Source organism: Dermacentor andersoni, chromosome 1 (genome assembly GCF_023375885.2).
Source record: "Dermacentor andersoni chromosome 1, qqDerAnde1_hic_scaffold, whole genome shotgun sequence".
Lineage (NCBI taxonomy): Eukaryota > Metazoa > Arthropoda > Arachnida > Ixodida > Ixodidae > Dermacentor > Dermacentor andersoni.
Window position 1 is genome coordinate 390,165,634 of NC_092814.1, and position 288,358 is coordinate 390,453,991.

Sequence of the window (288,358 nt, forward strand, 5' to 3'; positions counted from 1 at the left end):
TAGTTATGCTTCTGACAAAAGCATTCAAAAGTGCAAGATCTGTGGCAGAATGATGAGATTGTCAACCTGATGAAACATTTGGAAATCTTGCACTAGAATCAAAACTAGGAGTTATTACTAAACTATTTGAGGCACCGTCCAAGTTGCAGCGAACGTTATCGATAACTAAATGATCGAATCTCATTTTAATAACAGAGCCGTTATTCAGCTGCCCAACCGAAGCATCCCATAGCTTTTGACGTACTGCACACACTCTGGACGAGACATCATCGGAAAGATTCATGCCGGAATTTTTCTGCTTATAAGCGTTTTTCAGCATGACTAGCTTATCGCTGGAAACAATCAATTTTAAAATGATAGGGCGAGGGCAACCAGGGCGCATTCTGCCTAACCTATGGAAACGTTCAATACACGGACAGTCAAGGGAAAGCATATTAAAAATGTTAGTAACCTTCGAATGCAGGGTGTCACGATTCTCATTTGTATGTTCTGGTATGCCATAAAGGATTATGTTATTTCTTCGTGAATGATTTTCAAGATTGGCATATTTGGCGGTTAGTCCGGAAACAGTGCGCTTTAAGTAAGCCGCCTCAGAACAAAGCTGATCAGAGCCTTGATCAGACAGTGCCTTCGAACAAGAGGTTTCGTGAGCAGCCACATGTAATTCCGTGGCATCGAAATGTGTATTACAGCATTTTTGATTTCAGATATGTCTTGCGACATACTTTTCTGACAAGCGACTAAATCGGAAAGGACCTTCCCAACGGTTATCGCAACTAGACATTGCCAGCTCGACCGACGTCTCAAGGGCGTTAAGAACGCCTTCTTGGGATTCGTCAGCTTTGCCTGTTTTGGACGCCGGCCTCCTGGGGCTGGGGTTAACCTCAACGTCACGGCTCAGGATAAAATGACTAAGGTAATGACGACATAAGAAAAATTGCACATGCGTCTACTATGCAAATAACTGTGTAGGCAACACAGCAGCATCAGACATCTATTATCGGATCGGATACAGTACGAGTTGTCCAAGTAACGTACCTGTGCTAGCAAGAAGAAGCATTTAGGCAACATGCTGAAGCTGCCGACGCTGCATTGCCCACTGCCGGGGTGCTGGAACGACGGAGCTTTTATACTGATGAAGCTTGACGTCACCGATCCGATGGCTTCACCTGTCGGAGTTACCACGCCAGGAGCATTCGCGGGAGGGCGCAGAATCACCAGGGAAGGAAGAACGTGGGCAGGAAATTCCCGCCGATCATACGCCAGGGTCAGCCATGCCGCAGAGATCAGGAGATGTGCAAGCAAGAAGAAGCTTTAGGCAACATGCTGAAGCTGCTGCTGCATTGCCCACTCCTCACTCCTCATCTGATAACCATGTATAATTTCAGCTGTGCTTGAAGGATATGAAACGCTTTTGCAGCAGGAGATGCATGAGGTGGCATAATTTAATAATGGTGTCATTCTGTGATGGGTTAGAAAAGCGTTTGCGACCTTCTTTGAATACGGTAAGGTACCTTGTGTGTCGTCAAGATACAAGCCGATTATTATTACATTGCATGCAGCAGTAAACCTGGAAACTCACGTAATCACTTGGTCTGTCCTGCAACTTGGAAGCCCCCTGCTCTGTTTTTATTCCATTGACATGGTTGATTTTTTCCCTTGTATAAATCTTCAGTTGCATTGTGGCCTTCTGGAGAACTAATTTTCCATATTGTACCTGTTTGTACTTCAAGTTATCGATTAATGAGGCCTTGCTCTACATTTGCTAGCCTCCTGGTTAGCTCGGATGGCAGAGCAACCACCCTAGATAAGCGTTGGTTCCAAGTTCAAACCTAGGATTGGAATGTATTTTTCTTCAACTATGAAGCATTATTTTCAGTGAAACCTGTATGAGTTTCCCTTTTTGCTACATTTTAATCGAGTGCACGGTAATTTTTCCATTTCATAAATTACTTTCGAGCACAAGGTCATACACACATGCACACTCTTCCAGATCATCTATAAAAACTCTTTCAATTTATGTCTCTCTGAAAAGGTATGGGTAGGGCCGGATTCAAATGTTACGAACACGGCCAAATGAACAGATGCAATAGGTTAAATGATGTTGACTAAACACACAAGACCTCGCGTCGCACCTGCTGGTCCCCCAGGACAAAGGAGGCTTCACCGGCGGATGTGCAGCTGTGGAGCGCTAGTCACACTTCGTCGTTTTCTCAAGGCCAAGGCGCTGGCAAGTACATCAGCGTTACCAGAGATTCATGGTGAACCAATTTTATTTCTACCTTCGGTTGTTCGACCACCCACAGCTGACAAGCTGGCCGTCATCGAGAGTTCATGGATTAATGAAAGGGGCCAGTGGGAAAAACATGTGGGAACTGCATAGATTGAGGTTCCCAGATTGCCACGTGGTTGCCTCGTATGAGGGAGCGGTCTCGCAACATTAAAGGCGGAGTTCGGCGGAATAGTGCGACGTCATGGGCAGGATTTTACAAGTGTTTCAACAGTTACAATTGACCAAGAAGAACAGTGAACGCCCTCGACCAGTGCAAGGGAGAAATGAACTGGATAAAAAGCAGAGCTGGAGTATTGTGGGAGAGGCTCGGACATGGAAAGGCTGAAATGTAGTGGGCTATAGGGCCCTTCTTGTGGTTCATGTGAATTTGCATATAAACCCTTTTCTCCCGTCTATGGGGTGCCGCTGTGGACCTCACTTTCGCCTGGCATGTGGCGCGGCACCAACCATGGCACTTTTGTGGCCGCTCGCACTTCCCGACTTCACAACGGTGTACAACACTGATATATTCCTAATGCTTCAAAATCAGATTTACTACCACTTGACATCTATGCATTTTGTAGATTTTCTCATGCACTAAAAATTGCACTCTTCTTTCTTTAGAGACTTATGCATTTAAAGGGTAGCCTTCTATTTGACCATGCTTGTAATAGTTGAGCAGCCCTACATATCTCTCTTCAAAGAGACAAGGTTTTTCAAAATTAAAGGGTCCCTGCAATGATTTTTGGCCTATACATAGAACGTATATCAGTTGGAGTGCTTTCTCACAAACATATTGTGGCAGTGCATTATAATAAAACAGCCACAAAAAATTTGCCCTACTCTCAAGCCAAGGCATTCCCCTGCCTCTTTTGTACCTTAAGGCCATGGCCATGTGCTGCCTCCTTTGACACATGTCATGTCCTTGATTTGAACTTGTGTCCCCGCATCTCTCTCTCACACATTTTACCTCACTTCTTTTACGATGGCGGCCTCAACAACTTTACATGGATGCACCCACATTTCCCACAGCATGCAGTCGCTGCAACTTACTCCCTGTACACCTCTGCAATGCAAGATGAGCACAGCATAGTGCTGATACCATTCATGTTACTGCTTCCAAAAAGGATATGTATTACTCAATCTATTTTTGATGTGAGAACCTCTCCACGTACCATAAGCTGCTATCACCTCTGTAATATTGTTAACCTTTGCCGAATTCTTTGTCCCCCTCACCTGCTGCTTTGCACTTCTTTAAACCTTTTTAAAGAAACTCCTTATTCTCCTCCTTCGCTCGCATGCATGCACAAATGCACATGTACAGACAACAGCTTTAGCAGATATTTTGCATTTTCAGATGGAAGTATGTCATTGGTTGCAAGAAACAGTTACGTGTCTAGCTTCTTTATTTCTGCTATATTTATCTTTTTATTTATTTTTATAGTTGAGCAAAATAGTATGTGTGAGTACGCTATTAAATATAAGCTTAAGGGGCTGCTTGGTCCAATAATTCTTGATGATGTTGTGTATGGAGGCAATCTTACTGTTGACTTGAGTTACATCCCTCACCCATTCTGCTTAAAATGAGCAAAGGCAGCTGAAAAGACAGGAAGTGGGGATGCTGTGATCTCTTAACAATGCAGATAGATCTTCAAAACCCAATAAGTTATCCATTTTATGCAGAGAACGTAAATCTGTCTCTTCATGATCAGAAGGACTTGCCCTACCAACTCGATGTATTTGTACACAACCTTCAAAACTGTTTCAGCGTCCCTTCAACCCTGTGGGGATTTCACATACAAACAAGTGTGGATGTACAGAACTGAATGAATCAACAAAGCACATAACAATTTAGCAGCGTCTCCTGCTTCCAATACAATTAGTAGGTGATAATGGCCAAGAATCCAGGACATGCTCCTTCCTCAAAGCTCATCTCCATCCCTTTCTGCTTAAAAAAATTAAGCGGGGGCGGGGGCGGGGGGCTATATTGACGAGTAGGCGCAATCATGCCTGTAATGCACACAGCTCAAAAAACTGTTGCGAGGGCCAGTGTAGCCCGCGACATAAGGCATGCCTGAATGCGGTGTTGGAAGGTTAAGAGACCTAGCATTGAGCTGCCTAAATAAACATACATGTCTAAATAAACTCAAGGTGCACAATGAAGAGCTCCATACTTGAAGGTCTCAAAACCTTTGCACAAAAGAAAATTGCAGATGTAGGCCAATCTGCGGAGCTTGTACATCAAAGGCATTGAACTTACAAAAGAGTTTTACACCCTTTGGAAGTCCTAGCGGTCTTCTCTTGCAAATGTTTCAGTCAATGTATCCTACTCGCATCCGACGTCTCAGCCTTGCGCGGCGCATCAGTACCAGTTCCGTCTCGTTAGGAAAGACTTCTCCGATGCATGAGATAGGCCGCCGTGTCCATCAGCTGTTTGGTGTACCTCCCTCCAGACGCGACTAGTGAATTCGGGGTAAGCGCTGAAAGTTTTTCATGCTCTAATTTTCCTTTTTCCTCACTACTTTTAAGCGGTGTTCGATCCCGCCGAAAAAAATATATCGTGTATCGAGCCTCGTTCATGGCCGTTTGCGTACAGGAGACTCAGAAACCACGATGTTAGAACCATTGAGAAATACTACGCCGTGCCATCTGCCGCGATCATCAAAACCCGTGTACCGCGGATAATTCAAGAACGTTTTCAGGTATTTGAGCTATATTTAAATGAACTTAAACTTACTCTACCGAGATGCCTCGCGCTCACTTTCTAATGAGAGACCCCCCCCCCCCAATAAAGAATTGCAGCGCTAAAGGAAGAGAAAAAGTGATGAGAAGGTTTGGAGTCGCACGCAAACAATAAGAAATAAGTCCCGTAGTGTCAACAGTTGCAAAGTTCCTATAGAGATTATCACCAACTAAAAAAGTCGTAGTTTGCGTCCAGTTCCTACATTTATCTACACTTGCACTTATGTTCGTTTTCGCGGCTCTCCGTTTGTACTCCCTTAGATCACGAGCATGTATTCGCGACTGTGAATGGTCGTCGGTAAGACTGTAGGGTTGGCCTAGCGGAGTTCACGGTCATCTGCGCACGTGCGACCCCGGAACTACGAGGCCAGAACTGTTTAGAAATCGGGTTTAGAATATCTATCGCGGATAAATCAAAGAAGTTTTTAGCCATGTAGGGCCCTCTGGGCTGTACTTGCCAGCAATAAGGTAGCCTCCCCGCCTATGCGATTATATGACTGAGCTATACTCCGTTGTCATAGTCGGAAGTTCGAATCCCTCTACAAGGTTCTTTTTTTGACGATGGTGAGCTTGAAATTCACCTCCTCCTGTGCGCAACATCCGCATGATTGGAGCGCCGCCTGTCACCGGCGAAGATGCCGAGAGCTAGGGGAGCTATACAAATCCAGGTACAACCAAATTAGGTAGGCCCACTAAGCTTGAACAAGACACTCCCTCACTAGACCGGAATTGGCCTTCCTGGTACAGTATTCGGCCACTCCCTCCCAAATGACTCACTCAGTTACCCAATGGCCTTCAGTCCCCAGCAGCTGCGGAGCACCTGACAATGGCAGTGGTTAGACCTGTAACGCAGCCGAGGGTGCTAAGAATCTCTGGGTGCGGACTGGCCGCCAATGAAAACTGACCATTGCAACGTTTAACACCCGAACCCTCTCGAGTGAGGCTAGCTTAGAAGGACTCTTTGAGGAACTATCAGACATTGTTTGGGATACCATCGGCCTTAGTGAGATTAGAAGAACTGGTCTGGCCTATACATTGCTGAATAATGGATATGTCCTCTGCTATAGATATCTCCTAGATAAGAAGCAATACACGGTAGGATTCCTAATCCATAAAGACACAGCGGGCTACATTGATGAATTCTACAGCAATAACGAGAGGGTAGATGTAGTCGTAATCAAATTTAATAAGAGGTATAGATTAAAGGTAGTACAAGCCAACGCTTAAACATCCAGTCACGATGATGAGGAAGTAGGTCAGTTTTATGAAGATGTGGAATTAGCGATGAGAAAAGTGCGAACTCAGTATACTGTAGTAATGGGCGACTCGAATGCAAAAGTGGGGAAAAAGCCGGCTGGTGAACAAGCAATTGGCCACTACGGAGACAATTCTAGGAACGCTAGAGAAGAGGTGCTGATAGAATTCACAGAAAGGAATAAGCTTCGAATACTGAACACCTTTTTCAGGAAGCGTAGCAACAGAAAGTGGACCTGGAAAATTCTACTGGAGAAACAAGAAATGAAAGCGACTTCATACTTTCTGCTGATCATACCATAGTGCAGGATGTAGAAGTGATAGGTAGGGTAAAGTGCAGTGATCATAGGTGAGTGAGGCCCAGGATTCGCCTCAATTTGAAGAGAGAAAGAAGAAAATTGGTCAAGAAGAAATGGGTCAACCTAGAAGCAGTAATGGTAAAAGCAGACAAACTCAGGCTGGTACTTGCAAACAAATATGCATCCTTAGAACAGAGAGATGATGATAACATAGAGCTAATGAATGAAACCGTAACTAGGCTGGCTTCAGCGGCAGCAATTGAAGTGGGAGGCAAGACACCAAGGCAACCAGTAGGCAAGCTCTCTCAAGTAACAAAGGACCTAAAAAAGAAACTAAAAAGAATGATAGTGTCCGACTCAAGAGATCAGATAGAATTCGCGGAACTGTCAAAACTCATCAACAAGGCGAACATAAGTGATATTCAAAACAGTAACTTGAGAAAGATTGAAGAAGGCGTAAAAAATGGACGCAGCCTGAAATCAGTGAGAAGGAAACTTAGCATAGAACAAACCAAGATGTATGCACTGAAAGATAAGCAGGATAATATCATGAGAAATCTCGAAGGTTTAATAAAAGCACCGGAGTAATTCTATACTGACCTTTACAGTGTACCCAGATGAATCAGGAGTATTCTATTCGAAACAATAACGAACAGTATGCAGAAACACCTCCTATAACTAGAGATCAGGTGAGAGGGGCCTTGCAAGGCATGAAACGGGGAAACGCGGAAGGAGAGGATGGAATAAGAACCGATTTATTAAAAGATGGAAGAGAGATAATGCTAGGAAAACTGGCGGGTCTAAATCATCATCATCATCATCATCATCATCATCATCATCAGCCTGGTTACGCCCACTGCAGGGCAAAGGCCTCTCCCATACTGCTCCAACTACCCCGGTCATGTACTTATTGTGGCGATGTTGTCCCTGCAAACTTCTTAATCTTATTCGCCCACCTAACTTTCTGCCTCCCTCTGCTACGCTTCCCTTCCCTTGGAATCCAGTCCGTAACTCTTAATGACCATCGGTTATCTTCTCTCCTCATTACGTGTCCTGCCCATGCCAATTTCTTTTTCTTGATTTCAACTAAGACAACACTAACTTGCGTTTGTTCCCTCACCCAATCTGCTCTTTTCTTATCCCTTAACGTTACACCCATCATTCTTCTTTCCATAGCTCGTTGCGTCGTCCTCAATTTAAGTAGAATCCTTTTCGTAAGCCTCCAGGTTTCTACCCCATATGTGAGTACTGGTAAAACACAGCTGTTATAAACTTTTCTCTTGAGGGATAATGGCAACCTGCTGTTCATGATCTGAGAATGCCTGCCAAACGCACCCCAGACCATTTTTGTTCTTCTGATTATTTCAGTCTCATGATCCGGATCCGCCGTCACTACCTGTCCTAAGTAGATGTATTCCCTTACCACTTCCAGTGCCTCACTACCTATCGTAAACTGCTGTGCTCTTCCGAGACTGTTAAACATTACTTTAGTTTTCTGCAGATTAATTTTTAGACCCACCCTTCGGCTTTGCCTCTCTAGGTCAGTGAGAATGCATTGCAATTGGTCTCCTGAGTTACTAAGCAAGGCAATATCATCAGCGAATCGCAAGTTACTAAGGTATTCTCCATTAACTGTTATCTCCAATTCTTCCCAATCCAGGTCTCTGAATACCTCCTTTAAACACGCTGTGAATAGCATTGGAGAGATCGTATCTCCCTGCCTGACACCTTTTTTTATTGGGATTTTTTTGCTTTCTTTATGGAGGACTACGGTGGCTGTGGCGTGCTATGGATATCTTTCAGTATTTTTACATACGGCTCGTCTACACCCTGATTCCGTATGCCTCCATGACTGCTGAGGTTTCGACTGAATCAAACGCTTTCTCGTAATCAATAAAAGCTTATATAAAAGTTGGTTGTATTCCGCACATTTTTCTATCACCTGATTGATAGTGTGAATATGGTCTATTGTTGAGTAGCCTTTACGGAATCCTGCCTGGTCCTTTGGTTGACACAAGACTAAGGCGTTCCTGATTCTATTTGCGATTACCTTAGTAAATACTTTGTAGGCAACGGACAGTAAGCTGATCGGTCTATGATTTTTCAGGTCTTTGGCGTCCCCTTTCTTATGGATTAGGATTATGTTAACGTCCTTCCAAGATTCCGGCACGCTTGAGGTCATGAGTCATTGTGTATATAGGGTGGTCAGTCTTTCTAGGACAATGTTCCCACCATCCTTCCACAAATCTGCTGTTGCCTGATCCTCCCCAGCTGCCCTCCCCCTTTGCATAGCTCCCAAGGCTTTCTTTACTTTTTACGGCGTTACTTGTGGGATTTCGAATTTCTCTAGACTATTCTCTCTTCCATTATCATCGTGGGTGCCACTGGGACTGTACAAATCTCTATAGAACTCCTCAGCCATTTGCACTATTTCATTCATATTAGTAATGATATTGCCGGCTTTGTCTCTTAACGCATACATCTGAGTCTTGCCTATTCCTAGTTTCTTAACTGCTTTTAGGCTTCCTTCGTTCCTGAGAGCACGTTCAGTTCTATCCATATTATACTTCCGTATGTCAACTGTCTTACGCTTGTTGAACAACTTCGAAAATTCTGCCAGTTCTATTGTAGCTGTAGGGTTAGAGGGTTTCATACTTTGGCGCTTCTTGGTCAGATCTTTCGTCTCCTGCGATAGCTTACTAGTATCCTGTTTAACGGAGTTACCACCGACTTCTATTGCACCCTCCTTAATGATGCCCACAAGATTGTCGTCCATTGCTTCAACACTAAGGTCCCCTTCCTGAGTTAAAGCCGAATACCTGTTCTGTAACTTGATCTGGAATTCCTCTATTTTCCCTCTTACCGCTTACTCATTGATCGGCTTCTTATGTGCCAGTTTCTTCCGTTCCCTCCTCAGGTGTAGGCTAATTCAAGTCCTTACCATCCTATGGTCACTGCAGGTCACCTTGCTGAGCACGTCCACATCTTGTATGATGCCAGGGTTAGTGCAGAGTATGATATCTATTTCATTTCTAGTCTCGCCATTCGGGCTCCTCCACCGCCACTTTCGGCTATACCGCTTGCGGAAGAAGGTATTCATTATCCGCATATTATTCTGTTCCGCAAACTCTACTGATAACTCTGCCCTGCGATTCCTAGTGCCTGTGCCATATTCCCCCACTGCCTTGTCTCCAGCCTGCTTCTTGCCTACCTTGGCATTGATGTCGCCCATCACTGATGGGCTCTATCGATTGTGAGGGTCCTAAAAACTGGAAGAATGCAAACAATATACTAAACCACAAAAAGGGCGACGTTAAAGAACTCAAAAATTATAGGCCCATTAGCTTACTCGCAGTATTAAATAAACTATTTACCAAAAGAATCTCCAATAGAATAAGGGCAACACTGGACTTTAGTCAACCAAGGGAACAGGCTGGCTTCAGGAAGGGATACTCTACAACGGATTACATCCATGTCATTAATAAGGTTATCAAGGAATCCGCATTGTAAAACAAGGCCCTCTGAATGGCTTTCATAGATTACGAAAAGGCATTTGATTCAGTTGAGATACCAGCAGCCAAAGCGGCATTACGTAATGAAGGAGTACAGAACGCTTGCATAAATAACTTGGAAAATATCTACAGAAGTTCTACGGCTACCTTAATTTTACACAAAAAAAGCAAGGAAAGGGGTCAGAAAGGGCGACGCAGTCTCTCCAATGCTACTCACTGCGTGCTTGGCGGAAGTATTCAAGCAATGAAACTGGGAAGGCTTAGGAGTGAGGATCAACGGCGAATATCTCAGCAACCTTCGGTTTGCCGATAACGTTGTTCTACTGAGAAACAATGCACACGAGTTACAACAAATGATTGAGGACCTTAACAGAGAGAGTGTAAGAGTGGGGTCGAAGAATAATATGCAGAAGACACAGATAATGACGAATACCCCGGCATAGGAACAAGGGTTCAGGATGGCCAATCAGCCTCTAGAGTCTGTGATGGAGTACGTTTACCTAGGTCAAGTAATCACAGGGAATCCTGATCACGAGAAGGAAATTCATAGAAGAATAAGAATGGGTTGGATCGCATACGGCAGACATTGTCAGCTGCTGACTGGAAGCTTACCATTATCATTTAAAGGAACGTATACACTCAGGGCATGTTACCAGTGCCGACATATGGGGCAGAGACTTGGAGACTGACAAAGAAGCTTGAGAACAAGTTGAGGACCGCCCAAAGAGCGATGGAACGAAGATTGCTAGGCATAACGTTATGAGACAGAAATGGAGCTTTTGGATCAGAGGGCATATAGACGATATTCTAATTGACATCAGGAGGAAAAAATGGAGCAGGGCTGGTCATGTAATGTGGCGGTTAGATAACCGCTGGACCATTAGGGTTGCAGAATGGGTACCGAGAGTAGGTAAACGCAGTCGACGAAGGCAGAAGACTACGTGGAGCGATGAAATTGGGAAATTCGCGGGCGCTAGTTGAAGTCGGTTGAGGCAGGACAGGGGTAATTGGAGATCGCAGGCAGAGGCCTTCCTCCTGTAGTGGAAATAAAACAGGCTGATGATGAGGATGATGATGATGTAGTTCAATTCCTTCGCTATACCTGATCCTTTTTATATGCATCAGTATATTGTAGCTTTGTGCAGGTATCTGAGTTTTGCCTTTAAAATCATAGAGATCTGTGCCCTTACCAATACTTTCTTCAATGCTATCTCTGATTTCAATAATAGACGTGGTGCCTTCTGGCAAACTGAATGTAAAGTGGTGCCTCTTAGGGGGCAACAGCAGCAGACGTCTTGATGCCATTCTCGCAGGACCCTTGGCAGGGCTGGCAATGATGGGCTGAGGCTCTCTAGGTTATCAGTAAGAGAGGTACCTTAGGTCCATGGAGACCGAAGCCAACGCTGACGCGACAATAGTTGTGCACGGACGCTGGTTCTGAAATTTTGGCCAGAAGACCTATATGCAATATGTTTGTTGATTTGGGCCCCTCCTAGCTGACCACTAAACTGGAGCTGCTTAAATAGGACGTGAGAAACGAGGCAAGATAAACGCTCTGATAGTATGTTTGAGCGAGGCACGTGCAAGGTAATTTTCATTCTATAACTCTTCAGAATTACATTTTAAAACAAATTCAGGGATTCTGATGAAAGCTGCATTGATGGTTCTTTGCATTCAATACCGGGCACGCTGCAACACTCTGTCGACGTTCCCCACTCTCAGTCCCCCTTAACATCTTTGCTGTCAAAACTGATGAGGCTGCAAAGTTGATGTAGTTGCAAGGGACAGAAATGTACATGCTTTCGGAGAGAGTAGAATGACTGTAATTGGCTGGCATATTACATAGGAATGCAGGCATGAGAAATAAGCCTACCACTTTGCAACAACAAATAGTTTGAAGCCAGTGCTTCACCTTGTCTTTCCCCGTCCTTTCATTTCTGCTGTTTTATTCAAAGTAGCTATCTCTAGCCTGTTGAAAGATCTGCCAAACATTGTCTGCACGATCATGCAGCAGCTGGACTTGAGTTGGGTGCTTTCACTTAAACGGGCAAACAGCTTTTTCCATAACGAGGCAGTGCTGCAACAGGGAAACTTGGGCTAGTCGGCGAATGTTCATTGCAGACAAAGCCACACTAAGGGAGATAAGGATCAAGTAAAGTATACATGCAAGCACTGAGAAATAAATACTAGTTTATTAGTAAAAGAAAAAGTGCATAAACACACAACAAACTTAAAAACAGAACTGATGAGAATAAAAATCGTACTCGCGTGAAGGCCACTTCAAGGTGCACCAAAGAAGAGAGACAAAACCTTGCCACTTCACAAGTAGAAAGCCCACACATGGTGTGAAAAACTAGTAGTAGTATAAACTTTATTTTTCGAGGTAGCTGGTGGTTCGTGAGTCCCTCAGTCCAGGCTTTCACTGGTCTCTGCGGTTCGCTGGGCTTGATTAAGAAGAGCTCTCTAGATCTTCGCTAGCAAGCCAAACCTCCCACTGCCTGTTACTTGGCACTTACCTCGTAAGGGGGCGAATTGAAATTTGGAAGCCGTAGTTTGCACGTCGACGTTACGTGGGGAAGAGTTGGACACTCCCTGTGCCAAAAACTTGTATTTTCACAGAGTGGAGGGTGTATCTTACTTAGTATTTGGAACAAAGAGAAAGGGAGCCGGGCTCCACGGTTCCCTTTCTTCTCGTTCGTTACAATAAGAGGGTCCTGAATCCGGCAACACTGAGGGCCTCAGGTAGCATGTGTGGGTTTACTGACCAGTTGCCTTCACCCAAAAGATCTAGTGCTTGTGACGTCTACGCCAGAAAGGGTGTTCCACATCTGCTGCCTAGGTTTGTGAGTGGTTGCACTGGCCAACACTCCCAGGGGTAGTTCTGGTAGTAAAACATAAATATCCTAGCAAGTGCATGGGAAAACGGCGCCGCGGTAGCTCAATTGGTAAGAGCATCGCACACGTAACGCGAAGATGCGGTTTCGTATCCCACCTGCGGCCAGTTGTTCTTTCATCCAGTTTCATTTACATTAATTTATAATTTATTTAAGTCAATTATTTAAATAGAAGTAATCTCCCGTATATTTTCCTTGGTGTCCATGTTTGTTGGCTTCTTTTGATATGAGTATTTGGAGGTATGAATATGTGTTAGTCTGTGTACGGTGCCAGTCCCTGGCCTGTTATCCCGTATGGCCGGCTGTATTTTTGAGTCTCTTTGGTTTTCGAAGATGTTGTGGGGTGAGTGGGGGAAACGGCTCCTCGGAAAGACCGACTGGTGCATGGATGCTTATTCGCGTAGTGCGCGTCGATGGACGCGCCCCTGGTGGTGGCCTTGAGTAGAACACTCGGGAAATCAGCCCGCCGCGCGCCGTAGTTTGCTACGTCGTCGATCGTGTTCCTCTGTCTTATTCACGTTTTAAGAGCAAAATAAACAACACCCTTCGCATGTGTGGGTTGGCCAAACCTACAAGGAACGTCGAAGAGTTGTTGCATGGTGGGGGCCTAAAATACCGGAAAAAACGTGCTCATCAGCGCAAGCCTCATCAGCGCGAGTAATGATAGCAAGAGATCGCCGCCGTTCGGCGGAAAATTATTAGCTATCCTTTTCTTTGTCGCGTCGCTGTTTTTTTCCAATCAATCATATTTAAACGGGTAAGCAACGAAGTTCGTCTGCAGTGCAGCTTGGGATTTACAGGCATTTCGCTAAAGTTCTGGATGCCGTTTGCCGCTTATACTATTTGCCACTTCTTTACCGCGTTGTGCTAGCTAAGCAGCAAAACTGCACAAGCGCATTGTGTTGTATGTTAGAGCTACTGAAGCTTGAAAGAACTGCATTTGCTGGTTTTATGCGGCCCAGTAAATCCTCGCACCAGCTGTCGCAAATTTAATGTTTTTGCATCTATTTTATTCGTGGCGTCGCTATTGTTGAACTGCTGCTAGTTGCTTTATGCATAACTCCTGTTGAATTTTTTGAGGTACGAGGTTTTCACCCTGCCTCGTTTGTAAAGGGCCGAGATCACGCTGTGTCTTATCGGAATGATAGCAAGCAAGTGCTTATTTAGCAGCTTTATTCTTTTTGCCCGAAGGCATCCTAGATAATGTGGTTTTGGGGGAAATGTGTTTCGGAAATAGGTATAGTTCAGGGCGAGAATTGTTAATAGTTGCTGCATGTGGTATTTTTGTTCCATTTTCGCTGAAAAGTTCGTGTCACGTTTGGGAAGTCATCACACTTCAATACTGTCTGAGCAGACATAGCACGCCGGGTGATTTGTTTGTTTCATAAAGTAGTGCTTTTTGGATGTGAATTTTGTACTCAACTGCATTCTTTCTAATTATGCTTACGCCGCATAGGACTAAACCCAGCCTTGCCGCCAGCGCTCATCTGCTTTTACTGGCGCTGCTCTGCCTTTAAGTATACCATGTGGCATATCTCTCAAGCAACATTAAAAAAGTACTAAAAAGTTGGTGAGACTTTAGCTTTGTACGTTTCCAAGCAGCTCCCTTGGGTAATATAAATTGGCAAAAACTGAAGCGGGAACAGCAGTTCATCGGCATTTGCAGCAGAATTGCATCCGCGGTACAGCGCTAACACGCGCTTTTATTAACCCATGCGTTTGGTGACTTCGTTGACTAGTGTACGCATTTCCATCAATAAATTCGGAATTACTCTTTTTGAAGAGACTTTGACTTCACTTATTCGGCAATGTCACATGTATTCATCGGCAGAAAGGTCACAACGGCATGTGCAGACATCGCACCGCGCGGATTTGTTTGATATAAGTCTGCACTAACGACGGGTGCCTATTATTGAGGTAGAAAAGCAGCATTACAGCGAAAGTAGAATTTAAAAAATGGTCGAGACATCGCATTACTCAGCACAATTTAGCGGCTAGTTAACGTGAGCGCCACTTGATGTAAATGGGGTTCGGGACGTTTGTCTGCGGGACGAACTTGGTACGTATGTGCACCAGGTTGTACCAAACCCCGTAACATCTTGTTCATACCCGCTCCCGCAGAGGCGAGTGTGTTCCCTACAGCTAGAAGCAGTCTGGCACCCGAACAAAGCAGAAATCGCAGCTGGAACTTCATCCATCCGTGCTGCAAAGGATTCTCATCTGCTACTGCTCCCGCGCGTACTGTTGGAATCGCCCGCTAGGTGAATATTGGTGGCGCCTCTATAGGTGGTGCATTAGGCTAATTCCTCGAGCAGTTCGGTCCACCCTCTCGTTTTCCTCGAGTCCAGAGTGCACCAGACACCACATCATGGCATGGTACAATTATAGGGTGGTGCCTAGAGTTCTGTGTATTATGTGTGGGGTGGTTCCCGTCATGAATAAACGGCATGCTGCCTGGGAGTCCGTCATGACCAATGCAATTGTTCTTTTGCCTCTGCACCTCCAAAGGTCAGTGCTATGGCTGCTACCTCCACTGTGCAGGTCGAAGGGGTCCGAATGGAGGCCATTATTGCTATGGACTCATTGAGGGCCGCTACTGTGAATTTGTCGGTTGCCACTCTACTCGCATTCATGTAGTATACGTAAGGATTGCTTCGATATTTGTTTTGTAAAGCCTTCAAGCACGCTTTTCTGCTTTGGTGGTGTTCCGTGCTCATATTATTTGGGATTGTTGAATCTAGAATTTGCTCTCGTGTTTCTCTGGGTAGCAAAATTATTTGTTCCCCGCCGTACTGCGCTCTCGGAAAATCTCCCACGTTTTGCGGCAGGGCCCTTCCTTGTTCTGTCAAGTGCAGATGTTCTGTCTGTGCCACAACCACCACTGTGGCGTGTTGTTCATATGTGTTGTAAGTAGCAAGAGTCTCCAGCCTCTAGGTGCTTGTGTTTTTTGGTAGCCCAAGTGCAGCCTTATATACTGACCTGATTATGGAGCTCACTTTAGTCGTTTCGGCCTCATTTAGTTTTTGAAAGAGGAAGCTATAGGTCACCCTGCCTATAACTAATGCTTGCATGAGTCATTGCTTGCATGAGTCTAATGCTTGCATGAGTCTTTGCTTCTTTGAAGCCTCTTCGTTGTTTTGTGATCCTGTGGGTCATTCGGACGAAATTCATGGTAGTTTCTTTTAATGTTTATAGCATGTGTGATAACTTGCTGTTGTCTTGTACCCACATGCCTAGTATTCTGAGTTTTTGTACCTCTCCAATTGTACCTCCATACATTATTAAGCTTGTGTCCGGGTGTCAGACCTGCTTGAGTATTTGGCTTTCACTCGTATATATTCCGATTTTTGCGGTGCGCATTTCATGCCTGCCACTCGAGAAAAGTGTTCTACTTGGTCAATCGTCTTCTGCAGTGTGTCCTCTTTTCCCCGTATGACTCTCTGGTTGCCATAAGTGTGATGTCGTCTGCGTATATGACGAGCCCTAGGTCTCGGTCCTCTCCGAGAGCTAGTGCCAATTTCTGCATTCCTGTATTGAAGAGGAGGGGGGATAAGATGGCACCTTGTGAAGTTACTTTGTTTGTTAGTGTGATGTGTGCGGATTTCGTTGACCCTACACCTATCGTTGCTGTTTTGTTCAATAGGAAAGATGTTGTGTGATTGTATGTTCGTTCTCTACATCTAGGTTTCTCAAGTTCCTCGATTATAGTGAGATGGGAGATGGTATCGAAAGCATTTTTGATGTTTAATGCTAAGATATTACTATCATTGCCTGCGTTTGATGGTTTGAGTGCTTTCTCTTTTAAGAGTAGGAGGACGTCTTGCTCTGAAATCTGTGGTTGAAAGCTAAACATGCAGTGTGGAACGACTCCCCAATCTTTAAGATGCCTGCTAAGGCACGTTTGGATTACCTTCTTGAAAAGTGTTCCTATGCATGAAATCAATGATGTAGTCGTATATTTTTGATGTTTTTGGGTTTTGCTCGTTTCGGTACGAGAATTATGTTTTAGTTTCCTTCCATTCCGGTAGCACTGTACCAGGGTTTCATACGTTTCCGCTAGAAAAGTCTGTTGGCTGAGCTAATGTGTTGTGATTTAAATTGCAAATGATAGCGTTCGTGATTTGATCACTACCTGGAATGGTGTTCTTATTGAATGACTGCCGCTGCATGAACCTCTGCCACCGTTACGGGGCTACCAACTTTGTCATTTTTGATGCCCCTGTTTGTCCGATACGCGGCGTCCTTATGTGATGTCTGTTATGTGTTAAGTCTACTTGAAGTGTTCTACGAGTTCCGCGTCTGTCCCCTACGAGTTCCCTTGTTATTTGGAGGGTGGTGTTTTGGTGTTTGTGCAGCCCATCATGCTTCTCAAGATAGCCAATGTTTTTTGGTGTGGAAGGTGCCTTGTAGAAAGTCACAGAACTGAATCAAAAAGCTTCTAAACAGAAATATATCTCGAGAGGAATTCAAGCTAAAGAAAAGTGTGCTTTTGTGTAAACCACAATTATTTTCCACTAAATGCCGCTGGTGTAGTTGTCCTCTTCTCTTTTATTATAAGGCCTGCAATATTTCCATTGTATTCCGGTTGTGCTGACTAAACAAAAGCAGTATCTCTCTGGTTAGGTGGCATTCACATTTCCTCTTATGCACTGGCAGTTCCCCCAAAAGCATTCAAGGATGATAAATGTTTCTTTAACTGTGCATTAACACAATGACCACTTTGATCAACGTACACAAGTCCACAAGACATTGGCAGCCGTAAACTAGCGCTGTTGAAAATTTCCAACCACGAAAATTGCCTAGCCTCTCGGAACACAATGCAACCTGCATTAGGACATAGCCTTCTTTGTACGGCAAGACAAATTCTGATCAGAAAGTTTCTTCAGAAAATTATAACCACATGCACACCCAGTGCCGTCACTGTGGTTCCCGGCACCCGGGACAGCTCCTCAACCTGCCCCTCCTCTTCTCTATCTTTTGCGACTCCCTCATATTTTTTATGCACATATTGTAGAGGGAATATAATATAACTTAAAAAGGCAACACTCCAATTCTTACCTGCAATTCAGCATTTTAATTTATCTTTTATGCGCTACAAACAATTCAACTTGCTGTTTTCCTTGCGATTTTATTGCGGAATGTTGCGTTTTCTGCAGTTTTATGCATTAAAACGCAACACTGATTAGCACTGCTGCATGAACATCTTGCTTTGTATACTTCGGTAGGAGTAAAATGATTGGTAGCCCTTGTTTTGATGCTTGTCCCTTAATTTCCGAGATATATTGCACGTGTTGTAGTAAACAATTGATATATTTATTTATTTATTTATTTATTTACATACTGCAGACCACATAACGTGGTCCAAGCAGGACGGGCATTTTTAACAAATCACATAGTATAAATCACAGTATATCACAGTATATGGGTGCACATACATTATGTTTTACATCCAGATACAAATAAATAAAAATGAACACAATGGCTAAATGTATACAATGCTATACGATGGCAAGACGATCGCGCTCTGGTAGAGAATTCCATTGAGACACTGTGTGCGGGAAAAAGGAAAATTTATAAGCATCTGTTTTTGCGAAATATGGCGTTAAAGATCTTGGTTGTTGATGTCGTGTAGGTCTTGTGGATAGGGGGGATAAATACAAGGAAGGATCAATAGCGAATTGCTGGTTAAGTAGAGAATTCAGGAAGCCCAAGCGAAATTGCCTTCTTCTGTACTGAAGGGGGGGTATGTTATTGGCTGTCATTAGTTCCGACGGAGAGTCCACACGACGAAATTTAGAAAAGATAAATCGAACAGCCTTTCTTTGAATTCTTTCGAGTTTATCAATGTTATGTTTTGTGTAGGGGTCCCATACTATGCTTGCATATTCTAGCTTTGGTCTGATGTATGATTGATAGCATAGAAGTTTTACATTTGGTGGTGAATTACGAAGCTTGTGTCTTAGGAAACACAACTTTCTGAAAGCAGAGGAACAAATGTTATCAACGTGTGAATTCCAGGAGAGGTTAGCCGTGAACGTTACACCTAAATATGTGTAGTTATCGACATGATTAACTGTAGATGAACCTATGGAGTAAGCATACTGAAATGGGGATTTTCTTTTAGTTATAGAAATGGAAACTGTTTTTTGTGCATTTATGACCATGCCCCACTGGTTGCACCATTGGTATACGTAATCTAGATTTTTGTTTAGTTCTTTTTGATCATGTATGCTGCAAACTTCACGGAATAATATACAGTCATCTGCGAACAATCGAATTTGAACCGTTGGATCAATTATATCTACGATATCATTTATATAGCACAAAAATAGCAACGGCCCTAGCACACTGCCTTGGGGCACACCCGACGTGACTGGTAGAAGGCGCGAATTTTGATCCTCGACTGTGACAAACTGCACCCGATTTCTCAAATATTCAGCCACCCAAGCGACCAACACCTTCGGAAGACCAATGTTGTTTAGTTTATAGATTAGTTTGTCATGAGGAACTTTATCAAATGCCTTACAGAAATCTAAAAAAATTGTGTCTATCTGAATATTATTATCAAGACCTTTGGCAAACTCATGCGTAACAGTGACGAGTTGCGTCACTGTCGAATACTTCTTTCTAAAACCGTGCTGAAAACTTGTTAATATGGAGTGTTTGTCAAGAAATTCTGTAATTTGAGTGGCTATAATATGTTCTATAAGTTTACAACATGAGGAAGTTAAAGATATCGGTCTGTAGTTAGATAGTAATAATCTGTCGCCTTTTTTGAAGATAGGGATTACTCGGGCCGTCTTCCAGTCACGCGGCAAGGTTGCTGTTGACAAGGAACTATTAAAAATAATGAAAAGGAACTTGGCAACGCATTCGGCATATCGTCGAAGAAACACATTTGGAAGATCGTCAGGACCGCAACATTTTTTCGTGTTTAAGTTTAAAAGCATAGAAACCAAACCAGGATACGAAATAAAATTGACTTCGTATGGTTGAAAGGACATCGTGGTAAGCGTACATGGTCCGGATACTGAAAACACGCTATGAAAATAGGCATTAAAATGATTTGCTATATCTTCATAATTTGTGACTATGCTACCGTCAACTGATATCTTTGAAACTGCTTTCTTGGTTTCACTGAGATAATTCCAGAATTTGGAAGGATCATTCTTTATAAAATTGGGCATTACAGTTTTAAAGTAGTAATCCTTTGCGTGATGCATCGCTTGTGCAAGGATTCTTTGGTGATCGCCGATAATACTGCAGTGCGCATGCTGCTTCTTTAGCCGTTTAACTTTTCTCTTCAATTTAATGATTTCACGAGTCATCCAGGGTGTACGCCTATGTGTTTGTTTGCGTTTGCTGGGTATAAAGTTGCTCATACAATAATGACACGTCTCAACAAATTTGTCCCAAAGAGCGCCCGTGTCCGGGGCGCCGTCATCAAAGTCAGCAAGTACGGTTTCCATGTATTCAAGCACACGAGCATCGTCAGCTCGGGAATAGTCCTTAAAATACCGAATGGGAGATTTTTGGTAGCTACTGCATTTAAGAAAAGGAATTGACACGCTTACAAGTTCATGATCGGACAGCCCTTGTTCCACTAGAATGGTATGTTCTGAAAAAGCCCTATTTACAAAAACCAAATCTAGAACCGAGCTTGCATGTCCTTGTACGCGTGTGGGTTGTTTGATTATTTGAGTTAGGTCGTGAGCGAGCATGATATCAAACATGATGTTAGCGTTTTTACTGGCCTGGGAACAGGACAGTCCCTCCCAGTCCACACTTGGCAAGTTAAGGTCACCGACCACGAAAATTTTCTTATTATGATACTGTGACATATGTTCTTTGAGCACAGTTAAATACTCCGGGCACGCGTCCGGCGACCTGTAACATGCATATAAGATGAAGCTATGTCCCCAACAGGATAACTGTACGCACAAGCATTCAGGAATGCCAACATCAGTTGTAATCGTAGCTTCTACTACGGGTTTAACAAGGATAGCTACTCCCCCACCTCTAGTAGTTCTATCTTTTCGATATACGTTGTAACATGAGGGAAAGATTTCATCGTCACTAATTTCCTTTCTCAGCCACGTTTCTGTTATCACCGCGATGTGAGGATCATGCTGCACAAGTATGGTTTCTAACTTATCTATTTTATTAGTGACACTGCGCGCATTTATGTTGAGTAGCCTCAGTTCTTTCCGTTTGGTTACATCTCCGGCTTTTTTGGAGGACCTAGCGATTTTTACTTTGGATGTGCTTTCCAGACGAGGGATCTGGTCGCATTGCTCAGTTATGTCTGCGGCAATGGCGCTTGGCTTCGAGTATTTGGCCGTCGGGTTTCGCTTGCCGCCGTGCGTCGCTTTTTGCTTCCGTTTTTTTGAACAGGTACTTTATCATTTTTGTTTTCGTCCCAAACGTATGCCTTTTTATTGATATATAGCTTATCGTATACCAGCGAGGCTTTCTCGCCGTTCTCTCGATTCATTTTGCAGCTTTGCCATAGCTTTCTTCTGATTTCCCGTACTCTTACCGAAAAATCCTCGCCAATAGAGTAATTCGTGCCTTTCAGTTTGCTTCCCTGCTTTAGAATTGTAATTTTGTCTCTTGAATCTAGGAGCTTGAGAATAACAGGCCTAACCTTGCCAGGGGATGGCCGTCCCAACCTATGAATACGTTCTATAGCCACTGGTTCTAGCTCAAGAATACGTTTTATTATCTCATTGTTCACAGCACCTTCTAGCGATTCGGTTTTCTCTTCTTCAGCTTCAGGTAGTCCGTAAACAATGATGTTAGACCTTCTGCTTCGGTTCTCCAGGTCATCAATTCTTGCTTCAAGGTAAGCAATTTGCTCCTGGCACGACGTAACCTTAATTTCTAGGCTGGCCAAGGAATCTAATTTTTTGTCAATATCAGTAAGGCGTTTTTCTTTAATTTCCCTAATGTCGATTGCAATCTCACTAAGTTGTTTTGCTATTTGTGCGAGGTCAGGGCCGGGGTTAGTTTCGATGTCGCCACAAAGCAGTAGTAACCATCGAACACATGAAGCAGTATCGAACAAAGTGCAACATATTCCGGAGCCGAACAACCGTGGGCACGGCAACACCACCAAAAATGGATCGTCAGAACGAAAGCACTTTCCGTATCGTTTGCTTACCTGTACCAAATACAGGAAGGGATTAGATGCGACCCACATCGTGGTGATGCCGCCGTGCCCAGTGCCAGGCAAGTCCGCTGGAAAGCCTTTTATAGCGGAATCCGTCCATGTCGTCATCCACTCTCTGGTCACGTGGTAACGTTGTAACGTCTCCGTTGGGTGAGAGGGTAGCGTTGCCCATGACGGTGCTTGTAGATTATCCGGTGCTTCGTGGTGATGGAAATTCCGCTCATGCGCCGCTACGACGTTCGCCGGTTCCACGCGCGTGTTGTTGGCAGTGATCAGCAGGCCAAAGATCTGTACCAAATACAGGAAGGGATTAGATGCGACCCACATCGTGGTCATCACGTAGACTTCACTAATTACAGTGAAAATTTTCCTTTATACATTAGCATACATAAAATGCGCCACAATTTTACCTTTGAGAATGGAGTAGGAATTTTCCAGAACTTTAGTATGGAGCACGGCTTACGAGCTTTCTTGTCTTCAAGACATCTCTGTCATGGAAGCACGACGTTGGGGATGTGTGTGCAGTAGTTAGTGACAGAGGGAGCAAATAGAAAGACAGGATACGTTTGACGGTCAGCGTTGCTTTATTCCAAAAGTAGGTGACAAGCGAGTGTTGGATTTGTAATTTCTGCTCTCCAGATGCTTTTGTTTATCATAACTAGCCCAGGGTGATGTCATTTTTCAGCGGCAATACTGATGTCACTCAATTGATTTTGAGTGTTTTAAACTATAATCACCAGCCGAACGCAATATAGAAAAAGTGAAATAATAAATGGACAAGACATGCATATTGGAAAGAGTGGTTGCTTACAATGGGGGGAGGGGGAAATCTCTTAGACAAGTTGCCCTCCTGGTCTATTAAAAATTATTTTATAAATTCGAACGAAACTGAAGCCACATTTTCAGAGTTAAAAATCAAGCTCTTTCTGTCATCGCTACTCGTACCTTAGGAGGAAATGCCATAGTAATTACAACCACAGTCAAAATGCTGGGAACAAATTTCAATGAATTTATGCCAAGGGATGCTCACACTGAGCATTTGCAATGTAAACTGGCCCTTTCAGTTGGAATCGTGAGAAATTTTCAGTATTTATTACCTGTAAAAGCAAAGCTTGCGTTATACCATGCATTATTTGAATTGCAATTCGAATACTGCATTTTCATGTGAGGCAGTACAAGACAGACAAATATCATGAAGCTCTCGGTTATACAGTAGAGTGCGCTTAGAGCGATTTCTACTGTGCCTTACAGAACACATTCTTAACCGCGGTTTACCACCGATCACATTGTGCGCTAATCAAACATTTACTGCTACCATATTTTACAGTTAGACAAATCCCAGATTGAATACGGGATATCATTTTTATCCGAAGTTGCTAACCACCACACTAACATTCACTACTACCCTACACGACGCCATGAATACTGGTCTGTGTCTCAACCACGTATAACAATGATGTTTAAACCCTAAAACATACTTTCCCTTCTTTACTAAACAGGCTTGACTTATCTTACACCTCGATCTATGAAATTTCTTGAAATTGCCTTTTAGACATCTTTCGCAAATTTTTTCTCTTGTGCATTGCCCTGCCACTATTTCTCTCTTATTTGGAATAAATGTCCACAATGAGATCTTATTGTATCGGTTGTATGGTTCATATTATGCTGCGCCGTGGGTTCTTTGTTTTTGAGTCTTCCTTGTAAATAGATTTGCCCTGGGCGTGCATTGGTGCAGCCGTAGGCTGCACCAATGTACACATGGGGGAAGGGAACAACGCGAAGCTGCGAATCAGTGGTTTTTTCCCTTCTCCTCAGCCATGTATCTATGTATGCATGTCTGGAATAAAAACTCAGACTCTGAGGAAACGATGCCTGAAATAATACAATAATTATATTCCTTTTCAAGCTTTGTGAGTGGTCGCAACAGCATTCTAGCTACATTATCACCAGGATCAGCAGGTCATCAGCGGTAAATGATAAACAAATCCTGACATTATTCCAGCTAATAAGTGGCTTGCTCAAGGTGAACAACTAAACTATTTCATGGTGGCAGTGATTGGAAGCTTACTTCAATACTGACTGAACCAAATGCTATTTTGTTTCAGTGAACTAGAAAGAACTAGCGTTAGTAGGCTTTGTCTTTTAGTGAAAATGCGCGTTTTCTGGTAAATGACTGGAGATGCATTTGCTCATCTAGAATCGAAAGAGTGGGAACTAGCGGGACATTGAATATATACTTCAACATCAAAGTCGTTGCTGCCCTTATGACGGGCATGGCAGCTACCCTAGCATTCCTGTTCTGTCTATTGTTTCAAAGTTAGCTTTCTGCCTTGGCTTAGAGATTTCACTCCTGCCCCATATTCGACCTCACGTTATGTGTTCTTGTTGCCCCTGCTTTGAAACCCATCGTTTCCATGAGTATATATTGCTACGCACAAAATAAATATTAAGTAACAAGTCAGTGCCGTGACTGTCTCGTTTCCTTTTCCAATAAGTTTGCACTGTTTTTGTTCTAGAATACCTTGTAGGACTAGGCCATCAAGAATGTCTCTTGTGAATACCCTAGTATTGTTTGTGGTGCACAGCCCAGTTTGCCAGTCAACCTAAATTTATCATCTTTTGCATATTCTGCCTAAATGCTTCAATAATTTCGGTATTGTGTACTCTTCTACAGGTCAGCGCCACTGCATATTTCATGTGAATAAATGTTACTATGCAGAAAATGTTCAGTTGTTTTACTTGAAGACCAAGCAATGTAAGTGATTAATCATGTGCTTACAAGGTAAAGTTAATAAAGAAGGACTAAACATATTTTTCAAAGAAAGGTTACATACACACACAATATAATACTACAGGTATAACTACATCAATCTGCATGCCACTGCTATAGGTCCCATGACCGATGTGGCTTGCCTGTTCTAAGCAGTACAGACTATGTATTGTTGTAAAAGCAGCCAACCTTTGATCTGTCCAGTTTTCGTTCCTGTTGATTTCATGTATACAAACCAGAAAGCTTTCTACAGTTTTATGCTGAAGATTACGAAAGGTTGCCCGACACTGTCTTGCAATATTCACAGGCATCTGGCTTACCAGAAGACACTATTTCTGTTAGCAAAAGTCGGTGACAGGTAAATAAAAACCCAATATACAGACAATGCTTTAAAGGCCTTCACCTTCGCTATATTGTGCAAAATGAAGATGGCTTCCCAAAGGCACGAAGCCATGGCCATGTGCAGGCGCATTGCTGACCAACTGCAGTGGCTTCATATGAACACAGGCGATGTGAAAAGACATATTTGTGCTTGAAAACAAGTGCATGTAAAGCACCACAATCTAATAAAACTGCTCTTCCTGTACACATAAATAGCCTCATTGCTGCCACTACAAGGGTGATATGATGAGCCGGGATGCCATCATTCATCCCATACATAAACTGTCCAAATTCAAATAGAGCGAGACTTGACAGAACTATGATGTGCTAGCCATTTCCTTGTATGGATATGCTATTCAGTTTGTGCATGTTAGAGTGCAAGCATACCTCCAATGTGGTTGAGCATTGTAAAAATAAAGTGCACTGCACTGCGATAATTTTTTTTTACTCAAGAGCTTTTGCTTTATATGGTGACCTACAGTGTCGAAGTAAAGGTCTAGGATTATTCTACGATATGCAGAAATTCACTTTTCTATAGTAATGAAGATTACTAAAAAATGTTACATCACACAAAAAGTTACACTTGGTATCGTAGGCAGAGAGACTGTGCTCGCAAAAGTATTGGCGCACAAGGGGAGGTCTGACTCTAATGCCAGGAGGGACTAAAACCAGGAACTCGCATGCCAACTTCACTGCTTTGTCTAACTCCATCTATACAGTGGATATATATCATACGTACCAGGCACAGTGCTATTAGGCATGAAAGGAAGCAATTGCCATCATGTCCTTTTGCACACACTAGTCTATGATGCACCAAGTGTTTGTGCGAACTGTGAGCCTCAAATGACTTGTTCTAGCACTTGGCAGTGCACGGGGATGCACATGCGTAGAAACAAGTGCAGTAGCTGTTGGAGAATGCACTAGTAGCAAGAGTGAGCAGAAGGAGGAGTTAAGTGTCCCATAACAATAGTTGAATTCGCAGTGCTCACCTGTACTGAACCATGTGTATTATCCTGTGATTCTGGAAGTATGTCGGCTGCCTTGAGGCGAAATATACCATTAAATCTGATGACGGACAAACTGAGACACACATGCATTCTGCCAGATATTCCAGATTCAAAAAACACAAAGACCAGAGGAAAGCTTGTAAAACTAGAAAATGGTTACTTTATTTGATAAATCAAAGGTTGTTTCTTGTAAAGAAGCAGCTGCACCGACAAAAGCTGTAAGCTCCAGTAAACGTTAGAATAAAGAAAGTGAGTGCACTGACATTACACAAATAATAAACACGATTTCACTCCACAGAGGAAGGCAGTGCTGCATCATATCCAACCAACGTTCTCCCCTTTTTCTATCCTATTTGCAACATAAGCGCTGTGTATTAAGCCATCGTCTCAACGTTTAGTGCAATGCCTTTGTCACTGGCTAACCATAAAGAGGTGTATATACCAGCATTAGAGTGTTCTTTTCATACATTAAGACTCATGAGCCGGCTAAGTTTCCATAGGGCCGGATACAGCGCCACTGGGTCACCACTGAACTGCAGTTTCTTACAGGAGCATGGACGTCTGCATAAATAAAGTTTGTTACCAGTCCCGTGCGAATATCCTTAAGTGTGCGGTAAGCTCAACGACACAATGAAGAATGCATCGGCACGATGCATTGCCATTAAAGTCATCTGAGAAGACACCCGACTTGCAAGCGTGTCCATATGCGACTATCTGAATTCAATATGCTACCATCATAAAGAAAGGGCAAACTCACCTTTGATAGTGCTTCGTCGCCGCACATTCTGTCTATTCTGTGCTGCTAGCCCGGCTAGGGACGAAAGGAGCACGCAACGTCCTCCCCCGTAGTACCCAGGCGACAACAAATCTCAAGGTCCGAAAGTCCCCCATTTTCTTCTCGCAACCAGTGCTTCTCACGCATACGCAGAAAGAGCGGCTAAATCCAATTTTCATGTCATCGTTTAGGGTGCCCATGAGCCACCATTTTCAGACCAATGGGCGACTACAAGTACACGTTTACCTTGCCGAGCCAGCGGGCGCGCCAGGAGAAAGTCGAAGGTGAGGGAGTTGTGAGGGAGGGAAAGGAGAGAGGAGTTTAGAGGATGGGCGAATGGGCACGGCCTCCTGGCTAGGCACACGCGGGCGCGCCATTCTAGGAGGCTGTGCAAGGGAAGCGGCTTTGCTTTCTCGCCCTTCTGATGGATGGCGCGAATTACCTCTGCCACCTAAAGCACCTAAATACAACGTAACAACTTCCTCCGAACTTTGGCGCTTCCTCTCTCGCCTGCCACGCTTCCGGAGGGTCAACCCTCCTATTGGTCGCAGCGCCGTGGTCACGCGCTAGTGCACGCTTTTTTGGTCCGTAGCAGACGCCGGCGCAATTCCCGGGTATCGAAATTTCGCTTCGGTTGGTTTCTGGCAGCAGATCGAGTTCAGGCGGGCAGCGCTTCGCTAGCGATGGCGCCGTTTTACGCATTCCGGCGTTGCCTAGCCTATATTGTGCTTGTGGGTGCAACAACCGAGGAGGCTAGGCGAAAAGACTTTTCGTTATTCCATGTTAAAGAAGCAACGCAGCTTGCCGAAACATTTCGATGAACAGGATCGGCCGGGAAAGCTTTGAGAACGCACGGGACCCGCGCCTTTGTGCGAAAGACTAAACATTTTATTAGGTAAATGCAGCTTTGGAGAGGCGTCCTCATTCCAGAAGACCTTGAGCTCGGGCCGCGTCCTGGACACTCACAATCAGCCGTTGCTGATTCTCGAGGTCGGAGCTGCCCAAGGCTCTCTCCCAAAGCTCGTTGGTGGGGTAAGGGTTCGGAGGATATAATGATACCGCATTGCAACCCCCTATTAGGTGCCTGAGGGTCCCATACTCTGCGCCGAAGCGGTATTGCGGAGAGAATTGTGTAGGGGCTATGAGGTGATTTCTGGTTGCGTCAGGGAATGTATTAACCTGTAGAGCTCGGAGGAATCGCTCCTGCTCTCTAGGTAGTAACTTGTGTGGGGGTGCATATGTTCTGCGGGTTAGCTTGAGTGTTGTGTGATGTCTTAGTATGAGACTAGAGGGTGCATGCGCTCGGGTTCAGATTACTCGACTTCGGCTCTGTGTGTCAGATCTCGAGCCATGTGGTTGGCGACCTTGTTGCCAGGAATACCGTGATGAGCTGGCGCCCAGATGATCATGACTGATCTCGTTGGCGGCTTTTGATTGATGATCTGGGGCGTAGTGGTATGAATTCTGCCGCTAGCAAAGTTGCAGCATGCTTGTTGGGAGTCGGTCGCTATGACTTTAACCTTTGGGAGGGTGCGAGGGCTATGGCCGCTTCCTCGGCTTGGAGGGGATTGTTTCGGGTGATCATACAAGATGTGGACGTGCTCAGCAAGGTGCGCTGCAGCGACCATAGGATGGTAAGAACTCGAATTAGCCTAGACCTGAGGAGGGAACGGAAGAAACTGGTACATAAGAAGCCGATCAATGAGTTAGCGGTAAGAGGGAAAATAGAGGAATTAAAGATCAAGCTGCAGAACAGGTATTCGGCTTTAACTCAGGAAGATGACCTTAGTGTTGAAGCAATGAACGACAATCTTGTGGGCATCATTAAGGAGTGTGCAATAGAAGTCGGTGGTAGCTCCGTTAGACAGGATACCATTAAGCTATCACAGGAGACGAAAGATCTAGTCAAGAAACAGCAATGTATGAAAGCCTCTAACCCTACAGCTAGAATAGAACTGGCAGAACTTTCGAAGTTAATCAACAAGCGTAAGACAGATGACATAAGGGACTATAATATGGATAGAATTGAACATCCTCTCAGGAACGGAGGAAGCCTAAAAGCAGTGAAGAAGAAACTAGGAATTGGCAAGAATCAGATGTATGCGTTAAGAGACAAAGCCGGCAATATCATTACTAATATGGATGAGATAGTTTAAGTGGCTGAGGAGTTCTATAGACATTTATACAGTCCCAGTGGCACCCACGACAATAATGGAAGAGAGAATAGCCTAGAGGAATTCGAAATCCCACAGGCAACGCCGGAAGAAGTAAAGAAAGCCTTGGGAGCTATGCAAAGGGGAAGGCAGCGGGGGAGGATCAGGTAACAGCAGATTTGTTGAAGGATGGTGGGCAGATTGTTCTAGAGAAACTGGCCACCCTGTATACCCAATGCCTCATGACCTCGATTGTACCGGAATCTTGGAAGAACGCTAACATAATCCTGATCCATAAGAAAGGGGACGCCAAAGACTTGAAAAATTATAGACCGATCAGTTTACTATCAGTTACCTACAAACTATTTACTAAGGTAATCGCAAATAGAATCGGGAACACCTTAGACTTCTGTGAAGAAACGGACCAGGCAGGATTCTGTAAAGGCTACTCAACAATAAACCATATTCACACTATCAATTAGGTGATAGAGAAATATGCGGAATATAACCTACCCTTATATATAGCTTTCATTGATTACGAGAAAGCATTCAATTGTGTCGAAACCTCAGCAGTCATGGAGGCATTACGGAATCAGGGTGTAGACGAGCCGTATGTAAATATACTGAAAGATATCTATAGCGGCTCCACAGGCACCGCAGGCCTCCATAAAGAAAGCAACAAAATCGCAATAAAGAAAGGCGTCAGGCAGGGAGATACGATCCCTCCAATGCTATTCACTGCTTGTTTACGGGAGGTATTCAGAAACCTGGATTGGGAAGAATTGGGGATAAAAGTTAATGGAGAATACCTTACTAACTTGCGATTCGCTGATGATATTGCCTTGCTTAGTAACTCATGGGACCAATTGCAATGCATGCTCACTGACCTGGAGAGGCAAAGCAGAAGACTGCGTCTAAAAGTTAATCTGCAGAAAACTAACGTAATGTTTAACAGTCTAGAACAGCAATTTACGCTAGGTAGCGAGGCACTGGAAGTGGTAAAGGAATACATCTACTTAGGGCAGGTAGTCACGGCGGATCGGGATCATGAGACGGAAATAATTAGAAGAATAAGAATGGGCTGGAGTGCGTTTGGCAGGCATTCTCAGATCATGAACAGCAGGTTGCCATTATCCCTCAAGAGAAAAGTGTATAATAGCTGTGTCTTACCAGTACTCACCTACGCGGCAGAAACCTGGAGGCTTACGAAAAGGGTTCTACTTAAATTGAGGACGACGCAACGAGGTATGGAAATAAGTATGATGGGTGTAACGTTAAGGGATAAGAAAAGAGCAGATTGGGTGAGGGAACAAACGCGAGTTAATGACGTCTTAGTTGAAATCAAGAAAAAGAAATGGGCATGGGCAGGACATGTAATGAGGAGGGAAGATAACTGATGGTCATTAAGGGTTACGGACTGGATTCCAAGGGAAGGGAAGCGTAACAGGGGGCGGCAGAAAGTTAGGTGGGCGGATGAGATTAAGAAGTTTGCAGGGACGACATGGCCACAATTAGTACATGACCGGGGTTGTTGGATAAGTATGGGAGAGGCCTTTGCCCTGCAGTGGGAGTAACCAGGCTGATGATGATGATGTTTCGGGTGAGCGAAATGCTGCTCCGATGTTCTTTGTTGATGACTACGGTGGCTGTTGTGGCTGCACGTCTAGGGTAAGACCCCGCATCCGTGTAGGCTGTAGAGGGTAAAGTCCCGTATTGCTTGTGTATGGCCAGGGCCCAGGCCTCCCTTCGTTGTGCGTGGGGCACTGAGTGCATGTTGCGAGGCAGAGGACATACGGTGATGCCGCTCCTGATGGCACGGAGTAAGCTCAAAGTCTGAGGCGGCAGATGGCTGAGAGGGGCAGAGAGCCACAGGCGTAAGAGGATGGACCTCCCCGCTTGCGTAACCGCCAGCCTTGTTCGCTGGCTGGATAAATGTGCCTCGATCAGCTCCTCGGCCGTGTTGTGCACTCGTAGTCGTAGCAGCGTTCTGTGGACGTACTGATCGGCAGGCCCATAGCCTGCTCATATGCCTTTCTGATCATTGTATTGATCTTCTTTAATTCCGTCGCGTTGAGTAGTGCGTATGGAATAGCGTAAGTTATTTGAGACACGACGAAAGCTTGGACAAGTCGAAGCGTGTCCGCCTCCTCCATGCCTCTTGCCTTGGTTGTTATTCGCTGGATTATGTGGATAACTTGGGCCAATATCCTTAAGCTTGTGAATTGTGAATTAATATTGTGTTGGTGCGATCCGACTGGAAAACCATTCCCAATATCTTTACGCTCTGAGACGGAACGATGGTGTCTCCCTCCAGTTGTTTGATGATAGTGGGCGAGTCGGATGCGTGCTTCTTTGGCAGTGAGACCAGGAGTAGCTCCGACTTTTGGGGGGCGCAGCTGAGGCCGCATGACTTAGCATAGTCGCTCACCACGTCTGCCGCTTCCTGCAAGCGGCTCTCCATTGCCCCGATGGACCTTGTGGATGACCAGATGGTAATGTCGTCGGCATATATGCCATGCCGGATCCCCGGGATGTTATCGAGGAGCGGCGGAAGGCCTATCAGTGCAATATTTAAAAGGAGAGGGGATTAGACTGCGCCCTGTGGTGTGCCGCGCTCATCCAGTAGGAAGTGGTTTGTGGCTTGGTCCCCGACCTTTAGGATGGCTTTTCTGTCGGAGAGGAACTCTCTGATATAGGAATACGTCCTGGCCCCACAGCCCAGCGTGTTTAGCCTCTGTAATATTGCTGTATGCGTCACGTTATTGAACGCCCCTTTAAAATCAAAAGCGAGGATAGCCGTGGGGGAGTTGCGTGTTGCTGGTACAATCACCTCCTCTTTCAGCTGAAGTGGATGTCTTGAGTTGAGACGTGTGGACGGAATCCCCGAGTCCTCCAGGAAAAGTGGCCGTTCATCAGAAGTCTCTCGTATTTTTTCGGGTGTTTTGGTGAGAAGCGCGAGCGTCTGCAGCCTTTCTTCGCACTAAATAACGTTCGGCATGGTTGTAGTTGTAAACGTTTACTCGCTGCTACGAAAGCCGTGCTTCATGTTGGTCTGAGCCTCACCATTTGCTGCTTCTGGTTTGGTAGGTTGGATTATGATGTTGCGCACATTGCTTGGCGCACTCGTTTCTTTGTAGTTGAAACCAACGCTAGGCTTAGACACCAAAATTGCGTTTCATATTTTTACGCGAACGAAGGATTAAGAACTGGAGACTATTTAGAAATTATATTTACAAAGGATGAATGCAGCACTGCCCATTTCAGCCGACAGCTCGACAGTCAGGGAGCGTTCGTCGTCTTCGTCGAGGCGCCCGGGTGCATCGGCCACAAGAAACACGCAATATGCATGTATCATTATCTCCGGCGGCAGAAACACCGTCCCGAGGCGTCTAAGTATCGGTGATAATACGGTGATATCGGCGGAGTAATACGGCTTGAGGCGTACGACATGCAGAACGTCAGTGGAATTCGGGGCAGATGAGGTACTGGTACTTATTGGGACGATTTCGTACGTAACTGGAGTCACGGCACGCGGCACGCGATATGGGCCTGTGTACCGAGATATTTTTTCTGACAGGCCAACATGACGAGTCGGGGACCACAGGCGCACCAGATATTCAGGTGATAAGTGGGCGTCTCTGTGTTGGCGATTGTACAAACGCCGTTGCCTCTTTTGGGAGGTCAAGAGGGGAGCGTGGGCAATTTCGCGCGCTTGGGCTGTTTTGGTGATGGGGTCAAGTGTCAAGTCTACTCGCTGGTCTCTGCTACGGCGAATGAAAGGGATGCGTCCAGTGGCAATGTAGGTTCTCGGCCGAAGAACAGAAAGAATGGGGAATAACCGGCAGTGTCGTGGCGCAAAGAATTATATGCAAAAGTGACATAGGGTAGGGCAAGGTCCCAATCAGTATGGTGGGACGAGACAAATTTTTGCAAACATGTTTATTAGGGTGCGATTCAGACGCTCCGTGAGACCATTAGTCGGTGACTGGTAAGACGTAGTCAGTTTGTGCTTAGTTGAACAGGACTGCAGGGTGTCGGCTATAACTTTAGAAAGACATCTCCGACTACGGTCTGTGAGCAGTTGGTGTGGAGCACCATGCTGGAGAATAACGCCACGTAAAATAACATCAGCGACATCAGTGGCGCAGCTTGTTGGAAGCGCTCTGGTGATGGCGGAGCGCGCGGCGTAATCTGTCGCGACAGTGAGCCACTTGTTACCAGACGTCGATAGAGAGAAAGGGCCAAGTAAGTCCAAGCCAACGCGAAAGAACGGCTCCGAAGGAATGTCGAGCGGTTGAAGGTACCCGGCAGGAAACGTCGATGGTGTTTTTCGGCGCTGGCATTTCTCACACGCCGGAACGTACTTCCGGACGGAGTGGGCCAGGCCTGGCCAAAAGAAGCGTCGGCGAATCCGGTCGTAGGTGCGGGAGACGCCAAGGTGACCTGCCGTTGGTAAATCGTGAAGTTCTTGGAGAACAGCTGACCGGAGATGATTAGGAATGACGAGTAGTAGGGCAGGACCGTCGGGGCATACATTGAGGCGATGTAGTACACCATCCCAGAGAACAAACAAATGTAGCGACGAATAAAAAAGCGAAGATTGCAAGCCATCAATGATGGCGCGCAAGGTGGCATCCCGGCGTTGCTCCTCGGCAACGTGTAGCAACTGAGAAACCGAGAAAACGCAAGCGTCGGTATCGGGGTCAGGGTCGGCGGGTGGTTCGTCCACAGGATATTGTGATGAACAGTCGGCGTCTTGATGTAATCGGCCAGACTTGTACACAACTGCAAAGGAATATTCTTGAAGCCGCAGAGCCCAGTGACCAAGCGGGCCGGTGGGATCCTTGAGTCAGGAAAGCCAGCAGAGCGCGTGGTGGTCCGTGATTACAGAGAAGTGCTTGCCATACAAGTACGGGCGGAATTTGGAAACCGCCCAGACGAGAGCAGGCATTCACGATCTGTAATCGAATAGTTGCGCTCCCCTGCCGTGAGGAGGTGGCTAGAGTAGGCGCTAACACGATCCTGACCCTGTAGGCACTGGGCTAAGACAGCTCCGATACCGTGACCACTGGCATCGGTACGCACCTCTGTACGAGAGTACGGGTCAAAGTGGGCCAATACAGGTGGCATGGTGAGAATGTTGCTGAGGCGGGCAAACGCGGCAGTTTGAAAGGGGCCCCACGTAAGCGGCACGTCCTTCTTCAGAAGTTCAATAATTGGTAGGGCAATCGCTGCAAAGTCTTTAATGAAGCGTCGGATGTGGGAGCAGAGTCCTGCAAAACTGCGGACGTCTTTGGCAGACTGGGATACGGGAAAGACGTGACCACACGAATTTTCTCCGGGTCTGGTTGAACACCGGAAGCGTCGACGAGGTGGTTCCGCGCAGTAATCTGCCGATGACCGAATTGACATTTCGATGAATTGAGATTGGAACCCAGCCTCGCGGAAGACTTGAAGAACAGCTGATAAGCGCTCAAATTGTGTCTCAAATGTAGGCGAAAATACGAGACCGTCGTCTAGGTAGCAGAGGCGTGTTAACTATTTGAACCCTTGAAGCAAAGAGTCCATGATACGTTCGAATGTTGTTGGGGACTTGCATAGACCGAATGGCATAATTTTGAATTGATATAGGCCATCAGGAGTGACGAACGCGGTCTTCTCTTGGTTTTTTTCATCCACAGAATTCGGCCAATAACCAGACCGCAGGTCTATTGGTGAAAAGAAGTTGGCACCGTGGATACAATCGAGGGCGTCGTCATTGCGAGGCAAGGGGCAAGGGGTAGACGTTGTTCTTGGTAATGTGGTTTAGATGAGGATGATCTACGCAGAAACGCCATGTGGCATTTTTTTTAACAAGCACCCCAGGCGACGCCCAAGGGCTCGACGAAGGTTCAACAATGCCTTTAGCGAGCATCTTCTTCACTTCATCTCGAATAACCATACGCTCCATAGCAGAAACTCTATATGGTCAGCAATGATAGGACTAGCATCACCAGCGTTTATGTAAGGCTTGACAATTGAAGTCTGGCCCAATTGGTGATTGTCGAGGTCAAAGCTGTCGTGGTAGGAAAAAAAAACCGACACACCGGTGTTGCTTGTTCGGGCAATCGGTCCGTAGGAATCATGGGATGAAATATTGCGTCAGGGCAAATAGCATCCTGTAGACAAGGTGAATAATCGGAGCAGACGTCTACTGAAAATTCGTGACGTGGTCATCTCTGATAGCACGCAGCGTGGCAACCGATATGCCTTGGGGTGGAACTTCCTTTGTCAGGTCAAAGTTGACGATGGGGAGGCATGCCCGATTATCGGCGATGGTGACGACGGAGGGGGGCACAGGGATACTGCGCATCAAAAGGGCGTCAGGAAGACTTGTGCCGACGTCATCACCAACGGGCACAGGAAAAGATGATAGCAAATCGACGAGAGTCGAGGCTTTAGGCGGCAGGTGGACGAGGGCGGTCGTACTAAAGTTGTTCGGCAGTTCCGCACAAATATGCGCGAGTAGAGGAAGTTCGAGACAAAGGGTACCGGCAGAACAGTCGATCAAAGCTGAATGCGCCGTAAGAACGTCGAGTCCGAGGATTAGGCAATGGGGACAATTGGTCAGCACTGTAAAAAGAACTGGAACGCGGCAGTCGGCGATACTTATACAGGAAGTACACATTCCAGAGACGTCAACAGTGCTGCCATTGGCCAGGCGTATGGCTCGAGTAGTAGGAGGCGTGAGAACCTGCCTCAGTTGACGACAGAAGTTACAACTCATAGACACCTGGGCTCCAGTATCTATTAACGCCGTCAAAGGGACACCATCGACATGAATATCAAGTAAGATCTGGTTTGTTGGGAGCGTCAGTGGAGGATTTGGACACGGCGAAGATAAGGCAGCGTTACCTCCAGGAGCTGCATAGTCTAGTTTTCCGTCCGGGGGCCGGATCCATAATTGGTCGGGGATAAATAGCAGCGTGGCTGGGGCGACTGGGACCAACGGCACTGAGGTGACGGCGAGTGAGCAGGACGACTGTCATCGACGGATGCGTCAGAGTTAGGAGGCATACGACGAGGCCAGTAACGGCACGGCTCGCATATGGGCGAGGAGACGGGGAAAGCTAGCTCGAATACGGCGACGTCCAGGAGATGCGGCAGTGGCGAGCAACGTGGCCAATGCGGACGAACCGGAAGCAAATGGGCTTGTCGTCCGGAATTCCCCACTAGGTAGGGTTGCGGCATCTGGGAGGGGAACACAAATCGTTGTGTGGCGTAGCTGGTGGCACCGGTCAGGCGTCACGTCGGGAGATGGAGCAGGCAGCAGGAAAACCGAGGTTTGCAAATTCTTGCCGCACAACTGCCTCAGTGAGAGAGATCGCCGGAACTGCTTGGTGGGGTCAAGTGGGCGTGGATGGAACGGCGCAGGACTTGTAGCCTCGAGCTCACGGTGAACAATACGTGTGACGTGCTCATTTAAGGGTGGTGAAGCGGCAAGGTCGACGTAAGACGACGTAGCAGCTGTCTTAGGGAACCGGGAGAACTGTGGAACGACGCGGCGTCTTTTGGCGACCTCAAAACGGCGGTATTCCTTGACAATGACGTCGATGGTGGACACATTGTTGAAGACGAACAAGTTGAACGCGTCGCCCGCGATCTCTTTGAGTACGTGGCCGACTTTGTCAACCTCCGCCATTTTCTCGTCGACTTTCCGGCAAAGAGCGAGCACGTCTTGTATGTACGAGACATACGATTCAGTAGAAGACTGAACTCGGGTAGCAAGCTCTTCTCTAGCAGCCGGCTGCCGATCAGTGGGATTTTCAAAGAGGCCGTTGAGCTTCATATCTCCTTGAAAGCATCCCAGCTAGAGATCTCGTCCTCGTGTGTCTGGAACCAGACACGAGGAGTTCCGCCCACGTAGAATAGGACATTAGCTAGCATAATGGCAGGGTCCCAGTGGTTGTTTCGGCTAACATGCTCATACAGGCTGAGCCTGTGCTCAACGTCATATTATCTTGGCCGAAGAATATGCCAGGATCGCGGGGATTGGTAACTGTAACGTAAGTAGTTGTCGGGGTCTCAGGAGTAGAAGGAGACGAGGTGTCGTCACCGGGAGCAATGGCGGAAAGCAGGATGGTGCGGCCGCTGCGGAGCTCCGTGGCGAGGACGGGGAACGGCACCTTCCACCAAAATGTTATGCGAACGAAGGATTAGGAACAGGAGACTATTTACAAAGTATGTTTACAAAGGATAACTGCAGCACTGGCCAGTTCAGCCAGGGAGCATTCGTCGTATTCGTCGAGGCGCCCGCGTGCATCGTCCAGAAGAAACACGCAATATGCATGTATAAATATATTAGTTCGACCAGCCATTCAGTGATGCCTATTGCATACTGAACTGACGCGCATTGCTAGTCGTATTTTTTTTTTAGTTGGACTCCGCTAACGAACTCGAGACTAAAACGGCGGTTCGCATCGTTTGAGACCCGCTGTTCATGCTACTCGCGGTGCAGGTCTAGCTTTTATGTAGCGCGCATTGGTGCATGTATATGTATTTGCGGGGTTGTTACCAAAGTCGGCAGTTACTGTACAGGGGCACCGTAAGGGAAGCTATATTTTGTGTGCGCCATAGATGCGCGCATGATAAATCAGAATGCAGACATCCACTAAACGCAGTCGAAATTGTATTGGGTTCAAACATATCGCGGAAACCTAAGCTGGTTGAAACTTGTTTAACGCGTATAGGTCGGGAAAAACTATCTAACGAAGGGGCGCGAAATGACAAACCATTTGCAACGTTCGAGGTTAGTAAAATTGTTATCGCTACGCACACGGCTAGCTGACATATCAACAGTTCTTACTTTCGAAATTATTTGTGAAATGTCACGGCGTATATTTTCTTCGGTGCCTTGTGTCATTTCTCAAAAAGTTGTGCCATACCAAATCTTAGCATATTCATAGGATCACTTCACCCAAGACCGATTTGAAAGCCAAATCCTTCGGAATTACGGCATCAAGAAATTAAGGCTCCATGCATTACCAAGCCTTTTGGTAGTACGAGCAAACGCGCCTTTGACATACATGAAAAAGTACACCATTATCGGTTCTTATAGAGACAAGACCCCACACCAGTGTTTTAAAAAAAGTAAAAGGTAAATATCCACATACAAAGAGTACGTTCCAATTTCTCTTGGCAGCGTTGAAGTTCAAATGAAATTGATCAAAAAGCGCCGTTCAAAAAAAAAAAAAAAAACGCTCCGTTAGTTTGCTTGAGCACACCACCTCCACCATTGACACCGCAATGGAAGTGATCGCAGTGGAAGGAGCTTCTATAAATCAGTGAAACGTGGATACCGGCAGTTATTGGAGTAACTCACTCATTTCTGAACCTCTCCTGTCCTAAACGCAACAACCAAATCCCTCAGGCGCGCTGTGCACTGCGCGCCAAAGGTGCGTACGCTGGGAGCGGCTGCTAGCTGTACCGGGCCGAGGTGCCACCACCGTCGGCGCCTGCGAGGAGCCGAGAGAAGGAGCGCCGGCGCAGGAGGAGGCGAGAGCAGATGTGGCTACATTTAAATCATTTAGGAGCTTTACTGCCACCGAAGCGGCGGAGTTCCCGAGGCCGGACCGTGCACCCTGCTATATTTTTTTGTAGCCACATAGGGCTTAGTTCGACATTCTCCCACTTTTCCAGTGGTGCTCTTCAAATATTATGTTCTGTTTGTCCTTCCTAAAAGGTAGCAATGTGTTATTCATTCATAGAAGTCATCCCTTCTATGATCACATTTTATCCCTTGGACAACATATAACAACAAGCATGCAAATGTCTGTGTGGTACGTTAAAAAAGAAGAAGTTATCGTTCCTACTGGCACACACATGCTTAGGAATTCTGTACATAGCACCTTCACCATTCTATAAACGGCAATCCACATGAGCAACTCATGTGCATTCAGTTTCAGTTTCAGTCTCACTTTATTATTCTTTAAACACAATGCATTGGTAAGAGAAAATATACAGACGAGGCTCCCAAAGTCAAAGACAGCAACAGGACCCTTGGTTGATAATAACATTGTACAGATGTATTAAAGAAGAGCATGCTAACTGAAACAAACACAATCGCGAAAATACAACATAGAAAAATAAGATCAATAAAAAACAAATTGAACGTATACAAGCCTATAGTGCATAAAAAAAACTGTCAATTACATACAAATGACAAACGTAGTGTAGTGAGACGCAAAATTAGTTAGTGAAGTTCTTAATTAAATTAAGGAAGCTGACATGTAGAAACGCCGAATTTAAACCATAAAGTGATTTATTACAGCTTGAGTTTGAACGGTAATTACAGACAGAGTGTCATTCAGTCTGACTGCACGCACATGTTTTTGTGAGGCTGCAGCAGAGAAGGAGAGGGAGTGTATATGTACGAGCACGCCTTGGGCGTGCGTGCGTGTGTACTTGCATTTGAGTGTGCGCGCGTGTTTGTGTGTCCGTATTTAAATCTGCGTGCGCACGAGTTCCAGTCTGCGTGTGTGAGCAAACGTATGTTTGCGTGTGCGTGGGTGCGTCATTTTCGTGCGTGTGTGCATGCGTGGGCGCGTGAAAATGTGTATGCGGACGAACTTGTGTCGTATCTCTGTGTCTGTATGCGCGTAAGCGAGCATTTCTCTTTTACAGCTACTCCCAGGGACGAATGGAATATATATTTTATTTGCATTCATATTTAAATCTACTAGACAAGAACGAATGACACTGCATTTATAGCATTATCCCTTTCTGAAAGCGATATCAACGCAAAAAAAAAAAAAAAGCGCCTTAAGCGTCAGTATCGCCGCCCCAGATTTCGTCACGATGACACCGTCACCATCGGAACGGCTCCGTAAACTCCGTTCTATACATAGCAGTCAACGCTGTGAAGGCTAGAAAGACTTCTTGCAGTGGCTTCGTTCGCGCTTGGATATAGTTCAATATTTTGTGACCACAATTGTGCCCAACTTTTTATATAAGCTCAGTATTGGATGAAAGACGTTTTAACCAAAGACACTGTGGTATACGGCTGCTAATGGGTTGCTTTAGATCCTTTCGTTCTTTCCGTTTCTTTTTTTATTTACAACCCATCGCGAGGAGCCTCACGTGCATGCTAGCTCGAGCGAACGCTGTAAGCGCATGAAGCGAAGCATGGATGGAACACGCGAAGGGGTAACTTACCGGAACTTCTTGCGTGGCTTCCACAGCGCTGACTACTATGCATGAAACGGAGTATAGCCGTTTACTTTTGTTACCGTTCTTGACAGCGTATTCTCTTGATGCCTACGACGCACTAAATCTGCACCATCATTGCGTCATGCATCGTTTCTGCGACGACTGACGAGTGACGAAGAATAAAGGAAGTTGAAAGTTAGCGCTGGTCCTTGTCCCTTATTGCGTCCTTGTCTCGAATCCCGCGCAGTTCATTTTTTTCGTCGCAGTATGAACCAACTCGCCCAACAACAAGTCTCATTGCGACCAAGCAAGCATTCGGCGGCACACGTTCACTGCTATATTGACATTAAAACTTTAAACTGCTTGCCTTCCAAAAAAAGAAAGGAAAACGTGAATGAAATTGAAAGCGGACTAGCCGGGAGGAGCATGCTAACGGAGCCATACTTTTGATGGCAATAGAGAGTTTTAGCAGAGCGTTTACGGTCCGCTCCGCCCAGACCGGCCTATCACAACAATTGGCACGCAGCCGCTTAGCAAAACGCTACTGGGAACACTGACGCGCGTGCGCACAGCACACATAGCGGCAGCGGAACGTGAGACGCTGACCACGTTCCGCTAGGAACCTGATTTATCGTGCGTGAGGGAGCGTGTAGTTGCTTTCGTAATCGTTTTACCGCCAAGCTGAGAGCACGTCAGTGGCATCTCTGGAAGGCGCTCTTGATAGATAAGCGAAATCAATGCATTCTCTGCAGCCACCGGCGAGCGTGAAACGTGTGCGGAGCGGAGCGCAAGCAAACGCTCTGCTAAAACTGTCTATTATCACAAAAGGCTAAGTGCGGTCAGGCTCACTTTACAGACGTGCTTTTTCTGCGTCAGTTATGCTTTAAGAGAGCGTGTAATCACAAAATATGTGTTCGGATAGCTCTTACCGAAGCATGTTTAATCAAAATGTCTTCGCTCGACTAGATAATATCGAGGCCAGGCTCTAACCTACTGCTTTGCTTTACCCACCTAAGAACAATTGTTGAAAAGGTAATTAACGTAGCTTTGTTAATTAGTACACAACTTCTTAACTTACTCCGTATCCAGAGATTACCAATCTGAACGATGGAATGATAAAATGATGTCAAATATATATATATATATATATATATATATATATATATATATATATATATATATATATATATATATATATATATATATATATATATATATTGGTTGCATAGCTTTATTTGGTGCAGTTGAAAGCAGCCGTCATATAGATGGCGCAGTGGGCTTCTTATAAAGGAAGTGTGAATGCTTGGACACGTTATCTTGGCACAAATCAAGTTCATGAACTTAGACGCATGAGCCCAATCGTGCACTTCTGTCTTTACAACCGGTTCTCCTACATGATGGAAAAAATAATGCAAGACCAGCAATGAAAGACAAAAAAGAAAACCCATGCAAGAAGAGGATTAAAGGGCAACTCCGGTAATTTTTCGATGTTCACGGACCTTAATAAAATGTTGAATATACGTTCTTCTTTAGGACTTGAAACTGACTCCAACCAAATGACTGAATTTTATTAGCCTGTAATAACATTCATTCATTTGGTTGGAGTCAGTCTCAAGTCCTAATCAATTTGCCAACCAGACAGGCAATTCTGCCGAAATGTTTAGCTTCACGTTCTTCTTTGTACTCTGATTTTCTGTGCCAGGCGACAGGGCTGCAAGTACTTTAGTTTTTCTGAAAATGAATGTTAAAGATTGGTTGTGCGTTCCAGACTCATGACCGCGAATGTGTGCCTTTATACCGGCCTCCCTTTGCTTGTGACGTCGAAGACTAAACCGCCCCTTCACCAAGAAATAATGAAGCTGGCTCCTTGTGCTACGCGATGACGTCCGACAATCATCATTTTGACAGACGTGATAAATGGTGCTTCTATTCATCCTGCCACTGCCCAATGCGTTGAGTTTGGGCACATCAGCTGCCTCGCACAGTGGCGGTGGCTGGACAAAAGCAAACAGTGATCCTTGAGCGCTCATACTGTGGCTGAAACTGCAGCTGAAATTGCGCCTGCCTTGTTCGTAAGAGCTCGAAAAGTTTTTCTTGTCGTCGAGACGCGTCATTGGCTACGTTTTTTGGCATCAACACCATGTGTAATGTGTGTTTCGCATGCATTCAGCGTGTTTACATTACAGCAGTGTAGGATCTGACTTCATTGACTCATCATGATGTCACAGGAAGCAGCTATTGGTTTCTGTTTCGGTACGTAGGCACTCGCACGCCCACACACTCTGTCTCGCTCGCACGTACGGTCACACAAACATTCTCTCTCTACCTCGCACGTACAAAATACACAGGCACTTACATCCATCTACGTGCACGAAACACGTCTGCATTTGTTCTCACGGGCTGAGACATGAACACACACACGTTGGCAGACGCATGCATTCATACGCACCCATGCATGCTCCGCAAGCGCGCAAGCCCACGCACAGGTACACTAACACGCACTTACCCGCGAACGCACGCGCAAATGCAGGCATGTACACACGCCGCCAATGCTCATAAATGCATACAAGCGGTCACGCGCATGCAAACACATATACGGGCAGGCACACTCTTCCTCCTTCCCACACGCACACGTACTCTCTCCCTGTCTCCCTCAGACACACACACACACTCTCTCTGCCACGCAGATGCAAAACACGCAGGCACATACACCCATGCGCACGATACACGCCTAAATTTGTTTGCATGCATGCATGCACGCTGAAACACGAACACAGACGTTGCAGACGTTCACATTCTTACGCGCCCATGCATGCTGCAGAAGCAATCGAACGTACACACACATACAGTCGCACGAGCGTACGCGCTCAGGCACGTGCAGATGCAGGCACGTACACACGCCGCCAGTGCTCACACACGTATACACACGTTCGCGTGAATGCAAACGAAAATACAAAGGCACTCGCACGTGCACACACTCTCTATCGCTCGCACGTACGGTCACACACACATTCTCTCTCTACCTCGCACATACAAAATACACACGCACATACATCCATGTGCAAGCAAACACGCCCACGTTTGTTCGCGCGCGTTCATGCTAAAACACGTACACATTGGCAGACGTAGACACTAAAACGTGTCCATGCATGCTCCGCAAGCAAGTACGCGCACGCACACGTACACTAAAACACGCGTACACGCGGGCGCAAGTGTAAATGCAGACATATACACATGCTGCGAACACTCACGTATGCATACACGCACTCGCGTGCATGAAAACGGAACTACGCAGGCACTCGCGTGCGTACACACATCTCTCATTCTCCCTCGCATGCGCACACACGCGTATTATTTGCCTACCTCGCACATACAAGATACGCACGCATATACACCCGTGCCTACGCACAAACGCGCACTTTTGTTCGTACGCGTGTATGCTGAAACACCAAGTCACACGTTCACAGACGTACACATTCATACGCGCCCATGCATGCTCCGCAAGCACGCAAGCGGACGGACACATACACTAACACGCACGTACCCGATCACGCACACGAAAAGGCAGGCATGTGCGCACGCCACCAATGCTCACAAACGCATCCACGCGTTCGCGCGAATGGAAACATAAATACGGAGGCACTCGCACACACACAGACTCTCTCTCTCCCTCGCACGAGCGCACGCGCACACTCTCGCGCTGTCTCCCTCAGACACACACGCATATTCTTTCTCTAAGTCGCACATATAAAATACGCAGGCACATACATTCATGCACACGGAAACACGCCCACATTTGTTCACGCGTGTGCATGCTGAAACGCACACGTTGGCAGACGCACAAATTCACACGTGCCCTAGCATGCTCCGCAAGCACGCAAGTGCACCCACAGGGGCACTAACACGCGCATCCACACACACGCACGTGCAGAGGCAGGCATGTACACCCGTCCCGAACGCTGACACTCGCGTACACGCACTCGCGCGCATGAATACGCAGTCGGAGGCACTCGCACGGGCCCACACATCTCTCTCTCTCCGTCGCATGCGCAACATACGTATTCTCTCTCTACTTCGCACATACAAAAAAGCAGGCACCTACATCCATGCGCACGCAAACACGCCCGCATTTGTTCGCGCGCGTGCATGCTCAAACACGAACACACACGTTGGCAGACGCACACAATCACACGCGCCCATCCATGCTCCGCAATTACTAACACGCGCGTACACGCGCACGCACGCATATACACAGGACGCGAACGCTCACACACACGTACACGCGCATTTACGTTTGCATGCACGCCCTTGCGCGCATGCAAACGCAAATACGGAGGCATGAACACGCGCAAAAAATCTCTCTCTCCCTCGCATGCGCACACACACGCATTCTCTCTCTACCTCGCACAATCAAAATACGCACGCAGATTCAGCCGTGCGCGCACAAAGACGACCACATTTGTTCGCAAGCGTCCACGCTTAAACACGAACACACACGTTGGCAGGCGCACCCATTGACAGGCGCTCGTGCATGCCGCCGCGTTGGAAACGCAGGAATTTGGACCTGCACAGGCAGAGGTCCCGGTAGTGACAGCAGCTGAGTTATTGGAAGAGCAGTCCCCAGATTTGATTGTAGCGCCTACGTCAGAAAGCCTACAGTGGATGTTAGAGGCGTACAGTTCCGCCATGAAGTCCGAGCAAAACATAGACCCCAGCCTGCGGGAACAACCATAGCAACCCAAACAAAGGTCTTGCATGGGTAAACTTTACCGAAGAGATTCCAGTAGAACTTCTGTGGCTCGTGTTAGTCATTAACGGAGGGGCTATGGAACAACTAATCAGGGAGGTAGTCTCTGAAGAACAGCTGGAGCTTGGTCATACAAGAGTGGCAGAAAATCGTGCTAGTATTTCATTCGTAGATAGGTCAGGAAGGACGTCGGTTCTTACAAAGGACATCGAGATCACTACTTCGTTGCCGGTACGTTCAAAGGCTTACCGAGTGTGAGCGCGCCAACGTCATATTCTCTGCCGAACCCTGTCCGATGGTAAACCTGGTTCGAGCTCCAAGCAGACGCTGTCGAAGGTCACAAAACCCCGTCGCCGTAAGAACTTCCAAGTAGATAAAATGTCTAGAACCAAATCTGACAGGTTGTATTCTAGACTTCTGCGACGAAACCGAAACCAAAACTTTCATCATACATTTGATTTCATCATCTCTTCGAAAATTTTTGTTATTGTTTCAGTTCCGATAATTGGTCATGCCTTGCATAGCAAACAGAGAATAGTGAGAACACTTTAACAGTGGGCTGTAGCGAAATATTTGGTTAGCTTCCAGCATTCAAAAATGTCGAGTAGTTATTCTTTAGAATAGGAATAGGTAGTGTTTAATATTCGATTCGTATTCGAAACTCCGCATGTTAACCCACTCCTAAATACAGTTATCTTTAAACTCAACACTACCGTTTATTGGAGGTGCTAACCTAATTTTAAATTATTTTTCATTCTTCCTTTCTGTAGAAAATTGAGAATTATTATACATTACACCAGTTATCATAAATGAATTTTTGTTCATTTATGATAACAGCCGGTTTGTAGGACATCTCCCACAGCGGGTTCGTGCCATTGTACAAAGCGCTTCATCATCATCGCCATTTGTCGCTGAAGAAAAGGGATCCGACACAACTCAATGGCTGGCTACCTTGCAAGGTTCGTCTACCGGGCCCACTTTCCCCTTTTGCTGATACGTACAGCAGCCTCTGTAACGCTTAGGAGCCCTGCTTTTAGCGGCGTAAGTTAGCATAACTTACGCGTCTTGCTGTAACAGGTATTGAGGTGTAGGGGGGCGCTAACCTCGGGTGATGTCAGGTCCTGGTTTCCTAAAACTCGAAGGCAAACGGCTGGTTTTCGTTGATCCCAGGGCAATGGATGCCTCAATTTAGGTGAGCTACTCGCTACAACTAGGATCAATTTACGCCCCTGATCACATATACACGGTGAATCGGTAGAGAGGGAAAGTAGGTCTGTTTACAGCACTAGGATGAGGGCCTGCATGGTAACAGTTACCATGAGCTGGACACTTCCTTGACTCCTACTTATAGAATGACAACATGTTGAACAAGGGTCCCGTAACAACAATATAGTGATTTTTCCCAAGAGAGACAGGAAAAACTGTATATATATAAAAAAGAAACATTGCTAACAGCGGGAACATACACTTTTTCTGTGCAGTAATAAACGAAACATTTGGGAACAAGAGAAGGAAGAACGTCTCGTTTAAGCTACCAGTGATGGACTATATAGGCAGCTTGTAATTAAATGTCACAACGGCAAAAAATGAATCAGAACTTCCAGGGAAAACATATTCTTGATAAAAAAATTGGCTGAAGGCTGAAGGTTCCAGGCTGAAGCCTGGAAGATTGCGAAAGCAATACCCTTGGCTGCGCCTTAGTTCGGCTTATGGTGTGGACGTGGTTGACCTTCGTTAAACTTATGGCTATACATCCTCCGACATAGCGCAAGGCAGGGCGCCGACCACTGCGAGGAGCCGAGCTGTAACCCCATTTATCCTCCTAGAGTGACGTCACACCAGCGAGCGCCCTCTCTCGGCAGCGCCGCAGTAGCGGCGCGCTATGCTTTGCCTTCACCATCGATGCCGCGAGCTGGGGCCCCGTTTCTCGGTCTGGCCTGACGTCACATGGTCACGTGACACGCAGCTGTGTAAGGAGGCGCCACGACCACCGATGGGCCGAAAGTGCGAGCAGTATTGCTTTCACAATAAAAATATTGCACGGGAACTCCTCCGGGAGTTGCCTCAGTATGCGTAAGCATTTGCCACTTGCTCATCGCCACGCAGCTCAGTGTCATTATCAATGCTATGAAACTTGATCCGGAGAGTACATGCTATGGCGCAGCGGCTAGACGAACTGGTACGGACGGCGGCGCAAGATGCATTGAAAACGTACGCAAAGTACTGCAGATGGCGGCGCCAGGTGCACTGATAAACCGTTATCACTCCTTAGCGCCTTATCCGACTGTGTCGAAACATTATGAACCGTGATGAAGCGCTCTCCTGCGACAGCTGCGCATGGCACGGCCGCTCGGACCGTATCTTGAAAGCGATCTGCGATGAGAACAGACTGCTGATGGCTCCGGGCGCTGTGTTTTTGCGGTTTCCCGTTGAAGAGATACGCGCGGGCCCATATCTTGAAATCGATCTGCGAAAATGGCAGGATGTGGCGTGTACTGATAGCTTCGTGAGTGCTGTGTTGTCGCCGATTCGTTCGTTTCGAAGGGACAGGCAGAATGAAGGCAAAATCACTCGCTGCTGCGGGCTCTTTCTTGAAAGCGATAATCCTACGTGAAGGACAGATGGACGCTTTCCCTCTTTGGGTAAGCATAGAAAAGCTTACGCATTTAAAACTATTTGCAAGTAACTTAAGAGCCTGGAAAAACTATAGCACCAGAGTTGTGGACCTTAATTTGCTGCACTGCCTGCACTAGCTTCGAAGAGTGGCTGGTATTAATTAGAGACTGTGTAGAGCGCGGTTCAGTGAGGAATTATTACACAGTTTCATAATAGCGTTTGTAGCTTTACGTACGTGAAACAGAAGCACCATTGCGGGACATTTATGGTGCGTGTTCCTTTAAGACTTTTAGTTTAGCGTACAAGAACAAAAAACGTAAGGGGGACGTTAGAAGACGGGGCGCCATCCAGTGCATCATCCAAAACGTATCTAAGCCAAGACGATTCCTTAGCAACCACCCTGTCGTTGCTACGCGGACACGTCTCGTTAGGCCTGTATGGACGCCGTAATCGCCGAATGATTTCGAAAATTTAATGTGCCTAACTTCTTAACAGTACATAATTACAGCCATTCCCACAGTCATATGAAATACACTTACGCGCTCCACAGTGACACTAAAGAAACTTGTTTCACCGAGTGCTTGCTTATCAAGGCTTAGAATTCGGATGGATGGATGCTATAAGCGTCCCCTTTGGAACGGGGCGGTGGGTTGAGCCACCTAGGTCTTGTTGTTATATTGCCTTATATCCTACGTATGTTAAAAAAAAAACTTGAAGAATTCCCATAACCAAACTTTCTGAACCCTTAGTGAGAGTTTTATTTTTGCATGCCTCCGTTTTTTGTCGTTTCTCTACTTTTCTTCCAACAGTCTTCCAATAACCTCTTGGTGACCTCTATTGCGGCCTAGTTTAATTTTCCCCGGCTCTTGGTGAACCCAAGGGCTTCGAGGAGGTCAGAGGTGCCTAAATCGACAGCTGGGCAGATATCTTCACATTCTAATAAAACATGCTCATCGTTTCCCTGGCATTACCGCAGCAAGCACATGCTCCTTCTTCCTTGTATCTGGCTTTGTATGTGCGTCTTCTAAGACAATCTGATCTCGCCTCGAAAAGTAATGAGCCCTCCCTTTGAGTTATAACCAATTATTTCTTTCCTAATTTCGTTTTTCCTCTTAGTAGTTACTCATGGCAGATTTATTTTCGGTTACCGCCAGCCATGAGATTGTCGCAGCCTCGCTGACTTTCTCCTTGGCGTCCTTTGTTGCTGTGGTTCTCACCATACAGGCCCCATATTTGCTGGTAAGCTTCCTAGTTCTTTTCCTCCACTGTAAATTAATGTTTTTCCTGCGCAAATAGCTGAAAACTCTGCCAGCCCATTTACTTCCATATTCGTCAGTTGCTCTTCATGGCCAATTTTACTGTGAGCTTCTGTCACTTCAAAACTAGTCCAGCCCATATCACCCTGCGCAGCTTCATTAGTAGTCTTCCCGTGAGTGCCCAATTCGAGGCGACCCACTGACCTTTGGCTCCCATCGAGTACTGATTGTACCCCTCATTTAAAGCAAATAACCGCATTTCCAAAAGTAAGTCCCGGAACCATTACACCTTTCCACATACCCCGGAGCACCTCGTACCTATTGTATCCCCATAGCGCTCTGTTTCATTATGGCTGCATTTCTCGTCCCCTTTACTGCCATTCCTTTTTCCTGTGTTTCCATATATCTATTGCCTTCCTTCATCTATATACCAAGGTAAATATATGCTTTTACCCGACGTATCTCGTGGCCCTTAATTGACACTGTTCACTGTTTTCATTGAATACCATAACAGCTGATTGTTAACGCTAAATTTGAGACATAAGTTACCGAATTCCTGTCCACAGATATTATCCGCACGTTGCATATAACTTAGCTTGTTAGCTAGCAACACAATGTCGTCTGCATAAAACAAACCTGGAAGCTGCTGCTCTACTAATGTGCCTGCCTGTTTGTATGATATATTAAACCCGACGTTACATTCCTCTAGTGCCCTTTGCATCCTGATGCACATCTAAACACTAATGGGGATAAAGTGCACCCCTGCCTTAGTCCCTTGTTGATATCAACTTTCTCCTTTGCTCATGGAGCAGATTTGCGCTATCTGCCAGAGGTAATTAATAAAAAATGAAAATGTTCGCTGAAACACTCGGTATAAACCTGGTTGTTGCACGCAGCAGCGCGTGGAAGCGATAGCCGATGACAGATCAGAAACACTGATGCCGCGAGCGCTAGTTAGCGAGTTTGAAGACGGCTGCGCCTTGCCTTATTTTATCATTTGTCCAGGCCTTTCACGGCAGTTTTCCGCCACGTGGCATATTATAATATGAAGGTCATTCAGTCGCGGTTTTTGTTTTGCTTCTTTCTACCTTCAGCAACATTAACTGAAAAAAAAATAGCTGGCTTGTTTCGTGAACATGCGAAAGTGCTTTTAAATTTCTTTTCACTTTATGTATAACGCATTTTTGACCATAAATCCGGATAACGCGTTTTAAAAGTTTATTTCTTCCTTGAAGCAAAGATTTATGCAGATCTTAAAAAGAATTATGTTCGCCTCAGCAGCTACCTCATCGTAACGCGTGTTTGTGCGACCTTTGTGATGTTTGAAACGTACCAGAAAAAAAGTTGCGTCCAGTTTGCGCAAATAAAAGACCCAACAGTAGAAAACTTGCCAGCAGCCGCAGCCGTGGTATTCGTAGAAAAGAATATAGTTGAAGCTATTAGACGGAGTACAGTTACGTTATATCAAAACAGGGTTTTTGCTTGCCTTATCATGGTGTAAACAAAGGCTGTACAAGCTTGTTTGCTGAGTACAAACCGGTACCTCGAAACGTTAAAATTAGATTCCCAATATGCAGCTCACGCGCCTTATCTTTTGAACCATTCCCATATGCCTTCACATAATTTCAGAAATACTCAAGGTCTTCATATCATTTTAGCACCACATGCGCAGAGAAGAGAGAGAGAGAGAAATAAACATTTATTTGAAGTAGTGATTTGTCAGTCGACGTGGGAGGGTCCCGTATTCCAGGAACCCTCTGGCTTGGATCGCCCTCCGGGCCTGCGCGACGAGTTCGCGCTGGTCGACCAGGTCCGGCTTGGAGATCGCAGCCTCCCACATTTCAGCGAGGAGGTTTGGGTCTGCGTCTGTTGCTATTAGTTGTGGCGCTGTGATGCCTGCTCGGGCGTTCTTGCATTGCATGAGGAGGTGCGCCAGGGTGTCTGGCACGTTGCAGTGTGGACAGATGTAACTGTATAGCGTCGGGTGGAAATGATGCAGTAAGCTTCCGTGGGTAAAGGTATTGCTCTGGAGTCGCCTGTAGTCGGTGCCTTCGTTTCTTGTTAATTTTGGATGTGCTGGAGGGTAGACCCTGCGTCCAAGTCGATAGTGTTGTAGCAGTGCTTGGTAAGTTAACGGTATTGTTTCCGTTTCCTCCTCTGATTTGGGTGGGTGCGACCTGTCTAGAATGTCGTGCGGGGAAGCCCGGTTGATGCTTGCGCGGGCCGCGGTGTGTGCCGCTTCATTCCCCTCGAGCCCCTCGTGTCCCGGAACCCACATGACGCAGGTGTAAGGGGGAGGAGTATCGCCACGTTTCAGTAAGTTGATCGCTTTGATGGAGATCCTGCCCTTCATGTAGTTGCGTGCCGCTGTTTGAGAGTCGGTGAAGACCACTATGGCATCCTCGCTTGTATGGGTGGCGAGTGCTATGGCGGCCTCCTCAGCTGTCTCCGCGTGTTTGGCAAGAATTGTCGCCAACGCCAGTGTCGTCCCCCTGTAGTCTGTCACGCTGATGGTGAAGGCGTTTCGGCCAGGATACTTGGCTGCATCCACGTAGCGCGCCTGCGGGTCGTTACGGTGCTTGTGTCTGATTGCGTTTACCCTGGCGAGCCGTCTGCCTCGATGGTGTTCTGGATGCATGTTCCGAGGGATCTGAAGAACTTGTAGACCTTCTCGCAGCTCCGATGTGATCTTTTCCTTGCGTTCTCCATCGTGTTCTAGATTGGTTGCGTATCCTGTGCGTCGGAGAATTGCTCGGCCTGTGGTTGTGAGCTTGAGTCTCTCGATCTGGTTGATGAGGTGCGCTTCCGCGAGTTCTTCCCAGGAGTTGTGAACTCCCATGCGAAACAATCGGTCAGTGGAGGCGGTTGTCGGTAGCCCTAGGGCGAGCTTCGTGGCCTTTTTTATTAGAAGGTTTAGCTTTTGTTTATCGGCTGTCTTCAGGTTGAGGTAAGGAGTTCCGTATGTAATGCGGCTGTAAAGGAGGGCTTGTACCATTTGCAAAGTGTCGTGCTCTTTGAGGCCATTGCGGCGATTGGCCACCCGTCGTATCAGATGAGTAAGCTGTGCCACGGTGTTGTGTAGCCTGGGGAGTGTGGCGGAGCAGGACCCGTCCTTGTGTATATGGACCCCGAGGACTCGAAGTGAGTCGATCTTCGGTATCGGGACTCCCTGAAGAAGGACTTGTGGGTCCGGTGCGTCGTGGCTTGGGGGCCGGCCCCGGGTGCGTGCCCTGAGTACTAACAGCTCGGATTTTTCTGGAGCACAGTGGAGGCCGCTAGTGCTGAGGTACCGTTCGATGATGTTGACCGCCTCCTGAAGACGGGCCTCCTGTTCACCCGTGCTCACGCCTCTCGTCCACAGTGTGATATCATCTGCATATAGAGCATGGAATATCCCTGGGACGGTGTCTAGGAGGCGGGGAAGCTTGAGGAGGGCCACGTTGAAGAGGAGTGGCGAGACTACCGAACCTTGTGGCGTACCCCTGTTACGTAGGTGAAATGTCTTGCTCCGGAGGTTGGCAATCCCCACAGTGGCCGTACGGTTCGTGAGGAAAGCGCGCATGTAGGCGTATGTTTTGGCACCGCAGCCGATATCTTCTAGGTTACGGAGAATGGCTTCATGGCTCACGTTATCAAAGGCGGCCTTTACGTCTAGCGCTAACATGGAAGACTTGCTGTGTTTGCTCAAATGGTCAAGAATATCTTCCTTTAGTTGGAAGGGGACGTCCTGTGTGGAGAGCATCTGGCGGAAGCCGAACATAGTGTGCGGATAGCGATCGCTTTCCTCGAGATGTGTGGTGAGCCGCTCGTTGACCATGTGTTCAAATAGTTTCCCGGCGCAGGACGTAAGGGAGATGGGGCGGAGATTTGCGATGGAGATGGGTTTGTTTGGCTTGGGTACCATGGTTACCTCCGAGTGTTTCCAGGATGTTGGTAGCTCGCCCTTAATCCAGCAGTCATTATAGTACCGAAGGAGAGCCGTCAACGCCCGAGGGGGTAGCTGTCGAAGGTGCTTGTTGGTGACTCTGTCTTTGCCCGGGCTCGTATTGCGTGTTAGCCTAGAGAGGGCCACCTGCAACTCTGCCTGTGTGAAAGGCCGATCTAGCTCTTCGTTCGGCGCTCCTTGGTACTCCCTGGGGGTGGAAAGGTTGGTGGCAGTGGTTTGCGGGTTAGCTGAGCCGTGTAGCTTTGTCTGAAGTTCTTGGAGTAGCTGTTCCTCTGTGCCGCCATAGTTGTGGATTAGTCGGTGAATTCTATGTCTTTGTTGGGTTTTGGTGTGAGTGTCGTCAACCAGGGATCGAAGTATATGCCAAGTCCTCTTTGTGCTGAGGGTCCCTTGAAGTTGGTTGCAGAAGGATCGCCAGTTCTGACTCGCTAGCTGTTCAGCGTACTCCTGTGCCTGCTTGCTTAATAGGGCGATTCGGCGCTGGAGCTTGCGGTTGAGCTTTTGGCGACGCCATCGTTCGCCGAGCCTCCCATAAGTGCAGCAGGTGGTTATCGACTGCCGGATTGTCCTCGTCTAGTTGAATCGTCCTGGTGTGGCCGTCAGCCGCACCTATGATACCGTTTAGCCAAGCTTCAACGTCTTCGATGTCCGAATTGTTGTCAAGCTCATTCCTATACGCATTCCAGTTAGTGAGTCGCGCCTTTCCTGTCTTGCGTGCACGGTGAGATTGTTCAACCTCGATTTGAATTATGTGGTGATCGCTCCCTAGCGTGTCCGGGAGTCGGGTCCACGTGGCCTTTCGCACGTCTCGAGTGAACGTGAGGTCAGGATTGGTGTCCCTCGACACGCTGTTGCCCACTCGGGTGGGTTGGAGCAGGTCATTCCATAAAGTAAAACCGTGCTGCTGTGCGGTGTCGTGAACCCGTGCCCCTTTCTTGGTGGTATTGGGGTAGCCCCAGGCCGCGTGTGGGGCGTTAAAGTCCCCTACCACAACAAGCCGGTTGCCGTGTGCGTTCTTGCGAAGGTCCCGGACGAAGTGGTCGTAGTGGAGTAGCTGCTCCCGCGGCGGGCTGTAGAGATTGGCCAGGTATAGGCTCTGTTGATTCTTGCGAGTCGGCAACACCTCCACTATGGTGTGTTCGATTTCAGTGTCTTGAATTTCGTGAGGCTGTGCGGTTAGTGTCTTCTTGACAAGAATTGCGGTGCGGGCAGTGTGTGTCATAGTGTTGTAGCCGGGGAGCTTTATTTTCTTGGTGTTGGTTTCCTGTAGCGCGATTATCTCTGGATTGTTTGCTTTGGGATATTCTTGCAGGTTGGCCGAGCGGGGTCTATAGGATCTGCAATTCCAGTGAAAATGCGGAGGGTGGGAAGTGGCTCGGTATGTCTACGTTTGGGAGCCGCCATGTTGGTGGTTGTCCTCCACCTGGAGTAGGTGGTTTGGCGTTGTCGAGCTAGAATCCTCCGCGGATTCCCCTCGTACTGTCCTTCGTCCTTTGCGTTTGGTTCCTAACTGCTCCGCCAGATGTTCATGGGTCACGAAATTCTTGTAAGCATAGGTCATGAAGTTGTGTTGTTGTGCCATGAAGCCGTCCAGTTTGGCGTCGAGTGTGGTGACCGTACGGGTTAGTGGCTATACCTTTTCCATGATCTTATTTATCACTGTCTGTATGGTTCTGTCTACTGATGCGAGAAGTTTTGTAGTGAGGGCTTCCTCGAAGACTTGAAGGCGTCGTTCAACAAGGTCGAGAATCTACGCTTCATGTGCTTGCAGCCGTTCGTCTACCCGCTTCATTATTCAGGTTTCTACATGTTTTAGTGTGCTTTCTTCTACTCTATTCACTACTCTTTCCTCGAGGTCTGACATGTTGCACTCGGCTACCGGTTGTAGTTGTATCGTCCTCTGTAGATCCTGTACTTTATGTTCGAGAGTCCGTATCGTCGCTGTCTCGCCCGAACTGCTCGGGTTGCGTGAGGAGTTCGAGGCGCTGCTTCCGTTCGCAGCGGCGACGTAAGTGATTCGCCTAACGGAGCGAGACCGTGACCGAGAGCGGGATGTAGAGCTCGATCTTAGGATAGAGCGAGAGCGTCTCCGGCCAAGTCTTTGTCGAGGCGAGCGCCCCCGTGAGCTGTCTGAGGCGGTAACCAGCGCGGGGAAGTCTTCGGTGCTCGAGCTCCAGTGATTCTCTCGGGCACGAGCGTTGTGAAGTTGCTGTCTTCTAACTTGGTAGGGAGGCTGGTTGTTACGGAGTTTCTTCTTGCATTCCTTGCCTGCCGTTTCATGGTCTCCGCCGCAAATTTTGCACTTCGGGTGACAATCGTGTTCTTCCATGACCCCATCGCGCCCGCATGAGTAGCAGAAGTTGGCTCTCGGCTGAGGACAGATATCCTGTCGGTGTCCGATGGCGCCGCAGGTTCTGCACTATTGGACGGATTTTCGGTAGGGCTTGCATCTGTAGTCACCGGTCTGGTACGTTACGTAATAAGGGACGTGCTGTCCGTCGAAGGTGATAACCGCGGCTGTTGAAGATCCTAGCATGCGCGCGCCGAGAACCGTGTATCTTGGGTCCACTCGAAGGCCGGCCACAATCTCCGCGGGACTTGTACCCGGTTCGAGGCCGTATATCACTCCGCGGCACACATCGTCTGGGTGTCGAATGTGGGGATTTACTTGATAGACGGTTCCGCCGAGTTGTATGGTGTTGATATGCTGCAGTTTGGAAGCTCGTTCCGTACTTGCCGTGCTCGCGATGATCACATTATCTAGTTTCTGCACTTGTACTCGGACATTATCGTGAAAGTCTTGCTGGGCCAAACCACTGGATCTTCCGATGGCATGTGTCACTGCGATGAGTGTGTGCTTCGAGAGGTCAAGACCTGCTTGAGGGCGGAAGACGATTTTGAAGTCGTCAGTAGGGAAGGGACGCATCTTCAGTATGCGTTGACGTTGCGGCAGTGGTTGTGCTTGATGTTTGGGGTCTGGTTTCAGGACTTCCGTGGCTCATTCCTCGGTGGATTTATTGTCTTCTTTTGCTGGTCTGCCTTTACGACCAACTTGTAGCCGCTCGATGTGGGCTTTACCCGTCGTTTTGCCGCAATTCGCGTCGTATGTCCACTGTGGTATGGTACCGGAGTTAGCCCCGGTCACCTCCATTCGCGCCGTTGTCGGCTCTTGTAAAGCGTTCGCCATCTGTGTTTCCAGAAAAGCGGGCGCGCTTTTCTGCGCAGAGAAGTATTAGAAATTATGCTAAAAGACACAGGGATGTGTTAATGTAGCCTGTTGTCTACAAAGACAGAACGATTCCTACAGCAGACCCTTTTTGAGGTTGCCCACAATGTTTTGCTAGAAGATCTTGTCCTCTGCTACAAATACCACAGGTGCTATAGCACTTTGCTGTTCAGCTGTTGGCCCACCATAATACTGAGTAAGGTCACTGTAGCGTGACTTAAATTAAGCTTTAGCTTGGGAGCTCCTATCGAAGTACATGTAAAAGGAGAATTCGTCTTTCTCGCAACAACTGCACCAATTTAGACGAAGTTTCTTGTATTAAAAAAACAAAACTTAAAATCTAGTGACTGTTTGTTTCGTATTTTTGATTTAGGTCGTTGTTTTTTTATCAGAAATTGACAAAAATCGCAAAATTAAAAAGAAAGGAACAATCAAGTTTACAGCAGCAATATAACTGATATCACAATTATGTTGATTGCACCTAATAGTACATCTAAAGCGGACGAAATTGATGTGCTGCACATGAATCTAAAAAAAAATGTATTATGGAAATGCAGCTGTTGGAGAAGCCTTCTACACAACGTAACAAATTCACATAAAATACAAATTGACATATTGAATTTGTCCAAGTTGAATCATCTAATGGATGCCGTTTACAGAACCTCGATATCTATTCGAGGTTCAGAGCTATTAATTTGCAAACTTTGTGTTCCTATCTTTTTCGAACTTTGAAATATTTGAAAATTCTATTAACAAACATCAGGCCTTAAATAAAAATTTCGCTTCCAGCAGTTACTGGAATTAAACTTTCTCTCTCCAATGCAACACATTTCATTAAAATCGGTCCAGGGGTTATCTTAGGAAAACGTTTTTGAGTTTCATGTGTATTTGAAGAGGCCGCGTCGGAGTTGGGCCCGAGCTAAAGCTTCCTATTAATTACTGGTGCAATCCTTCTGTAATTCTGTGAGAATATTCTTCTCCCCTAAATTTAACGTGTTTGCACAATTGAAGAAACATGAGAAAGGACATTGAGGGTTTACTAGAAGTGTTCTCTTATTGGAATTGTTTGCTACCGATATCGTCACGGTGGTTTGGTCATGATCACGCGAGCCCCCACTTAGCACCATTTATCATTTTCTCCACTGCCTGTAAATGAAATATAAAAGTGCTGTTCGTTGTGCCTGAGTAGCACAATGGCAGCTGAGTTTTTCAAATGGTCCCACTAAGCCAAACATTCCCTATTCTGCCGTGGTGCCGATGGACATGCCAATTTCGATCTGGAATTTCGGCCTTTCAATTTCCCAAAAAGCTTAGGGAGGTACGCGAAATGAGCTGGAAAAGTTTTGAAGTAGTCTTAATAGTTGAGTAACATTTAATCGGCAATTTTATTATCTTTCATTTGTTTACATATCTATTATGCCTAATCTGGGCTAATAATGATATAAAACATGTGCTAAGAGATTTATTAGCAACGGGCGCGAACGGGTAGCCGTCACAGGCGTTTGGCGAAAGACAGCAACCACGAGCTCATGCCGGTAGCGATGGTGCTGTGGCGCAGGCAGGCTACTCTTCTTCGTTACAATCGCCCTCCGCAGAAAAAGGCGCCATCCTGGCTGCTTAAGGCGAAGAGACTACTATTGGGTCGTAGTACGGCTTAATGCGAGAGACGTGGACAAGTTCGCGGCCGCGATGGCGTAGGTCCGTCGATGGCGTTAGGGGCTCTACGATGTAATTGACGGATGACGTTTGCTCCAGAACGCGGTAGGGTCCTAGGTACTTTGCGACAAGTTTTGAGGAGAGGCCAGGTGTAGTAGCGGGTCCCCGAAGCCACACCAGAGAGCCAGGCAAAAAGTTGGTGCAGAACGGCCGGCAGGTTGGCGGGATTGCGGCTGCCACTGGTCCTCAGTGGAAAAAGAGCGGGCAAGCTGGCGGCATTCCTCGGCATGACGAGCAGCTTCGGATAGCGGAGTACTTTCGGAGGCGTCAGGTGTATATGACAGATTGGTATCGAGAGTAGTAGAAGGTTCTCGTCCGTATAGGAGACAGTAAGGGGAAAAACCAGTAGTTGCTTGGGCCGCAGTATTGTACGCATACGTCACGAAAGGAAGAACTTGGTCCCAGTTTGTATGATCAGAGGCGACGTACATGGAGAGCATATCGCCAAGAGTACGGTTGAAGCGCTCGGTAATGTCGTTAGTTTGCGGATGGTACGCTGTACTGGTGCGGTGAATGATTCGGCATTCGTCGAGTAGTGCCTTCAAAGCATCGGAAAGAAAGGCGCGGCCTCTATCGCTCAGAAGTTCGCGAGGGGCACCGTGGCGAAGAACGAAATGTCGTAACAAAAACGATGCAACGTCGCGGGCGGTGGCAGTCGGCAGAGCAGCTGTTTCAGCATAGCGGGTCAAGTGATCCACTGCAACAATAATCCAGCGGTTGCCTGCTGGAGTGGAGGGTAGCGGTCCGTAGATTTCTATACCAACACGATCAAAGGGCCGACTAGGGCAGGAAAGGGGTTGTGACGGGTAGACTTGTCCGGGAGGCAATTTTCGGCGTTGGCACTGAGCACAGGAGCGAATGAACTTTCTGATGTAGTTATACATGCCGCGCCAATAAAATCGGATGCGTAGTCGAGCATATGTCGTGAAGAGGCCGGCATGTGCGCACTGAGGGTCTGCGTGGAAAGCGTCGCAGATAAGGTCACGGAGATGGCGGGGTATCACGAGAAGCCACTTGCGACCGTCAGAGAGGTAATTACGACGATAAAGAAGGCCGTCGCGAATGCAGAAGTGGGTAGCCTAGCGGTGAAGTGCGCGAGATGGTGAAGAGGTGGATGGATCAGAAAGGATGCTGATGAGAGCAATGATCCAGGGATCCTTGCGCTGCTCCGACGGCATGTTGTGCAGTGCATGAGATGGAACTGTGGGCTCAAGGACGGATAGGCAAGCGCAGTCAGCGGAGACCGATGAGCGAGAAAGGGCGTCAATGTCCGTGTGTTTGCGGCAGGAACGGTAGAGAACGCGGATGTCGTACTCCTGTAGCTTAATGGCCCAGCGAGCAAGTCGGCCAGATGGGTCCTTAAGGGTAGACAGCCAGCAAAGGGCGTGATGGTCAGTGACGACATCGAAAGGGTGACCATACAAATAAGGACGGAATTTTCCAAGGGCCCAAATAATTGCTAAACACTCTTTCTCTGTAACAGAGTAATTAGCCTCGGCCTTTGTCAGAGTTCGGCTCGCGTAGGCAACGACATATTCATCAAACCCCGCTTTTCGTTGCGCGAGTACGGCGCCAAGTCCGACACCGCTGGCATCGGTGTGTACCTCTGTGGGCGCTGCAGGATCGAAGTGGCAGAGGATAGGTGGCGAGGTTAGCAGGCGGCGTAATTGCGTGAAGGCGTCATCACAGGCGGCCGACCAAACGGAAAGTTCTTTGTCGCCACTTAGAAGGGCTGTCAGGGGGGCACTTATGGAAGCGAAATTTCGAATGAAACGTCGGAAGTATGAGCATAAACCAAGGAATCTTTGAAGCTCCTTTAACTTCTTTGGTTGCGGAAAGTCGGTGACAGCGCGGAGCTTGGCTGGATCCGGAAGGACGCCGTCTCGTGATACAACGTGGCCAAGAATAGTGAGCTTTCGGGCGCCGAAACGACATTTTTTTAAGTTAAGTTGAAGTCCCGCGTCAGTAAGGCATTTCTGAACTTGCTCGAGATGGCTGAGATGGGTTCGGAAATCAGCGGAAAAGACAACTACGTCATCCAGGTAGCATAAACATGTGTTCCATTTGAGGCCGCGTAAAATATTATCCATCATTCTCTCAAAAGTGGCTGGAGCGTTGCACAGGCCGAAAGGCCTTACGATGAATTCGTACAATTCGGCAGGTGTTACAAATGCTGTTTTAGGTCGATCAGATGGTGCCAAGGGGACTTGCCAGTATCCGGAACGTAAATCCAGCGAAGAAAAGAACTCAGCTCCCTGCAAACAGTCGAGGGCGTCGTCGATGCGCGGTAACGGGTAAACGTCCTTGCGCGTTATCTTGTTCAGACGTCGGTAGTCGACGCAGAATCGAATAGAGCCATCCTTTTTCTTAACGAGGACGACCGGTGATGCCCAGGGACTGTTGGAAGGCTGCACAACGCCACGCTTTACTTGTTATACTTAATATATCATGTTTGCGATGGCTGTCCTGAAAATTAGCCACGCTGAAGCCTCGTCTTACGTTGGACTGAACCCGCCGTGGTTACTCAGTGGCTATGATGTTGGGCTGCTGAGCACGATGTCGCGGTATCGAATCCCGGCCACGGCGGCGGCATTTCTATCGGGGCGAAAACACCCATGTACTTAGATTTAGGTGCACGTTAACGAACCCTAACTGGTCGAAATTTCCGGAGTTCTCCACTACGGCATGCCTCATAATCAGAAAGTGGTTTTGGCACGTAAAACCACATAATTTACCTTTTAGTTTTAACGTTGGCTGGAAGGCCATTCAATTAAAAAAGTCGCAGTTTCGTCCGAAAGGCGAAGCATAGATTGCGATAGTAAATTAGTGGACAGCTATACGAAATAAGGATAGTAGGTTTATTGGCCCTATAAACTTGTAAATGAAGGCATACTAACTAAATTACCAAGCATGATGTCACGCGCGCACAAGCAAACATGAACACATCTCACTCGATGACTGCGGGAACTCGCTGTCAAAACTCTGCAATGAGGAAACGCAGCAGCAGGAGCGGGCGAATTGGCCTTCGTGCTTCCGGTCGCGTCGACGCGAACTACGGCGCGACAACACAGCCCAGTGCCGACTGCATACCTGTCGCAGATGGCTTTCAAAGTAGGGGGCGCGCGACCGGCCGGAGTACTAGAGTCACTGGAAAAAATTTCAGAGTACCGCAAAGGCCGGGATTTGACTGGCAACACTGAGCGGCCACCGCCATATGCCTTCCAAGCCGACTGCGTCGCGGGAAGGCCGCCGTGTTGGAAGAGCTTGATATTCGGTGACACATCGGGTTGAGTGTTTACTGAAGTACAAATACTTTGTGCCCGGGTTGCTAAGAACGAAAATAAAATGCTCTATTGTGCGAAGTAATGCAGCCGGTGGTTGTTTTGCACGCCGATCGTGTTTACTGCTGGAACTGTGCTACGATTGTGGGCAGCAACTTACCGCCGCTATCGGGAGCTTATGCACGCGTTTTTTTTTCCTTCCGCGGAGCGAGCTACGAAGGAAACATTTCGTCACTTCGAGCCGGAATGAGGGAAGCTTGTGCTTTTGGGCATGAACATCGTGGACCGCCATCGGCTTCTATTGAATGTTTCCAAGCAGGACGAAACCAACACCTGACAGTGTCACAGGCACGTACGTTCATTGTATAATTTCACAAGCTGAATCGGATACATCTAATTTAGTTTGTAAATGGATACCGCGCGTTCTCGGTTCTGCCGGGCGACTTCGTCCGCCGTATACGCACGACACACTGCGACTGCCGTGTGCGCACCGGTGTTTGGCCGTGATCGTAAGACGATCTGTGCACAGCAGGCGTAAAAACCAACTTCGATGACCATTTTGCGCACTAAATCTTGTGGAAGGCCAATATAAGCCATTTGCGTGATTACAGCAACGTATATGCAGTTCTGTACACTGATAATGAGCGAGAGTTTGCTACATTGCGATTTATGAAGGCGGCTGTCTAGTGCGTTCATGAGCGGCTACTCTTCTCAACTTTATTTATGACTGTTTTCTTAGATTGCCAAGATTTGCTGCCTGTGTAAAATAAAAAAAAAAAGCAGGAACGCCCGCTGGTGACGCAGCACTTTTTTTTCTAAGTTACATAGGCGATGTATGAATTTCTTGTGCTTTTAGAGCGGCTTATGTAACATGCATAGTGACAGAGTGAAACTAAAGCTACTGGGTGTTCTGTTGTTTTGTATTTCTTGTTATGCATCAAGCACAACATTGTTTGGGTATGCACCGTAGCATTTCAACATAAAACATAATATGTATGCTGACTTCAGTTCATTGCATGTGCTCGGCTTACAAGCTCAAAATTTGAAGCATGTGTTGTGAATATCACCTGGCCATTGGTTCCAAGCTCGAAATGCGTATGTATAAATGAGCAAAGGATAAGTGGAAAAAAGGAAGTATCATGGGCCTCGTATTGACCATGTTGTTATTGACTGCGATCGTCACGATCTGCGAAAAACAAGTACCATGTGGGTCGAGCGACTCGAGGCGAGAGCGCGCTCACGTGCGCGGAGAAATCATGCGAGTACCTGGTGCACGTGAGGACGCGGAATTCTCGCGCGACCAATGTGCCTTCGCGTGCCACGAGCACGGAATAAGCACGTGTGTTGAGCAACAAACGCGTACACTTGTACCCGCGTCAAGCGTGCAAGACGCGAACGATCCCTGCAATGAACTCCTATTTTCGTAGCATCGCTAACACCGCGTGCACTTCGCCTAAATATATTCTAAACAGTGCCGAAAAGTACAAGCAAGGTGTACTTATATCTCGCACACGCGGGTGTTTTCTGTAGGCTTGAAGTTCTCCCGGCCGATTCTGTGTAACCACGCAGAATGACGCTCTCGGTCATTTTTCCCGGTCGGAATCGAGAAAAAAGTCTTTCCAGACTCAGTTCAGTTGCTGCATCCGAAGGCGCAGCAGCCAGGCATGATTTCCTTGCAGTCAAATGCGAGCGCGACAATCGGAACACACGCACACACACACACAAAAAAAAAATACGTTGGGAACCTGCGCTCTAACTCAGCCGGCCCGCCCGGCGCTTGGAAGGTATATGGCACCCCAGAGGTCACATGGTACGGTTGGGCCAATGAACGTGTCGGCGGCGCGGGGAAAACGAATGCGGTACTCTGAAATTTTTTCCAGTGACTCTACGGAGTACAACCCCTCCCTGCCCCCGAAGCCTTGTGCGCGACGGAAGGCGGCGTGCTTCCTGCCCGCTTCCTCCGTTGCGTGCGCGAGATTGAGCCGCGAGCGCCGACTCACCCTCGGCTAAAGTATACGGCTCATGGAAGCGATTTCACCGTCGTTGGACTTCATGCGGAACCTCACGGCGATGCCGACGCCAACGGCAGAAATGCGCCTGGAATGTCCAGGTAATTGCTCTCGCAATAAAAGTTGTGCGCAGAATAAAGAAAATACTGGTGCTCAATGGCACAGTCGTTGTCAAAAGCTTAAGCGGACGAGGTTCAGCGAATAAGTTTGTTTTCAACGCAGCTATGCCCACAGCCAGTATAATTATGAAGAACCGTTATTTGCTCTAGACCAGTACATGCTGTAAATTGGAATACCACGCAGCGTGCCTAGGGTGCAGAAATATAGGTATTTATTCTGATTCCGTGGTCCGTAAGCTTTTCACGCTGACTGTGCTTTCTGACGGCGAGTTGCTTTTTGGCTTATACGTGATGACAAGCGCCGAGCTCTTGATGATGGAATAATGGAACGCCAGAATGGCAGAACCTATGCTAGATCAGGCGACTTCATGACGGAAATCTAGTAATAGAAGCTCAGCATCCTTTTTGTTCAGTGGCTCTGTTGATGAATTAATAGAGGAAATGAATCCTACCGTCCCATTATGGACAAACTCGCGCCTACTGCATATGTTCTATTATCGCCGAAGATTCCATGCTAAGTTCATAATGCGCATTCTTATGCAAATTTTCGCCTGCATTACGCCTGCCGAGTCTTTAGCAATGACAAAAGGTAGTCAGTTGCTTCTTGGGACGTAGCCAAGGCCATGGTAGATGTGATTAGTAATGCTCTACATGTGAGCAGGCGGACTAGGATTGTAACATGAAGTACGTGAAAGTACCCACGTTAATCATGGTTAAAATGACAGAACCCCTTAATGTATATACTAAAGTCATCTGGGAGTGTCTGCGACAGAAAGTTAGAGGATTAATACTATTAAGACTTATTAGCCTTCTGCTAAGCTATTATGAAAAACACTGCGTAAGAAGTTCTGTTGTGCGTTAAATCGCAACGTTACCATTGTTTTCTATAAAAAGTGATTGTATAAGCCCATATGTCTCGGGCATAGTTCATGTCGCACGGGTAACACCGCCCAGGGCTGGGCAAGGATACCCTACAAATGTATCATGATACGATACAAGATACTCGGGCAGCAAGTATTTGAGATACAGATACAAGATAGTACCGCAATTATTGCATCCGATACGAAGCTTTCTTTTTGTATCTCAAAATACTTCGAAAGATTACGAAATTTCTTATTATAGATCTATATAGTGTAGCAGCAAACCCATGTGCAGAAAAACGTTTCCTTGGAAGTTACTTCACTGCGGCCGACCTTGTTTGACTTGAATAAAATGTCTTTTAGTATCTCGAAATTTTGAATTTCTTTGAACAAGACAAAAATTTTGAAATAATACCAGACATTTCAAAGCATAACATTTTCATTCCTAAACAATGGGTGAAATCCACTAAACGCAAGGCAACCTTATTTTTGCACCACGGAAGAGAAACCTCGATTACGACACTATAGCGGCGTAAGAATTTGCGCTAAAGACGTCGCACGTATTAGCATACGCAGCACAGTATGGTGGCTACGACCAAGTGTCGTGGCACCGACGCAACTAAAATAAAAAATAAGAAAAGAAAGATCGGCTGCACGCAGATATTCGCGCTCTTATTTTTGTTGAGATGACACGAGCTCCACCACGACGTGACTCTGCTCCACCAATAGGGACGCGCAGACCTCATCGCCTGCCCTCGCTGGAGGGACCTGGCGGAAAGATAAAATAAGCTCGCTGCCTTTGTTTTATTCAGGTGGCTTAGTGGCAGCATTATCAGCTTCAGAAGCGGAGTTAAGCCAAAGTTTATAGTTCAGCATGGTGGTGTTGCAGTAACAGTATCTTATATCTTAAGATACACGATAAAACATTTAAGGTATCGGAAATACAGGTATTGATACACGTCTTGCGAGACGCATCTTGATAAAAGAACAATATACGCCAAAGGTATCTAAGATGGTATTTAAGATACATGTGCCTTCGATACAACCCAGCATTGCCACCGCCTGATATATGACCTATATGTTCTTGAATCTGGCCCAATGACGTAAGTTATCTCGAGGAACAAAATTAAATACTGTTTATAAGGAAGGACACATCCCAGATTAACGAGAAATCCCGGCATGCTGGCGCGACTCGTCATCTGTGATAACTGTAAGAGCGGCAGCCCGTAGTTAAAACATAACTTCTCATTCCCTGGTTTCTATTCTCGTAGAACTCGTAGAAGGATAATCCCGACCTTTCAAGTGCCGGGTGAGCGCGTTATTTGTGTGTATTTCTCGCACATGGCATCGAAAGGCTTAAACCCTTAAAAAGCGAGTTTTTCGCAATCACTTCGATGGCTGCACAGAAAGCGCGGAAAATCAATCCACTTTCAGCACAGGCGCTCTGAACCAAGACTCATATTCACGACGAAGGGACTCCTAAATTACCCATGGCACGAAACTGATCCACAAATTACACTTCCTCCTACCGATGTGTTCATGAGCCGCATTCTGCTGTCTGTGTTCTACTATAATATAACAAAAATTATAGTTTGGGAATTGTCAGTATTCTATACGTAACACAGGAAATTCAAGTCAGAGTCACATCTACTGTCATTATCATAAATTTCAAGAAAGAAAACTGAAACTGTTCTTCACAATACTTGCAAGGGAAACTTCGATGCATGCGATTTATTTCAATTTCCTATCCGTTCGAGGGTACATATATGTTTTTCAGATGCTAAAAAGGTTAAAATTTTGCAAAAATTCACAAGGAATTTTGTCCTCCAACATGTGTTCCTATTGATAATACACATTTTTATTCACAAGATATATGGTCGAAGCATAACTAAGTCGAATGGGGAATCATTCAAATGGTAAACTGGCTTTTCAATATGTTGTGGAAATCCCGTAGGGACTTGAGAATGTAATAAATACGAAACCATTGGTTTGCCTTAACTTCCTGGCTATATGCCTGAAATGAACATATCAAATATATTGCCACGGCTTTGTCTTTTCACGGCACATTTCACCTACGGCACTTATAAAACATTGGACGTTTTTCAAGCAATAAATGCTATAGATCCCGTTGTCGGCGACCTTCAAGAGACTTTGAGCGAAAAGCCAGAGCCGTTATCTGGGCACTAAAGATGAGAACGGAGCGACAGCGGAAGGAGGTCACCCGAGCAACCTGTCGAAACTTACAGAAATGCGGTCTGTGGCCTCCAACCCTTTGTACAGGACCGCATTACGTATGCTAGTCACTGCCCGAACAAGTTGAAAATATTGCTTCAGACTGCGTCCCAATGTTTGCTCACAATATCACTCAAGAGGTAACTTCTAGTACGGTGAAGTTTATTTTGTCAGTTCCAATATCGACGCTCAAAAGGCAGATACAGGGCACCATACACTTGTCACCTATTGGCGCTGAGACAGCGTTGCCTGTGCTGTTTTCAACGCCAGCGGTCCGTTACTTCAGCGGCGCGGATCTTGCACCGCCTCTAGAGATGGCGCCACGCTGCGTGACCAAGCCAGCAGCGGCCGTTGCGCCGCGGATGGTTATTTGGCCGAGACGAGACTTGTAACGAGGTAAAGTTCAAACCAGGTTAATTTCGGCTGGCTAAGCTTTCAGGCCTGCGTCGCATCGTGGCCGCATGCACGTCTGCATCGTTCTTTATTTCAGTGAGGTCGCCGTCATAAATGTTTGAGCCGAGCAATGCAGCTTAGTGAAAGCAGAGAGGAAGCGTTTTCCTGAAACCGATTGCTTAGACAGTTATCGTCATCATCATTTTATTTACCCTTAAGGGCCCCTGATGGGGCATTTACATAAGAGGGGGTAACAAATTGTCACCACGGGTCACAAAGATAGTACACATTAGTACAGATTGCAAGAACTGGTAAACAAAGTAAACACATAAAAATGGAAAAGCCGATAAAAGGGCTCACTGCTGGGGCTGTGGACAAAACTGGTGTAGTAATAACAGTTTTAACTCTACAGAATTTGTCTCACTGACAATAGCGTCAGGAAGTACATTCCAATCCGACATGGCAGTAGGCAGAAATGATTTATTCAAAGCGTTAGTTGAACCATGAATGCGTTGAACACTGTGACAATTAAACAGGCGTCGTGATGATCTCATGGGCGGCAGAATTAGGCCCTCATGTAAATGAGGAAAAGGATAATATAGCTTATGAAAAAGGCAGAGACATGCTATCGTACGACGGGATACCTGGGCGGTTACACCAATCGAAGCTTTGATGTTAGTAACGCTCAATCGAGAATCATATTTGGATGTTATAAAACGAGCAGCTCGATTTTGTATAGCCTCTAACGTCTTGATTAGGTACACTTGATGGGGGTTCCAGATAAGGGACGCGTATTCAAGTTTGGTACGGATGAAAGTTCCGTATGCGATTAGTCTAACCATGGGCGAAGCAAACCTGAGTGATCATCTAATGAAACGTAGTGATTTGGAAACGCTCGCAGAGAGCGACGTGATGTGCTTTGACCAGCTTAGATTACTTGTTATTTCTATGTCTAGATACCTATGCGATTCCACTTGTGAAAGCGCGGTAGTGTTTAGCGTGTATGAGAAGTATAGGTTAGATCTTTTACGAGACACGTGCATAAACTTACATTTGGATACATTTAACTGCATGAGCCAGGTCAAACACAAATTTTGGATTAAGGTTAAATCACCCTGCAGCAATGACTGACCGTTAATAGTAGAGATACGTCGGTAGAGAACGCCATCATCCGCAAACAGACGAATGGATGATGAAATTTCAGTAGGAAGGTCATTGATAAAGATTGGGAGCAGAAGCGGGCCAAGAACAGAGCCCTGAGGGACTCCGGAGATAACGTTAGTAGGGGCAGAAGGATGACTTTCGATGACGGTGTACTGCGAACCATTAGTTAAAAAGCAGTGAATCCATGAAAGTATCAGCGGGTCCAATGAAAGGCAAGAAAGTTTAGTCATGAGACGCTGGTGAGGAACACGATCAAAAGCCTTAGAAAAATCAAGGTAAATGACGTCAGCTAGAAAGGATGAGTCTAGGTCTAGGGGCAGGTCAGTCATGAATTCAAAAAGTTAAGATTCGCGCGAAAAGCCAGACCGAAATCCGTGTTGGGTTGAGAAGAAAATTGAATTATTATCCAGGTGCTTTGCCACGTGGGAGTAAATTATATGTTCAATAAATTTGCACACAATGCATGTTAGCGAGATAGGACGATAATTTGACGGATCGGAGCGCCTTCCTGCCTTAAAAACCGGTACCACTCTGCTTACCTTCCACTCGTACGGAATTTCGCCACTGGAAATAGACTGCGTGAAAATTATTTGTAGTATGCGACTGGATATTACTTTTCTGCCTTTAAGCATTTTAGGAGATATGTTGTCAGGCCCAGGGGCACTGGATATCTTTAAGTTATCAATTATTTTACAGATTCATTCTGCCGAGATACTAACTGGCGGCATTTGAGCGAAATTTGGGCTGAGTGGTATAGGAATATTAGCGGCTGGTTCCTAGGTGAAAACGGACATCAAGTACGCATTCAAAACGTCAGAACGAAGCTACTTCGGAACGACAGAACCATCCTGATATAGTAAAGAGATATTATGTTAGCCACTACGGTTGGAAGTTAACAAACTCCAAAACTTCTTTGGGTTATTTCGGAGGATGTCAAGTAAGTCCTTGTTGTAGAAGTGTCGTTTCGTGCTCCTCAGCAACTTCGTATAATTATGCAGACACTGTAAGTACTTTTCCCATTTTAGTGTTGAATTGGAGCTCTTGGCTTCACTGAAAAACCGCTTTTTCTTGTTACATAATGTTCTTAATGAATTTGTAAACCACAGTTTCCCGGCATCACCGCGAATGCAAATGAGGGGTACATATGATTATATTACAAAGATAAGTTTTCTTTATAGAGAGACCAGTTTTCACGAATACACCTATTAGGAGCAATTGTTCAAAGTGTTGGAGAAATTCGACCATTTCCTCATTGATTTTGGAAAAATCTGCTTTGCTGTAGTCGCGAATGCACTTTGCTGAGCATTGGCGCGAAGGAATTGAAATATCGAGGTTGAACAACAATAACATATGATCACTAAACCCGTCGGTGGATGACAATGACTGAATAGCTCAAGGACAAGATCAAGGGTGTTACTACCACAAGTTGGTATTCCGACAGTTTGAGTGAGGTTGAAAGAAAAAAATAAGATCCAAAAAATCTCTGGAATGACGTTCAGATGCAGTTAGGTTGTCCCAGTCATTGTCTGGAAAGTTAATATCACTGCAAATCATGCGGCTAGCACAGGGAAACTGGTTTTTGATATCAAGTAGAATGGTACTTAGGTCGTCAATGCAGGAGTGATCAGAATCAGGTGGGCGGTAGCAGCTAATGATAAAAGTGGCGCGATGGGCCAGTGAAATGTTCACACAAAGGATTTCGCTTTTACTATTGATTTGAACAGGAGAAGAAACCAGCGTGCCCTTAACAAGAACCATCACGCCACCTCCCCGGTGACCACATCTGTCAGGCCGGAAGAAAGCGAAAGACTGCTGATCATGCGAAAGTTCGTCATTCTGTATATCAGGTGTGAGCCAAGTTTCGGTGATGATGGCGATAGCAGTGCTGTTGTCATCCAATAAAGCTTCGACAGCGTCTTTCTTTGGGAAATAGCTTCGGATATTGGTTAGTAAAACTGAAAAAGCTTAATTTTTTGGGGCAGGGTTAGCGCGCTTGGGAGCTCCCAAAGGGTGGTGCACCAAGGACTTAGGTGCATGCGGTGAGCGCTATGAACTTATCTCGACCACAGAATCAGTTCCAGCAGCGTACACAAACTGTTTGTTGTTCATAATAAGCTTATCAAAACGAATTTTGAAAAAAGCAGTATTTGCTGGCCACACGAAAAAATTTGCTTCCTTGCGAAGCGCACAAGCGCAGAATAATCTTCACGGATTGAAAATGACGAGTTTCTTAGCTCAGAAGTAGCACACAGAATATCCCCTTTGTCTTTGAATCTCGTGAAACTGACAATTATTGGGCGGTTCTTTCATGGCTGGAAGCGGCCAAGTCTGTGGGCACGTTCAATATCATGACTATTAATGGTGATATCGAGCTCCTGGGAGCAGAATGATATGATACACAATTCAGACTGTGACCACGTTTCATCTTGCTTATCGGTGATCCCAAAAAACAGTAAGTTTGAGCGGCGGAGACGATTGTCGGTGTCGTCGCATTTGTTCGAAAGTAGTTTAATATCTGAGGAAAGTTTAGCCACATGGAGATCGGCTACAGAGCTTGCGCAACTTAGCTGATTTGTTTCCGTGATTTTTTATAGGGCGTCGACTCGCGAGGAGAGGCTAGAAATTGAATCCTCCACCTTCGACTGAGCAGCACGAATCAGCGCTAGTTTACTTAACACAGTATTCTGAGAGCATTCAATGCGGTATATGACCATAACGATGGATTCAAGAGACGTCTGAGAATTACCATTCCCATCGGATGGATGGATGAATGGATGAATACAACTTTGTTGTACATCCGGCAAGGTTTAACGCGACCCGGGCTCAGGTCTCCCACGGGGGAACGACAAGGCCCTGCCTCAACGCCGCCTCACAGGTTGGCTGGAGTGCCCACGTCTGGATTCCGAGGTCTGAGCTGCGCAGAGTGGTGGCCGAACTCGACGACAGGGTCTCCGGAGTAACTGCCATCCCTGCTATAACTAAATTGCACTTCCACAGCATATGTTTGAGTGTTGCTGGTCCTTCCTGGCACAATTTGCACGTGTCGTCCTGATACTTATCTGGGAAGATACGTTTCAGACGGAATGGATTAGGGAACGTGTTCGTCTGGAGTTGTCTCCAGGCGACGGCCTGCCTCCTGTTAAATTTGGGACTCGGTGGTGGGTATATCCTTCTGGCGTTCAAATATGCACTGGTTATGTCGTTGTATCTGGTGAGCCTGTCCCGTTCTGCTCGAGAAGCGTTCGCTATCGTGAGAGAGGCGCTGGCCTGTTTGGCGCGGCGGGTCATGTCTTGCGCCGGCCGGTGCGCCGTCTCGTTTAGGTTCGGGAGCGCGTCGCCTTCCGTGGTGACGTGCGCGGGGAACAATATGATCCTCGAGCTCGCGGATTTGGATCGGCCCGCTTTGGCCAGAATGGACAGGGCTTACTTGGAAAGTCGACCTGTGGCGTAATTCTTTACGGCCGTTTGCGCATTCCTGTTCGGTGAGGGCTAGCGCAATCGCTACTTCCTCTGCTAGTTCCCAGTGTTTGGTGTATACACTGCATGCGGTTCTGATTTTGGACTCGGTGTCTATGACTACGGCGGTGTATTTTTTCCTTTCGTATATTCAGCTGCGTCGACAAAGTGCGCGTTTCTCTCCCTGCCGAATGAACGGAGCAGAGCCTCCGCTCTTGCCTTTCTTCTAGCTCGGTTGTAATCGGGGCGCACGTTCCTTGGGATGTCTGCCATCGTAATGGTGTCTCTCATTTTGTTGGGGATTTGCATTTTCTGGCCGTGCTGGTTGTGGCACGTTATGCCTAGCGTGTTCATAATGTATCTTCCCGTCGTGGTGGTCGACAGGCGTTCGAGCTGCGAGATGAGTTGGGCTTCGGCTATTTCTTCCAGGGTGTTGTATATGCCCAGCTGAGCCAGGAGCTCGGTGCTCATCGATTCCGGGAGGCCCAGGGCTATCTTGTACGTTTTCCTTATGAGCGTGTTGATCTTGTTCTTTTCCGCGACGTACCAATTGTGGTAGGCGGCTACGTAGGGGATGTGGCTGACAACGAATGAGTGGATTAGTCGAATCACGTTTTCTTCCTTCATGCCAGCGTGTCTATTGGTTATTCTCTTTATGAGTCCCGTGGCAGTGGTGACTTTGCATTCGATCTTCCTCACGGTTTCGCCGTTAGCTCCATTGGTCTCAATGATCATTCCGAGGATGTTGCTCTTGTTTACTTTGGGGATCGCGTTGCCATCTTAGGTGTACAGGCCGATTTCCCCGTACTCACAGGGCCCTGTGTAGCTCTTTGGTGGCATGCCTCTGCGCGTGGCACCAAATTCTCCGTCGTCAATTGTCCGACGTCGAATTAAATTCCCATCAGGTCCTGGGTTTAATTCGACGTTCCCAGCCTACACTAACAGAAGGCATACGACGTAGGCGTTGATACATTGGTGGCAAGATATGAACAATGTTTTTCGAAAGCAATCAATGGCGTCAGTGGGGCACGACACCGCAACCAGAAATGCATTATCAGAACGAATGCAATTAGTATTCGGCAAGTAACATACCTGCATAAAAAAGAGCATTCTCGTGACCAGCATAGTTGCGATGGCGTGCCCCGAGTAATTGCAGCATGGTGGCAGTATTTATAGTCCATACGAAGCGGCTGCGCAGAGCGTAGCACTTCGTTGCCAGATGTGGAAAAGGTCCGGAGTCGGAGGCAGCGGGTACGGCCCGGCGTCGCTTGCGTTGACTGTGCGGTCGGTTTGTCGCCAAACGTCCCAGTGGTAGTCCAAGTCGCAGCAGCGGCGTTTACAGCACAACGGCGTTGACGGGGTGATCCATAATAGTGCGGCCTGCATGAAAAAGCGTGTTCTCGCGACCAGCATAGTTGCGGTGGCGTGCCCCCTACGACACAGCAGAAGACTACTAGACTGTGCCGACAACGCCAGAATTATGTGGCCGTTCACGAAGGTGACAACACCACGATGGACCGCGGCCACTTACCCAAGGCCGCAGATTTGCAGCCGACCACTCGAACGCTACAAGAAGGAAATGTAGTGACAGACGTTGAGCGCACTGCACTGTTGGAAAAAGAAAAGTGTTTGGTGGCGGTACCACAGCAGCAAAAGGCACCATATAGACGCAATGGTTTCCTGTCACTGTCTGTGGCAGAAACAATTGCGTCCATATGGATCACTGCATAGTATGGTGTGATGTGGGTGGTGTGGTGGTGTTTGCCGTTGCGAGCATGCACAATACCCACTTTAAGATTGTGGCTAGTAGCATCTCCAACCAATCGGCTTTGCGAGTAGCCATTTCATGCTTACATGTACTCTCGAATACGGGAGAGCCAGTATATTTGTTTTAATTGGAACGTGTGAGTGCAGCAATACTAACCAATTTATTTTCAGAGATCCTCCGCAACTGCAATATAAGTTTCAAGAAGTCCTTGATTAGGCTCTCATTAAGCAGTGAAGACTATAGATTTTCATGCACAGACAAAATAAGCGTGTAACAGTGACAACTGATTAGTTATTTCGGATGAAAGAAACCAGAGTACTTCAATACTTTTCATCTGGTCATGAAACGTCCCTGAAAATTTCATGTAGGAAGCGAAAATGGTAGCAGAGGCGATCACATAAGTCCAAGATGAATAATCTGGTGCGCCAGATGGCCGGGCTGCGCGATCATGCAAACATTTTACGAGGTGCCTTTCCCGCAATTTATTTCACCACGTTTTCAGAGTGAACATGCAAAGGGAACTGTGGCAAAATAACTTAAGGTGCGTTGCGTTTGTGTTTATATTGTGCACGGCACCATTTTGTGATTGACCTCGGCCCCTCCTCCTTGTAGCCTTCCTTGCACACACTATTTCGTTCGGTTATCTCTACTTGCACTTTGTCTGAATTATGCATGCATGAATTAAAAATAAAGAATGAAGTTGGAGTAATCCTTGACACCCACCTAAATTTACATTGGTTAGCATTTACTTCTATGAGCCACAGGCTACACCAATTAGTCAAAGCATTAAAGCGACAGAAGGCTAGTGATATCTTCGCCTTTTTAATTTCTATTTCGATAACTCAATAAACAGTGAACAGATGACCACTGAAGAATTTCACCTTATCGCACTATGGTGTCACGCTTACAAAATTCAAGCCAAAATTTGTTGAGTCGTGGGTAAATTAATCAAAAGAGACGGATCAGGGATGGTGCGCGCGTAGAGTACACAGTAGTCACCACACGGGCGCCAATCCTTTGGGTCTCGCTTTGGTACCATGTGGAGAGCTGAAGACCAACTGTTCGACGAAGGCCCGATTATGTTCAGTTGCAGCACGTAGTGGAATTCTCTCCTAGCGATGGCAAAGTCACCAGCGAGGCATTTGGGTCGGCAGAACACTGGGGGCCTGTGGTGACAACATGATGCGTGACGTTGTGACGTACTGGCAGCTCAATATTGGAGGGTTTCGTGATGGCTGGAAAGTCTGACCGAATCGAGGCGAACGCAAATGATGGTATACGTGGTGCCGTTCAGGTGGTTGATGTGGTAGGTGCGAGGACAGTCGTCGTGTCCACGAGGCGACGAAGGCGGAGGTCAACACTAAGGGCGAAGTAGTTCAGAATATCTGCACCCAATATGGCCATGCGTACGTCTGCAACAATGAACACCCATCGGAAGGTGCATAAGAGACCCAAGTTGATGGCAAGCCAGCGCTGGCCATATGTGTTCATAGAAGACCTGTTGACCGCTTGAAGGGGTGCCGTTTTTCTGGGGACGCTGCCGGTCAGGTCGCGTGGCAGCACTGACGCTGACCTCTGTACCTGTGTCCACGAAAAATGATTGTCCGGTAAGCCTGTCAGTGACGTAGAACAGGTGGCTTGTCGTACGGCAAGGGTCACCGGCTGCTATCAGTGACTATGCGTCATGTTTCCCTGTCAGCAGCAAGCCGAGCAGCCCTGACGTGCGCAGGCACCTAGTTTGTTCTCATATCAGTAGTATGTACCGCAACGAGGGCCGGGACGGGAGATGGACAGAGAAGGGAATCTGGAACGGCAATCTTGGTCGCGCTTATGAGGGTGAGGTGATTAGCGTATTGCAGTAATGGTCTCAGCAAGTTTGCCAATTTTTTTGCTCGAGGCGGGACGTCGAGGTGCGAAAGGGAAACGGTTGTTGTTGCCACAGTACCTCTTGCTGAATAGTCAGCGATGTGGTCGGCCAGGTATGCAAAATTCTGGAGGCACATATCTTCTGGGGTGGCAGTCAAGGCGACCACCAGATTCTCCGACAGGCACTGAAGGAACAGTTCATGCAGTAGCGAGTTGTTTGCGTCCAGCCTGAAGTCATTCGGGAACCACCGCATACGACTTAGAAATTCTGGCGGTCGACGGCCGCCGAGCTCCTCTTCGGTGAGAATTTGCTGGAGGCGCTTGCGCACAGGCACGCACTTGCCTCGCAGCACCGTCGTTTTGAAGTGGTCTTAGGGGGTGGTGTCGTGGGGTGCGTCCACAACATCTTGCAACTCCTCAACCACCACTGTAATAGTACCAAGAGAGCGTGGAGGAACCTCATGCGCTGCGACGTGATGTGCCGAAGGTAGAAGATGGCCTCCTCCTGAGGAGGCCATCTACTTGGTCTACTACTGTGTTCACCTCTTTATCCAATCTGTGTTCACGTTTTTCAGGCACAGATATTTGTGCACTTTAGCCACCCATTTCTCTTCGTTGAAGTTTCAAATCTTTTAGTGAAGCTTGCTCTGGTCTGCGCTTCTCTGCCTTCCAAAGACGCTCTAACATGTGCTTTTACCGCGAGCCCTCAATGCCGATTAGGCCACCGATCATGCGTTAATCTCCAATCCCAACAAGCTCTTTTCAACACAGAATGGCATTTGCGAACGTTAAGGCTGACACCATTACTCCTTTCCTGTTTCCTCGCGCCACTTCATGTTTGTTATAGCCACAAAGTGGTTTGTTTTGTTAAAGTTGCATTCCGCTTACACTTCATCTTCAGATTATCTTGATGGATGTTTGATTAGGTCCTTTTTTTACAGCGAAGCTGTATACCTGTATATACGGGTCGTTGGGGTGAGGAAAAAGCTCCCCATACGTGGGCCGAACCCGGATAAAGTGCAATGCCGGGCCGACTCGCGCCGGAGATGAACCAGGCGTCAAGCACTCCCCATACGTGGACCGATCCCGAAGATAGTGAAATGCCGGGCCAACCCGCGGCGGAGGTGAAGCAGGCGTTAAGCACTCCTCGTACGTGGGCCGATCCCGAAGCTAGTGCAAGGCCGGGACGACACGTGGCGGAGGTGAAGCAAGCGTTAAGCGCTCCCCATGCGCGGGCCGATACCCAAGATAGTGCAATGCCGGGCCGACACGCGGCCGATGTGAAGCAAGCGTTACCCTTTAATTAAGAGACATATAAATACCAAGGAAACATGTTTATTTTTTATCTAAATATGCAAAACATATCAAGAATAAGCATAATCAGCAAAAAGAAAAATATTTTGCAGAAATTTTTCAGCAATAGGGGGGAAAGCCCAGGCAGGAAACTGGAAGTGGGCTTCACCCCAAGCCACCTAAGGCTTTATTTTCAATTTGTATAGACAGCTCTCATCATATGTGAACCGTAGGTGCACATTTCATTTGCTTTGTGTGACACCACTGCCGCTGCATATGTTGCATCGGCCTGTCTCCTCTTACCTTGCTTGCACAAGACAGTGAGTCGCATGCCAAACTTCTACTTGCTCATCCAGCGTTCCTGCTCTAAACCAACAAATGACGCTTTTTGCCTGTCGTTCAGTGTTGGCCGAAGACATTTCGCTAGAAACTTCGTACTCAGTACTTGAACTTGGCAAGGAAAATATTCTTGTTTGGTATGTTGCCTGTGGGCAACACTCATCAACAAAGGGTTAAGCCCTCCCCATGCGCGGGCTGATCCCGAAGATAGTGCAATGCCGGGCCGACACGTGGCGGAGCTGAAGCAAGCGTTTAGCAGTCCCCATGCGCGGGCCGACCCCGAAATAGTGCAATGCCGAGGCGATACGTGGCGGAGGTGAAGCAAGCGTTAAGCACTCCTCGTTCGTGAGCCGAACCCAAAGCTTGTGCAATGCCGGGCCGACACGTGGCGGAGGTGACGCAACCGTTAGGCACTCCCCATGCGCGGGCTGAACCCGAAGATAGTGCAATGCCGGGCCGTGCGCGGCGAAGGTGAGGTAGGCGTTAAGCACTCCCCGTACGTGGACCGATCCCGAAGATAGTGCAATGCCGAGCCGACACACGGCGGAGGTGAAGCATGTGTTAAGCACTCGATCCCCATACGTGGGCCCATCCCGAAGATAGTGCAATGCCGGGCCGACACGCAACGGAGGTGAAACAAGCGTTAAGCACTCCCCATACGTGGGCCGATCCCGAAGATCGTGCAATGCCGTGCCGACACACGGCTGAGGTGAAGCATGCGTTAAGCAACTCCCCATACGTGGGCCGATCCCGAAGACAGTGCAATGCCGGGACGACGCGCAAGGGAGGTGAAACAAGCGTTAAGCGCTCCCCATACGTGGGCCGATCCCGAAGATAGTGCAATGCCGGGCCGACACGCAGCAGAGGTGAAGCACGCGTTAAGCACTCGCCATGCGTGGGCCGAATCCGAAGATTATGCAATGGCGGGCCAACCCACGGCGGAGATGAAGCCGGCGTTAAGCACTCCCCATACGTGGGCCGATCCCGAAGGTCGTGCAATACCGGGCCGACACGGAGCGGAGGTGAAGCACGCGTTAAGCACTTCCCCTAACGTGGGCCGTTCCCGAAGATCGTGCAATGCCGGGTCGACACACGGCGGAGGTGAAGCACACGTTAAGCCCTCCCCAGACGTGGGCCAATCCCGAAGAACGTGCAATGCCGGGCCGTGCGCGGCGAAGGTGAGGTAGGCGTTAAGCACTCCCCATACGTGGGCCGATCCCGAAGAGTGCAATGCCGGGCCGACACACGGCGGAGGTGAAGCATGTGTTAAGCACTCGATCCCCATACGTGGGCCCATCCCGAAGATAGTGCAATGCCGGGCCGACACGCAGCGGAGGTGAAGCACGGGTTAAGCACTCCCCATACGTGGGCCGAACCCGAAGTTTGTGCAATGCCGGGCCGACACACGGCGGAGGTGAAGCACGCGTTAAGCACTACCCATACGTGGGCCGATCCCGAAGTTCGTGCAATGCCGGGCCGACACGCAGCGGAGGTGAAACAAGCGTTAAGCACGCCCCATACGTAGGCCGATCCCGAAGATAGTGCAATGCCGGGCCGACACGCAGCGGAGGTGAAACAAGCGTTAAGCACTCCCCATACGTGGGGCGATTCCGAAGATAGTGCAATGCCGGGCCGACACGCAGCAAAGGTGAAACAAGCGTTAAGCGCTCCCCATACGTGGGCCGAACCTGAAGTTAGTTCAATGCCGGGCCAACACGCAGCGGAGGTGAAACAAGCGTTAAGCAGTCCCCATACGTGGGCCGATGCCGAAGATAGTGCAATGCCGGGCCGACACGCAGCGGAGGTGAAACAAGCGTTAAGCACTCCCCATACGTGGGCCGATCCCGAAGATTGTGCAATGCCGGGCCGACACACGGCGGAGGTGAAGCACGCGTTAAGCAACTCCCCATACGTGGGCCGATCCCGAAGGTAGTGCAATGCCGAGCCGACACGCAGCGGAGGTGAAACAAGCGTTAAGCACTCCCCATACGTGGGCCGATTCCGAAGATAGTGCAATGCCGGGCCGACAAGCAGCAAAGGTGAAACAAGCGTTAAGCACTCCCGATACGTGGGCCGAACCTGAAGTTAGTTCAATGCCGGGCCAACCCGCTGCGGAGTAGAAGCAGGCGTTAAGCAACTCCCCGTACGTGAGCCGATCCTAAACATAGTGCAATGCCGGGCCGTACTAGTGACATAAATTATCACGTGGAGTGCCTTCGTCACCGGGCTAGTACCGGAATGTTGCTGGGGGGTCTCAAATCGTGTCATGCATTTACTTCAATTTCTCGGTTACTAATGCTTTGTTCGCGACTATATTGACGCCTTAGACGTTCTAGAGCATTGCTTTATTACTTTACCTTGACTTCATAGTAACCTTTAGTGTACCTTTAAGCACTCTCCATTCGTGGGCCGATCCCGAAGACAGTGCAATGCTGGGCCGAACCATGGCGGAGGTGGAGTTCGCCTTTAAGGTGCCCACATACACAGCTTCGCTGGTCATCCTTGTTAGAATGGAAGGGCACTGGGATTTTTTGTTTACACTTACGTATTTATATTACTCCACTTTGGCTAAGAGTTGCTCTTGAGTTTGTACCACGGCATTACTTGTCTCGGTAACCAACGCCTTTGAAGGACAGTGGACATACACGTCCCAATTTGTTGTTGCGCGAGAACACGCTAACAAGCGGATGAACTTACCTCATTTGTTAGGTTTTAAGATGTCATTCTAAGCATCAATTTAAAGCGTCAACACTATAGATAAGAATACTTTTGGTAGTGAGTACTCAGTGGCGACAAGCGATCAAAAAGGGCTGAAAAAATTGCTCTCATTGATGGAACGCATCCGAGTATTTGGCCCTCAGCTCACGAAAGGAAACGTTTCAAGACGCCTGATACGATATTTTGTTTTCCCACATTAATATCGACACCTTTAGCTCGCAATAGGCACATGTAATAACTGTCACGTGTTGCTGTGCAAAAAAAAAATCCCATCTAATTAGTCTTTGACGAATGGGCGAAAATTGAATAGAAACTTTTTTGCGTGTGGCATGTGCTCTGCCACTTCACTTGTTATAATGCTGCAGTCCATTTCGCGAGGCAGTAGTGAGAAATAATGTTACATTGAGACCCAAGAGGGTCAGTGAGACGAATGTGTCTCGCTTTTTTGAAAGACAATTAGTGCCAGTGGCACAAAGATGTTCCACTTACCCATTTGAAGCACATGCAAGGTGTGCTTCGAGAGGCTTCAGCTTATGTGTAAGGCGAACATCTGTACTGCACATGTCGCTATTAAGAATCAGCAGACAATGAAGCCATAGTGAAGAAGTCGTTTCAATCTGCTAAGCACTGACTTGCAATAGGCTGCGTGTTTCAGCCGCGACCATAATTGTAATCGCGCAGCAAGGCGTCGTCATCGGCTGTGCCCGGGCCATCGTCAGTCCAGCTGCACGCGGCCAGCTCTTCCGTCGGATCGACCACCTCGGGCTTGCGTGAAGTGGGCCCGCCCGGGCATAGCGCCAGCAGCGGCCAGCAGCACTCCGCCGCCTTCCAGTCGAGAGACGTCACCAAGGGGACAGCAGGTGCGCATTCGCGGTTCTTATTGGCTACACTAAGCGCTTAATACTGCGTCCATATGACAGCCAGATACCCAAATGACAGTTACGTGGACAAAAAACAACTACGCAGCTTGTGCGGCTGTGAAAAGTACCCACACGACCATTCAGTTGAACAGACGATACTGTCGGAAAGAGCTAATGCTCTCGATCTTTATAGGGTGTATTTAGTTTTTAGCTGCTGCAAATTTTTAAAAGTTGCCTGTGGCAGATAGCGCAATTCTAAACGTTGGGCTAAATTACTCAATGAAGCGGCCATTACTTGAGTTTGCCATCTCATTGAATTTGCTTGGAGTTTGCTGAGTCAGTTTGCAAGTTATGTTAACTTGGTGCCACCCTGGTGCAGTACTTGGCCACAACCTCCTATATGAACACAACAATCAAACCCCGGCCCTCAGTCCCCAGCAGCTGCGAAGCAACTGACCACGGCGGCGGTCAGACCTGCGACGCTGCAGAGGGTGCTAAGAATCCCTGGCTCCGGACAGGCCGCCATTGGAATATGAACCTGGCAACCTTTAACGCAAGAACATTATCTAGTGAGGCGAGTCTAGCAGTGCTATTGGAAGAATTAGAGGGCAGTAAATGGGATATAATAGGGCTCAGTGAAGTTAGGAGGCCAAAAGAAGCATATACAGTGTTAAGGAGCGGGCACGTCCTGTGCTACCGGGGCTTAGCGGAGAGACGAGAACTAGGAGTCGGATTCCTGATTAATAAGAATATAACTGGTAACATACAGGAATTCTATAGCATTAACGAGAGGGTGGCATGTCTTGTTGTGAAACTTAATAAGAGGTACAAAATGAAGGTTGTACAGGTCTACGCCCCTACATCCAGTCATGAGGACCAGGAAGTCGAAAGCTTCTACGAAGACGTGGAATCGGCGATGGGTAGAGTGAAAACAAAATACACTATACTGATGGGCGATTTCAATGCCAAGGTAGGCAAGAAGCATGCTGGAGACAAGGCAGTGGGGGAATATGGCATAGGCGCTAGGAATAGCAGGGGGGAGGTATTAGTAGAGTTTGCAGAACAGAATAATATGAGGATAATGAATACCTTCTTCCGCAAGCGGAATAACCGAAAGTGGACATGGAGGAGCCCGAACGGCGAGACTAGAAATGAAATAGATTTCATACTCTGCGCTAACCCTGGCATCATACAAGATGTGGACGTGCTCGGTAAGGTGTGCTGCAGTGACCACAGGATGGTAAGAACTCGAATTAGCCTAGACCTGAGGAGGGAACGGAGGAAACTGGTACATAAGAAGCCGATCAATGAGTTAGCGCTAAGAGGGAAAATAGAGGAATTCCAGATCAAGCTACAGAACAGGTATTCGGCTTTAAGTCACGAAGAGGATCTTAGTGTTGAAGCAATGAACGACAATCTTGTGGGCATCATTAAGGAGTGTGCAATAGAAGTCGGTGGTAACTCCGTTAGACAGGATACCAGTAAGCTATCGCAGGAGACGAAAGATCTGATCAAGAAACGCCAATGTATGAAAGCCTCTAACCCTACAGCTAGAATAGAACTGGCAGAACTTTCGAAGTTAATCAACAAGCGTAAGACAGCTGACATAAGGAAGTATAACATGGATAGAATTGAACAAGCTCTCAGGAACGGAGGAAGCCTAAAAGCAGTGAAGAAGAAACTAGGAATTGGCAAGAATCAGATGTATGCGCTAAGAGACAAAGCCGGCAATATCATTACTAATATGGATGAGATAGTTCAAGTGGCTGAGGAGTTCTATAGAGATTTATACAGTACGAGTGGCACCCACGATGATAATGGAAGAGAGAATAATCTAGAGGAATTCGATATCCCAGAAGTAACGCCGGAAGAAGTAAAGAAAGCCTTGGGAGCTATACAAAGGGGGAAGGCAGCTGGGGAGGATCAGGTAACAGCAGATTTGCTGAAGGATGGTGGGCAGATTGTTCTAGAAAAACTGGCCAGCCTCTATACGCAATGCCTCAAGACCTCGAGCGTACCGGAATCTTGGAAGAACGCTAACATAATCCTAATCCATAAGAAAGGCGACGCCAAAGACTTGAAAAATTATAGACCGATCAGCTTACTGTCCGTTGCCTACAAAGTATTTACTAAGGTAATTGCAAATAGAATCCGGAACACCTTAGACTTCCGTCAACCAAAGGACCAGGCAGGATTCCGTAAAGGCTACTCAACAATAGATCATATTCACACTATCAATCAGGTGATAGAGAAATGTGCGGAATATAACCAACCATTATATATAGCTTTCATTGATTACGAGAAAGCGTTTGATTCAGTCGAAACCTCAGCAGTCATGGAGGCATTGCGGAATCAGGGTGTAGACGAACCGTATGTAAAAATACTGAAAGATATCTATAGCGGCTCCACAGCCACCGTACTCCTCCATAAAGAAAGCAACAAAATCCCAATAAAGAAAGGCGTCAGGCAGGGAGATACGATCTCTCCAATGCTATTCACAGCGTGTTTACAGGAGGTATTCAGAGACCTGGATTGGGAAGAATTGGGGATAAGAGTAAATGGAGAATACCTTAGTAACTTGCGCTTCGCTGATGATATTGCCTTGCTTAGTAACTCAGGGGACCAACTGCAATGCATGCTCACTGATCTGGAGAGGCAGAGCAGAAGGGTGGGACTAAAAATGAATCTGCAGAAAACTAAAGTAATGTTTAACAGTCTCGGAAGGGAACAGCAGTTTACGATAGGTAGCGAGGCACTGGAAGTGGTAAGAGAATACATCTACTTAGGACAGGTAGTGACTGCTGATCCAGATCATGAGAGCGAAATAATCAGAAGAATAAGAATGGGCTGGGGTGCATTTGGCAGGCATTCGCAGATCATGAACAGCAGGTTGCCATTATCCCTCAAGAGAAAAGTGTATAACAGCTGTGTCTTACCAGTACTCACGTACGGGGCAGAAACCTGGAGGCTTACGAAAAGGGTTCTACTTAAATTGAGGACGACGCAACGAGCTATGGAAAGAAAAATGATAGGTGTAACGTTAAGGGATAAGAAAAGAGCAGATTGGGTGAGGGAACAAACGCGCGTTAATGACATCTTAGTTGAAATCAAGAAAAAGAAATGGGCATGGGCAGGACATGTAATGAGGAGGGAAGATAACCGATGGTCATTAAGGGTTACGGACTGGATTCCGAGGGAAGGGAAGCGTAGCAGGGGGCGACAGAAAGTTAGGTGGGCAGATGAGATTAGGAAGTTTGGAGGGTCAACATGGCCACAATTAGTACATGACCGGGGTAGTTGGAGAAGTATGGGAGAGGCCTTTGCCCTGCAGTGGGCGTAATCAGGCTGATGATGATGATGATGATGATGTTAACTTGGAACGAGTTTTGATGCCATCAGCCATATCATGCTGATTACCCCGGTTCTCGTCTGATCCCCGAAACTCAGCAGCAATGGGATCGATCATTACTGTGCAGGGTGGTCCACACATGTTTTTTTAATATAGGAAGGCTTTTATATGCGTTGAAGCAAAAAAGTAACTGGAACCCCATGGCATTTCGTCGGATATTTTGAAAATTATTATTTAAAAACTAGTGCAGTCCTCAGAACTTGTTCCAAGTGGACGTTCTTTGCGAACGCATCGGCTATAATTCGTAGATTCGAGTATGTGCTGTAAAGTAACTAATAAAAATGATGAGTGTGATTATGTGGTATTATTGAATTAAGCATTTCGATTTTCTATAGAAATAATGGCCGCCTGATCGCATATTTACCCCAAGGATTGGAATTCTGCTTCTCGCGCAGGCAACATATAAAATAGTGGCGCAGGTAAAAATAAAAGACCGGGTAAATACAATCTCAGCGAATGCTCGATAGAGACTTCGTGTGAGCTGACGAATCATCATCATCATCATAATCATCATCATCATCATCATCGTCGTCGTCATCAGCCTGGTTACGCCCACTGCAGGGCAAAGGCCTCTCCCATACTTCTCCAACAACCCCGGTCATGTACTAATTGTGGCCATGTCGTCCCTGCAAACTTCTTGATCTCATCCGCCCACCTAACTTTCTGCCGCCCCCTGCTACGCTTCCCTTCCCTTGGAATCCAGTCTGTGACCCTTAACGACCATCGGTTATCTTCCCTCCTCATTACATGTCCTGCCCATGCCCATTTCTTTTTCTTGATTTCAACTAAGATGTCATTAACGCGCGTTTGTTCTCTCACCCAATCTGATCTTTTCTTATGCCTTAACGTTACACCCATCATTCTTCTTTCCATAGCTTGTTGCGTCGTCCTCAATTTAAGTAGAATCCTATTCGTAAGCCTCCAGGTTTCTGCCCCGTAGGTGAGTACTGGTAAGACACAGCTATCATACACTTTTCTCTTGAGGGATAATGGCAATCTGCTGTTCATGATCTGAGAATGCCTGCCAAACGTACTCCAGCCCATTCTTATTCTTCTGATTATTTCCGTCTCATGATCCCGATCCGCCGTCACTACCTGCCCTAATTAGATGTATTCCCTTACCACTTCCAGTTCCTCGCTACCTACCGTAAATTGCTGTTCTAGACTGTTAAACATTACTTTAGTTTTCTGCAGATTAATTTTTAGACCCACTCTTTTGTTTTGCTGATCCAGGTCAGTGAGCATGCATTGCAGATGTTCCCCTGAGTTACTAAGCAAGGCAATATCATCAGCGAATCGCAAGTTACTAAGGTATTCTCCATTAACTTTGATCCCTAATTCTTCCCAATCCAGGTCGCTGAATATCTCCTGTAAGCACGCTGTGAATAGCATTGGAGAGATCGCATCTCCCTGCCTGACGCGTTTCTTTATTGGAATTTTGTTGCTTTCTTTATGGAGGACTATGAAGGCTGTGGAGCCGCTATAGATATCTTTCAGTATTGAGTATTGAAGGGAGCTGACGAACACTGATTCCTAAAAGAAAGCGCTGTGCACGTTGTAAGACTTACACAGCTTTCTGAGCTAAATTGAAAGTGCAAGATGGCCAGAAAACGAATGGTAAGAATAAAAATTAAATAAATTATGGGGTTTTACGTGCCAAAAGTACTTTTTGATTATGAGGCACGCCGTAGTGAAGGACTCCGGAAATTTCGACCACCTGGGGTTCTTTAACGTGCACCTAAATCTATGTACACGGGTGTTTTCGCATTTCGCCCCCATCGGAATGCGGTCACCATGGCCGGGATTCAATCCCGCGACCTCGTGCTCAGCAGCCCAACACCATAGCCACTGATCAACCACGGCGGGTAATGGTAAGAATAGCCCCACATCTTCCGTCCGAGCGAATCATGGACGAGGTAGCAGATTTCCTCACCTTCTTGCGTTGCCAAAAGCATCTATCAAAAGTCTGGAACTCGCCCAACTCTTTTGCCCTGTTACAAAGCTGATGTGACGTAAAAGGGTTAGAGCGTCGGTCACTCATGTTTGCTATCGCCAAAATAGCGAACGAGACCACTGGCACAGGGATGGCCAACTGCCGGGCGGCTTTGCGAATACACACTGTAACGTTAAAAAAAAAAATATATATTCTACGGCTTTACGTGCGAAGACCATGGCATGACACCCCATAGTCGAGAGCTGCTAAATAATTTTGACAATCTCAGGTTCTATATCATGCACTTAATTCTAAGTACACGAGCGTTTTCGCATTTTGCCTACATCAAGATGCGGCCGGCGCAGCTGTGACTGAATCCATGGCCTCGACATCACCAGCGCAAAGAAATAGCCACTGGTCTATCGTGGCGGGTGGACATTGAAGGTGGGGGAGGATTCAAAATCGCCTGCCAAAGGAAACGTTCAGCAAGCGCCCTTTGCTCACCCTAACAAGCGGAGTAAAGCAAACTACAAAAATTTACTGTTCAAGAATTCGCGGACTTGGCAAATTGTGGACTAGCCACTAGGTCCACCGGAGTTGCTACTTGAGGAAATCACGGACAGTTGTTCGCGTTGCCTGGTAGCATGCGAACGTGCTTGTATGTCTTGTTTCCTTTTGCTGTGGCTTGAAGGGACACTAAAGGGAACTGCTAAGTCCAAGTGGACTGTTTAAATACCATTCTATAAACCTCTAAGTGCTTGTTTCTTTGTCAAGAAAGTACTGAATTTACGAGGAAATTATATCTGTAATCAGAATACCACTATCGCTGTTCAAATCTCCCGCCAACCAACTGGGGTGTGGTTACGTTGCATGCACCATCACCGCATTCTGCGGCCGTCGGTGAGTAAAGTGGCGCCCGACAGATGGTGGTTCATAACATGACCAGGAATTAAGCACATCGCCGAGCAGCGCCGCCCCTTCCAAGACCTGGCCATTTTCTATGGGTGAGCGTCGTTTTTCGCAAATAACTAGCCATAGAAGCCATCTTTCCAATCATTCCCGTGGAAATAGGATCAACGCACCCAGCCCGGCATCTTATGCAAGCGGTACCATTACTTACTGCTGAAAACCCGTTCCAAATTGCGAGCGAAGCTTGAAGGATGAAAGTGTATGGAAACGTTCAAATTTCGGAGGCTTTTTTGGCCAGTGAAAAGTGATTTCCGACGAAACTGTTGCATCAATTGGCATATTCCCGGGGATTTATCAACTTCGATGACTCAACTGGTTGCAGCAGCAGCTCTTGAAATGGCAAGAAAAATCGTTCCAAAATCACAGTTTTCATAACAAGGTCGCTGAATATATTGTGTAGATTTATAAACCGGGTTTTTGGCTGCAGCGGTACATGCAAGCGATAGCCGAGTGCTTTGAACGACGACAGGTCAAAATTCCAAACCGCAAAGATTTTTTCAGTCATGCCCATAAAGTTGTGCAAGAAAACCTTGTCTTTGGCTACAGTCCCCAGAGCTAATCACCAATCACCAATCACCGCATTCTGCCTTTCAGTTCTTGACTCACTCTATCGCTGAGTGAGGTCAAAGCACCTGGATATAATTACTGGTGCAATTCTTCCGTAATTGATGAGAATATTATTCTACCTTAAATTTAACGTGCTTCCACAATTGAAACATGACAAAGAACTGTGAGGGTTTGATTGAAATGGTCCCTTATTAGAATCGTTTACGATCCATACCGGTCTGGTGGTTTTGTCATGATCGCGCGGGGCTGAGTGAAAACCATGTATAATTTTCTCCGCTGCCTGTAAATAAAATCTAGAAGTGCTGTTCTTTGTGCGTGAGTAGCGCAATGGCAGCTGGAGCCTTTCAAATGGCCCCATTAAGCTGCACATTCCCTCTTCTGCCATGGTGCCACAAGACATGCCCAATATCGCCCTAGAATTTCGATTTTTCAGTTTCCCAGAAAGCTTAGGGTGCTACACGAGGTGAGCAGGCCAAGTTTTGTAGTCCTGACAATCGAGTGAAATTTCATAGGCAATTTTATTATCCTTCATTTGTTTACATATTTATATATCACTCATACATCCATTGTGCTAATAATGATGTAATACACAAGCTGTTTGTGCCATTAAAAACAATGCATCTTCATCATTCTCATCATACATTAGAGAGGAGTTGGTATATTTAACCCTTTAAGGACGAGGCACATAAATACCCAGAAAAAAGGTTTATTGTCTATCTAATTGTGCAAAACACATCAAGAATAAGCATAACCAACAAAAATTAAAAAATATATTTTGCGGGAAATCTGTTCAGCAATAGCGGGAAAACCCAAGGCAGGAAACAGGCAATGGGCTTTACCCCAAGCCACCTAAGGCTTGATTTGGAATTTGAACAGGCAACTCCAATCATATGTGAACCATAGGTGCACATTTCATTTGCTTTACACCTCTACAGCCGGAGATATGACATTTCTCTGGCTCCTTTGACAGTGCATTCAAAAGAAAGCCAGTAGCATGCCAAACTTCTTCCTCATCCCATGTTTCTCCTCGAAGCCAGAAAATGAAGCTTGCTGGCTGCCATTCAGTGTTGGCAGAATACATTTAGCCAGAAACTTTGTACTGAATACTGAAACTCGGCAAGAAAAAACTTTTTTCTGGTATGTTGCCTGTAGGCAACACTCAGATAGAATCAAATCAACACTTTATTCATCTCAAAAAGAGATAGGGGATGGTGGCAAAAAGCTGCTTAACTGCAGCTTGACTAAGTCGAGTCCCTTGTGTTATAAGTCGACAGTGAGCTGCACTGTACAAGATAGTTTGACATAAATGTAGGTCCTGTACGAGAGACACAAAACATGCGAAGGAAAAAAAACGTAATACGGTAACAAAAATATACAGGTGGGAAATAGGCCCAGTTACCAGCAAGAACGCTGAAGAGGACGACCCAATAGAAAGTGCTGGAGAGGACGGCCCACTAGAAAGCGCTCAAGAGGACGACCTACTAGAAAGCGCTGGAAAGGATGACCCTCTATAGCGTTCCAATCCTTCTCTACAATTAGCACCGGGAACGAAAAGGGAGCTACCCGGCGACCGAGCAGCTTGTCACTATGAGTTGGTCATAATAGGTCTTGAGGCGGTTGACGTTGACAATGGCTCGTCCACGACGGCTCCTGTCCGAAGGCGGTTCAACGTGCTCGATCACGTAGCTGACCGGAGATGTGCGTTCGACGACGTGGTAGGGCCTTTATACTTGGGCAGTAGTTTTGACGAGAGCCCAGCTGCAGTGGAAGGGACCGAGAGCCACACAAGCGCTCCGGGGAGGAACATGGGCGCACAAGTGGTGTCCCCACGTGAACTATTATGGCGCTCTTGGTTTGAAGCGCGAGATCGCGACACTCTTCTGCATGTCTGGCTGTGGCACAAATAGACGCACACTCAGGTGCATCCTGCTTGTACGAGAGGATCGTGTCGATTGAGTGCGACTGGTGCCGGTCGTACAATAGGAAAAAGGATGAGAAGCCAGTGGTGCTCCGAGTGGCGGTATTGTAGGCTTAGGTTAGCTGAACGTACAGCTACGTTCAGAAGCGAACTTCTGTAGGTAGCTGTACATCTCGCGTCCGTAGTACCATCGTCAAATGCGCTGGTAAGTTTTGAATACTCCCGAATGTGAAAACTGTGGGTTACACGACGTGCGTAATTACACGACGTTCTGCGAGAGGCAGGCGATACGGGCGTTGCCGCAGTGGTGGTTGGGAGCCAGTCGATGCGATGAGTAACAGTCGACGTCCGGCCCAGGGAAGGTTGCCCGACGTCGAAAGAGGAATGAAATTGTTCTAACAGGCACAGAAGCTAGGAACGTTCCGCCGGCGTATGGCTATCAGCAATGGAGGAACCGAGTACATCACAGGGTGACGGAGCAGACGTAGAAATAGCACTGAGCGTACTGTAAGTGGCGCAGTGCCTGTCATCGAGCACGTCGATAACGTCGATCGAGCACGCCAAGACATTTTCCCCGCAGCAGTATCACAGTGCATGGGGAGGGCTTACTAACAAAGATAGCGCTGGATCCCTAAGTAACTTCTACGGTCGCAAGCAGCAGACATTTTGGGTGCAAAGGCGGTCGTATGGAGAACGTAGTGCAGCAGTGTCGGAGAGGCTGCTGGAATAGATGGACAAAACCGTTGACGAGTTAGGGGGGCTGTAGTGTCGTCTTTGACGAGTAGGTTGTTCGAAGTCGAAAGACTGTCGGCCAGCGTGAAATCTGAGAACGGCGAGAGTTCTATTTCGGCGCGTGCGCAATAAATCGTGGCACTGTGGCGGGAGAGAAAATCCCACACGAGGGTAATGCCCTGAGAGCACGAGGAAAGGATGATGAATACTACGAGTTTTCCTCGCCCCGAGTGACGGAGCAAGGTCGCACCAGTGACCGCGAATGGCGGGTAGTTGGCGTCGGGCGCGAAGTCGGCGACATAGTCTACGAGTGATCGTTATATTAACGGTTTGGGTGGCTGGCTACGGGTGGTGCGGCGCTATGCGGCTGCACACGATTGACTGGCATAGCCGCACGCAAAGCGTATGGGCCGGTTGTCAGGAGTACGCCACCGGTTCGCTGGGGCAGGTCCCATCCATGTCACTGGACGCGTTGTACGGGGCGGCTGCAGATACAACTGCATACCGGGCTGCAGTTGGGGCCTAGCCACGACGTCGGCATAACGGAAAGGCGTACTTGGACAAAGCTAGTAGTTGGGTCCGCGCGACGATTTAATCGTAGCTGAGTGGTACAGCCACCGGGACCTGTTGTGGCGGCTCAACGACTTCAGCGAGTGCTTAGTGGAGCAGCCGCAGGGAAATAATGTCGCTTATCTGGTAAGACCCCGGTGATTTCCTGCGCAATGGCGCGATGGAGCGCGGGCATAAAATTTGAGACACGCTGTTGTATACGCGGCGGCTGAGCGAAAGTCATGAAAGAGACCTGGAGTGCAACTTCCTCCCGGAAGAACGCTTTCATTTCTGCAAGCAGCGCTAACTGGTCGGCGATGGTAGCGAAACCAGCAATGTGTTCGTCGCGCGATGAAGAGCGGCGTGTCAGCGAGCACTGCCTGCGTAGCTACTCGTAGCTTTGGCATATAGTGACGATGTCGTTCGCGGACTGAGGATTCTTTGCAAGAAGCATGTTGAAAGAATAGTCCTCTATCATATTCATGACGTGTAGAATTTTTTCGATCTCCGACATCGTCGCGTTGACTCTATGCCACGAGTCAAGAACATTCTCAACGTAGCTGGTATATCTATCTATCTATCTATCTATCTATCTATCTATCTATCTATCTATCTATCTATCTATCTATCTATCTATCTATCTATCTATCTATCTATCTATCTATCTATCTATCTATCTATCTATCTATCTATCTATCTATCTATCTATCTATCTATCTATCTATCTATCTCTCTCGCTCTCTCTCTCTTTCTCTCTCTTTATGTATATATATATATATATTTATATATATATATAGACCAAAAGCAAGCAAGGGTCATCCATGGGCCTCTTGTGATATGTAATAAATGAAAATGTAACGAGCGGGCGTAGATTCCAGGCTTAGTCTATTAGTAGCCAGGGTGTTAAAAAGCGCAGCAATGTGGTATAAAACCGACTGCTGCCCATAAATTGCATGACCAAAAAAGTTCCAATCAAAGGTCTTTATGTATATCTTATGTGGAATATTGCGATGGTTCATGTTAAACAAGTACATGTAACCGACATTTGCCTTTTGCAGTGCGGTTGTTTACGTACACACCAGATGAAATGAGAAAATAAATTCAACCGACATTATTTTGTATTCGAAAAAAAATTATTAGAAGTGTTTTCTTTAGAGGGAATCCTTCACGCAAAACACGCAATTTTTGCTACTGCAGGAATTGCGTGTTTGGGACATAATTCTAATTTGTTGATGTTTTGCCTTGATGTTGTTGCCCACACTAGGTGACAATAACTTAATGTGGAGAGAAACAGGGAATTATATACAGTTGCTTCCACAATAGTGGGGAACACATGTCGGTGTCCTGTTATTCGGTTTAGCTCACAGCAAAGAAACTCGATATCTTTGGTCCAAAGTAAATTTTCTGAAAATATCACCCCTAGTGTTTTTACCTGACTTAATATTGTAATTTCGTCATTGTTTAGATACAACATATTTTCCAGATTTAGCGCCTTATGCTGTGCGCTAACGATGATCGCTTGTGTTTTCTTTGCATATATTCTGAGGCAGTTTTTATCGCACAGCTTTAAATATCCTCTGGAGGACGTTTGCAAAATTAATGAGAGTGTCCGGACTCATGCCCCCGCAAAAAAGGGCGCTGTCGTCTGCATATGCAACCCAATTCATATCTTCAGTTGTGGAAAAAAACTTTAATGCGTATAAGCTATAAAAAAGAAGGCCGAGAATGCTCCCTTGTGGCACACCATGGGGGATAGGTTGTGTTTTCGAGTTTGAACAATTATGGCTAACGTACTTATTTATTTATTTATTCAAAATACTCACAGGCTCCAAATAGGAGTATTGTGTGAGGTGGGCATGTACAGAAAATGAAGGATACAAGAAAGCAGCTCATGCATCATTATACTGAGACCGATGATGGAGATAGGAGAGCAAAAACTTTTTTGCACGACCACGTAGTCCGTCTTGCCCAAGCTCAGCTACAAGTGTATATGGTGAACGCTATCGAATACTTTTGTGGGATCTAGGTGTACACCTAAGACTACGTCTTTTGCATCAAACGCCGTAGTTACAAGCTCCTTTTGCCTTAATAAGGCAAATTCCGTTGGCTTGGCTGTCAGGAAACCGTATTGCACTGTCGAGATAAGCGAGTACAGTTGCTCTTGCATGATTTCTTTCTAGCCCCTTCGAAAAGACAGGTAAAAGGGGAATTGGCCTAAAATTACTTGCGTCATTTTCGCTTCCACCCTTGTGGATTGCTACCACGGTGGCAATCTGCATTTCCTTCCGAAAGCAATTTTGTTCTAGATATAAGTTGTAAATTTCAGCTACAATCGGTGCAATTATGTACATAACAAATCTAATTGGCCTAATTTGCATATTATTTGCATAACATGGCTTGGAATATTTAGACTATAAAACAAGTCTTTATCTTCATTCTCAGTCGTGAGAAAACACACCATGCAGCCAGAAAAGGTTGCTGTTTTGTGAATCCAGGGAGTATTTGGCGTGGCGCAACTCTTAGGCTCTCGAACGGCTAGGAAATGATCATTTATAAACCATTCGAAGGTTCTGCTGCGCGGACAACACTGTTGTTCAAGAGAATGTTATCGACGTTAGCTACATTGACATGTTTTATAAGGCTGTTCAGTCGCTTCCAGAACTAAGAAGAATTATTCACCACATCGTTAAAACAGGCTTGATAACGCTTTTCCTTTGGCGACTTCTAATTTAGCGCTGAGCTTATTTCTAAACACTTTGAAAGCTCTACATTTGTCGATATCTTTGGTTTTGCCACATTTCTAGTACATGCAATTCTTTAAGTTTATCTGCCTGCAAAGATCCATCGTCCCCATGCATGGTTTGCGAGATTTTTATATCTCCCGTGTACGACATCGGGAAAATGTTTTTTATAAATGGCTTTGAAGTCCACCATAAAGGCTTGATACATGCTATCTGCATCAGTATAAGACAGAACGTGGCTCCAATCATGATCCTCAACTTGCACCTCGAAAACTTTGCAGGTCATCAGTGACATCCTGCGTGGGTGTATGGGAGTGCTTCGTTTCCATCAGAAATCAAAGCCAAGACGGGATGATGGCCACTAATATGTAACAAACAAGTGTTCCACTTGACAGAACTACACTGTTTGTATTGGTAATAACGAGAACAAGAAGGCTCTCTGTTTTAATAACATTATTAATACCGCTAGATGTGAGGATTCACAGAAAATTACTACTAATATTGGCAACTGATAACATATCTGTGCTCAGGTTACCGCTCAGAAACAGCACATACTTATTGTGCGACACCAATTCTGACATTCTCTCAAAAAATTTAGGAGAGAGATGACAACGTGCATTTGCAGGCCGATAAACCACATATGTACCCGTGAGCTATTTTGCACAGTTGATATTTCATAATCAACATCTGAGACAGAGAATTCCTCTAAAAGTTGCGCTGCGTGAGCGCGACTAACCAACAGTAATACGCTGCCGCCCCTCCGTGGCGGGTGGTTGAGTACAAACGTTTGATAACCAGTACACGTAAATGTTGTGGCGTGCCGCCTGTACCAAGTTTCTGAGACCATGATGGCGTCAAAACGAACCCCGGCAAGCCAATCCATATCCTCATGCTTATTTTCCAATGACTGTGTCTTCAGGTGAAGGAAGGCTAGGGAGTTTTTGCTCCTAAGTGTTCTTAAGTTTGTCGTTGTTACAGCCATCGTGGTGCAGCTACAATAAAGGACATAACATGGGACTAGAAGACACTGACGTGAAAGGTTCATCACGGCTCGTCAGCATTGCTAGTCATGAGCTGTATGTCATCGACACATATAAGCCAGAGTACAGGGGAGCAATCTTCCCGTCGTGCGAAAACTTGCCAGTCCTTGGTCCACACGTGCTTCCTTTCCACCTGATCTGTTTGGCTATTGCAGCGCCAAGTATCTGCTTGTTTTATCGGGTTAGATGCTCGTTTATGTACTGAACACTCGCCTTATTTTTTGCCCCAGCGCAGCTGTCGTAATGGGAGCTTGCATTCGCAAGGAGTAAATTTCGCTTCTCTCGGCTCACGAACCTTGCGACAATGTTTTTCTCATTTTGTTGTGTAGTTGGCACTTTATGAATAATGTCAATGTCGCCTTCTGTCACAGGCTCACCGACAGCCAAGTTCAGAAAAGGGTTAAAACGTCAGTAAAAAGTCGACACATCATGTTTGCCATCGTGAACTGAAAATTAGCCAGGTTTAAACACGGCATGACGTTGACTGGAAGGTCATTAAAATAAAATATTGTGTGCGGAATAAAGAAAATAGTGCTGTTCAATGTCACAGTCGCCGTCAAAAGTTTACGTGGCCGAGTTTTTCCGAATAAGGTCATAAGGTCATTTTCAAAGCAGCTAAATCCGCAACCAGTAAAACTGCGCATAACTGTTGTTTGCTCTGGACCAGTACTCGCTGTAAATAAAAATATCACATTGCGTGCCCCCCCCCCCAAGGAGTAGAAATATAACCCTTGCTTTTCCACATTCCACGCGCCATAATCTTTTCAAGCTGACTATACGCTACGAAGACGAGGCTGCTTTTTTGGCTTATTCGTAATGTCAAGTGCCGAGCTCTACATGATGAAATATTGAAGCGTAGAATGGTTAAACTTATGCAAGGTCAGGTGACTTGAGAACGCAAATCTAGCGACAGAAGCTCACCATGCTTTTTGTTTAGCAAAACTGATGATGACTCAATAGTTAGATAACTGGATCTTAGTCTGATGCACTCGAGTATACTAAATTGGTTCTATATCAACGAGAATTTCATACTAATGTCTACTGCACATTCCTATTCGAATTTTGACTATTCTTACTCCTACCTCATATCGAACAATGAGAAGAGGTAGGCAGTTGATTTTTGGGATGTAGCCTAGGCCATGGTAGATGTCATTAGTAATGCTGTATATGTGAGTAGCCTGACTGGGATTATTTCATGAGATACGCCAAGGCACCTACCTTAACTCACATTGGAAATAACAGAGCTCCTAATGTATATTGACACGTGGACTTGTTTGGCTTTTTCGGCGGAGCGCTTTTCACCATCTAACAAGTATTATTGCTCAGCGCGGAACGCGCCCGCATGTATTCGAATTTTGTCGAATGTTATCGATGGTTCTGTTGTCACCGATGCTTATGTAATGTGATTGCATGTGCGAGGCGACTTGTGTCTAACTTTCTGGAAGGCAGGCGGACACCATCGATTACTCTGGAACCATCGACGACTCGTGTATAACAGCCGACGCGCTTGACCGGTAGATGACATTTTCAACGATCACCGACTGTGTTCGCCACTCTCGTTGTTCCTTGAGTGTAGCCTCCTTTTGAGGGCACTGGTTCGCCCAATAAAACGCTTGTTTCGTCACTCACAGTTTTGCTGCTCGCTTCACCGTCACTACCACGTGATATCTGGTGACGGTGCTTTTAGTTCATGTACCGGACGCCCCCGACAAGCCGTGATGCAAGCCCGGACCGTAAAGACAACAACAACGTCCTCCCGGACCATCGAGCAAGCCACCGGTTACAACAGCTGCCCCCAGAGCAGGCACTTCTACCTGAGACGACCAAGAAGATCGTGGCCAAGACAACCGCAATGGCAGCCCATCGTTCTGCAACAGCCCAGGAAGCCACTGACCTTCCGCGGTTCATCGTTTGAGGACCCGCAAAACTGGCTAGAAACATACAAAAGGGTCGCTGCTTTCAATAACTGGAACTCCGACTAGCTGCGGCATGTCTATTTCACCTTAGAAGACGCCGCCAGGACGTGCTTTAAGGACCGGGAATCGACCCTGACTACATGGGACCTGTTACACAACGGCTTCCTGCAGACCTTCACGAGCGTCCTGCGCAAATCGCGAACCCAAGCTATAATGAAAACCCGCCTGCAGCGGCCGAACGAGAACATCGCAGTCTTTGCGGAGCAAATGACATGCCTCTTCCGCCACGCCGACCCCGACATGTTTGAACAAAGTTCGGTTCTTGATGCGGGATGTGAAAGAACAACTATTCGCCAGATTGATATGCAACCCGGCGAAGATTATCGCTGACTTTGTTTCGGAGACTACAATGATCTAGATAACGCTCAAAATGCGCAACAGGTTATACAACCGCCGTACACTGACAACAAATTGCGACGAAGCTCAAGCGCTTGGCGCCGAGGACCTGCGCGAGACGATAAGAGCCGTCGTGCGGGAAGAGCTGCTTAAGTTGTGCCCCCGGTTGCAGCTCCAGGTGGCCTCTACCACTGGAATAATTATAGAAGAGCTTGAGTGGTCACTAGAAGTACCAGAAGTTCCAGCATCACCACAACCACAGGCGGAAAGCGTGACCTACGCCGACGTCGCCCGCCAAGGTCCCCTTCCGCGACCGTGCCAGTGCGCCGTAACGCCACCATTCTGTCATCCGCCACCACCTCCGCCAGCACGCCCGCCCGTCGCCATGCGTAACTACCCGCGGAAGACCGACATTTGGAGCACCCCCGACCACCATTTGTTCTGCTATCACTGTGATGAAGCCGAACATGTCTACCGCCGATGCCCATACTGCGAAATTGAACTACGAGAGTTCGCTATCAACGCTCCACGCCGGCAGCCAGGGGAACGGCCTCGCGACATTGCCGACTACATCGCCGCCACTGAGTGGAGTCCTCGCCTAACGTTTGCCGTCACCAGGCCGCCACCTGTCGCCGCAGCGCCGACCATACACTGGCTCAGCCAGGAGCCGGTCCGTCAGCCCATGTCCTGAAAACTAAACGCAGCAACCGATGAAGGTATGGTTGCTGTTCGTCGAAATGACGAAGTTCCTCCGCCGCCGACGAAGACGCTGAAGACACTATCTAGACGGCATAACAACGACACGCTGCCATCCCGACGAAGCCTGGGAGCAAAGAATGCACCGGCGAAGGACCTGACGACGCGACGTACTAGCCATACGTCAACGCAACGCAGCCGTGATACGACGCCAGGACCTAACTGCAGCGCGAAAAAAAGAGCCACCGACCTCGACGTGTTGCTCCACGGCCACGCAGTCACCGCATTAGTAGACACAGGAGCCGATTACTCCGTCATGAGTGAACCCGTCGCCGCCAAGTTGAAGAAAGTTGAGACTGTGTGGGGATCAGAATCAGTTTTTATTTTCCTCAAGAAAGAATGGACCCCAGACAAAAAGCTGCTCATTGAGCCGCTTGACGAGGCCTGGGGCCCGACAGGCAGCGGCAACAGCGGCAAAACAGATAGTGTATGCGTACACCCGTACGAAAAAAAAAAAGTAACACGAGAAACAAAAAAAGAAACAAACCACTCGCACCAACCTGTGAAGAGCGAGAAAAAAATTACATGTGCATACACCAATAAAAAACTATTGTACACTGACATGTTATATTCACACGTACGCGCACAAAAACCCGTAGATGTGGCGCGCCTACGCCCATATATAGGCGCACATATGTACACATATATACACATACATATACGCATATACATTCGCATATACACAAGCACATGGCACATATACATAGCACTCAATATTTTATGAAGAATGAACTGCTACAAAAACGGAGAGCGAAAGAGAGAGAAAAATGTGAAATTAGACAATGCCTGCGAAATCATTCCAAACCAATCCACATAAAGCAACGCACAACGCCGAATGTAAACTACATGATATAAATCTGCTACCGATTAAGCAATGTTGTTTACAAAGTGTTCCAATAAAGCACGTTTATTTACTGCGGGGCCATCAATTAAGATTTTATTAGCATTAAGGGTGTGAGGCATTACATACTTTAACCTTTGTTGACCGTAATTCGTTCGAGTTTTGGGAAGACACCACTTTACTAATTGTCGAGTGTTGGCTGCCGGTACGCGTTCTTTGAGCGCTGATATTGTGATAACGAAGTTAGTACAAAGGGTGGCTTTAGTGGTGACTATAAAAACAGTAATGTGCGGTAGCATTACATTGACAGGCAGAGTTTTTAACCGAGTAAAAAGCAGTTTGGAGCGTGCGCAGTACTGTTCGTTTGCAACGATATGAATCACTTTCTTTTGGAGGCTCACAATTCTATTCATGTTAGTCGGTGATGCCGTACTCCAAACAAGATGACAATATGCAATATGTGATTGAAATAATGAAACATATATCTGTTTTTTAAGGTGTGCTGGAAGAATGCCACGACACTGGGGAAGTGCTCCAACAGCTTTTGATAAACTTAGGGCTGCGTAATTATTGTGCTCAGTCCATCGAAGGTGCTCAACAAATATAACACCAAGTGTTTTATGGCGGCTGGCAACCTCGATAATAATATTGCCTAGGTTAATGGTTAAGTTAGTCCTTATGTGATGATTTATAGCGCGGAAAATAACAAACATTGATTGGGTTCTATTTAATATGAGATTGTTTAGTTTAGACCAATTTAAAAAGATGTTTAGGGAATCGTTTGCTTTTGAAATTATTTCTCTAGCCGAAAGACCAGAGATAAACAGGGAAGCGTCGTCGGCATAAATTACAAAATCAGTTTCTCTTGAAGTTGTTACCATATCGTTTATGTAGAAATTGAAAAGAAAAGGTCCTAATATGCTGCCCTGAGGCGCGCCGCATTTCAGATAATGTTTGCATGAATAAAAACCGTCTGTGTTCACTATAGATAGGAACTAAAAATTTGAAGTGTCCTTCCCCTGACTCCGTCCTTATTTAACTTATCTAGGAGAATGGTATGGTCTAGACAATCGAAAGCCTTACTAAGATCCACAAAGATTCCTAGAGTTAAGAGTTTGTTTTAAATATTTTGGAAAAGAATTTATTTTTGGTCTAATAAAGCTAATTCTGCAGAAAAACTTTTACGGAAGCCCAATTGAGATTGTGATAATAATTGATTAGCATCAAAGAAGTTCTGCAAACGTTTGGGCAGAATTTTTTCTAGCACTTTCGAAAAAAAGGGGGTAGAATAGAGATGGGGCGATAATTACTCATGACGTTTTTCCAGCCTGACTTGAAACTGACTGTAACCTTAGCCAGTTTCATTCTTGCTCCCAAATTCAGACTGCTGGGGCACACCTAATAGCGCCGGCCGGAGTCTGCACGGTAAGAATTAGTTCATGACCGGATCTACCCTTCCACCTTCGTTATCTTCCACCAGTGTTCATGAGACGTCATTCTAGGCATCGACATCCTGAACCAACACGGCGCATTCATCAAGTTGAAGTCAAAGTCAATAACGTTATCCGCAGATGAAGCGTTACCGCCGAGGAGTGCTTGTAGTCATCGTGCCTTGAGTGTACTTGAGGACCAAGTGAACATCCCACCTCGCTACAGCATTGCTATTTCCATCGGCAGCGAAACACCCGCACACATAGAAGGTGTCATCGAGGGTGACCAACGTCTATTGCTATAATACCGTGAAATTTGCGTCCCAAGAGAAATCACTCGATCACTCTAGCGAAAGTGATGCTGATAAACTTCAGCCTTCAGCCAGAGTTCAAGCACGTCAACAAGGGTACGACGATCGCATACATCGTGGAAATTGAGGAAGCCAGAAATATGTTTGTTCTCTAAGATTCTGCCGCATCTACCCCCCTCCCCCCCGACCATAGTTCAAGAACCAGACATAGACATAAATCCAAGTCTCCCCATGAGTAAGGAGCAACAGCTCAGAAGTCTTCACCGACAATACAAGGACTGCTTTTCGAGGTCATCGAGGGTTCTACAAACACCAGTTGCGAAGCATCGCCTAATGGTCCATGAGTGCGCTCAACTACTCTGCAAGAGCCCTTACCAAGTTTCGACGTGAGAAGGTGAGGCTTTAAGGCAACAAGTCGACAAAATGCTGCGCGATATGACATCATCGAGCCGTCGAAAAGCTCGTCGGGCACCTCCTGTGCACTTGGTGAAGAACAAGGACGGAACCCTACCTTTCATCGTCGAATATCGTCGACGGAACAATATCACGAAGGCCGTATACCCCTCCCCCCCCCCCCCCCCCCCCGCGGATAGACGACGGATTGGATCGGCTCTGCCACGATAAATACTTTTCTTCGATGGATCTCAAGACTGGCTACTGGCAAATAGAAGTCGATGAGAGGGATCGCGCAAAAGGCCACCTACGTCACACCAGGCGGCCTCTATGAGTTCAAGGTCAAGTCATTCAGGCTGCTCAGCGCTCAGCGGGCCATAACAGCGGGTCATGGACACGGTGTTAGCGGTATTGAAGTGGCAGACCTGTCTTGCATACCTGCATGACGTGCTCGTCTTCGCCGGAAATTTCGACGATCACCCTAGGCGTCTTGCGATAGTACTAGAGGCCATCAAGTCATCACGCCTCACTCCGAAGCCGGGAAAATGCCGCTTCGCTTACGATGAGCTTCTGTTCCTGGGCCACGCAATCAGAAAATATGGAGCCCGCCACGACCCGCAGAAGACAGCTGCCATCGCAAACTTCCAGCAGCCCTTCGACAAGAAGGCAGTGCATGATTCTTTGTCATGTGTTCCTGCCACATGCGCTTTGTCAAGGACATTTCATAGATTACTGAGCCGCTGACACATTTAACTAAATGTGATGTCGAGTTCAAGTGGGAAACGCCGCAGGCCGACCAATTTGGAGAAATGAAACGACGCATCCAGTCCCCACCGGTACTCGCGCACTTTGACGAGGACGCCGATACAGAAATCCACACTGACACCAGTAGGCTAGGCCTCGGTGTCATCCTAGTCAAGAGGAAAGACTAACTTGAACAAATGATAGCTTACGCTAGCCAGTCGCTATCAAAAGCGGAAGACAATTATTCTACGACCGAAAACGAATGCGTCGTCATTATTTGGGCTGCAGCTAAATTCGGCCCTTACCTATACGGCAGGCCGTTCAAAGGCGTCAGCGACCATCACGCATTGTGTTTGCCAGCGAAATTAGAGGACCCTTCCGAGCCGCTGGCGCGGTGGAACCTCAGACTTCAAATATTTGACATCCCTGTAATCTGCAAGTCCGGAAGAAAACATTGTCATTCCAAGTGCCTATCACGCACCCCCAATGACCCACCGCCGCAAGATGACGAGGATGACGACCCCTTTGTTGGAATAATAAGTCCAGAAAACTTCGCCTAACAGCAACAAGCAGACCCGGAGCTAAAAAGCCCCATCGAGTATTAGGAAGGTAAAACCGACGTTGACCCTAGGGCATTTAAGCACGGATTGTCGTTGTACTCGTTTCAAAACAACCTACTCGCAAAGAACTCACCAGTCCGCGCCAACTACCTGCTTGTTGTTCCCTCAGTGCTCCGTCCAGAAGTACTGCACGCCCTACATGACGATCAGACTGCTGGGCGCCTCCGAATCTTTCGGATGCTATTGGAGATACAGGAAAAGCCCTACTGGCCGCGCCTGACCGCCGACGTCGTTCATTACATCAAGAAATGCAGGTACTGTCAGCAACACAAGGTACCACCGACAAGGAGAGTGGGATTACTGCATCCGATCGAGCCTCCTTGCCAACCATTTCAGCAGATCGGGATAGATTTGTTCGGATCTTTTCCAACGTCAACATATGCAAACAAGTCGATCGTTCTGGCTACCGACTACCTTAACCGCTATACGCGGAAACGAAAGCGCTGCCGAAATGTAGCGCAGCCGAAGTGGCGGAATTCTTCGTTGAGAACATCCTGCTGTGACATGGCGCTCAAGAAGTCCTCATCACCCACAGAAAAACCGCTTTTACAGCGGAGCTCACCCAAGCAATTATGAAACACAGCCAAACAAGCCACTGGAGGATAACTGCCTACCAAACGCAGACGAATGGTCTTACAGAGCGCCTGAATAAGACCCTAGCCGACATGCTAGCAATGTACGTTGACGTCGAACACAAGCCCTGGGATGCGGTCCTGCCATACGTAACCTTCGCTTAGAGCACGGTGGTGGAAGAAACAACACAAATCACGCCGTTCAAGCTGGTTTACGGCAGGAACCCGACGACGAATCTCGATGCCATGCTGCCGCACCTCACTGACAAGAGAATCTGGACGTCGCCACCTATCTCCAGCGCGCCGGTGAAGCCCAACAGCTCGCCCGCCACTCGGATGAAGAACCAGCACCGGACCGACAGCCGAGACTAAAACCTTCGACGACGCTACGTCGTGTACGAGCCCAGCGACCGTGTTCGGGTTCGGACCCCTATACGCCGTATATGACTTAGCGAGAAGCTTTTATGCCGCTACTTCGGACCCTACAGGATCCTCCGACGCAACGGCGCACTCGACTATGAGGTCGTTCCAGACGGCATTTCGCTAATGCAGCGGTGCCGCTCACGAAGACCGACAGCTCGCACGCCACGCGGATCAAGAACCAGTAGAGGACCGACAGCCGAGACTAAAACCTTCGACGACGCTGCGTCGTGCACCAGCCCGGCGACCGTGTTCGGGTTCAGATCCCTATACGCCGACGATCACTTGCGCGAAGCTTTTATGCCGCTACTTCGGACCCTACAGGATCCTCCGACACAATGGCGCACTCGACTATGAGGTCGTTTCAGATGGCATTTCTCAAATACAGCGGCGCCGCCCACGACCTGAAATAGTGCACGTTGTGCGACTTAAGCCATTCTACTAGTGCTAACGAAGTTTGGGACTTTGCATAGCTGAACTTTGGATTTTCTTGTTTGGACAATGTTACTGTAGACTTTGTTCCTTTATTGCTTTTTTTTTACTTTTGCTTAATAAGTGTCCTTTTTTGTTTCGCTCTCCTTTTTGTAGTATCAGGAGGATGCTTTTTGAGAGGGGGCATTGACTCGTGCACTTATTTATTTTTTTCGGGTGAGCGCTTCTCACTGTCTAAGAAATGTTATCGCTCTGCGCGGGACGCACCTGCATGTATTGAAAGTTGCTCGAACGTTATCGATAGTTCTGTTGTCACCGAAGCTTGCGTAATCTGATTGAATGTGCTACGCGAATTGTGTAGAACTTGCCGAAAGACACGCGGGCACCGCCCATTACTCCTGAACCTTGGACGACTCGCGTATAAACGACGCGCTTGACCGGCAGATGAGCTTTGAGACGATCGCCGCCTGGTTTTCGCTACTGTCGTTGTTTCTGGAGTGCAGCCTGTTTTTGAGGGCAGAGGTTCGCCCAGTAAAGCTGTAGCTTGTTCCCTCGGTTCTGCTGCTTTTTTCGCCTCTACTACACGTTACAGTATAACAAAATCATGTCAGAGTGTCTCCGGTAAAAAGTTATAGTTTTGATAACATTACGACTTCTTAGCCTTCTGTTGAGCTATCGGGAAAAACAGTGTGTACGAAGTTCTGTTGTGTGTCACAACGTTATCATTGCTCCCAAAAGAAAGTGACTGTATAAGTACATCTTTCCAGAGCATTGCTCATTAAGTCTGAGTACCACCGCCTGAGCATGATATTACAGCGAAAGCTGTATATGACTAACCTTCCGTGCTTTTTTCGGCGTCTGGCGACAGAAACGGACTTGGGGATTTCTGACAAACCCACACCGCTGCACAGCAGAGGCCCAGGCGTCGAAGTGCGGAACAGATTAGAACGCTCGCCGTGAACAATAGTGTGACATCAAGCTTATCGCAGTCTATAATATAAGCAGGAGAGGTAACGGCGCTAAAAACAGCTGCGTTGTCGATGAGGCGGACATGTATAGTTCGTGCACCCGAAGAACAACATTCGTATGGGGAGCGCTGGAGCGAACAGCAACAATAATGTAAACCGCGGGGACGCGAAACGACCGCCGAGGAAGAACGTTCCCGCGATGCTGAAGGAAAACGACAATCGTGAGCCCGGGCACCTCCGAACGAGCAACGACGCCGGACTCGGTACGCAAGAAACGACAACCGCTGCACTGGGTGAAAATGGAATGGCAGCAGAAGCACTTTTCTTTTCTTTTGGAGCTTGGAATTCCAGCGGAACCTCATGACAGTGAATCTTCACAGAGTGGAATGGTTGTGACTTTTTTTAGTCTGTACAAACTGCGTTATTTGGGTCGCCGAACAAAAATATATGCCGTTTCTTAAAAACATTCACCATCACAGCATCATGAAAATGCCCGATATGTTGGTACGAGTCGTCATGTGTGATAATGATAAGAGCGGCCGCGAATATTTAAAAAATGACCCGTCATTCCCATCATTCCCCCTTTTTCTCAAGAACGCGACTCACTCGTTGCAGGGTAATGACATTATGACATGTCATGATACTTGACATGAGGCTTACTACCTTTCTGCTGACGGATGAGTGCGTTCTTTTTGTACACTTCTGATGCAGGGCATCGGATAAAAATATATTGCAGTGAATTAAAAGTACCTTCCTAATCATACAACTTTAGCTGATGGCAAGTGAAAAAAAAGTCAGTTCCCACCAGGCAAGTAGCTTTGCGATTAAACAATATTACCTGAGATTGCAAATAATGAGAAAGGAACCTAGTCAGTAATTAACAAATTCAGATTGCACAACGTACGCTAGATAATGTTGCATGAAACTTGCGTTTATTAGTACTCTTTAGGATTTTTTGGGGAGGCGATTGTATTCAGGGAATGTTTGAGGACAAAACGAGCTTCAGAACGTTAGTATGACTAGATTTGATACGAACTTTACACAGCTGACGAATTCGATGCGATATCTGTTACTATGGAGATATCAGTTTAAGAGTTAGATTTACGGGCGGCTAGAGTAGCTATTCGGTAACAAATTGAACATATATAAAACGAGGAGAGTAAACTTAGGTTCTAATAAGGTAATAAGATAACACATTCAAAGGAATTTCACACTGTGGATGCATACTCTAATTTTGTTCATATTAGATTTTTCTATAGTAGTAACTTAACAGAAGATGGTGGCATTATAAAAGTAGCGGAGTAAATAAACCAAGGCTCGATTCGCATTCTTATTAATGTCGGTATAGGTTGAGCAGAAGAGATCGGCGGTCATATGAATGCGCAAATACTTCTATGGATATACAGGCTCTAACGCCGTGCTCTTAAGCACCTCTAAGAACTGTTTTGAATTGGAGTTGCTGAGATGATATTGCTGCTCCGTCTTGTGTGCCCCAAGGCTCCGTATTGGGGCAAACTCTCTTTCTTGTCTTTAATAATATATGTGCTGTTATCGAAACCGAGATGCAATTTTTGCATTTGATCGTGAGCTTTGCAAAAAAGCATATAATGATATGTTGTTGTTCTATTGGAGGCCAACGAGAAGCGAAAGAAATTGAATAAAATTATGGCGTTTTATGTGCCAAAACTGCAATTTGATTATGAGGCGCGCCCTAGTGGGGGACTACGGGATAATTTTGACCACCAGAGGATCTTTTACGTGCCCCAAATGGACGAGACACGTGCACTTTTGCATTTCGCCCCCATCGAAATGCGGCCGCCGTGGCCGGGATTTCATTCCATGACTTCGTGCTTACCAGCGCTGCAGCACTGCCGCTAAACCACGGCGGCGGGTAATCTGAAGCGGGTAGAAAAGTGGTGTGTCGCTAAGAGCACGTCCCTGAACATAAATAAATGAGTACGCGCTCACTTTATTACAAAAAGCAAACATAATACCAGATCAGGTAATAGGTAATCAGGTAACATAATAGACCAGATCAGGTGTAAGTATTTGCTAAGTGGCCAATATATTTATTTATTTATTCGTACCTCAAATACCCCATTTGGGGTGTTTGAGGGGTGGGCATATTTAGATCATATTTTCAATGAATGTTTTCAACGATGAATGACTGGAGTGGGGCACCGCTTCAGCAGGTAGATGATTCCAGTCTTTCGCTGTTTGAACGAAGAAAGTGTTAAGATGAGCGGTGGTGCGAGCTGGAGGGGGATAAACAGCCGTTTAATGGCTATGACGGGATGAAGTGCGATGCGCAGGCGTGATGCCGGTCTGGTGAAGCAGCGAGTGATAAACTTTGTAAAAGAGGCACAGCCTTGCTGTTTTGCGGCGGTGCTCGAGGGTTGGAAGGTTCAGAGATAACTTTAGTAACGCTAGTGTGGTAAGAGTAGTCAGAATGAATGTAGCTTGCCGCACGATTCTGTATGGATTCCAGTGCTGTTGCAAGGTTAGATTGGTGCGGGTCCTACACTGAGCATGCGTGTTCCAGTTTGGGCTGAACGATTGTTAAATATGCGAGTAGTTTTACTGAGGGAAGAACAAGACGTAGATTATGGTGCAGGTAGCATAGTACACAATTGGCATTATTGCTAATGCTATAAATGTGCGATGACCAACCGATATTATTGGACAAGTTAACACCTAAGTACTTATAAGAAGTCACATAAGATATTTACGAACCGGCGATAACGTAATTAGCTGAAATAAATGATTGGCGACGATGAAAAGTAAGTAGCGACGTTATTTTGTTGACGTTGAGGGACATTAGCCAATTATTACGCCAAGTTTCAATGTCGTTAAGGTCAGACTCGAGAGCACGAGAATCAGCGTCCTCAGTAATACGACCATAGATTACACAATCATCAGGAAATAAACGAATTTTGGAAGAAGAACCTATCGGTAAGTCGTTAATGTATATTAAGAGGAGTAGTGGTCCCAGGACTGTGCCTTGTGGCACGATGGAGATAACCGGTGATAAATTAGAAGAGCATTGGTTAACGTAAATGAACCGTTGCCGGTTAGTCAGAAAGATGCGTATGCATTGGAGAACACAAGGGTTAAGATTAGGACGTGATAGTTTAAGGAAGAGCCGTTCATGAGGAACCTTGTCGAACGCTTTTTGGAAATCTAAGAAGAGGGCGTCTATGGGTGTGTTTTGATCAAGATGCGAGCTGGTGTCATTAGTAAAGATAGCTAGTTGAGTCTCGGAGGACATGCCTTTCTAAAATCATGTTGATTAGGATTAGGTAAACTAGCGGATGTTAGATGGTTTGTAATATGATAATAAATTATATGCTCCATTAGTTTGGAACAAACTCTGATGAGCGAGATTGGACGGTAATCGTGGCTCGATGACGATGATCCTTTTTTTGGTACTGAAATTACCTTACCTATTTTCCAGTCTTGTGGCACCACTCCAGGTGATAATGATTGCTGAAAGATATGGCATAAAAATACACTAGAGATGTGCGCAGTGTTCTTAAGCATTTTGGAATTGATTCCATCGATGCCGGCCGAGGATGTTAATTTGAGGGATTCAATTAGCTTGGTGATACCATATGCCTCGGCTGTTATGCCTGGCATTGTTGGGTTGTTGAGGTAAGGACAGTCTGGGAGGTCAGTGTTAAGGTCAGAAGTGAACACGGAAGAGAAGGCAGAGTTACTACATCGGATACTTTATGGTCGCGAACACGGTTATAATAATATTGGCTTACGGTTATTTGGGCTAATGTATTTCCAGAATTGTTTGGGATTGTTTTGCAGCATGTCAGGGAGTGATGTTGAGTAGGAGGTTCATTTAGCTATTGCGGCCAAAGAATCAAACACTTTTTCACTGACGTAATATTTATCCTAGGCAGGAGCGGTATTGAAATGCTTGGCTTTACGAAACGATTGTTTCTTTTTACTGTTGAGTCGTGTTAATGTGTTATTGAACCATGGGGACGAAGGTCGCTCTGTTAAGATGATAGTTGGTATGCAAGTCTCAGTGAGTTCGCTCATTTTATTTATAAGAAGCGTCCAGTTGGTGTCTATTGTGCGCTTCGAGAAGTCTATAATTTACTATTATATATATATATATATATATATATATATATATATATATATATATATATATATATGTATATATATATACCATTTAAGTATTAATGTCTTATGCCGTCAGAGGATGGCTCTTGGTCATAAGATAAAAGACATTAACATAAAAGAAGCAGCTTATAAAACAAGTTTTAGCAATTGCGGAGTAGGCTTGGCCTGTGTGGCATTCGTTTATCTGATGCGCATATTCCTGCCTTAGAAAAAAATTCAGTCCGTTACAACAAAGGCAAATAAAACCGCTTTCTAAGTGTAAGAGCAAGCAAAAGAGAGCTTGACTGTATTCATTTGCTTGAACAACAAAGTAGGTTAGGTCTTAAGCTGTTTTACTCAATCTACCATAATCATATGGGTATCTGCTCATCAGACTATCCGAAGTAGAATACTGCACAGGCCGGTTTTTCAGGCTCGGGCCTGGCGGCACGAGTTAGCGATTGCTTGCCTGGGCCGAGCTCGGACCCGTGCAGTGATCTATATTTCAAAGCCCGTATTTGTTTCCTCGCGTAAAGATAATCAACTTGAACTTAGGACGTACCTTTCATGTACTGATCGTTTAATGCAAAAAAAGCATTCTTTGCCTACTTCAGGGATTTTGAGCCTATCTGTCTATCGTATCTATCTGTCGACACTTTCGCCGACACAATGGCCCAAGTTGTCTACCATCCTGGGCAATAGGTATATGATCATGCTCGTGATGCCATCAAGGGTGTTCAGCCGTCGTCATTCAAGCCGCATTGCTATCTGGCTCTCGTCATGCCATTGTCGTCACGCCTTTTACGCCCATCCAGTTGGCCAAGTTGTCTAATAGCTTGAGCCACTAGGTATGTGCTCGTGATTGTGATGCCGTCATGGTCATTGCAATATCGTCATACCAGGTTCGTCGACCGCCTCTCGTCAAGCCATCGTCATCGTACAGGCTTCGTGACGCAATCGCGGTTACGCCAATGTCGTCATACATTCCTTGTCATCCGATTTTCATCATACCTTTTCATGCCATCGTCGTCGTTGTGTCCTTGTCGTAAAGTCGACGTCATGCATTCGTCCTCATTCCGTGTTTGTCATGTTGCCGCGACCGTTCTATCGTCACCCTTCAAACACTGTCTTCCAACTCTCGTCATGCCGCGTTCTCACACAGTCGTCATCATAACATTGTCGTTGCCACGCTCTCGTTTTATCATTGTCATAACTTCAGTAACGTCATCTATTGTCATTTTGCCATTGTGGTCATACTGCCTTCGTCGTTTCATACACTTCAATCTGTATTCGTGATTCTATCTTAATTATGCTGTCATCATCCAGTCGGGAATGTGCCACCGCTGTCATGCCAACGTTGTAATGGCGTTGCCTTCAAACAGTCGCTACCATGCATCCGTTGTCATATCGTCGTCGCCATGCCATCCTCATTGTGCCATGTTCGTCATTCCAGCTTCGTCATCCGGTTGTCTTCATGCCGTCGTCGTGATACGCTCATCCCCATACACTTGTCCTTATGTTGGAGCCGTCACGCTGTAATCGTTAAAGCAACTTCATCAGGTAAGGATGGTCATATGGCTGTCATCATACCGTTGTTGTCATACCGCCTTTTTTATTCCATCGAAGTTATTGCTGCTCCGATTCCATAGGTGTTAGTGCGTCGGCGTCATGCAGTCATCATCATGCCGCCATGCTCAATATGTCAAGTGAACGCCATAGCAGCCTGGGAGGATACGGGTTTAGGCCACACACAAACCAATGGAAGTCCCAAAAATTTGAACTACACGTGTTAAATAAAGCTTACCCCAGAGATATGGTGTGCTGCTACACGCCCGAATGCTAAGCATTACTCTCATCTTTCATCATGGAATGAGCTCGGCCGTAACGTTTTCAAATATTATTTTTTTCCAATAACCATTGTCACTTAGAGTTCAGTACTTGCGGATGTGGTGTATCGCGGCATTCTTGATGTCTTTTACCACCTGCCGCAATAATGCCTTAATAGCACTGGAGATCATGCATTAATTAAAAATAAAGCATGAAGTCAAACTAATCTGTGACACCTACTAAAATTTACATTTGTTGCCGTTTACTTCCATCAGCCATTGGTTACATCAATTAGTTACGGCGTCAAGGTCAGAGAGGACCCTAGTGATACCTTCACCAAATTTTAATCTCTAGAGAAATTAATAATCTGTGAACAGACTTATTTGCACTATAGGGTCTTGCTTACAAAATTGAAGCCTAACTTGCTTGAGTCGCGGGAGAACGAATCAAAATAGACTGATTTGTAATAATTCAAAGACTATGGTATTAGAGTTTGTGGTTAGTGCTTACCACGTTTCGGCCTTCTCTGTCTTACAACCGTGTTTCTTTGTTTTTGAAAGATGGAATCTGATGACAGTTACTTTAAATACTCGGAAACGTTCAGTCTAAATTACCTAATGAGTGAATAGTCGTGTAATTGGCGGACGCTGATGACACCAGCATAGCTGAATAAATTAGTAATTGCTTCGCCGCAGCATGAACTGGGCATTCTCTGGGGTAACCATAAGCTTTGCAGAAATGAGAGAAGATAGCTTTTTTTCCCTATTTTCATACGTAATACAAGCCACGTAGTAGGCATCCCCATTGTCCTCGGTGAGAAGAACCGGACATCTACTTCAAATTGTTGGAAATAACGCACTCTACTTCAGACATCTGTGCAGTTTAATTCCTGTCGGATAATTACAGCGTTATGCGAGCGTTATACTCATGTTCTTAGGCGTCTTCCAAGAACAAGATGAGTCACTGACTTTAAATGGGGAGGAAATGGGGTTTAAGTGTGCATACTTTGCAAAATCACTCGCAGACAAAGTTTTAAGCTATATGTTAATATTACTGGAAATTAAAATTCTTACTGTAACTGCTCGACATAACCAGCTTCGCTAGAAATCTTGCTGGATATTGTAAGGTCTCAAACAGACTGAATTTTTCTGAGATTGTGAGGGTATATCTTGATAAGACTTCAGCCGTACATTATGAATAATTAGTGAGCTACAGAACATCAGTAAGGCACGTTGCATCGTACCGTTTTGCAATTTTCCGGTGGACACTGGAGTAGCATCTAAGTTATTTAATCTATACCAGTTATAGAATTCCACAAGTAGGCATTCAGTAAATTCTTAGTCAACCAGACGTTCTTCAGAATAACATCCCTGTCTCCTCCCTTTATTTTCTCCCTTACCAAGCAGCTTTACAAAGGTATCCTACCAACAAATATAATTCGAACTTAAGTGGAAACTTGAGCTCGGGGCCTCTTATCTAATTACGGGCGAAAGGAGGAATCGTTTTTCTTGGCAACCACTGTAATTTATCGCATTTGAGAGAATACGAAAAAAATTTTAGTGACTGTTGGCACCGATTTTCTTATTTGCGCTTTTAGTTTTTTTAAAAGCTTGTTAAGAATTGCACATTGTCAGAAAACAATATTCTCAGGTTTACAACTCTGTAACTCAGGAATGAAAAACGATATCACAACTCTGCAAAATGCACTTAGTAGTACATCTAAAGCGTGCAAAATTCATGTATTATACACGGTTGTCAAGTTGACCACTAATATGTCAGTGCGACTTTTGCCCTTGTAAACAATGTAACAGATTCACGTGAGCTATATATTGATAGACCTGTGGGAGGCAGCGCGAAGAGATAGTCGCCACTCATCGAGGACGGCCAGCCACGGGAGCGGCCGACACCGCGGCCTTTCCGGTCCAGCGCGCTACCCTCTCATGACCTCTCGTGGCCAGCTTTGGAGGCAATAGTCGCACCACTGCAGTGCGAAGAGCGACTGAAATAAAGTTCAATGGCAAAGTCCGGGTGAAGTGTGCAGGTGGTGTCGTCGTCGGTAGTGTCGTGTTCACGCAATCCACGAGAGAAGTACCAGACAACACCGGTAGCCTTGGTTGTGAGTGACGAGCCGCTGCAGTGTTGCCGTAGTACGAAATGACAACGTGCCGTAGGTCCTCGTAGGTGCTTGGGCCTGGCAGAAGTCGGAGCTGCGAAAGAAGGCCATCCCTCCGCTCGCGACTCGCGTGGAGATAGCGCAAGTGTTGGTCGCTCCCGATGTTGAAATAGACGTGAGTCTCGAGCTGAAGAATCCAGATGTTATAGCTGCTGCTATAAGACTACGGTAGGCCATGCATCCACGGAAGGGGCGAGCGAGCACAGAACATCGGTAGGCTCCGCTGGTTGCGACAGCATCTCGAATGTCGATAGTATCAGGGTTGCGGTGGGCGCTACAGTCGTCGCCAAGGTTGTGCTTGTGGCGTCGCCGTGACTGCGAGATGGAAATTTGCTCCCAGTGGAGCCGGTTTGAGAGCTTCTGTATCGGTGATGAGTCAGGTGCCACCGAATGGAAAGCGCTCAGCTTGCGGGCACGTCCAAGGAAACAGCGCGCCGGGCCGTAGAGTGGCTGAAAACACTCGCGTTTTGGCCAGTGAATACTTTGGAAAGTGTCATCGCGGCCTTTGAAATGGGGAGGAGGCTCACGGACGGAGCTGAGGTTTGATGCTGGGACCGGCGCGTGTTAACGATCGGCAAGGGTGGAAGCAGGTGGCGTGGTACGCCAAGACGCGGAATGACCCGACTGTTCAAACGGCGAGAGCGGTTGTGACTGGGCGCTCGAGGTGACATAGTGAGCAATGACGGCTGCCCGGAAGTCCGTGTAGACCTCAGGGCCGGAAGATGACAGCCGGAACCTGGAACTTTGTTGAGAAGGAAATGGCTGTCCAGCTGGGTGAACCAGATGTCCGGCATGTCGATGTAGAATCGCGGGCCAACCTACAACCGCGGGATGTCTGCCGGACACCGTGAGGCCACGTGACTTGGCTTGTTAGAGTCGGTGTGCTGACGCTGGCATGATACTCTCTGGTGCATCTCTTTCGGATTGCGTGACCCCGATACTACCAGCGACGACACCATGTACACACTTTACTTAGGCTTTACCATTGGACTTTATTCGAATCGCACTTCGTACTAGGAGGGGGCCCTGTAGCGGCGCGACTATGGCCTCCAAATTAGGCGAAAAAAGAAGATGGGCCCACGTGCAGGTAGTGCGAGAACAGAGCACGCTAGCGAGCTCGACCTGAGCGGCCGTGGTATCGGCCGCTCCCGAGATGCCGCGTCACGATGGCTGGCCCGCCTAAATAAAGCTTGGCTACGGTGACTTCCTCTACGCCTCCCACAAATTGGTCACCCGGACTAGCGTGCCCATCCATGCGAGCGTCAATCCACCAATTACTTTACCCGCCCGACCGAATCCAGCCTTCCCACACACCGAATTTGTCCGCGTTGTATGTTCTAATGGATGCGGTTTACAGTACTGCGATACATGTTTTAGTGCAGAGCTACAAATCTGCAAGGTTCGTGCTTCCATTTTTTCTTTCAATCTTGCTACCTTTTGAGCGTGAGTTTAAAAATATTTAGGCCCTAACTAAAATTCCGGCCCACCAGCCACTCAAGTGAAACAAATTCCACTAAAATTCGTCCAGTGGTAATCTCCGAAAAGCGTTTCTGCTTTTTCTATGCATGTGAATAGGCGGCATCGGAGTTCGGCCCGAGCTAAAGTTTTAGCTGCGGGGCTCCTATGTAAATACATGGGAAATCCGCAATAGTTTTTCAGAGCAACTATTGCATTAAATCTGAAGAGGTATGTTGAATTTAAAAGAAAACGTTCAAATGTAGTGATTTCAGACAGCGATATTTTATTTAACCTGGCTAATCTGCGTAAATTAAAAAAGCGCAAAATTTGAAATTAATGGGGGGGTGCCAAAATCACGATTTGATCATGAGGCACGCTCTAGTTGGCGGCTCCGGATTAATTTTCGCAAAATTTCATGAAACAAAACTTGACATTTAGAACTCTACCTCATCAACTAAAAACGCTATCGCAATTATGTTAGCTGCACCTAATAATACATCTAAAGCAGACAGAAATGATATATCAAATGCCACCCTGAAATATACCCCTAATATGCGAATGTTGTACTTGCAATACCGTTCTAAACATTGTAACAAATTCACGTAAGTTCTAAATTCATCACTAAAGTTGGCTAGCTTTTCGCGCTCCAACGGATGCAGTTTATAGAACTGCGTAATAGTTTTGCATGGCTGAGTTGCCGATTTGTAAACTTCATTGTCCTATCTTTTTCGAATTTACCAATTTTCTGCTGCGCTTGTAAGAACGTTTGAAGGTCTAAATTCAGTTCTACTTGCTGCAGTAGCTGCAATATAAATTTCCGTCTGAAATACAACAAATGTCCTTAAAATCGGTTCAGCGGTTTTTACAGAAAAGCGTTCCGGTGTTATACATGTGTATGAGAAGCCGGCATCGGAGATTAGCTATCGGGACGTATTCCGTAACAGTTAAGTTTGGAATCGGTGCGCTTTGACGGTTGCGTCTTGGTTACGTCACTCGGTGAAAGCGTGGAACGTCGCGGCACGAGGGACACCAATGAACGCAAGGTGCCGTCATCATTTTTGTTCGTACTTTCGGCACGATATAATAATTGAAGGATGTTGCTAGTTTGATAAAAAAAAATATTGGTTTGTATACAGCGCTTGCACATTTAATTTGCAGTAATAACTGTCAGCTTTCTAAGAGGACCGCTAGTGGTTGAATTTTATCTGCGTTGTTTTTTTTTTGTTTTGTTTGTCGCTGGGTGGTGCACCATACGTTAAGAAATCAAAGTGGTCCTCAGCGTTTAGGCCGCGGCTCTTATAGAATTTAATTTAGCCATGGCTAAGCTTCTTAGGGTGCAGGATCGCGATGAGAGCTCCGTCCCCCCATCCAAAAACTTGCCACGGTCAAGGAAGCCTTCTTGACTGCGGCTTTCTCCTGCATTATGCAGAAAAATACCTGACCCTGTTTTCTCTTCCCTCAACTGTAATGACCCTAGTGACGGCGGTAATGATGCGACAGGCTGAAGGCTCCTACAACCAAAAAGTTTCTGCATTCGAGATGCACTGCTGAAAACAACCCATGACAAAAACAGAAACAAAAACGTTGCGTGCACAGCATTTAGGTCGCAGTGTCAACGCTACTAAATCCTGTGGTCTGAGATATTCTAACTCACCGCAAGTCCATCGCAGTGTCTCTGGAGAGCCGAAAGTGCCTTCGGAACTCTCCTTCGCTCATGTCGAACACGTCTCGCTGTTGCCTCTTTACATGTAGTGGTCTTTCGGCAACGCTCGCACGCAGCACAACCAAAGAAGCCGCACGGACCGCATTCGGCCTCTCGTCATAGAGAAAGAAATTCAACAAGAGGGGACACTCGACAAAAGCTAGCAACAGAAAACACGGCAAGCCTGGTAGAACTCCGTAAGCTGACGCGAACATCGACAAAAAAATGTGAAATGAACTGAGACAACGTTTCTTTTTATTCTTTCCCGCTAAAACTAAAAAGTTTCGCGTATAAATGAACTTATACTTTGCTGTATATTTTTCTTGCCTAACCTTGCAACAAAGCTAGTGGCACGCCAGTCGCGCCATATGCATTCGTCATGCGCCAGACACGCCAAAGAAACGAGTGAGGCAATCTGCGCATGCGAAGTTTGCCTGTTCGGCGACCCGCTTCTTTTGGACGTAACCTGTTCGGTGGGCTCCCGGCGCATTCTCGCGTTCCTTGTGCACTTCAACACGGAGCCACTGCACTATTGGACTAGGTCAAGGTGAGAAATCTTGCTTGACAGTCTGCGACGCATTTCAAGCAATTAAAGCTCTTACGGCACGGATCCGAGACTGGTGACGAAGTTAGAGAAAAAGAGCTCGGCCATTCTCGCGTAATTAATTTGAGATGTTTGCGACGCTTTCTATGAGCCACCACATGTTAACTTTTTCCGGTAGTTTTAGGGAACGCTCGCTTTCGCGTGTGCGTAATCTTGCTGGGACAATTCTTGGCGCTTTCTTTAACGCCGAACTTTACTGTAATTTCATTACTTTTTGGAATACTTCTGAGGCACGCTCATCATCCGGATTTGTGATGCAGTTAGCAAAAAGCATCTCAACCGTATGACGCAGATAGTTTCGCCTGTACAGAATCTTGCTGGGAATATTGTTGGCGCTTTGTCTGACCCGAAAATTACTGTAATTAATTTTATTGCTTCATGGAATGCTTCTGAAGTACGCTCGGCCCATGCGGATTCGTGAGGCAATTAGCAAAAAGCATCTTAGCCGTATGACGCAGTCAGTTTCGCCTGAACTGAATCTTTCCGGGATATTCTTGGCGCTTTCTCTGACCCCAAAAATTACTGAAATAATTTCATTGCTTTATGGAATGCCTCTGAGGTACGCTCGGCGCCTCCGGATTTGTGATGCAGTTAACAAAAAGCATTTTAAGCGTGTGAAGCAGTTAGTTTCGCTTGTACTGAATCTTGCTGGGACAATCCTTGGCGCTCTCTCTGACCCCTAAAATTACTGTAATTAATTTCATTACTTTTTGCATACTTCTGAGGCACGCTCACATCATCCGGATTTGGGATGCAGTTAGCAAAATGCATCTCAACCGTATGACGCAGTTAGTTTCACCTGTATTGACTCTTGCTGGGACAATTCTAGGCGCTTTCTCTGACCCCTAAAATTACTGTAATTAATTTCGCTGCTTTATGGAATGCTCCTGAGGTACGCTCGGCCTATCTGGATTTGTGAGGCAATTAGCAAAAAGCATCTTAGCCATATGACGCAGTTACGTTCGCCTATAGTGAATCTTGCTGGGACAATTCTTGGCGCCTTCTCTAACCCGGAACATTACTGTAATTTCATTACTTTTTCCATACTTCTGAGGCACGCTCACATCATCCGGATTTGTGATGATGTTAGCAAAAAGCATCTCAACCTTATGATGAGGTTAGGTTAGCTTGTACTGAATCTTGCTGGGATAATTCCTGGCACCTTCTCTGACCCCTAAAATTACTGTAATTAATTTCGTTGCTTTTTGGAATGCTTCTCAGGTACGCTCGGCACATCCGGATTAGTGATGCAGGTGGCAAAAAGCTTCTCAACCGTATGACGCAGTTAGTTTCGCTTGTACAGAATCTAGCTGGGAAACTTCTTGGAGCTTTCTCTGACCCCGAACATTACTGTAAATAATTTTGTCACTTTTTGGAACACATCTGAGGCACACTGGCCACATCCAGCTGTGTGATGCAGGTGGCAAAAAGCTTCTCAGCCGTATGACGCAGTTCGTTTCGCTTGTACAGAATCTAGCTGGGAAACTTCTTGGAGCTTTCTCTGACCCCGAACATTACTGTAAATAATTTTGTCACTTTTTGGAACACATCTGAGGCACACTGGCCACATCCAGCTGTGTGATGCAGGTGGCGAAAAGCTTCTCAGCCGTATGACGCAGTTCGTTTCGCTTGTACAGAATCTAGCTGGGAAACTTCTTGGAGCTTTCTCTGACCCCGAACATTACTATAAATAATTTTGTCACTTTTTGGAACACATCTGAGGCACACTGGCCACATCCAGCTGTGTGATGCAGGAGGCGAAAAGCTTCTCAGCCGTATGACGCAGTTAGTTTCGCTTGTACAGAATCTAGCTGGGAAACTTCTTGGAGCTTTCTCTGACCCCGAACATTACTATAAATAATTTTGTCACTTTTTGGAACACATCTGAGGCACACTGGCCACATCCAGCTGTGTGATGCAGGTGGCGAAAAGCTTCTCAGCCGTATGACGCAGTTCGTTTCGCTTGTACAGAATCTAGCTGGGAAACTTCTTGGAGCTTTCTCTGACCCCGAACATTACTGTAAATAATTTTGTCACTTTTTGGAACACATCTGAGGCACACTGGCCACATCCAGCTGTGTGATGCAGGTGGCGAAAAGCTTCTCAGCCGTATGACGCAGTTCGTTTCGCTTGTACAGAATCTAGCTGGGAAACTTCTTGGAGCTTTCTCTGACCCCGAACATTACTGTAAATAATTTTGTCACTTTTTGGAACACATCTGAGGCACACTGGCCACATCCAGCTGTGTGATGCAGGTGGCGAAAAGCTTCTCAGCCGTATGACGCAGTTCGTTTCGCTTGTACAGAATCTAGCTGGGAAACTTCTTGGAGCTTTCTCTGACCCCGAACATTACTATAAATAATTTTGTCACTTTTTGGAACACATCTGAGGCACACTGGCCACATCCAGCTGTGTGATGCAGGAGGCGAAAAGCTTCTCAGCCGTATGACGCAGTTCGTTTCGCTTGTACAGAATCTAGCTGGGAAACTTCTTGGAGCTTTCTCTGACCCCGAACATTACTATAAATAATTTTGTCACTTTTTGGAACACATCTGAGGCACACTGGCCACATCCAGCTGTGTGATGCAGGAGGCGAAAAGCTTCTCAGCCGTATGACGCAGTTCGTTTCGCTTGTACAGAATCTAGCTGGGAAACTTCTTGGAGCTTTCTCTGACCCCGAACATTACTATAAATAATTTTGTCACTTTTTGGAACACATCTGAGGCACACTGGCCACATCCAGCTGTGTGATGCAGGAGGCGAAAAGCTTCTCAGCCGTATGACGCAGTTCGTTTCGCTTGTACAGAATCTAGCTGGGAAACTTCTTGGAGCTTTCTCTGACCCCGAACATTACTATAAATAATTTTGTCACTTTTTGGAACACATCTGAGGCACACTGGCCACATCCAGCTGTGTGATGCAGGTGGCAAAAAGCTTCTCAGCCGTATGACGCAGTTAGTTTCGCTTGTACGGAATCTAGCTGGGAAACTTCTTGGAGCTTTCTCTGACCCCGAACATTACTGTAAATAATTTTGTCACTTTTTGGAACACATCTGAGGCACACTGGCCACATCCAGCTGTGTGATGCAGGTGGCGAAAAGCTTCTCAGCCGTATGACGCAGTTCGTTTCGCTTGTACAGAATCTAGCTGGGAAACTTCTTGGAGCTTTCTCTGACCCCGAACATTACTATAAATAATTTTGTCACTTTTTGGAACACATCTGAGGCACACTGGCCACATCCAGCTGTGTGATGCAGGAGGCGAAAAGCTTCTCAGCCGTATGACGCAGTTCGTTTCGCTTGTACAGAATCTAGCTGGGAAACTTCTTGGAGCTTTCTCTGACCCCGAACATTACTATAAATAATTTTGTCACTTTTTGGAACACATCTGAGGCACACTGGCCACATCCAGCTGTGTGATGCAGGTGGCGAAAAGCTTCTCAGCCGTATGACGCAGTTCGTTTCGCTTGTACAGAATCTAGCTGGGAAACTTCTTGGAGCTTTCTCTGACCCCGAACATTACTATAAATAATTTTGTCACTTTTTGGAACACATCTGAGGCACACTGGCCACATCCAGCTGTGTGATGCAGGTGGCGAGAAGCTTCTCACCCGTATGACGCAGTTCGTTTCGCTTGTACAGAATCTAGCTGGGAAACTTCTTGGAGCTTTCTCTGACCCCGAACATTACTGTAAATAATTTTGTCACTTTTTGTAACACATCTGAGGCACACTGGCCACATCCAGCTGTGTGATGCAGGTGGCAAAAAGCTTCTCAGCCGTATGACGCAGTTCGTTTCGCTTGTACGGAATCTAGCTGGGAAACTTCTTGGAGCTTTCTCTGACCCCGAACATTACTATAAATAATTTTGTCACTTTTTGGAACACATCTGAGGCACACTGGCCACATCCAGCTGTGTGATGCAGGTGGCAAAAAGCTTCTCAACCGTATGACGCAGTTAGTTTCGCTTGTACAGAATCTAGCTGGGAAACTTCTTGGAGCTTTCTCTGACCCCGAACATTACTGTAAATAATTTTGTCACTTTTTGGAACACATCTGAGGCACACTAGCCACATCCAGCTGTGTGATTCAGGTGGCAAAAAGCTTCTCAGCCGTATGACGCAGTTAGTTTCGCAAGTACTGAATCTTGCTGGGAAACTTCTTGCCGTGTTCTCTGCCCCCTAACATTACTGTAATTAATTTCGCCACTTTTTGGAATACTTCTGAGGCACGCTCGCCACATCCAGCTTTGTGATGCAGTTAGCAAAAGGCATCTCAGCCGTATGACGCAGTTAGCTTCGCGTGTATTGAATCTTGGTGGAAAACTTCTTGGCACATTGTCTGACCCCGAACACTACTGTAATTAATTTTGTCACTTTTTGGAACACTTCTGAGGCACGCTCGCCACATCCAACATTGTGATGCAGTTAGCAAAAGATTCTCAGCCGTATGAGGCAGTTAGTTTCGCATGTACTGAATTTGCTGGGAAACTTCCTGGCACTTTCTCTGACCCCGAACATTACTGTAAATTTTTTCGTCACTTTTTGGCATACTTCTGAGGCATTCTCGCTGCATCCAGCTTTGTGATGCAATTAGCAAAAAGCTTCTCAACCGTATGACGCAGATAGTTTCGCCTGTACAGAATCTTGCTGGGAATATTGTTGGCGCTTTGTCTGACCCGAAAATTACTGTAATTAATTTTATTGCTTCATGGAATGCTTCTGAGGTACGCTCGGCCCATGCGGATTCGTGAGGCAATTAGCAAAAAGCATCTTAGCCGTATGACGCAGTCAGTTTCGCCTGAACTGAATCTTTCCGGGATATTCTTGGCGCTTTCTCTGACCCCAAAAATTACTGAAATAATTTCATTGCTTTATGGAATGCCTCTGAGGTACGCTCGGCGCCTCCGGATTTGTGATGCAGTTAACAAAAAGCATTTTAAGCGTGTGAAGCAGTTAGTTTCGCTTGTACTGAATCTTGCTGGGACAATCCTTGGCGCTTTCTCTGACCCCTAAAATTACTGCAATTAATTTCATTACTTTTTGCATACTTCTGAGGCACGCTCACATAATCCGGATTTGGGATGCAGTTAGCAAAAAGCATTGTAAGCGTGTGAAGCAGTTAGTTTCGCTTGTACTGAATCTTGCTGGGACAATCCTTGGCGCTTTTTCTGACCCCTAAAATTACTGTAATTAATTTCATTACTTTTTGCATACTTCTGAGGCACGCTCACATCATCCGGATTTGGGATGCAGTTAGCAAAATGCATCTCAACCGTATGACGCATTTAGTTTCACCTGTATTGACTCTTGCTGGGACAATTCTAGGCGCTTTCTCTGACCCCTAAAATTAGTGTAATTAATTTCGTTGCTTTATGGAATGCTCCTGAGGTACGCTCGGTCTATCTGGATTTGTGAGGCAATTAGGAAAAAGCATCTTAGCCGTATGACGCAGTTACGTTCGCCTATAGTGAATCTTGCTGGGACAATTGTTGGCGCCTTTTCTGACGCGGGAAATTACTGTAATTAATTTCATTACTTTTTGCATACTTCTGAGACACGCTCACATCATCCGGATTTGTGATGCAGTTAGCAAAAAGCATCTCAACCGTATGACGCAGTTAGTTTCACCTGTATTGACTCTTGCTGGGACAATTCTAGGCGCTTTCTCTGACCCCTAAAATTACTGTAATTAATTTCGTTGCTTTATGGAATGCTCCTGGGGTACGCTCGGCCTATCTGGATTTGTGAGGCAATTAGCAAAAAGCATCTTAGCCGTATGACGCAGTTACGTTCGCCTATAGTGAATCTTGCTGGGACAATTCTTGGCGCCTTCTCTAACCCGGAACGTTACTGTAATTTCATTACTTTTTCCATACTTCTGAGGCACGCTCACATCATCCGGATTTGTGATGATGTTAGCAAAAAGCATCTCAACCTTATGATGAGGTTAGGTTAGCTTGTACTGAATCTTGCTGGGATAATTCCTGGCACCTTCTCTGACCCCTAAAATTACTGCAATTAATTTCGTTGCTTTTTGGAATGCTTCTGAGGTACGCTCGGCACATCCGGATTAGTGATGCAGGTGGCAAAAAGCTTCTCAACCGTATGACGCAGTTAGTTTCGCTTGTACAGAATCTAGCTGGGAAACTTCTTGGAGCTTTCTCTGACCCCGAACATTACTGTAAATAATTTTGTCACTTTTTGGAACACATCTGAGGCACACTGGCCACATCCAGCTGTGTGATGCAGGTGGCAAAAAGCTTCTCAGCCGTATGACGCAGTTAGTTTCGCTTGTACGGAATCTAGCTGGGAAACTTCTTGGAGCTTTCTCTGACCCCGAACATTACTGTAAATAATTTTGTCACTTTTTGGAACACATCTGAGGCACACTGGCCACATCCAGCTGTGTGATGCAGGTGGCAAAAAGCTTCTCAGTCGTATGACGCAGTTCGTTTCGCTTGTACGGAAACTAGCTGGGAAACTTCTTGGAGCTTTCTCTGACCCCGAACATTACTGTAAATAATTTTGTCACTTTTTGGAACACATCTGAGGCACACTGGCCACATCCAGCTGTGTGATGCAGGTGGCAAAAAGCTTCTCAGCCGTATGACGCAGTTCGTTTCGCTTGTACGGAATCTAGCTGGGAAACTTCTTGGAGCTTTCTCTGACCCCGAACATTACTATAAATAATTTTGTCACTTTTTGGAACACATCTGAGGCACACTGGCCACATCCAGCTGTGTGATGCAGGTGGCAAAAAGCTTCTCAACCGTATGACGCAGTTCGTTTCGCTTGTACGGAATCTAGCTGGGAAACTTCTTGGAGCTTTCTCTGACCCCGAACATTACTATAAATAATTTTGTCACTTTTTGGAACACATCTGAGGCACACTGGCCACATCCAGCTGTGTGATGCAGGTGGCAAAAAGCTTCTCAACCGTATGACGCAGTTCGTTTCGCTTGTACAGAATCTAGCTGGGAAACTTCTTGGAGCTTTCTCTGACCCCGAACATTACTATAAATAATTTTGTCACTTTTTGGAACACATCTGAGGCACACTGGCCACATCCAGCTGTGTGATGCAGGTGGCAAAAAGCTTCTCAGCCGTATGACGCAGTTCGTTTCGCTTGTACGGAATCTAGCTGGGAAACTTCTTGGAGCTTTCTCTGACCCCGAACATTACTGTAAATAATTTTGTCACTTTTTGGAACACATCTGAGGCACACTGGCCACATCCAGCTGTGTGATGCAGGTGGCAAAAAGCTTCTCAGCCGTATGACGCAGTTCGTTTCGCTTGTACAGAATCTAGCTGGGAAACTTCTTGGAGCTTTCTCTGACCCCGAACATTACTGTAAATAATTTTGTCACTTTTTGGAACACATCTGAGGCACACTGGCCACATCCAGCTGTGTGATGCAGGTGGCAAAAAGCTTCTCAGCCGTATGACGCAGTTCGTTTCGCTTGTACGGAATCTAGCTGGGAAACTTCTTGGAGCTTTCTCTGACCCCGAACATTACTATAAATAATTTTGTCACTTTTTGGAACACATCTGAGGCACACTGGCCACATCCAGCTGTGTGATGCAGGTGGCAAAAAGCTTCTCAGCCGTATGACGCAGTTCGTTTCGCTTGTACGGAATCTAGCTGGGAAACTTCTTGGAGCTTTCTCTGACCCCGAACATTACTATAAATAATTTTGTCACTTTTTGGAACACATCTGAGGCACACTGGCCACATCCAGCTGTGTGATGCAGGTGGCAAAAAGCTTCTCAGCCGTATGACGCAGTTAGTTTCGCTTGTACGGAATCTAGCTGGGAAACTTCTTGGAGCTTTCTCTGACCCCGAACATTACTATAAATAATTTTGTCACTTTTTGGAACACATCTGAGGCACACTGGCCACATCCAGCTGTGTGATGCAGGTGGCAAAAAGCTTCTCAACCGTATGACGCAGTTCGTTTCGCTTGTACAGAATCTAGCTGGGAAACTTCTTGGAGCTTTCTCTGACCCCGAACATTACTATAAATAATTTTGTCACTTTTTGGAACACATCTGAGGCACACTGGCCACATCCAGCTTTGTGATGCAGGTGGCAAAAGCTTCTCAGCCGTATGACGCAGTTCGTTTCGCTTGTACGGAATCTAGCTGGGAAACTTCTTGGAGCTTTCTCTGACCCCGAACATTACTATAAATAATTTTGTCACTTTTTGGAACACATCTGAGGCACACTGGCCACATCCAGCTGTGTGATTCAGGTGGCAAAAAGCTTCTCAGCCAAATGACGCAGTTAGTTTCGCGTGTACTGAATCTTGCTGGGAAACTTCTTGCCGTGTTCTCTGCCCCCTAACATTACTGTAATTAATTTCGTCACTTTTTGGAATACTTCTGAGGCACGCTCGCCACATCCAGCTTTGTGATGCAATTAGCAAAAAGCTTCTCAACCGTATGACGTAGTTAGTTTCGCGTGTGCTGAGTCTTGCTGGGAAACTTGTTGGCGCTTTCTCTGACCCCGAACATTACTGTAAATTTTTTCGTCACTGTTTAGAATACTTCTGAGGCACGCTCGGCGTATCCAGCTTTGTGGTGCATTTAGCAAAATGCTTCGCAGCCGTAGGACGCAGTTAGTTTCGCGTGTACTGAATCTTGCTGGGAAACTTCTTGGCGCTTTCTCTGACCCCGAACAATACTGTAATTATTGTAGTCACTTTTTGGAATACTTTTGAGGCGCGCTCGCCGCATCCAGTTTGGTGATGCTGTTAGAAAAAGCTTCTCAGCCGTATGACGCAGTTAGCGTCTCGTGTACTGAATCTTGCTGGGAAACTTCTTGGCGCCTTCTCTGACACAGAACATTACTGTACTTATTTCGCCACTTTTTGGAATACTTCTGAGGCACGCTAGCCGTATCCAGCTTCGTGATGCAGTTAGCAAAATGCATCTCAGCCGTATGCGGCAGTTAGTTTCACGTGTACTGAAGCTTGCTGGGAAACTTCTTCGCGGTTTCTCTGACCCATAACAATACTATAATTAATTTCGTTACTTTTTGAAATACTTCTGAGGCATTCTCGCCACATCCACCTTTGGGATGCAGTTAGAAAAAAGCTTCTCAGCCATAAGACGCAGTTAGTTTTGCGTGTGCTGAATATAACTGGAAAACTTCTTGGTGCTTTATCTGCTCCCTAACATTACTATAATTATTCCGTCACTTTTTGGAATACTTCTGAAGCATTCTCGCCGCATCCAGCTTTGTGATGCAGTTAGCAAACAGCTTCTCAGCCGTATGACGGAATTCGTTTCGCGTGTATTCAATCTTGGGGGGAAACTTGGCGGATTCTCTGACCCCAAAGATTACTGTAATAAATTAGGTCACTTTTAGGAATACTTCTGAGGCATGCTCACGGCATCCAGCTTTGTGACGAAGTTAGCAAAAGGTTCCTCACCGTAAGACCCACTTATTTTCGCGTGTTCTGAATCTTACTGGGAAACTTCTTGGTGCTTTCTCTGACCCCGAACATTACTGTACATTATTTAGTCACTTTTTGGCATACCTATGAGGCATGCTCGCCGTATCCAGCTTTGTGATGCAGTTAGCAAAAAGCTTCTCAGCCGTATGACGCAGTTAGTTTCGCGTGTACTGAATCTTTCTGGGAAACTTCTCGGCGGTTTCTCTGACCCAGAACAATACTATAAATAATTTCGTTACTTTTTGGAATACTTCTGAGGCACGATCGCCAAATCCAGCTTTGTGATACACTTAACAAAACACATCTTAGCCGTATGACGCAGTTAGCTTCATATGCACTGAATCTTGCTGGGAAACTTCTCGGCACCTTCTCTGACACCGAACATACTGTAATTTGGTCACTTTTTGGAATACTTCTGAGGCATCCTCACCGCATCCAGCTTTGTGGTGCATTTAGCAAAATGCTTCGCAGCCGTAGGACGCTGTTAGTTTCGCGTGTATGGCATCTTGCTGGGGAAATTCTTGGCGCGTTCTCTGACCCCGAACATTACTCTAAATAATTTCGTCACTTTTTGGAATACTTGTGAGGCACGCTCGCCGTATCCAGCTTTGGGATGCAGTTAGCAAAAATTTTCTCAGCCGTAAGACGCAGTCAGTTTCGCGTCTATTGAATCTTGCGGGGAAACTTCTTTTCGCCTTATCTGCCCCCTAACAATACTGTAATTGCGGCACTTTTTGGAATACGTCTGAGGCACTCTCGCCACATTCAGCGTTGTGATGCAGTTTGCAAAAAGCTTCTCAGCCGTAAGACGCACTCAGTTTCGCGTGTACTGAATCTTGCTGGGAAACTTCTTTTCGCCTTCTCTGCCCCCTAACAATGCTGTAATTATTTGCGGCACTTTTTGGAATACGTCTGAGGCACTCTCGCCACATTCAGCTTTGTGATGCAGTTTGCGAAAAGTGTCTCAGCCGTAAGACGTGGTTAGTTTCGCGTGTACTGAATCTTGGTGGGAAACTTCTTTTCGCCTTCTCTGCCCCCTAACATTACTGTAATTAATTGCGGCACTTTTTGGAATACGTCTGAGGCACTCTCGCCACATTCAGCGTTGTGATGCAGTTTGCAAAAAGCTTCTCAGCCGTAAGACGCAGTCAGTTTCGCGTGTACTGAATCTTGCTGGGAAACTTCTTTTCGCCTTCTCTGCCCCCTAACAATACTGTAATTAATTGCGGCACTTTTTGGAATACGTCTGAGGCACTCTCGCCACATTCAGCTTTGTGATGCAGTTTGCGAAAAGCTTCTCAGCCGTAAGACGCAGTTAGTTTCGCGTCTATTGAATCTTGCGGGGAAACTTCTTTTCGCCTTATCTGCCCCCTAACAATACTGTAATTAATTGCGGCACTTTTTGGAATACGTCTGAGGCACTCTCGCCACATTCAGCTTTGTGATGCAGTTTGCGAAAAGCTTCTCAGCCGTAAAACGTGGTTAGTTTCGCGTGTACTGAATCTTGATGGGAAACTTCTTTTCGCCTTCTCTGCCCCCTAACATTACTGTAATTAATTGTGGCACTTTTTGGAATACGTCTGAGGCACTCTCGCCACATTCAGCGTTGTGATGCAGTTTGCAAAAAGCTTCTCAGCCGTAAGACGTGGTTAGTTTCGCGTGTACTGAATCTTGCTGGGAAACTTCTTTTCGCCTTATCTGCCCCCTAACAATACTGTAATTAATTGCGGCACTTTTTGGAATACGTCTGAGGCACTCTCGCCACATTCAGCTTTGTGATGCAGTTTGCGAAAAGATTCTCAGCCGTAAGACGTGGTTAGTTTCGCGTGTACTGAATCTTCGTGGGAAACTTCCTTTCGCCTTCTCTGCCCCCTAACATTACTGTAATTAATTTCGGCACTTTTTGGAATACTTCTGAGGCACGCTCGCCGTATCCAGCTTTGCGATGCAGTTTGTGAAAAGCTTCTCAGCCGTAAGACGCAGTGAGTTTCGCGTCTATTGAATCTTGCGGGGAAACTTCTTTTCGCCTTATCTGCCCCCTAACAATACTGTAATTAATTGCGGCACTTTTTGGAATACGTCTGAGGCACTCTCGCCACATTCAGCTTTGTGATGCAGTTGGCGAAAAGCTTCTCAGCCGTAAGACGCGGTTAGTTTCGCGTGTACTGAATCTTGGTGGGAAACTTCTTTTCGCCTTCTCTGCCCCCTAACATTACTGTAATTAATTGCGGCACTTTTTGGAATACGTCTGAGGCACTCTCGCCACATTCAGCGTTGTGATGCAGTTTGCAAAAAGCTTCTCAGCCGTAAGACGCAGTCAGTTTCGCGTGTACTGAATCTTGCTGGGAAACTTCTTGTCGCCTTCTCAGCCCCCTAACAATACTGTAATTAATTGCGGCACTTTTTGGAATACGTCCGAGGCACTCTCGCCACATTCAGCTTTGCGATGCAGTTTGTGAAAAGCTTCTCAGCCGTAAGACGCAGTTAGTTTCGCGTCTATTGAATCTTGCGGGGAAACTTCTTTTCGCCTTATCTGCCCCCTAACAATACTGTAATTAATTGCGGCACTTTTTGGAATACGTATGAGGCACTCTCGCCACATTCAGCTTTGTGATGCAGTTTGCGAAAAGCTTGTCAGCCGTAAGACGTGGTTAGTTTCGCGTGTACTGAATCTTGGTGGGAAACTTCTTGGCGCATTCTCTGCTCCCTAACATTACTGTAATTAATTTCGTCACCTTTTGGAATACTTCTGAGGCACGCTTGCCGCATCCAGCTTTGTGATGCAGTTAGCAAAAAGTTTCTCAGCCGTAAGACGCAGTCAGTTTTGCGTGTACTGAATCTTGCTGGCAAACTTCTTTTCGCCTTCTCTTCCCCCTAACAATTCTGTAATTAATTGCGGCACTTTTTGGAATACGTCTGAGGCACTCTCGCCACATTCAGCTTTGTGATGCAGTTTGCGAAAAGCTTCTCAGCCGTAAGACGTGGTTAGTTTCGCGTGTACTGAATCTTGGTGGGAAACTTCTTTTCGCCTTCTCTGCCCCCTAACATTACTGTAATTAATTGCGGCACTTTTTGGAATACGTCTGAGGCACTCTCGCCACATTCAGCGTTGTGATGCAGTTTGCAAAAAGCTTCTCAGCCGTAAGACGCAGTCAGTTTCGCGTGTACTGAATCTTGCTGGGAAATTTCTTGTCGCCTTCTCTGCCCCCTAACAATACTGTAATTAATTGCGGCACTTTTTGGAATACGTCTGAGGCACTCTCGCCACATTCAGTTTTGTGATGCAGTTTGCGATAAGCTTCTCAGCCGTAAGACGCAGTTAGTTTCGCGTCTATTGAATCTTGTGGGGAAACTTCTTTTCGCCTTATCTGCCCCCTAACAATACTGTAATTAATTGCTGCACTTTTTGGAATACGTCTGAGGCACTCTCGCCACATTCAGCTTTGTGATGCAGTTTGCGAAAAGCTTGTCAGCCGTAAGACGTGGTTAGTTTCGCGTGTACTGAATCTTGGTGGGAAACTTCTTGGCGCATTCTCTGCTCCCTAACATTACTGTAATTAATTTCGTCACCTTTTGGAATACTTCTGAGGCACGCTTGCCGCATCCAGCTTTGTGATGCAGTTAGCAAAAAGTTTCTCAGCCGTAAGACGCAGTCAGTTTCGCGTGTACTGAATCTTGCTCGGAAACTTCTTTTCGGCTTCTCTGCCCCCTAACAATACTGTAATTAATTGCGGCACTTTTTGGAATACGTCTGAGGCACTCTCGCCACATTCAGCGTTGTGATGCAGTTTGCAAAAAGCTTCTCAGCCGTAAGACGCAGTCAGTTTCGCGTGTACTGAATCTTGTTGGGAAACTTCTTTTCGCCTTCTCTGCCCCCTAACAATACTGTAATTAATTGCGGCACTTTTTGGAATATGTCTGAGGCACTCTCGCCACATTCAGCTTTGTGATGCAGTTTGCGAAAAGCTTCTCAGCCGTAAGACGTGGTTAGTTTCGCGTGTACTGAATCTTGGTGGGAAACTTCTTTTCGCCTTCTCTGCCCCCTAACATTACTGTAATTAATTGCGGCACTTTTTGGAATACGTCTGAGGCACTCTCGCCGTATCCAGCTTTGGGATGCAGTTAGCAAAAATTTTCTCAGCCGTAAGACGCAGTCAGTTTCGCGTCTATTGAATCTTGCGGGGAAACTTCTTTTCTCCTTATCTGCCCCCTAACAATACTGTAATTAATTGCGGCACTTTTGGAATACGTCTGAGGCACTCTCGCCACATTCAGCTTTGTGATGCAGTTTGCGAAAAGCTTCTCAGCCGTAAGACGTGGTTAGTTTCGCGTGTACTGAATCTTGGTGGGAAACTTCTTGGCGCATTCTCTGCTCCCTAACAATACTGTAATTAATTGCGGCACTTTTTGGAATACGTCTGAGGCACTCTCGCCACATTCAGCTTTGTGATGCATTTTGTGAAAAGCTTCTCAGCCGTAAGACGCAGTTAGTTTCGCGTCTATTGAATCTTGCGGGGAAACTTCTTTTCGCCTTATCTGCCCCCTAACAATACTGTAATTAATTGCGGCACTTTTTGGAATACGTCTGAGGCACTCTCGCCACATTCAGCTTTGTGATGCAGTTTGCGAAAAGATTCTCAGCCGTAAGACGTGGTTAGTTTCGCGTGTACTGAATCTTGGTGGGAAACTTCTTTTCGCCTTCTCTGCCCCCTAACATTACTGTAATTAATTTCGGCACTTTTTGGAATACTTCTGAGGCACGCTCGCCGTATCCAGCTTTGGGATGCAGTTAGCAAAAATTTTCTCAGCCGTAAGACGCAGTCAGTTTCGCGTCTATTGAATCTTGCGGGGAAACTTCTTTTCGCCTTATCTGCCCCCTAACAATACTGTAATTAATTGCGGCACTTTTTGGAATACGTCTGAGGCACTCTCGCCACATTCAGCTTTGTGATGCAGTTTGCGAAAAGCTTCTCAGTCGTAAGACGTGGTTAGTTTCGCGTGTACTGAATCTTGCTTGGAAACTTCTTTTCGCCTTATCTGCCCCCTAACAATACCGTAATAATTTCGGCACTTTTTGGAATACGTCTGAGGCACTCTCGCCACATTCAGCGTTGTGATGCAGTTTGCAAAAAGCTTCTCAGCCGTAAGACGTAGTCAGTTTCGCGTGTATTGAATCTTGGTGGCATACTTCTTGGCGCTTTCTCTGCCCCCTAACATTACTGTCATTAATTTCGGCACTTTTTGGAATACTTCTGAGGCACGCACGCAGTATCCAGCTTTGGGATGCAGTTAGCAAAAATTTTCTCAGCCGTAAGACGCACTCAGTTTCGCGTCTATTGAATCTTGCGGGGAAACTTCTTTTCGCCTTATCTGCCCCCTAACAATACTGTAATTAATTGCGGCACTTTTTGGAATACGTCTGAGGCACTCTCGCCACATTCAGCTTTGTGATGCAGTTGGCGAAAAGCTTCTCAGCCGTAAGACGCGGTTAGTTTCGCGTGTACTGAATCTTGGTGGGAAACTTCTTTTCGCCTTCTCTGCCCCCTAACATTACTGTAATTAATTGCGGCACTTTTTGGAATACGTCTGAGGCACTCTCGCCACATTCAGCGTTGTGATGCAGTTTGCAAAAAGCTTCTCAGCCGTAAGACGCAGTCAGTTTCGCGTGTACTGAATCTTGCTGGGAAACTTCTTGTCGCCTTCTCAGCCCCCTAACAATACTGTAATTAATTGCGGCACTTTTTGGAATACGTCCGAGGCACTCTCGCCACATTCAGCTTTGCGATGCAGTTTGTGAAAAGCTTCTCAGCCGTAAGACGCAGTTAGTTTCGCGTCTATTGAATCTTGCGGGGAAACTTCTTTTCGCCTTATCTGCCCCCTAACAATACTGTAATTAATTGCGGCACTTTTTGGAATACGTCTGAGGCACTCTCGCCACATTCAGCTTTGTGATGCAGTTTGCGAAAAGCTTGTCAGCCGTAAGACGTGGTTAGTTTCGCGTGTACTGAATCTTGGTGGGAAACTTCTTGGCGCATTCTCTGCTCCCTAACATTACTGTAATTAATTTCGTCACCTTTTGGAATACTTCTGAGGCACGCTTGCCGCATCCAGCTTTGTGATGCAGTTAGCAAAAAGTTTCTCAGCCGTAAGACGCAGTCAGTTTTGCGTGTACTGAATCTTGCTGGCAAACTTCTTTTCGCCTTCTCTGCCCCCTAACAATTCAGTAATTAATTGCGGCACTTTTTGGAATACGTCTGAGGCACTCTCGCCACATTCAGCTTTGTGATGCAGTTTGCGAAAAGCTTCTCAGCCGTAAGACGTGGTTAGTTTCGCGTGTACTGAATCTTGGTGGGAAACTTCTTTTCGCCTTCTCTGCCCCCTAACATTACTGTAATTAATTGCGGCACTTTTTGGAATACGTCTGAGGCACTCTCGCCACATTCAGCGTTGTGATGCAGTTTGCAAAAAGCTTCTCAGCCGTAAGACGCAGTCAGTTTCGCGTGTACTGAATCTTGTTGGGAAACTTCTTGTCGCCTTCTCTGCCCCCTAACAATACTGTAATTAATTGCGGCACTTTTTGGAATACGTCTGAGGCACTCTCGCCACATTCAGTTTTGTGATGCAGTTTGCGATAAGCTTCTCAGCCGTAAGACGCAGTTAGTTTCGCGTCTATTGAATCTTGCGGGGAAACTTCTTTTCGCCTTATCTGCCCCCTAACAATACTGTAATTAATTGCTGCACTTTTTGGAATACGTCTGAGGCACTCTCGCCGCATTCAGCTTTGTGATGCAGTTTGCGAAAAGCTTGTCAGCCGTAAGACGTGGTTAGTTTCGCGTGTACTGAATCTTGGTGGGAAACTTCTTGGCGCATTCTCTGCTCCCTAACAATACTGTAATTAATTGCGGCACTTTTTGGAATACGTCTGAGGCACGCTTGCCGCATCCAGCTTTGTGATGCAGTTTGCGATAAGCTTCTCAGCCGTAAGACGCAGTTAGTTTCGCGTCTATTGAATCTTGCGGGGAAACTTCTTTTCGCCTTATCTGCCCCCTAACAATACTGTAATTAATTGCTGCACTTTTTGGAATACGTCTGAGGCACTCTCGCCGCATTCAGCTTTGTGATGCAGTTTGCGAAAAGCTTGTCAGCCGTAAGACGTGGTTAGTTTCGCGTGTACTGAATCTTGGTGGGAAACTTCTTGTCGCCTTCTCTGCCCCCTAACAATACTGTAATTAATTGCGGCACTTTTTGGAATACGTCTGAGGCACTCTCGCCACATTCAGTTTTGTGATGCAGTTTGCGATAAGCTTCTCAGCCGTAAGACGCAGTTAGTTTCGCGTCTATTGAATCTTGCGGGGAAACTTCTTTTCGCCTTATCTGCCCCCTAACAATACTGTAATTAATTGCTGCACTTTTTGGAATACGTCTGAGGCACTCTCGCCGCATTCAGCTTTGTGATGCAGTTTGCGAAAAGCTTGTCAGCCGTAAGACGTGGTTAGTTTCGCGTGTACTGAATCTTGGTGGGAAACTTCTTGGCGCATTCTCTGCTCCCTAACATTACTGTAATTAATTTCGTCACCTTTTGGAATACTTCTGAGGCACGCTTGCCGCATCCAGCTTTGTGATGCAGTTAGCAAAAAGTTTCTCAGCCGTAAGACGCAGTCAGTTTCGCGTGTACTGAATCTTGCTCGGAAACTTCTTTTCGGCTTCTCTGCCCAATAACAATAATGTAATTAATTGCGGCACTTTTTGGAATACGTCTGAGGCACTCTCGCCACATTCAGCGTTGTGATGCAGTTTGCAAAAATCTTCTCAGCCGTAAGACGCAGTCAGTTTCGCGTGTACTGAATCTTGTTGGGAAACTTCTTTTCGCCTTCTCTGCCCCCTAACAATACTGTAATTATTTGCGGCACTTTTTGGAATATGTCTGAGGCACTCTCGCCACATTCAGCTTTGTGATGCAGTTTGCAAAAAGCTTCTCAGCCGTAAGACGCAGTCAGTTTCGGGTGTACTGAATCTTGCTGGGAAACTTCTTTTCGCCTTATCTGCCCCCTAACAATACTGTAATTAATTGCGGCACTTTTTGGAATACGTCTGAGGCACTCTCGCCACATTCAGCTTTGTGATGCAGTTTGCGAAAAGCTTCTCAGCCGTAAGACGTGGTTAGTTTCGCGTGTACTGAATCTTGGTGGGAAACTTCTTGGCGCATTCTCTGCTCCCTAACAATACTGTAATTAATTGCGGCACTTTTTGGAATACGTCTGAGGCACTCTCGCCACATTCAGCTTTGTGATGCAGTTTGCGAAAAGCTTGTCAGCCGTAAGACGTGGTTAGTTTCGCGTGTACTGAATCTTGGTGGGAAACTTCTTGGCGCATTCTCTGCTCCCTAACATTACTGTAATTAATTTCATCACCTTTTGGAATACTTCTGAGGCACGCTTGCCGCATCCAGCTTTGTGATGCAGTTAGCAAAAAGTTTCTCAGCCGTAAGACGCAGTCAGTTTTGCGTGTACTGAATCTTGCTGGCAAACTTCTTTTTGCCTTCTCTGCCCCCTAACAATTCTGTAATTAATTGCGGCACTTTTTGGAATACGTCTGAGGCACTCTCGCCACATTCAGCTTTGTGATGCAGTTTGCGAAAAGCTTCTCAGCCGTAAGACGTGGTTAGTTTCGCGTGTACTGAATCTTGGTGGGAAACTTCTTTTCGCCTTCTCTGCCCCCTAACAATACTGTAATTAATTGCGGCACTTTTTGGAATACGTCTGAGGCACTCTCGCCACATTCAGCGTTGTGATGCAGTTTGCAAAAAGCTTCTCAGCCGTAAGACGCAGTCAGTTTCGCGTGTACTGAATCTTGCTGGGAAACTTCTTGTCGCCTTATCTGCCCCCTAACAATACTGTAATTAATTGCGGCACTTTTTGGAATACGTCTGAGGCACTCTCGCCACATTCAGCTTTGTGATGCAGTTTGCGAAAAGCTTCTCAGCCGTAAAACGTGGTTAGTTTCGCGTGTACTGAATCTTGGTGGGAAACTTCTTTTCGCCTTCTCTGCCCCCTAACATTACTGTAATTAATTGTGGCACTTTTTGGAATACGTCTGAGGCACTCTCGCCACATTCAGCGTTGTGATGCAGTTTGCAAAAAGCTTCTCAGCCGTAAGACGTGGTTAGTTTCGCGTGTACTGAATCTTGGTGGGAAACTTCTTTTCGCCTTCTCTGCCCCCTAACATTACTGTAATTAATTTCGGCACTTTTTGGAATAGGTCTGAGGCACTCTCGCCACATTCAGCGTTGTGATGCAGTTTGCAAAAAGCTTCTCAGCCGTAAGACGTAGTCAGTTTCGCGTGTATTGAATCTTGGTGGCATACTTCTTGGCGCTTTCTCTGCCCCCTAACATTACTGTCATTAATTTCGGCACTTTTTGGAATACTTCTGAGGCATGCACGCAGTATCCAGCTTTGGGATGCAGTTAGCAAAAATTTTCTCAGCCGTAAGACGCACTCAGTTTCGCGTCTATTGAATCTTGCGGGGAAACTTCTTTTCGCCTTATCTGCCCCCTAACAATACTGTAATTAATTGCGGCACTTTTTGGAATACGTCTGAGGCACTCTCGCCACATTCAGCTTTGTGATGCAGTTGGCGAAAAGCTTCTCAGCCGTAAGACGCGGTTAGTTTCGCGTGTACTGAATCTTGGTGGGAAACTTCTTTTCGCCTTCTCTGCCCCCTAACATTACTGTAATTAATTGCGGCACTTTTTGGAATACGTCTGAGGCACTCTCGCCACATTCAGCGTTGTGATGCAGTTTGCAAAAAGCTTCTCAGCCGTAAGACGCAGTCAGTTTCGCGTGTACTGAATCTTGCTGGGAAACTTCTTGTCGCCTTCTCAGCCCCTAACAATACTGTAATTAATTGCGGCACTTTTTGGAATACGTCCGAGGCACTCTCGCCACATTCAGCTTTGCGATGCAGTTTGTGAAAAGCTTCTCAGCCGTAAGACGCAGTTAGTTTCGCGTCTATTGAATCTTGCGGGGAAACTTCTTTTCGCCTTATCTGCCCCCTAACAATACTGTAATTAATTGCGGCACTTTTTGGAATACGTATGAGGCACTCTCGCCACATTCAGCTTTGTGATGCAGTTTGCGAAAAGCTTGTCAGCCGTAAGACGTGGTTAGTTTCGCGTGTACTGAATCTTGGTGGGAAACTTCTTGGCGCATTCTCTGCTCCCTAACATTACTGTAATTAATTTCGTCACCTTTTGGAATACTTCTGAGGCACGCTTGCCGCATCCAGCTTTGTGATGCAGTTAGCAAAAAGTTTCTCAGCCGTAAGACGCAGTCAGTTTTGCGTGTACTGAATCTTGCTGGCAAACTTCTTTTCGCCTTCTCTTCCCCCTAACAATTCTGTAATTAATTGCGGCACTTTTTGGAATACGTCTGAGGCACTCTCGCCACATTCAGCTTTGTGATGCAGTTTGCGAAAAGCTTCTCAGCCGTAAGACGTGGTTAGTTTCGCGTGTACTGAATCTTGGTGGGAAACTTCTTTTCGCCTTCTCTTCCCCCTAACAATACTGTAATTAATTGCGGCACTTTTTGGAATATGTCTGAGGCACTCTCGCCACATTCAGCTTTGTGATGCAGTTTGCAAAAAGCTTCTCAGCCGTAAGACGCAGTCAGTTTCGGGTGTACTGAATCTTGCTGGGAAACTTCTTTTCGCCTTATCTGCCCCCTAACAATACTGTAATTAATTGCTGCACTTTTTGGAATACGTCTGAGGCACTCTCGCCACATTCAGCTTTGTGATGCAGTTTGCGAAAAGCTTCTCAGCCGTAAGACGTGGTTAGTTTCGCGTGTACTGAATCTTGGTGGGAAACTTCTTTTCGCCTTCTCTTCCCCCTAACAATACTGTAATTAATTGCGGCACTTTTTGGAATATGTCTGAGGCACTCTCGCCACATTCAGCTTTGTGATGCAGTTTGCAAAAAGCTTCTCAGCCGTAAGACGCAGTCAGTTTCGGGTGTACTGAATCTTGCTGGGAAACTTCTTTTCGCCTTATCTGCCCCCTAACAATACTGTAATTAATTGCTGCACTTTTTGGAATACGTCTGAGGCACTCTCGCCACATTCAGCTTTGTGATGCAGTTTGCGAAAAGCTTGTCAGCCGTAAGACGTGGTTAGTTTCGCGTGTACTGAATCTTGGTGGGAAACTTCTTGGCGCATTCTCTGCTCCCTAACATTACTGTAATTAATTTCGTCACCTTTTGAAATACTTCTGAGGCACGCTTGCCGCATCCAGCTTTGTGATGCAGTTAGCAAAAAGTTTCTCAGCCGTAAGACGCAGTCAGTTTCGCGTGTACTGAATCTTGCTCGGAAACTTCTTTTCGGCTTCTCTGCCCCCTAACAATACTGTAATTAATTGCGGCACTTTTTGGAATACGTCTGAGGCACTCTCGCCACATTCAGCGTTGTGATGCAGTTTGCAAAAAGCTTCTCAGCCGTAAGACGCAGTCAGTTTCGCGTGTACTGAATCTTGTTGGGAAACTTCTTTTCGCCTTCTCTGCCCCCTAACAATACTGTAATTAATTGCGGCACTTTTTGGAATATGTCTGAGGCACTCTCGCCACATTCAGCTTTGTGATGCAGTTTGCAAAAAGCTTCTCAGCCGTAAGACGCAGTCAGTTTCGGGTGTACTGAATCTTGCTGGGAAACTTCTTTTCGCCTTATCTGCCCCCTAACAATACTGTAATTAATTGCGGCACTTTTTGGAATACGTCTGAGGCACTCTCGCCACATTCAGCTTTGTGATGCAGTTTGCGAAAAGCTTCTCAGCCGTAAGACGTGGTTAGTTTCGCGTGTACTGAATCTTGGTGGGAAACTTCTTTTCGCCTTCTCTGCCCCCTAACAATACTGTAATTAATTGCGGCACTTTTTGGAATACGTCTGAGGCACTCTCGCCACATTCAGCTTTGTGATGCAGTTTGCAAAAAGCTTCTCAGCCGCAAGACGTAGTTAGTTTCGTGTGTATTGAATCTTGGTGGCAAACTTCTTGCCGCATTCTCTGCTCCCTAACATTACTGTCATTAATTTCGGCACTTCTTGGAATACTTCTGAGGCACGCTCGCCGTATCCAGCTTTGGGATGCAGTTAGCAAAAATTTTCTCAGCCGTATGACGCAGTTAGTTTCGCGTCTATTGAATCTTGCTGGGAAACTTCTTGGCACTTTCTCTGATCCACGCTTGCGAAAACGTGCCGAGCGATTGGGAGGAGTGATAACGCTGGAGCGTTTTGCTTGTGCCAGCAGAGCGCGCAAAAGATAACGCCGAGGAGATCAAAACTAAGAACTGAAATGCTTGGTCTTCTGAACTTCTGAAGACATGCTTTGCCGCCACGCATTTATTCCGTACTGAGAACGCACGCGGTTCAGCATAAGAAGCAAGAAAGAAGAAAAAAGTGCCTCACCGATTAGTGCAGCCAGCGCTATGCGTGCTAGCAGGCGTTCTAAACGCGCGCACCTAAAACCGAAACCTGAAGATGTTAATCCCATCCGCTTGGTGCGCTACAGTCAATTCGGTCGCTGGGCTTCATGGTAGTGTCCGCTCTTGTTGAATGTCTTTCGCTATGGTCTCGTCGCGCCGGCCTGGACAACACCAACTTGAAAGGGAGAAGGCCTTAGTTTTTCGTCCTTTCACGCGCCTCACTTTAGCAGATGGGGCGGTCGCATGAGGCGGCAAAAGAGTTCGGTCAGTCACCGCGACGGCACAGTATCGCTCGTCCTGATGGCAACTTTGCGAGGCAGCGTCTCGTGCGACGCGTGGCTTCCCGAGCGACTCCACACAGAATCGACTGCTGCTAGGCACGGAAGTGACATCACTTTAATAAATTAGGCTAAATACAATCAAAATATATCAAATCTTACTAAACAATGCGTTGAACTTACGACGATATGAAAGGAAGTAGTCTTATGCGTTAATCAATGTACACATTTTGAAAAAAGACGTCATCGCAAAATGTTTTCAACTATACTGTCCTAGGTTTCTCTATAATAATAGGCTGCGTTCAATATTACAAGGCAAAATTATATTATCTGTCAGGTGCCTGCAGGGATGGAAAGCCATTTTTTGAGCATCTCGTGCGCAGCATCCCCCGTGCGTCACCCGTGAGCCCGAGGGAATGTGGTTTGGAGGCACGCACGCGCACGCTTCTACCCCGTTTCCTCTCTGGGCGCCCACACTTGGCGAGCGTGTGTGCAGCACACGACAAGCGCTGCAAGCGTACAACACACGCCCACGTTTGCGTCGCCACACGATCTGTTTACAGCAGTCTCCGAATGCCGCAATATGGATTTAGATACATTCTGTCGGATACGTGAAACGGCAGTCTTCGCACTGTCACTCGAACGTTTCCTGAAAGGGTCGGGCCAATACGAGTTCTTTGCTAGCTGTCTACCATACAAAAGTCTTTCACCGCGATTAGTTTTTGAGATCGAAGCAATGCGTGAACCACTTTTGACACCCCATTTGCTGCAGCGCCGTGCGTCCTAATGTCATCATAGCTGCGTAAATATTAGTGACTCGGATCGCTGAGAAACCGATGCGGCTGCCACCATTGTGCTCAATTATAAACAGAAACTTTCTGTTCCTGCGCTCCCGGGATTAGCTGCGCCCTCGTGCGTATCGTCGAGTAAAATGAGCGGATCCTTGAAACAGTAATAGTAAACGGGGCTGGTCCCGAAGATCTTGAAAATGTAATCAAGACTATGTATAATGAAAGGTTACCCAGTCGTGGGCCTTGCTTGTTGGGCGTGGAAGGCTAAAAGAAAAGTAAACCCATGTTTTGCCATTGGCCACATATCAATTAACGGAACACCTTGTGAGGTCAGGCAAGGAATGCACCTGGGGAGGGTGGGAGCTTCACATTTCGAATTGTTTCCTATAGTGATGCAGATTATTAAGATTATTTTATATGAAATGGCTGTACAAGAACAACTAAACTTCAACTATGTTCCACATTATAGCCCTTATCATTCTGAGCTTAACGTCTCCTTAAATTTCTGTATAAGTCTGCCCCTAGCACTTGATCGAATTATACATGCACGAGATATTAAAACACTTGCATACTGAAACACTAATGATCCTTTAAATTATAAAAAAAATCTTTGATTTGGGGCATCTTCGTTCTGCATAAAAAAGAAATTCATTGTTATTTCTTTTCGCAAGGAAGCAAGCTTAGGATCCATCTTGGGCAGCTTGCAACAGTTCTGTAGTGCTTGCTGTAGCTCTCTACGCAAATTCTTCGAGAAAATAATAAATCGCCGTCTCCAACACTCTATAGAAAGCTAAATAATCCGTAATAATGCCGCTTTAGGAAGAGCAAGTTGACGATCGATGACAATTGGTATACACTGAGCCCATGAGATTCCTTGTACGTATATATTTCGAGATATAAAAGAAGCTTGTGACACAACATGGCGCTATGGCAACTTGTGAGACTTACCAGAAATGAGCACCTGTGACACGCTGAGCATAACAAAACTATGTAAGCCCATCTCACCCCGCTATCGTTCTTTTCTTCACGTACAAGGCAGAAACGCCCAACTGACTACTACTTGAACAGCAAGCCTCGCACAATGCTATCAAGTCCATCTGTACAGCACCTATCACAATAGAGCAAGTCACTCTCGATCACTTACGACAAAAGGCTCAATCGCTTACTGCAGTGAAGCAGCTCAAACAAGTTACAATTATGAATGCTAGAAATCTGTAAATAAATCTACAGACTCTACACGTACTCACATCTCAGTATCGAGGTGCATTGAGTACAAGGACATAGATGGAATTAGTTCAACCACTTAGGCAGACCGATTGGCTCAATGACCTGCCTCATTTGTGACACCTAGCTGTATGATGTACCCATCTGTTGCCCATGCTCTTCACCACGCACTGGAATCTTACCTCTGGTGGGACGCGTGTGTATGTGCCTTACTTATCCGATAAGTCTGCTTCCTTCCCTGTGACGTTACCCGGACACCGGAAATACCTCTTCATATACTTTGCCCTGGAGTGACCCTTAGACAATCGATCACTTGGGCTTAGGGATCGCCTAAAGTTGACTAAGAAATGTGCCTCAAGTGCTGCACTCCTGTAGCAACGTCAGTGGCATATATCGGGAGGGGGGCACAAAGGACACGTCCCCCCTTCCCCAAAATGTCTGTATGTGGCTGGTAAAGCCCCCGCCCTCCCCAACGCCCCACTCGCTCAACCTCTGCATCACCAGTCAAGTGCGTCACTTAGCAGCCTTATGCTAACATTCACTCATATCCTGAAGACTGTTGCCACACTGTAGCAGATGACAAGTCGAATACTCTGATCTATTTACACGGCCAACATGCAGACTGCCATTCACAATGTATGTTAAGAGCATTGTTGCAAGATCTTGGACAGATTAATCGTTAAAAATCGTTTTATGACCCCTGCTAAGCATTTGCCACCTTAACAATGGCAATGCAAAGAGTGCGATACCTCATCCCTTAAACTTTCAAGCATATGCTAGGCGTGCATATATAAAACTGTGATACCTAGAACTGAAATATAAGTATACAACCTCAGAGTTCTTCACTGACGCCTCAAAATCATAAGCACGAGTATTGCTTGCAGCACTGAGCCCTTTTTTAATGCATGTCAGGCTGGTAATCTCCAACCAAGCATCCTTACAAGGAAAGTACTAACAGTTATTTTCGCCATAAGATATATTATAAGCACCAGTGTTAATACACCTGTATTACTACACACTGATGGCCTTAGCATAGTGAAAGTAATGAAAACATATAAAAACGACAAAAACGTGGTACCAAGCTAGTTACACAAGTATCTGTGCAAGGCCTAATTGCATATGGTGCCTGATCGCCGTAACAAAGAATAAAATTAGCTTGCAGTACCGGCAGATTCCGACCTGAGGGCCCAGGCTCCACCCAGAATGCTGGCATTTCAGCGCTCATAGTATGCAATGAGCTCCTGCCTTTTCTTCTGCATATTGACACGTGTACTTGTCTTTATCGGGCGACACGTTTTGCCGCCTAACAAATGTTATCGCACAGCGCGGGACGCGCATGCATGTATCCGAAGTTTCTGGAAAGTTATCGATGCTTCTATCCGCTGTCTGTTGTCGCCGAACCTTGTGTTATCTGATTTCATCGCTTGACACGAATGGTGTAGATCTTTGTAGAAGGCGTGCGGGTCCCAACGTTTAGTCTGGAACATTCGATGACTGCTCTATAAAAGCCGACGCGCTTGACCCGCTGATCAGATTTCGACGATCGCTGACCGTGTTCGCCGCTATCGTTGTGCTATAAGTGTAGCCTCTTTTGTGGGCACAGGTTCGCCCAATAAAAGTTAGTTTTGTGTTCCACAGTATTGCTACTGTGTTCTTTGACGTCACGACCACGTGACAATATTTTGATGAGGGCCCCCCTGTAGAGGCTGCCCAGGATCCAGCTATGGCTCGCGGATTAGGAAGCAGCATCCATCACTTATAGAGGCCCTGAAAGTGGAGCTCACGTTTCATTCGTAGACTTAATGCTTGCGTAAAATGTTCAGAAGCTATTGGCAAGATACATGGATAATATAAACCTCCGTAATGAAGTACATAGTGCAGAATAACTGAAAGGTGGGCAAGTTGGTGCAGATTCAAAGCGATGCCTTGGCAGCACGATGCAACACAAACGAAAGAAAGGAGGTGAAGAATGTAAAGACTTGCACTGCAGTCCCAAGAAATTTATTTATTTAGGAAAAACGCATATATATATATATATATATATATATATATATATATGTGTGTGTGTGTCTTGAAGCAACCGTAAACACAGCAAGCAAAATAAATGACAAAAGTAGGCCCACAAAGCCAGGAGATCACAAATTGATTGAGCATAGGGTTACGTCCACATGAGTGACAGTGACGGGCCAAATGGCAAGACAGCCGAGACGAAGTGAATGGATGGTGGTGCTTCTGCACTCACCTGTTACACCTCGTCACAAAATAACGGGATCAGGTATACCGAGTCTGGTTAACCTGGTTAACAGCATACACACTTGGACACATGTTTTGTTTGGCAATCAGATTTTGCTTTCTTGTGTTTACCATTTTACGCTTAGTACAGCCTGATCCCAATGGAAAAACAAGCAAGGTGTCTGGAATTTGGAATGTGGAGCTTAAAAACAGTTGCCATGTGCACATTCCTCCCTTCTAATGAGCAGGGAGCCATCAACATGCAACAAGTTTGGAGGGTCTGCCTGTTCTCCATGTCTTCATGGAGAACAGGTAGTCTAGCCACAAAAGATGCCTATAAGACAGGTCGATCCATAAAACAGCTTAACAACAATTTAGTATTCCATTACAGACATTAAATTTTTATTTTTGTTTCACAAATACTGTCAGCCTTGCACAGGCTGTGACATTTCAGTACAGCCCTTTTGCTTGGCAACAATCTACTTTTCAATAAGAAAACTGCCAGGGACTTTTTCAGTGATGCAGGTATGCTGGATACATACAGTGTCTTCAAAGTCTTAAATCACAGGATTGCCTCCAGTTGAAGGCTTAAGTTGCAATGCTGCAGTGCACATGGAGTGCCAGCTTTTAAACCACTAGTGCGTAAGGGCTATGGAAAGGCTCAGAGTGCTTGGCAAAATACCACACCAGTTCGAATGCTTTATCTTCTCATCTCATCGTGCGTTTTAGCAAGCACAAACATCATTTTTAGCCTTGTGATTTTAACAGTATATACATTTTACACTCCTATACAGCTAGTTATTTTAGGCCTGTATACAGCCAATATTTATTTATTATAACAATCCAGTTTTATTTGTTGAATGTGTTATGCAACTTTCATGGCATTCTTTAGTCATTCCAGGCCCTTGTACTGTTAAACATCAGACGTAATAACCCTGAGTTTTTAACAATTTTTGAAAGCTGTGAAGTTCCACGACTAGTTGTGTGATAGCCGAAAGGCCTTTCCTGAAACCATGCTGTAAAGGAGAAGGAATGTTGTGGTCTGTCGAAAGCTATGGAGAAGTAGTGAAGATAACCTAAGGTTTGAGTACTTTACTGGAAGCATATGCAAGAAATTATGGGTGATCATTAAGGCAGCCATGAGTTTGCCTTCATAAATGCTCAGGCACCACACATGCCACCTGGCACATGGCGCTGATGTCTTAGGTTTCCGATTAAGCAGTGCCAGGGTGATTCCAAGAGGTATCAAGACTGGTCGAAAAATTTATAATTTAGCTTCCATTGAATATTTTGTGTTTTAGCGTATATCAACCAGTAGCACGAAAGTGAATGTGGCTTCTTTGCCCAATTAATATTTTAGGAGGAAAAAAATTGCGAAATTCTTTAGTGTGGAGGAGCCTATTTCACGCACAAGGCATTCTCGCAAATTCACAAAATTGTGAAATACGATATATTACAACTACAAAGAATATGTTGTCTGTAAAACATAGATGTAAGAAGGGTCAGCTAGCACTGCTTGAGGCTTTCTTGCATAATGGAAGTGCTTCAGAATAACAGCTTAATTTTCTACAATTTCCCAAAGTTGCTATATTTACAATTTTTTACCAACTAAACCAATCTCTGTAGCCTTTTGAAATTTGCAGCACTGTGAGACCTTATTCAGCAACTGTGCTGAATATTGTTGCTGTATCACAAATTACCATTTTAACAACTCGCCTCAAATGTGATGTGATGAAAATGAACGCTATTTAAAAATCAAAATAAAAAAGAAACCATCGTAAATTTTCCTCAAAATCTTGTAAACAGCTGTTCACAGGTACTTCAAAATAATATTTAAAAAAATGTTGCATTATTTTGTTTGTAATGACAATATAGGTTGTATGCGGCAAAGTGCTAAGGAAAAGGAACATCGGGGTAAAATGAATGTGCATAAGGCTCTTCTTGCCTAAACTTGACCATGATTGCTACAGAAAGGTAGTTTGGGCAGTTTTAGGCAGATGGCAGCTGGAACTATCTGCCAGCTAACCCTGTCCTAACCAGTGCCATCGCCACTCCCACCACCGCACCATAGGTTATATAAAGACGTTTATATAAGGACCAGTGCGAACTTTTTAGAGGCATTTACCTGCGGTATATTTTGTTACCTGTGCACATTCACAGAGAGTTGGCCTTTAATACAGTAGCACACAAAGAAATACAAACCTTCGTTAAGAGAATGAACAAATTATCTAAGCTGTAAGCTGCGTATACATGCTGGTAAATAAAAGAGCCATGTAAAGGTTATGTTGACGCTTTTTTATTCCTATTAAAGCTAGTGAGTGTTGCACTAGACGCACTTTTATGTATAAGTATTAACCATAAGGCTAAAACTGCCTTAGGCAAGTCAGAGCCTGATGCATGTTCTTTTTACCCCAATGTCCCCTTAGCACCTTGCAGCATTCTGGCGAAGCTCTCATTTCTACCACCTATATTGTCATTACAAACAAAATATTGCAACATGTTTTTAATATTCTTCATCAAGTGCCTGTGAACAGCTGTTTAGGAGATTTTGAGAAGATTTCACGATGTTTGCTTTTCTTTTCATTTTTATATCACGCTCATTTTCACCAAAACATCACATTTGACGTGAATTGTAAGAATGGTAATTTGTGATACAGCAACAATATTCCGCACATTTGTTTAATAGGGTAAGGTCTCACAGTCCACCAACTTTCAAAAGCTCCACGGATTGGTTGAGTTGATAAGAAATCGTAGATATAGCAAGTTTTGAAAATTGTAGCAAATAAAACAGTTATGCTAAAACACTTCCGGTTTGCACGACTAGCTGACCATTATTTACACCTATGTTTTACGGACAAAAAAATATTTTTTGTAGGCGTAATATATTGCATTTCACATTGTTGTGAATTTACCAGAAGGCCTTGTGCATGAAAGGCGCCTCCACACTGAAGAATTTCGCAAATTTTTTCCTCCTAAATATTCAGTTGGCAAAGACGCCATGTTCACTTTCATGCTACCGAGTGATATGCGCATAAAATATAAAATATTCTATGGAATCTAAAATATAAATTATTGACCCATGTTGATCTCCCGTGGGATCACCCAGCATGGAGACGATGCGCACTGATACAATTTAAACATCATACGTGAGACAGGTTTCAAAGCAAGAAAGAAAAAATTGTTTGCATTCCTCCATGCTTAGCTGCACAAGATGTCTAAATGTGTAAGCGTGGTGCTGCCATATCAGTACACGGCATAGATCTTAGTGATGGCTAAGGCTTTACTAGTATCAAAATAAAGCTTTATATCTTACCTTTGATATTATGTACATTTTATAAGTATGCAGCACTTTCCTGTGAAAATTGTTTTAAGAGAGCAAGATACCTTTTTACAGAAACTGAAGCAAAAGAAGTAGCCTCAAGGCAGCTTTTGTAGTCTAAAATAGCTTCGCTGTACAGGGAACATGCTGGTTTACCTGCACAGCTACTAATGGAGCCTATACATTCTAATAAAGCACATGCCATAGCAGCTGACATAATTGCCTAACTTATTTCTTTTCTCATCACAAAGACATCACATATGAATCTAGAGTATCGTCACAGTAAGAAATGAGAGCACAAAAGTACACATCAGCCCGCCCATAGTTTCCAGGTCTAAATTTTTCTTCTCTTCGATGCTGTGTAGAGTCTTCGCCAACTTTCCTAGGTGGTTTAGTGTGGCTGGATCTCATAGCGTGCATAATTAGTGTCTCACAGTTTTGCGATGAGCCTTTTTTGTGTCAAATGGACAGGTGTGAGCAGATGAAGGAAAACTAACTTTTAATTCTGTAAATGGGATGATGACGGCGATCCATCAACTGTTGCCCTGAAGATCATTGTCTGGGTAAATCGCAGTGTCCTCCAGGGATCCTCATATCTCATGTAAAAAATAGCTGCATGATTACTTCTCCGAAACATTATTATTTTATTAGTGCTGATATAAGTACGGTGCCATACAGCAGAAGGCCAGAAAATGTCATGTTCATTAGAGGATCTCTGTAGAAATGAGGAAAAAGAGCTGCAACTAATGGAGGGATCTGTTATCGTAGCTGTCTTACATGTTTGCACAGAATGACAAGTTCCATAATTGTGTTAAAATGGGCACGCATTTTATGCATTTGGATTGAGATAAGACATGATTCAGTATCATTATTGCCCTTAGTCTAGTCTAGCGCACTGCTGAGTACTAGGTCAACGAAACTGTGCTTCATAGGTGACACATGATCAAATTACAAAACTTGCAAGTTGGTGCGTCACCTCAGTGCGAGCTCCACCTGCACTTGGTTGAATTCTGTAAACTAAGTCCAAAGTCAAGATCAATGACTTCAAGACCGAATTAGGCTAGTTTGATCCTGAACCCGAAAGATATATTCCAAAGCTAAGGAGAGGTAGTTCTTTCATTTTCAGCACGACTGACCGGTTGATTTCTAGCTCAAAGTCAGTTTCGAAGACTGACCTTACTTTTCCTTATCTTCATTGTTAGTAACATGAATGCAGCTGCACTTTCCTATAGAGAGTTGGGGACCAAGAGTCTTTGCATCAAGAGCATCTTGCAGCTCTTTATTTTATATTGCATATCAAGATTCCCATACGTTGATGAAATCATGGTGTCATCAATATAGATCAAGAACTCAATGCTTGTGACGTATTGTAGCCTCCGAATGATGAACAGCAAGGGGGCCAGAACAGAGCCATGTGGCACACCGTGGTTTGAAGAACAGCTAAGATTCAATATGAAAGCAATTTACATGCACAGTAATTCTTCTCAGACACAAAATATGAGTACCACTTTTGTTACCTGCTGTGATAGACAAAAGTCTTACATGTTTAAAAAAAGCGAGATTATGTTCCGGATTATTGTATGCATTGGTTGTATCAGTTGCCACCACTGTCCACAATTAGTGGTTCTGAGGGGAGATAAGCAGGACACCATCTGGCGGGAAAAACAGGCCATCCACTGTGCCTAAGTACAATTCGAATCCAATATGTGCTGCTGGGTACATTTAATTGTTATGGTCAAGCTCCCATGTTTTTAAAGTGCATACACGTTAATCATTAAATTCATTGACCAACTTATGTAGGGTGCAGGACTGAAAGCTTACGTCATAGTCATAGTCAGTCATAGTCAGTCAGGCTTCAGCCGTGCATTAGCTAACTCTATTCTATGCCAGTGAATTATGCTATCTCGTATTACAGCTCCGAATCCTCCGCTGCACATTACTGCGCTCCTTTCCTCTGGCACCCATTTTGGTACTCGTATAGATTATCAGTAAACTGTTTTGCATAATATATATCATAACTGATAATTTCTACTAATCTAATCCTTGTTAATATATAGGATATCATAGGTTATATTGCACATCAAATTGTCCTTTCCAGTAGCACGTATTATCAGTGCAAATGTGGCAATGTATAAAGGACAAAGTGAACAGCCGCAACGCAAGGAAATTAGGTGATGGCTTACTGGCTGTGAAATGAGATGCATGCGGGGGCTAACCGTCATTTTTTAATAGAAAATTTGCCACATATCTTGCGATTACAAGCCAATCTTACAATTTCATAAAGGAGTATGCGAATATTCAAAATTTCAAATATGAAGAAAATGGTCTTTGCTATGCAATTCGTATTCGATTCGAGAATTCACTATTTGAAGTTGTCGAATAGTACATTTCTTTTGTTCAAATACTGTAAGGGAAGACAACAATTCTTGCAGTCTACAAGGAGGAAGACTGATATAAATGGAGAATCATTGAAGGATTATGGTGCAGGATAACTATGATCGTTGCGCAGATGATCCAGTTTCAAAACAAATATATGGAGGAGATAATTTACATGCTATAGGTGAGCAAGCATGTCCTGCCTTACGAAGATTTTGAATTTGCTTCGTCTAATTAGACAAAGCAATTTAATGTTTGGTCAATCTCGCCATATGTTTCGATTCCTTCAAAATGATATTCAAAGCTGCAGTATTGCCCTTAGCTCCTTCACTGAGCTGTATACTCTACTATACTCTACTACATGTGTCTCGGACATGCTGCTCATTTTTTATTTGTGTTATGGTCATCGTGCACCAGATATGGTTGTACTTTCAGTTGCTTCTCACTTACAAGCTTCCTAGTTGAATTGACATCTAGCTGGTAATGGCCCTACACGCATCCAATAAGGCAACAAGTATTTTTTTCCTGAACAGACTCCGCGGTATTTTTCATTTCTTTATTTTAGAAATTGGGAATACTCAAGATTTGATTCGATATTCACAGGAAATTTTTCTTGCATATTGCTATCAATTCAATGAGAACATTTCACTAATCAAGCATGCCTATTGAATATTAAAACTGCAACAATAAAAAGCTTAGGTTTCCGTGCATGAGAACAATGTCACTTACCATTGCTAAATGTGGCTTACGTACTATGTGCATAACTTCTGCGCTTAAATTATGAACAAGAAAGGTGCAAAAATACTGGTTGGAGCCAGCGGACAGCTGGAGAGGCGAAGCTTGCTTGACGCCATGTCAAGCATTGGGGGCCCCCAGATAGTAGTGATGTCTGGCGGCAAGCTCGTGTATAAAATCGGTTATGTCTTCTTTTTTTTCTCCATAATGGCTATGACGAAGTGACATAGGAGTGCCGCACCAAGAAGGCTGCAGCAGAGAGAGCTCACAGTGCTTTGCACAAAGGGAGCGGCAGACCGTAAGGAGTTGAAGGATACATATTAATTTTGACAGCTGATGCTATCTTGCTATTATCCGAAAGTTGCGCATATCTACTAGGGATTCCTTGAAATTCCCAGCTCTTTTATACATGCTGTGATTTGTGTGCAAAAAGGCATGCAATGTTTTCGTTCATCACATGAATAAAAACACTTTTTATTAATTCACTATTTTTCTACTCTGACTGTAGCACACGAACTTTAGAATGTTGCGGTGACGTCTGTAAATATTCAAATAAGTAATATTGCACTGCACAGCACTTCATTTCAAGCAGCTATGCACTGACATTTGTGCAAAGAGAGAATGAATGTTTGCATTCACCACCGGCGCTTCAGCGCTGCCCATGTATTAATTAAATTAACTAAAACTTTAGCTACTTATGTTGCAATTTTTATGGCAACGTTTGCGTAGTCTTGTGAAGCTTGACGGAGTTGTAACGACATCACCTGATCTACCTGGGACACATTGAGATGCTAACTTCTGAAGAGTAGCACAAAATGTTTCCACTTCACATCACGCGCAAAATGCCGCCTGTGCTTTCATGCGATTTCGTGCAGCCCTACTTCTTCCACCAGTTTTAGCGCAACGCTTGGCACTGCGGTGAAAGTCGACAAATTTGTAACGATGTTGCACGATATTACCGAATTTAGCGCTTTGAGACTGAATCTTCAGCTCAGCGGAAGTAAATGGTTGCATTCACCTTTAGCACACGTGCACCCCGGAGTCATTCGTTCGATTCCACGATGTGGGAGCTCCTGTCGAGGGCTTTAACTCAACGCTTGTGCAGTGTCAATCAATCAATCAATCAATCAATCAATCAATCAATCAATCAATCAATCAATCAATCAATCAATCAAAATGTGAGCTTTATTTAAACAAGTCAAGGATTGTGTACAAAAATAGTTGGAGCAATACCTTATATGGCTAGTAGCTGGTCCAATACACAAAAGTAGGTAAACAGGTCAACCAAATACATATCTGCTCAATGAGTAAGAATATTAATGACACGAACATATACTTTTTTTAAGAAAGAGCTATTACATTTGGCTAGACAAGAAGGTAGTGTTTACATACAAGATCAAAATTTCTGGTTACTTTTATTTCCATAGGCACAGTGTTCCAAGTTATAGCGCCAAAGAACTCTAATAATCGTTCACCGTATACATTGCTGCAATAAGGAAGGTTTAAGTTAAAGTTAGTTGCTTGCCTGGTGTTTGCACGTGGGAAGTTAAATATGGTGTTGGCTAAGGGAAAGTTGGTGTTGAGTATTTTGTGAACTAAACAAGTGGTCTTATAATTTCTTAACGCCGTGAAAGGAAGAATACGAAGGTCAGTAAACAGAACGCTACTTGGGTGATAAACAGAGGAAAATATTATTCTTAGGGTGCGTTTTTGCAACTGCACTATAGGTGTTAAGTAAGTTTTATATGTTAGGCCCCATATTTCACAATAGCTCATGTTGGTATGAAACAAAGAAAAGTATATGCAACGAAGCAAGGCATGAGGAAAGTATTGCCGGGCACGGGCCAGTGTGTAACAGCTGAAAGCGAGTTTTCTACATACAGCGCTCATTTGTTCTCTCCAGTGCATGTGACTGTCTAAAGTAACACGTAAATATTTAAATGAATGAACACAATCGAGAGCTCGGTTCGCTAGAGTCAAAGTGAACTCACCGTAGTCTAGTATTTTCCTGCTAGAGTGAAATATGATATACTTAGTTTTATCAGTATTTAGGGCTAGTCTATTTTCTGAAAACCATTTAGCTACTATTAGCTGTTCACCAGATATAGTGTCTTGTAATGACGAGAGGGAGTCCCCTGAGTAAACTAAGGTGGGTCGTCAGCGTACATCAAAACTTTTGACAGGTTAAGTGCACCCTGTAAATCATTTATGTGCAACGAAAACAGGATAGGGCCTAAAACCGAGCCATGCGGTACACCGCATACGATATCGGTGAAAGCAGAATGATGTTTGTTAATTACCACTTGTTGCCTTCGTGCCTTAAAGTTGCTGTGGATGAATTGAAGCGTGTTTCTAATGATATCATAAGATCCCAGTTTTTTAAAAGTATGGAGTGACAGATCATATCGAACGCCTTTCTTATATCAAGAAAATTGACAAGAAATTATATCAAGCTCCCAAATTGAAACACCATTGTTATTCTTGTTAAGAGCAGAGTTAAGCGATTGCAAAAGTGTTCAAACTGCGGCTGATGTAGATCTACCTGCAAGAAAGCCATGCAGATAACGTTACTGCTTACCAGAAATGCATATAACTGCAGAAGAATCAGCTTTTCGAATAGTCTGCTAACTACACTAAGAATTGAAATAAATCTTTAACTACTTGGATGGTTCGGATCACCAGTTTTGTACACAGGGATAACCTTTGACACTTTCAGTATATTTGGGTAAACATTACTACCTATCGCATGACTAAACCCGTGACAAAGGGGCACACATAAGACATCAATATTGTTTTTCAATATCTTAACTTGAATACCGTCAAGTCCGGATGCCTTATTAGCCGATAATTTGCCTACGATACTTTTTATTTTCACAAAAGTTATTTCACCAAACGAAAAATCACTGTCGACGCTTCTCTGGATCTTGGTTGTGGGAATCGAAAGTAAAGACTGCTTAGATATATGGTCACCAGTTTTGGAGAAATAATGATTGAAGTCATTAGCAATCTGAGGGGACGGATTTTCGGGAGTAACATACTGTTTATCCGGTAATCCTACTACATCTCTTACTATTTTCCATATTTGTCTTCCATTGCCATTTTGCCGTTTAATCATGTTCGTATAATAGACCTTCTTTGATTTGCGAATGAGCATAACTGATTTGTTTCGAGACAATTTAAACTGGCTTTTGTAGTAGTTGTTAGTTTTGTTATGTTTTAATTTATTATAAAAGTGGTCTTTCCTTTTCAGTAGAGCAAGTATGGACTCATTCATCCCCGGACATATGGCGTAATTATAGCTGTGTCGTGAAGCATACCGCGATTCTTCTATTGCATTTGTAATGCAGTCAATAACGTTTTGACATTCCATGTGAACGTTGTCATTGTAGAGGTTATCAAAATTCGTAGTGAATAAGATGCTGCGTAGACAAGGATAGTTAAGCCTTGTCGAATATTTGTGGTGCGTTTGGCGAAAAGAATGCAAACAATCCCGAGGCAGAAGCAAGAATGTTGGACAATGATCAGCAATTGTGGTGCCATAAACACCTGCCCGAACATCGATATCAATATTGCACAAAATATGATGGACGAGAGTTGAAGACGTGTTGCAAACACGAGTAGGGGATGAAATCGCATTTTGAAGATTAAAGGACTGTACAAAAAACGCATACTCATAGCAGACATTTCTAGAGAAGTCGATGTTCATGTCACCACAAATGATAATTGGATCGCGGACAGGTATTAGAGGGTCAATAACATTTTCCATCACGGAGATGAAATTATTAATACATGAGCTAGGAGGACGGTAAACTACGCCTGTAACGCCACATTCAATTTCACAAAAATGGTTTCGGCACTTTGGTTGCTGTGCGAACTGTTAAATCGGCATTAAAACCCGAGCCTGTGGGTTATAAAACGCGCGACGCCACCGCCACGTATTGTACTTTCGCTAGGTTGCCATAGTATCCAGGTACTGTTATTTTTTCATTCCTTCTGAGCCACGTTTCTGTTACCGCGATGATGTCGTAAGAAAACGAGTGCTGGCGATATGTAGGTTAAACATACTTCTACATTTCTGTTAATACTACTGATGTTGCAGTGGACTAAGGACAAGAAATCATGTCCTTTCCATGTTTCTTCAATATCAGCTAAAGCCCTCATTTTTCTGCCTTTTTTTACGCTTTCTGCGCCTGAGCAAGGTCCTCTGCGCACGTCACATGCAGTACACCCGAATTTTCTGTTTTGCGCATAAGGATCTTCCCATCCGACACCCAACTGAATTTTCAGTTATGTTCCCTCTTTGCACTCAGCGCTTTGCGCAACAATACCTTGTTAGCTGGACACAAGTGTTCACTAATAAAAAATGGAGAAATATCCATAAAGACAAGAAGAGACATGTTTATTCTGTGCTTTTTAGCCGCTTTAAGGGTCCTGTCCCTGACCCTACGGGACACAAACCGCACTACGATATTTTGGTTCGCCTTGTCTCTTAAGGGAACCCGATGAATTACCTCTATGTCTGAATCCTGGATTTCCGATTCGACATAGACAGCAATAGCTTTCATGGTTGAGGCAAGGTTTTCATCTGAAGCCACATGAATGCTTTTCAACTCGAAATTGCTTTTGCGACTGTGCTCCTGCAGGTCGACCAGTTCTTAATTTCTTTCAAGTCTCTTGAAAGACGGGTATTCTCATTCGTGATTTCCGTATTCCTGGCTTTGACTTCAACTAGTTCCTTCCTTATTTCTACGATTTCTGTCTTGAACGTTTCAAACTTTTCATTCATGAACTCCATGCCCTTCCTCACGTAATCGATCTCTGTTTCTATGACTTTAATTATGTCTTTTTTATTTCGGCGTGCTGCTTATCGAGCAGATCTGACAAATCTGCAAGCGCCTTAGCTACTTCCTTCACAGTCGAAGGTGGCTTATCAGACATTCTATTGGCAATAGACGAAGCTATCTAGAAGCCCAAGTGTTGCATCTATTACGAAGTAGGTAGTTACTGGCGTACCTGCGTAGAACAAGCAAGTGGTTACTTGCCGATCGACTCTGTGGCTGCCTGGATTGCTCCGCTATGACGCCTTCTTCCGCTGGGGCAGCGTGTATGTAGCCGTAGAGTGACGTCAACGTTGGTTGGAGCGCAGACGCAGTTTGCAGCCTGGCCGCTGTAAGATGACTTGCACTCGACCGGGTGCTGCGCTGCCCGCAAGCTTCACAGCGAGGTGGTGGCGAGCGATGATCCCGGCGCTGTCTGGCGATTTCGACTGCGTAGAACAAGCAAGCGGTTACTTGCCGATCGACTCTGTGGCTGCCTGGATTGCTCCGCTGTGGTGAAGTTCGCCAAATTTCTAACGATGTCGCACAATATGACCAAATTTAACGCTTTGAGACTGAATCTTGAGAGGAGCGGCAGCAAATGCTTTTATTCACCTTCAGGACACGCGCACTCTGAGTCATTCGTTCGATTCCACGATGTGTTGCTTCTGTCGAGGGCTTTACCGCGACGCTTGGGCAGGGCAGTGAATTTCGACAAGTTTGTAACCATGTCGCACGATATGAACGAATTTCGCGCTTTGAGACTGAATCTTGAGCGGAGCGGTGGCAAATGGTTACATTCACCTTAAGCACAAGCGCACTGTGCACGCGTTCGTTTGATTTCATGATGCCTTACTTCTGTCGCGGGCTTTAACGCAATGCATGGCTGTGAAGCTTCATGAAGTTTTAATAAGATCGCATGGTCTGACAGAATTTCATGCACTAAAGCATTTAATTATGCGTAGATAGGCAATCAAACCTCGTACTGAGTTCGCAGCTTAACCGGCATAGGCGAGTTTTTGAGATCAATGATAATGCTGTGCAGGTTTCTATTGATGGTAGCCTTTACAGCATGAAGGGTAGTTATGCTGCGAAGCTTGCAGTGGCAGTCATCAGCTATAGCCGGTGCTTTTTCAAATGCTTTATTATGCATCAATAAACTCAGCCTGTATATTCGCGTTTACGCTTCACATAAGACTTGAGCGTGATTCTGTCACCAAAAAAGCGTTTAGCAGGCATGTGCGTTGAAGAGCCGTGAACGATGACTGAGCCAGAGGGAATGTAATTTATGATGTATGTTGGTGTGGTGCATCATACGTAGCTGACCAAGCATCGGATATGCAAATCGGGCAACGTTTTCGCGGAACGTTCGCTTTGACACCGCTTCTTCTAGAACCAGCGCGTAGTAATAAACGAGTGAAATGCAGAAACCAGTGATAGCGCCCACATTGTTCAAGTAAGAGCGAGATGCGGACAAGCATTGTAAGTCAGTCCAATCCACTCATGTGCTAGCGTATCGTAGTGTTCATGAGTTCGCGTTCCTTTGTGCGTATTTTGAATTTCAAGCGTGGACATCGCTTCCTAATGCTTTACAACGATGATGAGTCCGACGGTGAGTTTTACGGTGCGGTTATGACGAGTTTTACAATGTTTGTGTCTAAAGAAAGTGCGACTGCTTTCTGCTTGCTATAACTGTTCCCCGCCTGAATGGACAAGTAGCGCGTTTTGCAAATAGTATTTCTAGTGTGAGATTTGGTACTGCATCCAAGAAAGTTTGCACTTATTATGTAATAGCGAATTGTAATTGCTGCTCCAAAACAACAAGTGCATAGTGTGGCCACCGCAGACTAACGTTGAATTTACGCGCGTTGGGTGTTCGCACTGAAATTTGTGCCGATGTGTGGTGTAAGGGAAGTCCCTGTACTCAGTTTAGTAGGAAACTCTATGGTCTTGCTGATGGCTGAGCTCCTTCATAGTATGGGGCATGCCGCCCCAGATGGTGCAACGTGTTCAGCTCCTAGTATCCGTAACCGAAGAAAACCGAGGCAGCTCGCCCTAGACGCGGCTGCACTCGGCCGCTGTTTTTGCTCCATCGCCATGCAACCGAGTAATCCTTCGTTGAACCGTTTTCTTCTGTATCAAGCCATTCTCCCAGTCCCACAGTGGCACCGTTTCATACAACATAATGCCGCAACTCATCTCTCTGATCTGCTTGGCACTCAGCGCCCTATCATGTATTTCCCAGTGAAAGCTGTATTAATTGGTGCACTAGGCATGCTTGAACTCGGTTTTAGCTCTAGTGAACCTTCGCTCGAGCAAAGTGGTATCGTGACTGTTCTACAACTATTCTTCCACTTCGCACCCTGCCATTCACTGTGATAGTGTGACACCTAATTTTGTGCGAACACATTTTGATGAAGGAGATTTTAATACACAGATGAATTAACAAGACCTTGCTCCACCACGCTTGAGCAGGCTGAGATTGGTGTGCCAGTAGAGAGCTTGATTTCTTCTCAGCTCATAATGCCGACGTACATGATTGGCAGACAGGTGAAAGGTTGGACATAAAGAACATGGTGGTGTCACTCCTTGGTGCTTGACACATAAAGAGATAGTATGACATACTTAAGTAGCATGCCATATTATGAGCATGACACATTAACGCACAATACAAACAGCTGCAACGACCCACTAATGGGATTTTTGCTGGGACAAATGTTAGTTTATTACTTTGAATATGATAGCATTATAGGGGAACTTCAACCACTTTCAAGGATCTAGCGGAAAAGGTTGCCTCATCCCAAAGGCAGTGCAGTCTAACGCACCATATCAAAGTACTAGCTGTTTAGAGGGAAGAATGTGAGAAAATGGCACGTTTTGCACGCACCAGATGTGTTAAAGGGTGACTTTGGCACATTAGAAGTATATGTGCAATTATGGGTTAATGGTTAGAACATTGTGCCGCTGTGCTAGAAGACATATTCAATCCTACCAATGGTCGCACACTGCTTTACAGCATTATGGGTGGACTTCACCTACTTTGGAGTTGGGTTGAATGTGTACTATTCTGTCACAATGTGCACAGAGGTACAAGTAATAGGAATGTCACTTTGATAAATGAGCGTGTGCAAGGTTACACATGCACATAGGTGTCACAATCATCACAACCTATTGCACACTTAGACAGTTAGCAGTGCCATGTTCTAGACTAGTCTCCTTAACTCACTTACACTCAATGGCTGGAGAAACATTAGCATATGCAAAGGATCCTCGAAACAGAATTTTGTGACACTCTGCATATGACCTATTAATTGATCTGAGCTTCTTGCAGCTGGCACAGGGGAAAAGGGGTGACTCAAGTGCATAGCTTCACTGCAGCATGGTAGGATGTTTAGCGGTGCAGTCATCGAATAAGTTTTTGCTCTATGTGCATCTTTAGCGTGCTCTACTAACTCGTGCTGACGATGCCCTCTCGGTGAGCGCATATTTACCCCCTCATCTTTTAAGAGTTTCAATACATACAAGCATTTGTCTCGCAAACCAGATTTTTTTCAAGGGAATTTTCCACGTCTCAGTAATTTCTCTCGTCGTATTCGAGTGCTGATTGCCGTGTTATAGTTTGTTTACGAAGCTTTCCCTCAAGTCTAAATATTTTAAGGCAGTTTGTCGTGTGCGTATCATGGCCACGCACGCTATATCGCCTTCCGTTTCTCTACCACGGTTGCACTTTAAAACCACGGCGCTGGAAGTTTGCTTCAGAGACTTTCCTTTCATTCCCACTTCTCCGCCCTTAAACTGGCTCTCTCAACTACTACACGCAGAGACAAAGCAACAGCGCGCGCATTAGATCCCATAGATGAGATGAATATTTACAAGTAGTATTAGGGTTATAATTATATTCGAGTGCTGATTGCTGTGCTATCGTTTGTTACCGAAGCTTTCCCTCAAGTCTAAATATTTTAAGGCAGTTTGTCGAGTGCGTATTATGGCCACGCACGCTTATATCGCCTTCCGTTTCTCTACCACGGTTGCGCTTTAAAACCACGGCGCTGCAAGTTTGCTTCAGAGACTTTTCTTTCATTCCCACTTCTCCGCCCTTAAACTGGCTCTCTCAACTACTACACGCAGAGACAAAGCAACAGCGCGCGCATTAGATCCCATAGATGAGATGAATATTTACAATTATTATTAGGGTTATAATTGTATTCGAGTGCTGATTGCCGTGCTATCGTTTGCTAACGAAGCTTTCCCTCAAGTCTAAATATTTTAAGGCAGTTTGTCGTGTGCGTATCATGGCCACGCACGCTTATATCGCCTTCCGTTTCTCTACCGCGGGTACGCTTTAAAACCACGGCGCTGCAGTTTTTGCTTTTCTTTCCTTCCTTTCTTCTCCTCCGCCCTTAAACTGGCTCTCTTAACTACTACACACAGAACAAAGCAACAGCGCGCGCATTAGATCCCATAGATGAGATGAATATTTACAATTAGTATTAGGGTTATAATTATATTCGAGTGCTGATTGCTGTGCTATCGTTTGTTACCGAAGCTTTCCCTCAAGTCTAAATATTTTAAGGCAGTTTGTCGTGTACGTATCATGGCTACGCACGCTTATATCGCATTCCGTTTCTCTACCACGGGTGCGCTTTAAAACCACGGCGCTGCAGTTTTTGCTTTTCTTTCCTTCCTTTCTTCTTCTCCGCCCTTAAACTGGCTCTCTTAACTACTACACGCAGAGACAAAGCAACAGCGCGCGCATGCGATCCCATAGATGAGATGAATATATATATATATATATATATATATATATATATATATATATATATATATATATATATATATATATATATATATATATAGAAAACTATCAGTCATAGCTCTTGTAGTATGCCCCTCTGGGCCGTTTCCTTTTTTTTTTCTTTCGAAAGTAGTCCTATTAGGGTTATTATAATTACACGAAGGTATTTCGCCCTCGTCAGCAGCAGTCCTTGGTATAGTTATTCTGGCGGCTAGCTTCCCACGCTATGCGTGCCGCCATCGCACCTGGTTAAGCTTTTCCTAGACGCTAGAGTTATGCTTTGTCCGCGCATCGGAAAGCGCGTTTTCCCCTCTTGGCCGGTGGAGAGGGGAGGCTTCGTTCCGGCCGCGAAGCTCTCCACATCTCTGTAAGGTGCCTTGTGGTGGTCTCGTGCTGACGATGCCCTCTCGGTGAGCGCATATTTCCCCCCTCATCTTTTAAGAGGTTCAATACATACAAGCATTTGTCTCGCAAACCAGATTTTTTTCAAGGGAATTTTCCACGTCTCAGTAATTTCTCTCGTCGTATTCGAGTGCTGATTACCGTGTTATAGTTTGTTAACGAAGCTTTCCCTCAAGTCTAAATATTTTAAGGCAGTTTTCCTAGCCTCTAAAGCCGCTCGAGTCCGCTCTTCTCCTCGAGCGGCCATTTTTCCTAGAAAGTATGCCTGACAACATCAGTCTCTTTCCACGTAAGTGTGAGGCTCGGAGCAGGAGCTGTGGTGCTTGAAAGTAGCCTGGCGCCTGACGAACCAACCGACTGAGCTATCTTTGAGGGCAACATCGAAGGGTCACGAGTTCAAATCACCTGTTATGATCCTTTTTTTTTTCGCCCCTTTTTCTTTCTTTTTTTTTCTTTCTTTTAATGTCTTTTCCTTTATTTTATCACTGTACGGGAACCCACCTAAAAAAAAAAGAAAGATATTTATCTTCAAATATGTATGGCCTCACATGTGCTGGTCATAAATACCAGTTTCTCTAGCCGAGTGCCATCCATGCGGTATAACCGAGCTCAGATTGGTCCACCTTGACTGATCAAATAGGGCACCACTGTAGGTTAAATGAGGCGTACAACTCCTGCGGGACCCGCCGTGGTTGCTCAGTGGTTATGGTGTTAGACTGCTGAGCACGAGGTCGCGGGATCGGACCCCGACCACAGCGGCCGCATTTCGATGGGGGCGAAATGCGAAAACACCCGTGTACTTAGAATTAGGTGCACGTTAAAGAACCCCAGGTGGTCGAAATTTTCGGAGTCCTCCACTACGGCGTGCATAATCAGAAAGTGGTTTTGTCACGTAAAACCCCATAAATTAATTTTTAATTTAACTCCTACGGGGACGGTAGAGTATCCGTCTCCAGTACAAGAGGACCGTGATTCAAATCCCGGTGCCGCGCAATTCTCCACCGGAAAATACAAAAAAAAAAACCGTGTGTTGAGAAAATTGCACAAACAGGCCTGGAGTGCGGCCTGATCCCGGTGACCAGAACCGGTAACGCACTCTCTCACCAGAGCAGGATTGGCCACCCTGGTGCAGTACTTGGCCACAACCTCCTATATGAATACAACAATCGAACCCCGGCCCTCAGTCCCCAGCAGCCGCGAAGCAACTGACCACGGCGGCGGTCAGATCTGTGACGCTGCAGAGGGTGCTAAGAATACCTGGCTCCGGAGAGGCCGCCATTGGAATCTGAACCTGGCAACGTTTAACGTTAGAACGCTATCTAGTGAGGCGAGCCTAGCAGTGTTATTGGAGGAATTAGAGGGTAGTAAATGGGATATAATAGGGCTCAGTCAGGTTAAGAGGACAAAAGAAGCATATACAGTGCTAAAAAGCGGGCATGTACTGTGTTACCGGGGCTTAGCGGAGAGACGAGAACTAGGAGTCGGATTCCTGATTAATAAGGAAATAGCTGGTAACATACAGGAATTCTACAGCATTAACGAGAGGGTGGCATGTCTTGTTGTGAAACTTAATAAGAGGTACAAAATGAAAGTTGTACAGGTCTACGCTCCTACATCTAGTCATGATGACCAGGAAGTCGAAAGCTTTTATGAAGACGTCGAATCGGCGATAGGTAAAGTCAAAACAAAATACACTATACTGATGGGTGACTTCAATGCCAGGGTAGGGAAGAAGCAGGCTGGAGACAAGTCAGTGGGGGAATATGGCATAGGCTCTAGGAATAGCAGAGGAGAATTATTAGTAGAGTTTGCAGAACAGAATAATATGCGGATAATGAATACCTTTTTCCGCAAGCGGGTTAGTCGAAAGTGGACGTGGAGGAGCCCGAATGGTGAGACTAGAAATGAAATCGACTTCATACTCTGCGCGAACCCTGGCATCATTCAATATGTAGACGTGCTCGGCAAGGTACGCTGCAGTGACCACAGGATGGTAAGAACTCGAATTAGCCTAGACTTGAGGAGGGAACGAAAGAAACTGGTACACAAGAAGCCAATCAATGAGTTAGCGGTAAGAGGGAAACTAGAGGAATTCCGGATCAAACTACAGAACAGGTATTCGGCTTTAACTCAGGAAGAGGACCTTAGTGTTGAAGCAATGAACGACAATCTCATGGGCATCATTAAGGAGCGCGCAATAGAAGTCGGTGGTAACGCCGTTAGACAGGAAACCAGTAAGCTATCGCAGGAGACCAAAGATGTGATCAAGAAACGCCAATGTATGAAAGCCTCTAATCCTACAGCTAGAATAGAACTGGCGGAACTTTCTAAGTTAATCAACAAGCGTATGACAGCGTACATCAGGAACTATAATATGGATAGAATTGAACAGGCTCTCAGGAACGGAGGAAGCCTAAAAACAGTGAAGAAGAAACTAGGAATAGGCAAGAATCAGATGTGTGCGTTAAGAGACAAAGCCGGCAATATCGTTACTAATATGGATGAGATAGTTCAAGTGGCTGAGGAGTTCTATAGAGATTTATACAGTACCAGTGGCACCCACGACGATAGTGGAAGAGAGAATAGCCTAGAGGAATAGCCTAGAAGAAGTAAAGAAAGCCTTAGGAGCTATGCAAAGGGGGAAGGCAGCTGGGGAGGATCAGGTAACAGCAGATTTGTTGAAGGATGGTGGTCAGATTGTTCTAGAGAAACTGGCCACCCTGTATACGCAATGCCTCATAACCTCGAGCGTACCGGAATCTTGGAAGAACGCTAACGTAATCCTAATCCATAAGAAAGGGGACGCCAAAGACTTGAAAAATTACACACCGATCAGCTTACTGTCCGTTGCCTACAAAGTATTTACTAAGGTAATCGCAAATAGAATCAGGAACACCTTAGACTTCTGTCAAGCAAAGGAACAGGCAGGATTCCGTAAAGGCTACTCAAAAATAGACCATATTCACACTATCAATCAGGCGATAGAGAAATGTGCGGAATATAACCAACCCTTATATATAGCTTTCAATTATTACGAAAAAGCGTTTGATTCAGTCGAAACCTCAGCATTCATGAAGGCATTACGGAATCAGGGTGCAGATTAGCCATGTGTAAAAATACTGGAAGATATCTATAGCGGCTCCACAGCCACCGTAGTCCTCCACAAAGAAAGCAACAAAATCCCTATAAAGAAAGGCGTCAGACAGGGAGATACGATATCTCCAATGCTATTCACAGCATGTTTACAGGAGGTATTCAGAGGCCTGGAGTGGGAAGAATTGGGGATAAAAGTTGATGGAGAATACCTTAGCAACTTGCGATTCGCTGATGATATTGCCTTGCTTAGTAACTCAGGAGACCAATTGCAATGCATGCTCACTGACCTGGAGAGGCAAAGCAGAAGGGTGGGTCTGAAAATTAATCTGCAGAAAACTAAATTATTGTTTAAGAGTCTCGGAAGAGAACAGCAGTTTACGATAGGTAGCGAAGCACTGGAAGTGGTAAGGGAATACATCTACTTAGGGCAGGTAGTGACCACGGATCCGGATCATGAGACTGAAATAACCAGAAGAATAAGAATGGGTTGGGGTGCGTTTGGCAGGCATTCTCAAATCATGAACAGCAGGTTGCCACTATCCCTCAAAAGGAAAGTGTACAACAGCTGTGTGTTACCAGTACTCACATATGGGGCAGAAACCTGGAGGCTTACGAAATGGGTTCTGCTGAAACTGAGGACGACGCAACGAGCTATGGAAAGAAGAATGATGGGTGTAACGTTAAGGGAAAAGAAAAGAGCAGATTGGGTGAGGCAACAAACGCGGGTAAACGACATCTTAGTTGAAATCAAGAAAAAGAAATGGGCATGGGCCGGACATGTAATGAGGAGGGAAGATAACCGATGGTCACTAAGAGTTACGGACGGGATTCCAAGGGAAGGGAAGCGTAGCAGGGGGCGGCAGAAAGATAGGTGGGCGGATGACATTAAGACGTTTGCAGGGACAACATGGCCACAATTAGTACATGACCGGGGTAGTTGGAGAAGTATGGGAGAGGCCTTTGCCCTGCAGTGGGCGTAACTAGGCTGATGATGATGATGACTAACTCTGAAATTCCAAAGAAAGAAGTATGTAGTAACTTTTTCGTGAAAACATTAAAGCACCTAGTACAGCTACTAGTGACCTGAAGCTTCCAAACAACAGGTTCATATAAATTTCAATATGGCAAAGCATGCTGTGTAAGTCTAGTTTCGTTTTGGTTACGTTAGCATGCAGCCAAGTAATAAAAAGTAATGAATTCCTAGTAGCTTGATCATGAAATGTTTAAGTTTTGCGTGTTTACGTGTTTTCTCCACACCACATTTAATTTGTACCTTTTCCTCTAGATGCTTATTAGAACGAATCAGCTTTCACATTGTTGCTTATTTTATTGAAATTTGTTTAATGCTGAACAGTGGTATAGTGTAGTGGAAGTCAGTATGTGAAAGAATAACGGAAAGGTTTATTTTAGGTGCTTTGGGTGAGCGCTCAACCCCAGCTTTTAACAATTATTGTGAATTTGAAATTATTTTTATCCTTCAGATATGTCACACTTTTTCATACCCATTTCATGTAGTGAAGCAGGCTACCTTTATATAGCTGTTTTAATGAGCGTGCAGGTTTCTCTGCTACATTAAAGTAAAATTTAGTTGGGTTACACTGTCATACACCATGAAATGTGCTGTATTCTTTCAGTCAAACAAAATAGGAATAATTGTGAATTAATATTGAGGCCATTTTCAGGTAACATTCAAATGCCCTTTTCTAGACATTCACTGAACATCCATGTAATATGCGCAAGCCTTGCAGCACAATGTCTATGGCATTCCCAGAAAATGTTTTAGAAAAAAAATGGATGTATTCTGCATGCGAAAATGTGATCTGGATGATTGAATCGTGCTACAATCCTTTAAAGTGCGCTCAGATTAGGTGCAGGGGCCCAATACTTGATCACGCACGCAACAGTGAAAGAAAATCGAGCAATAAATGTGTGTTGTGCTTTTCAAGCGAGTTCATTGCACAACAGTGTAATCTGGACTATTATAGATTGCTGCTCTTTAGCATGAATTTTTTTAATGCTGTCGTCTCTGTTAATTTGTGCTCCTGACCAATAAAAAATGTAGGCAAAGCTATACCTTCCTTCAAATTTGACAGGTACAAGATCCTGATCAAGGAGGAGTATTTAAAAAGACTCGCCAAGCACTCAATTGGCACATACTTAGGGTAGTTAATGCAAAAAAGAAACGGTTGTAGGTAGGCTAGTTTGTTCTTGAACACGCAAGCCAAGTTGTGCTGCACAGTTGATACAAAATACTCCCAAGTGAAAATTCCAAGGCACAAAAGACGGTGCACAATCATCTTGTGCGTTTCGTCTAAACTATGCAGCGCAAGTTGGCTTCCATGCCAAAGAGACACCGTAAAAAAATAAAAAATAAATACAAGTTCAGTGTATACCTTTTTTTTTTGCTGTATGCTTTTCTTCTCTTTTTTTATGCTCACTATATCAAAGCGAAAATTTCTTAGCAGGTGAGTATTGTGCACCTGCAAAAAATGTAAAGAAACGCTATAGCTTATATGCTGCACTGTCCTGTTAAATGTACAATGCCAGCATTGCAAGAAAATAAATATGTATAATCAGTCTTTTATTGGCAGCACCATTACAGGAAACTATACAAGTCTTATTTTCCATCTTAGACAATAGTGTAACATTTAGATAGAGGTACGCACGCTCCTGATGACGTGATGGTAGTGTGAATGCACGCAGTGGTACATCTAGTGGACCTATATAAGAGAGCGAACAAACCACAGGGGAAGTACAAAGGACTAAAAAGAATCTGCAACTTACACTATGACATGAACATGTCACTGTCACAACCTGAGTGTTGCTGTTTAACATTTTCTTAGCCTTTTGGTCCGCGGGAAGAAGTGCCTGTCTTGCATGAAGCTGCTTAGCACAACTTCATGACAGGAGTTTTCTGTATACGCCACCCAAGAACGCGCTGTGTAGCAGCCAGCCTCCGCCGCGAGACTTGAGGCAACAGGAATGTAATGTGGGCGATGCCAGCACAGATTTTGGTTGCTAAAGCCGCACCAGACCGATGGCAAGCAAATTCTTTAACACATTTGAATAGCCGAAATACTTGCGACCACTTGGAAGAAGATTGATCAGGTTTTAAAATTGAAGGATACAAAGTGAACCTGCCCACATTAAAGCTTCAACCACAACAAACACTTTACTGACGGTTGTTGACGCCAGCTAGTTCACAGGGCGTTGCGCCCAGTTAAACGCCCAAGTCTGCACGGTTTGAAATAAACACTAAGCGCTTGAGTGGTCGCATTGTCTAATCGCATTTTGATATATTAACAGGTCATTCCGCACCGACTCGACTTAAGTAGTCAGCTCCAACATTTTCAGAACCTTTTGTGTAGTTAACAGTAAAATAATTATTCTGCCAAAAGGAGACTCAAACGCAACACTCTCTTGCTGACGTGCTGGGGGTGCTCCTCTGTGGGCTTGTTTCCTCTGGCCTGGTCCCCGGCGCTTTCTAGACTTCGGAGGGCCTTGTGTCGGCGCTTCTAAGACTTCAGGACCGAACGAACTTGTATTCTTGCACGCACACACAAGCACACACTGACGAGGAAGTGGAGCGGCCTGTACTTTCCCTTTAGGGGTTGTCCTTTGGCATTTGTCGCACGATTTCACGAAGAGTTTTACATCTCCGTATACATCTGGCCAATATAATTCTTGTAGGACACGATCGGTTGTTCTCTTGATACCTTTATGTCTTGCCATGATGTTTCCATGTGCCACTTCTAATATGTCACATCTAAATATTTTTGACCACCTGCTTTAAGGTTCTGCCAGTGGCCCGGTGGTAAAGGCGATACAACAATCCTATTTCTTCGACGAATTCGTCACTGTGCCCCTTTCCAGAGTTAAACGACTTGCTCACTTTGGCAAAGCTATGTTTCAGCATCGGGTTTTTGTGCTGTTCTTCAATGAGTTGTCCTTTTGTTATGTCACGTAAGACAATTGTCGGAACGCACAAGGGACGCACAATTGTTTTTCAATTTTTGCTTCAGCCACGCTCGATACATGCTGAGGCATCCTAGGCGCCTTATTAAGCTTCATTCCTATCGACGACGACTCCTCGTTGGAAGCAGCGGGGTGTTTCCAGTCAGAGTCCAGATCGTATGGTCCTCTGATGCCTGGAACATTTCCCAGAATTACGTCGTAGAAGGGCTCGTCCGTACATGCCACTGTTAATTTGCATGTAAAGTACGGCGTGTTCATTTGTACGACAGCTTCAGGCAGGTAGCTTGTTGATCCGTCCAGAAGAACAACGTTGCTCGTTCTTCCCGTCATATACACCTCTGGAACGAGTTCTCGTCTGACAATTGCCGTATTACAACCGGTATCTCGTAATACACGAACACTTCTTCCCAGCAGCCGGCCTTCAACCACTGGCATCCCGTCGATGAGGAAAGTTACAGCAGTCCCAGGGTTTTTGTCGTCGCTGTCACTTGATCGGCGAGTCTTCTTTCCTGGTCACTTTGATTCTTTCACTGGACGAGTCCGGACTGGTTGAGATTCGGTGAGTGCACACGCAGAACTTGGTTTGTTGTCCTCGTACCGAGTTAGGAAATTTTCAGCTGTATGTCCCGTTCTGTCGCACAACTCACACTTCAGCATGCGCTTAGGTGGGGTACGGCAGTCAGGAGCCAAGTATCCAAACCGGTGACAGAGGGTGCACATAAGTTGCGGTTTCCTTGAAGCTTCAACGTTTTTCACACTAGAATCGTTTGTGTTATCGGGACCCTTTCCTAGGTTTGTCCAGTTCTGCGCTTCAAGAAAGCGATCCGTCAAGGTAGCAAGTTCGTCAAGGGATTCGCACTCTCGCTCCTTCAAGAAAATGACTAGCTTTGGCTCACAACAGCGCAGAAACTGTTCAGAGATCATGTGATCTCGTAGACCTTCATATGTTTTAGGCACGTTAGCCATCTCAACCCAGTGATCAAAATAGGCTGAAATTCTTGCTGCTAACTGTCTTCCAGTTTCGCCTTCTACTTCTCGTGCTTTCCGGAACTTCTCTTGGTAGCCTTGAGTCGTGAATTGAAACCTCTGAAGCAAAGCTTCCTTTACCTTCGGGTAATCTAATGAATCGGCGGCAGTCATCCGACCGATCACAGTTAACGCTTCACCCGTTAGACACATGCTCACAGCAAGAGCCCATTTTTCTTGTGGGCAGTCCTGCCCTGTTGCTACGCGCTCAAATCGCTGTGAATACGCGTGTAAGTCATCGCATTTCTCGTCGAACAAAGGAAGTAACTTCTGTGGTTACAGGGATGACGAGGAGGTGCTGGGCGCAGTCAGAGTTTCAGGAGCCGCTGCCGGCACATTCTCAGCTTCTTCCTGAAGCTGCAGCTTTAGCTGGAGGATCTCATGCTGCCTCTCGTCAGCTAGGCGCGCTAATTCAGCATCTTCCTTGGTTGTCTCTCGCTCCGCAGCTCTCTCGTCTCTTTGTTTTGCCTGTTCGGCCTCAATCCATCTGCGACGTTCTGCGCCTGACAATCCTATTTGGAGTCTTATAGCCGTGATTTTCTCTATATCCATGGTGCCGTCAACTAATGTGTGTCTGCGCTCAAGCGAAACTGCCCTCTTTCACTGTATTTACGAGTGAATCCTGGCAGGCTCACCAGTTTGTGATGTTATTGGGTGCGAGATCACTCCAGCAAAAGGGAGAAGCAGCACACAGAAGCACAAACACACATCAGACTTGTATTGACGCACACAACAATTATAAACGGCACACAGACGGGACAGCTCCCCAAAATACCTCAGACGACATGCAGCTATATATATGCATCGTGCAATTAAAATCGGCCTACAGTTCAGGCGGAAGCGCGTGTCGCCGTGTCGGAGACCTTGTGGAACCGATGTCAGCCAGCGGGGTCGGACAGCAGTGTCGGCCGGCCGGGTCGGACAGCCGGGTCGGACCGCCGGGTTGGACAGCCGCGTCGGACGACCGCGTCAGACGGCCGGGTCGGACCGCCGGGTCGGACCGCCTCGTGGGGCTCTGGTGGCCGGCCGCAGTCACCGGGTCGCGTCTGCAGCTCGCGGGGTAGCCCTGTGGCCGCTCACCCGAACGCTCGACCGCCCCTGTTCAGGACCGCCAGCCATGGAGGACCAGTTGCCCAGCGGAAGAGCGGGGCGTGGTAACCTCTCAGCGGGCGACAGCGTTGACTCGGGTGTGGTGTAGTAGCGCGGGCGGCGATTGCTCCTATGGGCCACACGCCCACCGAGGAAGCTCTTTTTCGTCCGACGCCGAACCTCACGCACTGCTCACGCCACGGGGCCACGGGCAACACTCTCGTGCCACGCATTTTGAGGCGCTACTGTGGACGCTCTCAAATAGGTGTCGATGATGATGATGATGGTCCGTTTCGCTACCGCACGGCGCACTGTCTTCATATGTTTATGCTTCCAACTCCCGCGTACCGTATGTTATCACAGTCGCCAAGAACGGTGAGATGCTGGGGGTGATGCTGAATCGTGCCCACGTCAAATCAAATGGCCCGCCAAAAATAAATTAGAAACTTCTTCATCGTGGTTGGGCCTTAGCAACCCCGATGCCGTAGACAACCATAAAGCAGTTGCACAGCTACCAGTGGATCTAACTTAATGCACTGCTTATGAACAAATAAACATCTTAACAGCATTGAAGTGTACAGGCAAATTGTAACCGGTGCTCTGGAACAATAAAATAGTTTCACATCACTGGTTTGTGTCACTGGTATGTGTTTGGATACACTGAAATGCGTTTATAACAAACTGGCCTATGCACACAAAATAGTTCTTTATATTAGATAATTCTTTAAATCCAAATTCACCTGCAACGAAAGGAAACGAACGTTTGTATTGCGCTTGCTCTAGACGAATTTGTTGTCTTCAGTAGAAAAATTAGGTCGGAGTTGCCTGCTTTTTTTGTAAGCAAAACCACGCATAGTAGACAGCAATCTTCAGTCTTAAACTGCTAGCCTGTAACTGAAAATGGCGACTCGATGCGATCTTGCTTGAAGTACACTGCTGATAGGCTTCCGAGTATTGTCACATTTAGACACAATCAAAAAAACCAGTACGAAAAAAATGCTTTTGTTAGATGCGAGTGCTTTACATGAATATCAGTCAGCAAGTTTTGCGTGTGCAATATACAGCATAATTCACTTTATGCTGGTTTGTTATAGTTAGGTTTGACTGAAGCTGTACAAAGAGAAAAATGCTATGTACTACAAGTATGGATCTTTTCTTTGGGAGTAGCCAAACATGACTTACAGCACACAATTACGTTTTTATCCAATTCTTCTGCTAAAGGGGCTTTGCATGCCCTGTGGAAGCTTTTTGAACAATATGCACAAGAAATGTGTAGTACTATTCCGCCATACAGCGGTTGCCTGCATACGCAATCCAACACGTAAATACAATCTTTTGGCCGCACACGAGTAGTCAGGGAGCTGGCGAGTGGGAAATCTTCTATGCTGCCCTTTTGTATGCGTTTCAGCAAATGTCTGCCTAAGATACTCTGATTAAGGCTTAAATATGTTGGTCTCGTCATCATCATCATCAGCCTGGTTACGCCCACTGCAGGGCAAAGGCTTCTCCCATACTTTTCCAACTACCCCGGCCATGTACTAATTGTGGCCATGTTGTCCCTGCAAACATCTTAATGTCATCCGCCCAGGTAACTTTCTGCCGCCCCCTGCTACACTTCCCTTCCCTTGGAATCCAGTCCGCAACCCTTAATGACCATCGGTTATCTTCCCTACTCATTACATGTCCTGCCATGCCCATTTCTTTTTCTTGATTTCAACTAAGATGTCATTAACCCGCGTTTTCTCCCTCAGCCAATCTGCTCTTTTCTTATCCCTTAACGTTACACCCATCATTCTTCTTTCCATAGCTCGTTGCGTCTTCCTCAATTTAAGCAGAACCCTTTTCGTAAGCCTCCAGGTTTTTGCCCCATACCTGAGTACTGGTAAGACACAGCTGTTATACAGTTTTCTCTTGAGGGAGAGTGGCAACCTGCTGTTCATGATTTGAGAATGCCTCCCAAACGCAGCCCAGGCCATTCTTATTCTTCTGGTTATTTCAGTCGCATGATCCGGATCCGTGGTCACCACCTGCCCTAAGCAGATGTATTCCCATACCACTTCCAGTGCCTCGCTACGTATAGTAAACTGCTGTTCTCTTCGGAGACCGTTGAACATTACTGTAGTTTTCTGCAGATTATTTTTCAGACCCACCCTTCGGCTTTGCCTCTCCAGGTCAGTGAGCATGCATTGCAATTGGTCTCCTGAGTTACTAAGCAAGGCAATATCATCAGCGAATCGCAACTTGCTAAGGTATTCTCCATCAACTTTTATCCCCAATTCTTCCCACTCCAGGTATCTGAATACCTCCTGTAAACACTCTGTGAATAGCATTGGAGAGATCGTATCTCCCTGTCTGACGTCTTTCTTTATTGGGATTTTGTTGCTTGCTTTATGGAGGACTACGGTGGCTGTGGAGCCGCTAGAGATATCTTTCAGTATGTTTACACATGGCTCATCTGCACCCTGATTCCGTAATGCCTCCATGAATGCTGAGGTTTCGACTCAATCAAACGCTTTTTCGTAATAAATGAAAGCTATATATAAGGGTTGGTTATATTCCGCACATTTCTGTATCACCTGATTGATAGTGTGAATATGGTCTATTGTGGAGTAGCTTTTACGGAATCCTGCCTGGTCCTTTAGATGGCAGTAGTCTAAGGCGTTCCTGATTCTATTTGCGATTTCCTTAGTAAATACATTGTAGGCAACGCAGTAAGCTGATCGGTGTGTAATTTTTCAAGTCTTTGGCGTCCCCTTTCTTATGGATTAGGATTATGTTAGCGTTCTTCCAAGATTCCGGTACGCTCGAGGTCATGAGGCATTGTGTATACAGGGTGGCCAGTTTCTCTAGAACAATCTGCCCATCATCCTTCAACAAATCTGCTGTTACCTGAGCCTCCCCAGCTACCTTCTCCCTTTGCATAACTCCCAAGGCGTTCTTTACTTCTTCCGGCGTTACTTCTGGGATTTCAAATTCCTTTAGACTATTCTCTCTCACATTATCGTCGTGGGTGCTACTGGTACTGTATAAATCTTTACAGAACTCCTCAGCCACTTGAATTATCTCATCTACATTAGTAACGATATTGCCGGCTTTGTCTCTTACCGCATACATCTGATTCTTGCCTATTCCTAGTTTCTTCACTTCCTTTAGCCTTGCTCCCTTCCTGAGAGCATGGTCAATTCTATCCATATTAGACTTCCTTATGTCAGCTGTCTTATGCTTGTTCATTAGCTTGGGGAGTTCTGCGAGTTCTATTCCAGCTGTAGGGTTAGAGGCTTTCATACATTGACGTTTCTTGATCAGATCTTTCGAGTCGTGCGATACCTTACTGGTATCCTGTCTAACGGAGTTATCACCGACTTCTACTGCGCACTCTTTAATGATGCCCATAAGATTGTCGTTCATTGCTTCAACACTAAGGTCCTCTTCTTGAGCTAAAGCCGAATACCGGTTCTGTAGCTTGATCCGGAATGCCTCTAGTTTCCCTCTTACCGCTAACTCATCGATTGGCATCTTATGTACTAGTTTCTTCCGTTCCCTCCTCAAGTCTAAGCTAATTTGAGTTCTTACCATCCTATGGTCACTGCAGCGCACCTTGCCAAGCACGTCCACATCGTGTATGATGCCAGGGTTAGCGCAGGGTATGAAGTCTATTTCATTTCTAGTCTCGCCATTTGGGCTCCTCCACGTCCACTTCGGGCTAACCCGCTTGCGGAAGAAGGTATTCTTTATCCGCATATTATTCTGTTCTGCAAATTCTACTAATAACTCTCCCCTGCTATTCCTAGAGCCTATGCCATAGTACGTGCCCGCTTTTTAGCACTGTATATGCTTCTTTTTTCCTCCTAACCTCACTGAGCCGTATTATATCCCGTTTAGTTCCCTCTAATTCCCCCAATAACACTGCTTGACTCGCCTCACTAGATGACTTCTGACGTTAAACGTTGCCACGTTCAGATTCCAATGGCGGCCTGTCCGGAGCCAGGGATTCTTAGCACCGTCTGCTGCGTCACAGATCTGAACGCCGCCGTGGTCAGTTGCTTCGCGCTGCTGGGGACTGAGGGCCGGGATTTGATTGTTGTATTCATATAGGAGGTTGTCGCCAAGTACTGCACCAGGGTGGCCAATCCTGCTCTGGTGAGAGAGTGCGTTAACGGTTCTGGTCACGGGGATCAGGCTGCACTACAGGCCTGTTTATGCAATTTTCTCAACACAGTTTTTTTTTTCGGTGGAAAATTGCGTGGCACCAGGATTCGAACCACGGTCCTCTTGCACGCGGGGCGGATACTATACCACCACCGCAGGGGTTGTACGCCTTATTTAACCTAGAGCCGTGCCTTCTTTGATCAGTCAAGGTGGACGAATCTGAGCTCGGTTAAACCGCACAGATGGCACTCAACTGGAGAAATCTGGTATTTATGACCTGCACATGTGTGGCCATAGATATTAGAGATTTTTTTTTCCTTTTTTTTTAAGGAGGATCCCCGTACAGTGATAAACTAAACGAAAAGAAATATTAAAAAGGGGGGAAGAAAAAAGGAAAAGAACAGAGGATTTGAACTCGTGACCCTTCGATGTTGCCTGGAGAGATAGCTCAGTCGGTTGGTCCGTCAGGCCACAGGTTACATTGAAGCGCCAAAGCTCCTGTGCAGAGTCTCATACTTACGTGAAAAGGGACTGATGATGTCCGCGATGGTCGATCGATCCAACCACTCGACCATCGATGGTCGAGTGTTTGGAAGCCGTACTTTCTTGGAAAAAATGGCCGCCCGTCGATGAGAGGGAACTCGAGCGGCTCTGGAGTCTAGGAAAAGCTTAAGCAGATGCGAGCGCGGCACGCTTAGCGTGGGAAGCTAGCCCAAGTAACTATCTCAAGGACTGCTGCCCACGAGAGCGAAATACCTTTGTGTAATTATAATAGCACTAGCAAGACTACTTTCGAAAAGTGAGCGGCCGAGAGGGATGTACTACGAGTGCTATGACTGATAAGTTTATATATATATATATATATATATATATATATATATATATATATATACATTTTCCATCTCATCTATGGGATCGAATGCGAGCTCTGTTGCTTTGTTTCCGCGTGTAGTAGTTAAGAGAACGAGTTTAAGGGAGGAGAAAAAAAAGGAAAGGGAAATTTCTGGAGCATAATTGCAGCGCCGTGGTTTTAACGCGCACCCGCGGTAGAGAAACGGAATGAGATATAAACGTGCGTGGCCGTGGTACGCACGCGAAAAACTGCCTTAATAAATTTAGAGACTTGAGAAGAAGTTTCCTTAACCACCGATAACATGGCAATCAGCACTCGAATACGACGAGAGAAATTATTGAGATATGAAAAATTCCCTTGAACTAAGTATGGTGAATTAAGTATGGTGAACTAAGTAGGTCTTCTATCTCATGCTAAATACTAATACATATTTGCAATTGCAAACAAGCCACAGTCGAGCGTGTTCCACTGGTTTTGGGCCCTTTTAGTGCAAATGGTCAGCGTTGGTGACTGCAAATTTAGCATGTGACAGATTTGCCTGATGGCATTGGAAGGAGTATCTTGGTCAATTGAATCATATAAAAAGGCGGTGTTTATATTAGCGTCAACATTGGCTACTGTAAGCCAGTAATTGGGGTTTCGGACATGCGAGATTTGATTAAAAGGGCCTTTTACTTGAGTATATAGTAAACGATGGCCAAGTGACACATCTTGAAAGCCATCCCAATCAGGAAATCTTTCATGAATCAAGTATTGTGCTGCGTTAATCACGCTGTCTGATATCGAGGTGTCCTGTACTAGAGTATTTAAATCGGCATCTGAAAGAGGCGCGTTTCCAGACATTTAACATGTCTGCTGTCACCATTGCAAGGTTTACCATTTCCTTTTGCGATGGCAAAAACTTGCCCTTAACAGATTGGTCTTTCTTTGGCCGTCCTCTTCTTGCTTTCACCAAAGGTACTACAAGTTTTGTACTATTCGAATGCCTGCAACTGCTTGTAGCAGTGATTTGGGGTAATGGAGCTGGTTTACCTTGTATGCTAACTGTAATTTGATTACTAGGAAAGGCGGTTAAGTTTCTGAAGAATGCCTCGCATGATGCAAGTTTTTCCACTAGCTCCTTCTCACCACAATTAGATAATACATTACCCACAGTCTTAGACATTTCACAAAGCCTATTTTAAATGTAAGAATACTTTTCTTGAGCAGGGTCGAGCTTTATAGATGGCGGCAGCTGCATGCTGCTTGTCACCACCGGTGTGGCACTTGAGGACATGCAGCTGTCACTCAGAAATGATCCTTACACCACCTGTCTGGTATGCATGCTTTGTCAAAAAGGTCTTGCTGGGGAAAATGGAGAGCTGCTATAATGTGTGCACAAGGCAAACTGTACTGATTATAAAAAGCACACATGAAACGCGTCAGGCATAATGAAACACTCTGCTCGCAACTTGCTGAAGCCGCTCCATAAGAATTAGGAGTAGAAGTAACCAGATAACGTACTTCTTTAAACCGCTCATACTGCTTAAGTACTTTACTTGTGGCCTCAGACGTGCAATTACGGGCCAAGTCTAGTTGAAATGGCTCACTCGCATCATTTACATTTAGGGTCAGCTTCATTTTCTTAAATTTGGAAAGTTTTAGAGGCAAGAAATCCTTCTCAATTTAACTTACTAATGCTTCCATGGGTTGAACCAAATGGATGCTTCAATTGAGATAACTTTAATCTTTGATTGTTACACTCAATGCGATTATTGATGTTATTACCAAATGTAGGAAGTTTTTGCCGATATTGTCACGTGGTGGTGACGTTTAGGAACACAGTAGCAATACTCTGAAGTACAAAACTAAATTTTATTGGGCAAAGCTGTGTCCACAAAACAGGCTACACTTATAGCACAACAATAGCGGCGAACACAGTCGGCGATCGTCGAAAATCTGATCAGCGGGTCCAGCGCGTCGGCTTTTATACAGCAGTCGTCTAATGTTCCAGACTAATCGCTGGGACGCGCGTGTCTTCCACAAAGGTCAACACCAATCGTGTCACGCGATGAAATCAGATGCCACAAGGTTCGGCGACAACAGACAGCGAATAGAAGCATCGATAACATTCCAGAAACTTCCTATACATGCAGCCGCGTCCTGCGCTGCGCGATAACATTTGTTAAGCCGTGAAACGTGGTCACCCGAGAAAGATCAACATGTACACGTGTCAATATGCATGTACCCATATTTCTTTGCAGGAGTGCCAGTTCTGCATGTAATAAGAAATAAATTCTTTTGAAACCATTCCTTCGAGCTCAGCAAGCCTATCTAAGTAGTCCTGCAGAGTGTAGGAATAAACTATTTTTTTAAGAGAGGGAGTAACTGATCAAGCTGTAGCCTACATTTCTCATTGACCTTTTGCTGAAAGCATTGCAGCACATGCCATGTACAGAACAAAATTTCAATATTAGGAAGAAGCTTGCTCAATATGCGTAGCTCGTTCATGCCTTTATCTATCATGACTACTCTTCAACGAGACAGAACAAGCGGGTTAAAATCTGAAAACTTGGCGAGCATAGCCTGCACAATTTCAGTCGTTTCATTTCGCAAAAGGGCATAACACACAGGTCTCCCTCGACCTCCACCATCTTCAACCAGAATAGAGTACAAGATATAGCCTTCAATGTTTGCTTTATATGTTCCGTGAATAAATAAAATATCTGGATACTTTTCTAAAATCTCACTCATTTGCGTTGTCTGAAGTAGCACAAATTGCAGGTTATTACTTTTATTCTTTTCATAGTTAATAACCCAGTTTGGATTACTTGCCAACAAGGTGTCTATGTTTTCTAAAACCATTTCTTCGTGAGCCTGCTCGTTGCGAATAGGAATAGAAAAGCTTTTCTTGTAATTGTTAACATCTTTCATAGGTAATTTCCTGCCCGTTTTCTGTGCGAAAAATTTTTTTAAATACTTTGGGCCAATATTACATTTGGCAAAGTGAAAGAAGTCTACCTTCTCTGCATCGTTCGGAAGCTTGCTTTGAGGATACAAGTTATAATACTTCGTGGCGTGAAAATGCTCAGTTTGCAGCTTGGTTAATTTGTAGGGAAGAGTAGGTGATTTGCACAGGCTTACTGAAACTGCCATTTCGCAACCAGTACCATTGTATTCTTGCTTGAGACACTTTTCTATGCCTCTTGATTTTATAGCATGACCACGAACACGGCTATATGAAATCCTAATATACTCAAACTCCTTAGATTCTGATGCAAATGGCTTCTGTGAAACCTATTTATTTTGACTATGTGCTGGCCCTGCCGGCATCACTCAACAAATCTTTGCCTAAAAGAACTGAAATTATCAAATATTGCATTTAAATTAACTTTGCTGCTCCATCATGCAATACATTGACAAAGTTAGGACCTCTGGTTATGTTAGCACCAGCTACTTCACAAACAGCCTGGGCATCAGAGCTGGCAGGCCTGCAGCTGGATGTCAAAGCAGGCTCACAACACCTATGTCGCGTAGAAGAAATGCACCCAATCTTTGTTAAGGTCACAAGCCTCTGTACCAGGATTGCTCGTCATCTGCCCTCCATCTTGCATTGTTCCTGACATACAGCATTTGCCGACCGGGGCCTCATTTGCAACATCATTTATGACAGGTCGGCACTCAGCCATAGCAAGTACCAAGCAGTATTTATTCTGCCTGCTAGCCACATGCCGCAACTTGCCAAAACTATCACAAATGGCTTCATGAGAGGCACTCGCTTGTCCTTCAAGCTTGCTATCAGAGACAGCAGAACAAGCAGACTCAGATCTTCCACTGTCAGTGCATGTCTGTTTCTATCTTACAACTACTCTCAATGGTGAAGCGAACTTCAAGAACTTGGCAACTGTCACAGCAAGAATTTAGCTTCCCTGTCTGCAGCCAGGTCACAGCTCCATTCTTGCTTATGCAGTGCTGTATCCTTCCGCCGCATCTTCGGTACTACCAGTTTCCACTCACTGTCGCCACACTGGGAGACAGCCTCTGGTACAGCTGCTTCTCGAGCACTCGCCTCTTCTTCTCCCACAGGTGAGCACACAACAGGAGCACTCTCATGCTTTCGTGTGGCTCTCCTATTTCTCCTGACACAAGTGGTGCTTGCACCTCGACCAGGGATTGTTGGCTCAGCAGACCTCCCCTCGGCTTTTCCCCTGCTTGGTACACTTGTGCCATGTAAAATGGTGGAAGCCAGGCTGTCCCAGGTGAACGAAGCCTTGCTTCCCTTGCAACGGACACGGATACCACCAACAAGTGAAAAGCCAGCACCTTGAAGGGTTCTGGTAGGCTGGTTAGGGCCGTGCCTCTGCAAGGGAGCAGTGCTGGCTTTCCAGACAGGAGCTTGTGCTGCGAAAGGTCGACTTTCTGCTCGAGAAGAAACAAAAATATGCAAACCAAGCGGGGGAACGTCAGCCTCGGAGATTGCAGGGATGCTATCCTGCCGAGTCCAACCGGTCCATGAAGAAGGTGCCTGGATCTCCTTCTATGACTGCTGGATGCAGCTTCCCTCCATATGGATGGACAGGCTGCAGGCCTCCTGGTACAGGAAGTCTGCCAGCATCTTGTTACCAAAGTACTCGGGGGGACACCATCGCTGCTCAGTCAACTGGGCCAGTTGTCCACGAGACCACCCAGGAATGTGAAGCCACACTCGTGGCACTACTGCATCAGGGCAGCGTCCCTGATGCGTCCCTGATGCTCAGTCCCTACTCCTCTATGCGCGGCCACACTGACTGACAAACTACGACGCGATAGGAAATACTGGTCCGCGCATTTCACCATCGAGTCGCCGGCAACCAAAACATGTGTCATATTGGAAGCAGTGCAATCTAAAATGCACCTAGAAAAGAAAGAATGCGAGAACATAAATGTGACCTTTTTCACAAACGAAAGGAGGCTACCTTCTGGTGAGCGCTACATATGTTGAATCCGAGAAATCTGCGCTAGGGTTGAACAAAGCAAGCTGTCGCGAACAAGGACAGCAAGATCGGCAAATACGCGACAAACACAATCAAAATACTATCAAAATACTTATTAGAATAGCTATAAATAACGTTACAAATATAAGATAAACCTGCAAAGCAGCTTTCATGCATATAAAAGGATGATGTTAAAGGCTTGGGAGGATGCAGTAGAACCAGGCCTTGGGACCAGCTCCAGCGGCAGCAGAAAAGCATGGCACGCAAGCGCGGCTCACCGGATGCGTACTGAATGTCACGTCTGTACAATGAATAAAATAACGCGCCATCGAAAAACACGAAATACACAGGCATGCGAAGTTGTGTTTTAGTGACCTAACTTCCATGCGTCTGAGGAGCCGCGCGTTGTACCAATATTTCTTCTTCTTCTTCATCATCATCATCATCATCATCATCATCATCATCATCCTGGCTATGCCCATGGCAGGGCAAAGGCCTCTCCTATGCTTCTCCAACTACCCTGGTCATGTGCTAATTGTGGCCATGTTGTCCCTCCAAACTACTTAATCTTGCGCGCCCACCTAACTTTCTGCCGCCCCCTGCTACGCTTCCCTTTTCTTGGAGTCCAGTCCGTAAGCCTTAATGATCATCGGTTATCTTGCCCCCTCAATACATGCCTTTCCCATGCGAATTTTCTTTTCTTGTATTCAACTATGGTGTCATTAACTCGCGTTTATTCCCTGACCCAATCTTCTCTCTTCTTATCCCTTAACGTTACACCCATCATTCTTGTTTCTATAGCTCGTTGCGTCGTCCTCAATTTAAGTAGAACCCTTTTCGTAAGCCTCCAGGTTTCTGCCCCGTAGGTGAGTACTGGTAAACCACAGCTGTTATCTACTTTTCTCTTGAGGGATAATGGCAACCTGCTGTTCATGATCTGAGAATGCCATCCAAACGCACACCATCCCATTCTTATTATTATAATTATTTCAGTCTCATAATGCGGATCCGCGGTACTACCGGCCCTAAGAAGCAGTATTCCTTTACCACTTCCAGTGCCCCGCTACCTATCGTAAACTGCGGTTCCAGTCTTTTCCAGTCTTTACCACTTTACAATTGCTCGTAGTACAACGGGGCGTGGCACTTGCGGAGGCGCCGGACGTTTGCGCGCATGCGCGAGTAAGAGCGGGTGCGAGAGATAAAATGTTTAGGCTTTTGCTTCCTGAATATCTGACTCTGCCTAGGCACTACGGAGGAGTTTCTTAGCGCGAGTTTTATACGTTTGCCCTAGCGTGCCGGCATTGCGGAGTGTGGTGGAGTTTGCGCTCCGACACTGGCTGCCGGTGCTGTGAAAGAGGTGATAATGTTGCAGATGTTTCCGTGAAAGCAGTAGGGACTATGAAAGAGACCAGTCCACATATATTCAAAATGTAGAAGGCTGAGCGCCCTAGCCACAGCAGTTGAGTGGCTGGAAAGGCGCCGGTGAGGCTCGACGCCGCTACAATCGCTACGAGAATACGCCGTGCCACACAAACGCGTTTTACGCTAACCTTACCTAACGTTAACCTAACCTAACGAGGCCGACACAATGTTTATCACGTAACTGTTGTGAGAACACGCCGCACCATCCTGACGGATTTTACGCTAACCCAGCCTAACCAAACGTTAACCTAACCTAACCTAAGTTCACGTTAACCTAACCCAACAGAACAATTGTATCTCGCAAGCGGTGCGCGTTCGACGTGAACGCGGCGAAATGCGGACGGCGTCGGCGGTAGCTCTGTCTCAGCTTTCGATGCGTTGCCTCGTTGGTGCTGCTACAAGTGCATTGAAATACTTACACGTGTAAATGGCTCACAAGCCGCACTTTTTTATGTCAAGTATCCATGGGTTTGCTCACTGTAGGTAAAATTTATTTCTAGGTATGCCAACTTCACGGAGGAGGACATTATCCGAGTAGCATGGCTTGCCGATCAAGCAACGGGCCGCCCCATCACAATGCCGTTGTCTCATGTGCGCCTTCCCCCAGACGATGTACCATCGCAGTTCCCGAACTGTGCGACTTACGTGCCTAGGAAAGCTGCGAAAAGGGAAGAGCCTGACTCCAATCGCCCGCGCATAGAGCATGCTGCCCTCTAGATAGCCATCGCTGAATCCTAGGAGGCGTTTAACAGAGCACGTGTACATGATAAAGTCAATTCTTTGAGCGAGCTTACCAACCACTTGAGGAAGCAGGAGATGAAGTTCCTGGGACGTAATGGAAAAAAATTAAAGGCTTCCTCTCATTCACATCATCGACGACGAAGCACCGTGGCTGAAATACTCCGTTTAAGTGAAATTAGACATCAGCGTGACGCTACATGTCATGAAAACGGCCGTAAAAAAGCTGGGCGCAAATATGTGCGTTCCCGAAATTTCTAACAGTAAAAAGGGTATTGGGGAACTCCTCAAAGGCATCGAGATTTGACACGGAAACCTGATGTCCAACTCAGTCGTGGATATTTGCGAGGCTGTTTGTTTACTGCTGGATAAGTTTTCCACGTCCCAAGCAGAAGACGACGCCGACTGCATTCCATTTCTGCACGAGCAAGGCACCTTGTACATATCGAAAAAAACAGCGCAGGCGCTACTCTGCGCATTTCATGGTGTTCTGCTGCATTCTTTTCACTGTATCGCCCCATGCGTACGCTTACATACGCAGTCATAGAAGCATCAAACTGCCGCATCCTATGACGATCAGATCCCTGTGCTCGTCTTAATGGTATACGCCCTCAGCAAGAGCATCAGAGCGAAACATTCCTCAGCTAAACGGCGAGAAGAATTTCTGATCTGAAAGATAACCAGCGCTTTGTTACAGTTATGGTAGACGAAATGCATATAAAACCCTACTTTGACTACAAAGTAGACATTGTTACCGGCGCTGCGCTTAACACAAGTGATCAAGTGATCCTGCAAAGCGTACGCTCGTTTTCATGGTGCGCAGCCTGATGTGCAAATTTAAAGAAGTTGCGCACATCATGCCAGTGCACAGAGTAGAGGTGTGGTTCTTGCGCAAGTCGTTTAAAGACGTGAATTGCGGGCTGGAAAAGACCGGGTACGGGGTTGGGTGCGTCGTGAGCGACAACTCTGTGAACCGAATAGCGATGTCCCTCATCGAATCGCCTCCTCCTAAGAGAATTGCCTACCAACACCCCTCAGACCCTGCAAGGCCGCTGTTCTTCGTTATGGACCCGGTACACATACTAAAATGCATACGAAATAATTGGATCAACCAGAAGAATGAGGAAATTTGATTCTGCTTCTCTGAGATCCAAACAGACGCGCCACAGTCAGAGCGCATGCAAATAGCGTCATTTGCGAAAATCAGACTTTCACAGCAAAGAGTGTTACCAGCTGTGGAAACGTGGCTATGGGCTGTCGAGAAAAGCCCTCTAGCCTTCGAATATTGAAAGGAAGAACGTAAAGCTTGCCTTACAAATCTTCAAGGATTTATTACCTAAGGCGTTACGCGCGCTTTGAGCAAAGCATAACCTATACTCTTTTGAGGCCACCGCTACATTTATCGAGATCATAATCACAATCATAATGAAACGGGAAAACTTCATGGAAGGGAAAAAGGCTGAGAAACCAGTTTCAACAACCACTGTTTTTCCTTCATAACGATCTAAAAATAGACTTCTTGCGCGTACTTTTGAAATGGCTGCATGAATGAAAAAACAAACGCCTTGACAAGGGTACTTGTGACAAGAAAGACTCACGCTGCTCTCGAACACACTACCTACGCGCTTGTTGAGCTCGCTAGGTACAGCTTCGAAAAGCTTAGGATGTTGTATGTCCTTTCTGGGAAGATAGAGGCTGACTGCGTTCAGGATTGGTTTTGAAAGTAAAGGCAACTGGCAGGTGTGCCGTATCACGTTCACATTAGGCCGATTTATGAAGTCGAAAACAAGCTGGGCCTGCTGAGCGTCTTGCCTACTATTTCCACTGACCAGCATTTGGAATGTGTATGCAAGCAGGTAGAGGCATTTCATCCCAGCTGCAACGTTCTTGTAAGATGTGAGACTCTGTCGAAGATGCAGGACGTCCTTCCGATGCTTGTCTACGTTGCAGGATATGCACCGTACGGGACCCTCAAAAAGATGAATTACGCTAAATGCGTGGACATGTTCACTGTGGGTAAGACAATCCCAATCTCTGCCGCTCATGAACACTGCGATCTTGTGAAGCAGTTGGACCGAGGAGGTCTAGTCTACCCATGGATGTTTGCACTTGACGCTGTTGCTCACAGCTACGTTGTCGTAGGGCAGCTCCCTATGCAGCCAGAACTGCCACTAATGCCGGAATAACACAAGGTTGTCAAGAAGCTGACACTGCAATTCCTGGCCAACGAAGAGCAATCCGACTTCGACACCTGCGAGAATGCCACACGAGAAAAGTAGTACTAAAACACATCCTGCGGTGCAGCACGCACGCTTTGCTGAATACCATTTGTGGAAAACTAAATGACAAACTTCTCGACGCGGGCGATGGGTAAAAAAGAAAGAAGGAAAGCCACAACTCTTCAGAACAGATAGGTGTATTGCTCCTGATATAACGCAACCACAGCACGAAACTGGATTCTGTAAATGTTTCGCTCGTATAACTTTCTTGCAGTCAAATTTATTTTAAAATTCAGGCATGCTCGTTCGTGCATGAAAAAAAGAAAAGCTTCCGCACGGTGTATCTGCGAGACAGCCTCTCTTGAACAGCGCTATGTATTTTTACCAATCCACCCCCTCGTGTGACATGACGGGGAGAGAACTAAGGCCTTAAGCTTTTCTAGAGGGTCTTGACCCGGCGAGACATGCAGACATCGACGGTCGCCTCAGCATCCCTCGATACTATGATCGCGACCGCCGAGGGACTCTCGAGCGAACCACTTCTTCACGGTTCCGCTCGTAAGACAACGGGTTCACTTTCCAGATTATTGACAACCTGTGTGACGACAACAAAATGTGTAGTCGCGCCCGCTAGGAATGACGACAACGATGCGCCGACCAATGGAGATCGTGAGAGCGAACCGTTACAGAATACAGCCCCATGAAACTGAAGCCTGGTGTATACGCAAGCCCATGACCACCGTGATGCAGAAATAATAGTAATAAAAAAACGCTGAAGCACAACATATTCAACGGAAGTGTCTAGCAAAATAGTCGATCCATTGCTAGTAGAGCAAGTAGCTGGCCTTCTTCGAGATGGCGCTGATGCGTAAGCGCAATCGTTTCCAAGTGCCGAGGTGAAGCGACAGCCTGAGGTTATGCTTCTTTTTTTTTGTGTTTTCCTTAGCAGTGGCTGCGAATTTCAACCTCATGGCGCGAATTTTGAATTCTTTAATGTCGATACGCCACGCGGTGGCGAAAAAAGGAAACTGAATTAATGTTCCTAACTACTGGCTATGGAGAGAAAAACGGGGCCATGCATAAACGGAACCAAGACAGAGGGATTCGCCGCTCCAGTCGCTTTTGGTCAAGTGGCCTGAACCGTTCGGGCATCCCGCGACATTACTTGGAAGTGGAATTCTCGGCAACTTAGAGTTTGCGGGAGTTTCACGAGCCAGCAAATTCAGCGCAGCACTACGCGATACCGAAACTGCTGAAACGCGAAATCGCGGGCGGCGTAGATTCGAGCGAAAACTAAACCTTTCGACCACCCGCGTCGTTTTCAACAGTAATGCCAATGAGTTTTTTTTTTCTAAAAATTAAATACAACTAGACATGTAGCATTTTATTTCGCCTTATAATGCAATACAATGGTGTTTTTATAAGATGTGGTTGAGTACTGGTGACATAAATTAAATGAGGAGTGCCTGCAACACCGGCCAAATACTTGAATGTCCTGGGGGAGTCTCTAATCATGTCCTGAATTTACCTCAATTCCTCAATTACTAAGGCTCTGTTCGCGACATTATTGATGCCTTAGAGATTCTCGAGCACAAATGTGTCACTTTAGCTTTACTTAAAATTTGCCCATAGTGTCCCTCTGATATAATGTAATGCCTCGTCAGCCATCTTTAGCGATTTAATAAACCATTTTACACATGCACAAAGTCAGTGGACGCAAACCCACTGGGCTTACACACGATTCCCGAAGCAGTACAAGAGAACGCACGCATATTTTGGTCGGCATATTTCCCCGTGGGAGCAGACTTGAATTATCCCGAATCAGAATGAGTGAAGTGAAGGCGCCCCCTCTCTCCTATGTGTTTGTCTTCTGTTTTGCCCTTGCTTCAATAATTCTTACTTGCGCTAATTCAAGAGAACGTCACGGAATACCACCTCGCCCTAACCACCACTATAGCGACGGGTGAATTGAGCGCTTTCGCGACTGCTTAGATAGACTTATTCTGCAATTCCACAAAACTCCAGTAAGGTGGCAAAGATCTTGCTTAAAAATCACGTAATTACATGACAATTTGACTTTTTGTATTTAATCGACGAACTTCTGATATGTTTCAATCTTCTGTTGAAAGGCGAAAAATACGAATCAGACGCCGAGGGTTCACTAATGCCACATAGCCGTCACCTTAGCTAACTATGTGTTCTTTGCCACAATTATCCGGCACTCGTTCTTAATGAGCCTGCCGGCTTAGCGAATCGCAAGCCTGCGTTCACAAAGCAGTTCGTGCTCCAGAGCTGACTGTGAACTGGTGTCGCAGGCAGCACCTGCGTCCCCAGCCCTGCAATTGCTGGGTCGAACGAGGTTCTGCACGTGGCCCCTGGAGCCACAGCCGGCGCGGTTCTCGGCCGGAGGGTTTCGATCACACAGCGCAGGTGCTCGCAGGCCTCGGCATCGAACGCCACCCGGACGATGCCATTTCGCGGGGGCCGGCGAAGCACTGACCGCAGCGTGACGCCGCAGGCCTTGCGCAGGCACGCACCTTTCGCACACTGCAAGTAACGCTCACGTACAGGCGAGGACAAAATGGCCATGGAGGGCGCAGTTACAGCCAGCTTTGTGCAATAATGGCATTTACCCTAAAAAAAGGAAAGAATTCCGGGGGTTTTGAGGCAGGCCAGCATTTTAGCATTTCACGCTCTTTAAAAGGCAGCTGACGTGCCCAGCAAATCGAACCTGCAAGTTGACAACGAATGTCCAGGACCAGCTCTTCGGCAGAGCACTGGAGAGGGCTACGGAATAATTTGGACCTTGTAGGATTATTTAACCTCCTAGGCCCACTTGCAGATTATACGCCTCCAATATTTTTTTCAAAATTAGCTAACTCGGAAGTGATTATGAAAAGAGTCACCCTGGATATCAATCCCGGTATAGGTGGAAATGTACGGATGTGGTTTATTCATATTCTTGCCACCCGCTTTCGAGCAATTTGGCACTAAATTAATCTAGAACGCCGAGTTCTCACAGACGGCTAAAAGCAACCTTGAAGTGCGTTTCAAATTCCTCGGAATTGCGTGATAATCGAGTATGCCGGAACATCATGGGAACGTACTAAATGTAGCTGCATCTTCATCTCTGTGTTTAGCTAAACAAATGCAGCTTTTCCATAGCAACCAATGGGAGATGCTCACTTCTTCCACGTACGTGGAGATGTAGCTTTCTGCACATAACTGCGGTACCTAATTTTTTTTTTGCACAATACTGTCAATCCCGATAGGGATTATTACAGGAGTGGGCATATGGTCATCAAAAAAATACAATATGAGCAAACATTGAACAAACAAGGAGTTAGCATAAAAAAATGTGGACGCTTACATTTATTGAGTAACACACTGGACTTCACAAATTGCTCTTGCACCAAAAAAATTAAAATAACTACAACACTAAGTTGTGATTGCGATTGCTTCTTCTAGATGATTTGTAAATGTTTCTAATGTGGGCTGGGCAGTAATAGCAGGGTTTAGGTAGTTCCACTCTCGCACAGCTCGCGGAAAGAATGAAAAGAAAAAAGTATTGTTGTTACAAAGAAATTCCTCTAGCGTGAAAGCGTGCTTATGCCGAGTTGGTCTAGTGTGTTTGTACTTCAGAAAGGTGGCGGATCCAACTTCAGCGCACTGTGTAATACCAAGTATATGAACTTCAATCGTTGAACCTTAGCTCGAATTTCGAGGGTAGCGAGGCCTGCGCGAGAAAGAAGTTCGGTTGGTGAATCTGTGCGTTTAAAATGATTATAGATAAATCGGGCAGCTTTTCTTTGTATGTGTTCCAGCGTATGAATGTGGTTTTTAGAATGTGGAAACCATACTATGTTGGCATATTCGAGTGCCGGACTGATAAGGCTGACGTAAGCAAGCTGCTTTGTCTGGCTGGTGGAATGCGATAAGGTGCGTTTGAGGTAGAGCAGTTTGTTCAAGGCTTTTTTAGCTACGTACTGTATGTGCGCATTCTAGCTGAGGTCAGATGAGATGATTACGCCTAAGTATTTACACTGGGTGACGCTTTGTAGAATAGCGCCGTTGAAACCGTAAGGGAACTGCAGGCTTGATTTTTTGTTTGTGACCGACATGCAGACAGTTTTGTCGGAATTTATCACCATTTGCCAGTCTGCACACCACTGCACTACCTTATTTAGGGAATTGTTCAGTTTTGCTTGATCTTCGTGGTTACGCACAGTATGATAAAGAATGCAGTTGTCTGCAAAGAGGCGAATGGTGACGTCGCTTGGTTTGTTATATCATCTATGTATAATAAGAACAGAAATGGGGCCAGAACAGAGCCCTGGGGAACGCCGGACAAAACAGGGACAGCATCAGAAAGGTGATCATTGTATTCTACGTATTGGGAGCGGTTAGACAGAAAGTCATTGATCCAACCAACAAGAGGGCCGTTACCAAGTAGGCGGTTAAGTTTGTGAAGCAATTTAACATGGGGAAACACGATCAAACGCTTTAGAGAAATCCATAAAGATTATGTCTACCTGTAGTTGCTCATTAATGTTTTGAGTTAAGCCATGAAGCGTTTCCACGAGTTGGGTTACTGTTGATAAACCATTTCGAAAACCGTGCTGGTTTGAAGGGTATAAATTGTTTGCTTCCGTGAATTCTGTCAAGTGTTTAAAGATTATGTGCTCTAGTATTTTGCAGCACGTGCATGTTAAAGTGGCCGGTGGTTAGACAGGCAAGATGTGTCACCTGATTTTCGTATAGGAATTATTTTTGCAACCTTCCACTGTGCAGGAAGGCGGCTTTCACGGAGTGACTTTAAGAAAATTAAATGAAGAAACTTGCTTACTGGTTCTGCGTACCTCTTCAAAAAACTGTTCGGAATTTGATCTGGACCATTCCTTTTCTTTTCATCTAAATTCAACAAGGGAGATAATATGCCAGCTTGTGATATTTTTGGGGTGCCCAAAACGCTTTCTTGGCAGTGGCTAGGGACGAAGTGGTTCAGGGAACCATTATCGACGGTGAAAATGGATTGAAAGTAATTGCTAAACGCGTTAGCTTTTTGCTAACTTTCCTGAGCATTCATGGAGGGCCCGTTAGAGCGTTTCACGCTTAGGTAGCGCCAGAATTTTTGAGGCGAATTCCTGATAAAGCTGTGTAAGGAATTTTTGAGGAAAGTGTTTTGGGCACAACGTATTTTACTTTTCAATGACGTCGTTAGCAGTGCTATTTCCGAGTCAGTTTTTTTACACATATGCGACTTTCTTGTTTTGCCAAGTCTCTTTATCTTGCGCTTCAAGTGGATTATATCTCGACATGTCCATGGACTGTGTTTTCTAGTTTTTCTTTGAACTCGTGGAACAAAGGCGTTTATACAGTGCGTCACAATGGCTTTAAACTCGGTCCACGCCACATCGATGGACGACTGCTGGTCGGAAATGAGATAAAAAAATTTTGATATTTGTAGGCAAGGTAGGTCATGATAGCTGCATTGTCTGCATCTTTGAACGAGAGCACTCGCTTTATAGGACCGAGCGTTCGTACAGGATTTGCGAATTGTGGAGAACAAAATATTATCTTATGGTCAGATAATCCTTCAAGGGTTTCAACGTGAACAGTATTCTCAAGGAAATGGTCGCTAATAAACACAACGTCTAAGAGTGAACTTGAGGTAACGACTACCCTGGTTGGGAAATCGGCAATTTGTGTCAGATAATATGCTAACTGGATGTCTGATATAGTGTCAAGCGTAACATTTCCTGGGGTCATTGAATTCTACCTTATGTCAGACAAGTTAGTCTCCCGCCATTATTATTTTGCTGCCATAGGAAATGTGTTGTTGCATGTATTCTGAGAGAGATTCCAAGAATAGTGGCTCAGCATCAGGCCGCCTATAAACTGCACCTATATGGAAGACATCATCTTTTAAACGGACGGTGCACCAAACAGCCTAGATGCTTGTAGCCTCGGACATGACACTGTAAGATATCCCTTGCCTAAACAGAAGTGCAACGCCCCCACCTCTTGTCTTTCTATCTTTGCGTACAATTGCATATTCCGGTGGGACAATTTCTGGGTTTAAAATGTTCGAGTGAAGCCATGTCTCTGTAACGACGGCGACATCAGGCTGGTAAGCAAGTAGAACAGCTTCTAGTTCATGGAATTTGTTCACAAGGCTGCGCGCGTTTATATTTATGGTTGTAGCTGATTGCGGTTTTGAGCGCTGCGCGTCCGCATGCTCATGTGTTCTTCGTTTTTTTTACAGTCTACGATATCGTTTGAATCGTTGTCCCAGGCGAAAAGGCGGCCATCAATGCGGACTTTGTCGTAGACTAGAAATACCTTATAATAATAATTATAAACAAATACCGTCCACTTTCGCAGCATACCAGTCGAGAATAAAACAAGCTGGAAAAGCGATTACGTCTCATGGCTGCATGAAGGTCTCGGAAGGTTGAAGTCGCGTTCACACGGCGGAAGAGAAGCACCAATTATCGCAGCGGACAGCATATCACATAAAAAGATGGCCATCACAACTTGCGGCCCTCAATGAATTCAGCTTTCAGCGCTCGTGGGTGGGATGAAAATGCGGGGTGGTATTTCTTCCGGCCGTTCAGGGGTCGTCTATCATGTGTAGGTTAATGACCGTCGGTATCTCAGCAGACGATGGATTAGTTTGGCGCGCAGGGCTAGCAATGTGTTGAGGAATCGCGTTTGCGATAGCGAAGGCGAGGCTTCACGTTGTTGCGAGAACCACACGTGCCATAAGCTGAATGTACGGCCTATATGAACTCGCACCATGAGCAGGGTGGAGGGAGGAGGCTCTGGCCTCTGTTGGTTCTGCTGTGCGCCTTAGCGCTGCAGCCGGCAGTAAGTATGTGGATTCGGCGAACCCGCTCCGGCTGTGCGAATGCGACCTTGCCTAGTGGCGCTTGGGTCATTCGTGAAGTGATCACGTGACATCTTGGCCCGTGCAGCAGGCAAGAGTTTGACCTCGCATGAATCCAGCTTAACCTGAAGCTAAGTACACGAGTGTTTCTGCATTTCTCTCCCATTGAAATGTGGCCACCGTGGCGGGGAACCGCGTGCAGAGCAGGACATTGCCATAAGCACGGAGCTACACCTTGGTGGGTGAAAACTAAAGTCAATGGTTGAATATGCTGCAATTCTTTGCTTTTTGTAGCCATGCCTCCAATTGGTCAATCCCCTTCAGGCGATGAATTTTTGCCCAGAATGGTAGACCCATCAACGGAGCCGATGTGCACATGGAGCAGTCCGTCGCAATCGGTCGCAATCGCCGCGCATGATAACGAAGGACGTGAAACGATCTTGTAGTTAATGTCATTTAGGAAATAAAACTTGCTTGTAATTAAAAAAAAGAAAGCCTGAGGTTACGCTTTCGCGCTCAGCAACCACCGGTAGTCCGGAGAAACACCTTTTATGATAGTATGCTTTGCCCCATGTCTGTTTTGCTGCGATACTTCTCGCAATACCGAATGTAAAGAACGACAAGATGAACCGTGACATATGGTCGCACGCAACAAGCCATGAGAAATTTGCTCACACCAGGCACACCTGACTTGTAGACGCAAGCGTTCTATTCAATTCTATGTTACCTACCAATACTATGTTACCTATTACCCCGTGGCTATGGGGTTGCGATCAGGAGATCGTGGGCGCGGAATGAATCCCTACCACAGTCGCCGCCTTCTGATGGGGGAAAAAGCGTAGCGCATCAGAAACAAGAAAAAAGAAAAACACAGACGACAAATATGTTTGGCGCTAACTTTCAACAACGAGTATTTATTGTGGGATCGCAGCATACATAATGACACGTATACTTGTTTGTATTTTTCGTGTGACCACTTTTCCTCGTCTAACAAATGTTATCGCTGAGTGCGGGACACGTCCCCGCGTATCGGAAGTTTGTCGAATGTCATCAATGGTTCTTCTTGCTCTCTGTTGTCTGCCACCGAACCTTGTGCAATCTGACTTCGTTTAAGCGCGACGCGAATGGTGTAGAACTTTCTGGAAGACACGCGGGCACAAGCGATTACTCTGGAACCTTCGATGACTGATGTATAAAAGCCGACGCGCTTGACCCGCTGATCAGATTTTTTACGATCGCCGACTGTGTTCGCCGCTGTCGTCGTTTTTTGAGTGTATCCTGTTTTTGAGGGTTTAAGCATAGAGAAAGGAATACAAGAGCGGACACTCCCATAGAGCCCAGCGGCCCAATTGATGGCAGCGCACTAAGCCGGCGGCGTTAATGCCTGAACTACACTTCCGGTTTCGGTATTGGGCGCGCGCGTTTTGAACGCTAGCTGGTACGCGTCAGGCCGGTTGCGCGTTTTCTATTTGTCTTTTTTTTTTTTTGCTTCTACAGCTCAATCGTGCGTGGTCTTCGTGCGAAATTGGTTTGTGATGAAGTAAAATTGATTGCGAACAACCTTTACAAGCCTCCATCGAAAATATGCCAGGTGCAATTTTATAAAGACGCAAGACGCCGTGTCAAATGACGAAATGTTTATTTTATTCTATGAAAGTGCTCGTTGCGGGCTTTTTGTGCATTCTACAACGTTGTGGTACCAGGTAAGCAGCAGCAGTTCCCGTAGGAAGCTCCACCAGACGACGTCAACTGAAAAAATTTATTTACAAGCAAGTGTTCTCTTATTATTAACATGTAAGAATACTTGTAGAGGCGAAGCGTGCGAAAGTGGTTAATGGCCGGCATTACAAATAAAAGCAGTTCACTTTTACATACACGGCATGAAAAGTACCCGACTCATCCCAAACAACACCGTATATACCACGAACACATTCTATTTCCAAGCATTCCCTCTTCCCGGGCATTATTTCCTGTACTTTAATAGCACGTATACACGGGCTGCTGCGTGTTTCGAGAACTTGGCTACAACCGACGCGACAGTACGCTACGAATACACAGAGTTGGCCACAACACAGGCTCTCAACCAGACCATGCTGGTCGTTCGCCGAATTCCTTCTCCTCGCACTCAAGACAAATGCGTAGGTGCAAAGCCTTTCTTTGGTCGTTCAGAAGACAGAATTTTTGAGCTACAAGTTCCTAGCGTTTGAGCTCCTTGGTGTTATCTTTTGAGCGTTCTGCCAGCGCAAGAAACAAACTGCCATGTTATCACTCTTGGCAATGGCTCATTGCGTTTTCGAGAAGCGCAAGTACCGAAAGAAGGCTTAAATTGTTGCGGGGCCATAAAGATTGTCACAAACTTGTGGCATTAAGATTCAGTAATCGCCAAACTAACTTTGTCACCAAGGTCGAGGTGCTTTTCTCAGCGTCACGACAGGCGCGGCGAGCGTGCCTCATAAGTAACAAAGAAGTACCGAAAATAATTTTCAACAATGTTGGGAGTCAGAGAAAGCGCCCCGAACTTGTCAGTCCATCAAAGCGCGAATCTTAATTGCGCACCACAACCAAGCTGTTCTTCGCTAACCATGTCACATTGCCAGGTGCGCTCACTGTGCTTGAGAAGTACCCGAAAATGTAACGAAATTAGTCACAATAATGTTGCGGGTCATCGAAAGGGCCAAAAATTTTCGAAGTAAGATTCAGTACATGCGAAACTGCGTCACAGCACCGTATACGTCTAGCATGCCCAGAAACTACCGGCATAGGTTAAAATAATATTGGGGCCCATAGAAAGTGTCGAAAACAACTCCCAGTACGAGTCATTAATTCAAATTAACCTCGCCACGACGGCCACGCTGTTTTTCGTTAACTGCGTCAGAAGTCTGGCCTAGGTGCGGTGCCGAAAGTCTAATTGCTTGAATTGCTTCGTAGATTTTCGCACAAAGGTTCTTACCTTGCCGAAGTACAATAGTGCAGTGGTGCCATGTCGAAGTTCAGAACGAACGAAAGAATTCACCGGGGGCCCACCAAACCAGGATAAATCGAAAAATAGAAAAACAGGCAGACGGGTGACCGAATACGCCAACGCTTAGATGTGCGGCCAGATTCTCTCGCTTCGGCGGTGTGTCTGACGAATGACGCATGCGTTTGGCTTGTCATTCGCCGATTCACCTGTCGCTAGGCAATGGAAGTAAGCCGCAAAGTTTAATTTAATTTATACGCAGGTATTTTTACTTTTCCCGGGAAAGAAAAAAAAATCATGCAATTTCTGTTAATCTCATCTCGCCTTCTTTTTTTTTTTTTCGATGCTCGCGGCAGCAAACGGTCGGCGTTAATACTATAGTGTGACATATTTCCTGTTGCCACTCTTCGCCGAGTGTCCCCTCTTGATATATTTCTTGGTATGGTTCAAGTTCACCCAATAAAACACTAGTGTCTTCATTCTCAGTTTTGCTGCTATGTTCACCGTCACTACTACGTGACATCTGACGGAAATGCTAGTGCGTTCATGTACCGAACGCCCCCGCAAAGCCGCGATCCAAGCCCGAAGACAACACCAACTTTGGCCAACATCAGCGAGCTAGCCGCAGACTGCAAGGACTGCCGCCGGAGCACGACCTTCTGCCTGATACGACCAGGAAGAGTGTGGCCTGCTCAGTAACCACAATGGCAGCTCCAGAGTCACTCATCATGCTTCAACAACCCTGAGAGCCTCCTACCTTTCGTGGAGCTACGTTGGAGGATCCGGAAACCTGGCTCAAAACCTTCGAAAGGATCTCAACCTTCAACAAGTGGACCTTTGAGGATAAGCTGCGCCATGTGTACTGCTCCTTGGACGATGCCGCGAAGACTTGGTTCGAGAACCGGGAGTCCACCCACACAACGCGGGAGCTGTTTCACAGTAACTTCCTGAGGACCTTCAGGAGCGTTGTCCAAAAAGAAAGGGCCGAAGTTCTGCAGGAAACCCGAGGGCAATTACCCAATGAGACCATCGCTATGCGCACGGAAGAGATGACCCGTCCTTTCCGGCACGCCAAACCGGAAATGTCCAAAGAGAAAAAAATCCGCTTCTTGATGGGAGGCGTAAAACAAGAACTTTTCGCCGGACCGATCCGCAAGCCACCGAAGACTGTAGTTGAGTTCTTGAGAGGCAACGACGATTGAGAAAACTCTAGAAAGGCGCACTGGACAATGTAATACCGAAATGCTCACGCCGCAGTGCGCCATGCAAGCGCTGGCCTCTGGTGACCTCCAAGACACCATCAGGGTCATTGTGCGCGAAGAGCTGTGAAAAATGTTACCTTCGTTGCAACTTTAGGTGTCCTCGGTTTCTGACATGGTCAAGGACGAACGTCGATCGTCGCTAGGCATTTCCGAAGTGAAGCCCGAATCGCTGCCTCCCGTGCCGGAAGGGATGACCTACGCCGCCGTCGCCCACCGTCAAGGTCTCCCTTTGCGCCCGAGCCAGAGCCCTGTAACACGGCAATTCCATCGTCCACTGCCGATGCCCATACGGCAGCTTGAGACTGAGAGGGGCTGGCATTCACACCTTGGAGAGCGCCCTCGCTACATCGCCGAACGCCTCACCGCTGCTCAGTATAGTTCTCGACGACCATACCGTTCGTCCTCACCAGGCCGCTACCTGTCGCAGGAAGGCCAACCTTGCACTAGCGCAGCCTGGGGCCTGTCTACGAGTCCATATACAGAAAACTACAAGCAGCAACCGATGGAGGTGCGGTCGCTGTTCGTGGAACTGATGAAGATCCTCCGCCGCCGACGAAGACGCCGAAAATCTTGTCTCCACGACATATCAACGAGATGCCGCCATCCCGACGAAGACTGGCAGCAAATAGCAGGCCGACGAGAGACGACCTGAAGGCGCCACGTACCAGCCACAAGCCAACGTGACGCGGCAGTGATTCGAGGCCAAGGCCGAACTGCAACGAAAGGCAAAGAACCACCGACCTCGACGTGCTTCTCGACGGCCACGCAGTCACCACCTTGCGGACACAGGAGCCGACTACTCCGTCATGAGCGAACCCATCGCAGCCCAGTTGAAGAAAGTTAAGACTGCATGGGAAGGCCCTTGAATTCGTACCGCTGGAGGACACCTCGTAATGCAGAATGGAATCTGCACGGCAAGAATTACCGTCCATGACCGGACTTACACTGCCACCTTCGTTGTCGTCCAACAGTGTTCACGAGACGTCATTCTCGGCAAGGACTTCCTGAACCAACACGGCACAATCATCGAGTAGAAGCCAAAGTCGATAACGCTATCCGAAGATCAAGCGATACTGCCGGAGAGCGCTCGTAGTCACCATGCCTTCAGTATACTCTAGCACCAAGTCAGCATCCCGCCTCACTTCAGCATTGTCACCTCGGTCGGCAGCGAAACGTCCGCAGACGTAGAAGGCGTCATCGAAGGCGACCAACGTCTACGGCTCGACCGTGAAATTTGCGTCGCAAGAGAGATTGCTGGACTGCACGGAGGAAAAGCGAAATTGATGTTGACACACTTCATCCAGCAGTTCAAGCGCATCAACAAGGGCACGACGATCGCATACATCGAAGAAATTGTGTAAGCCAGCAATGCGTTTGTCCTCTCAGATTTGGCCGCATCAACCCCGACGACTATAGTTCCAGAACCAGACTTCGGCCTCAATCCAAGTCTCCCCATGATTAAGCAGTAACAGCTCAGAAGTCTGCTTCGACGATACAAACACTGCTTTTTGAAGGCATCGCGGACTCGACAAACACCAGTCGCAAAGCATCGCATAATAACCGAAGAGTGCGCTCGACCACTCTGCCAGAGCCCCTGTCTAGTTTCGACGCGAAATCATGAAGCTATCAGGCAATAAAGCGACGAAATACTGCCCGATGACATCATCCAGCTGTCTAAAAGCCCGTGGGCATCTCCTGTAGTTTTGGTGAAGAAATGTACGGAACCTTATGTTTCTGCGTCGATTATCGTCGACTGAACAAGATCACGAAGAAGAACGTATACCCCCTCCCACGGATCGACAGCGCTTCAGGTCGGTTCTGCAACGCTAAATACGCGCACTTCCCATCGATGGAAGTATTGCTACTGGCAAATAGAAGTCAACGAGAGAGATAGCGAAAGGCCCGCCTTCATCACGCCAGACGGCCTCTGTGAGTTCAAGGTTACGGAATTTGGACTGTGGTCGGCGCCTGCAAGGTTCCAGCGCGTGGTGGACACAGTTTGAGCAGGATTGAAGTGTCAGACCTGTCTTGTTTACTTCGATAACGCCGGCGGCTTCGCCGAAAATTTTGACGATCACCTTACGCGGGTTGCGACAGTACTAGAGGCCATCAAGTCGTCAGGGCTTACTCTGAAGCAGGAAATGCGCCGCTTCGCTTATTATGAACTTGTGTTCCCGGGACACGCCATCAGCAAATCTGGAATGCGCCCCGACCCACAGAAGACATCTGCCACGCAAGGTTCTCGCAGTCGATCGAAAAGAAGGCAGTGCATACATTACATTGCATGTGCGTGTACTACAGGCGCTTTATCAAAGACTTTTCACGCATCGCTGTGCCGCTGACATATCTAACTAAATGTGATGTCCGGTTCAAGTGGGAAACGCCACAGGCCGACGCATTTCAATAACTCAAACGACGCATGCAGTCGCCAAAGTACTTGCGCATTTTCACGAGGACGCCGATACCGAAATCCGCACGGACTCCAGCTGTCTAAGCCTCGGTGCCGTCCTAGTGCAGAGGAAAGGCGGACTTGAACGGGTGATAGCTTACGCAAGCCGGTCGCTGTCAAAATCGGAAGGCAATTATTCTACGACCGAAACGGAATGCCTTGCCATAATTTGGGCTAGAGCCAAATTCCGCACTTACCTACATGGCAGGCCATTCAAAGCCGTCAGCGACAATCCCGCGTTGTGTTGGCTTGCGAACTTAAACGACCCTTCAAGACGGCTGGTGTGTTGGAGCCTGAGATTGCAAGAATATGAGATCACTGTAATCTACAAGCCCGGACGAAAACACTCTGATGCCGACTGCCTATCACGCGCCCCCATTGACCCGCCACCGCAAGACGACGAGGACGAGGACGGCGTCCTTGGAATAACTACTCGTAGAGTATTTGGAAGGGAACACCGTTGCTGTCGCTACGGCATTTAAGTGAGGATTGTCTTCGTTTTTGCTTGAAAACAACCTACTAGCAAAAAAGACCCCACCAGTCCGCGGCAACTACGTTCTTGTTGTTCCCTTAACACTCCGTCTAGAAGTACTACACGTCCTACATGACGATCCGACCACTGGACACCTCGTATACTACCGGACGCTATCGAGGATACAAGAAAGGTTTTGCTGGCCACGCCTGACCGCTGATGTCGCACGTTATTTCAAGACGCGCCGAAACTGTCGGCGACGCCGGACACCACCGACAAGGCCAGCGCGATTACTACATCCGATCGAGCCTCCTTGCCGCGATTTCAACAGAGCAGGATGGACTTGTTGGGACCCTTTCCGACGTCAACATCCAGAAATAAGGGGGTCGTGGCGGCGACAGACTACATCATCCGCTTCGCTGAAACAAAAGCTCTGTGGAAAGGTAGAGCGGCCAAGGCGACGAACTTCGTCGAGAACAACCTGCTGCGATAAGGCACCCCAGAAGTCCTCATCACCGACAGAGGAATGACCTTTACAGTGGAGCTCACCCAAGCCACTTTGCAATACAGCCAGACAAGGCATAAGAGGACAACTGCCTACCACCCGCAGACGAATGGTCGTAGGGAGTGCCTCAATAATACCCTCGCCGGCATGTTAGCAATGTACGTTGTCGTCGAACGCAAGACCTGGGATGCCGTCCTGACGTACGTAACCTTCGCTTACAACAAGGCGGTGCAAGAAACAACACTGATAACGACGATCAAGCTTGTCTACGGCAGGAACGCTACGACGACTCTCGACGACATGCCGCCGCGAGTCACCGACGAAGAGAATCTTGACGTCACCACGTATCTCCAGCGCACTGAAGAAGCCAGAAAGCTCAGCCTCCTGCGGATCATGAACCAGGAGAAGACCGACAGCTGACACTACAACCTTCGACGCCTATACGTCGAATACCAGCCCGGCGATCGCGTTTGGGTTTGGACGCCGATACGCCATCGAGAACACGGTGAGAAGCTATTACGCCGCTATTTCAAAACCTGCAAGATCATCCGGCGCATTGGTGCACTAGACAAGAGTTCGTGCCACGCAGCAGTTCGCTATCACAGGGCCGCCGCTCACGACCTGAAATAGTCGATGTTGGGCGGCTTAAGCTGTTCTACCAGCGTTAACGAACTTTGGGACTTTACATAGCTGAACTTCGGACTTTTTTGGACTGTGTTACTTTGGACGGGGCTTCTGCGTTGTTTTGATCATTTTGTTTAATAAGTGTCGTTTTTGTTTTTTAGCTCTGTTCTTTGGTTTGGAGCATCGGCGCGATGCTTTTTGAGAGGGGGGCATTGACACGTGTACTTGTTTGTCTTTTTCGCGTGACCGCTTTTCACCTTCTAAGAAATCTTATCGCAACGCGCTACGCGCTCGCACATATCGGAAGTTTCTTTGATGTTATCGATGGTACTTCTTCCTGTCTGTTGCCACCGAAAGTTGTGCAATCTGATTTCATGTGTGCGCAACGCGAATGACACGCGGCTACCAGCAATTACTCTGGAGCCTTCCATGACTGACATCCAAAAGCCGACGCGCTTGACCTGCTGATCAGATTTTCGACGGTCGCCGACTGTGTTCGCCACTGTCGCCGTTCTTTGAGTGGAGCCTCTTTTTGAGGGCTCAAGTTCGCCCAATAAAACGCTAGTTTCGTCATTACCAGTTTTGCCCCTTTCTTTAGCGTCACTACTGCTTGACAATACATGCCCTTCACCCGCATGCATTGGAACACGTGCTCCGAGAAACTTTATAGCGTCTGTTGCGGCAGAATTGGAAATCTGTCTTAAAGAATCAAGCCAGGCGCATAAATTTCGCCTCTTTTCTGGGTAATGAGATGGATGGTTTGCTGATACAAGACCCACTGAAGGTAGTGATGTGATAGCTTGTATGATGAGCCTGGTCATCTCGTTAAGGCTTTTTCCTATATCACTGTTTCTTGAGAGGCTGGCAGGGGCATCTTTTGCAGGGCTGTGCAAGAAAACCATCGACCTGTACTTTGTTGAGATTGCTATTATGCTCTCTCAGCCTATCATTACAGCATGGTCCTGCCAGGCCCAAGTAGCAAGCTCCGCAGGTTGTAGGTATCTGGTAAATGACACCCGTTATACATCCTACCAGCTTATCCCGGTGATTCTTATCGCAGGTCTTCTTCATTTTACGTACTGGTGTGATCTTTCTAGACAGACTGCTTAAGTTGTTAGGCGCCGAAAATGCCACAGGAATATTATTGCGTTGTGCTCTAAACTAATGGAATTGAGTATTCTTCGTTCTTTCCGCAGAAGCACGTTTTTCGTGATACCGAAAATGCAAGAAAAAGAGAGAAACAAAATTTTCAATGAACACAATTTTATTAATCTTCCATGCAGCCTGGGTTAACCTTGTGTGGTGCAGTCAACCTTCGTCATAACATATATGGTTACAGCGGTAACCTATTGTTGGCATAGTAGCATTTGCTTCGCGAGAATCCCTGCTGTGTCCCTTATTGGGCTTAGTGGTGGGTGAATGACATCGCCGCTGAACAAAGAGTACATTTCATGGGATCGTTGAACCCTTTGTCCTATGATCGCTCATCAGAAAGGGGGCTCACCGATGCAACATTTCATTTTTTTAGCAACAAAAAGACATTACTGAAATTCTATGTAATATACAGTCAGAAAGCTGTTCAGCACTCCAGAATGATTTCTTCATTACTTGTCTCGAAGTGTCTCGCAGAAACCGTTGCAAGTAGCTATAAAAACACCAACATGGCCAGTAGGGACCTACTACTCGCTATCTGAGCCAAATTTCACTATGACAAACATATGAACCTGTGTGGTACTTGGGGATAACCCTATTTCTATAAACGTACGCCGAACCATGAACGCTGTGAAAGGTGCAATTTCTGAAGAAGACTTGGACTAGAATGTTGACGAGCTCTTGAACGGATGGAAAGATGAAAACGTCAACAAAGTACAACGAATGATAGTCAGCCGTAAAAATAACTGCTAACAAAGCACACTTCTTACGTTCGGAACACGCACATTACTAGGTTACCGGTTGAAAGAGGTTACATCAAGTTCAGCGTACGACCATACATTCCTAACTGACAACGCTGTTTTAAGTGTCAGAGATTTTACCACGTTTATGAGAGTTACCGAGGGTGGCGTACGTGTGCAAAGTGGGCTACTAAGATTACTCCGCTGATCACTGTAATGCTGAGGTCCATTGCGGGAAGTGCGATGGTGCCCGCCCTGCATACCCCTGACCTTGTGCAGCCTGGAAAAACAAATAAATATTCGCGGTCAAGTTCAAGGAGAATATATAACTTTCAGAGAGTCAAGACAACGCCTTTCACAGTTCACATCTGTTGACAATACGGCGCACCGGCGGGAAGCACCGCAAGGGCACATGACGACTTTTAGCATCACGCACCACCCGAGCGCGACATCGCCCCATGCCTGCCTCCCCCAGTAGTAGCAGCTAAGGTTGTCCTACTTTCCCTGAACTCTACCACGCCGGCGGCCTCTTCCAGCGCCGGTAGCAGCCAGCGCCGCTCAGAGGCCAAAGCAAACCCATCAAACTCTGGACTGGTGGGCTCCAAGGTCTCTGTCTTTCGACGTTAGCCTTTCACGACAAACGCACTATTTACAAGAGCGCATTTCCAACGCCTTGCAAGAGGCGATGAACGCAACACCCAGCCCACCGGCGCCACTAGCGCCGAAGGAGCGACATAATTTTTTCGACCCCTCCAAAAGAGAAAAACTTTGCATCACGGCGTCCAGAAAGATCTCCGTGAGCTAAATCCTCTCCCTTATACAAACAGAAGAAAAACAACCTTCGATATGTATCCACGAATATAAGACTGGAAGATCAGGGGTCTTCTCCTGATCTAGATGACGCCAGAGAACTCCTACATAAGTACTATTCAAAGGTGCTGCACGTTCAAGAGACACGTTTGAAGCCCACGCAGACAAACATTATCCTGTAGTATGCTATTTTACGCAAAGATTGTGATGAGGCTAGCACATCGCCTGGTGTCGTGGCGATATTTATCGACAAGTGTGTATCTTGTCAACATCTGGCCCTTCAGGCGTACCTAGAAGCAGTATCAGTGCGAGCAATTTTATTCAATAAATTAGTTACATTGAACACTATTTGCATGCCACCGCATTATGATCACAATAAGACAGAATTCTGTAGCTTTAGTAACCAGATACAGGAACCTTACATTTTCGTTGGCGAATTTATTGCCCATAACAATCTGTAGGGAGACTCCTGGTGTGCCTCGACGGGTCGACTAATAGAAAGCTTTCTAGTTACTTCTGTACTTGCGTGTTCAATAAGAAAGTGCCAACTTACTGAAACATTCAAACAATTCTTCTTCTTCGATACATTTACCTATCGGCTGAGTGCATCTGTTCCTCCACTTCCTGTGGAGTGTCATCAAAAATACTTTTGGAAGTTACCACTTCCCTGTGGCGCGAAACTTATAAGGGCAACAAGACTGTACTACGCGTGTCCGTAGATAAAAAGTACCACCGGTAGATTTGTTGTGTTTTAAGGAATCAACATATATATCATATTATAACAGAGAGGTACGACAAGGTTCTGTTCTCGAATTATTACCAGCGGTATTTAGTATAGACAACGCAGAAGTGTGTTTTACTGTCTTAATTGTAGACGCAGCAAATAAATACAGTCCTTAAACAAAGGGCTGCACATCTAAATGAAGGGTTCCCTGTTGGAATAATGACCGAAGCAGGCATAAAAAAACTAAATAATGCCGATCTCCAACTGCGGGAAAACCCCCTTCAGTTTTAACACGTCAGGTCACAGGGAAGGTGTACGCTGAGAGAGGCAAAGAGGGCAAGTAGAGAGACGTTTCTCTCAAGCATATACTCTTACACATAGGAGGCGAACGTTTAGAATGGTACGAAAAGATTTAAATGGGAAGCCAACCCGGCCATTACCCCTGGTCGATGACCAATGGAATTCATAACAAAACCAGCCAGAGGCTCTTGGCGAACAGTTCGAGCATCTATTCAATTCAATTCACCATTCCGAGACATCGTTATAACACAAAAAGTAGCAGAATACAAGAGAATTCATCTCAAATGTAGACATAACGAACCTTATAACCTTCATTTTACCATCGCCGAGCTCAGAGCTTCCTTCACTGCTTTTCTTAGCTACGCACCCGGACCTGACACAACCATATACATGCTTCAGCACCTTCACAACGTTAATAAAATGACACTGCTTGCTGTCTACAGTGCTATATTGGCTGCTGGGTACTTTCTATCTACATGGAAATAAGCAATGGTTGTACCAGCTTTAAAACAGACGAAAGAACCCTCCTCTGTAGCAAGTTATCGCCCGATTGCGCTCACGAGTTGCATTTGTTGAAAAAAATTATGCAGATCCCACACACTGTGGGAATCGATGTAAGCGAAGCTTTCCGTGTTGGAACCTTTGATTGACGATAATTAGTGGTGATGCTGACCGCTAAAGCTTAATTTCTTCAACGTTTAGGCTAACAAGACAGTGGTGAGTTGATGTTGAAGGTCACCTTGCGTACACCACTGCTGTGTGTCTGCTTAGTACACAGAACACACAGAGAGAGGTGTTTGCTTGAGACGTTGTTGTGCGCCACATTTTCTAACCTCGGAGAGGTTTGAGTGCTTTCATTTCCTCACATGGCACATCGCATTGTGGCAGAAGTATTAAACTTGAATTGGATTAAGGGGTTGTACGTGCTGATTATTGGGCTGTACGTGCAACGTGATGTTCTTTAACGCGTCCCAAAACCTAAACACCCGTGCGTTTTTTATTTCGCCCCCGCCGAAATGCGGCTGCCATGATTGGGATCAAATCCACCTCTAGCAATGCCATTGCCGCAAAGCTAACACGGCTGGCACAGAAGTGTTGATTTCACGGTCGACCGCTTCCGTAGTGGCTCCTGGACCCTGCGGTGGGCTTTAATTATTGCGGCTCTGCGTCTGCGCTACCTGCGTAGGTGCCCGCTTGACATATTTGCATGGCGTTTCAGAAATAGCAGCAACGTACTGTACTTTACCTTGAACTTAAGCTTATCCTGTTCCCCGCTACCGCTGTCGTATAGTAGCGGGTTCCTTGCCTTCTCACGTCCCTTCCCCCCTCTCTTATCCGAGAATTGCCTCTTGTCCTCCCTCTCCTTCTCCTCTACATTTTTATCTGCCTCCCCTCTGGCTTCGCATGTTAGCAGAAAGGGAAGCGCTGCAGCTTCTGCAATGCTTCTGAGGGGAGTTACGGATAATTACAGCTGTCAAGCGGCTAACATAGTGACAGTGAGAGAGATCCAGAGGGCATTGTGCACATGCGACGCGGTGGGGTGAAAACGAGTTTCTCCTTTCAGCGAGGTAAAGGCCTTAGTCAGGAGGATTACGCCCTCCTTTTGCCTTACCTTGCGGGCAAACCTTGTATTTATCTTGCCCAAAATAAACTGAAACTGAACTGAAACTGAACTGAAACTGAACTTTTCCTATCTTACTCGTGCTTTACGTATAGACAAGAACGGCACCGCGAGTGGCGCAGCTGGATGGATGGATGGATGTTATGAGCGCCCCCTTTGGAATGGGGCGGTGGGTTGCGCCACCAAGCTCTTGCCATTACGCTGCCTATTGTCCTACCTACGTTAAACAATAAAAAAACGCTGTGAACTCCCACGACCGACTTTTCTGATCCCCTATTGCGAACTGTGCTTTTGTATGTCTCCGTTTTTGTCGTTTCCCTACTCTTATTCCATCAATACTCCAATCACCTCTTACTAATCCCTATTGCGGACATGTTTACTTTTACACTGCTCCCGCTGAACCAAAGGGCTTCAAGGAGGCCAGTGGTGCCTAAATCGACCGCTGGGTAGACGTCTTCCCATTCAAATAAAACGTGCTCCATAGTTTCCCTACCTTTACTGCAGCAAGCACATGCTTCTTCTTCCTTCTTATATCTCGCTTTATAGGTGCGTGTTCTAAGGCATCCCGATCTCGCTTAGAAAAATAATGAGCTTCCATTTGAGTTATCATAAATTGTTCCTTTCCTGATTTCGTTTTTTTATGTTAAGTAGTTACTCATGGCAGGTTTCTTCTCCATTGCCGCCACTCATGGGTATATTTCGGCCTCTCTGACTTTCCGCTTGACGTTCTTTGTTGCTGTGTTGTCCACCCTACAGGCCGCATACTTGCTGGTAAGCTTCCTAGTTCATTTCCTCCACTGTGAATCAATGTTTTTCCTGTACAGATACTTCAACACTTTCCCAGCCCATTTACTTTATTCCATATTCCTCAGTAGTTCTTCGTCCTCAATTTTACTTCGAGCTTGCCTCACGTCAAAACTAGTCCAGCCCATATCACCCTTCATAGCTTGACTTGTAGTCTTCCCGTGAGCGCCCAATGCGAGGCGACCCACTGACCTTTGGTTCCCATCGAGTCCTTACTGTACTCCTGATTTAAAGCAAGCAACCGCATTTCTAAAAGTAAGTCCTGGAGCCATGGGCGCGATAACGCAACTCTATTCCAAACAAAAAGTATTCCAAACTCCGGACGTCAAAATGACGCGACTGTTTCTGCGACGTGAACCTGCGACGTTTTTCAATCTGCCCAATCAGCAGCCTCTATCGTTGCCGGAAGCATGTTTTGCTTGTTTTTTACTTGCAAAGGGGCCGTATAGCTTAGTTGCTATTTAGATATTAGATATTACCGCCTAATAAAAGAACAATTCTATGTCGCTGAGAGTAAAATTGTTTTGTAATCTTTTGACTCAAGATAAGCTGAAGCGCGCTCGAAAGTAAACACAAATATTTAAATTTTTTGAGTCGTAGCCACACATGCGCCAATTCCGCATCCAATCCATTTCGCTACGCACATGTAAGATGGCGGCTGCGTGAAAACAGCTGATCGGTTCTGTGGGCCGCATTTGGTGTATTTTTAAAAATTAAATTATGGGGTTTTACGTGCCAAAACCACTTTCTGATTATGAGGCACGCCGTAGTGGAGGACTCCGGAAATTTCGACCAGCTGGGGTTCTTTAACGTGCACCTAAATCTAAGTACACGGGTGTTTTCGCATTTCGCCCCCATCGAAGTGCGGCCGCCGTGGCCGGGATTCGATCCCGCGACCTCGTGCTCAGCAGCCCAACACCATAGCCACTGAGCAACCACGGCGGGTTTGGTGTATTTTTGCCCGTAACGCTGCCTGATTAGATGGAATCTCGGCGTACGAGATGTACTTTCGCCCAAGAAGAATTTTGGAAGCTGTGAACATCATGAAGACTGTGAAAGCGTAGTGCTCGGTGAGTAAACACATCATTCTTTCTTGTGCTTAATGACTGAGCAGTAGCATCTGAACATCTGCGGTGATCGCATGGTGTTCACTTTTGCTTTTGTTCACATAGGATACGGAAGAATTGATGAAGGTTGGAAGGCATCTCAATGCAGCCTTTCTTTTGTCCACTTGTTGTGGTTCTCCTTTAATGCAGTGCTCCTCGACATTAGCCAAGAGCTGAACAAGCACGCGGAAATCGTGGATATGATCCGGGATCTCGAAACACTTGTCAGATGTAAGAGGAGCATCTCTCCAAAACGCACGCACAGGCGTATCCGACGACACAGTCACTGACACCAAAATCTTGGGAGCATCTGTTGTCACTTTCATGTGAGCAAAGATCATGCAGCTGTCACAAGGTACCGCTGTCCAAAACCTTTTCTCTCCTAGCTTGTACAGGCGTGAACTGATGTCTTGGAGGCTGTTGAGTTTGTTTTCTCGTTCCTCGTTCTCATGCGCTAAAGCTGACTGCTTTAAGGCCCTTTGAAGCTGTTCGTTCTCCACACGTTTTCGCTTTGCATCAGGGTCTTCTCTCGACTTGCGCGAATCCGAAATATATTGCGGGCAGTCGGGAAAGATTGTTGGAATGGCATCAGGCGTAAGCCGGGTGAGCTTCATTTGAACGTCTGTGGTCCGTCCGTCGCAGTTCATGTATTTTGATGTTGTACTAAGGTGCTCGGTCTTGAAATGCCATTCACAAACCTGCGAAACAACCAGCGCCTTCATATAATGAACACACCGTGACGCCTGCAAAACTGTGGCATACGATTACGAATCTAAGCGCCAATCTGTGAAAAGCGCATTTGACTGGCCCATGAGCCATTCAACGAATGAATATACACGCACCATCGCAAACGCACGCGAGCGCACGTGGTTTACACGTGTAAGAAATGGTCACTTGAAAACGTATTTATATAAGAATAGAATATTGTCGTTTGCACTAATACACTTTCATTGTACATTGTTTATATAAGCATTCACTGCACGAATTGAAAAGCGAGACAACACTTACCAGCGGATCTTTTAGTTTTCCAACGTCGACATCGTCCCGTCGCACTGCCCGCTGCCATATTTTCCTTCGTTCGGGTTCACTTGGTAAACCAAACAGACTGACCTTTGGCCCGTTGTCGTAGTTTCCTCTACAGTTTGACACACAGCATCGGCCCATGACATCGAACAGACCGCACGTATACAGAGGAATAAATGCAAACAAGCGAACCACGTGCAGCGATGTTCTCCGGCGGTGTCTCGATGGCGCAGGATATGCGCGTCGCGTGCGTCGCGTAGCACTTAGCACCTAGCGCTATCTGGTGCTCAAGGGCGACACCACGCGCAGTGGATCGGCCAGGGCAGAGTGGGGTGACGTCAGAGGACAGGTGCGGGCGAGTGCGGAGGCCTACTCCTAGTCTAGGTGGTTCTGGCTCAGCGCGGCCTCGATAGTGGCGCCGCCTATGCTGGCCCTGCCGTAGCAGGCGACGGCTAACGCGCTACCGGACGAAATCCGCTAAAAAGTTCGTTCGAGCCCTGCGGAGCAGTTTTTGGAGCGAGATTTCGTTTCGTCAGTCGGTAACTGGCCTTAATAATGTCGTGTTGGAATTGCGCAAAATATAGAGCAAAGGCTCATTATTTAAGGCGTAAAGCGCCCGCGCGCTGAGAGTTCGTGCTGATGAAACAAGACGCATGCACACGGTGTGCTCTAACGCGCGCGTAACTACCTTAGTTTCAGGTTTTGAATGCGTCAAAGTATGCGTACGTGGTTTCGTAGGTTCATTTACCTACCTGCAGGACACTTTTGTTCGGCCGGTGCGTGAGAGATTCCAACTGTCTGGGGCCAGCAATGCCCATAAACAGGGTCGCTTCTGCTTCGCGGTTTTTACGGATGTGCGTAGCTCATGCACGCGTTGTGACAGCCATGAACGATGTTTTCACAAATGGCCAGTATCGATAATCTGAACAACGTACCAACACATAAAATCGTTATTTATTTATTTATTTATTTATTTATTTATTTGCCGTATTTACTCGATTCTAAGCACCCCCTTTTTTTCACGGCCGAGATGCCCAAAGTGAGGGGCGGGGGGGGTGCTTAGATTCGAAAAATCTAGAATGACCCCCCCCCCCCCCCCCGCCTCTTTTCGCTGCGACATCACGACGAGACGGGTGTGAGAAATAAAATTTTATTTTGCACACATCCAAAAGAAAAATCGGCGCAGACAGTGAACCCACCGCTTGTTTCGGATGCTCAGTTACTATCACTGCCACTCGAGTTTGTCGCACCACTTGAACCGCCGTTCTCGGTATCCCATAGCAGGCCATCTTCCGTCCCGTCGAAGTGGTTTGTGATCGAGCACTTCTTAAATGATTTGACCACAACGTCCACTTGGACCCGCTTCCAAGCATCCGAAATCCACTTTGCGATGGTAGATGGGGACGTTTTCTGCAGCTTTCGTCGTACAGCTGTACAGTCCGTTTGTATGGCGTACTCGCGCCGTGGACGCCGTGCCACCTCGGGACTCGGACTATCCGACGGCTCCGGCTCGTTGACAAAGTGAGCAAGCGCGCTTGGCAGCCTTGGCTACGCGCTCCTGCTAACAAATAGGGGGGTGCTTCGATTCGCATGCAAACTTGTTTCCCAATTTTTTCGCGAAAATAGAGGGGGCGGGGCTTAGAATGGGAAGTGCTTAGAATCGCGAAAATACGGTGTTACAGTGCAAGTGTTTGTAACTTGATAGCAAGAATGAACTTGGTGGGAGAACTGGACAGAGGTTAGTAAAATAATTATGCCCCGCCCCACTCATTAGCACCAGTAACACTTTTGTTGAAGCGCTAATTTTATATGTGTATACTACGTGCGTCTGTATTCTTTTGCGTTGTAAGTTTTCGCAAGGAAGCAATGCTGCTTTAACTGCAACACTCCCCCCCCCCCCCCATGGCACACAAGACAGAGAAAAAAAACTGATTATTGGGTTTTATGTGCCAAAACCGCGATCTGATTATAAGGCACGCCATAATGGAGGACTCCGAGTTAAGTTTGACCAGCTGGGGTTCTTTAACGTGCCCCCAGTACATGGGACACCGGCGTCTTTGCATATCGCCCCCATTGACATGCGGCCGACGTGGCTGCGATTTGATCCCACGACCTCTCGTGACCAATCCGTTTGCGCGCACTTTTGTCGCTCTGGGCCAGCAATGGCGGTCAGAGCGCGCTGGAAAGAAAAAATATACAAAAGCGCGTCCCTAGCTTCCACGCGACACAGATTGGGCAATGGAGAAGCGTAGGAGGTTGGGGCGACTTATCTGACCGCCGCCAGTTTGTTCAGTTAGGCTCCCACGCTTCTGAATCTGTGCCAGTACTTTCTGGTGCACCCCAGGGTTCCGTTTTGGCCAATATCCTGTTTCTTTTGTTCATAAATGACATAACTAATCACATTGAATCCAAAATTAGGTTATTTGCAGACGGCTGCGTCCTGTATAGAGAAGTACTAAACCGGCAAGACCAAATTAGTCTTAACAAGGATTTTTCTTTCATAGGCCAATGGTGTGAAAACTGGCAAATGGCCATCAACTTCGATAAAACAGTTTCAATGTCAGTAAAAAAAAGAAATCCAAGCTTACTTTTTCATACGGCTGTGATAATACCATACTTAACACTGTCACTCAGTACAAGTACTTGGGCGTTATCATATCATCAGACTTTGGATGGTCGGCTGATGTAGAGCACGTAGCAAGCAAAGCGATGTGAAAGCTTATGTTCTTAAAACGGGCCCTGTGATACTCTACGGAGGAGGCCAAGCTCTTGGCCTATGTTACAATCATACGTTCTGTCTTAGAATATGCGAACGTGGCATGGTTTCCCTTTGCCCAAAATCAAATCGCCACTCTTGAGGCTGTCTAGCGAAAAGCCGCGCGGTTTATCTTTAACCGATTTCGGCGCACCGACTCGCCTACTCAGATGCTATCCGAGATCGGCCTTCACACACTAAGCAGTCGTGCGATGCTGTACCGACTCAAATTTTTGTATCTCATCCTGCATAATAAGGTTCATGTGGATTCTAACACCTATATTTCCTATAACACATCCAGAGAAACCCGTCACAAGCATCACCTTACACTCCAAGAATATTCTTGCACTAACAATACATTCAGCTTTTCGTTCTTCCCGCGAGCAGTTCGCGATTGGAATGCTTTAGCCCAGACGTTAATCGCACAGCCCACTGTTGACAAATTTGTTAAAATTGTTGGCGCAACAGTACTGTCAATCACAAGTAAATGATGTTATCAACATTGTCTTTATCATTGTATTAATTACCAAATGTTTTTGGAAATGTGTGGTGTGAAATGATGTATGATGCTATCAATTGTATAACCATATGCTTATCGTTCTTCCTTTTTGTCTCTTTGCAAAACATCATATCTAATTGAAATAAGCTCTTTGTGCATTATGTTTTTGCCATACTTATTGCTGTTAACATAGGTCCATGAAACTCTACACTTACCAAGTGCCCTTTTGTATTCTTATGTAAATGCCTGTACTACAATCTCTACAGACCCTTCTAACCTACTCCTGTAAAAATCCCCGATGGGATTGACAGTACCACAAAATAAATAAATAAAAAATATCAGCTTTATACAAACATGAGAACATACACAAAGCTATCGGTGCACCTACATAGAAGTACGGCCATCTGAACATTATTATTTGCAAGTGTAAGCTCAACAGAACCGTTCGTTATAGTGACACACATTTTGTAACTGCCTTATACAAGCTTAGTGCAAGCACAAGAATGAGGGAAAAAATAAATTAAAAACTTGCTACATGCATACACAAACAATCAACACAAATGGTAAACACCGCTTTGAAGGCACATGTAAATGGCAAAGCGCAGTGCTGTGCCGGTGGAAACTGCCATCCACAAAATTATTGAGCAATGCTTAAACCACAGGCAATAAAGTGCTGAAAGAGTGCGTCTCTAACGTACCTATTTTAATTCAAATTTCTTGAATATAAGGCTCTCTTGCAGATAAGCCATCTGATCCAACTGACCTGATTTTACACCTGTTACATGCATACAATGCACTCAGATATAACTGGTAATAATAATTATAAAAGGCATTTAAAAACTTGATAGTATGATGAAGATGCATGACTAGAGAAGATGTCCCCCTCATACTTGTTAAAAAGGTGTAAGTACGACACATGTTCTTTATTTCCTCAATTTTTGCATGAATGGGCACCCGAGAACCTCGAACCCACACAAAAAGATACTGCTATGTTAATAGTGTTATGAATGTTTTGTGAAAGCTTTTTTACAGACAAGTTGCAGTCTTGTTTCTGGAGGTTGAGCTGTATCATGCAAAATAACATGGAAAGTGGTCACATGGGAGCATGACATTATGTCATAATGTTCGTTTCAGTTGACTCTCTTGCCCTACAAGTCGCTGCTCACTGTGGCCAGTGATGCAACAGCAGCGTCTGTGTGATTTTCATCACACTTCTGTCCTATGCCATCCTTACCAGAGTTGGCGGCACATAGATACTCAAATTTCGATAGTGTTGCTTTCTCAGGTGGTTGCTTTTGATTTGCTCAATATCAGTTGGCACTTCAGCTGCATCAAACTTCTTTTTTACCTCTTCAACAACAACGTCAACAACAATTTTATGACACTTGCGTTGCCCTTCTAGCTGCCTACAAAGACCAGTCAATCTAGCAACAACACTGAGAGTCTCTACTACCTTCCAGTGCAGGAAAGGTGTGTCCCACCATGTGTTCCACATTGTTGTCGCTATGTGAGCTGGCTAGGGAGGCAACAACTGTAATATGTTTGCATTTGCATATCTTAAAGTGATGCCTGTACTGTGTTATAACACCTAACCTAGTCTTGCACTTGCTGCACAAGAACACTGGGTCGCAGTCGTGGTGAAAAGCTTTTGTATGTTGAGCAAATGAGTTGTATGCACTACAAAAAAAGTCAGTGATAGCACACACGTTGCTCTACCAGGCCTGTTGCGGTTCCTTCTGACACTGCTGCTGATGCTGACGTGCTGCTGCTTGCCTCGTACACTGTTGCAGCTGCAGTAGACATGGCAGTCTCTGTATCTATTGCTGCCATGACATCTGTCATGGTGGCTTCAGGTGGTATCGGGCTCACTTCTGCAACAGAGATGTCGTTTGCCCCTTGAGGGCTCTCGTCATCAGGGCCAATAATTTCGTAGGCATTGTCTCCTGCATCGAAGAACCAGTAAGAACAGCCTGAATTAATAAACATAGCTCTAAAAAGTACGGACATCAAGACTTAACCACAAGCTTTGCACGTCAGTGACCAGGCTTAATGAATAATACTTGCAGGAGGAGTTACACAATTTTGTGTGTACATTACAGTAAAGCCTCATTAGAAGAGATACTCAAGAGGCACGGGAAACATGTCTCTCGAAACCAAAAATTTTAAACACTGAAGAGCCAGACTAGATAACTTTATTATGCATGATCACTAAAGTATTGCTACGGAATAGTATTTCCAATGACGAAGAGGCGAGCAGTAAGAAGACGACGACGACAATTAGAGGCTAGCGCGGGCTGTTGCCTTTTGGCCAAGTGCGGCGTATTACGGAGTAAATATACTTCTATATAACTTTTCATCTGCGTCTTCTTACGTAACATATCTGGTGGAGGTGGACGCTCCCTTTACCTCGTCACGGAGCTTCGCAGTGGACGGTACGTCGAGCCTAGCTTCATGCCTCCCAGCGATGACAACTCGACTCAGCCTCCCCCGACGCCTGCTGCCACTTCGACGACCTAGATCACTCTCCCTGCTCCTCGTGACTCTGGCGTATTCTCGGGCAAAGATGGGGAAGATGTCGACGACTGGATCAGCCTGTACAAACACGTCAGCCGCAGTAACCGGTGGGACCCTACTATCATGCTCGCCAACGTAGTATTTTACCGCGGTGGCACACCTCGAGTTTGGTTTCGGACGCACGAGGATGAGCTCACCAGTTGGGATTCGCTCAAACAAAAGCTCCGAGACTTGTTCGGCAACCCCTACGGTCACAAACTTGCCGCGCAGAAGGCGCTTTCCGGCCGTGTGCAGACGTCAACAGAGCCCTATGTCACGTACATTCAGGACGTCTTGGCTCTGTGCCGCAAAGTTGATGCACACATGACGGAGTCAGACAAGGTATCCCTCATCCTCAAAGGCATTGCTGATGACGCCTTCAACTTGCTCGTATTCAACAACGTCGCGACGGTGGATGCTGTTATAAAACAGTGCCGCCGCCTGGAACTCGCCAAAAGCCGACGTATCGACCAGAAGTTTGCCCGTTTGCCCAACACCCCAGCGACATCTTCCTGTGCCGACGCTCCTCGTCCCAACAACACTGGCGATATTACCAAGATCGTCCGGCGTGAGATTGAGGCCGCCTATCCGGCTGCCTTCGAATCCAGCCCCACCAACGCACCTGCAGTCACGGTTTCCCTGATCCAGGCAGTTGTCCGCCAGGAGTTCGAAAACATGGGCCTTCACACCATCTGCTCGGCCCATCGCCCTGATACCCATCCGGCTTCTTCGATTCCGCCCCATCCCGCGTCTTCTTACCCACCACTTTTCCGCAACCCATCTCAATGGCGCACTGCTGACGACAAGCCCATTTGTTTTCACTGCCGTCGCATCGGGCACATTTCTCGGCACTGTCGAAGTCGCTGGACTTCCCTGACCCGGTCTGCTTGTACTGCCTACTCTCACCCCTCAGGTGGCCCTTCTCGTCCCTATGCCGCACGCTTTGATAATGCCGCCACTGACTCTCCTGCGCCGAACCGCCCCTGTTCTCGTTCACCTTCGCCCCAACGACGACAATCTCGCTCTCCCCAACCCCGTCGCTCCTTTTCGCCGACTCCCTTCGGACGCCGCTCCCAGCAGGAAAACTAGATGATGCAGTGCCTCGACGTGACGCTGCATTGCTCCCTACGCCGCCAAATCCTCCACTGACGTTGCCCACTCATCTGAACCTTCTTGACGTGCAAGTCGGCGGTGTTCCTGTATCTGCTCTTATAGACACTGGGGCGCATTTGTCGGTAATGAGCGCTGACCTTCGTACCCGCCTGAAAAAAATAATCACGCCCGCCACGACGCATGTTGTCCGTGTCGCCGATGGCGGAACAGCCCCCGTAATTGGTATGTGTGCCGCCCGTGTCTCCTTCGCCGATCGCTCCACAATTGTGCTATTCACAGTCATCGCCCACTGTCCCCACGACATTATCCTCGGCTTAGACTTCCTCGCCGCACATTCTGCTCTCATCGATTGTTCCGCCAGCACTCTCCGCCTTGACCTGCCTGTTCTGGATCCCGCTGAACCACACCCCAGTAGCCTCAGTTCCGTCGACTTCATTCCCTTGCCACCTTCGGCACTGACTTACGTTGACCTAGTGTCATCCCCACCAGTGCCCGACGGTCACTATATCGCAGCTCCTATGCGAGACGTCCTCCTTACAAACGGGATCACAATACCTCATACCGTTTTATCTATTACGGCGAATTGCGTCTGCCTGCCAGTGGTCAATTTCGGCTTGACGACACGAGTGCTGCCACGCGGGATGCCTCTGGCCCAGCTTTGCTCATTCGAGGATCACTTAATAGCATCTATTGAGGTAGACGACAATTCAGCCGATCCTCCTCTACCATCGCAGTCGACAACTTGTACCATCGCCGACTTACCGAAAATGATTACGCCCGACATGCCGTCCGAGCACGCTCGTGAGCTCTACCGCGTTCTGTTTTCCTACAACGATATTTTTGACTTTAACGATCGTCCTTTGGCCCAAACTACAGCTGTTAAACATCGCATTAATACCGGCGATGCCCCTCCTATTCATCGCCGCCCGTATCGAGTGTCACCGGCTGAGCGTCAAGTTATTCACGACGAAGTTCGCAAAATGCTTGCCAAGAACATCATAGAACCGTCATGTAGTCCATGGGCGTCACCTGCTGTACTGGTAAAAAAGAAGGATGGCTCATGGCGCTTTTGCGTGGATTATCGGCACCTTAACAGGGTTACCAAAAAGGACATGTATCCCCTACCTCGGATCGATGACGCCCTTGACTGCCTCCATGGTGCTCGCTACTTCTCCTCTATTGACCTCCGCTCCGGCTACTGGCAGATTGCCGTGGACGATCTCGACCGCGAGAAGACTGCTTTTGTAACTCCGGATGGTCTTATCAATTCAAAGTGATGCCGTTCGGTCTATGTAACGCTCCTGCCACTTTTGAACGCATGATGGACTCCCTTCTTCACGGTTTCAAATGGTCCACATGCCTGTGCTACTTGGACGACGTTATAGTATTCTCCCCAACGTTCGTTACGCACCTCGAGCGCCTCTCGGCAGTCCTGGACGTTTTTCGTCGCGCCGGTGTGCAACTGAACGCATCGAAGTGCCAATTCGGCCGTCGCCAGATTACCGTCCTTGGGCATCTCGTTGACGCGAACGGAGTGCAACCGGACCCAGGCAAGATCCATGCTGTTACGCACTTCCCTGTTCCGAAGTGTGTCAATGATGTACGCAGCTTCATCGGCCTTTGTTCCTACTTCCGCCGTTTCGTGAAAAATTCCGCGGCCATAGCACGACCACTAACCGAGCTTTTGAAAAAGACGCCCCTTTCCAGTGGGGCGATAACGAGGCCTCTGCATTCTCGCATCTAATCGAAGTTCTCACAACGCCTCCTGTTCTGGCCCATTTCGATCCTTCTGCGCCTAGCGAAGTCCGTACTGATGCCAGCGGTCACGGAATTGGCGCAGTACTGGCACAACGCCACCGCGGCAACGACCGTGTTATTGCTTACGCCAGCAGGCTCCTCTCACCCTCCGAGCGCAACTATTCCATCACTGAGCGTGAGTGTCTGGCCCTAGTTTGGGCGGTTGCGAAGTTCCGCCCATACTTATATGGCCGACCCTTTTCCGTTATCACAGACCATCACGCGCTTTGCTGGTTATGCTCACTAAAAGATCCTACAGGAATACTTGGTCGCTGGGCCTTACGCCTCCAAGAATATTCATATACTGTCACCTACAAATCTGGCCGACTACACAAGGACACTGACTGCCTGTCTCGTTACCCGGTTGACGAGCCTGACGACGCCGACAGTAGTACCGCCAACGGCATTTTCTCTGTGTCTGCCTTCTCTAACATCGCCGATGAGCAGTACCGAGACCTACCACGGCGAGCACTCATCGAGCCCAGGTTCAAACAACCTCGCTGACCTAATCACCCGCCACATTCTCCAATCAGCCCTTCGGGAAAATGAGTTGTGGGGGAAAAGACCCTATTGGCTTCAGGAGGATGACACGCATTAGCCAAGAATATGTTAGCCGAGCTCGAAGGTTGGGGAGTGCCAAATGGAAGAGCGAAAAGTGACGGCGAAAGCCATAGTATCATCGTTATCCATGACAATTCTCAATGTTAAGAATTATAGTTCATTCAGCCGAGTCGTGCGAGTAACTGCGTGGATCCGCCGCTTTGTCGACAACTTCCACAACAGAGAAGAAAAGATGATCGGCCCATTACGAGCTGAAGAAGTAATCGGCGCCGAAAGATACTGGTTGGCTAACGCTCAAGCAGATGCGTTCAGCAAAGACATTTCTAACCTGAGGAATCGAAGACCCCTGCAAAAGAGCTCTCCTCTTTTGCCTTTCAATCCGTACTTCTACAAAGAGGGCCTCATGCGAGTTGGTGGGCGCTTGCAATTCAGTGATAACAACGAAGAGACTAAGCATACCATCGTTCTCCCTGGCAATGACCCCCTCACGTCACTGCTCATACGGAAGGAACACTTCAGAATGCTGCACGTGGGCGTACACGATACTCTAGCACAGCTGCGAGAATCGTATTGGATTATTAGAGGACGTCAGGCCATAAAGAAAGTTATCGAGCAGTGTCCCGTCTGTCACAAACAAAGTTGCCCTCCAGCTACGGAACCAGTAGCACTACTTCCAGCTGACAGAGTGAGAAAAGGAAACCCGTTCCACATCGGTGACATCGATTTTGCAGACCACTTGATTTGCCGACAGTCGCGCGAAAGCAACAAATGCTACATCGCTATTTTCACCTGTGCTTTGACACGTGCCGTCCACCTTGAGCTCGTCAGCGAGATGTCGGTTACAGCCTTCCTGTTGGCCTTTAGACGCTTTGTGGTACGCCGTGGAATCTGTTTCTTAGTTTTGATGGGCACAAAACGTTCGATACATGATCTGGCAAGACGCTCAAAGTAATTAGCAAGGCAGTTGACGTCCTGGTTGTCTGCAAGTGCACTAAACGTATTGAAATGTTGAGATAAGACATCAGTAATGGAATTGTCGTCCGCACGAGTCAAATCAGGGAAACTAGTAAACGTGTAGGGGGATTTAGAAATTGGACAGGAGAGTGACACTAAAACGCCTTTATGGTCTGAAATACCATCAATTACCTCGCAAGAAAAGTCACGTTCGGCTAGGTTAGCGCTTAAAAAAAACTGTCAAGGACGGAATTTAATCTGGTTGCACTAGGAACAACCTGGGTGAGACCAAAGGACAAGGAAATGTTTATTAGTTCTTTACAAATAGCTGTGTCGCGACCGACTACAGACAATGATGGCCAGTGGATGCCAGCGGCGTTGAAGTCACCCATACAGATAAAACTCGACGAAGCAATATTAATCTCCCTCATGAAATTTGCGACAGCATGAAGAACATCAATAGTAGAGCCGGGGGGACGATATATAACACTAATCACAATACACCGATTATGAAGGTCAACTTTACACCACACGGATTCTGTTTCTGGAGGAGAAGGCAAGACTGCGAATCGTAGATCCTATCGGATAAGCAGTGCCACGCCACCACCAGTACCGCAAATCCTGTCTAAGCGCACGGCAACAAAACCGAATGGAGTGAACTCAGATTCGTAAATACCATTGTGCAGCCAAGTCTCTGTGATGCCGATAACATGGGGGGAATGAATAGATATAAGGGACAATAAATCAGGAAATTTTTAACAATACTACGAGCGTTTATATTTAAGACAACAAGGTTCTCAAAACGGCCAGGCTGAATTCAGGAAGTGGATGGAACGGAAGTCAAACGGCCAGACTCAGAAGAAACACGTTGAGCGGGTGCCATTACTAATGAGTTTGAACTGTCATCCCAGTTACAACGAACCTTGTTAATGAAAGCATGATCATATCTCCACTTCACAACAGAACCACTGTCCCGAAAAGAGGCTGATGCGTCTCAGATTTTTTTCCGAATTAACCGAACCCTAGAAGAGAAATCTTCTTTAATGACGAAATTTGAGCCCTTGAGTTTTGAGACGTTCTTAAGAACCTCGGTTCTGTCGCTGAAGTTAGAAAGCTTTAGAATGACGGGACGAATGCAACCAGTGCGTGCTCTACCGAGCCCGTGGCAGCGCTCAATATGAGGGCAGCTAGTCTTCAGGTGCTCAGTAAACACAGATGAAACTGCAGTCATCAGGGTGGTAGCGTTTTCATTCATTTCTTCAGAAATACCATGTATTATCAGATTGTTTCTACGAGAATGATTTCCAAGACTGTCATTTTTTACGACCAAGTCCGTTACCTTAGTAGTCAAGGCACTTATTTCAGTACGTAAATCACACAGTAAACTAGAGTCTAAAGTCTAGAGTCTAGTGACTCTAAAACATCAAAGCGACGCGCGACTGGCTGCTGAAATGACTTAATTTCCGCAACATATCGTGCCAACTGAGTCTGCCCCTCCAATAATTTAGAGTACATTTCGGATACCGAAAGGTCGTTTTTGTAACGGCTATCAAAGGAAGGGCGAGCATCATCATTCTCATCGAGAGCGGAACCGGATCCACGCCTAGACTTAGACCGAGGGCCCGGGCCAGGGTTGATTTCCACATCTCCGCTCAAGAGGAGACAACTTGCGCAATACAATGCATGCGAGCATCAGGTTACAAGACGTTGTGGGCAAGGGAGCAGCAGCAGAAAACGATCATCAGATCGGATACACTCGGCATCAGAATAGTAACATACCTGCATGAAGAACAAGCAGCGATTAAACATGGTGCCGGTACCGCTGCAGCCTAGCCCACTGAAGAGTCGATCCACACGCTGGACATTTATACCGTCGGCTGTTGACGTCACATACGGAGAGTTGTCGATGATTGGCTGATCAAAGGACAGGACACCGGGGTGACTGGCATGCTGTAGCTTGAAGTGGGACGCGCCGAGGTAATCGCATATGGTAGCGATAGAGCAATTCCTGGGCAAGCACTCGATGACATCCACCTGCTCGACCGCGAAGGGAGCCAAGTCATACGAAGCAGTTCCAAGCCATGTGATGCCGCAAAGGGGGGTACAGCAAGGAAGCCGAAGAACTGCATGAAGAACAAGCAGCGATTAAACATGGTGCCGGTACCACTGCAGCCTAGCCCACTGAAGTGTCGATGGTACACGTCGGTGTGTTCTTGGTCGTTGCCTTCTGTTTCTTCTTTAATGTAATTGGCAACGGGCATTTACTCATAAACTCTACACAGTCGTTGCATTTCCCGGCATACTGCTCGATACGGACGTCTTTTTAAATGTCAGGTAAGGCGTTTTGTTTGCACGCTTCCCTCACTCTAAAGCTGTTTTTGGTACCAGTACCCAGCGCCTCCCTGTATGCCGTGCCAGTCCAACGCCCAAGCATCCGGCTGAGCCTATAACCTGACACGGCGCTGCACACTGGGTTTTGCAATAGGGCGTGCTGGAACGATTGTGTCCTACCTAAACTACCATTCGTATAGCAGCATTATTATTGTACTGCTTTCAATTAATTTAGAATGGGCAATGTAAAAGGTGCGAAGAAAAATGACCAACGTAGAACATCATCATTCTTCAGCAGAACGCCATATCAGGTTATGGAATCCAGGTAGCACCAACGCCATGGTGTTGAGGGTGTTGATAAATAGTAGTGCCTACCCCGCAGGGGCGTCTGCATCAGCAGGCATTTGGTGTGTTGCCACACCACGTACCCGAGCACAGGAGGGTTGGACTCTCCCGCCTCTTACCGTGCACGGACGGCTTAGCTGTGTCCGTGGAAAAGGGGATCCTGGCGGTTGAGCCCATGCCGCGTGTTTGGACCTTTACGGTCCCTCGGCGCCGGCAACACACCCCTTTGGCCTCCGCTTCACATAGACGGCACCCCCGGACTGACCCACCCGGGGGAGTCCGGTAGTTGCCTTTTCCTGTCTCTCTCTCCCTCCAGCCTTCGTCTTTCTCTCAGATTTCATCTTTCCTTTCTTCTCCTGGCTTCCCTTTACTTCCAATTTTTCCAGGCAGCAAGGGTTAACCTTGTGTGAATAGCCAACCTAGGTTATTTCATATTTGGTTATAGTGGTAATGTACAGCTGGCGTTTGCCGGCTGTGTCTCACAGGTCCTGCAGCGTCCCCTTGTAGGACTCCACGATGGGTGGCTGGCGTTACTGCCGAAAGTACACTCTTTTATGGCTACTTCCTTCCCCCCACTACCTGATCGCTCCCTGAAGAGGGGGCGCACCGATGATGTCTTCGAGTTTTTTGCCTGCCAAAAAGAAACTTTCCCTCGCGTCCATGTAGTCTACTCCGAACAACCAGACAAACCCGTGCGAACAATGTCACCATTCCTCGTGTCTAACTCTCTCCCCCAAGTTTTTGGTACAGGTTATAAAGCATCCAGGATGGCAAGCGGTGATCTCGTCTTGGAGCTCCGCAACCAGAAACAATATGAAAAGCTACCCAATATAGTATCATTTGGGGTCACCCAAGTAACAGTATCCCCACATCGTCGTACTATGAATACCACCCGTGGCGTAGTCTCCGATGATGATCACTTGCAGCTCCTGGAGGGCTTCAGTGAGCAGAACATCATCAACGTCAAACGAATCAAGATGAGGCGTGACAATAAGGAAATGCACACCAAACACCTAATACTTACTTTTGGCACAAGTGTTCTGCCCGAGTTCATCAAGGCCGGGTATATCAAGCTTCGTGTTCGGCCATACATCCCTAATCCCCGGCGATGCTTCAAATGCCAGGCGTTTCGCTCACAGCTCACGGAGCTGCCGAGGCGGCCAAACTTGCACGAAATGCAGTGCTCATGAGCACACCTCTGAATCTTGTGCAAACTCTCTCCACTGTGTAAACTGTGATGGAGAGCATGCTGCATACTCGTGGTCGTGCCCATCTTGGAGGAAAGAAAAGGAAATTGTTACAATTAAAGTAAATAAAACAGAAGTTTCAAGGATGCACGCAGGCGGGTATCTTTCCTGCCAAAGAACACCTTTGCCGATGTGACGCATCAGGGGGCAGCGACACAACGGCTTCCGGTGGCTGTCTGACCCACAGTCGGCAGTTACACCATCTGCCCCCGCGGCGGTTGCAGCTAGCGCTGCTCCGTCAACCCAGCAGAAGGGGCCATCTACCTCCGGGCAGGTGGCCTCAAAGGCCTCGTCTAACGTGCCGAGGCCTTCACGTCAAACAAAGCGCTCGGAAGAGCACGTGTCCAGCGCCTCGCAAGAGGCGATGGACACAACCACCAGCATGACGGCGCGAGCAGCGCCTAAGGAGCGGCGAGGCTCTCTCGATCGTTCAAAAAAAAAAAAAAAACAACTCCCGTGGCGGCGCCTGCAAATGGCCCGTTAGCTAATCCTCGTCTCAAACACACAGCACCCAACACATATAGCAAAATAGATACACAAATACTACAAGGGAACGTTAGAGGACTTCTCCGTAACCTCGACGACATTAGAGAACTCCTACACAAACACAATCCGAAGTTGCCGTGTGTTCGAGAGACACATCTGAAACCTACGAACACAATTTTTTCCGTCACTACACAATCTACCATAAAGACCGCAATGAGGCGAATACCTCGTCTGGCGGTGTAGCAATAGTTGTGGGCAAGTCCGTAGCTTGTCACCATGTCGCCCTTCAGACGCCCCTTGAGGCAGTGTCAGTTCGGGCAATTCTTTTTAATAAATTGATCCATGTATGCTGCATATCCATACCTCCTAATTATCATATCGGAAAAAGTGATTTTTAAAACCTAATTGACCAGCTTCCGGACCCATACATACTCTTAGGCGATTTTAATGCCCACAACACTATGCGGGGAGACTCGCGATGTGACACGAGAGGTCATTTCATTGAAAATTTTCTTATGAACCCCGGTGCATGCCTCTTCAACAAGAAGGAGCCAACGTATTATAATATTCATCATAATTTATATTCATCAATAGACCTGTCGATTGGCTCTGCTTCAATTTTCCAGGACTTGCAATGGTATGTAATCAAAAATCCATATGCAAGTGACCACTTCCCTGTAATGTTAAATTTAATACGTCAACACGAATGCCTCCCACATACCCCCCGGTGGAAACTAGCCTCCGCCGAATGGGATCATTTTAAGAAATCAACTTACTTATCAGGACATGTTATCACCGATTTGAGCATAGATGAAGCAGTAGCGTATTTTACTTGTTTTATACCCGACGCAGTAGAAAAATTCATGCCACAAATACAAGGACTCATGTAAAAGACAGGTTCCCTATTTCACTGGCACGAAAGAAACAAAACAAAGCGTGGGGTCTCCTGCGTCGCTCCCCGACTGCAGAAAACCTCATAGAATTCGAACTGGCAAAATCGAAAGGAAGGCGTACGCGGAGACAGACAAGGAGGGCTAGCTGGGAGAAGGTTCTCTCGGGCATCACTTCCTACACCCAAGAGTTCATAGCATGGGATGGTGTAAGAAAGATAAAGGGGCAACAAATCCACCCATTGCCATTTGTGGATGACCAGGCCAACGCTCTGGGCGAACACTTTGAAGATGTATCAAGCTCTACACATTAAAAAAAATCATTTCTCAAATATGAACAATTTGCTGAACTTAGGACACTGGATCGTAAATGCCGTTCGGATGAACCATATAACCGTCCTCTTAATATTGCCGAGCTTCAAGTTGCATTGAGCACATGTAGGAGCTATGCACCGGAAGCTGATAGAATCATGTATGACATGATTAAGAACTTACACGAAGTCATACAAATGACACTTCTGGCACTTTTCAACTCTATCTGGGCTGCCGGATACCTCCCATCCTCATGGAAGAAAGCTATTGTTATTCCTGCCTTGAAGCTTCGTAAAGACTCTTCCTTAGCGGTAAGTTATCGCCCGATAGCTCTTACAAGTTGTCTATGTAAGCTGTTTGAAAAAATGATTAATCGTAGACTGATACATTTCCTTGAACTGAACCATAAGCTTGATCCCTATCAATATGGTTTCAGAGAAGGGCGGTCCACGACTGATCATCTTGTACGCATTGAAGGAAATATCCGCGATGCATTCGTAGATAAACACTTCTTCATATCGATATTCCTCGATATGGAGAAGGCGTATGACACAACGTGACGATACGGGATCTTGCGAGACTTGTCGGGAATGAGCATTCGTGGAAATATGTTAGACATACTAGAAAGCTATTTGTCCAAACATACCTTTCGCGTGAAAATCGGCAATGTATTGTCGCGACCTTTTATACAAGAAACTGGTGCACCGCAAGGAGGTGTGCTTAGCTGCAAGTTCTTTATCGTAAAGATGAGTACGCTTCGGCCTTCATTACCGCCAGCCACTTTTTATTCTGTTTACGTAGATGACATACAAATAGGTTTCAAATCCTGCAACCTTGCAGTGTGCGAGAGGCAAGGACAACAGGGCTAGTGTCACAAATGAGCAGATGAAAGCGGATTTAAAGTGAACCCCAACAAAAGTTCTTCTGCGCTTTCCACAAGAAAGAAAGGGCTCATTGCAGATCCCAATACCGAAATGTATGGTCAGCAAATCCCTGTGAACAAAGAGCACAAGTTCTTAGGCATCATACCTGACTCTAAACCAACATTTATTCCACACATAAAGTATCTCAAGGTGAAATGCTTAAACACAAAGAACTTACTGAAAATTTTATCCCATACAACATGGGGTAGTAACAGAAAATGTTTGCTGAATCTGTACAAGAGCCTCATTCGATCACGATTGAACTATGGTGTCGTGATTTATCATTCAGCCGCCCCGAGCACGCTAAAGATGCTAGATCCGGTCCACCATCTAGGAATTCGACTGACCACTGGCGCTTACAGAACAAGTCCCATTGAAAGTTTATATGTAGAATGAAATGAGTGGTCACTCCATCTGCAGAGAACATACATCAGCCAAACATATTTTCTGAAAGTTCGCTCTAAGCCTCAACATCCGTGTTTTAATACTGTTAACGATATGACATATGCTACACTCTTTCGTAATCGCCCCTCTGTAAGATAGCCCTTTTCACTGCGTGTGAGGGAGGTTAGCGCTAAAACACTCTAAGAACAGTTTACACCCTTTGGCGTGCCCCTTCTGCCACACAACGATAATCGTCATCTGCCTTGATGCGTTTCCTTTCTTTATCGCTGCAAACCCGGAACTTTCCAGTGACGAACGGCACGCGCGTTATCAGAAGGGGCACTCCAAAGGGTGTAAACTGTTCTATGCTGATAACGCGCGTGCCGTTCGTTACTAGAAAGTTCCGGGCTCGCAGCGATAAAGAAAGGAAACGCATCAAGGCAGATGACGATTATTTTTGTGTGGCAGAAGGGGCAAGCCAAAGGGTGTAAACTGTTCTTAGAGTGAATGGATGTCCCATTCCTCAAACTACGCTTAATGCCTCCAGCTAAGCTGCTACCTCCTTGGGAGTGGCAGCTGCTGCAATGCGATATATCTTTCATGCAAGTTACAAAGCACGCTCCAGAGATTGAAATCCAAATGCATTTCCGGGAACTCCAGTACAAGCACTCCTGCACGGAGTTCTACACAGACGCATCGAAGTCACACGACGGGGTTTCCTATGCAGCCGTCGGCTCATCCTTCTCGGAATCCGATGTACTGCATCCAGAAAATAGTGTCTTTACGGCTGAGGCCTACGCGCTATTGTCGGCTGTGAAGCATGTAAGAAAATCAAAACTCAAAAAATCAGTTATATATACGGACTGCCTAAGTGTTGTGTAGTCTTTGATATCATTCGGTAAGCACAAAAATCCCGTAATTATTGAACTCTATTCCGTCTTGTGCAAATTGAGTTTATCTAACCAGCATGTTATTATATGCTGGGTGCCTGGCCATAGCGGCATCCAGAGTAACGTTCTAGTGGACCAGATGGCCACATCAATTGCATCGCACACTGTTAATTATAACGCTGCAGTCCCTGTCCCAGATTTGAAGCCCTTCTTAAGAAGGAAACTTCGAAACTACTGGCAACGCTTGTGGGATGTAGAAGGAAATAACAAGCTGCGCGTAATAAAGCCACAATAAGGTTTATGGCCTTCTGGACCAAAATTAGGCCGAGCAGATGTGATATTCTGTCGTCTAAGAAGAGGACGTACACACATTTAGCACCCTTTACCTTTTACTCACTGGAAATGAGCCTCCAACATGTAGTTGGTGCGGGGAGAGGCTGACCGTCCTCCACGTCCTCCTGGAGTGTCGGGAAGTCGAATCTGAAAGCAACATCTTCCCTTAGCATACCGGCAGCGCATCCCCCTTCATGCTGGAATGCTACTTGGTGCAGAAGCGCTCTTTGACACCAACGCAGTCCTAGGTTCCCTGAAAGACGTTGTGTTACATGTTATTAGCCCCATACGTTCGTAGCGCCTCCTCTCTTCAGAGGACTCCGCTGCGATATATTGTTTTCGTAGCACATGCCTCTAGGCCCTTGTGTTTCAAGGGCTCTGGTGAGGCAGTAGTGCTCTAGGCAATTTTAGCATTTCGCAAATTTTATGTATTGCATCATTCTTTCCTAATGCGTTTTAGTGATCATAGCACACGCCATTATACATTGCCATAATTTTATTACGTGTAGATTTTATGCAGTTTACACCAGCTCATTTTAGACCCCTGTATAGCCACGTCACACTAAATTCAGAGAACCCATCAGACCGCTACGAAAACATTAATACGAGCATGGCGCTCTTCGGCCATACCAGGCCATTGCGCCATTGAACCTCAAACTTATTCATCAAATACTAGTGCCTGAATAAACAAATACCGTAGGGATACGTGTAAGCACAACTTCTGCAAGCTTGTGTAGCCAACTTGCTGGAGAGTTGCAGCGAGGATAGATGCGGGGCTTTCGGCTATGTGCTCAGTGGCCCACGGTCAAAGCATTACGACGAAGGAATGCTGGGTCTATCTTCACCCGTTGACCGGTTCGTGTCCAGCAATTTATTTTATTTGTAGTCGTCTACACGTATTCGTAGGTCGATGTGTTCCTCTGTATCTGCAGCAGCAGAAAGAGCAGCAGCCGGTTGTTGTGCTTATGCTGTTGCTCGCTTTTTCGCAGAGTTCTGTGGCACATAAAGCAAGATGAGCCGAAGGAAGGCGTCAAGATCGACGAGCACGTGAGCTGGAAATGGTGAGCAAGCACCGTCGCCCAGTTGAGGCTGCTGGGTTGTGTATTTAGCGATTCAGCAGCCGCTCACAAAAGAAATACCAAGCGACTCTCGATTGCCGTGCTTTCTTAAAGAATGGGAAAAATGAAAGATTTCATTTACTGACTGCAGGCCTAGCTGTGCTCAAATCAGACTCGTTCCAAGAACCTCGACCGTGTAAAATTGTGACGGTGACTGTGATATTGAGTACCCGTATTTTTTATTAACGCACATAATTTTGTTTTCCAATCAACGGGCTTCCAGCCAAATTCACGCGTTACCTCTGTCTGGATAATCTTCAGGAAAGCCATCATGCGCATGATATATGAAGCATAAAAACTTCATAAACGCATGCGATACATGATTAGCGCATTTGAAGTGTACTAAACATGTAAACAAATAAAACATACGAAAATTGCTTGTGAAATGTAACCTAAATACTCTGAAACTTGGTCTGCTCGCCTCGTGCAGGGTTTCAGCGGCATTGAAAAGCCAGTATTCAAGGAAGGAATCTTGAGGCCTTGCGGCAGAATAGGAAATCTGTAGCTCATCGGGACCATAGTAAAGGCTACATTTCCATTGTGCTACTGACGCACTTCGAAACAACCCATTCAGTTTTATATATATATAGTGGGGAAAGTGCTAAATAGTGTTGAGTTTGCGATGGCGGTATCGTCACAAAACCTGAGTACCAATACGGTACGTAAGTGATTCTAATAAAGGACTATTTCGAACAAACCTTCAGGCTCCTTTCCCATGTTTTTTCAATTGATCATACCTTTCAAAGATCGGTGCAAGAATATTCTCCACAGAATTGCGGAAGAATTGCACAAGTCAGGGTGCTGTGGGATGACTCTGTAACACAGTCAGCCAAGAAAGGAAGCACAGAATGCTATAAAAACTATCATTTCTGGCCGAGGACAAGATCGTCTTGCAGAAGTTTGTGGACGTAACTAATGAAAGCATCTGCAGCTGGAATCGTTCCCTCTATTTTACACAACAGGATGCATTTACACGCCCTAGAGTCTTTTCCAAAATTTTCTATACGCCTCTGCGTTCGTAGTGGTAAAAAGATTTGAAGGCATTTAGTACTTCTGAAATTTTGTGAAACTCTATGGGAATGGTTCAATTGATTAGATACGTGGGCAACATATTGAGGACAGAATTTTGAAGTGTCGAGGTGCCGGCTTGTATTAAGCTAACCAACGTCTGCAATAATTCGGGCAGCTTTAATTTGCACCAAGATGACGTTTTCATACAAGAAATGAAACACAGAATGCTAAAGAAACTGCAGCATTTATAGCCGAGGACAAGATCTTCTTGCAGAAGTTTGTGGACGTAACAAATGAAATTATCTCCGGCTGGAATCCCTCCCTCTGTTTTACACAACAGGTTGCATTGACGCGCCCTATAGTCTTTTTCCAAAATTTTCAATACGTCTCTGCGTTCGTCGTGGTAAAAAGATTTGAAGGCGGCGGCAGTGGCGGCGGCGGCGGTGGCAGCAGCAGCAGCCGCCGCCGCCGCCGCCGCCGCCGCTGCCGCTGCCGCCGCTGCCGCCGCTGCTGCTGCTGCCGCTGTTGCTGATGCTGCTGCTGCTGCTGCCGCTGCCGCTGCTGCCGCTGCCGCTGCTGCCGCTGCTGCTGCTGCTGCTGCTGCTGCTGCTGCTGCTGCTGCTGCTGCTGCTGCTGCTGCTGCTGCTGCTGCTGCTGCTGCTGCTGCTGCTGCTGCTGCTGCTGCTGCTGCTGCTGCTGCTGCTGCTGCTGCTGCTGATGCTGCTGCTGCTGCTGCTGCCGCCGCCGCCACCTGGACCAGCAGCAGCAGAGCTGGTCCAATGCGACATTTACCTGTGGGAGAGCGTATACGTCCTACTTCGTAATCTTGCTCAGCCGACGATCATCTTTGCAGAACTACAAGGCTCCGTCCTTTTCTTTCACCTAGACTACAAGATACGATCAAGGCCTCTTCGAAGGCTGAATGGTTTCGTTCTGCAGCATTTTATCGACTTGTCGCTTTATTCCTTCGCATTTCCGCGTGAAAACTTGGTACGGGCTCTGACAGAGTGCCGGAAACATTTTTCGGTTATTTTGCGATGCCTCGCAACTGGTGTTTCTCGAAACCTTCATGACGTGAAAAGGAAGCCTTTGTATTATCGGAGAAGGATTTTCAGCTCTTGCTGCTTACTCATGGGCAGACTTTGACTTATGCCGAAGTCTGGTTCTCAAACTATGGCCCACGATGTTAGAAGCATTTGAGGTTGACCAACGGCGCCTCCGGAAAGGGGGAACTTTGGTCCGTGTCTTGTGCAGAGGGCCCGAGATCTCGCAAAGGCCTCTCCCATACTTCTCCAACTACCCGGTCATGTACTAATTGTGGCGATGTCGTACCAGCAAATTTCTTAATCTCATCCGCCCACCTAACTTTCTGCCGCCCCCTGCTACGCTTCCCTTCCCTTGGAACCCAGTCCATAACCGTTAATGGCCATCGGTTATCTTCCCTCCTTCTTACATGTCCTGCCCATGCCCATTTCTTTTTCTTGATTTGAAATAACATGTCATTAACTCGCGTCTATTCCCTAACCCAATCTGCTCTTTTCTCATCCGTTAACGTTACACCCATCATTCTTCTTTGCATAGCTCATTACATCGTCCTCAATTTAAGTAGAACCCTTTTCGCAAGCCTCCGGGTTTCTACCCCCCGTGTGAACACTGGTAAGGCGCAGCTGTTATACACTTCTCTCTTGAGGGATAATGCAACCTGCTGTTCATGATCTGAGAATGCCTGTCAAACGCACCCCAGCCCATTCTTGGTAGATGCTCGGTAGAAAAAATTCACCGACGATCACGACACTCCCTAATGCGCAATCTGTGTACAGCTGTATATGTGTTTTCGTTTCGCGATATATTGAGGCAAAGAATTTGAGAGACATATAACCCGCCGTGGTTGCTCAGTGGCTATGGCGTTGGGCTGCTGAGCATGACGTCGCGGGATCAAATCCAGGCCACGGCGGCCGCATTTCAATGGGGGAGAAATCTAAAAACACCCGTGTACTTAGATTTATCTGCACACTAATGGTGGATCCATACGACCGACTAAATCTGTCTTTCCCGCGACGGACGGCGCATCACGTGACTACGCGTGACGGATTCATGCCGTCCGCGCGTCGTCAGTGACCCCCACGGGCGGAAAATACCGAGCTATTTTTCGCATCTGGATTCTGGGGGTCGAATGCTGTGGATTTAGTCAAGCATGCTCTACAGTCTGGCGACAAGCACGGCTTTGGGATCTTTCTGAAACAGCTTCATCGCTGTTGACACCATTTGTGCCTGTTTGCGCGCGCGACTCACACAAGAACGACTGCAATAAACTTGAGCGACGAGGCAACTTTCTTCTTCTTGCATCTCGTGGAGCAGTTCCCCGCGTTGTGGGACATGACTCTCACTGATTATGCGGACACGAGAGCTATAGATACGATTTGGCAGCAACTGAAGAAACTGCTCTCTTGTCACTCGAAGCAGCCTCCGGGATTCCTCAATGTCACTGACCAACAGCTCTCGGTAAAAGTGATTTTGCATACCGAGATGCCTGTTGGCGATATAGTCCTTTTGCCAAGAAGACCTCTTTCGATGAAACAAGTATTCATCATCATCAAATTCGGACAAAACAGCCATTGCGGCCAACCGTCGTTTCCTTTCGATCTCCATCTTCATTCAGAGTAAAAAACACGTATGACAAAGTCTTTATTACGCAGATGGCGCCGTCTAGAGTGAGTGGACACAAGCAAATATTTGTAACTTTTGGCCACTGAGATCCGCCCGGGCCGCCGCAACATCTTCGAGGCCATGTTCAGCCAATACAGCCACTCTAAGCCTACACGCCGTGAATCTGAGTATGGCTTTCGGAAACGGTGCCCTCTCATCACGAATACATTGCTGTAGAAGCTTCTGGACACAAATTTAAACTAAATACAAGCCTCAGTTTGAAAGTTACGGGCCACAGAGTGGACGACGACTTGACAGGTTCGAGGCGAACGGCAGTCGCTTCGGGCGGAGCCGCCATCTTTATTTTTCCGGCGCGGTCGTCTGCTGACTCCGTCCGTCGTCTCGATGCGCTTCGCAGCCGGACAGGTGGCGGAATAGGCGTACGCGTAATAGATTTTCGCGGAGCAGTCCGTCGTGTGGATCTACCATTCCCGCGCGAACGTCACGCGATGGGGCCGCTCTCATTGGACTCCGCCGTTTACGGCTCTCGTCTTTCATCATCTATGAAAGGGCCTTCGCCATTTTTTTTTTCGCTTTTGTGCTCATTAACTCGGCTTCGCCGCTGCCGCCGCCTACGCCGCCGACACTCGCCGCAGCTACGGGCCATCCAGAGCTGCGCTCTAAAACCAGGCGGAAAATGTTTTTGTGAGTGAGTCTGATTCCGCTGCCTGCAGGCGATGGCCAGTGTTTTGTCGCCGGCGTGATAGAGGGATAATACGTGGTGGGGGATTAAGTGTCGAACAGTAGACGATAGTAGACGGCTGTGGAAGAGGGAGTGGGTGGCAGTGCGGCGACAAAAGAATAGGAGCGATAAGGAAGATCCTTTATTTATTTATTTATATTGATTAATAGATACTGCGATCTTTTACAAGATCTTAGCAGGGTGGCAACATACAAGTACATTCATACAAACGTACAATTCAAGCAATCATGCCGACGCTCATACAAACATACAATTCAAGCAATCATGCCGACGCTTGAATTCAATATTGCAAAAAGGACAGAATGCATAAAAAAGGAGCAAATAAAGTATGTGCGGTTGAGTCATGAATGCAGGTGCGCCTGAAAACGGGATAAAGAATTTTGTGAAACGACTTCATCATTTTTTCAAGTAAAATATGTTGACGTCCTAAGAGCCGGCCTCGGAAACTCCGCCGCTTCGGTGGCAGAGGTAATTGGCGCCATCCATCAAGAGGGCAGGAAAGTACACCCACCTCACTCCCTATTGCAAAACCCAGTACCCAGTATCCAGTGCGCGGGATTATGGGCCAAGTGTTACGCGCTCGATGCTGGGCAGGCGCGGCGTACTGGGAGGCGCTGGCTACTGTAGCGAAAAAAACAGCTCTAGCGCGTTAAAGACGCGGTGCTTGGACACCGTATATATATATATTTCTAATACAGAAAGCACCAGAGAGCGTTTTACTGCCATAGAAAAAGGAGAAAACGTAAAAACAGAAGTGCTTGGACCAGGATTTGATCCTCCAACCTACAGATCCCAAGCCCGGTACTTTACCACTACGCCACGCCAGCAGAGGAACAGAAACTGATAATTTGCCATGTCAAAATCGAGAAGCAGTTTTAGTTTCGCAGAGCTACGTCTCGCACAGAAATGGTAGATGTGCTTTCGCCCAGCAACTTAAATTCACGCCTGTACTACAAAGAAAAATTTGCGGTCTGTATTCAGTAGCATGCACGGAAGTGCCACAACATGGACTTTCACTTGCGATTGGTATTTTAACTTCGAAAAAAGTCCTAACTGAACCGGCGACCCAGGATGCTGTTAGCCGTTTCTTGTTCATCACGCGGGGGATATGCAGCGTTTTCTTAGTTCAGTGATGCCTTTCAGTCAACACGTCTCTTTAGTCATATATCTTCGTCAGAGAAGCGCAGGCTAGTGCTGGGAGCCATCGGCGACAGCACACATACCTATGTTTATGACACGCCACATCGGCGGTCATTGCTTCTTGTGCTGGCACTGTAGATATTAAAAAAATTGTTTTTTTAAGAACACCGATGCGAAAGCTGGAATATAGAGTGATTTATCATTGTTGGACTTCTTGATTCTTGAGCCTAGACCCGCCGATAGCGTGTAGACGGACTCGGCGGATACGCTAGGCCTAAGCTTCGGTGGGGACCGATCTCGGCGCGGGTAGCGGGCGAAAGCTAAACTGTGTTTATTTGAACCTCAGTGCTTTTTTAGTACAATAGGAAAAGTGGAAGCGCACGAACCACCTCAGCTTTGTTGTCGGTGCGATAATATCAGTCAGCGGTAGCCTTCAAATTCGGGATCCCTTCGCGCATGTCTGGACGACTGCTGCATTTCATGTCCACTCCACAACCCTGCGGCAACGGTGACAGCTCCCAGTCATATGTTACGTGCGAACTACTAAAAAACGCGGCGTCCTCTGCGTTTCCGTGGTTCCGTTCAAGAATTTAGCTATCCGCCCAGTCAAAACGGAAAATGCAAAAAACGAAAGTGATCTTCAGTGTCAAATGTACATAAATATACAGGGCAGCTCAGCACCTTTATTCCAAGCTGCGACACGAAATAGAGTTTTATGACCCCAAGATATAGCGCTATTTCGGACAAGAGATATAGCGCTATTTCGGACAAGAGACTAGTGTCAAGCGATGACATTGTATAAAGCATTGAATATTCAGCAATGCTCGTCCTCGCGCACTAGAACCAGCGTTGCACGAACACAACCAGCGCAGTTTCTAGTGCAAACCAGCGAACTGCAGCGAGAACCAGCGCCTGTACAGCACAAAGCAGTGCGGCCCAACGTCATGGCAGTGGAACCAGCGTCTCTTCCAGTGTGACCCAGTCATTATCCAGCGTTCTCACTGGTGTCCCAGTGAGTCCCAGCGAGCGGCAGTTTACCCAGTGCGATCCAGTGCCAAAAAACGCGCTAGTTTCACACTAGAAGGCACTGGAAGACGCTGGTTTGTGCAATAGGGCTTGCACGACCTCCTAGATCAAGGAGGCCGTGCCCTTTCGCCCCTCCTCTCGATTCCTATCACCTTGCCCTCCCCCCAACTCCCTCACCTTCGATTGTCACCGCGCGCTCCCGCCGACCCTGCGCCAGTTTATCCCGCTACATGAATTTTCATGTTTCATTATCTGCGGTTATCGGGAAGCGTGTGCAGCTGGGCCTAGACCGGCGTGAGCTGTTTCACCAGTTTCGTGGTCCTCGAGAGCTGTTGGCTTGTGCTCTGCGATGTTTCAACCGTTTCACGACTCGCACCGCTCGTGCATCCTGCAATGGTGCACAAAATGAAATGAGTGCCCGGGAAAAAGAAATAGCCGCTCAAAATGTGCAATTTGCCGCGGTCGGTCACGAAAAAACAATTCTGGGATTTTACTAGCTAAAACCACAGTATTGTTACGGTTAATGTTAAACCGGCTTTATTCAAGGGACGAGATTGATGGTAAAGTCAAGATGTCGTCCTGAGGCTGCACCAGCTCACGTCTTCTTCCTCTTCTCCTCGCGTGGCTCATGCCGTAGCAAGCCCCGGTTGCCAGACGAAGCCCGCTGGGCAAGTCCAAATCACTCGGAAAGCGTAGGGTGAAACCGCTTAAGACGGGCAACATGTACTAACTGGGTCCGGCTAGACCGACGACCAGCCGACGTCAAGCGTGCCACCACGTACGTCAAGTCACTCAAGCAATCTACAATGACGAATGAGCCCGTGTACTGGGATAAAAACTTTTCGCATAAGCCACGTTTACGTTGCGGAGTCCACAACCACACAAAGTCTCCTTTGGCGTACGAGACAGACTGGTGTCGGCTGTCATAGCGCTCTTTCGATTGGTGTTGCGATGCCACAGTATGAAGACGAGCGATACGCCTGGCTTCTTCGGCAAGACAAAGCGTCTTGGTAACAGAGTACTCGCTGTGAATGTCAAACGGTAGTATAGTGTCAATGCAGCTTAGCGGTGAACGTGCGTAAAGGAGATAAAAAGGACTGTAATCGGTCGTCTCGTGCTTTGCGGTATTATAAGCATAGGTGATGAAGTGGAGTACGTTATCCCAGTCCTTGTGATCGGAAGATACGTACATGGCCAGCATGTTAGTTAGAGTTCTGTTCGTACGTTCTACAAGCCCATTTGTCTGAGGGTGATAAGGCGTTGAATGACGGAACTGCGAACTGCAGACGAAGCAGTTCTTCTACGCGTCCGCAACGAACTGACGACCGCGATCGCTAATGATCACACGGGGGGGACCATGTCGAAGAATAATGAATCGAAGCAAAAACGTTGCAACGGACGCAGCTGTTGAAGATGGTACGGCCGCCGTTTCCGCGTAACGGGTCAGATGGTCGATACATACGATCACCCATCGGTTGTCGTTAGATGATCAGGGAAATGGGCCCAGATGATCGATACCCACTTGTTCAAATGGCGGCGAGGCGGCGGCAGAGATTGGAGAATACCTGGCGGAGCGGTCCTAGGGCGCTTGTAGCGCTGACATTGTTCGCAACTGGCGACGTAGTGCTTGACTGTGTCCCGCATCCTGGGCCAGTAAAAACGCTCCTGTGTCCGGTTCAAAGTTCTGATGAATCCTAGATGGCCAGAGGTCACATCGTCGTGCATGGCTCTCAGTATGTCCGTTTGCAGACTCTGTGGCACCCCCAGAAGGAAGTGTGCGCCTTTAGCCGAATAATTGGTCTTCTAAAGCTGGCCGTCACGGACACAAAATCGACCGGTGGCTCCAGGACGCGATGCGGCTACAAACAGAGGTTCCAAACTAATGTCATTTTCCTGCTCTCCTTTGAAAGTCATCGAGTCTGGGAGTGTAGAAGAAATGGGAGCAAAACAGCCATCAAAATTGTCTTCGTCACACTCCGTCGTCGTCAGAGGAAGGCGGGAGAGACAGTCCGCATCTGCGTGGTGACGCCCGGACTTGTAGGAAATAACGAAGTCGTACTCCTGCAGTCGAAGAGCCCAACGTGCCAGTCGTCCACTCGGGTCACGGAGATTCACCAACCAGCACAACGCGTGGTGGTCAGTAATGATGTGAATGGGCGTCCGTAGATATAGGGCCGAAATTTGTGGACAGCGAAAACAGCTGCCAAGCATTCTCGCTCGGTCACAGTGTAATTGCGTTCCGCTTTAGTCAAAGAGCGACTAGCATAAGCCACAACATGTTCAGCTCCTTGATGACGTTGCACAAGTACGGCACCGATGCCGATGCCACTGGCATCAGCGTGCACTTCCGTAGCTGCGGATGCATCGAAGTGACGCAATATGGGCCCTGACGTTAGTAGAAATTTTAGCTGATGGAACGCGTCGTCGCAATCCGATGTACAGTTGAAAGAGACGGCTTTTTGGAGAAGACATGTTAGGGGGTACACCACGTCGGCGAATCTTGGAACGAAGCGACGAAAATACGAGCACAGGCCCACGAAACTCCTCAACTCCCGCACTGACTTCGGTGCTTCGAAGGAGCTGGCTGCCTAAATCTTCCGTGGATCTGGCCTCACACTGTTTTTGTCGACCAGATGCCCAAGTACTAACGTCTCGGTTTCTCCGAAACGACATTTCTTGGAATTTAGGATCAAGCCGGCTTGTTTGACACAATCCAGAACAAGATTGAGACGACTGTTATGCTCACTCGATGTGCTGCCAAAAATCACCACATCATCGAGGTAGCACAAACAAATTTCCCATTTAAGTACTCGGAGGATAGTATCCATGAATCGTTCGAATGTTGCTGGCGCGTTACAAAGGCCGAAAGGCATAACGTTAAATTCATAAAGACCGTCTGGTGTCATGAAGGCCGTTTTCTCCTTATTGTGTGGGTGAATGGGTATCTGCCAATACCCTGATCGCAAATCCAGTCATGAAAAGTAGGCCGCGGAATGTAGACAATCGATGACATCATCAATTCTAGGAAGCGGATACACATTCTTTTTGGTGACCGCATTCAGTTTCCTGTAATCAACGCAAAACCGCCACGATCCATGCTTCTTCTTTACTAAGATCTCTTGTGCTGCCCACGGACTAGAAGGCGCTTGAACAACACTTTCCCGCAGCGTGTCTTTCACCTGTTCAGCAATAACTGTCCTCTCTGTTGAAGAAACGTGGTAAGGCTTTTGCCGAATGGGGTGCGTAGATCCGGTGTCAATTCTGTGGCGAGCACGAGAACGCGGGAGTGAAGCCTGCTTGTCGCCTTGTGCGAAATCGAACACAGAAAGATGTGCCCACAAAACTTGTGGGAGAGCGCGGCGCTCATGTGAGGGCAGTGCCTTGTTGATCATTCGTAGGATCTGCTCTTCAGAAATGCTTCGTTGGGGATCGCTAGTATGAGACTGCTCCTCCTCGCTTAGAACTGTAATGGAGCTGTAACTAATCTCGTCAAATTCAGCGAGCTTCATATCACGCGGGAGAACCGCAGGGACGCAAGAACAATTGAAAGCCCACAAATTTGATGCGCCATTCACTACTGTCACGACAGAGCGTGGTACAAGTACATCTTTCTTTGCGCAGCTCGACGTAAGTGGCTCGACTTGCGCGTCAAACGATGAAAGGTCGGCAGCAGCGAAATTGAGAGGGATACGTGACAGCGGCCAAGGCGGTAGCAGCAAATCGTTCGAAACAACACAATAGTTTTTCACTGGTGAGGATGTGCCGGCAAGGGTGGCGAGAAGCGCGCTATTTAAAGTAATTTCGCCTGTGCCACAGTTAACGGATGCACCACAATCCCGAAGAAAGTCAATCCCGAGAATCACATCATGAGTGCATCACGGTAGCACGAGAAATTCTGTTTTGCGATCTTCTCCTCCAAATGAAACACTTGCAACACAAATACCAAGGGAAACCAGGCACTCTCCACTGACACCACAAAACGTCACACCATCATTCCACGGGAACATAACTTTCCGACCCAGCCTCTCTTTTAAAGTCACACTCATGACGGAAACGGTAGCACCAGTATCCAATAATGCTGTTGCAGGTATGCTATCAATTAACACACGCACTTTGTTCTTCACCATCATAATAGGCAGAGGAGTATTTCGCAGAGACGCAGACTGTCGGGCGACCTTACCTCCATCGGCCGCGCCGGCTAGTTTCCCGACGGCGGTGGAGACGTAGTACGTCGCCGTGGTGACGGTGAACGGCGTTGGCGACTGGTTGGGGGCGTCAGGCTGCGGTCTGAAGCTGGCGAGCCCCTCCTTCTACTATATTGACGGAAGGTATTCCGATGTGGCGCGCCTGTGGTGTTTGCAGGGTCTATCGGCCAACGGTCGTCATAACTATCACGTCCACAATTAGGCCAAGTTGGTGGTGGGCCATATGTTGTTGTCTGTCGGCGCCGGCGACAAAAACGAGCAAGGTGTCCTGAGGCGCCACAGCTGTAGCATACAGGCGATGCGCGACCGACGTTGTATGCCTCGGAGTCAACCCTGGGACGCTGCGAATAATAAACGCGATCTTCCGAATTCCGATTCGTGGTGGTAGCTCGACCAGTTCGTTGATCGTGCGTCATGTCGTCGGGAAAGGTACGTCGGTGCTGTCGCAGCTGATCGACTCGACAGTCTGCAACGCCTGGCATGGCAGACAATGCTGACACAGCAGATGCATGTTCTTGAGGTTGGTTGGAAGCGCAACCAAGCTGTTCAACATCCGCCCCTTTGGTGTGTCGTTCAAGCTCATCGCGAACAATTTGCCTTATAGTTGCCGCAAGATCAAATTCAAAACTGTAGTTGTCGTTTTCGTCAACGCTTGCCATCGTTCTGACATTTGCTAGCCTGCCAAATTTTGGCGTGATACGGCGCAGCTTCAAGGCCTCAAATGTGCGGCAATGCTTGATGAGGTCGGCGACCGAGGCGAGACTCTCCTTTCCGATTAAATAATTGTAAACATCCTCGGCTATGCCTTTGAGAAGGTGTCCAACCTTGTCCTCTTCGGACATTCGAGGATTGACAGTCTTGCAAAGCTTCAGGATCGCCTCTATATACGTAGTACAGGTCTCACCTGGGACTTGAGCGCGCTGAAGCAATGTCTGCTCCGCCCGCTTCCTTTTCGTGGTGGAATCGCCAAAGCACTCTGTGAGGTGAGTAACGAAGCTGTCCCACGTTGTGAACGTATCTTCATGGTTCTCGAACCACACTAGCGCAGTGTCTGTGAGGAACAGAACCACATTGTCGAGCTGAGTCATGGAGTTCCAGCCGTTGTACTTGCTCACACGCTTGTAGTGGGTGAGCCATTCCTCCACGTCCTCGCCGAAATTTCCAGAGAAAGGGCGGGGCTCCATCTGATGCATCCAGGCACCGGTTGTTCGCACTGGAGCAGCCAGAGAAGGCTGTTGGTCGCTGCTGTGGGACATCGGGATCTCAAGTGGTGTTGGAGGCAGTCGAGCGAGGCGTCGGTTCCGGCGTGGCACTTGCTGCAGCAGATCCATCTTCTTGGTCGAAGCACCCAGCACCTCCACCACAAAACTGTTACGGTTAATGTTAAACCGGCTTTATTCAAGGGACGAGATTGATGGTAAAGTCAAGATGGCGTCCTGAGGCTGCACCACCTCACGTCTTCTTCCTCTTCTCCTCGCCTGGCTCATGCCGTAGCAATATGATTATGAGACATGGCGTAGTGGGGGTCGTCAGATTAATTTTGGGCATCTGGTATCCTTTAACGTGTACCTAAATCTAAATAAACGCGTGTTCTTGCATTTTGCCCCCATCGAAATGCGCCTCCGTGGCCGCGCGGTTTCAGTCCTGATTCCTTTTTCAGCGCATTCGTCTGAACGCTTCCATAGGTTCCGCTTTTAATTATTTGCCTGAAATTAAACACCGCGCATTCACAACAAAGCACCAATGGTGCCACTTGTAAACAGAGGCAAACATCTGGGCTGTTGCACCCCCGCTCACCCGTTAGCAAGCGTGAACTCTCGATTGCTCAAAGCGCTAGTTTGTCCGCCGAGCACAGCTGTTCACTTTCTGTCAAATCGTGAACTGTCTCAGGAGAGCAAAACAATGAAATCGTTATTGCAAGGCCTGCTTTCGTAGTAATGACTCCGTTTAATTACAAAGAAAAGGAAACTGAGCTGCTCCGTGCGCTTCAGATATTGCGGCAAAGCCACGGCATTTGTGAACGAGATTTACGTAGGATAAATGTAAGACAAACCTCACAACTAAATGTTTTCCGTGCGGCTTTTAGTATAGCATTAAGGCGAACGTGAAGTATTCTGACCTGTACTGTTGAAACTGCACTGTAATTAGTCAGTTCTCTTAGCAAGCTGTCGTTTAGAGAAGTCAATACGCCCAGCACTTGTTCACGTTGTGTCGACGCAGAAAAGACGAGACTAGGTATTTTGGTTCTTAGGGTGCAACTATTTGCAAGAGGTTAAATTATTTTAACCCCCGGTCCTGATATTTTTGTCGTGGTCGAAAAATGAAAATAAAAGAGTACAGTTTTATAATGAAATCAGAAGTGTGACGTCATAGTAAGGGCCGACTTTTATTAAGCCTGAGAGACGCGGCGAAGGATCCTCGGCACAGTCCACTATGATGACGTGACTACCCGCATGATGAAGGGCACACACATGATCATGATAATATAGAGATGACGAAGAAGTGCACAGTAAATGCCCACGCTAATTTCCCCCGCGCAAGAGCGGCCATCCTGGCCGCAGCCTAAAGGCACCGGGAAAGCTTCGTGAAGGGCTTCATACGAGAAACATGGACCACTTCGGTAGAGCGACAACGGCGGTCAGTTGTGGGAATAGCATGGGCCACACCATAATTAACGGGAGAAGTCATTTAGAGGACCATGATGGACCAATAAAACTGGACTGAACTTCTCACAAACCAGGAGTGTGAACTGATGTCCAGAGCAGCACTTAATCGCCGGGCTGGTAGAAAACTACGCGATGATATCCGTCATAATAATCCTTGCGGTCATGTTGTCTTGCTTCGGTGTTGAAGCGGGCACGCTGGCGACAATGGTGAAGGCGGGAAGCATATTCTTCGCAGGAAGATGGAGATGAACTCACAGAGGCAGAGAAGAAAAACGTCGAGAAAGTAACTGAGCGAACGGCCATAAACAAGGTAGAATGGCGAGTAACCGGTTGTGCGTTTAATGGCGGTGTTATACACGAAGGTGACGAATGGCAAAATTGAGTCCCAATTTCTGTGATCTGGTTGAATATAGGCGGCTATCATGTCAGAGAGCGTACGATGAAACCGCTCAGTGAGGCCGTTGGTCTGAGGATGGTAACCTGAAGTAGTCTTGTGAGTTGCGTCAGAGGCTCTGAGCACTTCGCCTGCCAGTTCTCAAAGAATTTTCTTTGCGCCATTGCTCAGAATGAAACGAGGGGCGCCGTGGCACAGGATTATGGCTTGGAGAATGAAGGTAGAAACTTCGAAAGCAGATGCAGAACTGACACAAGCTGTTTTGGCACAGCTCTTGAGGTGGTCGGTGGCTGTAACGATCCATCGACTACCGGCAGGAGTCATGGGCAGTGGCCCATAGTGATCTATACCAACTACCTCGAACGGTTCCGCAAAACACGAGACCGGCAGTAGCTGCCCGGCAGGAGCTGATGTTGGCCGCTTTCGACGCTGCGAAATGGCGCAGGAAGAGACAGATTTCGCTACACTGGAAGACAGGCCAGGCCAGTAGAAGCGACTTCTTATGCGGTCGTAAGTTTCCTGGGTGTCAAGGTGGCGAACAGTCACATCGTCATGAAAGGCCTGAAGGACACCAGCACGAACGCAGCGAGGAAGTAGGGGCACCTAGCGTTGTCCGTAAGGTTGATGCATATTGCGGTACAGCATGGAGTTTTGTAGCATAAATTGTGTCAGCTGTCGACGGAGCCTGGCGTAAGCGGGCATGAAGCTCCACGAAGGCGGTCTATAATACGTCGACTGTGCGTATCGGCGAGTTGTTGAGACGAAAATAATTCATGGTCGTCCGAAGCGAGATGATCAAGAGCAGCGAAGGACAACATCGCAGTAGAAGAAACGTCAGTGGTTGCGTCCCTGGAGGTGCTTCCGGAGTCATTGATGAGTGCTGCTGTAGGACGCGGGCAGCGAGAAAGAGTGTCTGCGTCTTGGTGCTTTTTACCAGACTTGTAGATGATCTCAAAGTCATATTCTTGCAGACAAAGAATCAAGCGACCAAGACGACCTGACAAGTTCTTGAGTGTGGAGAGCCAACATAAGGCGTGATAGGCCGTAACGATGGTAAAATGGCGGCCGTGGAGATAAGGGCGAAACTTCTGGACGGACCAGACGATAGCTAGGCATTCGTGCTCGGTGATGGTATAGTTCTCGGCAGGTGTGAGTACGCGGCTTGCATATGCAACAACTCTCTCACGCAAAGAGGTGTCTTGCTGGAGGAGGACAGCACAAATTACATGGCCGCTATCGTGCGTGTGCAAGATTGTGGGTGCAGTCTCATCAAAATGACACAGGACAGATTCTGATGTGAGGGCACCCTTCAGCTGGTCGAAGGCTGGTTCACATTCCGGTGACCACACGAAGGGAGCACCAGAACTAAGTAAGTTGTGCAAAGGAGCACCTATAGAGGCGAAGTCGCGTATAAATGGGCGAAACTAGGTAGCGATGCCAAAGAAACTGCGTAGTTCTTTGGTCTTTTCTGGTCGAGGAAAGCAAAGCACCACCGAAATTTTGTCAGGGTCAGGTCGAATACCAACCTTGGGACCCTATAACGTAAAACTATTCCGATATGTCCTTATTCCAATCTCCTGACGTCAAATTTGCGTAAACGCCGACGCAAGCACCGGGCGATCCCCGGCAGGGCTGTGTGAACAGACCAATCATGCGCTCTCCTCGTTCATAGGAGGTCGCTTTTGTTTGCTTGAAAAACGAATAACATTGCCTACACTGAGCGGCTTGTCTTATCTAATTGACTTACAAGAGGTGAGTAGCACGCTCAAATGGAGAGGGATTCGGCAGGGCCGAGCCACTGCACTGAAATTCGATAACCGGATACAGAAGGCGGTGCCGGCATCTCCGATTGGTCCGCTTTCCCTTACTTAGCTTGCGGTGGCTTGTCGAAAATCGCGGCGGCATGCAACGGAAGCTTAAGAATGGCGCTAAAGCGGATCCTCAGCAAAGAAGAGTTGGCAGAATGAGGTCGTAAACGTGCTGAAAGTGCTCGAAAACGTTACACGGCCACGCAAGAAGTTTTATTATACGCAAGTAAACCCATGCTTTCCAGCAGGTGCGAGTACCCATCGCCTGAGCGATCGGAGGCAGCCATCTTTTATTCCTTTCGGAATGGGGCAGCCTGCGGCTATTCAGAAGAAAATTCAGCTTTGTTCGGCATAATAATGCATCTTTAGTGCGTACACGCCCCTTTGACGCGTGAGTTTTTGCGTTTTTGTGACGTCACGTGACAGACAGGTGAAGTGGGTGCAGTCCGAAAACTTTTGACCAATAGCCATGGGCTAAGGGCGAGAAGGCGTCGAATGAGAAATAACTATTTTTCTTTTTTGAGTCAAATCATGCATAATCGGTGTGTACACGTCATATCAGATGGGGAGGGGAGCTATCGCGGTTTTCGTGACGTCGCGTGACAGACAGGTGAAATAGGGGTGGTTCAAAAAAGTTTTTGACCAATCGCGGACAGCTGATTACAGAATTGGAATAGAAAAGTTTGGAATAGGCTTGCGTTATATTTCTCTTGCTCACTATGTGACCTAACACCTTGTTCGTCTTGCTTGCAAAACGGCACTTTTTGGTGTTGAGCTGAAGACCAGGGTTAGCGAGGCATTTGAGAACCTTGTCCAGACGTTGCAGGTGCTGAGCAAATGTCGATGAGGAAGTAACGATATCGTCCAGATAGCACAATCATACTTTTCACTTCAGGCTGCACAGAACAGTGTTAATCATGCGCTCAAAAGTTGCGGCAGCATGGCAGAGGCCAAACGGCATGACGTTGATCTCGTAAAGGCCATCTGCGGTTGCAAACGCTGTCTCTTCTTTGTCGTCTTTGTGCATCGAAATTTGCCACTAGCCTGAACGCAGATCAAGGCTGGAGAAGTACTCGGCACCTTGCAGAGAATTGAGTGCATTGTCAATGCGAGACATAGGGTATACATCCTCGCGCGTTATCTTGTTGAGCGCTGGGTAATCGACACAAAATTGCATGGCGCCATCTTTCTTTCGGACCAACACGGTGGTAGATGACCAAGGGTTAGTAGAGGGGCGGATTATCTCACGTTGCAACATGTCGGCAACGTCTACCTCAAGAATTTTGCACTCGGGTGGAGACACGCGATACAGCCGGCGACGTACGATGGATCTGCCGTCTGTCTGAATCCGATGCGTTGTGACGGAAGTCCGACCCAATGTCGAAGAATGAGCGTCGAATGAAGTTTCATGCCTCTTCAACAAACTAACTGTTGCGTCTGCGAAGGGGTCAAGTCGTGGCTGATTATGGCTGCAAGAGCTGAGGTAGAGGAAGAATGTTCAGCATAGGTGATTTCAGGGTGCGCTGCTTTAAGGGGAACGACACAACTTAAGGGGCTTGGAATCAACAACGCAAGCCAAAATGGTGCCTTTAGGAAAGAGAATTTTCTAGGGCGCTGCGTTCCTTGCGGCTAGAAGTGCTGACCCATTGTCAAGTCTAGGCCTGTTACAATGGATATCCCCTTTGGGAAACAACGCGCAGAAGGTAACACGAACGCATCTCCATGGTCGATGACGTTGGACGTGATAGTCTTTGCGGACCTCCTGGTGGTAGCTTGGTATCTTCTGCAGTGAGCAGACGAAGTGGCTTGTACTTTTCATTGCCAAGCGAATAATTGGTGTCGGTCATATGTACGACACGTTGCCCACACATAAAGAAATAGAAGTACAAACAAGGGAATCCCATCCTGAAATGCGCTGGTGGGAGCATGGCGACAGCACAGCAAAATGTATTTGGTGGAAAATGCCGTCGATCATTGCACGCACAGTACAAAACACGAAATGGTGGATAGAGTCCCCTTGAGCTGCAACCAGCAGTGGTCCATCGTGAGGCGTTGTAACTTTCCTGAGACGCTTACACAAATCAGCATGCATAACAGGTAAAGTAGCACCAGTGTCTACCAAAGATGCAACTTGCACACCCTCAACGAAGACAGGCATCATATTACAAGGGCGCGCTGGAGGAATTGTATTCCTGTCAGTAAATGCAGTTTTCCCCCCGAAAACTGCATTACTTAATTTCCCGGGCGACGGTCGAAGGTGAACGTGGCAGGCCGGAGTGGTGACGAGGAGCGGCGGAAGGGGGAACTGGTGCTGGCGGTAACCGTTCGGTGTCTCGGTGGTTGTGGGCGCAGATGTCGAGCGGCGCGGATGGGAAGCGTACACGTCGAGTACACATCGCGTTCACTCATGTCGCACCCGCGACGCTTATCTTGTTGGCGCTTGAGGCAAAAACGTGATATGTGGCCGCGACAACCCCAGTAATAGCGCATAGCACGAGATGGTCACCAAGACGGGTAATAGGGGCCACTAAATACGCTGGGAGATAGTACGATCAGTTCGGGCGATGAAGGCTCAAGTGGTATTGAGGGCAGATTGACAGGAGGAGCGACATCAACCTGCGCGTATGTGGGTGGAGCCAACGTTGAATAGACGCCGGTTGGAGGCGCGGTAGCAACCTGGGCCTGTGTTGGTCGCGGGCGAGGAGCAGGAGCGTCAACGCGCGCAGAACAAGTCACGGACGCGAGCTCCTCCTTGATGACGTCGCGCAAAGCTGCACTAGAAGGCTGAAGCAAAAGGACCAATGGAGATAAAAAGCCAAGTGATTGAAGTTCATCGCGGGTAATCGACCGAATCATTACACGCCGGCCAGGGTCCGCCGTAGAACGGTGTTCGCAGTCCGGCAGCAAGCGTACGGACTCGAGCTCTTCGAGGCGCTAGCAAGTCAAGACGATGTCAGCGACGGTAGCTTGGCTCTTCACGGTGAGCACGTTATAGGCCACAGTCCCAATACCTTTAAGAATATTCATACCCTGTCTGACTCAGCCATAGCATCATTGACACAGAGACAAAGTGTAAGCACATCTCCGATGTACGATATGTAGTACTAACCGGAGTGTTGTTTGCGAGCATGAAGAGTTTTCTTCGTAAGGGTGTTGCGAACCGCCGACGTTCCACACATTTGTCGAAGCTGCCGCTTCAAGGTGGTCCAATCGGCGAGATCAATCTCATGGTTGAAAAACCAGGTCTTCGCCACACCCATCCGATAGAACATGGCGGAGCTTGAGTAGGTCATCCCACCGATTAGCAACTTTACGCACTCGTAATCGTCCAGCCAGTCCTTAACATCTTCACCGTGAAGACCAGCGAACAGAACCACGTGATGGCCACTGATGATCATAGAAGGTGCGGCTTGCGGTGTCAAGATGAATACGGTAGAAGCGCTAGGCTGCTCGCCCTGCGACATGCTGGCGGACAATCGGCAAAAGCGGCGACCTGAACGAAGGTCCAGGGACTAGGCCAGGCGTGCAGAGGATGGGGGACCAAGAAGCTCCTCCGCCACTTTTAACGTCACAGGAAGGGCTCACTTTTATTGAGCCTCAGAGACGCGGCGAAGGACCCTTGGCACAGTCCGCTATGATGATGCCACTACGCGCACGATGAAGAACAAGGGCACACACATGATGATGATAATGTGCAGATGATGAAGAAGGGCAAAATAAATGCCCGCAAAAGAAATGAAACGTCTTGGTGCCAAAACAGCATATTAGTACGATCATTTATTTTTATGTAATATAAGTGACATACAGACGTTCGGACGGACACGATTGCTCCACAATCCACAATGCAAGAACTTTTTAAAACATGGCACTGAGAAGCATAAAGAAAGAACATCAAAACATGGGATATAAGCAATGGGGTGCAGGAAACACCAGAAAACGAATGGCAATAAATACAGAATTGATAATCGATTGTTTCTATACTTAACCAAGCGTAAAGCATAAGTATTTCATACCACATGGCAAATCAACTCGTAAACAAGCACAAGTAGCCAGAGTACCAATACCCCAGTTCTTTCTTACTCAGATAATTTTTAGAAAATAAAAAAAAAAATCGACGCTCTTGAATCGTATCTAAGGACTCGTGCGATCGTTTACAGGGGGTCGAACTGCCGATTAGTGGCACCGAGGTTTGGGTTTCTTGAGATACGCTGGAAGCCTTGCAAAAATCCTTGTAGCAGCGTTAGGCTTCAGCGTCGGCTTTTCACTCTCCAGAGACCCGGCGTCGCAGTTTATATTGAAATTGTAGGCAGTGATGATTTCCAAGACTTCGAAGTATTTCGCATACTAGGGCGTATATTTGCAAAGTTAAAACTACCACTTTGCTGCCACCGTATGACCCGCCTCCATATCTCGCGCTGCTCCGTGTGGCTCGGTAAACAAAACAGTGACCGGTCGTTCCTTTGTGGACGAAATGGCACCACGGCAGGCAACACATGATCGGCATCGTCATCCCAACCTGCCACTTCAGCTAAACAGTCCAGAACTCAAAGAATAGCGTAGCGCAGAACGCACCACTCATTCAATCAGATTGTGTTGCACCGCGCAACTGTTTCGGTTCGCGAACGATGCCCTTTGAGGCAAAGTGGCGCCGCGTCGCGGAAGCTTTGAGCAGCGTACAAACCTCTCCCACTGCGTGACAACGGAGTTTCGTGACCAGAAAACATGTAAGGACTGTGGTAAGAATAATTATGCGCGCTTGTTCAGGGTTTATCACTTGCCAGCATTTTCTGGGGTTACTAACTAAATGTTTGTACATGTCATAGTGAAAAAAACATCGCTTGGTATCATCAATTTATGTTGCTTACGTAGTGTCGGCACCGTATCATTTCTCCTACACATTCGAGCACGTCTTAATTTTAGTGGCACGAGAAAGGTGCTTTTTTTATTTTGCTAATAATTTACAGATCTCGTAAACCACTATGTATTGTTGATTGGGGCAAAGGATTATACTAGAAACTTCATTGATTCTTTAATAGAGATAGTTTTCTTTTTGATCCTCAGTTATAATCAATGGAATGGTTAGGAAATTCATGTGGAAATACAGAAAAATATGTTTAATTTCATAGTTAAAGCCTCATAGTTACTTTTATCATGTGAACAAATTGTCTTGTACACGTCGCTTGGTGGGGGAGCCAAACTGAAACATCATAAATAACATTGTGATCACTAATCTCATAGAGATAGGTTAGTGAGGATAGGCTTTCAGGATGACTGGTTAGTATAAAATCTAAAGTTAAATTGTGGTGCCTCATAATCTAAAATTCGCCATCAATAAAGTAATCATGCAGCTTATGCATTTGTAGACTTACCGAAAAATTTCAAGAAAGGAAATCATCATATCTTATTTCTCAAACTTGACTCATTAGGAACTACTGGCCCTGCACTACAGTTACTACAAGATTGTTTAACTGAGCACGTGCTGGTGGGAGAGTTGGTTGTACACGATTACGACGAAGGCGGCAATTAAAACGGCAGACGAAGGAAGATGACCCGGGACAACCACCTAGGCCCACTAACAACTGAGCATTTTATTTCTTGACACAGGAATAAATAGCTGCTGCAACGAGTCAAAACATCAAGAAAAAACAGGGCCGTCACCTGCATAACGCACCGAAAAGACGATACAGATCAGTTCGTTAAGCACCGCTCCCAAGATAGGCCAGTTCCTTTGTTGATAAAGAAACTGAGGATTCACTGAAGAAAGCATCACCATGCTTCTTGATCTCAAGCGCTTCCAATATCTCCTTTGTCAGTAGATCATCTGCTCTTGCTAAAACACAAGTTCTATCAAAATCTGGACTGACCGTGTGAACCTTACAATGAGCACCAATGTGAGCTAAGAGCTGCTTTTCCATCTTATATCGATGCTCACACAATTTGTCATTCAGACATCTGCCCGTTTGGCCAACATGATCAAACACATGACAAGGGAACAGAATAAATAATTTTTTTAGGCAGTCTACATGCTTCTGCCCGTGTTTTTTTTTTTTTTTCGCACACCTGTTTATTTTGCTGATGTCCTGCATTCACCTTGGCACACGTCGAACAAAGACGTGTCGGAGAAACTTTAATTTTTAATAGCTTTTAATTTTTTCATTCACACCCTAACCATTACGCAACCCAGTTAAACTCATTGCTGATCCTGGAGAATGAGGCTATTAGGATAAATACATTTGTCTCATACAATTAGAATGCCTCATATCTTTTGCACACTGATTGCATTCTCTGAGTCACTAACTCGTTAAATGTACACTCGGTAGCTTTTTGTTCCGACAAATCAGTTACAGGAAATGCAAGAGCTTGATACCCCAACCATCTCTGATAATTATCAATGTTACAAGGCTTTCAGTACATGAAAATTTTATTTTACCCAATACATACTAATTATGGTAATCCGAGCATCCATTTTTCATTCATCACTTTCTAAAACCATCGGATATGATACCATCGGATATGAACACATCTAAAATTAACAACTTTAAGAAAGAACTAAAAGAATATATTGTTACAAGCGTGAAAGTCTTGTATGATTTGGGTATGTGGCGCCAGCGGTAGTGGGCCACAGGGTAAGAGAGGGGAGAGGAAGACGTTCGCCTTGCAATAGCGGAACCTCGGATGGCACTCAGGAGCGTCGGTTGCGCCCCAATAAACATCTACACAGAGAGTAGCCCGTAACAGAGTGGTGAAGGAGCGGGGTGCACGGCGTCGCCGTACCAAGGAGTCGCTACCACTTGAACTTCGCCGGAGCTGCCGTCTAGCCAGTCTCTCGCCGATAACAGTCATCATACCGCAGCACGGAGGACCAGACCTCTAACCATTGCAAACGCGCAAAGGCCAATGCCAGCTGCAGCCGCACACCATTACATGGGACCACACACGTTCGCGGAAAGAGCGGGAGAAGACGTGGACCAGTGGATTACGTACTACAATCGGTGGAGCCAAGCTAACAATTGGAACTCGATCACGAAGCTTGACAACGTCGTCTTATTTTTGAGAGAAACCGCACCGATGTAGTTCGAGAATCATGAAGAGTCCTTAAAGTCATGGGAACCCTTCGTAAAGGAAATAGGGAAATGTTTTGGCGACTGTGATGCGAAAAAGAAGAGTGCAGAGAGAACACTTGCCCAAAGAGCCCAAACTCCGACTACCTATATAGAAGTACTCAAGTTGTGCAAGATGATAAACTTGCGGATGTCCGAGGAAGACCGAGTTAGACATCTTCTAAAAGGCATAGAAGAAGACGTCTACAATTTTCTGATAGGTAGAGAAGATATGCCATCCGTCTCAGACGTCTTGCGCCACTGCCGCACATTTGAGACATTGAACACACTTCGTATTGTGCCCAAATTTGGACCACTGGCAAAAGTGACAACTGTCGCCAGCGTCGATAGGAGTCCGTCCACTTACCTTGCTTCTACTATTCGGGAAATAGTAGGCGAAGAACTGCGGCGACACAATGAACAAGCGTGCGAACAAAGTTCAACTGCCGGCTACGTACCCAGTATATCACTCAGCGCCCGCAACAACATGCGCTACTTTGCACCGTCTGTATGTGTCACAGACGTCGATGTGGCTGGAACGACGTGGCTACATCCGGAGATGTATCCGTCACAACAGCGATGTGGACAACGCTTTCACCCCAGCCGTGATGCACAGAGGCGGACGACTCCTGTTCAGCGTACTGAGGTACCCAGTTCGAGAGCCACTGCCGGCTGAGCGCTTTGAGCGGCATTTCGTCGAGCGTCCTCTGCCCTTGTGCCACAACTGTGGTATCGAGGGCCACATCGCCAGGTACTGCAACGTGGCCCCACAACTCCGCCAGCCGCCTAGGTACGACCGATCAACAATATCTGGCCAGCACCGCGTTGACCGTGCGTACACATTTCCACGCGGTATGTGCAACGGGACCCTGGGAACGCTGCGAAACCGTTGACCGGTCTCCGATCGGAGCTTGACACCACCGCCGCCCCCTCGCCTAAGCCGGTCCCCGTTCCCCCGCCGCTACCCGTCGCCTTCGCCGGCAAACTAGTCAGCGCGGCCATTGGAGGTGAGGCCGCTGGACAGTCTTCGATTATGACAGAAACACCTCCACCAATTTACGTGTTTAAAAATAAGGTTTGTGTACGTGTACACAGCGTCTCAACAATGGCCTTAGTGAACACTGGAGCGACCGTTTCCGTAATGGGCTACGCATTCAAAAGCCTGCTAGGACGAAAAGTGATGTTTTCATGAGACCGCGCCTATGTGTTTTGTGGAGTGAGTGGAGAACTATTGTACCCTGTAAGTCTATGCCGTGCAGCAGTTAGCTTGGGTTCTAAAACGTTTAACACGTAGTTCGTAGTTCTGCCTCATGCTATGCATGACGTAATTCTGAGCCTCGATTTACTGAAGTGGTGTGGTGCCAATGTCGATTGCCGAACGGGAGAAACTACTGTAGATTAGAGCCTTCCAGCTGTATTTGTGGAGCACTCGCCGTGTTACAAAACAACTCTGTGTGTGTCCGCAAGTACCGTCGCACCGCCGTTGTCTGCCATGTGTGTCCCAGTCGCCTGCTCTCCTGCAACCGACAGATCATTTGGCGCTACCGTAGAGCCACTTCATCTTAGTTGTATTAAGAAGAGTGTTCTAGTGCCCTATTGTACGCTGTCGGTTATCGACGGGCGTACTGTCTTATGGACGATAAACTGCTCCAATGAACCAACAATACTATCGGAAGGTTTGAAACTTACCACTATTCATGAAGATAGAGTATGGACGCTCGCCATCCTTGCAGAAGCCCCTGATGCCAAGGATCAGTCCCATTCGGATGCATGTGTTAGTGACAATTCCGTGATCGCTATGATAAACAAGTAGCTCAGTATAACCAACGTCAGGAACTGGCAAATGTTCTAAGAGAACACTTCGCTGTGTTCGACTTTTCCCAGTAAGAGGCTCCGCCATCATTTCCCCGTTCTCGTGTAGAGAATCGCATAGACACGGGATCTCACCAGCCTCTGCGACAAAATCCATACCTGGTGTCACCTTTGGAGCGAGCACAAGATGATCAATGACCAAGTCTCTGACATACTAAAGAAAAACGTTATCCAAGAGTCGAGTAGTCCGTGGCAGCCCCAGTAATTCTAGTCAAAATGAAAATGGCGCATGGCGATTTTGCGTTGATTACCGCCGCCTCAATGCCGTTACCAAGAAAGACGTATACCCTTTGCCACGAATTGGTGATGCTATAGATTGCCTTTCTTCGGCCTCATATTTTCGAGTGTAGACTTGCGGTCCGGATACTGGAAATTTTGATGCCCAAGACAGACAAGGAAAAAACGGCACTCGTTACACCAGAGGGACTTTTTGCATCTAAATTGATGCCGTTCGGGCTGTGTAAAGCGCCTGGAACTTTTGAGTGCTTCATGGACAACATTCTGCGTGGTTTGAAGTGGGATATCTGCATGGGTTATCTGGATGCTGTCGTGATTTTCGGACGTAAGCTTAGTAATCACAACACTCGCCTTATTCTTGTACTAGCGTGCCTAGGAAAAGCAGGCTTCGTACTAGACCTCAAGAAATGTCGCTTCGGAGCACGCCAAAAACCAGTTCTAAGCCACCTAGTGGACAAAGAGGGCATAAGACCTGATCCATCAAAACGGCTGTGGTCGAAGCCTTTCAGCAAGCTCGCTCAGTAAAAGAACTACGAAGCTTCTTCAGCCTCGGCTCATGCTTCCATCGGTTTATTCCCGGATTTGCTCACATCGCACATTCGCTGATGTGTCTGCTTGAAAAAGGTGTTAACTTTGACTTGACGCCAGAATGTGCATGTGCTTTTCGTGAAATGAAATTCCGTTTAAGTCCCATCTAGTTCTGAAACACTTCGACCCCTTGGCTCCCCTAGAACCGCACACGGATGCTAGCGGTATTGGTGGTGTCGCTGTTTTTATTCAAAACTTCGACAGCAGATAACACGTCGTAGGATACGCGAGTCGCTCTCTTAGCAAGCCCGAGCGCAATTACACCGTCAAAGAACAGGAACGTCTCGCGGTGTTTTTGGAAGTACAGCACTTTCGGTCATACCTGTATGGACGCCCTTTCACCATCGTCACACACCGTCAATCTTTGTGCTGGTTCGTCAATCTGCGTGATCCATCTGGTAGGCTTGCACCTTGGACACTACGTCTATAGGAGTACGACTTCAATGTTTCATATAAAAGCGGTCGACGTCACGCCGACGTCGACTTCCTGTCGCGGCTACCGCTTCCCACGACGGACTGTCATGCGGACAACTTTGACAGCTACATCGTATCCTTGGAGACCGCGTTTCCTAACCTAAATACCTTCAAGACTGAGCAGCAAAACAACGACACTTTAAAAAAAATGCTTGCTACAAAACAGAAATTAACGGCCAATCGTTTTTGCACACGTAATGGGCTTCTATATAAGAACTATTCTACCACAGGCTCACAATATCTCCTGGTTGTCCCGAAAAGTCTGCGCACTTCCATCTTGCGGGCTATTCATGACGAACCAACCTCCGGTCATTTTGACCAGCTAGAACGCTTTGCCGTCTTTATGAAAGATTTCATTAGCCTAATATGCGTCACATGACGCGGCAGTGCGTGCCTAGCTGCAACGAATGTCGACGTCGTAAACGTCCCACAAATACTCCTGCTGGTAGACTGTACCCTGTGCCAGCCCCAAGGACTCCATTCGAGCAAGTTGGCATCGCCTTCTCGGCCCGTTTCCTTGGCCCTGTAGCGGAAATTGTGAGATCGTAGTGTGCACTGACCCCCTGACACGCTACTGTGAGATGGCCGCAGTACCATCGGCTACTGCATCCAGCGTGTCTTTTCTTGCCACATTCTACCATTCTCCGACACTGCCACCCTAAAGTTGTTATTAGCGATCGTGGGCGACAGCTTACTGCAGATGTGGTTGAAGAGTTGCCTCGTCTACGTTGTTAAAGTTTTCGACACTCTACGCCGTACCATCTACAGAGAAAGGGCCTTACGGAACGCACCAACAGAACTCTCACAAACATCTTGTCCATGCACGTCTCGACGGATCACAAGAACTGGAACAGTGTTCTATCTTTCTTTCCTTACCCATCTGATACCGCCCAGCACGTAACATCCGGCTACAGCCCCTTCTTTCTCCTTTACACTCTGCCGCCTCGTTATACCCTTGATACGATCTTTCCATTTATGAACCACAATAATGCCTGTACATATGAGAACATCTGTCGTGCAGAAGAAGCCCGCCGCCTTCCTTATTTGTGCAATCTTGATTCACAAGATCAATGAAGTTCAGGTTTGACGGAATTCCGTCTGGTCGGGATGAAACATGGTTAAAAGGTAAACCAAAATCCGGGGGACTAGGCCGACCAACTAAAGATTTAAAAGAAAAGACGACGTTTCGGCTCCCACACGGGAGCCTTGTTCACAGGTAAAATAAACAAAGGTGTTCGAACAGCTCGCTTAAATAGTCTTGAACACGTGACGCAGGCAGCGCGCATACACTGACGGCAGATTGCCATCGCTCCTGTTCAGAGTGTGTGGCGTAGTATGAATCATGAGCGGCTCAAGATAAAGGCGTCGAGATAGCCCTTTTTCCCTGGCAAGGACACGTGCCTTCCCCCAGTCGATTGCGTGGCCGCTTGAAGCGGTATGCTCAGGCAAAGCACTAGATTTCACATTTTCTTTTTTGACGTCATAATTGTGCTGTTTAAGACGCCTTTCAAAGTCACGAGTTTCGACAATGTACACGTAGTCGCAATCCGCGCATGGGACAACGTACACAACACCTGGGACTTTCTCTTTTGGTAATTTGATTGAGTGATTGAGTGACGAGTGATTGTCGTAGTTTCCGGTTTGCAATGTGTGCCACTTGAACATTGTAGGAACGCAGAATACGGCTTAGAGCTTCACTTGTGGACGGGGTATATGGTATTCCGGCGCATTTTTGACTAGAGGCAGCATAGCGTAACTGCGGACGTGCCATTTGTCGTTCGACAGCATTCAAGAAAGAACACGGGTAACCACAGGGTGATAGTTCCCGCCGTACCACGCTTACGTCGGCTGCGTAGTCTTCTTGTCTCGTTCAGATTTTCTCCGCGCGTCGTAGAAGCGTGGAAACCACTGCCCTTTTGTGAAAATCAGGTTGCAAGGAGCCGAAATGCAAGTAGCGTCCTGTGTGAGTTGGCTTTCTGAAAGCTGCGAACGATAATGTAGGCCCCTTTCTTTCAATCAGAATATCAAGGAACGGGAGCTTGGCGTTGACTTCCTCTTCTACCGTGAACTGGATCGCTGCTTCCATGCTGTTTAGGTGCGAAGTGAACGAATGAACTGCTCCTTTGTGAATGATGCAAAAACAGCCGTCCACGTAGCGAAAAAATGCCTTCGGAGCAGGGCTGAAGGAAGGGAGCGCTCGACATTCAAGTGCTTCCATCGTCAAGTTAGCGGCGGTTACCGATATAGAAGCTCCCACAGCCGTTCCGTGGACCTGTTTGTAGACCTGTTCGTTTGCGTGGACCTGCTGTCGTTCGCAGTTTTCAGAAAGGTAGTGACTACAGTGACGGGGCCCGGCACTTTAACATCTGTACTACAGTGACGGGGCCCGGTACTTTAACGTATGCACTACAGTGACGGGGCCCGGCGCTTTAACCTCTGCCCTGCAGTGACGGGGCCCGTCTCCTTAACCACAGACGGGACCGGCACTTTAACGTCAACACTGTAGCGACGTCAATGGCCACACTTCTTTCAAACAACATTCTATGCAAACAACTTCGAGCACTTCACGGCAGGCACTGAACTTTATTAAGGTCCTGAGGAGCGACTCCGAAACCCTCTTATGAAGGAGGGGGCCGCCGCGAGCCGCTGCCACGTTGGGACGGGCAGGCCGTGCCTGACCGCCTCCTTCCACTCTTCTTCCGTGGTGAGATGACCGTGGTCCCGTAACCAGGGACACCGCCAGAGCATCTGTTCTAAAGTGCAGAATGGATCTCCGCAATCCGGACACGAGCCCCGCACGGACGCGGCGTTAGGTTGCCCCTGTGATCCACCACGGCCGCCGCGAACCGGTCGGACGAACCGTATTGGGCGACGGCGACGAACGCGACCGATCGTGGATCGTCGGCGACGGATCCGAGAAGTGCGGCCGCCCGGGCCCGGCGTCTGCCCACATTGCGTTGCGGGTGCACGTTGCGCGGGAACGGCGAGACCGTGACGGCCTCCCACGACCACGCGTCGAGCACGCACCGCCTTTCCCTGACGGGTTAAAGTCCAGCGCCTCCAGGATCCGCCTCCCCGCAGGCGAGGAAGCGAGCCTGACAACCTGGACTAACTTCTGTGACCCAACCTCATCGAAGGTGTTGTGGACCCCCAGCTGCATGAGCTTCTCGGTGCTGGCGCCTATGGGGATGCCGAGCACTTGACGGACAGCGATATTTTATTCCAGTACTGTCCACAACACCACGTGAATTTCACGATGTCAGCAACTTCCGTGCAGTAACGGAATACATTGATTGCACACATACGGATCGATTGACCGCAATGAGTACTTCTCCAGGAATGTACAGGCAAGTTGTCGCTCATTCTTGCCTTTGGACGCTACTAAAATAAGCTTCAGCGTATTTAGCGAAGGAAAATTACTGAGTGTAAGTGTGGAAATATAATAATGCTCTTTATTGAAATATGAAAAACATGGATGCAGTACTTTGGACTTCATGGCAGTGAATAGCTTTTAATAATGCTCTTTAGAATGATGTGAAAAACATGAATGCAGTACTGTGACCTCATGACAGTGAACAGCTTTTACTCGGGCATTCTCTTCTGCACTAATCGCAGACAAAAACTGTTTACTTAGCGTTCTAGTTGTAGCATGGTACTTCGCAATAGGTAATAAATATGCAGTATAGAAAAATACAATCAGAATCACAACAAATATACAGGTGTGCACTGCATAAGATTCTTGTAGAAACATCTAAAAGCATATAACTGCTGATGCCCACAAAAATAATAGCTGGCAAAACATAAAACAGACCAGGTTCTAATTAAAAAAAAAAAACAAAAAAAAACAGATCACGTTAGATGAGGCTTCTACACCCCTGAGCAACGACTGTATAAAAAATTTTATCACAGGCATCTAGTAAAAGGCACCCTCTGCATTAGTGAATACTCTTGTATAGAAGTGTGGCGGAGAAAAACAGGCTAGTTGTGGTGCTCGCAGAACCGAAAATAGCAGTAGTTCCATGGAGCCCAGCTTGAGAACCCATACACGATACATATGACAAAAATATGAAGATATACGAGGTCTGTTAGAAAAGTATCCGACCTTTTCTTTCGAACACCTGACAGATATGAAACAAGCGCGCTTGCATCAGCCGACCTTGAACCTTCGTGCGCATGTGCGAATTTCTTCCCGCCTGCCGATAGCGTCAGTCGCTGGGACGCCGTGTTTGAGTGAGGTAGTGCGCAGTGCTCTCGGCAGTTTTTTTATTGCAACGAAAATGGTGGAGCGACCAATTTGATGCAGCGCTACTGCATCCAATTTTGCCAGAAACTGGGTGACAGCCAAGTGGAAACCATTTGGAAGGTTCAAACGGCTTTCGGTGACGGTGCTATGAGCAGCACACAGATTAAGGAGTGGTACAACTGGTTTAAACGCTGCCGCACATCGGTGGAGAGCGAGCCGCGCTCCGGTCAGCCATCAACATGACCAGGTCATTGCCGAAGTGAACGCTATGGTGATGCGGGACCACCGTGTGAATATCTGAGAAATTGTGGAAGAGGTGGGCATCAGCACTTTTCCTGCACATTCTATTATGACCGAAGATTTGGCCATAAGAGAGTTGCGGCGAAATTCGTGCCGAAGCTGCTCACGGTGGAGCAAAAGCAACTTCGTGTTGAAGTCTCACAGGACATGCTGGATTCCACAAACAGTGCCCCCGACTTCATAAACACCATAATCACTGGTGACGAAATTTGGGTGTACGGGCACGACCCGAAAACCAAATCACAAATGTCACAGTGGAAGGAAGCATTCCATGTCACCAAGACCAAAGAAGGCCCGCCAAGTGCGCAGCAACGTCAAGTGATGCGACTGCTTTCGCTGACTCCCGCGGTGTGGTACACCACGAGTATGCACCACAGGGTCAAACAATCACCAAAGAGTACTGCAGGGATGTCCTCCGTCACCTACGTGATGCTGTGTGGCGCAAAAGACCGGAGTTGTGGTCAACAGGAAATTGGCGCATCCATCACGACGATCCTCCTGCACATTCGTCGCACTTGATTCCGACTTTTTTGGCAAAAAACCAGACTCCTGTAGTTGAACAGGCTCTTTACTCTCCTAATATGGCCCCCTGTGACTTCTGGCTGTTTCCCAAAATCAAGAGGCCATTGAAAGGAGCACGATTTCAGACAAGAGAGGACATTATGGCTGCAACGACAGCTGAGCTAAATTCCGAAAGAGGCCTTCTCGAAATGTTTCCAACAATGGTAGCACCGCTCGGAGAAGTGTGTGCAGTCCCAAGGAGACTACTTTGAGGGTGATTAGGTTTCCAATCCTCCAGTTATGCCAGTTTTTTTTTCTTCAGCCAAAGGTCGGATACTTTTCTAACAGACCTCGTATATGGACATGTTGAGAAAAGAACGGTAATCGACGTCCTATGACCATGATCGTATATGACAAAAGGTGGAGAATACCATTTAAACGGTTTCGCTAAGTTCCATGTTTGGGGCCTTCCTGCATGCACGATAAATTTTTGTTGTGCGTGACTATTTTCTCGGTGATCACTGATCAAATCTCGATACATCTTGAGTGAAGGTTCGGCTGAAAAGTGGCTTCTTTGTAGCGCATAGCACATGGAGCAACGTTTAGGATTTTTTCCCAGAATAAGAAACAAAAGAAATGTTACTTAGTGCTTTAAACAGTACAAGTTGTTAGGCTTACATGAAAAAAATACTCAAGCATGACAAAAATAAATTGTGCATGGAGGAGGGCCCAAAACTTGGAACTTTGCGAAATCGCAAAAATAGCATTCTCCACCTCTTGTCATACAAGTCTTTTTCCCAAGAAAACTAGAGCGTTTCATGCAGAACTAAAGGTTATTCCTTTGTGTCAACATACTTGCCTATCACATATAAACATTTTATTGAAAACAATAAATGGTCATGAGACCTTGATTACCGTAATCTGAACATGCCCATATTAGTTAGAGAAAACTTTGCACATTTTCAAAAAATTTCACACATAGCAATTCCGACAAAACCACATCTTACTTTTTGGCTTAGATGTGACAGACGCACACTTAAAGTGCAGCCACTCCAGGCACCCACCACACACAATGGCGTTATCATGGACCCTTTGCTGACATGCACTACATGTCCACAAACTAAGATTACGCTTCTGAGTAATTGTTGCAGTGAGTGCGGCCCACCCATCATCAGTGAAATACTTCTGGATTTCACGTATCTGAACTCTGTCGTCCAGAACTGCTGAAGCAACTTTCTCAGGGGCGACTTCAATTTCTTCTTCACCAATCTTGTGTCCCCTGATAGCCCTTTCTGCTGCGCCTACTTCAACAAACCACTGAAGCATCATTAGGGCACGTTCAAGGGGGGCTTTCATTACAAATGGTGTTGGTCGTAGACACCTTCTCTTCTTTGGTAGGCGAACAACTGTTTGACCTCTCCCTTTCGGTCGACCACGATGTTTTATTGTTGTGGGCAGGATAACATCTTCAATCGACATGGCGTCTTGAGATGGCTGCTGCTGGTGTCCGCCTGTAGGAAAATGGGTACCTGTACAACTGTGTGGAACCCCTAACGAGGAGATGAGGATACATGCAAACAGCTTACCCGAAGGTGAAGCAGCTGCAGCAGACTTGCTGTCTTCAGATGGCTGCTGTTGGTGTCCGCCTGAAGGAAAATGGGTACATGTACAACTGTGTCGAACCGCTAACGAGAAGATGAGGATACATGCAAACAGCTTAGCCGAAGGTGAAGCAGCTGCAGCAGACGTGCTGTCTGCAGATGACTGCTGTTGGTGTCCGCCTGAAGAAAAATGGGTACATGTACAACTTGTGGAACCCCTAACGAGGAGATGCGGATACATGCAAATGGCTCACCTGCAGATGAAGGAGCAGCAGCAGATGTGCCATGTTGGCTGTATGTAGCTGGAGCTGACATTGATGCGTCTTCTTGATCTGTGCATTCGACGATGACAACTCCTGACCCATTATCTACAGCAGTGGTGAACTGCTTTACCGCTGTCATTAAACCTTCAAACCTAGACATTGGCTGCTCAGCAATGCGTGATGCCAATTTCTGTAATGCTTCGCTGCTTTTTCTGTATTTTTGTATCTCAGACAATATTTTTGGCCTTGCATTGCTGTGCAAGTCAAAGACAGCTGCAGTCCCAGGTGCATATTCCGGTGATGTTGCAACTCTGCAGGTCTTGGCATAGTATGCCTTTGTCCAGCGTTTAGCAATACCAGACAATTGAAATGCTGGTAGGCCTTCCAATCTCCGCGCATGGAACATACGTTTGCAGGGCATTCCAAGAGCTCTGTATGTGGGACATGTGCACTGGTCAGTAGTTGATGTCACTGATGGAGCAACTTGGTTCATGCTCTCAGATGCTCTCAGTTGTTCACGCACCCTCTTAAAGCAATATGGTGTGAGGAGCTGTGCAAACTTGCTCTCGTCTTCTGTTAAGTTCAAGATTGTAGGTGTTTTCAACAAAGACTCCACAGCACGGAGGTCCCTTTCAATACGAAAGCTTCTTAACAGTGCCATCAGATCACTGAAAAGTCGTGGCAGGCTTTCATACTTTGAAATAATTTGCATTACTTTCTGGTTAATAGATTCAACCCTGTTGTTTGTCCTATTGCCTAAGGTCAGTGACCCTTGCAATCCTGACACCCATTCATGTCTTATTGGGTGCCAATTCTTCATGAAGCATGCCATCACCAGAGGACACTCCATATCTTGAATGCTCTGCAGCAGTTGCGAGTACTGTTCGTTTGTCCTAGCATTACACATTGACTGCAGCTTTTCCAGGATTGCAATTCTAAGAGCTGGTGTGATGGACATTTTCTGCAGTGTGAGTTCCCTCTTAAAGGTACGCAGGACGTGAAACAGGCCAATGTAGAAATGTGCATTGGGAAATATTTCTCCAAGTATTTTTTTTCTCTGTAAAATTCTTGTCTGTCATCACTGCAGACGTTCTGAGCATGTGCTTACTTCCAGAGAGTACAACAAATCGATGAAAGAGTGAGCGAACTGTGTCCTCATCTTCTGACACACACAGGAAGAATCCAGTAACTTCTGTGTACCCGTTCGAATCCTCTACACAGATAAAGTACAGTGGCAGCCTCCTGTCATTAGTCTTATGAATAGCATCCACGAATACTATCTCGGGGTAGTTTTGAAATGCACTTGTCATGTCTTCCTCTTGATAAAACAACCCAACGAGCTGGTTGTCTTCCTCTCTGGCCGAGATATCAAGGGTCCCTCCAGCTTGCCTGGCAATAGATGCTATGAACTAGCATAGATTTCTTTATTTGCTGCTGCTGCCTGCACATTACGAAGATCTCGAAGCAGCACTATCTTGCCATTGATCCACAGGTTAGTCTGGATAAGCTTTTTATTCCCTCCTAGCGAGAGGATCTTCTCAGTATCGTTGAGTTGTTGCCCAGTTAGCTTACGCTGTCGTAGCAGTTGTTCATAACACCCCTGTAACGAAAGCAGTGGAGATTGAAGCCACTCATTTACTTCATAATTGGTCGCGACTTTGCAGGAGCTGCGCTGCAGCATTAAAAATTGTTCCATGTTTGTTTGTTACACGCCCTAGTAATACAGGAATGTACAATAGCCCGCTACTAACCTTGCTAACAATGTGGTTATGCGCTGTCTCGATTGCCTTAACTTGAAGGGCATGGCCGTCTTGGGATGTCAGGAACCTTATTCTGGCTCTGCAGCCGACCTTCGTCGTCCTGTAATAACGAAGGCCGTGAATCAGAAAGTTTAAATTATGGGGTTTTACATGCGAAAACAATTTTCTGATTATGAGGCACGCCGTAGTGGAGGATTCCGGAGATTTCGACCATCTGGGGTTCTTTAAAGTGCACCTAAATCTAAGTACACAGGTGCTGTCGCATTTTGCTTGTAGGAAAATGCGGCCGCCGAGGCCGGGATTCGATCCCGCGACCTCGCACTCAGCAGCCCAACACCATAGCCACCGAGCAACCACGGCGGGTGAATCAGAAAAGGTCACGCGTTAAGGAAGTAGTTTAAGTTTACAGTTGATTTGGTAAGAAACTCACTTTTGATTTGGTCGTTCACCTGTTGATCTTGAAGTAAACGTCCCACCCCCATTAGTGCAAGCGTACTCGATCTCAGCAAACTTCAGAGCCGGATCCACGTCTCTTCTCAATCCTTTCTTCTTCGCTGCTGCAATAGCTCTCAATGAATTTACCCAAAGGTGGACATAATTGTCGTCTTCGTACTGACGGATAGCAGCCTGCAGGTCTTCGTAAGATGAAAACGTCGCTCCCACGTCGAACAGGCCATTCGGTAAAACAGCGAGGTTTTCCATCACTTAACGACGGGTACACTATACGTGGCCCGTAATACGGCCGTGGAAACTGCCACAGAGTGTGTGGAAAGGTGGAGGAACAAAAGAAGAACGAAAGAAAAAACGACTGACTAACGACACATGTGCAGTGAACAGATTGCTCTTGTGACTGACGAAACACGTGTAAGGATGAAGTGTCCGTTGTGACTGGCGAAGCACGTGCTCGGAAGAGACCCGTCACTATTGGGGGCGAGCTCCACCACTGGAAGAGCTGACGCTGCCGTCGGCGTGACGTGGTATGAAGCCTCACGTGGGCACAGTGGCCGCGTCGACTGCTTCGGAAGCGCCTAAGCGAGCTGAAAACGAAAGTTTAAAGTCCCCACCTGCGGCTGCGGTTCTGATTTAGTGGGGAGGTTTTCCCGCTTCGGGTGTATGCTTGACAAGACTTGAAAGTACTGTAATAGGTAGTGGCTGGCTTTGAAGGCGCCCAACTTGGTAGGCTGTACACAGTAGCCCCTGCGTCAGCCTTCAGACATACCCGCAGGACAAAAAGCTGCGCGAAACTTAGAACCGGCAAGCAGCCATTGGCTACAACTCGGTTGTGCAACAAGCACTTTCCCGAGAAAGATTTCTGGTAAGGCGTCGGGCTGCGATGTTCGATGAGTAGCAGAAAGCGCGCACTGAGACGCTCGTCCGCGCGCGCTTCCCGGTTGTCGTGAAGCTTTGGTCTAGGAACAGGTTGATGCTGGATACTATATGATAGCGTCCACGGAACAATAGTTGCTCGCGTACTGTCAAATGCTCATATGCTGCGGCACATAGTTCACGGCACGGTGCGAAAACGCGCTCGCAGCGAAAGTGAAACATTGTGCGCGGACACGCATGCAGATGCGCAGTCGGTCACCGCGAACCCGTGCGATCGCTGCATTGAAGCTTCATTCTCTTATGCTCCATTTGGTTGCATACAAAAGCAGGCATTAAGAATAATGACGCAGTCAAGAACCGATACACCCAGCAGGCTGTTTAATTAAACATATTGCTATTCGATCTTATGCGTCGGCGTAGAATAGCTATCTATGTAAACAATATTGTGAAGCGCAATCATCCTTTCCATGTGTCCATATTTCTTTTCAGGTTCTACCAGAAGTACTGCCGCTGGATATGTCGACTTGCCTCCTGTACATAATGTATATGGAAAAAGACTAGTTGAATTTGTTTTAGTTAAGGCATGGAACAACATACCCTCCAAAATAAAAGAAACAAAATTTCGGCAGAGCACTGAAATCGTATTTATTAGCTATAAACCACTGATTTGGTGCCTGTACTCATGCTTGGCGTTCTGTTCTTTGTGGTTTGATAATTTATGTAACTGGTGATAATCTTTATGTATGGTGTAATAAAAATATATTTGTTTTTCTGTTTTTAATGTGCTAATTTGTTGCTTTCATCCTCTGTATTGACCCTCCTATGCTTGTACCGAATGTCTATTATATTTCGCATCCGGACCCAACCACTAGCTTGCGGTTATTGGGTCCAACAATCTTTTGCGTATGCACTGTACCACCTATGATGATTATAATAAAGAAATTTCACTGTAATGGAAGGGGAACGGTAAAAACACAGTAATAAAGGCACGGCACATGTTCCTGCTTGTGTCGCACCAGACAATGAATATTCTACTGAATTAAGAAAAAGAAGCAGCGGGTAATTGCTCGCTTAGAAGACCGATAAACATGCAGTTCGATGAAATTTGAGAAATAATGATATTGAAGCTTCCAGACTTTAGAAGAAAAGAAAATGAAAATTAAGACTGAATCATCGCGACGGAACATCACAAGTCGCCGTAGGCGTCGAAGACCCTAGCTATAACGAAATTATTTTTGAACAGCTCCGATAGTGTCCATGCAACAGTGGTTGCTTGCGTACTGTCAAATGCTCATATGCTGCGGCATAAAGCTCACGGCACGGTGCGAAAACGTGCTCGGAGCGAAAGCGAAACATTGTGCGAGGACATGCATGCAGACGCGAAGTCGGTCACCGCGAACCCGTGCGATCGCTGCATTGCAGTTTCATTCTGTTATGCTACATTTAGTTACACAGACAGCCATCCCACTATAAGAACATATTTCACATCGTTTTCTCAGCGATTGTTTACGTTTCACGCAAACCGGTTCGGGGGAATCGATTGCTGCGACCGCACGCAGTGTCCCAGCTTACTGTACGTAGTAGGTAAAGAGATAGCGTCTGTAAACCATTCTGTGCTTTCTGTTTGTCCAACATTAATATTTTAAAGGTAAAATGCTGCCATTTCCAGAGTACTTGCAAAATTGTTCAGGAGGGCTGCCGCGTAGTATGTTTATTTAGCGCCAACGCATGCGAGGCGCTTCCGACAGATGGCGACTCCGTAAGTCGTCCTCGCCCCAATACCGACATCGTTATAGTGACGGCCCCGTCGCTGCAGTGTTGTTGTTAAAACAACGGGCCCCGTCACCGTAGTGCGGATGTTAAAGTACCGGGCCCCGTCACTGTAGTGCACATGTTAGGGTACCGGGCCCCGTCACCGTAGTGCAGATGTTAAAGTACCGGGCCCCGTCACTGTAGTGCAGATGTTAAAGTGCCGGGCCCCGTCACTGTAGTCACTACCTTTCAGAAAGCCAACTCACACAGGACGCTACTTGCATTTCGGCTTCTTGCAACCTGCTTTTCACAAAAGGGCAGTGGTTTCCACGCTTCTACAACGCGCAGAGAAAATCTGAACGAGACAAGAAGACTACGCAGCCGACATAAGCGTGGTACGGCGGGAACTATCAGCCTGTAGTTACCCGTGTTCTTTCTTGAATGCTGTCGAACGACAAATGGCACGTCCGCAGTTACCCTATGCTGACTCTAGTCAAAAGCGCGCCGGAATACCATATACCCCGTCCACAAGTGAAGCTCCAAGCCGTATTCTGCGTTCATACAATATTCAAGTGGCACACATTGCAAACCGGAAACTACGACAATCACTCGTCACTCAATCACTCAATCAAATTACCAAAAGAGAAATTCCCAGGTGTTGTGTACGTTGTCCCATGCGCGGATTGTGACTACGTGTACATTGTCGAAATTGGTGACTTTGAAAGGCGTCTTAAACAGCGCAATTATGACGTCAAAAAAGAAAATGCGAAATCCAGTGCTTTGGCTGAGCATGCCACTTGAAGCGGCCACGCAATCGACTGGGGGAAGGCACGTGTCCTTGACAGGGAAAAAGGGCTATCTCGACGCCTTTATCTTGAGTCGCTCATGATTCAGACTACGCCACACACTCTGAACAGGAGCGATGACAATCTGCCGTCAGTGTATGCGCGCTGCCTGCGTCACGTGCTCAAGACTATTTAAGCGAGCTGCTCGAACACCTTTATTTTACCTGTGAACAAGGCTCCCGTGTGGGAGCTGAAACGTCGTCTTTTCTTTTAAATCTCTGTTTGGTCGGCGTAATAGCCCGGATTTTTGTTGACCTTTTAACCATTCACAAGATCACTCGAAGGCACGTTACGACCGCCGTCATCGACACGTCACATGTAACTTAGTGTGGCTGTGGACCATTACCAGAACACGTGGGTTTTACGAAAACCTACTGGCGCACTATCTTCGACCTTACGTTGTGTTAGACCATATACGGGAATTGACGTACCGAATAGCGCGTCTGCTTTCAAATGGTCGGCACTCTTAAAAGAATTAAGCGAGTCATGATGCCCGCTTGGAGCCCTGCACCGCTCGAGATGCTGTTTGACTTGCCTGGTGAGCTTCGTCTGCGCGGGGGATGTGTTACGAGCGTGAAAGTATTGTATGATTTGGGTATTTGCCACCAGCGGTAGTGCGACACGGTGTAAGGAAGGGGAGAAGAAGACGTTCGTTTAGCAATCACGGAACCTCGGCTGGCGCTCAGGACCGTCGGCTGCCTCCCAATAAACCCTCTCTGCACAAAGAGTAGCCCGTAACAATATTCTGCACCAAGCTAATCCTTAGTTATTAGTAATAACACATTCTTTCAGGGTGTCTTCATTTAGCTATCATTGTGATATCATAAGATTGTTGTTTGGTGTGCTTGTTATGCATATGTATTCGAGCTCGTTCATTAGGCTATGTCATCATCATCAGCGTCATCAGCATCATCAGCCTGGTTACGCCCACTGCAGGGCAAAGGCCTCTCGCATACTTCTCCAACTACCCCAGCCATGTACTAATTTCCATGTTGTCCCTGCAAACTTCTTAATCTCATCCGCCCACCTAACTTTCTGCCGCCCCCTGCTACGCTTCCCTTCCCTTTGAATCCACTCCTTAACCCTTAATAACCATCGGTTATCTTCCCTCCTCATTACATCTCCTGCCCATATCCCTTCTTTTTTTTTATTTCAACTAAGATGTCATTAACTCGCGTTTGTTCCCTCATATAATCTGCTCTTTTCTTATTCCTTAACGTTACACCTATCATTCTTCTTTCCATAGCTCGTCGCGTCGTCCTCAATTTAAGTATAACCCTTTTCGTATGCCTCCACGTTTCTGCCCCGTACGTGAGTATTGGTAATACACAGCTGTTATACCCTTTTCTCTTGAGGGATAATGGCAACCTGCTGTTCATGGTCTGAGAATGCCTGCCAAACGCACCCCAGCCCATTCTTATTCTTCTGATTATTTCAGTCTCATGATCCGGATCCGCGGTCACTACCTGTCCAAAGAAGATGTATTTCCTTACCACTTCCAGTGCCTCGCTGCCTATCGTAACCTGCTGTTCTCTTCCGAGACTGTTAAACATTAGTTTTCTGCAGACTAATTTTTAGACCAACCCTTCTGCTTTGCCTCTCCAGGTCAGCGAGCATGCATTGCAGTTGGTCCCCTGAGTTACCAAGCAAGGCAATATCATCAGCGAATCGCAAGTTACTAAGGTATTCTAAATTAACTCTTATCCCCAATTCTTCCCAATCCAGGTCGCTCAACACCTCCTGTAAACACGCTGGCATTGGAGAGATCGTATCTCCCTGCCTGACGCCTTTCTTTATTGGGATTTTGTTGCTGTCTTTATGGAGGACTACGGTGACTGTGGAGCCGCTATAGATATCTTTCAGTATTTTTACATACGGCTCGTCTACACCCTGATTCCGTAATGCCTCCATGACTGCTGAGGTTTCGATTAAATCAAACGCGTTCTAGTAATCAATGAAAGTTGCATATAAGGGTTGGTTATATTCCGCACATTTCTATATCATCTGATTGATAGTGTGAATATGGTCTATTGTTGAGTAGCCTTTACGGAATCCTGCCTGGTCCTTTTGTTGACGGAAGTCTAAGGTGTTCCTGATTCTATTTGGAATTACCTTAGTAGACACTTTGTAGGCGACGAACAGTAAGCTGATCGGTCAATATTTTTTCAAGTCTTTAGCGCCCCCTTTCTTATGGATTAGGATTATGTTAGCGTTCTTCCAAGATTCCGGTACGCTTGTAGTCAAGAGGGATTGCGTATACAGGCTGGCCAGTTTTTCTAGAACAATCTGCCCACCATCCTTCAAGAAGTCTGCTGTTACCTGATCCTCCCCAGCTGCCTTCCCCCTTCGCATAGCTGCCAAGGCTTTTTTTTTACTTCTTCCGGCGTTACTTGTGGGACTTCAAATTCTTCTAGATTCCTCCATTATCGTCGTGGGTGCCACTGGTACTGTTTAAATCTCTATAGAACTGCTCAGCCACTTGAACGATGTCATCCATATTAGTAATGATATTGCCGGCTTTGTCTCTTAACGCATACATCTGATTCTTGCCTATTCTTAGTTTCTTCTTCACTACTTTTAGGCTTCCTCCATTCCTGAGAGCATGTTTAATTCTATACATATTATACTTCCTTATGTCAGCTGTCTTACGCTTGTTGATTAACTTCGAAAGTTCTGCCAGTTCTATTCTAGCTGTAGGGTTAGCGGCTCTGATACATTGGCGTTTCTTGATGAGATCTTTCGCCTCCTGCGATAGCTTACTGGCATCCTGTAGGCTATGTACATCCTGCCATTTATGCTGTTGAGTTATATTAGTGTTTAATGAGATTTTGCGACAGTGTACCTTTATATGCTTCGTATTTATGCACATTTAATCATTTAATTATGATATCTACGCTTTAAACCTCTAATTGTAACTTGCTCATGATTGGTAGCAACTACTGTAATATATGGTTTAATATTTGGTATGGAGAGGAGGTCGCATTGCAGCCTTTCACATCGGGACCTTGTGTATGCAATGGCTGCTCTTCAGCGCTCGGGAGGGTGCCGGCTGCCTTTCGCGGCAAGCTCCAACACTGTTGAGGTGGCTGGGCTGCACCTGGCTGCGGACATGTTGGCGGAGGACCCCCCGAACTCTCCGGTCGTGATCCTCTGTGACCCGCGAGCGGCGCTCTTAGCTCTTCATCTACCGGAGACCGCTGGCCTTGGCATTGCCCTGCTGTGGAAAAGCTTGGCGCCCTTGTTTCTCGTGGCTTGAAGTTGTCGTTGCAGTGGCTCCCCTCTAACGCCCACATTGAAACCAACGCGGAGGCTGACGCCCTGGCAAAGCCGTCACACCATGCCGCTGTTCCACTCAGCACCACTGTAACGGTCTTCGACTATGCAAAGCACACGTTGCAGCGACACTTGACGGTGTTCCACCCGGATAGGCGAGTCACGAGCGGTCGCCATCCCTGTCGACTTTCTCAACGTGGCATCACAAGGCATGAGCATTCTCTCCTACTGCTGCTCGTGATCGGCTACGTTTGGACGGCATCCTGCAGGTACAGCAAAGGCCCGGCCTGCTTAGCCTGCGGCGAGGACGAAAGGATCCACCGTCAACTTGTTCCTGTCCTGCCTTCTCCAAAGATAGGGCTACTCTCCGCGTCTCATTACGACGCCTCGTACTACCAACGGTCTCAGCATCCCAGGTGGTGTTTCCCAGCCGGCACCACGGCTCCATCTTCAGGCACCTTTTTACGTTCCTGGAGGAAACAGGGCTGTCCTGTAACTTGTGAATGCTATGCAATGCTACCACTGACAGTGGTACCCAACGGTACCGGACTCTGCAATCACATCGACCTTCTCTCCCTTCTCTTTTTTCTTTCTTCTTTATGCCCCCTCCCTTTCTCGAAGGCGCTGAGTCATGCTCGTTAAAGTGCTGCAGAAAATAGCGCCTGTTCCTCTTCACAATCACACACTCTCTCTCTCTTCTGTATTGAGTGGGCGTGTGAACAGCACTGCGATGCGGATTACTAATTCGTCTGTGCTTCTTCGTCCAGGTTGCGGCATGCGTTCACATCAGCGCCGTACCGCTATTTTCATCTACCAGTGATATCAGCAAGTTGCGCTGTCAATTCAACGACACAAGATGATCCGCACAGTCGGGCAACAAATACATTTTGGCGGTCGTCCCTCTACCAAACAAGGATTCAGTTTCATGACAGCATCACCTTCTGCTGTTGCAGCTCGGCCTCCTCCTTGAGAGGAAGCTTTAGCTCGGGTGCTCCTATTTAAATACATACAGAAGGGGAAGTCGTTTTTCCCCGCAACCAACACATCAAATTTTACGAGGTTTGTTTCATTTAAAAGAAAAATTGACGTTGTAGTGACTGTTGGTTTCGAATTTTTCATTTAGGTGGTCAGTTCTTTATTAAAAATTAGCGAAAATTGCAAATTTTCAGAAAACGACACTATCAAGTTTAAAACTCTGTAACTGAACAATGAAGAATGATATCACAATTCTGTGAATTGCATATAATAGTACATTACAGCGGACAAAGTAGATATGTTACACATGTATTTAAAAAAATAGTATTATTGAAGCACGCCTTTTGCAGAACCTTGTACACAACGTAACCAATTCACGTAAGATACACATTGACATAACAAATCTGTCCGCTTTGACTGTTATAATAGATGCCGTTTACAAAACCGCGATATCTGTTCTTGATGCTTGATGCATACCTATTAGTTTGTAAACGTCGTGCTTCTATTTTTTTGAACTTTCGAATTTTTCAAAATATATTAAGCAAAATTCAGGCCCTATATGTTAATTCCGCTTCCAACAGACACCACAATTTATTTTCTCTCTAAAATGCAACAAATCGAATTAAAGCGATTCAGGGATTCTCTCAGAAAAGCGTTTCTGCGTGGTACATGTCATTTAATAGGCTGCGTCGGAGTTGGGACCGAGCTAAAGCTTCCTCTTAAACAATTTATCGAGGTATCAAATACACGAACAATAACTGCACTGCAATTGCCAAAGATGCTGCAAACGAATTCTAGAACGCTACGCACTGCCAAAAGAAGTAAAATGTGTATTTTTTCATAAAAGAATATACTGTATGTGCCAAAAATTGTGCCCAAAATAACTGATATCAATGCTTCCATGTTTTTTTGTGTGTTTAATAAGTAAGGAAAATATCACACGAACTTCAGAACTATATCTGTTCGAAACCAGGAAAGCAGTACATGCCGCTGATATGAAAAATGAAAAGGTCATGAACTGAACAACTTTAGGACAAATATGGTAATGAAACATTGTCATTCAAGTACCGTGTTTACATTCTTGTATACACATGCAATGGCCAGTGAAAAATCTCAATGACGCTGTGATTTGTTCCAATGTATTACGTAGGAGCAGCTGTCACCGGTCGTCAATCGTGAGTAATTGCTACGAAATTATAGCCGCAACAGAGAGCACGAATAAAAAGCAGTTCTGCAAGATAAGCGAAGGCGAGCCAAATGAAAGTGAACCAATGCGAATATATGAGAAACGGGGTACTGTAATTAAAAGTAGTCTCCGTGAGCATTTAGACATTTGTCCCATTGACAAATGAGTCGCGTGATTCTCGTCTCATAAAACTCTTTGGGTTGCTGCTTCAGACAGTCTGTAACTGACTCTTTCACGTCATCGGCCGGCACGAATCTGGTTCCTTTGAGCTGTTTTTTCGGTTGCTCCAAACTGCGGAAGCCGGAAGGCGACAGGTCTAAGCTGTATAGCGGATGTTGCAGTGTTTCCCTCTTGAACTTTGCAGTTTTCTATTAACCACATCAGCGACGTGGGGACGGGCATTGTCGTGGAGCAAGGTGACCCCATTCGTCAATTTTTCACGTCGTTTGTTCTTGGTTGCGACACGTACCCGCTCCGGCGTTTCACAATATCGGAAACATTGATAATCTCTCAAGATTTAGCAAATTCTGTCAGTAATGGCCCCTTTACATTTACCCTCTACCATACCGAGGATTCACATCCACGACAGCAGCACCTCCTGCTGACGATATTAAGAGCGGGCGAAGCCCCGGTGCCCACAGTGTTTGTGTGAGCAGTAATGCGACGCGGCTTACTAATCCGCTGCGCTTTTTCGTCCAGATTGCGGCATGGGTTCACTTCAGCGCCGTACCTCTATTTTCATCCACCAGTGACACCAGTAATTTGAGCTGTCAATCCGACGACGCAAGATGATCTGCTTAGTCGCGCAACAGGTACATTTTAACGGTCTACCCTCTACCATACCGAGGATTCACATCCACGACAGCAGCACCTCCTGCTGACGATATTAAGAGCGGGCGAATCCCCGGTGCCCACAGTGTGTGTTAGCAGTAATGCGACGCCGCTTACTAATCCGCTGCGCTTCTTCTTCCAGATTCCGGCATGGGTTCACTTCAGCGCCGTACCGCTATTTTCATCGGCAAATGACACCAGAAAGGCGCGCTGTCCATCAACGACTTAAGATGATCCGCTTGGTTGGGCAACGTGTACATTTTCACGGTCGTGCCTCTGCTATACCAACGATTCGGATCCACGACAGCATCGTCTTCTGCGCCCATATGAAGAGCTGGCGGAGTCCCGCTGCCCTAGTGTGCTTAGTGTGCTCTGGGCTTCTTCATCCAGGCTGCGGCATGCGTTCACTTCAGCGAAGTACCACTATTTTTATCTACCAGTGATACCACCAAATTGCGCTGTCAATCCAACAACTCAAGATGATGCGCTTAGTCGGGAAACGTGTACATTTTCACGGTCGTCCCTCTGCTAAACCAAGGATTCGCTTTCATGACAGCATCATCGTCTTCTGCCCATATGAAAAGCTGGCGGAGCCCCGGTTCTCATAGGGGGCATGTGAGCACCACTGCGACGCGGCTTACTAAGCCGCTGCGCTTCTTCGTCCAGTTGCGGCATCGGTGCACTTCAGCGCCGTACCGCTAGTTTCATGTACCAGTGATACCAGCAAGTCGAGATGTCAATCCAACGACGCAAGATGATCCGCTTGGTCGGGCAACTTGTACATTTTCACGGTCGTCGCTCTGCCATACCGGCGATTCGGATCCACGTCTGCATCATCTTCTGCGGCCCCTTAGAAGAGGAGGCGGAGCCCCGGTGCCCTAGTGTGCTAAATGTGGGCTGTGCTTCTTCGTCCAGGTTGCGGCATGGGTTCACTTCTGCGCCATACTATTCTCAACTACCAGCGATATCAGAAAGTTGCGCTGTTAATCCAGCGTGGCAAGATGATCCGCTCGGTTGGGTAACTTGTGCATTTTCACGGTGGTCCCTCTTCCAAGCCAAGGATTCGGATCCACAACAGCATCATACTCCGCTGCCTATATGAAGAGCTGGCCCAGCCCCGCTGCCCTTGTATGCTTAGTGTGCAATGCGCTTCTTCTTCCATGTTTCGGAATGGGTTTATTTCAGCGCCTTTCCGCGGTTTTCATCTACCAGGCATACCAGCAAGTTGCGCTGTCAATCCAATGATGCAAGATGGTGCGCTTTATCGTGCAGCAGGTACCTTTTCACGGTCATTCCTCTACCATACCAAGAATTCGGTTCGACGACAGCATCATCTTCTGCTGCCATTGTGAAGTACTGGGGTGCCTCGGCGCCCTTAGGGGGCATGTGAGCAGTACTGCGACTCGGCTTACTTATCCGCTGTGCTTCTTCGTCCAGGTTGCGGCATGGGTGCACTTCAGCACCGTATCGCTATTTTCTTATACATGGGATACCAGCGTGTTGCGCTCTCAATACAACGAAGCAAGGTGATCCGCTTGGTCCGACAACAGATGAATTTTTACGGTATACCCTCCACTATACCAGCAATTCAGATCCAGGACAGCATCATATTCTTCTACCATATCAAGAACTCGCGGAGCCCGGTGCCCTTAGTCGGCTTGTGAGCAATAGTTCGACGCGGCTTACTAATCCGCTGTGCTTCTTCGTCCAGGTTACGGCAAGGGTTCACTTCAGTATCGTACCGATATTTTCATATATCAGGGATACCAGCAAGTTGCGCAGTCAGTATGACGACTCAAGATGATCCGCTTGATCGGGCAACAGGTACATACTCGAGTGAAAGCTGTTAAAATGGCTAATAAGGTCACTTAACGCGCTTGTGCCGTGTTGCCTTATTACACATATGTCGTCAATGTAATGCAGATTGGTGTGAGGTTTTGAGGGGTACGGATTTATCAGGTTTGATTCATGCTGTCGATGAAAATTTTAGCATGCGTGGGAGAAGATAGTGTTCCCATGGTAGCGGGGAAAGCTTGGACGTAGTGAATGGAATCGAATTCCTAATAGTTGAGCGTGAGAACAAACCTAAGGAGTGACAGGGGAACTTCAGGAGCGTGCGCTTGGAAATTTACTTCGAGTGATTTCGATACGGCTTCAATTCATTCACTCATGCATACATCATTGTAAAGGTCTGAAACATCTAAAGTGACTAGAATAGCTAGCGCGGTTGGAAAGGATTTGGTTGGGGTTGATGCCGTCGACAAATCGAAGTGCGGAGTCTTGAACCAAAGATGGGAGGGTGGCGGGAATGTTTGTAAGGTTCTGATTTAAGAATTTAGACTCGCTAGGTGCATTGTTGTTAGACACTGTAGGCTGACCTGGAGTCCCTGCTGTAAATATTTGTTCCACGGGAACATTATATATGTTAATAAGAAAATAAAACCGGCCCGCTTCTTTGTTGTTGGGCATCATGAAGCGATATTCAGATTGTGCTGTGCTATGATAAATTGCTATTGTGCTGTGCTATGATAAATTTCAAGCTATAGGCAGTAGCAGTTACTTGTTTTTCAGTGGGTTGCTTAGTGTTCTTTCTTTTCTTTCCTCCGTTTCTTTTATTTATATATTTATTCCATGTGATAATTTTTTTGAGAAGCACCAATTTCTGCCGCTTTTTAATTCTCCCTTGCAGAGACACGATAGTTCACTCACCTCTGTAGGAGCAGATGATTCCCCCCCCCCCACCCGTCGTCTAGGCCCCTTGCACGAAAGTAAGGAACCTGCAGTGATATGCCAACCTGATAACACAGGACGCTACCTCACTTTTCCCATCAACGTTGAATAGCACACCTTTCTTTTCAATTCTTCCCTCTCGATGCTAACACACCCTCGGTCGTTGCCTCGCCCACCTGCCCTACCCCCTCTCCCCTTTAGAGGAACCCTACCTACATATAGTGCACTGAGAAAAGCATATGTCGCTACTTGTCAAATCGTTCGCTTCCGCTTTTACCTTGTTCTCGTTTTGCTCATCTCCTTGAATTGACATCTTCCGACTTCCTCGTATGTTCCATGATACCTGTTCACATGACTTGTCAGATTTCCTTTCTTAGATACAAGTTTCTGTATAAACATGTTGCAATCATCAACCATCTCTCTCTCTCTTTTTCCCACAAACTGTCACAAGATAAATTTGTATGAAAGAGGTTGCTTGCTTGCAGGTTTCACAAAATATATTGCAGCCGATACAAAAGAATACAACGGCCTATAGGATGTAGGATGTGATTAAGGTAGGAAGTAAGTGAATAATAAAAAAAATACACCTACACAATAGACACATATAATCAGCATTTAGCCACAGAATAAGTGGAACAATCATGTACGTGGACGTTATCTTCTCTAGCGTCCACACTTGTTCGACATTGTTTTTTTTTCTCAGGAAAGCCTACTTTCAAAGTCATCCGCCAGGAAATTTCTCTAGTCCGCTTGTACACAAATGCAACGTTCTAGGAATGTCGCCTCGTAATTATTGGCACAGGTAATGGTTTCACGGAATATGCTATTGCGCCTTATACAATTTCTCAAGAACACACCCTCCTTATTTGGTCAGTAGAACAACCTAAATGGGATGAACTCATACAGGAATAAGAAATTTTTTATTGTTTAAGCGAATTTGCGCACGCACTTTGTCTCGTACACGGTACCTTGCGAAAGCTGCTACTTCTCTTTCTTTTTTGAAATTCGACTGGAAGGCGTAGCCGTCATAAAATTCATCACTTGGGACAGGCCGGCGGTATAGCCACTTTTGGAACGCCCATGTCTCTCTTGTATGACTCAGTGGCGCGTCTTTTTTGGTACGGCAATATTTTACTACAGCAACAAACGACAATCTTGCGCACCCGCCGTGGTTGCTCAGTGGCTATGGTGTTGGGCTGCTGAGCACGAGGTCGCGGGATCGAATCCCGGCCACGGCTGCCGCATTTCGATGGGGGCGAAATGCGAAAACACCGTGTACTTAGATTTATGTCCGCGTTAAAGAACCCCAGGTGGTCAAAATTTCCGGAGTCCTCCACTACGGCGAGCCTCATAATCAGAAAGTCGTTTTGGCACGTAAAACCCCATAATTAGTTATTTACAATCTTGCGCATGCCACTACGATTCGGCAACCCGACTGCTCTGAACAGTGCAGCAAAGATGCGTTGACTGATTAAGGTCCCACGTGGCGCAGGAAGGCGGCGTACATCACAAATGCCATGGTGTGCCTGGTCTTCATCTTCCTCCTGCTCATTATGGGCGTCCGTTCCGGTAGCCGATCCCTGGTGGTGCAGACGCGCGAGGGAGATGTCGAGGGGATCCACCTTCCTGCAGTGCCCAAGGTTAGCACCGTTTTTACGGTATGCGGCCGCCGTGGCCTGAATCGGATCCCGCGACCTCGTGCTTAGCAGTGCATTGTTAAAGCCACTATGCAACCGTGCCGGCTAAGGACACGGAAAAGACAGAGCGCTAACTTCCGACAACCTTTATTCGTGGAGACTGCGACTTACATACACTTGAACGACAGCGCGTGAGAGTAACTATATCTCCTCTTAAGGAAGCTAATCTCTATATCAATGAAAAAAACACTGATAGATCATTCACATTATCTTGACCGAATACTAAATTTAGATTGGCTTCAATACTTCATGAGTCAGCCGGCCATTATCCTTACATACAGCAGAACAAGCATCAAAAGAAAGCTTTCAACCGCAGATGATGCAATGCGAGCCAGCCAACCATAACACGCATTTTTCACATCATTTGCACGCTCACGGAGGCGATCATTGAGGCAGCGACACCTCTGACCTAAATACAGCTTACCACACGATATCGGTATCTTGTAAACCATGTTGGCGACACACGTGGCAAACTTCACTTTGTGTATTTTATTACACATATTCCTCCCATCAAGAATGCTCCTTAAAGGACACAGTTGAGTTAGCTTGCATGGCGCACAGATAGCTACTTTAGCTTTGGGACGTTCGCCTATCTTTTTGAGATTATGGAACACCTTGTGTAGGTATTGAATCACTGTCGCGTTTTTTTTTTTTTTTGCGTGTCCGAATCACAATTAAAAAGAAGAGTTCAGGAGACCAACCAAAATCAATTCGAAATATATTTACTTTTCGGCTCCTCCACGGGAGCCTTGTTCACAATTCAAGAAGCGGAAGAGCTTGCGCCATTTTTATGCGCTGCTCAAGACATGATTAGGGCATTTGGCTTACATGGACGGCAAATTGCCTTCGTTGCGGTTAAGCGTGTGCGCCGTGCTTTGGATGACTAGCGACTCAAAAAAAAAAAAAAAAAGACGCGTAAAATGATTTCGTTTCTTCGCAATCACGCCAGATTTTTTCCTGTCAATCGTATGTGGCGTAGTTGTGCAGTGTTCCACCAGGGCACTCCAAGCAACGTGTCGTTTCTGGACGTTATTTTTGTGCTGTTTAAGTCTTGTATTTAAGTTACCGGCTTCTCCACCGTAGACATAGAGAAAGTGGGCACGCGGAATGACGGACACCCAACATAGGAACTTCTCATTGTCCAAAGGGTCTTTCGCATGCACGAACTCTTGTCTAAGTTTCAAGGAGGGAACGTGCACAGCCTGCAAGTCATATGACCACAGAACACGTGCCCGTGCAAGGGTCTCGCTTATGCCTGGGAGGTACGGTTTCGAAGCCCGGTTTGTGGGGGGGGGGGGGGGGGTCCAGAGTGGGTTGGTACTGCGAGAGCCAGCTGGCGCCCTACTGAGTCAATGAAGTACTCAGGATATCCAGAAGCCGTCAGTTCCCACCGCACAAGTGCATTGTGCGCCATGCGGTCTTCCGCTGTTGTGCACAGGTTTTTCGCCCGACCAAGACGGGAGCCGACAAAAGACCTTATTTGAGAAGTTGGGCGCATAGATGCGTACTTGAGGTAGCCACCAGTGTGAGTTTGTTTCCCAAACACCGTCAATAACACGTTTGACCCTTGGCGTTGCACAAGGCTGTCCAAGAACAGCAGTTAGCCTTCAGATTCTGCTTTTGTGCTGAACCTTATTGCTGCTTGCATACTGTTTAGGCAAGCCGTGAAAAGGACGAGGTTCTGTCGTTGCAAAATACTGCAGCAGTCATCAACATATCTAAAGAAGAGCTTTGATCTGGGTGTACACGAGGACGATGCCTGACCTGCGATAGCCTCCGTTAGCGACTGTGACGCAAATTGATGCCTCCGTCGCCGCTACGTGGACTTGCCGGTAAAAATCCTTCTGGAACGTGAAATATGTATTTGATAGGTAACATTTTTGTAGCCTACCTAGATCACGCACGCCTATGGGGGATCTGTCAGGCAACGTCGGGTGCTCTTCCTTTAAAGAATGCATAATGGCGACCAGACGGGCTTCCGCAATACCCTCGGCATTCTGCGACTCACGTTGCGCTAAACGTGCAGAGAAACACATTCTTCGTAGCGCTGACTCAGCTCCAGCTGATCGAACATGATGGGCAGCTAGCATCGCAGAACATTTTTGACGGCAATTGTAGGCTGATAACCATCTCGTGAGCGCAAGAATTTTCAAGTGCATTGCGGAAACAGGCTGTCTTAAAAAGGGGCCCCTATTAGATAGGGATCTGCGTATATATTCTGTCGCGTATACTGATGTAAGCCGCCAAGGGAACCCCCTGGGAACACATGGCCCGCATTGCAATATCTCCGACATCGACGCACACATCCTGTCGCCTGTACGGGTGTAAGCCGCCAGGTCCCCCTCATGGGAACACGTGCCAGCGATTGCAGTATCTCAGGCATAGACGCACACATCTTGTCGCCTATACAAACGTAGGCCGCCAAGGGTATCCCCCTGGAAACGCATGCCAGGTATTCCACTATCTACGGGATCGACAGACACACTTTCTGCCGCCTATACGGACGTAAGCCACCCAGGGTCACCCTCATGGGAAACCATAGAAAGTTTTGCTTTATCTCCGGCATCGAGCACACATCCTGTCGCCTATACGGATGTAAGCCTCCCAAGGTCCCACTAATTGCAACGCCTGTCAGGAATTGCACTATCTGCAGGATCGACGCATATATCCTGTCGTCTATTCGAAGCTGAGCCGCCCAGGGCCCCCGTCATAGGAACGCATGCCAGGACACTGCACAATCTCCGCGATCGGCGCACACATGGCGTCACCTATAAGGACGTAAGCCGCCAAGGGTCCCTCATGGGAACACATGCCAGGTATTGCATGATGTTCGGGATGGGCGCACATATACGGTCGCCTATACGAAAGTAAGCCTCCCAGGGTCCCCCTTATGGGAACGAATTCCAGGTATTGCGCTAGCTCCGGGATCGCGTACACATCCTCTCGCCTATACGGACGTACGCCGTCCAGGGTACCCCCCTGGAAACGCATGCCCGGTATTGCACTATCTCTGAGATCGACGCACACATCGTGTCGCTGATACGGACGTAAGCCACGCAGGATCGCCCTCATGGGAACGCATGCCCGGTATTGCACTATGTACGAAAACTGCGCACAGATCCTTTCACCTATAGGGACCTAAGCCGCCAAGGGTCTCCCACATACGCACGTATGCCAGGTCTTGCACTATCTCCAGAATCGACCCACACATCCTGTCGCCAATACGGACGTAACCCTCCCAGGGTATCCCCCTGTACACGCATTCCGGATATTGCACTATCTCCGGGATTGACGCACACATCCTGTCGTCCACACGAATGTAAGCCGGCCAGGGTATTCTTATGGAAACGTATTCTCGGTATTGCATTATATGCAGGATCAACGTGCAGAGCCTGTCGCCTTTACCATGCGAGGGACGGCACAATCTCCACGACCGGCAGAAACATCGCATCACCTATACGGATGTAAGCCGCCCAAGGTCCCCCTCATGGGAACGCGTGCCAGGTACTGCATGATCTCCGGGATCGACGCACACATCCTCTCACCTATACGGACGTAAGCCGCCCATGCTACAACCTTGCAAACGCTAGCCCGCTATTGAAACATCTCCGGGATCTGCACACACATCCTGCCTCCTATGCGAACATAAGCAGCCAAGGGTCCTCCTCATGGGAAGACATGGCAGGTGTTGCACTATCTCCGGGATAAACAAACACATCCTGTCGACTATACAGACGTAAGCTGCCCAGGGTCCACATCATGAGAACGCAAGCCAGGTAGTGCACAATTTCCGGGATAAATGCACACATCCTGTCGGCTATATACGAAGAAAGCCGCCAGGGGTACCCCCATGGGGACACATGCCAAGTATTGCACTATCTACGGGATGAACGCACACAGCCGGTCGCCAGTACGGGCGTAGGCAGCCTAGGGTCCCCCTCACGGTAACGCATGCCAGATATTTCATTATATCTGGGATCGACGGAAACATTGTGTCGCCTATGCACGCGTAAGCCGCACAGGGTCCCCCTCATGGGAACTCATGTCAGGTATTGCACTATCTCCGGGATCAACGCACACATCTCGTCACCCATACAGACGTAACCCGCCCAGGGTATCCCCCTGGACACGCATTCCTTGTATTGCACTATATCCGGGATCGACAACGCATACTATCGCTTATACAGATGTAAGCCGGCCAGGGTCCCCCTGATTGGAAACAATCCCGGTATTACCCTATCTCCGGGAGCTGCACACATCCTGTCACCTATACGGATGTAAGCCACCCAAGGTCTACATCATGAGAATGCATGCCAGGCGAGCTGCAGAAGAGTTCCTTGCGCTACTTACGGCTCGAAAGCATGCCAGGTATGGCACTATATCCGGGATCGACGAACAGATCCTGTCGCCTTTACGGATGTAAGCCGACTAGTGTCGCTTTAATTGGAACTCATACCAGGTACTGCACAATCTCAGGGATAAAGGCACACATCCTGGCGGCTATACTGAAGAATGCGGTTCAGGGTACCGCCCTGGGAGCGCATGCCAAATGTTGCACCATCTTCGGGATCGACACACACACCTATCCTGTCCCCGATAGGGACAGAAGCCACCCAGGGTCACCCTCATGGGAAAGCATGCCAGGTATTGTTTACCTCAGACATCGACGAACACATCCTTTCGCAAATAGAGATCTTAGCTGCCCATGGTCCGCCTCATGGGAATGCATGCCCGGTATTGCACAAACTCCAGGATAAACGAACACATACTGTCGTCTATTCGGAGGAAAGGCGCCCAGGGTACCCCTCTGGGATCGCATGCCAGGAATTGCGCTATCTACGGCATTGACGCACACATCCTGTCGCCTATACGGACTTAAACAACCCAGATTCCCCTTATTGGGAACGCATTACCGGTATTGGACAATCTCCGGGATCGACGCACACATCGTGTCGTCTATAAGGACATTAGCCGCCTGGTATCCCCCTCGCGGGAACGCATTCAAGGTATTGTAATATCTCAGAGATCGACACACACAACCTGTCGACTATACGGACGTAAGCCGCCCACGGCGCCCCTGATGGTAACGCATGCCAGGAATTGCGCTATCTACGGCATCGACGCACACATCCTGTCGCCTATACGGGCTTAAACTGCCCAGGTTCCCCTTAATGGGAACGCATTACCGGTATTGGACAATCTCCGGGATCGACGCACACATCGTGTCGTCTATAAGGACGTTAGCCGCCTGGTATCCCCCTCGCGGGAACGCATTCAAGGTATTGTAATATCTCAGAGATCGACACACACAACCTGTCGACTATACGGACGTAAGCCGCCCAGGGCGCCCCTGATGGGAACGCATGCCTGGTATTGCCCTATCTCAGAGATCGATACACACATCCCGTCGCCTATAGGAACGTAAGCCACCCAGGGTCTCCCTCATGGAAAGGTATGCCAGGTATTGCTTTATCTCCGGGATCGACGGACACATCCTGCCACCTATACTGGCGTAACCCGCACAGGGTATCCCCCTGGAAACGTGTTTGTGTTATTAAATTTTCTGCGGGATCCACGCACAGTACCTGTCACCTACCCTGTCGCAAGCCACCCCAGAGCATGGACTGGAAAGGCTTTCCTTGACTGGAAAGACTAGACTGGAAAGACTGGAAGGACTGGAAAGACTGGAAATGCTTTCCTGGACCCCAGGAAAGGCAAGCCCGGTAATTCACCATGTCAGAGATTGAGGCACACGTGTTGTCGCCTAAACGCGCGTAAGCTACACATGGTCCCCCTCATGAGAACGGATACCAGGTGAGTTTCAGCAGAGATGTATTGCGTTATTTGCTCCTCGTAAGCATGCCAGGTATTGCAGTATATCCGGGATCGACGCACACATCCTATCTCCTTTACGGACGTAAGCCGCCCAGGGTCCCTTTCATGGGAACGCATGCCAGGTATTGCCCAATCTCCGGGATAAATGCACCCATCCAGTCGGCTATAGGGACGTCAGCCGCGCAGGGTGTCCCTCATTGGAGCGCATGCCACGCATTGCACCATATCCGCGATCGACACACACACATTCTGTCGCCTATAAGGACGTAAGGCGCCCTAGGTCCCCCTCATGGGGACACATGCGAGGTATTGCTTTATTCCGGGATTGACGAACACATCCTTTCGGAAATAGAGACCTAAGCCGGCCATCGTGCCCCTCATGTGAACGCATGTCAGGTATTGCACAATCTCCGCGATAAACGCACACATTCTGTCGGCAATTCTTAAGAAAGCCGCCCAGAGTATGCCGCTGGAAACGCGTCGTCAGCATTGCACTATCTCCGCAATCGACGCACACATCCTGTCGCCTATAGGGAGGTAAGCCACCCAGGGAAGGCATGGGGAGGCATGCCAGCTTTATCTCCGGAATCGACACAGACATATTTTAGACTATAGACACGTAAGTGACCAGGGTTCTCATCAAGGGAACGTATGCCAGGTGTTCTACAATCTGCGGCATCGGCGCACACATTCCTGTAGCTCATACCGAGATAACTGCCTAGGGTGTCCCCTTGGAAACGCATTCCCAGTATTGCACTATCTCCGGGATCGACGCACAGATGATGTCGCCTATACGGACCTAAACCGCCCAGGGTGCAATCAAGGGAACGCATGCCAGGTATTGCACCATCTCCTCGATCGACAAACACAACCTGTCGCCTATAGGTACGTAAGCCAACCAGATTTCCCCTCATGGGACCGAATACCAGGTATTGCTTTAGCTCCTTCATCGACGCACACATCATTTCGCCTATAGAGACCAGAGCCGTCCAGTGTCCCTCTCATGGAAACGCATGCCAGGTATTAAACAATCTCCGTGATCGATGCACACATACTGTCGCCTATACGGACGTAAGCCGCCGAGGGTGTCATCATGGGAATTCAAGTCAGCTAGTGCACAATCGCCGGGATAAACGCACACATTCTTTTGGCCATAGGAAGAAAGCCGCCAAGGGTCTGCCACATGGTAACGCATGCCACGTGCTGCGCTATCTAAGAGATCGACACACATCCTGTAGCCTATACGGACGTAACGCGCCCAGGGTATCCCGTAGGAAACGTGTTACCTATATTGCAGTATCTCCGGGATCGATGCACACATCCTGTCGCGTGTACGGAGATAAGCCACCTAAGGTGCCCCTAATTGGAACGCATGCCATGTATTACACTATGTCCGGGATCGATCGACACAGCCTGTCGCCTATAGAGACGTAAGCCGCCAAGTGTCCCCCTAATCGGAACGCATGCCAGGTATTGCACACTCTCCGGGATCGACGCACACAGCCTATCGCCTATACGGACGTAGGCAGCCCACGGCTCCCCTCCTGCGAGCGCATTCCACGTGTTGACAATCTCCGAGATTGACGCGCACATTCCTGTCACCCATACGGAGGTAACACGCCTAGGGTGTCCTCTGGAACGTATTCCTGATATTGCATCTATCTCCGGGATCAGCCCCTATATCCTGTCGCCTATACGCTCGTACGCCACCCACGGTCCCCCTTATGGGAACTCATGCCGCATATTGAACTATCTCAGAGATCGACACAAATCCGGCCGCCTATACGAACGTAAGCCGCCGACGGTACCCCCCTGGAAAGGCTGGCCAGGTATTTCACCATTTCCAGGAGTGTCACAGAGACACGCGTCATGTTGGCTATAGGGACGTAAGCCACCGAGGGTTCCCTTCATGCCAACGCATGCGAGGTATTATAATATCTCCGGGATCGACGCACCCATCCTGTCGCCTTTACGGACGTAAGCCACACAGGGTGCCTTTCATGGGAAAGCATGCCAGGTACACCACAATCTCCGGGATAAAATCACACATCTTGTCGGCTATATGAAAGAAAGCCGCCCAGGGTCTCCCCCGTGGGAACGCATGCGACGTATTGCACTAGCTCAGAGATCGACACACATCCTGTAGCCTATACAGACGTAACCCGCCCAGGGTATCCCCTTGGAAACGTATTCCCTGTGGTGCAATATCTTCGGGATCGACGCACATATCCTGTCAACTATACGGACGTAAGCCGCCCAGGGTCAAACCTTGATAACGCATGCCCGGTTTTGGATAATCTCCGTTATCAACGCACACATCCTTTCGCCTATATATACGTAAGCCACCCAGTGTCCACCTCATTGGAACTCACCCCAGGTATTGCACAATCTCCGGGATCGACGCACACACCCTATCGTTTATACGGACGTAACCAGCCCAGGGCCACCCTCATGGGAACGCATGCCAGGTGTTCAGAATCTCCAGGATCGACGCATACATTCCTGTCGCCCATGCGGAGGTAACCCGCCTAATGTGTACCCCTGGAAACGTATGCCTGGCATCGCACCTATCTCCGGGATTGGCCCACACATCCTATCGCCTATACACACGTACGCCACCCAGGGTCCCCCTTATAGGGAGTTATGCCACGTATTGAATTATCTTAGAGATCGACACACATCCTGTCGCCTATACGGACGTAAGCCGCAGACGATGCCCCCCTGGAAACGCATTCCAGGTATTGCACCATCTCCAGGATCAAGGCACACACACTGTCGCCTACATGGACGTAAGTCGGTAAGGGTCCCCGCCATGGGTGACGCATGCCAGGTATTCCAGCATCTTCGGGATGGGCGTACATATCCTGTCGCCTATACGAACGCAAGCCTCCCAAGGTCCCCCTAATGGGAACGCATGCAAGGTATTGCCCTATATGCGGTATCGACGCGCACATCTGGTCACCTACACGGACGTATGCTGCCCACGGTCATACTCATTGGAACACATGCCAGCTATTGCACGATCTCCGGGATCGACGCGCACATCCTGTCACCTATGCGAACGTAAGCGACCAAGGGTCCCCCTCTTATGAACGCATGCCAGAAATTGCACTACATCCGGTGTCGACTCACACATCCTGCCACGTACACGGACGTAAGTCGACCAGGGTTCCCTTCATGGGAACGCAGGCGAGGCATTGCACAATCTCTGGGATCGACACACACATCCTGTCCCCTATACGGACGTAAACAGCCTAGGGTCTCCCTATATGAACGCATGCCAGGCATTAGCACAATCTCCAGGATGTGCGCACCCATCCTGTCGCCTATATAGACGTAAGCTGTCTAGCATCCCCTTTATGGGAACCATGCCAGGTGTTGCAGGATCTCCGGGATCTACGCATATATCCTGTCGACTATAGGGGCCTAAGCGGTCCAGGGTCCCCCTCATGGGAACACATGGCAGGTATTGCACTATATGCGGTATCGACGCACACATCCTTTCGCCTAAACGGATGTAAATCGCCTAGGGTCCCCCTCATGGGAACGCATGCCCGGTATTCCACAATCTCCAGGATGGGCGCAGATATCCTGTCGCCTATACGAACGTGAGCCACGCAGCGTTCCCCCATGGGAACGCATGCCAGGTATTGCACTATATCCGGTATCCACGCACACAACCTGTCGCCTATTCGATCGCAAGCCGAGCAGGGTCCGCCACCTGGGAACGCATTCCAGGTGTTGCATGATGTCAGTGATCAACGCACATACATGTCACCTATACGAACGAAAGCCGCCGAGTGTCCCCCTTGTGGGAACTCATGCCAGGGACTGCATAATCTCCGCGATCGGCGGACACATCACGTCACCTATACGCACGTAAACCGCCATGAGTCCCCCGCATGGAAACACATGCCAGCTTTTGCATGATCTCCGGGATCGACGCACACATCCTGTCGCTTATGCAGACGTAAGCCGCCAAGGGTCCACCTCATAGGAACGGATCCCAGCTATTGCACTATGTCCGTGATGGACGCACCCGTCCTGTTGCCTATACGAACGTAAGCCGCCCAAGGTCCCCCTCATAGGAACACATGGTAGGCTTTTCACAACCTCCGCGATCAGCGGATACATCGCGTCACCTATATGGACGTAAGCCGGGAAGCCCCCCCCCCCCCCCCCCATGGTAACGCATGCCAGGTATTGCACGATCTTCGGCCTCCACGCACACATCCTGTCACCTATACGAACGTAAGCCGCCAAGCATCCCCCTCATAGGAACGCATGCCTGGTGTTGCACTATATCCGGTCTCGACGCACAAACCTTGTCGCCTATATGGACGTAAGCCATCTTGGGTTCGCCTCATGGGAATGCTTGCCAGGCATTCCATAATCTCCGTGATCGGCTGTCACATTATGTCTTGTATACGAACGTAAGCTGCCCAGGGTCTCCACTCATGGGAACGCTTACCTCTTATGGCACTGCCTCTGCGATCGACGCACATATCATGTCGCCTACAGGGATGTAAACCAACCAGAGTCCCTCTCATGGGAACGCATGCCAGGTATTGTACTATCTCTGGGATCTATGCACACATCATGTCGCCTATACGAACGTAAGTCGCCAAGGGTCGCCCTCATAGAAACAGATGCCAGATATTGCGCTTTATCTGGGATCGAAACACACGTCCTGTCCCCTATACGAACGTAAGCGGCCCAGGGTCCCCCTCATGGGAACACATGCCAGGTATTGATCATGCCGCCTAGTCGGACGTGCGCTGCCTAGGGTGCCCCTCATGGGAACGCATGCCAGGTAATCCACTACCTCCGGGATGCACGCCAACATCCTGTCGCTTATATGGATCTAAGTCTCTCAGGGTCCCCTCATGGGACCCGATTCCATGTATTGCCCTATAAACGCTACACAATATGGCAAGATATGGTCAATGTGGCTGATAATAGCTACTGATGAAGCCATTTTCATTTTGACATGAGTGACGTGATCAGACCAGCTCATATCGTTGCGGAAGTGTACATCCAGATACTTACATGTGATTTCTGGATCATCGAAATAGAGCTTGTGCTTTCTTGCTTTGAGGGTTTTTTACGGAATAATATTAAATAGTTTTTAACGTTTATTATTAATTGGTTTACAATCAGCCAAGCGTGTAAGTTGTCAATCTACATATTCGCTTGCCGCTAAAGTTCCTTTAGGTCTTAGCTAGACACGAAGATGTTAGTATTGTCAGCGTATAGGATAATGTGCGAAGTTGAAGAAACGTTTGGGATGTCATTTATATACGTAGTGAATAGGAGAGGTGGTAATAGGGATCCCTGAGGTGCACCATATTTTAATGTTCCATGGTCACAGGAAGTATTTTTGCGTAACCTTGTGTTCTGTTGCCTTCCAGTCAGGTAGGTCTTTAGCGATGCCATGAATTCCGTAAATTTCTCATTTTATTTGTATAATGTCATGTTAGACCGAATCAAGCGCTTTGATAAAGTCAAGAAAGAGACCAATAGTAAAAACTTTCATTTGAATGTCTTGAATTCGGATATTTTTTTTATATAAAGTAATGCGGCTTCAGTCGACTTGCCGGGTTGGAAGCCATATTTATGATTACTTAACACATTCTTGGACGAAAAGAAACCAAAAAGACGCGTATGAAATATTTTTCAGCAACCTTAGAAAAAACAGGCAGAACTGAGGTAGGCCGGAATTGCCAAATTCACTTCTCTTTTCGCATTTGAAAACAACAGTAACGCGGGATAACTTTAGTCTATCCGGGAACGCTCCAGTAACCAACATCTGATTAAATATGTAAGTTAACGACCCTATAAAGCGTCTAATAGAATGTTTAACTGGCAATAGTGAAAGATCATCCCCAGGAGCACAGATATTTCTTAGAGAGCCAATAATAGTTGTAATTTCTGCTTCTGTTTGTGTCAGAAATATCGAGTCAAAATTTGATGTGCGCCTGTATGATGTAAGGGAGGTATTATTTGGGATGGGATTTGAGGCTGTATATTTGCCGGCTTCCAGGAAATCTGCATTAACTTTGTTTGCTAATGCAACTTAAGTATAAAGAAAAGCATTTATCAGCATTCCAAGAGGTGTTGTGTTAGTTTTGCTAGCTATGAGGGTTTTAATTTCTTTGCACATCTGCTTAGGGTTGTCGCCTATGTGCGACAAATATATTTCTGTAAAAGGGTGACTTTTCTTTCTTTGGATCTGTGTTTAGTATATTCCCGAAGATATTGCACTACAGGGAATACGTTTCCAAGGGGAAACATTTGTTACTCGGCTAACATCTTGGAACTTCTTGTTTTGAGAAAATCTGACAACATCAAGTTTTACGATAATAGCCTTTGTTACCCAAACTTTCCGAGCCTTTCTGTGCTTTCTAATCGCTACCTCATGAAAATCGACATGTTAACGCTTCCAGCCCTGACTTTTTTTAACGCGCCTCATCTTTTTGCCATCGTTTGTATAGATTTACTACCGCCTAAGAAGCACCAAAATATTTATTAAGCTCGGATTACGCCAGTAATTACGTCAGTACATGATATGGCCTCATGTTCTGTGTATTGGACACCAGGGCTTAGTGGTTGTAAAGAAACCATACGAAGTATTTTGAAATAGCCTATAATTCTCAGCTCTATCACTCATTTAAATGTAGAAAAACTTACATGATGGCAATCTGATGGTGGGTCGCGTGCATGAAAAGCGTTAAAAAATTCTTTGGGCTCGTTATACGCGGCTCATGATTGCGCTTGAATGGCCTCCATGTAATTGGTAGTCACTTTGTCGGAAGTATTCTCGTTATATATGACCACTTATTCATACACTACGCAGCAGTATTGCTGCCAAAGCCTGTAAAAGGAAATTGTATATCGTGCTCTTCATCGTCATCGTCTTCATAATTGCACTTGAATGACCTCCATCTACTACGGGATAGTAGCTTTGTCGGATGTAGTTTCGTTATAGATGGCTAAATCTTCATCTACTGTGCAGCAATTACTGTTTCCAAGTCTGCACAAGCAAACTGTATATCCTTCTTGTCATTTTCATCGTCTTCTACCTCCAACACGAACACTTCCTATAGTGCAGCAAACATATTTGGGTCCTTGGTACACAGACTTTTCGCTATAGGAGCCCCTTGCCGCTGTGTAGAGCAGTTGAGGCCGACTGATCGCCTCTGGAATAATAAAAAAAAAGGAATGGGAAGCTGTCACAAGCAACAGCGCCCTCACTCTACATTCAACTCAAGCAGGAGCCTTGACAACCACTAAGCCCTGGTGCCCTACATTTAGGACACGTAGCTCGTGGCGTGCTGTGGGCTATGCGCAAATGAAAGGCAAAGCTGCCAAATGTAAATACACCCTGAAGCAAGTCAGAAACAACAAATAAAATAATGATTGCTATCGAGACAGTAGGTGTTAAGCAAAACATTATCTAAAGTCGTGGATACTGCTGCAGTTGTCGTTTGTGCCTTCCGCCATTTAGTTTTCACCACTAGGAATTTCTGAGGATGACAAGGACGAAGAAACTGTCGCCTATGCTAGCGAAGGTCTATGGAGAATCGCTCATATTCTTTTTTGAGATTACTAGGCGTTTGCGTCATGACTTATACCAATGTCTCTTTGTGTACTTTTGATAGAACACCAAGGCTGAATGGTTAATGGTTAATCACTTTTGTCATAAAATTATCGTATACTTCATTTGTGTACTTTTGATAGGACACCAAGGCCGAAAGGTTAATGGTTAATCAGTTTTGTTATGAAATTATCGTATGCTTCATTTGTGTAGTTTGCACCGTAAACATATGCCCAATTTGTGGTTGTCATCAGCTCACAGAAGATAGCGAGATTATTGAATCACTGGTTCTACGTGAGTAAATAGGAGTGGTTTGTTTTTTACTGAAAGAAAAAATACAAAAAGTGGTAAGTGGTCGCTTAGACCGAAGGAAAACACTCCGGAAAGGATCGCATCACAAGCGAAGTTTGTGTAACAGAGATCTATTACTGTTGCTGACGATTTGTTTACTCGTGTTGGCGACTCAATCATGACAGCACAGCCATATAGAAGCATCATTTTAGTTAGGGTCACATGAATGGGAGATCTAACCATTTCATAAATAT

At 46.7% G+C, this 288,358-nt stretch overlaps 1 pseudogene; it reads left to right on the plus strand.

Annotated features, from left to right (window-relative positions):
• The first annotated feature begins 27,298 nt into the window (after window positions 1-27,298).
• On the plus strand, window positions 27,299-180,617 carry LOC126518544 (uncharacterized; annotated as a pseudogene).
• Window positions 180,618-288,358: the final 107,741 nt, after the last annotated feature.